The sequence below is a fragment of the Pseudopodoces humilis genome, chromosome 24 (genome assembly GCF_049639895.1).
Source record: "Pseudopodoces humilis isolate 2021_Gansu_Grassland_sample_001 chromosome 24, ASM4963989v1, whole genome shotgun sequence".
Classification (NCBI taxonomy): domain Eukaryota; kingdom Metazoa; phylum Chordata; class Aves; order Passeriformes; family Paridae; genus Pseudopodoces; species Pseudopodoces humilis.
In genome coordinates, this window is record NC_142223.1 from 1,589,962 (window position 1) to 1,875,296 (window position 285,335).

The following is a 285,335-nucleotide window of genomic DNA, read 5'->3' on the forward strand; positions in this document are numbered from 1 at the left end:
GTTAACACTGGAGGTGGTCCCAGATGTCCCAGTGACACGTGGTGGCACCACCCTGCCCATCCCAGCATCACCCACCCCGTTTCTCCTTTTTCCTGCCACCAGGCAGGTGTTTTTCTGACACCAGAATTGTCTGGAGCTGTGGAACTCCTGGGATTGCCCCCCGGGAAAAGGGGAATATCACTTTGCTTGGGTGGGGAGAAAATGGTTAGAGGGGCTCCAGGGTGGGAGGGAGATGGGAGCCTGAGGGGAAGGTGTGCAGGAATAAGAGAAACCCTGGAGAGGGCAACCAGCAGAGAAGATACTGGTGGATTCATGCCTGGCCATGACTGGCTTAGGGCCGTGAAGGTTTTAGGAATTTTTACCCCCTGCAGCTCCCTTTTGGAGCCCTTGGGATCGCATCCACTGCTTTTTTCTGTGCCAGTGGGGCTGCAAAAGCTTTCTGATTTTATTTTTTTGATGAAAGCAGCATTTCTCTCATAGTCACCAAGAGATTCCAAGAGCTGGAAAAGACAGAATATGATAAGAGATATAAGAACTTTCTAATGTCATTGTACATCCTCTATAGGGTGGGAGGGTTGAGCTCTGTGGAGTGACCCAGCCAAGGCAGGCAATCCCTGCTGGGGACCAGGGTGACCCCAGGGAGGGGGTTCAGCACGCTCTGTGCCTCTAAGGGATATCCTCTGGCATGTCCCAGGATGCTGGAGCTGGTGTCTGGCTGCCCCCCAGCCTGACCTCCAAACCTGCAGCCACTGCACAGACTTGGCTGTGCAAACCAAATCGCTGCAAAAAGGAAGAGTGGAGTCTTAAAAGTTTGGAAAGCTGCAGCTCCAGTGGCAATGAGTGCAGGAAAGCCTCCCCTTCCTCAGCCCACAGGAGGATGGGGGATTTGGGCAGCAGGAGGAGGGAGGCACAGGGCTCCCCAAAGCCCGGGTGCCCAGGATGGGCTCTGTGACCCCTGGGCTGGGGCTCAGCTGGGTTTGTGCAGCCCCTTCCCTCCCCAGGCACCTCTGGACTCATGTTCACCCACCATCTGACATCATTTTCTCCACCCCAGAGCCTGCCCAGGGCTCAGGGATTTGGTGCAACCTACAACTCAAACAAGGGTCAGCTCTGGGGTCACTCCAGGCTCTTTCCTGTCAGGTCTTGGAACCCCACAAATTCCAGCATGGTGAGATTCCCGGGATTGTCCTGCAGGACTTGGACTCAATGATCCTTGTGGATCCCAGCTCAGGGGTTCTCTGGCTCTGTAAATGGTTTTGTGTTCTGCCTGCCCACGCTGGGAGGGTGCTGTGGGTGCCCTGTGCCCCACAAGAGGTGACCCCAGGATGTGTCACCTGCAGGGTGACCCGGCTGCCCTGGGCTGAGGCGACATCGACCTGCTCTGCCCTGCTCCGGGGACTTGAAATAGGTCAGCAGCAGGTGACTGGATGAAATTACCCTTCATTTTATTGTAAGGGAGCTGCAGACGAGGCCCTTCCCCGTGGCTAACAGCGGGGATTGCCAGTGACAATGTAATGATTTTAATCCAGCAGTTTCCATTAACTCCTCGTGTGCCAGCCGGGTCGGGGGGATGATTTCTCCGCTCCAAACGTGCACAGGGACACGTCCCAGACACTGCTGTGGGACAAACACATCTCTGGGGACTTGGTGTAAAGCCCAAATTCTCTCTCTGTGCTCCCCTGGGTCAGCAATGGGGAGCTCTGTGACAGCAAAGTGCCAGTTTAGCCCAGGGAACAAAATCTCTCCATTTCTGGAGGTAAACAGAATAATGCAGCTCTTCACGTGTCACTGGGTATAAACTGACTTTTATTTGTCAGAGGGTAAAGGACATGACTTGAGCATCAGGGTATGGACATGGGACACAGCAGGGCAGCAGGGGAGGCAGGGCTGGGGATGGAGTGGTGGAGAAAATGATGTCAGATCTGGGTGAACACGAGTCCAGGGCTGTCCCACCGGGGAAAAAAAGCACCTTGAGGGCTCAGAAGGAGCCCAGAGCTGGAGCTGGCTTGGGGTGTCAGGTGCTCAGGGAGTGGGCAGGACAGTGAATCATCACAGTGGGACTGAAAGAGGCCAAGTTGTCTTTCTGGCCTGAGTTGTGATGTTCAGAGTGACCTTCATTATTAATGAATATATATTATTTATATTATATTAGATCATATTATATTATTTATATTATTTATGTTATTTTAAGTATTATATTATATTACATTACATTGTATTACATTACATTACATTGTATTATATTATATTATATTATATTATATTATATTATATTATATTATATTATATTATATTATATTATATTATATTATATTTTATTATATTATATTATATTACATTATATTATATTATATTATATTATATTATATTATATTATATCATTATATCATATCATATATTATATTATATTATATTATTATATTATATTATATTATATTATATTATATTATATTACATTATATTATATTACATTATATTATATTATATTTTATTATATCATATCATATATTATATTATATTATAATTATATTATATTATATTATATTACATTATATTATATTATATCATGTTATATATTATATTATATTATATTATATTATATTATATTATATTATATTATATTATATTATATTATATTATATTATATATCTATTATATTTATTATATTATAGTATTTATATTATTTATATTATATTATATTATATCTATTATATTATATCTATTATATTTATTAAATTATATCCATTATATTTTATTATATTATATTTTTTATATTATATTATTTATATTATATTATTTATATTATTTATATTATTTATATTATATTACATCATATTATATTATTTATATTATTTATAATTATTCTATTCTATTCCATTCCATTCTATTCTATTAATAGTATTATTATATTATATATATTATATTATTATTTATTATAATTATATATTAGTGGTGATTTTTACTATTGTGAGCACGTAACATTTGTTTTGGTGGTAATTTTGACATAATTACTTTGGAATCAGAGAAAAAACGTGGAGAAAAAAGAGGATTGTGGCTCTTGACCTGGGAACTCACAGGCATTTCCAAAGATGGGGAAAAGACTTAAAAATAATTTTATAGACTTAAAAATAATTTGGTCCAATTTGGCCACCAGGAGAGCCTGGCTGACACCTTCCCTTGGCCTCCACGAGCAGCCTCTCTGGAAAAGATATTTTCCAGATATTTAATTCTACACATAAACCCAGCTGCACATTATTCCTTTATTTGTGGAGCTCCTAAATGCGTGACAGCATATTTATTAAAAATACAGCCCTAAAAATATAAAATCCATATATAAAATATATGTGTATGGGGCTATATAAAAACATAGCCCTAAAAATGTACTTATTATTTTATAGACCCACAGAATTATTAAGGTTTGAAAAGACCTCCAAGGCTGTCAAGTCCAACATTTGACTGTTTTTTTTTCAACTATAAATCTAAATAATAATAATAATAAAATAATAAAAAAATAATAAAATCTAAATAATATAAATCTAAACTATAAATATAGGCCAACTATAAATCCTGGTTTTTTCCCTGTGCTATTTCCAGTCCTAACAGACAAAATTCTGCAGGTGAGGAGAACAACAGGTAAGGCTGGGATGGTGGAAAGAATTGGGAAGATGTTCTGGTGGCCTTCAAAGCTGGGTGTTGGTACTGACACTGCCCAAAAAATGTCTCTTGGTGGATTTGATTTAATGTTAAATGATGAGTAACTTAATACATTTTAATATTTTCACAGAACTATTCGTGTCCTGAACAATTCATACAAGGCTGTTTCAACAAAACAGAAGGAAAAAAAAATAATCCCCTACAAAATACCCCAAAAGCTCACAATAAATTGCTGTTTTCCTTTGAAAGAAAGAGAAATAATTTAGTCCAACTGTTTGGATGTCAGTAAGGACCACTGGTCTCAGGAGATAAGCATGAATCCCATAACGAAGAACACTCATAAATGTTTCATTCTGACAGAATATTTTTTAAATAAAAAAAAAGGTGATCTGGAAAGAAAAGCAAAGAATAAACGACGATGAGCGTTTCTTCGCGTGGGTGTGAGGAACGATGCTGGCAAACAGAAGAGGTGAATCCTTAAATACAGAGAAGTCCAAAGTACAAAGAAACACGAGTGTGAGAATACAAACACACTTCTTTTGGAGAAGCCAAAAGACAGAATTTGGGAAAATTATTGGAGGAAGGATGATGGGCAGCAAATTGAACTGCAGGTGTCAGTCCCTGCCTTGTTCCTGAGCTTTCCCTGGACAGAGGGAGGAGGTGCAGGAGTGCAGGAGGGAGGAAAGGATAGCAGGAAAAGAGCAGGAAAAGAGCAGGAAAAGGGCAGGAAAAGGGCAGGAAAAGAGCAGGAAAGGTCCAGGAAAAGGGCAGGAAAAGAGCAGGAAAAGGGCAGGAAAAGGACAGGAAAAGGGCAGGAAAAGAGCAGGAAAAGAGCAGGAAAAGGGCAGGAAAGGGGCAGGAAAAGGGCAGGAAAAGGGCAGGAAAAGGGCAGGAAAAGGACAGGAAAACAAACAGCGGGAAAAAAGCAGGAAAAGGGCAGGAAAGAGCAGGAAAGAGCAGGAAAAGGGCAGGAAAAGGGCAGGAAAAGAGCAGGAAAAGGGCAGGAAAAGAGCAGGAAAAGGGCAGGAAAAGGGCAGGAAAAGGACAGGAAAAGGGCAGGAAAAGGGCAGGAAAAGGGCAGGAAAAGGGCAGGAAAAGGGCAGGAAAAGGACAGGAAAAGGGCAGGAAAAGGGCAGGAAAAGGGCAGGAAAAGGGCAGGAAAACAAACAGCGGGAAAAAAGCAGGAAAAGGGCAGGAAAAGGGCAGGAAAGAGCAGGAAAGAGCAGGAAAAGGGCAGGAAAAGGACAGGAAAAAAGCAGGAAAAGAGCAGGAAAAGAGCAGGAAAACAGGAAAACAGCCCCAGGGCAGCCAACCCCAGGCCAGGGCTGTGGGTCCTGCTGGGAGGGACCACAACACTTCCACTGCCCCTCATCCTCCTCAGTCCCTCCGGCACCGAGACGCTGGGAATGTGCCAAGAGACTGATGGTATGTGCTGATTTGCAGATGAATTTGCATGAATTTGCATACATCTCCCTCTCAGTTTGCATTCATTCCCGGCGATGCCTTTAAGAACAAGTAAAACATTGTCTGCTCTGAATGAGTCAAATTTTCTAGTTTAGTTTTCTTTTTTTTTTTTTTTTTTCTTTTTTGCTGATACACAAATGTGAAAAATTCAGCTACTGGTTAATTTATTTTCTTCCATTTCTTTTGCTTTCCCCACCTCCAGCTACCACAGTGATCTATTCTTTTTTTTTTTACATTATATGAAAATTGTTATCATAAATTATTCCCCCAGTTGTGCACAAAGCAGGCAATATCCAAAACTGTGGCACTGACTGTCCAATTTGCACAACACCGGTGGTTCACAGATTGATTTTAAAATGCTCCACTTTTCCTTCCCTTTCCTGGAGGAACAGGTCTCAACACTGACATCTGCTCGCTGAGAAGTTTTGGGTAAATAGAATTGCACACGATGAACTCTTGAGTTAATAATTAACAATTATCCTGGTGGCTCTTTGCTGTGCAGATGAGGGAGCTGAGTGGGAGATCAAGGACTGGGAATGCTCATCCTTCAGGGAGCAGCAGATATTTTGGGTAACGTGGTCACTCTGGGGACCTGATGGAGTGAGGGATAGTGTTTTGTTGGCTTTTTTTTCCCCAATATCCCACCTGGAGCTTTGTTGTCCCTTTGGTGCCATTCTCTAAGCGCTCTCCAGCTGTGATCTCCAGCCCCTCAGCATCATCTTTCCAACCAAAACCATCAAAACCAACTCTTTCCACCCATGCTGGGGCCACCTCAGCCAGCCCCTGCCACATCTCCCGTGTGCTTCTGTCACCCCCTCTCGTTCTGGGTGGGGAAGGGGCTTTGGGGGATGGACAAGGAACAGAGGGACAAGCAGAGGGAACTGTGAACTCCTCCCTCCTGCTCCCGGTCCTTCTGAAGGCCAGTTTGTGGATTCCCTGATTTGCCATCAGAGTGCACTGTTGACTCATCTTCCATCTGTCCTCCTGGTCCTTTCCCAGCAGCCTGATCCATCCCATCCCACGCTGACCAGGGTCGCCCTGCCCTGGCCCCGAGCAGTCTGAGAGGTTCCTGTTGGCCCAGATCTGAAGTTTGTTGAGGTTCCTGTGGGATAAAGCTCTGCCATTCCCCTGCCAGCCGCTTCCTCATCTCTGGTGTTGCCTACAAACACAATGAGGCTGCACCTCAGCTGTCACCCAGAGAGCACATGGAGGTGTTGAGCTGCCCCAGGCCACTGCTTGGCCCTGGAGTACTCAGATTGTCACCTGGAGTTAGTCAAGCTCCAGTCCCACTGCACCCACCACCCTTCCTTAGGGAAGGTCCATTGCCACGGTCTTTAACCCAAATTTTCCATGTATTAACTCAGTGCTGTCCAGGCTGTGCCAGGGGGTTTGGATATCAGGAAAGGTTCTTCCCCCTGAGGGTGCTGGCACTGCCCAGGTTCCCCAGGGAATGGGCACGGCCCCTGCCAGAGCTCCAGGAGGGTTCAGACAACACTCCCAGGCACAGGGTGGGATTGTTGGGGTGTCTGTGCAGGGCCAGGAGTTGGACTGGATGGTCCTTGTAGGTCCTTTCCAGCTCAGGACATTCCATGATTATATATTCCATGACTCCATGTCTTTCCTGAAATTATTCTTCTTCTACCACCTCCAGTTCCTTCCACTTCACCGAGTCCCCACCTTTTGGAGACCCTGGCTGGAGCCTGACTCCCCTGGCATCACTGGAACGTGGTCTGTGGCTCTGGGCTCCCTGCCTCTTTGTAATCTTTTTAATTCCAATGCTTTGGAATGGTTTGTCCTGGCAGGAGATGGGTTTGCCAAGCCTCCCTTTCCCCTTTCCCATTTCCCTTTCCCTTTCCCTTTCCCTTTCCCTTTCCCTTTCCCTTTCCCTTTCCCTTTCCCTTTCCCTTTCCCTTTCCCTTTCCCTTTCCCTCCCTCCTGGGTGTCCCCAGGCACTCTCAGGTCTGGGGGATGTTTTTTGCCCAGCCCTGGCTCCTTCAGTGACCAGGACAGGACTGTTCAGAGTCAGTGGGACACAGATGGGGAGCTTCTCTCATTTTCCCCCTTACACAACATCGCTGCCACGCCAGGAGTTGGTCTTCTCCTGATTTTTTTCAGGTCACAGGTGAAATACTTCATTATTTGTAGCTGTGCTCACTATTAACTGCAAACCACAAATCTAATCAAGTACCTGAGTTGTACCTGAGGAAAACCTGAGCATTGCTCCAAACCTGGCATATAAATCAATGCCAGCAGAAAGAGGTGAGGCCCTCTGAGCCAGGATTTCCTTCTGAGCCAGGATTTCCCTCTGAGCCAGGGGATTTAGCACAGGGAATTCTGAGCAAGGACTCACCTGAGGAGCTCAGGAGAAGCTGAGTTATTCCACGGTCACAGAGGGAATGTGGGATAATCCTGATGGATCAGTTATCTACTCATCCTATTGTTAACTACACAAGTTTCAGCTACAAACACTACAGAACAGATGTTTGGAGTTAGTTTGTCAAGCTATATCTTTTAATTAGAAACTTGTTCTGCTGTTTTTAAAACTCCAGCAGGGCAAACTGTAAATATGATCTCTCAGCCAAGAAAAAAAAATAAAAAGCCCTACTCACTCCTCAAAATCCATTCCTCCTGCTTCTCTGGAATCAGATATTTTTGGATTTGGCCTTTTTTTTCCCCCATTTCCCCTGCAGATTTGCTCAGGTTTTGAGTATTTTGCTGTCTTTTCTCGTGCATCTTGCAGCAGGCAGTGCAGCAAGAAGGGTTAAACAAGCCTGGGAGTGTGCAGGGGACGTGCTTGACTTTCATTACTGGTTATGGCACACGAGACAGAGAACCCAGCATGTCCTCTTTAAAGGAAAATTGTGTTCCTCTGCCTGCTTTAAGTGTGTCAGCAAAGCCGTTGTGAAGGATGCAATTTACTGAGTCTTTCAAAAGCCTTTGTCAAACTTCCTCCCGAAAGTCACAGAGAACCAAAAGCATCTCAGGGGGAAAAAAACTCCAGCACCCACCAAACTCCAGGCAGGAGCAGGGATTCCCCTGGTGTGCTCTGGGGAATCACAGCTGAGCCAAGAAAATGAGAGGCTGATTTTCAAATTGTTTCCTTCTGGGGTCAAGGAGGATCTTCTGGGTCTCCCTGGCAGGAGGGAGCAGCTGTGGGGGCTCTGTGCCCAGGGAACAAGAGGAAATGGTTGGATATTAAGGAAAAATCCTTCGCTGAAAGGGTGCTCAGGCATTGCCCAGGGCAGTGGTGGAGTCACCATCCCTGGAAGTGTTCAAAAAAACCAGCAGGCCTTTGTGCTGTGGTTTGGTGGCCGTGGGAGTTAAGTCATGTGAAGGTTGATGATCTTGGAGGTCTTTTTAGAACCTTAATAACTCCCTGATTCCATGAGGATCCACCACCATCCGTGCTGGTGGTGCTGCCTTGGCTCACAGAGTTGTCTCCAGGTGAGCCCAGGCCGGCTGAAGGAACGTGGGTGACAAAAAGAATGTTCCTTGTACAAAACCCAAGGGATTTGGCAGCACAAACCTGTCCCCCAGCAGCTCTGGCAGCCAAACCTCGGTGCCTGTGCTATTTCTCATCATGTTATCCCAGCAAATACGCCAGATCCACCAAACAAGCAAACACAGGCAAGAGAAATCAATCTCACTTAAAGCTTACTGAGGGTGAGGCAAGGAAAGCAAAAGATCACACTGCAATAAATGTTGACTTCTGGGTCAAAGCTACTGCCCAAAAACCTCTTATCCTTGACAATCACGAGCACCCAGGGAGGGATTGGAGGGACACAGCAGCTGGCACCTTTTCTGGGCTGTGTTTGGAAAGGCTGTGTCCTTCCCATCCCTCCCTGGATGCTCAGGATTGGTGTGAAAAATGGATTTTGGATAACAATTTATTGCAGTGTGCCTCACCCGTGAGCCACATCCTGGTGTTTGTGCATGTGAGGATGCAGGATCAGCCTCCCTGAAAGTTAAATTAAATCAAATCAAACCCTTTTCTGCTTCCTGACAGTTTCTCACAGAGTTTTGGTCCACTCTCCACAGTCAGTCCTTGTGGGACAGAACTTTTCTCCTGCATTCCTCGGGGCTCCTTTGCATGGCTGAATGGAGAGATTTCCTGAATAAAGAGCTCTGTCCCTCTTCCCTGAACCTCGGGGTGCCTGTCCCAGCTTGCATGTGGCTCTCAGGGAGGATGGATTTGTGTTTTCTGTGCAAAGTGAGGGGTGAGCAGCCTCGAAGGGCTTAGGGAAAGGCCTGGCTGGATGGTCTGCAGGACCCTGGCAGCACAGGGGGAAGAACTCAGTCCCTAGGGGGAAAAAAAAAATGAAAAGGAAAAAAAAATCCCAATTCCAAACTCCTATTTGCCTTTCTCTGCAGACAGCAAGTGCCTTATGGGAGAGACAAGGAGCTGGGGAGCAGGGAGAGGGACAGAGGGATTGGGAAGGAGGGAAACACTGCCAAAAAGCTGTGTCTGCAGGCAGCAGGAGGGGACAAGCTGAGACCTGAGAATGACACATCATTTTCTGTGATAAGTTGGCAGGTGGTGAAGGGGCCAAAGGCTGTAAGTCACAGACCTGGAGGTGTTGAATTGTGCTTCCCAAAGCTCCAGGGAGAGCTCAGAGCCCCATCCAGCCTGGCCTTGGGCACTTCCAGGGATCCAGGGACAGCCTGTCCATTGACTCCAAAAGCACAGAATTATAAAAATCACAGAATCCCAGACTGGTTTGGGTCAGAAAGGACCTCAAATTAATCCCATCCCACTGTCCCAGGCTGCTCCAAACTCTGTCCAACCTGGCCTTGGACACTTCCAGGGATCCAGGGACAGCCACAGCTTCTCTGGGAAATCTGTGCCAGGGCCTGCCCACCCTCACAGCCAGGAATTGCTTCCCAATATCCCATCTAACCCTTCTCTGTGTCCACTGGGAGCCATTCCCTGTGTCCTGTCCCTCCATCCCTTGTCCCCAGTCCCTCTCCAGCTCTCCTGGAGCCCTTTTAGGCCCTGGAAGGGGCTCTGAGCTCTCCCTGGAGCCTTCTCCAGGTGAGCACCCCCAGCTCTCCCAGCCTTTCCTCACAGAAGTGTTCCAGCTCTCACCTCATGTCCCCTGCACTCACTCCTTCCTCATGGAATAACGCCAGGAGCCACAACGAGAAGCACCATGCTCTGTGAAGGAGGAAGAAGCTGCTGTGGGAAGGCCTCAGTGGGGGCAATCCAGAGAGCTGAGCCCCAGTTATGTCCCTAAAGCCTCCCACAGAGGGGGCTGGGGGATATCATCACAGGATAATATCATATATTAATTATATATATATATATAAATATATATATTTTTATCTATATTAATGATATATATATAATTATATATAATAATATATATATTATATATATTATAATATATATAATTATATGATATAACATATAACATATAACATATTATGTATAATATATAATGTATAATGTATAATATATAATATATATTATATAATATATAATATATAATATATGATATATGATATATAATATATGATATATGATATATGATATATGATATATGATGATATATGATATATGCTATAATTATATTACAATATATATTATATATAAATAATATATATAATATATTATATAATATATTATAATAATATATTTATATTGTATTGTATTGTATTATATTGTATTATGTTATGTTATGTTATATTATGTTATGCTATATTATATTATATTATATTATATTATATTATATTATATTATATTATATTATATTATATTATATTATATTATATTATATTATATTATATTATATTATATTATATTATATTATATTATATTATATTATATTATATTATATTATATTATATTATATTATTTTGGCAGCCTGGCTGCACCCTGGGAATGTCACCTGGAATGTTCCCTGTCACTGCACAGGGTGCCCAGAGAAGCTGATCCCCTGGAAGTGCCCAAGGCCAGGTTGGACAGGGCTTGGAGCACCCTGGGACAGTGGGATGGGATTAATTTGAGGTCCCTTCTGACCCAAACCAGTCTGGCATCCTGTGATTTTTATGATTCTGTGCTTGAGCTCCAAATGCCCACTTTCTCCCTGCTGGGTGATTTTTGTCACACAGCCATGGGTGGCCACAGTTGGCCACCAGCTGCTCACCCAGTTTAGTGGGAGCCAACTCTGGCTTTTGTCTCTGTGCTGAGCCTCACCCCTGGAGTGGGAAAACACTGACCTGTCACACGGTGCTTTCACCTGGGCTTGAGGCATCCAGGAACTGCATTTTCAGTCAGAGCACTCTGATAAAGGCCACCTCAGCCTTTCCCACTGACTCAGATGCTCCTTGTTGTGAAACTCTTCCCTCTTTCCCAACACTGCAGTCCCGGCCAAGAGGATCGTGCAAGAGCCAGGGAAAACACCGAGGAAAAAACAGGGTGTAAAAGAGTTTGTCTAAACAAGTTCCCATCACAAATCCTGATCCCTTGGTTCAGCAAGAGTGAAAAATAAAAGACAGCATTTCCTCCAGAGGTGAGATGAGAAATGCTGCTGCTCACCACCACTGTGAGACCACGGGAGAACAAATCCCCTGAGGATGGGGGGAGAACGGTCACCAGATCAAAATTCAGCTGTTAGCCAAGACCAGGAGGCTCAGAACAATGGGAACAGGTGAATATCTCACCCAGCCATCAGTGCTCAGGGGAGACAAATAATTCCTGTTTACAGCAATAAAGAGATGGGTGCTGAGTATGGAACTGCATCCATTCACACCTGGGTTTACCCAAACGCCCCACTAGGGCCAGCTGATCGCTCAGGCCCGTTTGTTTCCCAGAAAAGTTGCTCAGAAACATTTGGACGTGCTCTCAATTACTTTTGGAGTCAATGGACGAGGCCTTTGGGAATTTAAACAGCACCACTGATGGCAGCAGAGGGGCTGGAGCCTGTCTGTGAGTGCTGCTGCTCCTCCTGACCCTTTCTGGGTGCTTGCACAGAGCTTCAAGATCCCCTCCCTGCTCTACAGACCCTTTAAACCTCTGTTTAACCCTAAATATTCCCCCAGACCACGCTGTGTTTCTTGCATCCAGTCCCTCCCACCCCTCCCTGCCTTGCACAAATTCTAATATTCATCAAGGAGCTCGGGAGTGCCTTATGGCTTAATAAAATCTGTCTCAGTCAAGGGAAAAGATTTAGACAGGAATCAGCTCACTCAGCAGAGGAAACTGTTCTCCTAACAAACTCATCAAGCCATTTCCCACAGGAAACCAGTTCCAAAGGCACGTTGGCAAGCAGCAGCCTAAGACAAAAGGAGATCAATTTGCTGGATAAATTGCACGCTGCAGGCAGGAGGGTGACATAATTGTGGGTTTTCTTCTTGTGACAGGTGAATTTCAGACTCAGGGCACCTTAGATCATGCAAAATCATTTGTTAAGGAAATAAAGTTTTATACTGGCTTACCAAACCCTAGACAAGGTGCAAAAAGGGGGGAGGATGCTGTAGGATGCCTCAGAGCTGCAAGGAGTTAATTCATTTATAAATAAATATTTTTTATTTTAATTTTTTAATTTTAATTTTAATTTTAATTAAATTTAAATTAATTTTAATTTTAATTTTAAAATTTTAAATCGATTTTATTTTATTATTTTTTAAAAATAAAATTAAAAATATCAAATTATTATTTTATTTTCTGCAGGGGGACTGGGTGAGGATGTGGAAGGTACCTGACAAATAATTCACACACAGAGCCCGGAGCTGCCCAGCACACCCAGGGATGCCGAGGGTGAGGGGTGGGAGGTGATGTGGGGAACGTGAGGGAGCTCTGAGAGCTGCAGAGAAGCAGAGATTTTACCAGCACTGGGTTCCAGCCCGTGTCCTGGGGTGGTTTGTAAATTGATAATCGATATTAATGTTTACTGGAGCTCTCTGGGAGTGCACAGGGCTCCTTCTCATGCCCTGGCTGGTGCAGATCCTGACATTTCCCACAGCTGATTGTTCTCTGCTGAGGCTCAGGAGGGGACTGCACTTGGCACCGATGATTTCTTTGGTTTATTTTTACCCAGAGAAGATGTGGCTGCCCTGGAAGTGTCCAAGGCAAGGCTGGATGGGGCTTGGAGCAACCTGGGAGAGGGGAAGATGTCCCTGCTTGTGGCACTGGATGGGCTTTAAGGTCCCTTCCAACCCAAACCATTCTGTGTTTTTATGAATATGATATTTCCAGCCTTGCTCAGTCTCTCACATAATCAATCTGTGAGTTAAAGTCACTGCTAGAGGCACCACAGAAATTCTGTGTAAGTACCTGAAAATCAGGCACTTATCTCAACAAATTTCCCCTGTGGCTTCCTGCTCGTGCTCTGCCGGTGAAATCCTCCATCCCTGTGTTTCCCTGACACATTTTTCCTGCTAAGCCTTTGCTACTCCAGCTCTTCCCCTGGAGACAGACCTGCAGCTGGGGGACTTCCATCCCCAAAGGGCACCCCTGGCAGCTGGGACAGGATCATTCCCACAGCTGGGACAGGATCATTCCCACAGCTGGGATGGGATCATTCCCACAGCTGGAACGGGATCATTCCCACAGCTGGGACAGGATCATTCCCCCAGCTGGGATGGGATCATTCCCACAGCTGGGATGGGATCATTCCCACAGCTGGGATGGGATCATTCCCACAGCTGGAATGGGATCATTCCTGCAGCTGGAACGGGATCATTCCCACAGCTGGTATAGGATCATTCCCACAGCTGGGATGGGATCATTCCCACAGCTGGGACAGGATCATTCCCACAGCTGTGACGGGATCATTCCCACAGCTGGGATGGGATCATTCCCACAGCTGGGACGGGATCATTCCCACAGCTGGGACAGGATCATTCCCACAGCTGGGATGGGATCATTCCCACAGCTGGTATGGGATCATTCCCCCAGCTGGGATGGGATCATTCCTGCAGCTGGGATGGGATCATTCCCACAGCTGGGATGGGATCATTCCCACAGCTGGAACGGGATCATTCCCACAGCTGGGATGGGATCATTCCCACAGCTGGGATGGGATCATTCCCACAGCTGGGATGGGATAATTCCCACAGGGAATCCTGCACTGCCGGTGGAGGCTCCACAGCCCAGCCAAGCCCAGCAGGTCCCTCCAGCCCCAGGGCTAACTCCAAAGTCAAAGCAGGTTGCCCAGAGAAGCAGCTCCATCCCTGGAAGTGTCCGAGGTCAGGTTAGACAGAGCTTGAAGCAACCTTGGTGTAGGGGATGCCATGACAAGTGGCTTGGAACTGCATAACCTTTCAGGTCCCTTCCAGTCCAAGCTTTTCTCTGATTCTGTGATTTCTCACTACTTTTTCCAGTTGAGTTTTGAGAATTCCCAGGGCCAGAGATTTCTTGATCAAACCCACAGACCTTCCCCAGCCAGGCCAAGCAGCCTCAGTTCCCTCCCACACCCCACACTCAGCACTTTGTGACATTTCAGTGACCCTCCAGTGGACTCTGCAGGCTTTTCTGGCCTCCCAGAGTGTCCCCAAAGCGCCCACATCCCTCCAGATGCAGCCCCAGGAGTGCTGAGCAGGTGGGAAGAACAGCACCCCTCCAGCTGTGCTCCTGCTGACACAGCTGGGGCCGCTGTCGGGGGGAAGGGGCATCTTTGTCACACATAAATCTGATTTTTTGTCATCTGCACCGGTGCAGTTGACAAAAAACCCTGCTCCCCGGCCGGGCTGTGAGCAGGGGAAGTGATTCCAGCCCCGGGGATGGAGCCAGCAAAGCCTGGTCTGGAGCTGGCAGCTCCGGCAGACGCAGCCCTGGCTCTGGTGTGACGAGTCCTGCTCCCCCCTTTCATCAGGGTCAGGGCTGTTTCTCCCTGCTCCGCTTTTCAAAGGCTCCACATCAAAGTCAGCCCGTGGGTTCCTCAGTTTCTTTTCATACATCCCACAATGGCCTGGTTAAATCACAGAAACCTTCACGGCTTTTCTCCTTCCTTGCCTTCCTTTCTCTATTATTATTTTATTTTTTTTTTTAAATCATCTTTTCATTTGGGGGGAATTGATAAGGTAAAGTGGTTGTTGGGGGAAGGAAATTTCTTCCATAGCATTTCTTTAAGAGTCTTGCTTATCAAAGCACTGCAAAAGAAGCAGCAAGGAAAATGCAAGCAGATGGATGAAATGCTTTCCCTTTCTATATATTTTTTTTCTTTCATGTAGCTTTGGAGATGTGCCTTTGATTTTCTCATTCTTCTCCTATTTCCCCTCCAGTTTGAATCTACAAATTTCAGCTGGGGAACTGGCCAGAGTCACCCCAGTGACCCATGGAATATCCCTTTCATTTTTCTTGCCTTAAACTCCTGCCTTACAGGATCAGAGAAAACCATTGAACCCCAAATTCCCACATTTGTGCTGGGTCCCTTGAGCCTGAACCTGCACATGCAGCTCCAAAAAGTCCAAATAACCCAGGGGCTCACACTTCTGGTGTGAGAGGTGTAATTTGGGCCAAATGGGGCACATTGGGTTCTGTTAAGTCACCTGGGTGTCTGTCAATAAATCCTGCCAGCTCCCACTCACCCATGACAACCCTGCCCAAATTCTCCAATTTTCCAAAATCCTTTTTTTTTTTTTTAACCTTCTCAGAATTTTTCTCCCTCCTGACACAAAAGTTGAGGTTTTCTCCAAGCTGTTGCTACCACTGCACCTTCCACCACCTCAGGTTTCCAGTCTAAACTTAGTCTGTGAATCCACCTCGATGTTTCCTTGCACCACAACCATCCAATTGCTGGAAACATCTCCTCTCCAGACAGTCTGAGCCCCCCCAAAATATTTACAGAGAGTGATCTGATCTCCTTCAGATCACTGTTTTGTTTCTGGGCAGTGTCCTCCAGCCCTCCCAAGGGATGTTTCCAAGGTGGGAGATGCACTGGGAATGCTGATGGGCTGGAGATATCCTCACCTGCACCGGTGCAGATGACAAAAAATCAGATTTATGTGTGACAAAGATGCCCCTTCCCCCCGACAGCGGCCCCAGCTGTGTCAGCAGGAGCACAGCTGGAGGGGTGCTGTTCTTCCCACCTGCTCAGCACTCCTGGGGCTGCATCTGGAGGGATGTGGGCGCTTTGGGGACACTCTGGGAGGCCAGAAAAGCCTGCAGAGTCCACTGGAGGGTCACTGAAATGTCACAAAGTGCTGAGTGTGGGGTGTGGGAGGGAACTGAGGCTGCTTGGCCTGGCTGGGGAAGGTCTGTGGGTTTGATCAAGAAATCTCTGGCCCTGGGAATTCTCAAAACTCAACTGGAAAAAATAGTGAGAAATCACAGAATCAGAGAAAAGCTTGGACTGGAAGGGACCTGAAAGGTTATGCAGTTCCAAGCCACTTGTCATGGCACCCCCTACACCAAGGTTGCTTCAAGCTCTGTCTAACCTGACCTCGGACACTTCCAGGGATGGAGCTGCTTCTCTGGGCAACCTGCTTTGACTTTGGAGTTAGCCCTGGGGATGGTCAAGGTCCCCAGAGGATTTTTCCACCTTTTTGTGACTCCAAGAAAATCAAAGCCAAGGTTTAGGGCACGCTACACTCCTCAGCCCCTGCAAACGCACCTTCCCACAGCTTGCTCACAGCTGGTCCAGCACCATCTGTCCCCCTGAGTGTGCCTGGCTGGAGGTGTGACCCAGCACTGCTCCAGAGCTCCTGTTTCATTACAGGTGTACAGCCCTGGGCTGGCAGGAGCGGGAGGATTGCGCCAATTTGTCATTTCTCAGACAAGTTCAGCCAAAGGAAGGCGCCAGGTGATCACCCTCTGGGAACGAGTCTCCCTGTTTCCTACAAGATGTGCTGTTTGCATTCCTCCCCTCAACTCTCCCAGCGCTTCCTGCCAAGGTTCCTGTGCCAGCAGGAACTGCCAGATCGTGCAGGGACCATCCTGAGTTCTGCCTACACACCACACCTTTGCCTGACCCTGTTTTCCCACCTGAGAGGAGAGGCTGTGCTGGGAAGAACATCCCTGTCTCCCTCTGGTTCCAACAGTTTGGAGTCCTCCTCCAAAAGAGGACTGAAAGCAGAGGTTGGAAGGGGAGGTGACAAGAATATTCTGTCTTTCTGTGCCGTCTTTGGTCAGTTCTTGTGTCTGCACACATCAAGCTGGGAGCTCAGGGGTGGGGATCCTCAGAGTCTGGGTTTAAAATCAGCTGTCTCCAAGGTCATGAGGCATTGCTGGATGTGGTGTGAGAGCAGAAGCGCCCAGAAGCTTTCAGGGGGTGTGTGGTGGGTGTTATCACCTCCTTTGCTGGTCACAAACTGCCTCCAGCATCCCGGTGTTCCCACCTGCAGGAACACTGCCTCTGGCTGTGCAAGTACAGCCCCAGAGCCTGCTCTGGATCCAGACTGGCTCTGTTTGCTCAAACATGCCCTTGAGCAATTGCTCAAAACCTGTCTTGGCCGGGGATCCAGCGCCAGCACATCCCCAGTCTCACATCTCACCACAGCCCAAACCGGTCCTGGCAGCAGAGACACCTCGGTGCTCACAGCCTGCTTCCCTCCCTGCTCCACCCAGTGTCTCCTGCAAACCTGCTGCTATCAGAGATCAAACCTTCTCAGAGGGACAGGGAGCATTTCAAATGCCAGGAACCACTGGAGAAAGGGTTTGGCAGGAATTTCCCAGCCCACCCCGGGCAGAAGCCGAGCAGTGATCTCCCCGTCCTGCCTGTGGCTGCTGTGGTCCCACTGCTGGAATTTTGGCATTCCCAGTGCTCTCAGCCTGTGGGTGCAGTTTCCAGAGTCCAGGCACACTCAGGCTGATCCCTGCAAGGCTCTGTGCCCGTCCCCAGGCTGCCATGGACAGCGTGGAGGACAAGGACAAGGCACTTCCCTGTCCTCAGGGTCTGGGAAGGAACAAGAGATCTGGAGAGGGACTTGGGACAAGGGGGAATGGTTTCCCACTGCCACAGGGAAGGAATTGATGGGAATTTGGGGAGAAATTCCTCCCTGTGAAGGTGGGGAGCCCCTGGAACAGGGTGCCCAGAGAAGCTGTGGATCCCTGGAAGTGCCCAAGGATGGGGTTTGGAGCAGCCTGGGGCAGTGGCAGCTGTCCCTGCCCATGGCAGGTGGGGTAGAACAAAATGAGCTTTAAGGTCCCTTCCAACACAAACCATTCCATGATTCTGTGCTCCACACACCCAGGAAAAGCGAGTTGTGTGGGATGGGAGGCACAGCAGCCTCACGGGGAGTGTGGGGGTGGCACAACCTGCCAGTTGTAAGCACAGGCAGGGCTCAAATCCTTCTCTGCCTGGATTTAAGACATCCCCCTGGAGCTGGAGTTCTCTGGTGCCAGGGCTTGGCTCTGGGCCTCACTTAAGGTGATCCAGAGGTGGGGACAGCACCCAGTGCCTTGTAGAAAAGCCCAGTGGGGAGAATATGTGAAAGAACAGCAAAAAGCTGTGTGTGATCCCCAAATCCAGAGCTGCCCTTCCCCAGGACAGAGCCCCAGCCCCAAGGAGGGTGCAGAGCTCCCTTGTAAATGCTTTGTGAATTGGGAATTTGGCAGTCCCACTGTGCAGGAGGATACAGGAACACTGTCCTGGGATGGGTGAAATTTGAGTAAACTCATATCAGTAAACTCCAGCATGGCTGGGAACCTTTCAGAAGCAGAAAGCAGAGGAAACAGCAGTGGGCTGGCAGCAGGATGGGAGGCTGGAGGGAAGCTCATGTATATTCCCTTCTCCAGAGCTGGAAAACAAGCTCCAGCCTGGCCACCCCTGCTGCTTCAGCAGACACAGCCACAGAGCAGAGGAGGATCTCCTGCCCTCGGACACCTTCCTGGGGAGAGCACCATCAAAAGCACGGGATTTTTGAGCTCAAATAGCATTTCCTATAAAAAAAAAAAAGGTTTCCTTGATTATTTCCCAGCAAACTGCAAACCTTTGCAGAAGCCCAAACATCACAGGAGGAGAGTGTGGGACTGGCTGTGAGGCCAGCTCAGGGCAGCCCCATCTCCTCGGTGCTGAGCTTCCATTGTTCCTCTCCCAGCACCAGCCCAGAGCACGAGGGGGCACTTGGGAATCATCAAACACCTCCATCCATGGTCCCCCACCTGATCCAGCTCCTCCACAGCAGCGTGGACAGCACAGAGCTGTTTTGTGCTATTCACATGCCTCAGTTTCCCAATTTCCTGCAGGCTGAGGAACAAGTGGATAAGGATAAGATCCTTCTGCTCCAGGAGATAACAAGGAGTGGCTGCTGGGCACACACAGAGGACTCCAGATCTCCCAACAAGGCATAATCAAAACCCTTGTTTGGCGTCAGTGCTGCGCTCCAAACCTGGGAACAGAAACTCCTCTGCCTTTCACAGAATCATGGAACCATGAAAAGTCCTTGAAGATGATGATCTGCAAAGGCCATCACCAGATGATGTCCCCAAGTGCCACACCCACATTTTTGAACACTTCTCCACTGCTCTGGGCAGCCTGTGCTAATGCCACCCTTTCTGTGATGAATTTTTCTCTAATATCCAACCTAACCCCGCCTTCTGCAGCCCCCTGGCACCTGCTGTAGATCCCATGAGGTTTTTAGATTTAGATTCACGATCCATTTAGATTCCTTGAGCCTTTTTATGGAGATCTCTCATCCAAATGAAGAGGAAACAGGGAACAGGATGAGATCTTTCACGGAATCCCACTTAGGTGGGAAAATACCTCTAAGACCACTGAGCCCAGCCATTATCCCAGCACTGCCAGGGCCACCTCTAAGGAAAGAAAACATTCCTAGCAACACAAAACCTTCCTCTATCCAGAATATCTCTGCTTTCCAGCAAAGCTCTGGCTCTCTCTCACTCTGGGACTGGTTTTTGAAGCAGATCTCTGGAAATCTCCAGTGGGGGCACAGCATTAGGGAAACCCAAATTATCCAGGAGTGCTGGAGAGACACCTGGCAGGGTGAGATGGAGCAGAAGGACACAGGTGCTGTCAGTAATAGCTGTTGGAAAAGGCTGGGGAATGGCTGTAAACAAATTTATTCTTCATTCCCACCGACCATGTCTCCTGAAAGTTTAGAATCATCAAATTTGGAATATCCTGAGCTGGAAAGGAACTCCCAGGGATCATCAAGTCCCTGCACAGGACAGCCACAATTTGCCTGACTGAGCATCTTGCCTGTTATAAAGCTCTTTTTTTTTACCTTTATGATTCCCCATGATGGGTGTAAGGAGCCAGGGACAGGATTGGAATTGCCAGTCCCATAAAGTGGCAGGAATTAGGAAACTGGGACACTGTGGGCAGTGGAGAGACACATACAGGAGCAGAGTGAAGGAATGTGTGAGGAAAAGTTACCAGAAGAATTCCCTGGGAAGGATGGAGAATCAGACACTTAATGCCCAGCCCAGAAAATTAGGAAAAAAAGAATAATTGACAAGAAAGGAGGAATGTTCAAAGTAAAGACAGCCAGTCACATGCAGGGCTCAAAATCCAGGGAAATCATGTTGGCTGGGGTCAATAGTCCAACAGGAGCCTGGGCAGAGCTCTGAGAATTCAGCATTTCTGATTGGAGAGGAGCCCAGGCTCTTCCCAGGTTTGGCTTTGCAGCTCATCAGCCACGGAGGGAGAGAGGGAAGGGGGGATGGACGGGAGCCAGGGGTGGGAGCCCCTCTGCTCCCCCGGGACCGTGGCCATGGCTGGGGAGGAATCAGCTTGGCCCAGGAACATGAGGGGCTCTCACACTCAGTGTGCTTCCCCAAGGTGCCAAGGTGAATATCAAACGGTCCTGAGGAGCCCCAGGAATTGGGCTAAGGATGCAGTCGCCATGGCAACAGAGTGGCTTTTGGTTGATGATATTGAGTGATGTGTCACATCCATAAAGTCACGGCGCTGAGGCAGCGCCTCCGAGGAGCCTTTAAAGCAGCCCAGGATGGAGCAGAGAGAGCCAGGACTGGGGCTGGGACTGGGATTAGGACTGGGACTGGGACTGGGACTGGGATTAGGACTGGGACTGGGGCTGGGACTGGGGCTGGGACTGGGGCTGGGGCTGGGACTGGGACTGGGACTGGGACTGGGATTGGGACTGGGGCTGGGGCTGGAGCTGGGGCTGGGGCTGGGACTGGGATTAGGACTGGGACTGGGACTAGACCTGTGACAGGGGTCTGAGCTCAGGCTGGGGCTGGAGCTGGGGCTGGGGCTGGGACTGGGATTAGGACTGGGACTGGGACTAGACCTGTGACAGGGGCCTGAGCTCAGGCTGGGGCTGGAGCTGGGGCTGGGACTGGGGCTGGGACTGGAATTGGGACTGGGATTAGGACTGGGACTGGGACTGGGGCTGGGGCTGGGATTAGGACTGGGACTGGGACTGGGGTTGGGGCTGGGGCTGGGATTAGGACTGGGACTGGGGCTGGGGCTGGGGCTGGGATTAGGACTGGGACTGGGGCGGGGGCTGGGATTGGGACGGGGGCTGGGGCTGGGGCTGGGATTGGGACTGGGGCTGGGGCTGGGGCTGGGGCTGGGATTAGGACTGGGACTGGGGCTGGGGCTGGGGCTGGGACTGGGATTAGGACTGGGACTGGGACTAGACCTGTGACAGGGGTCTGAGCTCAGGCTGGGGCTGGAGCTGGGACTGGGGCTGCTGACTCTGATGGTGTTTATTTCTGGGCAGAGGTGTTCTCAGCTAACCTCCTTCCTCATGAAAGCTGGCCATTCCCATTGTTATTCCACACTGTGGCATGGGGAGAGGTGGGGAAGCTCAAAACAGATGGATGCAAACCACAATGTCCTGTTTTACATTCATGCCACGACCTCGCTCAAGATTAACCTTTAGGTTAAACCTTCCCTGAGAACAGCTGAGCAGAGGCATTTTCTTCTGTTAACAGGAGGTGATAGAATCGTGGAATGGCCTGAAATGGAAAGGATCCACTGGGATCATTGAGTCTAACTCCTGGCCCTGCACAGACACCCCAACAATCCCACCCTGTGCCTGGGGGTGTTGTCCAGACCCTCCCGGAGCTCTGGCAGGGGCTGTGCCCATTCCCTGGGGAGCCTGGGCAGTGCCAGCACCCTCTGGGGTAAAAACCTTTCCTGAAATCCAAGCTAAACCCCCCTGACACAGCTCCAGCCCTTCCCTTGGTGCTGTCACTGTCACCAGAGCAGAGATCAGTGCCTGTCTCTCCTCTTCCCCTCACGAGGAAGCTGTAACTGGAATGAGTCTCCTCCAGCTGAACAGACCAAGTGTCCCCAGCTCCTCCTTACAAGGCTTCTCCTACGCCCTTCCCCATCCTCGTGGCCTCCTTTGGACACTCTCTAAGAGCTGAAATGATACTTTAATGTACTCACCATGTTTATGTTTCTCCTCCACTCCTGGAGGGTTGGGCTGTTGGCTCCCTGAAGCCCCGGTTTCATTCACTGCACACAGCCCAGAGCCTCTCTGAGCCGCAGCAGAGCCCAGCCCTGGGCAAGAGAGCAGCCCCACACAGAGATCCCGTGGCACATCCTCCACTCCCAGCTTCCCTGGACCCAAACTGGGAGCTGGTGCTGCTGGGCAGAGATCTGGAAGTGCAGGACGTGTCTTGCTCTCACCCTACAGCACAGAACCGAGCCCAGCTCGTCCAGAGATCTCTTGTCAAGCCTCTGCCCTTTGGATTTTGTGGGGTTTTTTTTTTCCTTACCCAGCAAATGTCAGATGTAAAACACCTAAACAGTCAGAGCAGAACCTCCAGGCATAGGGTTTTTTTCAGCAAGTCCCACATCAGAGATTTCCCACCTGTTTGTTCCATAACCTGTGGGTTTTATGCTCAGTTTCAAAACACACACACAACGTATTGATGCTCCTTTTCCAACTTCAAATGCTCACAGGGAGTGAGGGTGGTGGGGGAGGTACTTCAGCTCTCCCTTTCCCAAATAATTGCAGTGATCCCTCCAGATCCCAGCAGGGATGTAGGATTTGCCCTTTGTCTCTCGGGCAGGTGCTCTCATTGCCGGGTACGACACAGCCGTACGTGTTTTATGGGAAGACAGAGGTCTAAGTGTCTAAACACAGGAATAAGTTTCATGCTCCAAATCCCAATTTCACAAGTTGCCTAAGTGCTGCTCTTGGATAGACACGTGAACTCATGTGGAAGAAACTCCACACAACCTGTGTCATTGTCATCTCCAGCGCGGGGCCGCCGACATCCCTGTGCTCAGCATCATCCTTGTCGCAAACCCCGCTCTTCCATTTTTCACTCCAGTGTGTGTCCCAGCTCAGAACTGCAAATTCCATCCCTGGAGCTGGGCTGCTGCTCCTCAGTTTGGGAGGTGCTGCACACCACAGAGTCCATCACGAATCTAGCCAGAAGAACGTTGTCATGATGAGGGATGAGCACGGAGGAAGAAGGAGTTGAACATTAATAACACTGGACAAGACTTGTCTGCATTGATGGATGGTTCTAGTAGCAGGAAATCAAAACAGATTTAGACTGGACTTGGGATAATTTGAGAACTGGGCCAAAGCAAATGAACCCACGAGAACCTTTTTGTTTCTCCGTGCCCTCAAAGCAGCATTGCAGAAATATAAAAAGAAACCTCTTTTCCCCCACTGGGATCCCAAATCGCTGTTTTAGAAGACAGATCCCCTTTGAAAAGGTGTCTGTGGGGTGTTTGTGACGAGGTTATGACGGAGAGAACTACACAGAAGAGCAGGGGCTCCCTGCAGTGCACGCAGGACCTGCCCTGGAGCAGATGGAGGGTCCTGGCAGGAAGCACAGCCTGTGGAGGAGCCAGGCCAGGGCAGAGGAAGAGGATGAGAGAGGAAGGAGCCTCTGAATCCTGACTGCAGCCCAGTCCTGAACAGCCTCTTCTGTAGTGAAGGGCTTGGGTGTGACCTTTGGTGGCAACAGCAGGACGTGGAATGAGGTCAGCCAAGGAAAGGAGGGAGGAAAGGTCATTTCTGGGTTAATAATTGTCTTTCTGATTCCCACTGCCTGAATAAATCATTTTAAATGTTTAAAATATGTATATTTATATGCTTTAATATATAATTTGGCACTAAATTAATTTCCCCAAGCTGAGTCTGTTTAGTCCACAACAATGGAGCCCTGAGAAATCAGATCTAGTGGGGACCATCCCTCCTTGATGATCTTTGAGGTCCCTTCCAACCTGAAGCATTCCATGATTTCCAGGATGATTTCAATGATATTTGGTAAGAGGTCTTCCATCTTTATCTCAACTATGAGTTTTCTCATTCCTGAGAATATATAATATATAAAAAACATTTTCACTAGACTTTGTCAAACGTTATTTGCTCCTTTCTGCCTGTATCTGCTCATCAATGTGTAATTAATTGATTACCACTACAGACCACCACAGGTCTGAGCTGTAACACCCAGCTTGGCTTCAGTTGTCTGGTCACAGAGCTGACCACAAGGGTGTCCAGCAGAAAATCCTACACAGTTTTTATTGGAGAATTAAACTTGGAAACGCCAACTTGGTTTAAATCATAGAATCCCAGGCTGGTTTGGGTTGGAAGGGGCATCAAAGCTCATCCTCTTCCACCCCTGCCATGGGCAGGGACACTCTCCCCCTGTCCCAGGTTGTTTCAAGCCCCACCCAACCTGGCTAAAATTTAAAGTTATGAAGATTCCAGTAATATCACAAAAAGGCAGTTTTTCTACCACCAAGGCTATTCATTCCAAATCAGTTCTCTAAGAACTCTCTATTAAAGACAAACAATCCCCTTTGCCAACAATAATCTCATCAATGACACAGTGTTCTTCAAGCTGCTTTTTCCCCGAAATACAGCACAAAACACGTACACACACGCATTTTTTTCCAGCCTTATTAAACTCTCACCTCACACTGGATCTGTGTCATGATCAGAATTTTGGTTTCTAATGTGCTTGAAAAAGTTCTTTGCTCTATTGATTGCAGCTGTGGATTTTCCACTGAGGACCTTAAACCCCTTTATCAATTTTCTGTTCCCTTAAGTGTCTCCTTCTCGGAGATCGTCAGGTTTCACCCCCCTCCACCTGTTATTTAGAGCTTTTCTTTTTCAATAGTTCAGGACCATGGGAGGTGGGGGACTCAAGCAGCAGGAGCTGGAAAGATGGGCCCCGAGGAAAGCGGAATGTGGGACGGGCAGATGGGGCAGGATGGAGGGGGGGTGGTTTGACTCGGATACCTTGAGGGTCTGGGAAGAGAGGAAATGGATGGGTGCCTGAGAGATGAGATTGCTCCTGGCAGCATCACAGGCTGGGGAGCGAGGAGCTGTGACAAGCAGTTTACAAATGTGAGCCATGGGTGGTCTCCCCTTGGTCTGCAGCTGTGCTCCAGAGCTGCTCTGGCCACTCTGGAGCTCAGCACTTTGTGGGCTTGGTGACATGTTGTCACTTCACCCATCAAGGCATTGCAGGGGAGGGAGGAAAGCACGGGGAAGGACGAGAGGGAAGGGAGAAAGATGCTCAAGGAGCAATAAAATCAGTGCTGGACACAAGGAAAGGAGACAGAAAACCACGAAACACTCATAAAGAGGAGAGCTAGCCCGAGGTTAAAGAAAGTGAAGTGAAACATGAGGAGCATGAGGTGTCTGGGAGAAAACACTGCTCCAGCGATGGTGTCCTTCCCATCCCCCAAACATGCTTCAAATTGAAAATAATTAATGCCCCCATCTAATGAGAGAGTGAGGTGGGCAACTCCTGCACAATCCCCTCTCCGGGTTCCTGGAGCCCATTCCCTTTCCCTGCCCCACAAAGGAATTGTCTTTGCAGCCCATCGTAGACGATGGAAAGCCTCAGCCCAAAGCCAGAGAAGCCACTGCAGCACTTTGAAATGTGGAACACATCCCTGTGGATCCCAGAACTCCAATCCCTCTCTTCCCACACTGAAAGATGGAATTTATGCTCTGAGGCCAGTGGCTGTTTTCTTCCCTGATGTCTTCTCCTCCTTAGAGCCACAGAACCCCAGACTGGTTTGGGTTGGAAGGGACAGCAAAGCTCATCTCATTCCATCCCCTGCTGTGGGCAGGGACACCTTCCACCACCCCAGCTTGCTCCAAAGCTGGTTGACCCAACCTGGCCTTGGAACTTCCAGGGATGGAGCAGCAACAGCTTCCCTGAACATTCTTGTGGTGCTCCTCTCTCCTGCACAAATCCCCTTCCTCGGTCAACCTCTGTTCCTCACCCTTTTCCGCCGCTGCCAAACATCCCCCTGCAATTTTCCTTACAAGAGATGATGAGAGGAACACCAGGGTGGTGAGCCCCTGATCCAGCCAAGCAGCCTGTCATAGACAGACACCTTTGGCCAGGAAATCCTGCTTGGAATGTGGCACGCCTGGAACTGAGCCAGAAACTGGAACCTGCAACCAAAGCCTGGGGGTTCAGAGTTGTTCCAGCTGCTCCTGCTGCCCCTTCTGCCTGGTTCTGCACAGCTCCACACAGTGAGTTATGCAAATAACACCTTCAGCTACTTCTTTTTTGTGTTTTCAGACTGTTTATCCACAGCTTTAAGCATAAGATTGTGGAAATGGGAAATGGAAGAGTATAATTTGGTTCATTGAACATCTGGATTCTGCACATGTTGCTCCTGCCTCATTTTTTAGGATGAGGACCCACCCCAGATAACAAGGGGTAGGACAAGAAGAAGTGGCCCCAGGTTGTGCCAGAGGAGGTTCAGATTGGATAATAGGAAATTATTTTCATGGTTAAGAGTGGTCAGGAATTGACACAAACTGCCCAGGGCAGCGGTGGAGTCACTGGGATGGTGCAAAAAATGTGTAACTGTGGCACTTGGGGGCTTCTAACGGTGACCATGGCAGTGCTGGGGCAATGGACTTGATCTCAGAGGGCTTTTCCAACCTCAGTGATTCCATGATTCTGCAAATTCCAGAAGGCAGCAAATACAAGGACAGCAAAACTTCCAGGTGGGAAAACCACACGCAGAAAGCTGCATCCATCCCCTGTATGGTTGGGTGTGCAGGGGGGTTTGGTCTCCTTTTTTGGCTGTTTAGCCCCAAAATCCCTGTGCATTTTGAAAAGTAGGACAAGGAAGAGACTTCTGCAAACAAAAGGTGCAGCTGGAGAGAGGGAAAGGAACATAAAAACAGTCACCCAGTCCATAGGGGGAATAATAAAAAATGTAATTGTCCTTTGCCAGCAGAACTTTCTGGGTTTTTTGAGATCTGTTTTGATTGTTTCAGGTATTTTTGTGGGGGTTTTTGGTTGATTGGTTTGGGGCTTTTTTGTTGCTCTTGTCCTGTTTGTTGGGTTTTTTTAAAATTTTGGGATTTTTTTTTTTTCCCAATAAAACGAATCTGACCTTGAAAAAACTTTCAACCACTAAAGGCAAAGCTATGGAGCTGCGAAAGGAGCAAAAGATATTTCCACACGGGTTTTCAAGTAGTTCCTGGGGCTGCTTTTCCAATGGACTTTGCATCAGTCCTTGTATCCGAAGCAGCAGCAATTACCAAGAAGATTAGAAAGTTGCCCATTGGTGTCAGGAGCAGCAGTCCCAGAGAAACAGTCTAATTAAGAATCAAATAATCCAGCATTTAGATAAACGCAGAGTGGCTTGATTGGGTCAAACCATCAGAGCTGCTGAAGGGAGAAGCGTGTCTTGTTAACCTGGAAAAGTTAATAAAATCCGAGAGCAAGGTGACCCAAGTGCGTGTCATTCCCTTGGATTTTGAAAACATTTTTTATAAGGTCTCTCATGAAAGACATAAGGAAAAATAAATAGGTATAGAAGGAAATGAGTCATAACTGATTTCATTAAAGTATACAAATAAAAAAAATGCAATGGAAGTTTGTTCCCCAAAGGAGCAGAGGTAAGAAAAGGGTTTTCTCTGTGTTGTTTTTATAGTCTTTAATTAAATATTAATTATTAAATATTAAATATTAAAACCAATGTTAATTATATTGTCAGTGGAAAACATTAATTTAAAATATAGGAAACACCAAACATCCAACTGTCTTTTGTAACAAGGCTCTGAACTCTCCATAACTTTCAAATTAATTTCCTTGGTCCTTTTCCATAAACAACCAAAGAAACTTCTCTTAAAATCAAAACCAACAACAAACCACAGAGATTTTATCTGAAAAAGGATAAGAACAAGGAGGATTTTTTTTTTTCCCAGTCTGCCTGTCAGATCCAACAACCTGATGCTATTCTGGGCTGGGATATCCCTGCTCAGGAAAAGTCATGGCAGCCACTAATTTTGATGTCCCCTTCTGGCTTCTGGAGCTCTGAGGAATGAGGGCTGTCCATGAATTCACACATTAAAGAAATTGAAAGACACACACACACACACAAAAATGTCCTGGGTACTGCAGTTTCTCACGGGTTCGACTTAGCAAACAGAATATTCTGAATATTGGGAAAAGAAGGAAGAAAATGTGTGGTTGTCTGAACTCTGGTCACTCATGGAGAAAAGCAGGATTCAAAGAGGAGCTGGTATGTGAATTTCCTTTTACCTTCACTGAAGATGGGGAGATGTTGAAGCACAGCATCTTTTATGGCAAACAACAAAAGCTCAAGGAACCTGAATTATTTCAGCTATCCCATCCAGGGGGGTGTTGTGCAACTTTTGGAATTCCTGGGGGGAAAAAATGCGACAAATCCAAAACAACAGAAAAGAATCCCATAATGGTTTGGGTTGGGACCATAAAGTTCATCCCATTCCCAGCCCCTGCCATGGGCAGGGACATCTTCCACTCTCAGGTTGCTCCAGACCCCATCCAACCTGACTTTGGGCACTTCCAGGGATCCAGGAACAGCCACAGCTTCTCTGGGCACCCTGTGCCAGCCCTCCCCACCCTCCCAGGGGAGAATTAGGAAATGACAGATGCATCTGAGAAATATTTCAGTAGAAATGGTTTAAATGTGAGGCCCCTGCCTTCTCTGTGAAGGTTGTCAGCACTGTAATAACAATTCCCAGGTGACAGATGTTTCCCGAGACAGGAATAATGACAAATGGTCAATCTATTTTCATTTCTTATAATAAAAGACAAATCCTGGGTTGGAATGGGCCCCAGGAGATCTCGTGGTCACCCCACAGTCTGAGCAGGTCTTTAAAGACCCATCCTGCTGTTCAAGTCTTGTCCAGTCATGTTTTGGCCACCCCCAGTGACAGAGATCCCACAGCCCTGTGCTGGTGCCAGATTTTACTTCCCCACTGGTCCTGGCAGGCTGAAATGACAGGGATTTAGAGAAACCAGAAGTTGATGTGATTTCATGAAGTACCTGCAGTTCCAGCCCCTTTGCAGTGATGTTTTTTACGGCAAACCTCGTGTCTGAACTTCATCTGCAGTGTGTCTGATAGCAGAACGATCCCAATATTAGATGATAAAGAGGACATCTCCATTAGATGATAAAGAGGACTTTAAGTAGGATAAAGAGACTGGTAACTTCCTCAAGTTCTCCCTCTGGAGAAGTAACACAATTTTGGAACCAAACCCACACCAAACTAAGCTTCAGCTGAGTTCACCAAGAGAATGGAGCAACCTGGGAACCAGCAATGAGGGAATGAAGCATTTCACAGATTTCCAGACGTTCTGCTCTTGAGGGATGGACCACAGGAGAGCTGGTGAGACACTTCCCTGCTGCCCTAGAGCCACGAGTCACTGCCATGGTGTTTCTGATCAAGCAGCACGAAGGAGGGTTTGTCACATCTCCAGTGACAGTGAGGGAAGGCACAGCTGAAACATCAGACTGATTAAAAGGTTTTTTTTCTCAAAATCAGCTAATGATGCAGGGCTGCAGCAGCTTGGCTGGAGGAATTACACTCACTGCTCCTTGTCTGAGGGGTGGGCATGCCTTGGAGGAGCCTGGAACCACACTGTGACGTCCAAAGCTCTTTGAGAGACTGGGATGTAAAGGGACAGGAGGACAGGGAGAGTGGGAGGAGAAACCGAGGCACGGAGGGAAGAAGAGCTTCCTGTCAGCTGTGAGCTGAAACCATCCAGGTCTCCAGAGCTCTGCCCACACAGCTGGGAGAATGGACAACATCCCATCTTTTTTTTCCCCCCAATTCTAATTCTTTGGCCATGATTCTAGCATTTTATAGCTTAGTTTTTTGGGTTTTTTTGCTAGTTCTGACTGGAAAAGGTGAACATTTCTTATATCCATTCTACATCAAAATACCATTTTCATGGTCATGTTTCTGGTTCTTTGACACTATTCATGGTGACTGCTGCACTGGAAATAAGAATATAACAGACCATGAAATTGCAAAAGATCGCACAGGATTTCAGAGCTTTGCTAGAAAGCTGAGGAAAATCCTTCCCTGTTCCAAGCGAGAAGAGTATGAGAAGATAAAAGTTCTTTAATTTTGTATGATGTTCTAAAGCCAGTGGCAATTTAAGGTACGGAAGTTGTCTTTTGGAGAGGATGGATGGTTGGAGAGATGGAACACCCCTCCTGTGAGGAAAGGCTGGGAATGCTGGGGGTGTCCAGAGTGGAGAAGTGAAGGGAGACTTTAGAGACCCTTCCAGAGCCTAAAGAGGCTCCAACAGAGCAGGAGAGGGACTTGGGAGAGGAGATGGAATGACAAGGACAAGGGGGAATGGCTTCCCACTGCCAGAGGGCAGAGTTAGCTGGGATAGTGGGGAGAAATCCTCCCCTGTGAGGGTGGGGAGGCCGTGGCCCCCATGAGAGCAGCACACATCTGAGCCTTGCTTTCATGAGGTTCCAGTACCTCAGCAGGGTCTCCTGAGCTCCACGAGGCCGCACTGCCTCACCCTGGAGTGTTGGTTCCATGAGGTTCCACACCCTCACTGGGCTATCTTTGGTTCAGTGAGGCTTCTCTGAGTCACGTTAGGTGGGTTCCAAAACCCCACCGTGGCCTCCTGGCTTCCAAGAGGCCGCCCTGTGTCACGTTGGAGCCTTTGTTCCAGGAGATTTCACGGCCTCACGACAGTTCTGGGTTCCATAAGGCCTCCCTGTGACACAGAAGAGCCTTGGTTCCCCGAGAGAGCAGAACCTCACAACATCTCCTGGGTTCCATGAGCTGTGTCCATCTGGAGCCTCGGTTCCATGCAGTCCCCAGCCCTCACTGTGTTTTTGGGCTCCACAAGGCCCCCCGAGGTCTCACTTGAGCATTTTGGTTCCATGAGATCCCACCGTGTCCACGTGGCCTCCTGTGTTCTGCGAGGCCCCTCTGTGTCACATCTGAGCCTCGGTTCCGTCGGGTTCCACGACCTCACAGTGGTCTCCTGCCGCTGTTCCAGATTCCAGCCTCAGCTCCAGGAGCTTCCATAACCTCCTCGAGGTCTCCACGTGTCACCTCAGAGCCTTGGGTCCGTGAGGTTCCATGAGGCCTCCAAATGTTCTCCTGGGCCCCATGAGGCCTCCAAATGTTCTCCTGGGCCCCATGAGGCCCTGCTGCTGCCCAGAGCAGCTGTGGCTGCCCCTGGCTCCTTGGAAATGTCCAAGGCCAGGCTGGATGGAGCTTGGAGCAACCTGAGACAGTGGCAGGTGTCCCTGCCCGTGGCAGGGGGTGGCACTGGATGAACTTTAAGACCCCTCCAACCCAAACCATTTAATGACTTGCAGGTTTCTGTGATTGCCGGGAGGGTAAGTGGGCAGAACGAGGCCTCAGGTGGTGGCCATGGTGTGGACTGAGGAGATGTTGGACCCCCAGCACGAAGAGGAAGTCGAGAAGTGAACCCAACACCTCCTGACTGTTAAAAGTGACACAACACAAGGAAGACCCAACCCTGAGGGACACTTTGAGCTGCTCCTGCTCAGGACTTTGCAGCAGCCACTGCTGAGAGGCTCATTTTGGAAGGGACCACAGTGGGGTCCTCTGGGCCAACCTCCCTCTGAGCAGGGTCATCCTACAGCACCTGGCACGGGACTGTGGCAGATGAAAGGCTGGGACAGAGCCATGGGAGGCTCACAGGTCATGGGAACCTCAGGGATGATGGAAACCAGTGGATGCAGGGAGATGGTGCCTTGTGTCAGCCAGAAGAAGGTGGGAAAATGAAATATTGAGCTAAAAGGGCCAGGAGGGAAGGCTGGACAGGGCAGGAAAGTCTCAACAGCCTCCTCTGCACCTCCAGCTCCAACCTAATCACGATTAGTTCCCTACAGTTATCAAATGCATGGGCATTGGTGGGAATTCTGGGAGCCTTTAGCGTTTCAAAAATGGATTGAAAGGTAATTACTGCTTATATTGGCTCAGATATTTTAGGTGATGAATTTCTTTGCAAAAGTCAAGCATAACACTGCTTTAAACCTCGTTCCTGTGTGGTTATAAAAGTAGTAAAATTTGAATAAAGTGTGATCTTGAGCTGCCTTCTCTCACTTTAACTTTCAAAATGGGAAAAAGTAGGTCTAGGATGGAGGTTTGGAAGCTTAGAAAGGCAAACTTTTAAATCTAAGGAAATGAATTATTGAGTCTGACTAAGCAGCTCTGGGATCTGTGAGCAGAGAAGGCACCGGTACTTAAAATTCAAAATTCAAAAGGGAGAGAGAGCAGTGAGAAGAGGAATGTGTGAGAGGTTACAAACTGAAAAAGAAAGTTAGAATGACCAAAAAACCCCACCTCACATAGGAAATTAAAATTAATAATAGTAAATGGCACTTAAGCCATAGAAACCAAGGGGAGCCAAGAGAAAATTAGGACAGTTGCACACTTGAGACTAAAATAGATCAGAAGTTACCTGTTGCCAAGCCCGAAAATCTTATTTACCACAACTAACAGCAGCATCAAGGTGATATTAAGGACATTAACAGAAATCCCAGGGTAGATTAGGGTGGGTCACGAGGCCTGATGTCATCTGAGGAGAAGCCACAATTTGGCCTGATTCAAGTGAAAAATAAAGCAGTGATTTCCACCTGGAGCAGCAACAACACTGTCAGAACAACAGATTGATAATGATTATTATTATCATTATGGAGAATGATTATGGAAATCGGGGATAGTCCCCATAATGGGGTAACAGGTAAAACTCTTCTGTCAAGAAGAGGGTGAAGCATTGTTCAGACAAGTGTGGGCTCTTAGTTGGATGTCAAAGTTATGGAAGAAGAACAGATAAAGTCAGGGGAGCAGGGAGAAATGCATGAAGTACAAGACAATTGAACAAAGCTAAATTGTTTCTGGATAATTTAGCAGCATTTCCTGGCAGGATCAGTGCTGCCATGCATAGGACATACATGGACTAAATCCCTCTCACTTTCTGTGAGATCCTAATAAATTAGCCATGGATTTGGGCTCTGGAGCTGAAAGTGAATAAAAGGAGCCTGCAAGTGTTCCCACTGAAGGGGGAATTACCACAGAAAGAAATGGTGGTGCTCAGAGACAGCTCAGAATCCAACAGGACATGGACTTGTGGGGAAAAGTCTCCTGGGAGAGATCTCTGGAGAGAAAACTCCTCTTGTGGGGCAAAGCTGACTGCAAAGGGAAATCTCTTTAGTATGGGGTGGTGAGCAAGGACTGAGAATTAGATCTGAGCTTCATGACTGGAGTGTGACACCAAGCTGGGAACTGCTACCAAGACTGGCAGAAGAGCTGGATCTCACTCTTTGAAATGGGTCACCTTTTGAATGAGGAGACATTCCGGAGCCCAAAGCGGACCCGTGTCCTTAGGGCGTCTCAACCAAGGCTGTGTTTTTTGATACTTGCTGTAAAATAGGCCGCCAAGAGTTAAGAAATGAAAATGCATGAACTACAGGCATAAGGAAGGCAGAAAAGTTTTAAGCATTTATAGGTTGCATACGTCTTTTTATTTTTAACACTGGACCAACCAGCTCTGACACTCACCCGAGACTTCTTGTACAGTTAAAGAATCCCAGAATGGTTTGGGTTGGAGGGATATTAAAACCCATCTCATTCCACCCCCTTCCACAGAGAGAGACACCTTCCACCAGGCTGTTCTGTCCCTTGTGTTCATAATTCCTCCAGGGGGAAATGCTCATGTGCCAGAACATAAATCCCACGTGTGCATCAGTGGGAGCTGAGAGGTGGGTCTGCAGCGATGGCTGGAGGTGGATCACCAGCCAGTTTGAACTGGAACTGGGAGAACCTTCCCATTTCAAGAATAAAGTAGACCAAGGGCGTCAAATCAGCCTAAAATTTACCTAAAATCCAGTGGCCAGTCCATCACACCCCAGTGGCAAAGGTTGGGATCAGAGTCACAGAGAATCTCCCAACTCCCTGAGCAGCTGCAGAGGTCTCGGGGCAGGCAGTGAAGCACCTGGGTGTTCTTGCAGCATGGTCTTCATTACATGGCTAAAATATTATAGCCAAGGAGGCCAAGGGAGGGCAGCTGGGTGGCCCCACCTCGAATCCTGGGTCAGTTCTGGGCTCCTCGTGACAGGAAAGACATTGAGGGGATGGAGGGTGTCCAGAGAAGGGAATGGAGCTGGGGAAGGGGCTGGGGGAACCAGGAGCAGCTGGGGGAGATCCTGGAGAAAAGGAGCTCAGGCGGGACCTGCACAGCTCCGTGACAGGAGGGGACAGCTCAGGCCCTGCTCCTGGGGAACAGGGACAGGAGGAGAGGGAACAGCCTCAAGCTGTGCCAGGGGAGGTTTATATCGAATATTAGGGAACTTTTTTCACAGGAAAGGGCTGCCAGGCATTGGCACAGGCTGCCCAGGACCATTCTGGAGTCACCACCCCTGGAAATGTGGTGTGTGGCACTTGGGGACACGGTTTTATGGGGGTGCTGGCAGTGCTGGATGATCTTAGAGGTCTTCTCCAACCTTAACGACTCTGTGACCCTGTGAGCTCCTCCTGGAGGGAACCTGGCAGTAATCCTGCAATCCCTGTGTCTTGTGGGACCCAGATGGTTTGGTTGTCCCTTCCCTCAGCATCTCTTCGTCCTTCTGCCCCACCTGCCTCGTGTGGAACAATTAGTGCCTTTTCCTAATGAACCACAGCCCTGTGGCTCAGTCGTCCTCTGTGACACACACGATAGGAGGGAAGCAGAACTCCTGGCAGAGCAAAGATGGAATAAAAAAACATTCATTTTGATCCTGGAGCATTTTCTGAAGCTTTTATAATTCATTATTGCTATGGAACTGCTACAGGAGCTGTTCTGCTCAGCCCATCAACCTGGAGAAAATGCTTTTCCCTCTTGAGTCACATTTGGTGTCACGAAGCAGGAGCAAATGTTTGAGTGAAAATGCTCACAATAATAGAGAGGCATTTTATCTACTAGAAAGAGGTACAAGGTGGTTAGGCCATTATCAAATCCTTAATGTAAAAAATGCTTTAGATAAAGGGAAACTGGCAAAAATTGGAAAATTACTCTTTATCAAGATTATCAAATGCTTTCCATTAACTGGATCCAACATATGCTCCTTGTTCTACACAATCTATCAGATTTTAAGGAAGATTTCTTCTAAAGCTAATAAAACCATTTTTGAAATATTCACTCTTTGCTCATTTGCATTTGCTTACAGAAAATTGTGTCTACTGTAAAGACAGCAAAGCAGTAATTATTTAAATTAGTTTGATAGATGTTTAGTAATGCTTTGATTAAAATATCAATTTTAGATACCAGTAAGTTTGTGAAAAGCAGAGTGTTTAAATGATAATGAATTTTTCTTCAAGAAATAGTTTCATTCTGCACAAATGATTTGGAATGAAAAGCCCTTTTCATATAAAAATTTCAGGCACTCAAACAATGGAACCAGAGCAGAACTGAGGTCAATCTGGTGACCCAGCTGGATCATTATAAGACAGAAAAGGGGCCCATCTCTGTCAGATGAAATATGGCTGGATCCCCCTCCACACGAGGAGGGTTTTATGATGTGGGTGATGCCCAAGTAACACCAACTTGCCTGGAAAATTCTCCTGTAGGACTGACAGACTTTGCTCGGGGGAGAAGCTGAAGATCACGGGCAAAAGGCAAAGCCAAACCAACACATCCATGGGAGCTGAGCCACCCCAGGGCTCCTGTTCCAGCCTACCAGGGATTGGAGAGCCCTGGGATCAGGAATCTGTGGGGATCTGCAGCCTGTTGGTCCAGCTCTGCACATTCATCTCCCCGGATAAATATTCATCTAATCTCTACTTCAAAATATTCCACGATCTCCCTGCTGACTCTGACCTAAATCCTGTTATGCAAATGAAACTGAGTCGTTTCTGTCCTCTCCATAATGGGTTTGGAACCAAGGCTATTTGTGTAAATCAGCTCTTCCCCTGGATAAACCTCTCAAATCCTTTTTTCCCCCACTTGTAGCTCTCGATCCAACTGCTCTGCCTCTTCCCCAGCTCTCTAAACTGGCAATATCATTCCCACTGCAATCCTGCCCAACACGATGATCACTGCACACGCTGAAAAAAGGCAGAGAGAGATTTACCCTGGGCATTGAATGTGACAATTCCAGCCCTGGAATTGTCCAAGGCCAGGCTGGATGGGGTTTGTCCCACCTGGGATGGTGGAAGATGTCCCTGCCCCTGGCTGGGGGTGGAATGAGATGGATTTCAAGTTCTTACCCAACCCAAAGCACTGTGGGATTCTATGGTTCCTTGATTCTGTGATATATAAATGTTTTTTATCCCCTGGGCTCTCTCCCAGCAGCAATGGACCCATCACTGCTTCCCAGGTCTCTTCTAGAGTGTTGTCACCAAACTTCATTTGTCCTGCCCAATATTTTCTGGAATATGGCAAGAACAGGATGTTGGATTGATGTGTATCAAACCACACCTACATTCTTCATGGCCTTTTCTCATTTCTTCAGGGTTTTGCTGAATTTTAAGCTTTTTTCCCCACCTTCAAGAGGAGTGGGTAGTGGAAGAAGATACGGTGACACCGGTTAGCTGAAGGTAAATTCTCATTTGGAAAACGCAAGACTTTGGTGGGAGATTTGAACTGCAAACGGGCAGCCAGGGGTAGATTTGGTCTCTGGATTAAAACAATTATGATTTGAACTTCAGAAATGTTGTGAATGACAAACCAGGAGTGACCCCCTCCTCCCACCTGGCAATTACTTTAATGCAGAGGGACACAAGCCCTGTTATCTATTGCAGCCTGAGCAGTCAGCCTGGGAGCAGTAAATTAGATGTGGAGCTGGCCAGAAGAACAGGATTTCTATCTTTTCTCAATAAAACTGTGCTTCTGAGACAATAAATTTCTGAGTGAACAGGAGCAGTAAAGGTGATGTAGGTGTCTGCTGCACTAATGAGCAACATGCCAGGCTCTGTGCCATGATCATGAACCCAGGCAGGGGTGCACCACATCCTCACTAGAGATTTAGCCCAGCCAGATCCTCCTAAACAAAACCTGAAGTGGAAATATTTAGAGCTTAGTAAAGGATTTTTTTGCTAACGAGACTTCATTTAATTAGCAAATCTGTGAGCAGGGCTGATCTGCTATGAGAAAATCCCGTTTGGCTCTCGCTTTGCTGATGTTTGCTGTTGGGTAGGAACACCAGGGAAGTGAAGCAAGCCCACAGCCAAGCTGCAGCAATCGCTGAAAACTGTCTGGAAAACTGTCTTTGCTGGATTTCATTTCCCCATCTGTTTCTCAGGCAGTCTCCCACGCCCGTTTTCAGGTGAGGGCTGAGCAATGTTCCACTGACCCTCCACAAACCAGCATTCCTTCAGGATTCCTTTCACTGCACAGCTAAAGGCGACCTTGCTGCATCAGATTGCACCAAACAATCGTGCAACTGAGAGGAGGAGCAGGCAGAAGCTAAAATGAAAATAATTCAGCAACAGCAAAGGCATTCCCACTGCCATCAGCTCGCCGTGAACCACTGGGAGTTTGTGCCAGCAGCTCGTGTCTGCACAGCCCCAACCACAGCAGGGCGAGCCTCAAAAGCCATTCAAGGGGAAATGGCTTTGTGCTGAGAAAGGACAGATTTAGATGGGATATTGGGAAGGAATTCTTCCCTGTGAGGGTGGGGAGGGCTGGCACAGGGTGCCCAGAGAAGATGAGGCTGCCCCTGGATCCCTGGAGGTGCCCAAGGCCAGGTTGGATGTGGCTTGGAGGAGGCTGGGACAGTGGAAGGTGTCCCTGGCCATGGCAGGGCTGGGACTAGGTGAGCTTTAAGGTGCACAAATCATTCTGTGATTGTAAGAGACATCAGTGCTACACCATCCTCACAAATGGCATCATCATGGAAACTGGTAGGAGATTAATCACTGCTGTGTCTCAGAGATCAACTCCCACTGAGTTGTCCTGGGTTTTTATTTTTCTCCTAGTGAGCTTTGCGTTCTCCAGAAAGATCCATTTAGATATTTTACGACCAAATCCACAGTCTCTTGTTTCAGCTGTTGCTTGAAAGAGGCAAATTGGCTTTAACAGGCTCATTACCACAGCTGAGGAGAGGAAAGAAAGTCCAGCTGCTGATGGTGGAACAGACAACATATCTCCTCTTGACCTTCAGCCCCCTTCACCCCTCCACCCTCTGTCCCTGGAAAAATCCCCACCCCATCGTGCCAGGGTGTGAATCAGCACCTTTCTCTGGAGCTCTCCAATTAAGATTCAGCAGCGCTTGGAGAGCAGCAGTCGGCCCACACTGGACTAATTAATTTTTCCTGCCTGAGTAATTACAGTCCAGAGGTGACCATGAAAGCCAAGCAAATCAATTTGTGTTTTACTGAGATCCTCATCAGTCACGGAGCACTAACCAAGAATAAAAAAAAAATGACCAGGGACAGAGCTAGGCCCTGAACAGCAACCAGCAAAGGTTGCTCTGAAACTGCTAAACTTGGGCAATGGCAAATGCAGTCTTCACAATATTTTTGTTTTGTTTTGATTTGGATTTTTTTTGGTTTTTTTTTGTTTTTTTTTTTAGTCCAATCACTCTGCTGCTCAAATTTTAAACTCCATCTCCCTCCCTGGCTCTCACATTTCCTTGCAACTGGCTCGTTCCAGCCAAAAACCCTTCAAAGCTCAGTTTATGAAGACGAGCACAATCATTTTGCAAATGTCTCAGCAAGTGTTGGGAGTGACTTTCCCACTTTCCAAACAGAGGCAATCTGCTGCTCTGCCGAGCCAGTGCGGTGCCACCAGCAGCTGAACCTCTCTCCAAGGAAAAGCTTTCCCAAATGTGCCAGGGATGCCAACAGACAGCTGTCTCCACACACCACTTGTGAAACGCCTTGCTCAGCCACAACAGAGAACATCCCAGAGAAATCTCATCTCCTGAAGCCAAAAAATTCCCATCTAAATTTTTCCACGGAGTTCACACAGTCCTAGATGAGTGGTTTGACTGGTGGTGTGGTGGAGAAGATCAAGGCTTTCCTACACTGCAAAGAACACAGAGGGGTGAGGATTTGTGGGCAGGTGGAAAGGTGCAGGTGGAGTGGAAGTGCCAGCTAAGAATGACGGTGGTCGGAGCAACCTGGCCTGGAACAAGATGGGCTTTAAGCTCCCTTTCCAACTCAAACTGGTCTGGGATTTTATGATTCTGTTAAAATCTCTGGCCCATTGTCCAGAGAAGCCACCTCCTATGAAAAGCTGATCCTATTAACTACATCACAGTTGGCATTTGGGTTTTTTGTTGGTTTTTTTCCCCTCCCCGTGCACAGAAGCTGGTTGGGGTTTTATTTGGCCACCCAAAATGATGGCTTTTATCCAGAATTTTCCTGCCAACACATTTATTTTTAGCCATAATTGCTCTTCAGTTCCTCCCGATGAGCGTGCTTTGAGGAAACGCTGCCTTTGGAAAGGCCCAAGCCCCGAGTTCAGCGAGAATTCGCGGAGGGACGGAACTGTTGGGATTTTTCGCTCTGCTCCTTCTCCACGCTTCCATCCCATCGTACCCGCTGCTGTCAAGGCAAAGATCTTGTTTTTATGACTCTACCAACCTCAGCAAAGCTCAGACTGAGGGACCCCGAGGCGCTCTTACCGCAATGAACGGCCCACCAAGAGCTCTTTGTCCTTCAACGCAAGCGGCTCCGAGCGTGGCAAACCCACGCCGTGGGGTGATGGAGAACGATAAAAACACGACAAATAATTTATCAACATGGTCCCGTGAAAGCCAATTGGGGGTGGCAATTACCCAAACTTGCACCCCAGAATAATTATCTCTCACTGTAAGATAAAAACCTCCCCAAAATTCGCCCGCCCCCCGCGCAATGGCGCCAAGAAGATGATTTCTCTTGACGCGCTGAACTTTTGAACCCGATGGAAAAAATCTTTTTTTTTTTTTTTTTTTTTTTTTGTACAAGAGAGTCATCGAAAGTTCATTGCCCTTTCTCACATTTGCACCACCAAAGGGACATAAGGAAAAACATCAAGTGTAATATCCGTCAATGTTAGCGAGGCATTCAGAATATATCACCGATGCATAAATAACCCCCATGAAACTCCAGTGGCAGGGGGAGGTTCTGGAAGAACGGAGATACACAACAATATTTAATTATAAATTGCATCAAAATGATTGTCTTTACTCATCAAAGGGCGTCTCACAAGCATTCCTTTGGTTCAGATGTGAGCCTGAAATCGTGGGTACCCCCATCCAAAAGCTCGGGATTTTTCTTGGTTGACTGACTACTTTTTCCTGCCAAAGCTCATAAAAATCCAGACACCAATTTACTTAACACGAGGGGTGTGAAATCCCCACTTAGGGAAGGTGAAGTTAATTGGAAAAGAAAAAAAAAATCATAAATCCAGGCCAGTGAGCAGTTTGAATTGGCGAGCTGTCCTGTGACCTTGATTTGTTGTGGTTTTATTTTCCTGAAATGTTTTTCCCAACACAACTTGGGTGGAAAAATCCACTGGAATCACCAAACATTGGGTTTTCCTACCTTTTGTACAGAGCAGCGGGTGTGTACTCTTTGTGTAAGGCAAAGGCTGATGGAAAAAACTTCCTGGTAGGAGCAGCAGGAGGAAGTGGGTGGGAGAAACCCCAACCCTCTCTAGGGATTAAAGACTTGGAAGCCTTTGGTTCTTTTCGAAGAGCATCTCCCCCTTTCTATTCTTGACTTGAGGCTGTCAGGGTCATCTGATCTTTAGTGCAAGTCCATGGTCAACCCCCTCCTGTGCTCCCCTCAGCCTCCCCAGCGCTGTGTCCGTGTCTGGAATCTCTGCCCTGCTGCGGTCTCTGTGGTGTAGAATCACAGAGTGCTTTGAGGAGACTTTAAAGATCATCATTCCCATTCCAACCACGGCCCCAGTGTTGTCTGAGAGTCTCCAAAATCTTCCACCACGGACAGCGCTGGGACTCAGGGTGTTGAGCAGCTGCTGCTGCCAATACCTGGGCAGAGAAAATTCTCTGGAGCGCTTCCACTGCTCCAGAATTCCCAGGAATTCCGTCAGGGGGGACCCACAACACGTGCAAGGAAGAAGTTCAGGCCCAGTGGTGTCCGTGGTGAGAAACTCTAGAGACTCTCAGACAAAACCACTGCCCACAAGGCCATGGATGGAATGGGAATGAGGATCTTTAAGGTCATTTCCAACTCCAACCCCTCTGTAATCCTACACCACAACACCCCAGCAGGGCAGAGATTCCAGTCACGGACAGGAGGAGGAGGCTGAGGGAAGCCCAGAAAGATGTTGACTTGTACTAAGGATGAGATTACTCTGACAAGCCTCAAGACTAAGACTGTGGGGGATGTTAATTTGAAGACAGCTAAAGGCTTCCTATCAATCCCTAGAGAGACTCTTCTCTTCCTTTCAAACACACACACGTGTTAAATAATGTGGGTAAATCACCATCACATGGAACTTGGAGGAAGCTGAAATTACTTCATCCCCATTTCTGTACTGCTGCTTGGAATGTGTTGGTGAGGGATCCCTTCACTGCTTCCACTGCCAACAACAGCTCCTACTCTCGCTGCTGAAAACGCACATTTGCTCTTTGAACAACAGCTTCCCTCCCACAAACCTGTGTGGGAATACAGGGGGAGAGGGAAAGGAGGAAAGGAACTGTCCCAGCTGGAGAGAGCCTCACGTTGCTGCCAGACCCAGCTCCCAAGTCTTGTCAAAACAGATCTGGATGAGGAACATGAAAGACAACACAAAACTCTGATCCACAAGGTGTGAATATTCCAGTCTCTGGGAGTCAGCCACCACCTCCACGGCTTTCAGAGGGAGAGTGTCTGTAAAAGGGGCAGGGAACAGCTCCAGGCAAGGTTTCCTGCAGGAGAATCAATGTGCTGGCTTGAGGATGTGACCAGAAATCGTGTGGGGTCATTAAAACCCCCCTTTATGCCGAGGTTTGTGTCAGTCTAGAGCAGGCAGCTCTGACAAGGATCTGCTGGGGGAGAGGGGCCACCAGCACATTCACAGAATCAGCCCGGGACACCCAGCTGACATTCACAGCTCCACAATGAGGACAGGCAACGGGAAAAAGGGGAAATATGAAAGGATACAAATGCAGCAGAAAGAAAGCTGAGGCTCAGTGTGGAACACTAAATTATTAGAGAATTATCTGGCAGACATGCAACAAGCAAAGTACTGAAATGGAGATGCTGTGCTTGGATAGGGATGTAGAGCAGAAGGCACAGGAAAGGGGACACAGAGCTTTGAATAAACTTAATATTTTGATATCAAGAACAACCCACCTTATATCATTATATCTGATTGAGAGTGGCAAAACAACTGAGCAGGGGATTCCCAAGAAGGAAAACCAGCTTCTTTCTAAGTGATACAGAATCCAGCACCTTTTTTGGTGTTTTGAAAAGTTGCAGAATTGAAGTTAGGAAGGAAATAAAGTCAGAGTAGCATCTCCTCCAGACATCAAGGCAGCAGAAAAAAATAGAAATGTACACAAATAATTATTTCCTATCTTCAGTTATTTTAGACATATTTTGTTTATTGAAAACCAAGTGCACACTCAAACTTTATTTCCATGTACCAGTGAAAAAAATGAATGAAGTTTACATCTTTCCAGTGAAAGAAATTAATTGTTGTTTAATCTTCCTCCTCATTTCCCCTTCCACAACAAATAGATATAAAAAGGACATTTCAATCTGAACAAAAGGGTTTCCCATAGTTAGTTCCCCCCTGCCATTTTCACTCCACCAGGCTGTGCTGTCCATGTGGATTTACTGTTTGAGACTCGCTGGCTGTTACCAGCGTTCTGAGCATGTTTTATTTGTAATAATCCACTGCCATTTTCTACACCATCCCTGGATTTATGACATTATTTATTCTCTATATATTCCCATTGTTTGTTTGGTTTTTTTTTTAATGGCAATTTCATCCTTTGTTTCCCTCCAACTGAGGGCAGGGGATGCAGGACTGGTCAATAAATGCAATTATTGACACGCCCCCAGCACACACACCTCCATATGTGCCCAGCTCTGCTGCTAATAATTTGCAAAAGGAAAAAGGAAGAGTTCAGCAAGGATAGAAATTAGTAAAAAAACCCAAAAAACCACATTGTGTGGTGAATCTTTTCAACCAGAAAAAAAAAGGATTTTTTCAAAGTCCAACCAATCCTACTCCAACCATTGTGCAGAGAATCATCTGCCTGACCAGCCAGACCAGTGACTTGTGACATTTTCACATGAAATGATCTTTCCTTTGGTTCAGAATAACATCTGTAAGACGTTTACATTTGGAAAACAAGAAGAAGAAGAAATCACACTTGGAATTTTTATTTCATTTTTCTCGTGAGACGCACGAATTCGTGGAATCAAAATTTTCAGCCTCGTTAAATTCCTCAGGGATCGTGTGCTTGGTTTTATTTTTTTATTTTATTTAGGGTTAAATAAACTTGGTTACAAAACCCAGCCATATAAAAATAATAATAATAATAATAATTTAAAAATTTCATTTTGATTTGAGCATCCTGCTCTCTCCCCTTGGTTTGGTAAACGAACAATTGATTATTCCCTTTCTGCTGCACGACCACTGACACTGCATTTATTTCCCTCTCTGCAAATCTTCCCATTGAGAGCATTCCCAGCTCCATAAATTCTCATGAATAATGTACTAACCAGCATAAATGTGACACTTTCATATATGTGGCCTGATCTGATTAATTGAGATCCACAACATCCTATTATCTATGTTATCTCATCCTGGCAGTTTATATATATTAGATTGACCTGAAATACACTTTTAATTGATTTTTAGCAACAAATCCGAAGAGCTGTGGTTTGATTTTACTGTGCTTGTAGTGAGCCTGGATCTTCACTTAAGTTGAGCTGCATTTCATACTCTGATGGATTTTCCATTAAGATCACAAGAAAGAACCTTATTTAGACATTAAAATGTTAAACAAAACATGGCATAAAGGACTAAAAGAGGGGAATGCAAACCAACGCCATAAAAATTCTTACTAAAATCAATATACACCAACAATGACAAAAAGAAGTTTGATACAACAGAAAATGAAATTAATAATAGTCAGAAATATGAAACAGCTTGGCTAGGAGTTAAAAAAAAAAACAATCCAAGGAAAAAAATGTCCAAATTCAATGCAAATAATCAGTGGAAGTATGGAAGGAAGAGGTTTGATAGAACACAACAATTCTTCATTTGAGTCCCTCTAAAGAATAACATTTATCTGAAGGTGGTGGAAGCCTCAGAATCCCTGGGAGTTGGGAAAGGGTCATTTCCAAGGGGGGATGTCCCCATTTGGGATCCCAGACCCACAAGGTGCACAAAACCAAGAGCAAAACCATCATCAAAAGGGTGAGCTCCTGCTGGAAATGGAGCCAAGATGCTCTTTGTGTTTGATTTGGCTGCTGAAGGTCCTGGAAGCAAAGAATAAAAGATAAAAAAGCCTTGATGAGAACAACCTTGATGAGAGGAACGGAGGCTCTCACTGACTTCTCCTGGCAGAGTGAACTGGGGAAAACATGAAAATATTGGATGTTGGGAAGGAATTCCTGTTCCTGGCAGGGTGGGCAGGCCCTGGCACAGGTGCCCAGAGCAGCTGAGGCTGCCCCTGGATCCCTGGAAGTGTCCAAGGCCAGGCTGGATGGGTTTTGGGATAGGAGAAGTTGTCCCTGCCCATGGCAGGATGAGCTTTAAGGCCCCTTCCAACCCAAACCAGTCTGGGAGTCTGATTCTATGCAGCAAAAGAAGTGTCAGAACTGTGAAAAGCAAATAAGAAAAATATACAAAAGGGGAGATAAATATGCAAAGAAGGAGCACTGCAGACAATGAATAAAATGCCTTAAGAAAAATGCGTTGTATCTAATAATCATTGGAAAATCAACCCTTATACACAAGTCTGCAGACCAGAAAAAGCCAAGGAAAGGAAGCACAATAGAAGCAGTGCCTCAAAATATCAGATTTTATACATTTCTGACACCAGCACGTTCCAAAAAGGCAGTCATATTTTTTTTTACAGCTCTGACTAGCACCAGATAAGGAAAAAAACAGGCAGAGGCACACAAACAAGCAGGAAATTGCATGGGAAGTCGACATCAATGCTCTGTGAACGAGCAGAGCTACAAAGACTTCACTGCATTGTGCCGGGGGAGAAAGCAAAAGCCAGAGCTAAGCAAAGAGAAATTAAAATTTCATGCAGGGTCTAAGGCAGTGTAAGACACAAACACAGCAGAAAGGATATTTATCAGCCAAACAACACAGGAATAGTTACTGCAGCAGTAAATTAAAGGAATGCTGACATGAAATCAGAGAGAAGCATTCCATGCAAACCCATAGGAGTGAAATGGGTAAGCAAATATAAAATATTCAGTCAGGATGATGCATCTGCCAGCAAGGGAGAAATGGTTTCTGCTCCCCAGAAGTGCAGATATTGGTTTAACTCCAGAGCCAAGACTTCCAAAATGGAACTGGCCTCCCACGCTTCCTCTTGCACAGAGAGGGAATGAGGCTGTGAAAACCTGGGCTTGGAAGGATCTGATGTCACAGAGAGCACCAAGCACAGGAGCTGTGGCACGGGGGAAAGCACCAGGAGCATTGCTGGCACCTTCCAGGGATCTATGGAGGTGGGAAAACACTGAGAGAGGTGCTCAGTGAGGCTGCCCCAAGCCTGGAAGTGTCCAAGGCCAGGCTGGACAGGGCTTGGAGGAACCTGGGACAGTGGAAAATGTCCCTGCCCATGGAACAAGTTTAAAGTTCCTTTTCAGCCCAAACCATTCTGGCATTCTGATTTCACGATTATTCTACAATTCTATGAACCACATCTGAGCACAAACACCAAGACACCCAGGGCTCAGTGCTGGTGTTGGTGAGAGCAAACACATCACCAGATCCCAGGGACTGGGAAGAGGAAAACCAGGAAAACCCCTCCAAGCTGACCCTCAGGGTGGCCTTGATCATGAAAGTAGAACTGACTCCAGCAATGGGTCCCTGGCCACCAGGCTTCCTGCTGGCTGGAGCTGAAATCCACCAAATCAAGGGGCAGAAATCCAGGTGCTTAAAAGACTGCACAGTTTTGGGGATCATGACTGAGCCCTTTGGGGCCTCTCAAGCAGGGATTGCTGAGACCTAGAGCTGGATCTCCTTCAAGTTCACTCTTTAGGTCTCTATAGCCTGTGGAAATTGCAGCCCTACACTCCCAGGATAAATTCTGATTACACAGCACTTTCCTCTCATTTTTTTTCCACTGATTCCCACTGAGTTCTGCCCGACTTGTGATGGGAGGGAATCCTCAACTGCTCAGCACTCACTGCTGTGTCTTCCTGGGGTGGAGCAGAGAAACCTGGGGGAGGATTTGGGCTGCTGTTGGCACCAGCTGGTTTTCACAGCAGGGCAGTTACTGGGGGAATGGGTGGTAGGGGCCAGACCAGCACTGTGCTGTCACCTTCCCTTCCTGGAACAGGGAAGGAAAAGCTTAGGAAGTTGAAGTTTTTACACCAGACCCATCCAGCTGAGATTCCTTTTTAAAGGTTTGCTCTGAGAGCAAGGAAAGAGCCCAGGCAAGCCCAGCTTCACATTTGGACAGCAGCAAATCCCCAGCAATGTCACAGAACCAGGGGATCACGGAATCTTCAAGCTGGAATGGAGCCACAGGGATCTCTGGTCCTGCACAAGATGATCCCACCCTGTGCCTGAGAGCTCTGTCCAAACACCCCTTGATCTCTGTGCTAGATATTTTGCCTGCAGCTACATGAAGGACCCATTGCTCTGTTTTTATCTTCGAGTACAAGCCTTCCACCTCGCAGAACATCCTGCCAAGTGTTACCTCGCTGCTTTGGCAAATGGTTCTGGGGTCTGGAGCCTCCCTGAATTGTCTGCAGGTTCTTTCTCCGCTCGGTGCAGATGGAGGAAGGTGTCCAGCAGCACTGGACATCACAAAGGAACCGGGGGAAAAGGAGTGAGCTGATGCTCATGTGGGGCTGGGAGGAGAAATGGGGAGCTGAGAGGGCTCAGGGTCCCACAGGAGAGGCAGGAGGAGTTGCCTGGCACCACTACTGCTGAATACGTGGCTCTGGTGTGCCCAGAGGGGTCCTTGGGAGCTGATCCTGACCCCACCTGCTCAAGAGGTTTCCCACAGAGATCAGGCCCTACACCAGGTGAAGACAACACTGCTCCCTCATAAACGAGCAGCCATGAGGGTGGGAGGTGAGATTTATTTAATTTAAGGTGATTAACGCCTTTTCTGCCTCCTCTGTGCTTTGTGGGCTTGGGGGCAGTGTCAGGGTGGGTGGACACCCGCTGCATCCACTGATTCCCTACAGATCAGAACCAGCTGCTCCCTCTCAGGGATCTTTTTTTCCCAGTTCTCCTGCTCCTGTGACTTGCTCAACAAGGGAAGAGCTGTCCCTACAGGAAATAAGGCTCCCTCCATCCCCACACACCTTTAGGGTCTTTCCAGGACCCCAAGAAAAGGGAAAATCATCTGCCCTGCTCAGCTGCACCCAGCTGCCTGCTGCCAGAAGGACTGGGGCTGGTTCACAACCAAATAAAATCCTTGCTGGGCTCACTGGTTTCACTCCAAGGATTCCCATCCCATTCCTGCTGGCGTTTTGGGGCTGTGTGGATGATCCTGAGCTGGCGGGTTCAGGCCATGACCCAAAAATCCAGGAGGATCCCCCAGCTCCTGCACCCCAGCTGGACAGAAGCATCTTACAGCAGAAATATTTGCCTCAGCTACAAACATCAAACCCAAGCTTCTGAACAAATCCACGCAGAAATTCCTTCTTCCTTCGGAAAAGAAGTAGGAGGGTGACAGAACCAGCCACACAGATCTGTGACTATGAACTAAATTATTGATGTTCTCTTCTTATGAGTCGAACTCTTTATTGCAGCTGAATGTTGGATTATGACAGCCAATGGTCTGTGCAGACTGTTCACTGCATTATTCATATCAATCATCTGAGCTGCACCTCGTTCTCCTGATGGGGGCTCTTTTAGGCTTGAAAGATCACAGCAGAGAAGGATTTGTGGGTAGCAATTAAAATGAAATCAAATTAATTTCCATAGGACTTGATCCTACCACTGATTTACAATAATCCTTTACATATGTTATTTTTTTGGGGTTTTTTTTGTTTATTTTTGTGGTTTTTTGTTTATTTTTGGTTTTTTTTTTTCATTTTTTACACATAGGATTGTCAAGGGAACAAGATTCCCATGAAAACAGCTGTGATTTACTCCCAACACAGGGTTCAAGCTGGGGGTTGGTTGCTTAGACACTGAAATGCCTTGAATTTCCTTCTCCTCTTTTTTTTTTCCCTCCTCTTGTCAATCCATTGGGCATTGATACCTCCATGAATAATGAAGAAAAGGAAAATCCTCACTGAAGTTCTGAGCTGAAATACTCAGACATATAAATCTGCAGCATATTTTAACTAAAGAACAAGTTAGTGACAAACAGAGTGGATAATTTATTGCTACACTTGAGGGTTAATTATTCAGATTAAATGGTTTAAGCAGGGTAGCAATGATATCTGTTTATCCTGCAGTCATTTACCAGGCACTAAACAGGTTCTAGGCATGTTTTCACCTTTTTAAGTAATCAGTATCTCTCTTGTTTCTTTACCTTCATATTTACACCCAAGCAGGATTAATGGGAAGGGGAAAAGTTGGACAAAGCACTTAGAAAGGAAAGCCACAAGCAAATGCTTCAAACTTTACAATTCACATTTATTTTGAAAAAATGTTTTGTTAAAAATACTCCTACAAAGGCATTGGAGCAGCAGGTTTCTGTTTCCTTTATAAATACATCTGATTTATTTCTTTATTTATTTATTCTCAGTAACATCGAAAGACATCTGACAAAGCCAGGGAAAACCCTGGGCTGAATGGAAGACACATCCCTGTGTAACAAGGACCTGCACACCATCTCCCCATTCACAATTTTTTTAAAAAAAAAATACAAATACTGTCATGAAAAGTGTTCTGTTGTCCTCAGGGTCACGGCCAACACGTGGGAAGAGCAGGAAGCCAGGGCTGGGGACACCCTGGAGGCCAGCTGATGGATCCTGGGCCTGGTGGCAGGGCAGGACAGGACACAGTGTGGACTTTGGGTGCCTGAAGGACTCACCCCATTCCCCCATCCCACTCTCCAGCTCCTTCCAGAGCCACGAGCACGAGGTCAGAGCCTCCTGTCCCTGCAAACCTTCCCTGTGCCATTGGCAGCTCCTCCACAGATCTGGGAAGGACTTTTTCCACCAGATGCTGTGGCACCACGTCCTGTGGGATCACAGGAACCAACGCCCTGATGGACAAGAGAATTCCCTGCCTCATCCTCCCTGCCACCTCACTGCCACCCCTCCCTTCCCTCTGGGACCTTCTTGGGATTTGGGATCTGAGCTAGGAAAAGATCTGCAAGGAGTTTTTAGGAATGGGAGCTACGCTGGCTCTTCCTCAGAAGCCCACGGGTATCCTCCAGGAAGGAGGTTTGGATACCTGTGCCCAGCTCATGCTGAGAGGAGATCTCTGAGCTCCCAAATTCCTGTGTCCTGGGCCCCATGAGCTCTCCAAGCTCCCAAATTCCTGTTTCCTGCACTCAGGGGCTCTCTGATCTCCCAAATTCCTGTTTCCTCTTCCCCATGAGCTCTCCAAGCTCCCAAACTTGTGTGTCTGGCACCTCAGGGGCTCTCTGAGCTCCCAAACTCCTGTGTCCTGTTCCCCATGAGCTCTCTGAGCTCTCAAACTCCTGTTTCCTGCACTCAGGGGCTCTCTGAGCTCCCAAACTCCTGTGTCCTGTTCCCCATGAGCTCTCTGAGCTCCCAAACTCCTGTTTCCTGCTCTCAGACCACAGCTTGGGGAAGTGAGAAGGGTCATGCCTTTATGTGGGATGTGCTTGGAAGCACCAGGCTCATTTATCCAGCAAGAACTGACACCTCAGCTGTGGTTTCAGGGGCTGGAACACCCCCAGGCTCCCCAAACTTAAACCAGGGCACTCCCTGGGCAGACTGAGCTCACATCAACCCAACCAGCACGGCAGGGAGTGACACAGGGTCAGCAAAGCCTTTCCAAAGCAAACCTGGAAACACAAATCGCGTTCTAACAGCGATGGACGCGCTCCTGTGGGAACAGGCAGGGCTGGAGCCTTTTCCCTCAGCTATCCCAGGGAACACTGGCCAGGGATCCTCTGCTTTCACACAACTTTCTGCTGCTCTATCCAGGAAGATCTGTGATGTGAGGTTTCTGGATGTTTCCAGAAAGAAAGGGAAGCAAAGGGGGGGTTTTTTAATGGGAAGAGATGTAGCTGAGCCAGCTCCAGGGAAGGGAATCCCTGGTGATGGCCCAAACCTGAACAAACCACTCAGTCCCTCCACACTGGGGAGGGGACAGAGGGCAGAGAAACAGCAGAGAGAGAGCTGAGGGTGGAGGACAAACAATGGCAAAGAACAGGGTGCAAGAGTCACAGGATGAAAAGTGAACGGAGAAGTCACTGGAGGAGGGCACCCAGCAGAAATCTCCTCCAGGACAGGGAGTTCTGTGGATCCACAAAAGAGGAAGCAAGTCCCCATCTCTGATCCTTGATTTCTCCCCCTCCAGCTCCAGCAGGATGGCAGAGGATGAGCTGGGGGGTCTTGGAGGGCCTTCCTGAAGAGGGGAGAAGTGAAGCCACGACCTGGCACCAGGGATTGCTCTCCTTGCCAGGGCATCCACAGACTGCAGCTCCTGTTTGTCTCCAACTCCCTCACCCTCCAGGGAGGCTTTCCTTCCTCCCCTGCTCAAACCAGGCTTTTCACTGCTCAGATCCCACTGCTGGATGGGACAGGGGTGACCACGCTTGGCCAGGGGGAGCTGGGCTGTTTCACTTGCCTCTTGTTGAAGAGCTCGAAAGGAAACTCTGGAGCTTGAAGGATGGATGGTCAGTGCTTCTACAGACCTGAGGGACCCAGCCACACCTGATGGCCTCACCCTGAGCGAGTCCTCATTCCAGAATCCTGGAGGATTTTGGGAACTGCTGCAATCTGAACTTTATTTCTCTGTACTTCAGTCCTGTGGAAAGGCTGGGCTGGGCTCTAGGACACCCTGGGAGGTTCTCAGGTGGGGTGGGAATGGACACAGTGGTCACTGGGACCCACAGCTCTGAACCTTGGCTGCCTCACGTGAGGGTTGGACTGTCCTTCACTAAAAGATGGGATTTTCCAATGATCCCAATGCTCCTGGGATCCTGGACAAGCCCAAGTGCACCAAACCTGTCCCTTCCCTGATCCCCCACAGCTCACAAGGGTCTGCAGGGACCAGGAATAGAGTCAGGGACCCTTCAGCTCCAGCCTCACCCTTCTCCCACATTCCTGAGCTGCTCTCCAGAGGGACAAAAATCAAAGAGCTTCTCACTGCTGCCATTGAGGCAGACCAAGCAAGGAAGGGTTTTCATGTCTGGATCGAAGCTGTCCCCAGGACATAAAGAACAAATTCATCTTCAGAGCTGGGCCAGCTCTCAAAACCAAACCTTGCACTTAATCCCTGCCTGGATCTTGTGCTGGAGCCCTCAACACTCAAGGCCTGCTCTGGGGCCCCTCTGGGATTTCCCTGCACTCCCCCAGCCCAGCTCCATTGCACCAAGAGCTTTCTGCCCTTTTCAGAAGCTTGTCCCAGTCTCCTTTCCTGCATTTTAAGCCTTGAGGCAGCTCTGACACGTCCATGTGGACTCCAAACAACCAGCAGGTCACAAGGCTGAGCCAGCCAATGCAGAGGGACAAATCTCACTGCCCAGAAACCGTCCTGGAGCAGAGCAAGGGAAGGACAGGGATCTCTCCTACCCAGCACTCCCATTCTCTGGGTCATGGAGGAAGGTTTGAGGTAAGGATGCTTCCACAGACACCCTCCACATCCAACACATGATGGATCACCCAGTCAATCTCCCTTTTTGTGCTTTTCCAGCTGTTTGAGGCACTGATGTCCCACTGCAGCTCTGAGCCCCAGGGATACACAAGAAATTGGGAGGAGGAAGCAAGTGGTTTCCCCTGACGTGGGAAGCCCTCTGGCTCCACGTGCTGAAATCCTGCCCCAGAAAGAGTGAAAATGGAAAATCAATGATGCTTGATGGAGTGTTTGGGCTTTTAAGAGATGCAGAATGTGTCAGTCACAAAGATAGGATGGAATAAAAGAGTTTCTGCAGGAATCCTGTTATACACCCCGTGCCCCCAGGCAGCCGTGACCCAGAAAAACTGCAAGAGGTATTTGTGTGTCAAGGAGATTATGCTTTTAAAAGTTTGTCCAGTCACATTTTGAATGGTTTGGGGTTGGAAGAGACCTTAAAGCCCATCCCATCCCCTGCCATGGGCAGGGACACTTCCACTGTCCCAGGCTGTTCCAAACCCCATCCAACCTGGCCTTGGGCACTGCCAGGATGGAGCAGCCACAGCTGCTCTGGGAAATCTGTCTCCCCACTCTCACAGGGGAGAATTTCTTCTTAAAATCCACTCTAAAAGTTTCTTCCTTAAGCTTAAAGTAATTTCTCCTTTTTCCTACCAATCCACCTAGTGCTGGGTATCCCTGTTTGAGTTCCACCCTCCCATCACTGTGCTCTGTGCCAGGGAATATTCTGCTTCCCCTGCCTTTGAGCTGCTCCTGTCAGAAGCTGTGACTGCTGCTTTCTCACCTTTCTCACACCTTTCCTGATTTAAGGGCATCAAATTTTTATCATTGTGGTTTACCTCTGCCAGAACCAAGAATCAAAAATCTATCTTTTATACCTCTGACAGACTTCTGGCTGTTACAGAGGCCCTGATCTGGCTGCACCTATCTGTATATTTATTTCTTCACTTATTCATTCATTTATTCATTCATTTATTTCTGTGTATCCTTTTTGAGTGGAGGAGAACAAAAGCATCTCCAGCATTTGCAGAGCCAGCACATCAAAAATCCACTGGCTTGTGACCTCGTGTGAAGGCTCCTGAATGCCAATATTTGACAGCAATCAGAGATTTCACATTTATTCTCCACCAGCAAAGGCCAAGCCAGGCTGTGCCAGGCTTTGCCACACCATCTGTCCCAGACTGGTGATTTTATCAACCTCCTTCTCCCAGCCCAGCCCACTCAACCTGGAATCAGTGAGCTGGAAGTGCAGAGCAAAGGAAATTTGGGGAAAAAAAGTAGGATTTGACTGCCAGCTTCATCCTCAGGTAGAGAAACGTTCCTCCCCCGGTCCTCACGGAATCCTGAGATGGTTTGGCTTGGAAAGGACCTTAAAGATCATCTTGTTCCAACTCCCTGCCACGGGCAGGACTCCTCCTTGAACCCCTTCCATTAGTTTTTCCTAACACAGCTGTTTGGCTCCCAAAGACAAAATTTATTCCTTCCCTCTCAGATTTAGTTGGAATAACCAAAGGATGTGGCAGGGATCTGTGCAAGAGCTCCAGACTGACCCCAGAGGTAGAAGCAGAAGCTACAGTTGAGTCAGGTGAAAAATTCCTGAAGTTTACTGGAACAAAAGAGCTGGAAATGGATCAACCAAGTGTTTGTTGCTCTTTTTTATTTTTCCACAAAGGCAGAATGGAGTTCTTGATAAAAAAATGAGGCACTCAAGGCTGTGGATTGTTTGCAGGGATGGCAATGGGGGCTCTGGGATGTCCCAGTGGAATCAGACAGGGAGACAGAGTGGCACTGCTGCACTCCTGCAGAGCTCACAGAGGAACTTCTTGCAGAATTTAAAAAAGGAAGAAAAAGAAAAAAAAAAAAAAGCAGAGATGCTGCTGAATAAGTTTTAAGACAGCAGGAATGCAGATTCAGGAAAAGATTTGTGGGGAGAGAGGACTTCTTGCTTCCAGTCCCAAATTTCTGCAAATAACATTTGTCAGTGGAGTTGGCAGGAGTTAACACAGGGACAGCAAGGAGGTAAATTCCAGGAAATATTTGGAGAGTGCAGGGAGTTTTCCAGGAGAGCAGTGGAAGGTTGGAACACATATGGAAGCAAACACAGGCCAAGGTTGTGTCCTGGCTTTGGGAAGGGCAGAGAATTACAAGAAGCAAAGACATCCTGTACAAGTTTAACTAAAAAAAGGCCAAAATGTGACCGTAGATAAAAAAAAGTTGAATCCCCTATGTGAAGAACTTGCAAATATTTAACATTTTTGAGGATGGAAAAAGACCTCCATTAAATCAGCCTTGAGTTAGACACGCAGGAAAGAAGATGATTTACATTAAAACAATAAACATCACTAAACCAATCCAGACAGCAGTGACACTTGCAGTGCTCTGGATTTGTACATCCAAGGCAGTCCCAGATTTATTGCATCATCAGAAGATCCAACTGCTAACGATGCAGCAGAGTTCAAGCCCTGACTCCAGGATTCATATAAATCAGCCTGGCAAATATAACAAGAGATTTCCTCAGCTGCTCCAACCCTCCAAGAAGTTTTTTCCACTCCTAATCTGCAGCCTGGGCGATGATCCCTGGGAAAGAACCTTTCCTTTAACCCAAATTCCAAGAAGAGCCTCAGGGAAGGTGGGAAAAGCCCTGTAGCCCAGCCAGCAGCTGGTTCTGAGAAGGTCTCAGCTCAGGCCAGGCCAGGAGGGAGCTGCTCTGGGTGGTGCTCAAGCAGCCGGTGAGGAGAGCAGGATGCTGGTTTGGGGAAAAACCTTGGGAAAGGGATAACGGGAGCAGTCCCTGTGTGGCTGATCTTGCAAGGCACAGGTGACGTGGGTGAAGCTCTGCTGGGTGCCCAGGTCCTGCAGCCCCTCACCCTGGGGTGATGCCCATGAGCTGCCATGGGATGGATCCCAGCCCACACTGGGATCAGAGCACTAAAGGAATCCTGCAGCAATGGAAAACCCTGGGACAGCCACGTTTACCTGGATGACACAAGCAGGGATTGCTGCCTTTGGAAGCTGCTGCTGGGCAGGGAGGATGTTATGGAGAGGAGAAGCTCCTCAGCTGTTGAAAAACACCAATCTCCACTAATGCATGGAAGGCAGCTCTGAGGGTTTACTGGGGAGGAGAGCAGATCCTTTAGGGAGGGGATGTGCAGCTCACAGGGCCCTGTTTTGTGTCCCACTAGGACAGGTGATTCCTCATGGCAGTGCTGTGTCTCACAGGTTTGGTTTTCCTTCCTCCTTCACACCCCTGGGCTGGAATTCCAGCAAATGGGCTGGTGGCAACAGCTGGAAATGACCCACAAAACACATTTTAACTTTTTACTGTCCACATATGCTTTGCTTCCTCTGCTCTGCCCCGTGATGCTCTGCAAGACTTGGACTCATCACTGTCCAGCCAACTGAGAACTTCCAACCTGCTCAGCATTCCCACCAAATGCCATCCCCAGGCTGACCCTCAGCAGGAGATGGGAGTGGGAGAAGGGAAGGGGTGGGAGGTAGCTTGAAAGGTAGAGGGGAAATGTGAAAATTGCAACAAGCTGCCTGAAAACCTCTCAGGTGATGATTTTTGTTAAGTACCCACACATGCACACATGCACATGCACAACAGCATTTCACAGTGTCAATGTTAGCAAGTGCCTTTTCCCCTTGGAACACGCTGAGTTTTCCATTAGACTCCCATTTCGTAGCAGTACATTGGAGACCCATGAAATAAATATGTTATTGTCAGTCCAGTGCCTCTGCCCCAGCTCTGCAGCATGTGCCAGAGGCGTTTACAACCAAAGCACTTGACAGGAACTCGGTTCCTCGTGCTCCCAGGAGAGCTGAGGGATGCAGAAAACTGCAGTGTTTTCTGGACCATGTCTATTTTAGTCCAGCTCTCTGTTAGTCCTGCACAGCCAAACACAGATGTCACAGCCATGTCTGCTATAAACAGATGGGAAGGTGTTACTTTCAGTACCACCACCATGTGATTTTTGGTCAGCAGGAGAGATGTGCTTTCTCTGCCCTGCAGATGGCTGCCACAGCTCTGGGGGCTGTGGCACTGGGACCTGTCCTTCACAGTGGGCTGGGTCTGGCGGGTAAATGTGTCTGAAGCAGCCAGCGAGGAGATTCAGTGCAGTGAGATGAAATATCTCCAAATGAAAAGGACCTGAAGTGCCCTTCCAAGGCCTGGGTGGCTCTGAAGCGATGCTGCCTGGGCATTGCTCCTCCTTAGTGTCTGCAGGGTGGCAGAGAACAGTCAGGAATTGTCTGGGGAGGACAAGTGAGGAGCATCATGTGCTCCTTCCACATGGCTGCCCCACGGGAATCTGCTGGTGAGTTTTGTAGGCAGAGCTCTCCTGGCAGAGCTCTGGGGCACAAGGTCAGTGCTGGCTGGGGCTGGGCAGTTGGCACAGCACCGTCCTGCCCTCAGGACCAAGCCACCAAGCAGCTCCACGTGCCTTTGGCACACAGTGACAGCTGCTCCTGGCCACGGTGTGGGACAGGCTCACCAGGGGAGGCTCCCACACCACACTGGGACTGGGCACAGCTCCTGGCTTCCCTCTGCAAACACTTCCTGTGGTTGAGTCAGCTCCAGCGATTTTTGATGTCCTTTCAAAGCTGAGCCCACCACCTGACCAGGAGCAAGTGATTTTTGGATGCAAAGGCATTCCAAGTATCCCTCTGGACACACAGGCTGGGTTTAGGGCAGAGGGGCTGAGCCATCCACGTCCCACCTGCACACCCTGTGCCCACAGCCCACTGCCCCTCGCTCCACACCCCCCTGTGCCACGCAGGAGGTGCTGGGGCTGTCACAGGGGATGCCTGGAGCTCAGGACAGGACCGGGACACCCAGCACACACCTCGTGTTCCCATCACTACAGGCATGCCCAGAGCTCCAAACCCAGGGCTGGGCTGGATGCAAGCACAAACACAACACTGCACTGGAGATTTTGGATGAACAGGGGCTGCAGGGACAATTCCTCCACTGAAAGGCCCTGCTGCTGGAGCACCAAGCCCTGGGACAGGGCAGGAGCTCAGGAGAGAAGAAGTCTCACTTGTAGGGACTGCTCTGATGCCACTCACAAGGGCTTTGTTGTTGGATCTGGTCTGGCAGTAGAAAATGCTAGAAGTATTTAATAAATGGCCTCATATTTTACAAGCAGTCTGGGGAGATGATGTCTGGCCACAGAGGTCTAGACAGCTTGGGATTTTCATCCACAGCAGACACACTTCCTCTTGGATTCAGCCCCTGGAAAATTCAGCCAGGCAGCTCCCAGTGAACGTGCCTTCAACACTCCTCGCTGCCAAAAACCAGAGGAGGAGCCCAGGAATGACATGGCAAAGGCAGACAAGGGTTTGTGAACACCAGTCCTGAGGCCACCACCAGGAGGTGGGTGGGAAAACGCCACACGTGGAACGCTTCAAAGGATGCCAGGTGGTGTTGGGCAGGGAGAACAACCCAGCTCTCACCTGCACCTCCCTGCGCTGGGCTGGTGGTGTTCACACATCCCAAAGACCTGCTCAGTAACTAAAGAATTTATTTCAGCTGTTTAGAAACTCACTGATCATTCAGCTTCAAGCACAGCATTTTGCCTCTGGAGAGCTGGGATTGGAATCTTTGCTGTCCCAGGCTCTCTTTGAGGTGAGGGGCTGAGCCTGAAGCTGCATCACCCAATGAAGGGACAGGGTCCCACCTGCACTGGCACCTGCAGGGACCCATCCCCACCTGCAGGAAACACAACCCCCACTCCAAAACGCTGCGCCACGAGCTCCTCTCAGAGAACTGGGCTTGCCCTGCCTTTCCCATGCACCAATCCAACACCTTCCTCAGCAGCCAGACATTTCCAAAGGGCTCTGAAGCCAGCTGTGGAGTCATCATTCCCTCACAAAAACCATCCGCCCTCCCACCTTTCCCTCCCAAACCCCTGTGATGCTGCTCACCCCCGAGTTGAGCTGGTGGCCAACACCTGGTGGAACCCCAACAGCCACAAACATCTGTCGTGCCACGACCAATTGGAAAGAACAAATAAGCAAACGGGAGGAAATGTGCATATAAAAAACCTTTTTCTCCTGGCATATGGTCAATAAGCTGCAATTTTTCCTTCCACAGGGAAGGGATTTAAGTTCTTGGATGATATGATGCTTGGAGATGTCATTTCTTTTTCATTATAAAAAAAAAAAACAAAACCAAACCCCCAACCAACCGAAAATTTCCAACCCCCAAACTCACAAACTGGTGTTAACAAAACAATGCAAAAGGACAAATCTCCCAACAATGACAACCGAAAAATAAAGGTACACGTCAGCATTTGTAATCAAAAACTACTACATACTGTACTTGGGAAGTCTTCTGGGAAAAGATCATTGGCATCTAGAAAGGATATCACTAAAAGTCTTGAGCAATGATATGTATGAGACACGATGCCATTGGAGGGCGGATGGACGGACCCTTAGGAAACTGTCACTCACAAAACTGTTCCATGACAAGAGAAAATAAGAGATGTAAAAAGGATTGCTTTTCCCCATCCCCACCCCCCAAGGCGTTACAGATTCCTTCTCATTTGTCGGAAACAGCCTCCTCTAGTCTTAGTTTATTTGTTGTGTTTTTGTTTTGTTTTGTTTTTTTTAAAAAAAAAAGTCTTCAGCTTTTGAAGAAGTCCATCAGTTTCTGAGATGCACTTGGTTCCACAGCACCAAAGAGCTTCAGCTCTCCCCGTCTGATCTGCTGACAGGGGCTCTGGGGAAGGGCCTGGCTCACGCTGTTCCCAGCGCCCACGGGAGGAAGAGATGTGCTTCTCGTGGCCTTTTCCTTGCTTTCCTCTTCCTGGAGAAGTCCCACTGCTCCAGAGGTGCCTGGGTCCAGCTGCAGCAGCCTTGTGCAAGAGGAAACGTGAAGCTGCTCTTTTCTCTTCCTTTGGAGACTCCCATTGGTCTTGGAGCCCTTTTCAAGAATGCAATTGCTTTATTATTATTTAAAAATATTTTGTAGTTCGTTCATTTTTATTTTTTTTTTTCAAAATAGTTGTCCTTTTTTTGTTTGTTTGTTTTGTTTTGTTCCCTTTTTCCATTGCTTAAATTCTAGAAGCTCTTGGCGACTTCTCATTGTTGAGGACAGGGTGTTCCCTCCCGCTCCTCAGAGCAGCTGCCTGTCTCTGCTCCATGCAGAACACTCAGGAACTGGAGCTTGGACATACAGGGGCAAAGGGGAGCAGGGCCTCGAGGAGGAGGAGAGGGAGGACAGGCAGCTATCAAACCTCCACAGACTGGATTTGGTTCATCTGTGCTCTCATCACCTGGATACTGTTGAGGATTTTCTTCTGGTGTCCTGCTAAAGTGACCCCAACTCGCAGAATGTCCCTTGGGGAGGAAAGGAAACAAACACAAATATCAGGAGATATTTTCTCACAACAGAACAAGATCATTATTTAAAATTATCTTTAAGGTCCCTTTCAGCCCAAGCCATTCTGTGATTCTATGATTCCACGAGAATGGTATGTAGGGAGCTGAAGTATCCATACATTTCATCCATGAATGCAACAAACCTGTGGAGGCTCCGGAGCCAAAGGCAGTGATGGTGTGGAAGGAGCCCTCTAAGGTGTGAACTTAAAGCATCAAAAGAAGGTTTTCCCCACATAAAAAAGCTTTTCCCACAGTTCTTTGCACCCCCACGTTACTGTACCCCAGGTCTATGTACCCAGTGGTCTGTGGGCTGTCCCTCCCCTTTTGTCCTTATATGTCCTTTCTCTAGAAAGTTCTCCCTTCCCTGCTTCCCCATTGGCCCCAGTTTGCTGCAATGCCCCGCCCCTGTGATCCCATTGGCTCTCCCTCTCCCTGGCCCCGCCTATGCACCACTTTCCCCTGTTCCTATTGGACCCTGACCCTCGGCTCCACCCCCAAAGCCCATCCCTGGCCCCTCCATCGCTCCCTGGCTTTGTTCCTGGAGCCCTTCAGTGTGTGGCTGCAATGAACCCCACTGGAACTCCACACAGAGACCTTCCCTGGCTATGGGCTGGGGCTCAGCAATCTGTGGTGTGAGTGTGAGTGTGTGAGTGTGAGTGTGAGTGTGTGTGATTGTGTGTGTGAGTGTGTGAGTGTGAGTGTGAGTGTGGATGTGAGTGTGATTGTGTGACTGTGTGTGTGGATGTGAGTGTGGCCTGCCCAGACATTTCCTCTCTGGAGGTGCTTTTGGGAATGCAGCATCACCTGACCACCACCACCACCCAACACTACACACCCCCTGTGAAACCTCTGCTCTTTCACTTTTTCTTGCTTATTGTCCAATCTTTGCATTTCTACCCACCTGCAGCACTCTCAGAGCCCTGAACCTCGACAGAGAGTGTGAAACCAAACGCCACAGGCTCTGCTCTGTGCTCGTCAATTTGTCTTAATTTTTTTACCCTTGTACTGTTTTGCATTTTGGATTTTCTTTCATTTTGTGACACACTACCCCTTGTTTTCTTCCCCTGGAGACACAGGACTGTCCTGCCCCTCCTCAGTGTAGATTTGACCCCCACATGCAGATGATGCTGTTCTTGATGCTTTTCTTTTGAGCTGATAAGACCACAAAGTGATCAATTTTTGCACTCATCCTTTTGTTAAATCAAGGCAATCTTGTTTTTTGGACAGCTTCTATTTTTTATAGTTTCAGACATCTGAGAGAAATAAAAGTCATGCCAAGAGCATGAGTGTGGCTTTAAATTGGTCCTATCCATGTCTCCAGCTGAGTTTGCTCTCATCTCCCCCACGGTGAGTAAACTTCAGTCATGAAATCTTCAGATCTTCTTCTTCCCATCAGGGGAGGGGAGGCCACGTGACCCAAACCTGACTTGAAGGGATTTCTGGTGCCTTTTGTCCTTGAGTGCTAGGAACAGAGGTTTAAGAGGAAGAGTGGCAAAACCTTTGCCATGTTCAGAATGGAAGTTATTGGGCAAAGAAGGGTAAAGAGGAGCTCCAAAGGGTGGAAAAAATTCTTCACTCGTGTCTGTAAACCAGAGTAAGACTGTGGCTCTGCACAACCCTGTGATTCCAAGCTTTCTGCCTTGGATATTAAATATTTGATTGGATATTGGGCAAGAATTCTTTGCTCAGAGGGTGGTGAGGCCTTGGCCCAGAGAAGCTGTGGCTGCTGGAAGGTGTCTTAAAACCTTTAAGATGAGCTTTAAAGTCCCTTCCAACTCAAATGGTTCTGTGATTCTTGGAAGAGAATTTGGTGTCCCAGGTGTCCCAGCCTGCAGTGAGAACCCTTTCCAGCAGGTCAGTGTTGAGCCTGTGTGGATTTGGTGAACTGAATCACTTTTCAGGAAACATTCACACTTTGCTGGCTCTCCAAATCTGGATGAACCAGCAGCTCCATTGACATTCCTGTCAACTTCTGCAAAGGCCAGTGAACATCAGGGGGTGGTGTCAAGTCCTGTTACACCACAATTTTCCAAGGAAAAAGGGACTATCCTGTCTATTGTACATCCAGCCAAGCAGGTGAGGAATGTGGAATGGAAGTTTGCCAAAACTGCTGGGACATGAGCTGAGGATGCCCTTGGAATTTTGATGAAGGCTCTTGGAGAGGACAGGAAGGGACTGGGAGAAGTGGCATTTAAGGGACACTGAGGATGTCTGTGCAAGAACAGCCAGCATTAGCTGGACTGCTGGACTGTCTGCATCCTGCTTGCTGTCAGATATTGCAAACAGCAGATCCCAGGCAGGGCTGGGTTGTGGTCTGATACCTCTCTTTGGTCAGAGTTCTTCCCTACCCTTCAGATTTTGTGGACTTTCTCTTTTTGTGTTATATAAACACAGCCAATACTGTGCCAAAATCATCCCCAGAGCCTTGGGATTGCACCACAGATGTCCCAAAACAGTCAGAACTGCCATGGGAACTTCCCAGCAGCAAATAAGAACAAAAAGCCAGAGCAGGCTGTTTGAGTGGCTGCTTCAGTGAATGGATTCTGACTCACTGGTAGATTTCAGATCTGGTTTTAAGCACCAAATCCAAAAACCTCCCTGGCCACCAGCAGCCCTTACAGACAGCTCTAATGCTTGGCCCTTTCTGAGGTTCCTACAGATACAAATCTTTCAGCAGAGGCATCAAGGTCCCAGCCAGCCCCAAGGGATTTCAAAACCCACCAAAAGTGGGATTTCAGCTGCCTGATTTCCCTGAAGAACTTGCTAAGAATTCATCACTGCAGAATGATTTTTGAAGATCCAGGACATTTTTAGTGGATGCAGCACAAACTTGAAACCACCCCCCAGAAAGGGATCTTATTGAGGTGTGTGTGGCAGAGGCTGGAGCCAGGCTCTGCTCGATGTGGCAGAGCAATAGGATGAGAGGCAGTGGGAAGAAATTGATGCCCAGAAAGATCCACCTGAACATGAGGAAGAACCTCTTTACTGTGTGGGTGGAACAGGCCTCGCTGGGAGGGTGTGGAATCTCTTTCCCCTGAGTGAGGAGCTCTAGGAGACCCTGCTTGAGCAGGAAGGTTGGACTGGATGACCTCCAGTGGTCCCTTTCAACTGTAACCACTCTGTGATTCTGCCTTTCTTAGGCAGAACTTTGCACCACGATGTCTCCATCGATACCTCAGACATCCAAGAGGACTGCAGTGTTCAGAAGTGCTCTGGAGAATTGTCTGATGCCAGCTTGAAATCTCAGCTTGTTCCATGCTGGGGTTTGGACACCCTTGGTGGGGGTGTTCACTTTCACAGAGTGGAAGCAAGGAGAGGAATTCTGCAGGTGTGGAGTGACAGACACATGGTCTGGAGACTGAATAGATTAAAAGCGGCTCCACAAAGCAACAATTCTATAAAAGTAAAACTACATCATATGAAAATAAAGTCTAATTCAATACCAATTGTTGCAAAACTGCTGGGACTTTCCCTTGTGCTTTGGGACTCAAAGCCTGGGCACTTACTCTACAGTCATCTGAGATACTACATCAAAGGTGGTGAAACCAGCACTGGCAAAGCTCTCCTTGTACTGGCTCATCTTGATGGCATCCAGCCACTCATCCACAGTGTTGAAGCTGGTGTAATCCGGGATTGTGCGGTCAAGGAGGGGGAGGTTCATCCTGAAACACAGAAATGGGCAATGACAGACCGAGAGCTGCGAGCATGGCCGCTCCTGCACCCTCCAGCAGCTGGAGGCACTGGATCAGCATCATTCACAGTGCAGGCACTGCCCTGGATTGTGGAATTCCACCCAGAAATCACTGTTCTGACAAGGGAAGGACTGTGCAGAGCATCAGGGAAGCCTTTCTGGATCAGTTCATGCAGGAGAGGCAGGAGCCATCAGAGATGATGGGATGCAGCTTTAAATCCTGGCTGTGCACGGGGACAAAGCTCATTCTCGTACAGGAGCAGTGCAGGTGCTCCCAGCCAGCCCAGGGAAACTCCACACTGCTTCATGGGGGTTTGTTTATCTGCTTCCAGTGCAGTGGGACTGGAACAGCAGAGCAATCCCACTGCCCCAGCACCCCCATGTGCACAAACCAAGGTGCAGAGTGCACTGTCCAAGAGCAGCCTGTGCTGCCCAAGGAGAGGGACCCTGACATCTGTATCCCTGCTCTGTGTCTGCCCCTGGATCCCTGCAAGTGCCCAAGGCCAGCTTGGATGGGGCTTGGAGCAACCTGGGATAGTGGAAAGTGTCCCTGCCCATGGCAGGGGGTGGAATGAGATGAGCTTTAAGGTCTCTTCCACCCTGAATTGTGATTCTATGATATTTTAATGGTCTCCCTATAATCCAACACAGGCCAAGCTCTGAAGTAGCTCCTGAGAGGTGCAGGGACGGTGCCAGCAGGACCCAGAGGACACCAGACCTGTTCAGAGGAGCCAAAGGACAAGAGGAGGACAGAGACATACCCAGAGGAGAGAGGTGCCATGGCTTTCAGGCTGTTCGGATTTCGGATCATTTTATCCAAGGTGTTGACAATTTGCCCAAATTTGGGCCTGTGGTTTCGATCCTTCTGCCAACAGTCAAGCATCAGCTGGTGAAGGGCATTTGGGCAGTCCATGGGTGGTGGCAGTCGATAGTCCTGCTCAATGGCATTTATCACCTGCAGGATAGAGGCATCAATTCAGCTGTGATAAAACCTATTTAATTCATAATGTGCCTTTTCTTGGATCCTGAGGGTGACTGACACGGCTGATCCTGCAGCCTGCACTCACTGCTGCCTTCCCATGTCATCCCCACCTCACACTGTAACTCCCAGCCCTCAGCAGGTCAGGTGAGGTGTCCTGGGAGGTGACACCAGCTTTGCTCAGCCATCCAGCCTGGCTGGCTGATTGCCATGAGCAGTCTCCTGATCTGGGGAAAGGAGCATCCCTGCTGCCCTGACAGGATGTGTGATCAGAGAGAACAGAGTGTGTGAACAGAGAGAAGGGATCGTGCTTCCCTTGGACACAGCACAACATCCCCATCCAGAGAAGGGGGGTGAGTTACAGACAGGGAGCCTGTCCCTGTGTTTTCCATCCTCCAGTGGTGTTTTGTGCTCCTGACACAAACCAGCTTGTCCAGGTGACAGGGTCGTGCCATGGCCTGGGTGTGCTCAGTCAGCAGGAACAGCTGGATCTCCCTGCAGGCCTGTGCAAGTGCAAAACACCACGGGGAGGACTCAGACCCCAGTCAGCAGAGCCAGGCCCAGGAGAACTTGGTTGCAGTGTGCACTGAAGAGCTGCAGCACACCTTGCCAAAGCCACGCTGCAGCTCCAGGCTCATCCAGAAAGGCTTTGGTCTCTCCTTACTGCTCCACACAATGCAGGAAAATGCCTGCTCTGGCAAATTCCACTGGAACAAGGGCTGGAGAATCTTCTTCCAGGGGAACTCCACCTCCCTGCACCTGCAGCCCTCCATCCTCTCCTGGGTGACAAACGAGGAGAAGGCTGCTCCACTTCTTCCAGGAACATCTGTTCCTCTGACAGAGGATTCTCCTGCTTCCTTGGCCATGCACAGCACAGGCACTGAAGGACGAGCAGAAGGAGCCTTGAACACCAGAGATGGGCTCGTGCATGGCAACAAAACCCAGAAGTAAGGACAAGAACCAGAACTGAGGATACTGCAGAAACCACCTCTCCATGGGAATGATGGAAAAGGGAAGGAAGAGTGACAGAACCTCCCTCAGGGATCCCAAAGAAGAACCTCAATGTCTCTGGCCACTCTCACCATGGGATCAAGGCTGCCATGGCTTTGTCCAGCCGTGTTTTGTACAATTCCAAGGACAGAGATCTTCCTGGTGGGGTTCCCAAGGGCTGTGCCCCCATCCTGGGGAACTCTAGACATTCTCATGGTGGTAGACATAGTGTTGAGTAGGGAGACTACACAGAGAAAATTAAGGACACTGGGAATGGGAATGGGAGAGAAGCAGGAAAAGGCTGGTGGCTGATCCATGCCAAACAATCCAGAGTGTGAGGTGGGGCCCCTGGCAGGGTTTGAGATGGTCTGTGGCTCCAGGCAGGGAATGGACTGGGAGGTGCTGCAGGCACTGTTGTGTGTGAGACATGGGGCTGGCACTGCTGCTGCCAAAATTTGCCAGAGGGAAGAGTCCTCCCCCTGCTCTGCTGCCCTGGCTGGACACGGTGGTGGCCCCAAGAGGCCTGTGAAGGTCTGAGCAGAGGTAACTCCTCTACAAATCACTGACAGGAGGGTGGAGCTGGGGAGGGTTGGTCTCTTCTCCCAGGTAACAGGTGGCAGGACTAGAGTAAATGGCCTCAAGTTGCACCAGGGAAAGTTTAGATTGGATGGGAGGAAAAAAATTATTCATGGAAAGGTTTGAGAAGCATTGAAACAGGCTGTGGAGGGAAGTGGTGGAGTCACCATCCCTGAAGGGCTTCAAAAACTGTGTGAATGTGGCACTTGGGGACGTGTTTGGGGTGAACATGGCAGTGCTGCGTTGATGGTTGGACTCAACAATCTCAGAGCCTTTTCCAGCCTCAAGGATTCCATGGCTACCGATGTGCTTTGTGCAGCTCAGGGCTCCTCCCAAGGGCTGCTGAGCCCCATCCCAGCTCCCTGAGTGTCAGGAGCGCCCAGAACAGGGCAGGGGAGGCTCAGGGTGGGGACCAGCACCACACAAACACCGAGCACTCATCCCTGCTGCCAGCGAGACATCCCAGATGCGGCTCCAGCTCTCTCGGTGTCCTCTGCCAGCAGCCGCCCCAGGCACTCACACCCCAGGGTCAGGAGGGTAATCTGCCCTCAATACCAGCCACGCTCCTCCACAGCAGGACCAGCTGTGCTTAAGTGCTGACAGCTTCTGGGGCACCGAGGGGGAGCAGGGGCTGGGGACAGGCACGGCTCTGGGAAGAGCTCCAGGAGAAGGACAAAGGATGGGGAAGGTACAGGAACACCTGGTGCAGGATGTGCTTGAAAATGAGGTGGTAATGATGGCTTAGCAGGAAGGGAATTGTCCCCCTAAGTCCCATCCCTCTGCCTCCAACATGGAAACATTTTCCTGATGTGGCAGAGGCTGGGGCAAGGCTGTAAACAGCCAAAGGTTCTAAGGTGTCATCCACCTGCTCCAGGCTTAGGAGTTCATGTTAATAAATTTCCCACCAGGCATTAGTGAGGAAATAGTCCCACCCTGGAGAAACCTGATGTGGCATGGATGGAGATCTGCTGAGATGGAAAAGGTCTGATCTGCCTCTGACAGGAAGAGGGAACTTGGCTCTCACTCTCTCCCTGTAAGGCAAGGCCTTAGGGGAGCCCACAGGATGGTGGGGATGGATGATCTTTAAAGGTCTCTTCCAACCCAAGCCGTTGTGTGGCTTTGTATCAGACTTTCCTGGAGTGTCTGTGATCCCAGCAGATGAAGCTCTGCTCCAGAGGCACTCAGCTCAGGGACATCTCCTTTTCCACCCACCTGCTCCTTCCCTTTCTTAGCATCTGCCAACACCCCTGGGGTGCTCCCCTGAACCCTGTGCAGTGGGTGCTGTGCAATTCCCAATCTCTGCCACAGCAGCACCAGAATAAATCCCCAAATTATTCCCATTATTGCTTCCAAAGGTGTTGACCTCGGACACGTCTGCCACAACAGAGAAAGCTCTGGACATGCCACAGGCTGGGACAGGCTGTGGCCTTGCAGTGCTCCCCATTCCATGGTTTCTGCCCCTGGTTTCCCAAGAACTCACATCCTGGTTGGTCATGTCCCAGTAGGGCCGCTCTCCGTAGGACATCACCTCCCACATGACTATTCCATAGCTCCACACGTCGCTGGCCGAGGTGAACTTTCGGTACTGAATGGCCTCAGGTGCCGTCCATCGGATCGGGATCTTCCCCCCCTGTGGGATAAAAACAGGGGATGGGAACAGAGACAGCAGGAGCAACTGGAAAATAGCAGTGTCCACAATATCTGCCTGTGGCATTCTGGTAAAATGCCAGAAGGAAGGGAGCACAGGACTGTCTGTCCCTCAGGGTGGATGTGGATTGTCCAGCCACGCTGGAAGCCTTCAGTGATGATGATTCTCCCCATTTGGTGTCCCACCCACCTCCTGAGGAAGGAGCTTTTCCTGTTGTTCACCTTGAACCTCCCCAGCCATGTTTTCGTCTATGACCTCTTATTGCATCACCTGGTGCCACTGCAAAGAGTTTGGCTCTGATCTCTTTGTTACCGCCCTGAAGGTCACTTAGAGGTGTCCCCTCAGTCCCTTCTTCATCACCTCCACCAAGGGCAGCTCCTGCCCCCTGCCTCCTGCTCCACTGATCCTCAGCATGGCAAACTGCCCGGGGAGCTAAGAGGGTCTTTGGTAGAAACTGAATGGCCAGGAATGTCAAAAACCCAAACTGATCTCAGTCCATCCTTCTGCTGTCACCTGGCTGCCTCCAGAGCAGAATAAAGGGAATTAGAACACCTTCCTTACAGCCTTTTACACTCTTTGAAGTCAGCAATACACCGTTTCTAGGCTGGGTGCTGTCTGTGGATATGCAGCTGGTCCAGAAGGTTCTGATCCTTCAGGGTGGGATGGGGGGTCACTGGTGGGAAATGGGATGGAATTGGTGGGCACTGGGGTTTCTGTCACCCAGCTGTGGAGAAATCAGGACTCTGCACTCCCAATGAGGAGTTAAGCACAGGAGTGGCACACACAAATGGGGACACAGGGATTGAAAGCTCTGCTTAAACCCTTCCTGCCTCCTGATTTTCTACCAAGGGCTCTGGACTTGAGCCATTCACTCAAGGGACCTTCTGAAAGGAAAATCTTCCCCTGTGCTGTGTCTGTGTTTTGTGGCTGTGAGAAGATTAAAAACCATTCTATTTTGTCAATGAACAACTGCCATGTCTTATTAAGGGTCTCCCAGGACTTCACAGTACTCAGCCCCAGTCCATGCCAGATAATGAAAAAAGATAAATGTTCCTTAATCTTCTCACAGCCACAAACCTCAGACAAAATATTATGGTTTCCACAAGAGGGGAAGAGGAAGCAACCCATACCAAACAGGATGTCCTCTCCATCAGGAAGACTCTTGACAGAACTCCTGCCAAACTGATTTTAAAAATGGCTAAAAAGAAGTCCTAAAGTAGAAATTAAGACTTTTGGAGGATTCTTGTGGAAACTCACTTCAGTGAGACCTCCCATCTCTGTGGGGTCTGACCTGGAGCTTCACCACTCTGAAGACCTTCCTGAGGTCCAGCATGAACTTCCCAGGCCACAGCCTGGGCACAAGGTCACTGGGAGAACGATGATAAAAACCATTTTGCAGAGGAAGATACTTCTGATACAGTAGGTGCACATAATCTGTCGTTATGGATAATAAATGTCCTGCTACAGTGCCCACAGTTCAAGAATAAATTAGGGGTGACAAATTTATTATTGGAGAGAAAAGCTACAGGCACAAAAGCAGGGATGGAGAACAGCAGTAAACATCATGTATTTAGTTAACGAAGGGAAAGTTAATTGGCTGTAAGGAACATGTTGTGAAAAATAAATGTTATTAGTGTTTGTAAAAACCACTGATGGCTGTGTAAGATGGATGAGTTGAAGGATGAGAATAAACCCACACATTTTTAGGTGTTTCTTAGGTATTCAACTACTGATAAAATTTACTAAGAGCTATGGCAGGCATCTCATCACTGCCAGCTTCAAAAGACCCAGGAGAGGTGATTTCCCACAGGTCATGCTCCAGCTCTATCAACACTGATTTCCAAGAATTCCAGCTGTGGGCATTGATCCTGATGCACTGTACAGAGCGTTTCTGTGTGGTATTTATGAGATCTCCTTGCTGAGCTCTCACTGAGAAAAATCAAATAATCCTCTGGTCCTGGGGCACCTTCTGCAGCCTGACACCAGCCAGGAGTTCGTGGTGGCTCTTGTGTTCCTGGGAAGTTGCTACAAGAACGTGAAGTCATTTTTAGGAGTGCTTTTCTGTTTAATTTGGATACTCTCTGGAAGATCAGTATCTAGTATCTGGCACCCACCCACACTTCCTACGCTTCAGTCTGTCCTTCCTGGGGCTGAGCAAGGGAGATGACATGAGGAAGGACAGCAGGGCAGCAGGACTGGACAGTGATGGTAAAAAACCCAGACTTTCTGCCCTGGCAACAAATCTGTCAGGGCAGCATCTCATCTTAAAGGTGAATCACACGAGGGTGGGTGTTGCCCTGAAAACTCAGCTTCTGAGCTTGCTGACATGGTTTTCTAAAGACTTTCCCAGGACAGTAACTGTAAGCATAGAGATGTGTACATTCTTTCTGTTACACGTCTTGTGACGGGCATCTCTCATGGCCAGTGCAGTGAGAAAGTGTTATCCTGACCATCCAATCCCTGGCCGTGGTCAGAAGCCTATAAATCCTGGGAGGAAAAATAAACTCTGCTCTTTCTTTTCACCACACCTCGACCTGTGTGCGTGTGATCTATTCATCTTCAGCGGCAACAGGAGGGTGCAGAGCATGATCCCAACCAAGGGCTTTTCAGGGACATGTGTGTGTTTGCAAACGTGTTTGGAGGAAGTCTCAACTATCCACAGGAGTGACAGGACCTTGCAAGGGAAAACCTTCACTTCATTCCACTGGTCTTTCACATCCTTTCCACTGCTGACACCCTGAAAAACCGCTCTGCGCTGCCACGGGGGGACATCCCCCCTTTCCTTTTCCCACTCCCTTCCTTCACCCTGGCTGGAAGAGCAGCATTACCAGAGCACTGGTGTAGGTGGGGTCGGAGGTGTCGTCCTCCAGGAAGCGGGAGAGGCCGAAGTCGGACACCTTGCACACCAGGTTGCTGTTGACCAGGATGTTGCGGGCGGCCAGGTCCCGGTGCACGTAGTTCATGTCCGCCAGGTACTTCATGCCCGCGGCGATGCCCCGCAGCATCCCCACCAGCTGGATCACCGTGAACTGCCCGTCGTTTTGCTGAGGGACACAGGGACAGAGGTGACAGGAGCGGATTTGCAGCCCCTCGTGGCCAGGCAGAAGCCAGGAGCCTCTTTCCACACCCATGGCAGGATATGCCATGAGTACATTCCCTCCCAGAGCACATCTCTAATCGCCTCACACATCCCAAGGGCACCACTACAGCAGCTGCTGTCACCCCAAAACACACCCACCCTGCACAGGAGAGCTCAGAAGGGACAATCTCTTCCTGTTGACCAGCTTACTTCCCTTCATCACAGTCAATTACCCACTTCAAACCCAGAACTAGAAACATTTAGACAGAGCAGCTGGAGGTGGAGTCCTGCTGGGTTAAAGCTGGGTTAGGCTGTCCCTCCATGGGTGCCCATGGGTTCAGTCTGGATGTGCACCTGTGGGCAGGCAGGCACAGCCTCTCTCTAGGATGAGTGGACAGACACGTAAGAAATGACAGCCCTGGTGCTGTCACCCCCAGCTCTGTTCCCCAAACAGAGCTCTGCACTATGCAGTGATCCCAAAACACACCTCTGCACTGTGCAGTGATCCCAAAACACACCTCTGCACTGTGCAGTGATCCCAAAACACACCTCTGCACTGTGCAGTGTTCCCAAAACACACCTCTGCACTGTGCAGTGTTCCCAAAACACACCTCTGCACTGTGCAGTGATCCCAAAACACACCTCTGCACTGTGCAGTGATCCCAAAACACACCTCTGCACTGTGCAGTGATCCCAAAACACACCTCTGCACTGTGCAGTGTTCCCAAAACAGAGCTCTGCACTGTGCAGTGTTCCCAAAACAGAGCTCTGCACTGTGCAGTGTTCCCAAAACAGAGCTCTGCACTGTGCAGTGTTCCCAAAACAGAGCTCTGCACTGTGCAGTGTTCCCAAAACACACCTCTGCACTGTGCAGTGTTCCCAAAACAGAGCTCTGCACTGTGCAGTGTTCCCAAAACAGAGCTCTGCACTGTGCAGTGTTCCCAAAACAGAGCTCTGCACTATGCTGCAGCTGCCCCAGTGACAGGAGACAGCAGAACCTTCCCCCCAGATCCCCTCTGTGCTAGCACAGCCCCTAGAGCCGCACCCTCCCCGATCTCATACCCGCAGGAAGGAGTCCAGTGAGCCGTTCTCCATGAACTCAGTGATGATCATGACTGGAGAGCTTTTGGTGACCACCCCCTCCAGGTGGATGACATTGGGGTGGTCAAACTGCCCCATGATGCTGGCCTCACTCAGGAAGTCCCGCCTCTGCTTCTCTGTGTAGCCAGATTTGAGGGTCTTGATGGCCACAAAGATCTCTCTTTTGCCTGGAAGCTTGAGATGCCCACTGCACACCTCACCAAACTCCCCTGTGAACACAAGGTAGGGCCTGTGAGCCTCCCCCACCTCTGCTGTGCCCCTGAGGGACCCCTGGCCCCAGCTGTGCCTCCCCTGCTCATCCCTGAGCTGAGAACCCACCCCCTGATCTGTGTTCCCTCCCTCTCCACCCCTCCAGCTGCTCTCATCCATGAGGAGCACTGCATCTGGAATTACATGCACATGGGAACTGATGCTCTTGCTTCTCCCCTGCTGGACTCCCCTGCTCCTTCTAGTCCAGCCTGAGGCTAATTAAGTTCTCAGTGGCATCAGCCCTAGTGGCATCAGGCTGAATCCTCCCAAATTTTGGCACCATGAAGGAGGCTGTGCTGCTGAGCCATTCCCAGGTAACCTACCTGCCCCAATCACCTGCTCGATTTTGACACAAGAGATATCGATTTCTTTTGCAAATTCCCTGACAGCCTCATTGGGATCTTCGTAGGTGAAAGGATCGATATAAATCTTCATCCCTGGAGTCACTGCATAAAGGTGAGGGAGAGAGTCAGACAGATGGATGCAACTGCAATGGTTGGCATCAAGGAAAAGAGAAAAATATTTGAGTGTCGGGCTTTTTACCTCAGCAAGTTGCATAATCAAGGCACGAAGCAGACAGAGAGAAACAGTCTGAGAAAGAACATGCAGAGCCATGTTTCACAGGATTGTTAAAGCTGATTTTAATGAACACTGGCCCACAAGTCATTGTTGGGGAGCTACATCGTGAGCCTGGACTACAAAACTGCAGACAGACTCCTCCGTGGGGGGATCTGTGACCCTTCCAGGAGCTGTGCAAGCAGGAGGGACAATCCAGCCTGCCCTGTTCTCCTGACTGGCAGCCCTGCCCAAGGCTGGGCTCCCTCTTGGGAGCCCCAGGAGAAGTAGTGGGACACACTAGGAAAGTCACAAGACAGGTTCCTCTTGCAGGGGACACAGTGACACGTCACGGGAAAGGCAGTGGCCGATGGACCTGGTGAGGCTGGACTGCCTCTGCCACATCCCAGCACTGTGGGACAGCTCTCACCTGTGCCTCTCCCCTTTCCATCCTCATTTTCTGGCCCCTGGCTCATTCCAGAATGGGCTATTTGGAGAGCAGAGCTCACAGCTCCCTAAATAAGGAGCCCCACACAGCAGCAGACTGTGACTGCCAGCTCCAGGGTGCTGCTTGTATTCAGGGGGATCTGCAGTGCTCCCAGGCTCCCTGGGCCTTGGCAATCTGTCTGCACAGCAATCACTGCTGGGGACTCAGCACTGGCCAGGTGAGCTGGGTGAGGAAGGGCTAAAAGGCACCCAGGCTGTACCAGCTCTGCTGCTCCCTGTTCTGAGTGGTGCAGGCACAGTGACTAAACCCATCCCAGCCTGGAGCTGTCATGGCCCACACCAGGCCCTGGGAGAACGTGTGAATGTGTGTTTGCAGCCCAGACTGACACACAACTGAGAGCTGCATTTACATAATGTCTCCTGAAAAGTGTCATTTTTCCTGGTAAGGGATAGGGAGGCAGCCAGCTCAGGCTGCTGGGGCACAGGGCTGCAGCTCTGCCTTTTGGGACATGTTTTGCAGGTAAAAGCAAGAGCAACAGTGAGTCCTGAGTGGAAACACTGCTGGTGTTTTCCATGCTCTGAGCAAGGCCTGGATTTGTACAGGAACAAGGTATTAAAAGGGCAGAAATCCTGAAGCTGCAAGTGGAACATGAGGAAAATCACAACTGAGATTGGAATAAAGCAAGGTTAGAGCAACAGGTCTCTTGTGAAGAGGGAGAAAGGAATTTCAGGAACATGAAGGAAGGGGTTAATCACATGGAATGGTTTGGGTTGAAATGAATCTTAAATGACCTCATCTCATTCCACCCCCTGCCACGGGCAGGGACACCTGCCACTATCGCAGGTTGCTCCAAGCCTCATCCAGGCTGGCCTTGGGACACTTCCAGGGATGGGGGGAGAAGGATGCACTGGGGTGAGGCAGGGTGTGCAGTGAGGCTGAGCAGGAATGCTGGATGGCAGGGAGTGCCTTGCACAGGGATGTTGGAAGAGGGAGGCTACAAGAGAGGGCATGTTAGGTATTGAGTTATATACCTATATATAGATACATCTCATATCTTGGAATCTGGGAGCACTGGGATGGGCTCTAGCAAAGGTCTGTGGGGTCCTGCAGGGGGACAGCACTCTGCAGGACAGGACAGGTCAGGGAAGGGGTTTCACTGCTGCCCAGGAGATGGGCAAAGCTCAGGAGCTGGAGGAGCAAGACACAGTGTGATGGCAGAGGCTGCAGCGCAGAAGACAGCGATGCTTCAGGGGGTGCTGGTTGCCGCAGAGGCCTGGAGGACATGCTCAGGCACCTGCCAGCGTGCAGGGCTGAGAGCAGGGCAGGGATCCGGGGACACAGAGCTGCCCTGCCCACACACACATGCACACCCTGCCCCGAGCCCTCCCCACAATCCTTGAGTGAACAGGAGCACGAACCGAGCAGCGAGCGGCCCCCCAGGGCCGGGGGGGGCCCCCGGTACGTACTGTGGCCGCTGGTGTAGTGCTGCAGCTTGTCCGTGTACTCCGAGTCAGCCCTCTCAAAGCCCCGTCTTCTGGAAGGGAAGGGAGACCTGAGCACAGCATGGGCCCCTCGGGGCTGGGGCTGCGCTCTGGGGGCACCTCTGCACCCTCCCCGTGCCCTCCCCAGCCCCGGGGCTGTCTCAGCCTGCCCTACCTGTTACACACGATGCCGATGACCACCACGGCGATGAGGAACACCAGCCCAGCCGCCGAGGAGCCGATGATGAGCGGCAGCTTCTCCTGCACGCTGGTCTGGTACTCGGCTGGCACACGGGGGAAAGGGAACAGGTTACTGATGAGCCATCCCTCATGAGGTCACTGGAGTCAGAGGATGGCCCTGAACAGGGGCTGTGTTTGGTTCCTGGCATGGCTTTGGTCTGGGACAGTCAGGACTCCCCTCTGGTTGGGGGATGCATCCCAGAAGGAAGGTTGGATGGAGCTGTTCCTTTTGGGAGGAAAGGTTCAGTCCTGTGGATGCATGCTGTGCCTTGTCCTTGGCCCCAGGGCCAGAAAACTGGCTTGGCCTGTTTTATTTAGCAGCACAAATTTAGAAAATTAAGACATGGCTCTGCATTTGTCATCAGCAGCTGTGCAGGTAGAAAACATAAATTTTGCTTCCTCTACATCCAGCTGAGCAGACACATCTCCACAACAGAAAAGCTGGGCAGAAACTGGGGCCTTCCCTGCGTGGAACAAACATCCAGGCCTCTCCAGGTGTTGAATGTGATTTGTCAACACACCCTTGAAGGGACTGACAGCAAGGGGACCAGCTGCATGTCTATCTCCACATGTCTCTAGACCCTGAGTCACCTTTAGAGAGGCAGCTGCAGACTCACCTTCGGTCATGGTTTGGAAATACATCTTCCCACTGTAGCGGCCGTAGCCGGCCACGGTGCGTGCCCGCACCTGGAACACGTAGATGGTGCCGGCCTTGAGGTTCTGCACTGCCACGGTGTTGGTGGGGCTCTTCACTGTGGTCGAGTTCAACTCGCTCAGATCCTGCCCAGAAAACACAAACCCATCATCAGAAACATCGGTCCTGAATCAGGCGTTGTGCTTCTGGAAGGAGGAAGGGCAGGAGAGCGGGGTGGAGAGAGCACCAAGGTCTGAACAAACAGGTCTTTCCTCCTGGCAGGGAGACACAGACTCAGGGAAGTGAGTATGGATATCCCTGGGCTATTCAGCACCTCTCAGGAAAGGCTCTAAAGAAGGCAGTAGCTACAAAACTCACGTTGCTTCTCTAAGCCTTGAGGTCAAGGGAGATGGGAACTTCTCTCTCCTGTGCCTTTTTCTTAGCGCTTTCCTCCTCTTCCACCCCCTCCTGCTGTGCCTTATCCAGCCTCAGCACAGTCCATTTGCCCTTCCCCGACTCCCATCTCCCTTCACCAGGAGGTAAAGCCCACCTGAACACTGGAACTCATGAGAAGTTCTGCTCCCACCCCACTGCCCAGATCCTGCTTCTCCAGGGGCCACAGCCAAATTTCCAAGGCTGGGGGCCCCAAGAGCATATTTCAAAGTGATAATGAGACTATTTCCAAACTTTTGTTCTGCCCCTTGTCTGCAGTTTTGTAGCTGAGGGCTGGAGCAGTCACACACTGGTGCAGGTGGCTTTGCAGCACTGGTGCTGCTTTGTCTGATCAGGCCTCAGCACTCCCTTGGACCTCTCCCAGGCAGGCAAGGAGAGAAATAGGTCAGGAAACGTTTACAGCTTTAGAGCTCAAGGGCTTGGATGAATCCTCCCAGGCCCTTGGAGGGCATTAACAACACAGTTGTTTTAAAATCATTTGTCCAAGTCTTTCGGAGAAGCTCATCCCTGCTCCTGGAGGACTTCAAATGGAATGTAATGGCCAAGCCTACAAGGTGGTTGATAGCCTGGGAAATTGATGTCAGCCTGGCTGAGGAAGGTGTGCTTGTGCTGTGCTCTCCTTTAAACCCAGACCACAAGAAAAAGCCATTTACACCTCCCCACCCTCCCTTATCAAAGCTGTTCTTGCTCCTTGGCATCACCTCTCCATAACCTGTGCATTTACCTCAAACACTTCTTGGCCTCTCCAGCTGGCCAAGTGCATCTCAGGTGGTTTCAAGCCCAAGTCCAAGCAGAAGTTTGTGGTGTTTGGGGTTTTGTTTTTCCTGCTGATTTTGTTTTGAGTTTAGAAACCCTAATTCAAAGTAACACACTGGTTTGATTTTGAGTTCTCATCTGGTTCTCCTTCCCACGAGTCAAACTGAAGCTGAAACCAAAGTCTGATCAACAAAGAAAGTCTCTTGAAACATGGGTAGGCTGTGAGACACCCAAAGGATTTACAAAAATTGCTGCTAAGAAGTCACATTAAAAATAATAATAATAAAAAAATAGAAGTAAAAAAGCAAAGAAAAAAAAATGTCAAGTGAGTGAATTTGGCAGATTTCCTGCAAGCCTGCACAGTGGCATCTGCCACAGCCCTGGGGGCAAACACAGCAGGACACAGCCACGCCAGGGCTGGGTGCCAAACCATCACACAGCTGCATTTTGGGATGCCCACGTGTGACAGCAGGGTCCTGCCAGCCACGCTGGGGCTGCGTCTGTGAATCCACAGCACCTGGATTCTCACAGGGATCCACCACTTGTGGGAACATTTGTGCCCCCAGCCAGGAATCCCATCAAGTGGGACATGGGGAAATGGCCCCAAGTTGTGTCAAGGGAAGTGCAAGCTCGATATGAGGAAACATTTCTTCATTAAAAGGGTTTTCAGGTATTGGCACACGCTGTCCAGAGCAGTGGTGGAGTCCCAATCCCTGGAAGTGCTCAAAAAATGAGATTCTGCACTTGGCAGTGTGGCTTGGTGGGCACTGGGGTGTTGGGTGAAGGTTGGACTGACCGATCTTGGAGGGCTTTTCCAACTTTAATTGTCCTCTGAGTGTTTGAATGCCTCTCCCAAACCAACTGAGTCCTGGACAGTGCCCAGTGTGGCCCTGGGCAGGGTCTGGGACTGCAGGTAGGCTATCCCAGGGCTCCCCGGCAGGATTTCCTCTCCATCTCCCTGAACTCCCCGTTTTCTTGGGACAGAGCCCCCTCCAAGGATTGGGGCAGCACTGGGTGAAGGGGCAGCCCCAGCTCAGGACAGAAGGGAAACACCAGGCAGCAGCTTTGGCTCCAGGCTCGTGGATTCTGGTGTCCAACAGGACAGACTCCAACAAGTCAGAGAACCACAGAACCTCAGGATGGTTTGGGTTGGAAGGGACCTTAAAGACCATCCTGTTCCATCCTCTGACATGGGCAGGGATGTCCCCTGAGTCAGCCTGGGAGCAGCAGCTCCTGAGCACCAGGAGGGCTCTAATTCCACCTCCACAGGTTGTCTCCCCCACCCTTCATCCCCCAGCCAGCTCACCCCCCTTTCCAGCACTGGCTGGAGACATCAAAGGGCTCCTTTGCCTCCTCAAATCTTGCACTGGTGACCAAATTGGGCTGAATGTCTTCAAACAATTCCAAAACGGGTGACTTTGAGCATCATCAAACCCAATCATTTTGCATAATGAGGAGGGCTAATTACTCTTTGCAGTGCTTGACACTGCAGTGGGTCTCCAGTTCCCACACTCCGGGATGAGTTTGGCAACTTGGGATAAAAACTGCTACACCCTTTCTAAATGAAGACAACACAGACTTTTTTAATAAGACAAACGTTGGCAGGTGCCTCTTGGAAGTGAAAAAAAAAAACACATTAAGGTGAGGGCTGCAGAGGGCAGCCACGTCAGGCAGTGTTTGTGCAACAATCTGCGTGGATTTGCTCCAACTCCACGTGAAAGAAACTCATAATGTTGCCTTTGTACAGGCATTTTTAATGGCATCTAAGAATAGCAGTGTTATAAATAATCTGTGGAAGGGAAACAAAACTACACCTTTGTTTCAGGTATTGTGAACAGCTCTTTTCTGTCAACGCTAAAATAAATTCTTCTATTTTCTTATTTAATTTATGTCTTTATATAGAAGAGAATCTATTAAAAATGAAGAGCCAAGTTGTTTTTTATACACGTTGTGTATGCTGCTATTCTTCATTTGAGCTGTTTTCATGAAAATAAAATATAATTTTCTACTGGGGGGGAAAAAATTTTCCACCAGAAACAACTTAACCGGCTCCAGAGATCTTTGCTGAGCATTCAGGAGCACATGGGACAGTTTGTAATGAAATATTTGGAAGGAAATCACCCCTGCACAGACTGGCAGCGGAGTGAGAACACACCTGGGATGTGTCACACACCACATCCAAGTGCTGGATTGATGGGAAGCAGGGGAAGAGCACGGCAGAGCCAAAGCCCTGCATTTTGGGATTGTTCCCAGGGATCCAATAAATGGCTTTTGATTGCAAAACTCAGCATTGCAATGGCTGGACTCACCTGGGACTCAGCTGTGCCCAACAGCCAGAGCAGGATCCAGTGTCTCTATGCACAGACAAACATCAGGGCTGGGGAGATAGAACTGGGCCTTCTTCAAACCAAGAACCAGCAAAAAAAAGGTTTCATGGGGTTCAAACAACTCTGCCCCTCTGTCCTGCTCTGGTGAGATGTCTCCAGCCTGGGGTCCCAGCACAGAAAGGACATGGAGCTGCTGGAATAAGTCCAGAGGAGGCCATGGAGATGCTCCAAGGGCTGGAACTCCCCTGCTCTGCAGCCAGGCTGGGAGAGCTGGGGGTGCTCACCTGGAGAAGAAAAGGCTCCAGGGAGAGCTCAGAGCCCCTTCCAGGGCCCAAAGGGGCTCCAGGAGAGCTGGAGAGGGACTGGGGACAAGGGATAGAGTGGCAGGACAAGGGGGAATGGCTTCCCACTGCCCAAGGGCAGGGAGAGATTGGATATTGTGAAGAAATTCTTCCCTGTGAGGCTGGTGAGGCCCTGGCACAGGGTGCCCAGAGCAGCTGTGGCTGCCCCTGGATCCCTGGAAGTGCCCAAGGCCAGGCTGGACAGGGCTTGTGGCAAGCTGGGATAGCGGGACTGAATGAGCTTTAAGGTGCCTTCCAACCTAAACCATTCTGGGATTCATTCCATGGTTCTCTGAAATACCAGGATAGGGAGAACCTCGGCCCAGCTCTGCCCTCTGTGCCAGGCTTAGTGCCCCACGAACAGCAGTGCCTGAGAGTGGGGCCACTTGTCCCCATCATCAGGGACATGCTGTGCCCTAACTCTGACAATGGGACAGGCAGATGTGGGTGCCTGCAAAGACTGGCCACCAATTTTTTAGACAAAAATTCCCTTTATTTACAGCCTCCCTCAGAAAACAGAGGAGAAGGAGGAAAGAAAGAGGGTGAGAGACTAAGATAAAGTAAGAGGAGGAGAATGTACTCCCTGAGATCTTCTGCCTCTACATTGAGGGTCCCCAGGGAAAGGACCCCTCTTGCTTCCCAGATCTGTCTTGTTATCTACTCATCCATCTTGCCACGTATTCTGGGATCATTTCCAAGGGTCAAAATAAATGGCTGTGATTTATGCAATATAGGTCAGGACCTATTTAACAGCTTACAAAGAAGCCCCCCCCTCCTCCCCATTCTCCCTCTGGCTCTTGGTGATGAGAAAATAGGTCACAGGCAGGCAGTGGGGGGGATTAATCATTTCTTCCGGCAACTGCTGGGAAAAATATTTTCAGTTCCATTTAATCATAAAGCTTTTTAATTAGTTAGTTTGCAATTTATAATGTATAGTTTATAAGCTCTTGTGCAAGGGGGCAGATTCCTGGAAGGAGAAGTCTCCTGCTCCCCATCTCCTCTGGGCTGTACAGATGAAGTTCAGCCTGGCACCAACCTTCATGTGGTCCTCAGGTCTCTGAGGAGCCACTGGTGGGATGGACACCCTGGCACAGTCCAGACTGGAATCCCTCTGCTTGCCTGGACAGGGAGGTTATGGAAGGAGCAGCTTTGAGATGCCAAACTCACCTTTGGTGCAAATGCACCCACGGACAGAACTCCAGAAAATCTCCAACGCTGGACACCCACTGAGTGTGCTCCAGCCTGGGGCATGTTCCCTGTCATTCCTGCTTCCTACTGATGCCCCAGTACACAAAAAGGGAAAAAACAGACCCTGGACCTTGGCTACCCTGCTCTCCCTGCAAGGAGTCCACTTGCCACCAGCTCTGTGGAGGTGACAGGAGAAGCTCCTGAATGACCAGCGGATTTTCTGCACTTGGGCCACTGGAACCATCACTGGACCCCAAGGACTGACGGCCACCGTCACCGACGTGTCACCCAAATGCAGCAGAAGTCTCCTACTGACCAACCACTGTATGCCCTTCAGTGAAGCTCTGCAGCCCCTCCTCTCCCCAAAAGCTGTGGGTGACCCCTGCCAAGGTCCCTCAGTACCTTCTCGTAATACTGCAGCTCATAGTCCAGGATGACTCCATTGGGCTGGTCGGGCTGGGACCAGGACAGGGTGATGCTGTCCACGGTGCGGCTCACCTGGTGCATGATGGACACAGCAGAAGGGGCTGGAAGAGAGAGAGACAGGAGAGAGGGACAGTCAGACACCTGCACAGGTAGAACCCTCCACCTGGCAGGAGGTGGGCAGGTGGGTTATTGCTGTTTGGAGCTCTGGAATTCACTTCTTGCACTGGGAGAGCTGTCCAGGGATCAGGAGAGCCTGGATTTTGCTGTTTGTAGAGAGCAGTGAGGGGAGGAAACAAATGGTACTTAGGGCAGTGTCGCCCTGAAAACTCAGCTTCTGAGCTTGCTGACATGGTTTTCTAAAGACTTTCCCAGGACAGTAACTGTAAACATAGAGATGTGTACATTCTTTCTGTTACACGTCTTGTGACGGGCATCTCTCATGGCCAGTGCAGTGGGAAAGTGTTATCCTGACCATCCAATCCCTGGCCATGGTCAGAAGCCTATAAATCCTGGGAGGAAAAATAAACTCTCTCTTTCTTTTCACCACACCTCGACCTGTGTGCGTGTGACCTATTCATCTTCAGCGGCAACAGGCCAGTGTCTTGAGCAGGGAAATGGCAGAAGGAGCCCACGGTTTGAGCAGGCACAGCATTGTGCCCCACCAACCCCATACCATGCACTCCTCCCTGCCCACCGTGGGGAAATGGGTGTTTTTCTCTTTCCCGTTTGCACAGAGCAGCTTCCCAAGGCTGAGGCAGGCTGGGGCCGCAAGCTGCACATGCCAATCACGGGAGGTGCATCCAGCAGCCTGAGCAGGCAGCACAAAGCTGACCTGACACGCTGACAATGGAGAGAGAGCCGGCCGCCCCCGGCCCCGCGCACAGCACGGCCCGGCCGCCGCTCCGGGCTCCGGCCACACGGGCCCCGCCGGCCACACGGGCCCCGCCGGCCACACGGGCCCCGCCGGCCACACGGGCCCCGCCGGCCACACGGGCCCCGCCGGCCACACGGGCCCCGCCGGCCACACGGGCCCCGCCGGCCACACGGGCCCCGCCGGCCACACGGGCCCCGCCGGCCACACGGGCCCCGCCGGCCACACGGGCCCCGCCGGCCACACGGGCCCCGCCGGCCCGGCCAGCTGGGCCGAGACCCCGACACTCGGCCAGGAGGGCACCACGCCCGGGGAAAAGCTGCCCAGGGACCTGTGCTGGATCACAGCGTAGAGCTGTCACCTCCACGGGAAGCTCGGAGCGGTTCTGGCCCGGCGCGCTGGGGAGCTGCTGCCAGCCCTGAGGGAGCAGGGAAAGCCTGAGGGAGCAGGGACAGCCTGAGGGAGCAGGGACAGCCTGAGGGGCAGCTCCCATCTCTGTCAGCGGGGACAGGACCCAGGGGATGGCTGGGGCTGTGTCAGGGGGGTTTAGCTTGGATTTCAGGAAAGGTTCTTCCCCCTGAGGGTGCTGGCACTGCCCAGGTTCCCCAGGGAATGGGCACAGCCCTGAGGCTGCCAGAGCTCCGGGAGGGTTCGGACAACGCTCCCAGGGATGCCCAGGCTGGGATTATTGGGATGTTTGTCCAGGGCCAGGGAACTACAAGCAGGTAAAACAGTCTTCCTAGGGACTCCTGTGAGGAAGGAGGGCCCAGCTCTGCCCTAGTGACAAAAGTGCACGGATCCTCCTCCTCTGCGATGTCCAGTGGCGGTGTGTGCGACCCCTCGGTCCCCCAACCCAGAGCTGCATCCTTCAATAAAGGCCTTTTTAAAAGGAGCTGGTCTCCTGACCCATTCATAACAGCTGGACTCAATGATCCCTGTGGGTCCATTCCAAGTTGGGATATTCTCTGATTTTCGCTGCTGACAGCAGAGCAGCCAACACCCACCCACCCCTGTCACCCATGGGTGCCCAGCCTGCTGCTGGCACATCCCCGGCAGTGCAGGGCATCCCCGGCTGCCAGCCCAGCCCCAGCTCCAGATCTAGTCCAGCCTTAACCCTGGCATATCTGCCCAGCCCCAGCTCCAGCCCAGCCTTAAACCTGGCACATCTGCCCAGCCCCAGCTCCAGCCTTAACCCTGGCACATCTGCCCAGCCCCAGCTCCAGCCCAGCCTTAACCCTGGCACATCTGCCAGCACAGGCTCAGTGCTGTGGCAGCTTCGGTGCATGGGGGAAGCCTCAGGGCTGGGAGAGTGGTTGCGTGAAAGCTTCCCCATCACTTGCATGCCAGGCCAAACGGATGCAGAGAGGTTTGCACTCAGATGGGCTTTTCCCAAGTCCTACCCTTACAATATTTCATGGAAGAACAACTCATTTGACAACTCTGAGAAACAGCCTGGAGGAGCAGCACCCAAAGGAAGGCACCTCTCACCCAGCTCCAGGCTGGCTCCCCTTGGCATCAGGGGCAGTGACAGGAGCTGTGCCAGCTGGGATTGTGCTGGCAGGACCGTGGTGCTTGGACGAGCACGGCCCCAGCATGTTCCTGCACATCACAATGAATTATCACTGAGCAACTCCTCTCCAACACACCAACAAAAGCCATTTTTCTGCTCTGCTGTCTGCCTCTTCACTGCTGCTTTTCCACTCAGAGCACTGCAGTTTCCAATGTCTGGGTGCCAAGGGGCTGGGTTTGGGTAACACAAGGTCTGCCACCACACTGCTGCACCATTTTCCTTCACCTGCCTGGGTTTCTGCACTCCTGAAGGAAGGTGTGCTGAGGATTAGCCTCAGCAGCATTGTTGAGCTCTTCATTTTGTCCAGGAGAACAAAACTAGAAGGACAGCAGAGAACTCCTATCCCAGGCCAGGCTGGATGGGGCTTGGAGCAACCTGGTCTGGTGGCAGGTGTCCCTGCCCGTGGTAGAGGGTGGGACAAGATGATCTTCAAGGGCCCTTCCAACCCAAACCATTCCATGATTCCAATAGATCCTGAGGCCAGTCCTTCCATTGATTTCTGCTCAAGCAAAGCCCCATTACCCAGCAGTCTGAAACTCTGTGTCACCTCAGCCCTCCCCTGGCTCCGTGGCACTGCTCCCCTCCCGCCTTGACATCCCTGTCCCACTGCTTCAGGCCACATCTTTCCAAACTCCTGGGAACAGTTTCTCATGCTGGCATGAAGAAAAGACACAGGTGAATGTTTCTGGAGCCTGTCAGCTCTTGCTGGAGCTCGCTGCTTCCTTGTTGACACAGATTCTGTAGGACATCTGTGATTTTCAAGACAAACATCTCTGTCTCTGGAGACAAGAAGGAAGTGGCCGTGCTGTGGATGCCCTGTGGCAGGAATGGCACTGGACTGAGGGGAGCACACAGCCCATGGTGTCTCTGCCGCTTCCTCTGGGAGCTGATCCCACATTTACACACCAGGCTTTTCCAGGACAGGGCCCATGTGCAGCCAGAGCTGTCCCACAACACTGGGATGTGGCAACATCCTGTGATTTAGGCACAGGTTCAGTGGCCTTGCAGCTGGAGAAGCTCCTCAGCTCTGGGTTTCTCCTGGTCAAAGTGAGATCTCTGAGATGTTCTTCATGCACTGCTCCCCAGTCTGGGAGTACAGGACTTCTCCAAGGCATCTCCTGCCTCTCCTGAGGGAGATGAACAAGACAACAGCTACAGCAGAACGTGTGTGACTCATCTGGTACCTGGTGAACCTGCTCTTGTCGGCTCAGCAAAAGACCCAAATGGATGAGGTGGGGCTCATCTAACGAGCTTAATGAGGCAAATGTGCTGCATGGTGGGAGGAGGCAGGCGAGATGAATGACTACAGCAACCTCAGCGTCTTTCCTCCACCTGGGGCAAGGGAGTGGCTCTGGAAGGGCAGGAACCTCCTCACTGCTGCTCCTCTTATCACAGACACCAGGGAGTGCACAGGAATGAAGTCACAGGAAGGTCTGGGTCAGAAACGATCTCTGGATGTTTTTGGTCCCCACAGGCTGGCAGAGTAATTTCAAAATCAGATCGTTTTGCTCAGGACTGTGTCCAGATGAGACCTAGAGAATCTGATCCCCATGGATGGGGCTCCCACAGGCTCTCTGAGCAGCAGCCCCCAGCTGCCTTGTTCTTGTGGGGCAGAAACTTTCCCTCACATTCCATTGGGATTTTGCTGGTTGTGTCTTGTGGACATTTCTGCTGTTCTCTCCCTCGATGCCCCTCAGCCTCCTCCTCCTCTCCAGGCTGATCAGACCCAGCTCTCAGCTGCCCTCACCTCTCATGCTCCAGCCCCAGGCTAACCTCACTGTCCTGCTGGACCTGTTCCAGTTTGTCCATGACTGTGATACTGGGAGCCCCAGAGAGAATGCAGGGCCCCAGATGTGGCCCCAAGACTGCTCAGAAGATGGAGACAATCCCTGGATTTTTTGCTAACAGAGCACTCTGCAATGCCACAAAACATGGTCCTTGTCACACCCTTTGTGCCAGGGGTGCACAGAGAGGCTCCCAGTCCTGTGAATCAGCAATAGGCTGGCACTGGATGTCTGAGCTTTAAAACCAGTTTAGAAGAGCCAGCCAGGCCTCAGAGTGATTTTCCCAGGTCCAGTCAGCAGGAACAGCTTCAGCTGGATCCTGACACGATGCCCAGGCAGCTGACTGTGCCCTGTGACACACAGAGGAGATCAGATATGGAGAGTCCTCACTCTCAGAGCCTTGATCATGCTGTGATGTCACCATGAGGCTGTGAACAGAGGTGGATTTATCCTGATGGGGTCTCGGAGGGTAGGTGTGTCCCAAAAACCAAACAAAAAACAAACAGACCTTCCTTCATTCCACAGCTGGTGGAAACACTGCTCCTGACTGAATCCCTTAAGCCTCAATATCATTTGATTTCACGGAATATTCTGAGTTGGAAAGGACCCACAAAGATCATTGAGTCTGCTCTGAAGTGAATGGTCCATATTGGGATCAAACCCAGCCCTTGGCATTGTCAGCACTGGGCACTGAGGCAAAGCCAACCACTGCAGTCCTTGGAAGGCTCTTTCTGCATTCTCTCCATCAGGGATGGCCTCAGATTCCTCAGATTCCTCACAGTGGAGCCCTGTGGCTTCTCTGAATTGCTGGAGAAATAAACCACACCAAAACCACCACTGGAGTGTGAAACAAGCTTAATGAAAATCCACTAATGTGCAAAGCCAACATGTCCCACACGGTGACCCCTCTGGGGCAGGGAGGGATGCGAGTGACACTTCCGTGGTCACCACCCCGAGCCCCTGCACAGCCACACAACGCTGCTCACAGCCAGACCCCTGCCCAGGCTGGCCTTGGGCTTTTGGCAGTTTATCTTAATCCAGGCAGCTGAGCAGACTTGTGTGGCTCAGGGCAGCTCTGCAGGATCAGTGTGAGGGTGCTGACAGCTCTGCTGCTCTGCAGCACACACAGAGCTCAGGAACTGAGAACACTTGGGGAGAATGGGGTTCAGGAGGTCCCACCATCCTCAGGTGTTGCCAGCAGAGCTGCATGGCCATCACCTCCCTGGAGGGATCACCCCTGAGCTGTGCCAGGGCTGGAATGGCAGAAAACCATCTGTGTCCTGGGCTGATCCCCCAGCGTGGGCAGCAGGTCCAGGGAGGGGATTCTGCTCCTCTGCTTGGCTCTGGAGAGACTCCCCTGCAGAGCTGCCTCCAGCCCTGGGGTCCCAGCACAGAAATGACCTGGAGGAATTGGAGCCTGTCCAGAGGAGGCCATGGAGATGCTCCAAGGGTTGGAACTCCTCTGCTCTGCAGCCAGGCTGGGAGAGCTGGGGGTGCTCACCTGGAGAAGGCTCCAGGGAGAGCTCAGACCCCCTTCCAGGGCCCAAAGGGGCTCCAGGAGAGCTGGAGAGGGACTGAGGACAAGGGATGGAGGGACAGGACACAGGGAATGGCTTCCCACTGCCCAAGGGCAGGGAGAGATGGGATATTGGGAAGAAATTCTTCCCTATGAGGCTGGTGAGGCCCTGGCACAGGGTGCCCAGAGCAGCTGTGGCTGTCCCTGGATCCCTGGAAGTGCCCAAGGCCAGGCTGGAGAGGGCTTGGAGCAACCTGGGAATGTGGAAGGTGTCCCTGCCCATGGCAGAGGGTGGAATGGGATGGGCTTCAAAGCCCCTTCAACCCAAATCAAATTAGGATTCAACGACACCTCAAGACATTGCCCTTTCAAACTAGGCTGGCTCAGTGTCACAAGGCAGACATAGCCAGGCAGGTCTCAAATCCCACTACACAGAATATTTTCCCTGAAGGCATCCTCATGCAAAAACTGGGATATTAAGCCCTGCTTGACTGACTGTCTCCCAGGAAGGATCAAACACCCACTGGGAATGAACTGTGGGGTCCCAGTGGGGTTTGGCAAGGGAAGCACCAAATCCACCAGGCTGGTTTTGACCTTCCCAAAATCAGTGTAGCAGCTTCATCCTCACAGAAGCCAATGCTTCTTGTACCATGAGGTGGGTCTGGCCTGTGTCAGGGTGGGTTTGATATATCCTGATGCTCTGATCTAGCAACAGGGTAACAGCCAAGGAAATGCATCCTGTCCTCTTGTGGCTGGCCTTGGTCCCAGAGCCATGGTGTGGGACAGACACAGCCCAGGCTGTGCTGCTCTGGCCTCTCCCAGGTTCATTTTCCATGTCTAGGTGAAGCAGCTGGACTAGATGATCGTTGTAGGGTTTCCAGCTGAAATATTTTATATTCCATTCCATTCCAGAGACTGTGCTGAGGAATGGGATGACCCAAGAGGCCCAGGTGCCTCCACAAGGAGCAGAGGAGAGCTGTGAAGGCTGGCAGGACTGAGCCCTCCTCTCCCACTGCCTCCTTCAGTTCCCCAGAACACCAAATCCCAGGAATGCTGCTGGGATGGGACTCCCAGAGCTTCTGTCCTAACACCACACCAGGGAAGGGAAGCTGTATTAGGTGAATCTTTAAACCTCTAAGCATGAGGCTTCCCTCAGCAGCCCCTCTGTACCACCCTTTGGATTAGCTCTAAATAAAATCCCAGTTTTTGGTCATAAAACACATTCCTTCTCTGTCACATCCCTGTAAATGAGCCTCACCATGTCCTGCTTCCCAGGCACTGTAGCTGAGGCACATCCAGCATTTAAAACATGTCTTAAAGAGAAAAAAAAAGAGATCACAAGTCATGGTCTGGGCCCTGATTATGAAGCTGAAGCCACTTTTATGAAAGAGCTTCTTTTTTTTTCATTAAAGAGCTTCTGCTAAAGATCCCAACCAGGCACATCCCTCGTTACAGCTTTACATCTTTGAGTGAAAGCACGTCCAGGTTTCCCTGTGACAGAGCAGCTCCCTGAGGATGCTGTGACATGAGGATAACACCTCCCTGGGCACGGAACCAGGGAGCTCCATGGCTCCAGAGCAGCACCTCAAGGCTACTTCAGCAGCTTGTGCTAAGGGAAACCAAACCCCAGGTGGCACAGATCCATCACACAAAGGCAGCTTAACCAGCACTGATCCCCCACAAGAGGCTTTGCATTCTGTAAGTAAGGATTTGCCTGATCTCCTGTAGGGACAAAAAGGAGGGTGTTGGTTGCACCACGAAGCCTCAGGCTTGGCACAGCCAGAATTTGACTTTCATACAAATCGTTGCTTCTTTGGGACTTGCTGGAAGCGATGAAAAGTATTAAGGGAAAGAAGGATATGGAAGAAAACAAGAAGGAACAAAATGTGAGTTTTCCAGAAGAAACAATCGCGTTTTAATCACGGGAAAACCTGAAGAAGGTCACACCAAACCCAGGGCAGCGCGATGAGACAACATCACAGCACAGCAATTTAACAGAGAATTGGGAAAAGCTCCATAACACCCAGGTCTGAACATCTGCACAAAGCCAGGCAGAGTTAAAAATAGCTGAAACACTTGTGGTTGACCCCCTGAGTATGCTCCAGACACATCCCCTGCTTCCTTTGAGAACTTCAGATGATGCTGAGCCCACCGTGCCTCTGGGGAGGTTTCCCCTCAACTCTCTTTGAAAATGCACCTTTTATTTTCAGGTTAAAATTTATGGACTCCAGTTTCCAACTGCAGGAACTTTTCTGGGTTTTGTAGCTAAATGAAGGAGGAGTCTAGAAAAAGAATATTGTGGAAGAGTTGAATGATAATGAAAATATTTCCTTTTGTTCATGGATGGTTGGAACTGGAGGATCTTTAAAGTCCCTTAGGATTTTTGGCTGTGCCCCTCAGCTCAGGGAAGGGAGGAGGCTGTTCCTGCATTTCCTATCATCCCAGTTCTGCTGGGAGAGGGATGAGATAGCCTCGATGCATCCAAAATTCATGTAAATGGATGTAAAACTCTCTCCAAAGCTCAGGGAGATTCATTAGGAGAAAGCTGACAAAAAGCAGCAGGGGGGCATCACACAATGAAGAATTGTTTTGGGGCAATGAGAAAGAAATAAACCCATTTCCCTCCTTGTTTCTGTGTCTGAGTTGATTTGAGGGTTCTTAGGCAGCTCATGCGTTTGTCTCTCCAGCCCATCCCCACATCACAACTCTGAGCAGTTCCAGGAGCCCCAGGACATCTCCTAGGACATCTTCCTCTTTTATTCAACAAGAGCTTTCATCTGGGAGCTGTTCCTTTCTCACAGCTGTGCTTTTTCAACATCCTGAGGTCACCTCCCTCCCATCCCACCTCTCTCTGTCTCATCTCTGTGTGCAAGGCCAGGTTGGACAGGGTTTGGAGCAACCTGGGATAGTGGCAGGTGTCTCTGCCCATGGCAGAGGGTGGAATGAGATCCTTTTAATGTCCCTTTCAACCCAACCCAGTCTGGGATTCTGTGATTTTATGATTCAGTATATCATCCCATCCCAAAGGACCCATCAGGGCATCCTTATCTAACAGACTTTGATAGCAGAGGCCAATTTTCTGTGCCAGGTCCTGACTCTTGGGCTGCCACCACTGCCAGTGGTTTTTAGGGGGTCTGGCTCCCAGTGAGCCAAGCCCACACCCAGCTACACGCTGGCCAAATGTCCATGGGCCACCCGTGGAAGGTCACACTGCAGGCTGGGAAGCTGGAGTGCAGCTGTAAAGGAAATAAAATGGGAAAAGACACTGCCATCAGCACTGCAGGGAGCAGCCCAGGGGCTCAGACTCGGCTGGCAGCAGCTTCTGGGAGTGTCTGTGGGACTGTGTGGCTCCAGCCTGCAGGGAAGACACCAGGATCTTTCCACAGCTTCTCTTTCATCGTCTTTAGACCCATTTGAAAGACCCCCACTCTGCAGCCAGCCCCCCCTCACCTGCCAGTCCCAAGGCTCAGCCCCTATTCCCTGCTAGAGGGTAAAATCAAAGCGTCCCGTTCCTCCGCTGGCTTAGCTGGGAGAGTCAGGTTACAGGCAGCAAACCCCCTATCTCTGATCACTTTAATTCCACTAACCCATGTCATGTCAGACAGAGTCAACATTTGCTCTGGAAAACACTCACGACACAGAGAGAGCAAAGCCAGCCTGGCCCGTGGCCTCTCCCCGGCAACACTTTGAAATCACCCAGGGGAAAAAGCGAGGTGAACAGCTGGGAGCTTTCCAGCATCTCCTCGGAGCCCTCCTGACAGATCTCGGTCCCTGGAGTGTCAGGTTACCGGACAGGGGGGGAACTGCTTTTATTATAGGAGGGTCAGCAGGGAATTCTGGCATTTTCAATTACCCCGTGCAGCAGCGGCTGTGATCGGGGTCAGGATTAACCGCCTGACCCGCGGCTGAAGACAGAGTGGCAGGGAAATGCACCATGATGCTGCAAGGCACCAGCCAGTCCAGAGGCCACGGGACAGGGCAGGGAATGGGGAGATGTGGGGGAGAAAGTTCTGGCAGAGCATCTGGCAGGGGATGCCTGTGACTGTCCTGCCACTGTGGTGAAGGGGGAGACTTGGGAAACCTTGGGGGAAGGGGGAAAGCTTCCCTCTCACTGCCTTCACCCAGGGACTCGGTCTGTGTGGGTAACCCAGGAAGCTCCAATAAGTGGGGAACAGGATTGCCTGTGGGTCCAGGGCATTCCCCACCCCAGCTCAGCGTTCCCACAGCCCGTGCAGGGAGGCTGGAGGTGATGCTGTGCAGCAGCCAGGACAGTGCTGTGATCAGTCACGGAGCAAGGGCTGTCCTGACCTTCAATCCACAGGGCTTGGAGACCTCTAGGCTGGGATCCAGGCTCCAGCAGTCTGGAAAGCTGTTTTTGAAGTGGCAGCAGCACACAGGGCCTCTGTGCAAGGCTTCAGGCAGGTGGAGCAGGCACAGGGGTGGGGGTGACCTCTGTTTCTCCAGCATGGGCAGAGGGACAGCCAGGACAACTGACCCCACATTCCCAAGGACCTGGATGTCTCACCCACAGGACACCTAATCCAAGCAGCTCTCCCTCCTTGCCCCACAGCACCCCAATCCCACACAGTCCCCAGCAGGTGACTGGCACTGTCCAATGTCCCCACCCCAGGTCCCACCACTGACCCCAAGGCCCCGTTTTTTTGTGCTCCTGTTCAGCTCAGAGTCCAAACACATCCAGGTATTGAACTGAAAATCAGTTCCTCTGGTTGAAACCTCTCTCATATTTTGCTTTTCTGGGTAAAACTCTCTCCTGCCATTTGAGCACCACAGACTTTCACACCATGGGCCCTCCTGGAGAATGCATTTGAATTCAGATGCCTTCCTCCAACACGAGCCCTGAAGGCACCACAGCGAGGAATGGAAGAAGGGAGGATTCTCCTGCCCTCCATGGGGACCCTGGTGACCCTGCTTTGCATGGGAGGTTAGGCTGGAGACCTCCAGAAGCCCCTCCACCACCACCTGTGTGTGTGTGTGTGCCTCTCCTGCTAGAACTTTTCCTTGGACTATTACATTTGTCCCCCCAGTTCCTTTTGGAATCAATTCTCTCCAGCAGAAGAAAAGGAAAGCAAGGGATGGCAGCACTGGGGTTCTTTAATAAGCAACATTTCCCCTTAAAGGAGTAAAAATCCTTGGGTCTGGGATATTCCTGGACTTGCTGAAGCTCTGGAAAATTGGTGTTTCACAGTGTGTGAGGTTTTTGTTCCCGAGGTTCTTGGCAAGGTGGCCCACATCGCTGTGTCAAGTGTCTGGAAAACTTCCCAGTGGGCCCAGCCTGCAGCTCCTTGAGTCTGTAACTACAAACGCTGGAAAATCTTAAAAACATGGCAAAGCAGCCCAAAGCTGGTCCTGGCTGCAGCCCCACTTGAATCAAGGCAGGCTTTGGTGTAGATTACAGCCTTTAAAGCAGTTGCTAATGCCACAAGCCCAGCGACTTGGCCCGGGCAGCCGAGGGTTTGGCTGTGTTTGAGCTCTTTGTTCAGTGGGGTTTGCAGTTCCATTTGCATGTGCCACCCGGCCTGCAGGGCTTTGTTCCCACACGGAGGAGCTGCTCCAGAGGATGCTGGTACCCCCCACACCGCTGCCAGAGCAGCTTTGGGGGTCACACGGTGCCAAGGGTGCTCCCCACCTCCTGGAAAACTCCTCTGGAAAATTCATCTGCTCCAGATGAGAGCATGTCCCCAGGAAAAGGCTGTTGGGAAGCAGGAACACGGTGGGAGCCAGACCCCCACACCCTGCAGATTTTGCATAACATGAGACTTTCCCAAAAAGTGCCAATTGCAATGATAACTGTCCTTAGGAACAACCTGACTTCAAAATTTCCAACACAGAAAGCTTAGAGCTGTAGTCCTTGAAAGAGAATCCATGGAATCCCAGAATGGTTCAGGTTGGAAGGGATTCTTCCACCCCCTGCCATGGCCAGGGACACCTTTCACTGTCCCAAGCTGCTCCAAGCCTCATCCAACCTGGCCTTGGGCACTGCCAGGGATCCAGGGGCAGCCACAGCTGCTCTGTGCCAGCCCTCCCCACCCTCACAGCCAGGAATTCCTTCCCAATATCCCATCTAACCCTGATCTCCAGCAGTGGGAAGCCATTCCCTGTGTCCTGTCCCTCCATCCCTTGCCCCAAGTCCCTCTCCAGCTCTCCTGGAGCCTCTTTAGGCTCTGGATGGGGCTCTGAGGTCTCTCTGCAGCCTTCTGGATCCCCAGCTCTCCCAGCCTGGCTCCAGAGGGGCTCCAGCCCTTGGAGCATCACTAAGTCTTGCTAATTTGTGACTGAACTTTATCCCTTGTTCTCTTGCATGGCAAACTGCACCAGGTTCACTGTGTGTAGGGGGAAACTTTGGAAATACCAGTTTTCTTCCCTTGGGAAGAGCATTCCCTGCCCAGCCCCGGCCATGCAGCTGCTTCCTGCACCCCTGCCAGGGCAGTGATGGCCACAGCCTGTGAGGGCCAGGCACTGTGAGCATCTTCCTGCTCTCACAGGAGCACACAGACACTCATCCCTCCCCACAGGGACCCCAAGAAGGACTGAAGGACACCGGGCCAGGAGCTGCAGTAACCTCCCTGCAGTAACTGCCCCAGAGCTGTGACTGCCAAGGGCAGCAGGAGATTTAAATCAGACACCTGGAACACAGGAGGAAAAGGTGAGCCCTGCTCCATCAGCTCCCAGCACAGAGCAGGGATGGTGGCACACTGGGGGAGCCCCTGGTTCAGCAGAAGGCACTTTCCACACCATCCATCATGGACAGACTGTTGTTTTCTGACCACAGGCAGCTCCGGATGCACTGGAACAGGTTTCTGAAGCCCCAGGCAGGTGTGGGGAGAATGATCCTCAAACTCATGGTGTAATTTATGCAACAGGGAAGCCTGGGAGGCAGCAGGAGAAGGAGCAGGAGCCCACAGAGATGGTGGCAGGCGGGGAAGGGCATCTGCTCGGGAAGCTCCAGCAGTGCAGCCCATCCCCTGCTCTGCCAACATCCCCCCAACTGCCCACCACAGGAGCAGCAAGAGGCTCCTGAAGAGCCAGCAGCTGGCAAAGCTCTCTCCATCTGCTGCAGATGGCCTCCAGTGGCAGAGGAGAAGGGATTTGGGCATGGCAGGGTCCCTCGTGAGCGCTCGCTGCCGGCTGCTGCGGGCTGAGGGGATGCAGGGAAAGCAACAGGTTGGGACAACAAGCGAGGGGAGGAGGGCAGCAAGAGCCACATCATGTTTTGGTGGCAGTCAGGGTGAAGATGGGAGCTGTGCGTCAATGGAAGAGGGAGAGAAGACACGTGGTGGAACCAGGATGGTGACACGGGTCCATGGAAGGCAAGGTCAGGGCGTTAACTGGGATAAGAGGAGCAGCCATGGGGATGTCAAGGTTTCAGGAGGATTGGAGCCTGGGACCAGGCCAAATTCTCACAGAAACACATCCAGTGAAGTCACCAAATGATGAAACCTGGGATTTAAAGTGACCTCAGGTCAGCAGCCCCTCCAGCCTGCTCTGTCACACAGGGAAACAGGCTTTGTCCTGCCTCCTCCATGTGTGAGATGCCTCCAAAGCTCAGGAAATTTCTGCTTTTCCTCCTTTTGTGTCAATTTTCTGCACAAGAATTCCCCTACCAGGTCTTGAAACATCAAGAAGTATGAGACTAGTTCTCATGGACCTCAGTTCACCTCAGTTCCCCACTTGGGTCATTGTGGTGTCCCATTTATGCAGCTCCTGGACAGACTTCACAGAACCAATTCCAGCTTGCAGTTTTCCAAATCAAATCAAATGTCTTATTGGTGTCCTGACAGACAAATACAGTGTCCTGTATTTCCTTAAAAAGTCAGTGATTTCTTTGGGGGGAAAAAAGCAGCAAGCTACACAGGCTCATGTACAAGGACCTGGTGGGCTGCCTGTCTCTTGATGGCTCAAAACTAGTTCTCTTCCTGAAAGGTGTTTTAGCTAAAGCCAGACTGAATTGGAGGAAAATTCCCATCCCTAGAAGTGTCCAAGGCCAGGGCTTGGAGCAACCTGGTCTAGTGGAAAGTGTCCCTGCCCATGGCAGGGGGTGGGACTGGATAATCTTTCAAGTCCCTTCCAACCCAAACCATTCTGGCATTCTATAATAAACAAATACACAGTGCTTTGAAGCTCTGGAAAGCTCATTCCAGCCCTTTGAGGTATTTTCTGCACTTTCCCAGGTTCTGGTTTCACAGACAATAACTCTTGGCTGCAGCAGAGCCCAGCTGAGCAGCACAAGGGAGAAGAGGAGGAGCCAATACTTTGCTGGTGTCCGGAGCAAGGCTTTGCTGTGCCTCTCTCAAGAGGAGGGAGCCAGACACATCCTCTGCTGCGCAGTGAAAGTGAGAAGATAAAAGCAAGGCTCCCTGTGCCCCAGGCAGTACAAGTCTCCTGTCCCTGTCTAGCCGGCAGCAGCACTAATGTGACAAGCAAACATCAGGCTGGTGAGAAGGTCTGCTCCTACCCACCTCATCCCTCACCTCGCCTGCTCCCCGACCTCTCCGTGCCCCCTGCTGCCTTTGCCAGCAGGAATCCGGGACCGTGGCTATGAGGGAATTGTTTTGATTGAAGATGAGGGGGAAAAAAAATCCTCTTTTCTGGTGCTCTGCACATCCTGGGATCCGTCTCGCCTGCGCTCCATCACTCACGGATGAATTCCACAAGGTTTGTAACAGGATCAGGCTGGGCTCAGTCCAGTGCTAGGAGATCCCCAGCAGAGCAGGGCCATGGCCCATGTCCTTGCTTTGGACTGTGGTCACCTGTCCTTGAGCTCAGGGGCTCCTCCAAGTGCTGTCAGGACAGCCCTCCCCAAAAGAGCCTGTGTGGCTGGGACACAACCTGGGCTGTGACAGCCACCAAAATTCAAACCCTGCTGATGCCTGGGACAGAGGTGTGAGCTACACATCTTCCAGGCCAAGAGACCCAGAGGATCATGGAAGATGGAAAAAGACCTCCAAGTCCAACCTTTGACTGAATACCACCTTGTCCGCTAACCCGTATCACCATGTCGTGACATACTGCTGTAAAATGCCACCCAGAATAATAATGCAAATAATCATAACAACTTTTCTGGATCTATAGAGGGGGAGAAATCATCCTGATGGGTTTATTGGGACAGTGGATCAGTTTCCTTCACCACACACTCCTTGTATTCCCTCTGCAAGGGCCATTTGTGGCTCTCTGTGGCTCTGTCTGCAGCCAAGAGCCTCTGACATCAGCACTAATCCTCCCTCCTTATCCCCTGTGACAAGAGTTGCTCACAAAAGGGACAGATTCCCAAGAGCCTGGATGTTCTTTCCCCCACCACTGGGAGGTCTTGAATTTGTCTTTGGATACTCCAGAGCCCAAGGCTTCTTCCTCCCTCCTCAGGTCACAGCAGCCAGTTACCTGGAAATGCCCTTCCCACTGCTATTAACTCATCCCTGCCCATGGAGCCCTTTCCTTCAGCTCTCCCAGGACACTCAGCCTGTCCACAGTGTGGATGGAGCCTGCAAATCCTCACAGCACCAATGAAACAGAGAAATTAAGAATTAGGAATCACCAAGACTCTTCCCCACCCCTCCCCAAAGAAAGGCCACGAATTAGTAGTCAAGGGGCTGCCAGCATGAGCTGGTGCCTGGCATGGCTCTCAATTAATCAAGTGTCATTATCTGGAGCCCCGGGCCAGGCTCAGCTCCTTGACCCCTTGGGATGCTGGCATGGCTCTCAGCCACCCTCTTGGCACAGATCATTTGTTGAAGAATGGCTGGGAAAAGGCTTTTGGTGGCACCCAGGCTCTGGCAGGGTCCCTTCAGACAGGACTGTGGCACATGGAGAGTCCTGGATTTCACTCCTGAAGGGACGCTGAGCTTTTGGGGGATGAGGTGCTGCAGGGTGTGAGAGGCAGGGGTGCAGGTGAGCTGGAGATGCAAAGTGTGGAGCTGGGGTTGAGGAGAGCCTGCTGAGGAGAGCAAACCCAGCCTGGGCTCAGAGGTGACAGGAGGTGCTGCCCAGGTAGGCAGCTGGATCATGTTTATGGGGATCCAGTTTGCTGGAAGGGGTCATGGCCATGGGATGATGGTCACCAAACCCTGTGCCACCCACCTGGCCACACTCAGGACCTTCCTTCCCTCTGGCTGCTCTAGGGGGGTTTTCTTACTCTCCCAGGAGATTTTTCCTGGGATCACAGAATGGTTTGGATTGCAAGGGACATAAAAGCTCATCACCGGCAGGACACCTCCCACTATCCCAGGGTGCTCCAAGCTCCATCCAACCTGATTTTGGGCAATTCCAGGGATTCAGGGGCAGCCACAGCTTCTCTGGGCACCCTGTGCCAGGGCCTCCTCACCCTCCCAGGGAAGAATTCCTTCCCAGTGTCTCATCTAACCCTGCTCTCTGGTACTGGGGAGTAATTCCACCCTGTCCTGCCCTTATAAAATGTGGGTGCTGAAGAACTGGTGACACCTGAAGGTTTTGGATGCTGCTGGTGATGGGGCATCACTCCTCAGTCCTGCAGCACAGAGGGTCCCCAGCGGTCACCCTGTGCCCCTGGGGAACCAGGGGGGTTTTCCTTGATTCCTGCAGGGCTGCAGGACCCCGAGGGGTGGTGGGCACTTTGCTTTGTCCAGCTGTGGCAGGAGCACAACCTCATCACACATCACACGATGGAGCCCCAGCTGGCTCCTCCATCCAGAGCCAAGGCATAGAGAGGGAGGCTCATCCTTCCTCTGCTCCCTCTCCTCTCCCCCAACACCCTCCATTCTCCTGTCCCAGCTCTGCCTTTGTGTCTGCAGCTCCTGTTACCAACTGCTAATGATCTACATCAAGGCTGCCAGGCGGTGCCTAGTGTAAGCAGAAGAATTCAGAGCCTCTAATTACAGAGGAATTAGCAAGCAGACAGTTAGTGTTTAGTGCTAATGAATAGATACATTAAGAGAGACATCACACAGGCTGAGAAGTGTGAGCCCTGATAATAAAGGAGTGTCAAACCAGGAAAACACAAGGAGGAGGATCCAGGGGACTGAAAAGGATTCGCCTTCGACTCAGCTCGCTGGTTTTGCTCAGGTGGGAGCCACGGGTGATAGATACATGAAGGCTCAAGCACAGCACAGAACTGCAAGTACGAAATATGAGCATCAAATTATTAATCCATAGTGCAGGACCACGGTGGGAGGGAGCAGAGCCTCTTCCCAGCTCCAGGTAGCATTACAGCTACCCCACCTCCATCAGGTAAAGACAGCTGGTCATCCAGACCCGTTCCCCTACCTCCCTGGGGGCAGACCTGTCCCTGCTTGGAGCCAAACCATGGCTCAGCCTGTGTCAGACCTGCCTTCAGGGCTTCAAAAGCACCCTGGTCCTGCTCCTGAGCTAACTCCAGATCAGAGGGCACCATCATGGTTCACCCAGACACTTCTGCAGGTTCCCTCTGTCCTCACACTCTGAAGTGATGCCCACCTGCCCTACTGCTATTTTCCCCGGCAGCCAGAACGTGCCAAATTCAGCCCTGGGGGTCAGGCAGTGTCCAGGGCAGTTCAGAGGGACCAGAATCTCTCCTGCTTCCAAGCAGGGCCGTGCCTCACTGGCATCCTTCCACCTCAATCCCATTAAGCCAAGCCCCGGCCTCAGCCTGTGCCCAGCTCCAGATGGCTTCCAGGTGGGCTGGGCAGGCAGCCCTTGGCCAGCAGCTCGGTGAGGCTCCCTGCCACCAGCACAGCTGCCAGGGACCCTCCTGGGAGCAGCACTACCAGCCACCCTGACCATCCCTCCCACAGCAAAGCCACCCTGGACAGAGCTGGACACCCCTGAGGGAACCCTCCCAGCTCTGCGCTTCAGCTGCTTCACCAAGTGACTGGAGCAGATTCCCAGACTGTCATCTCAAATATTCATCTCCCAGCCCCTCTTCTGTGCAGCTTTGCTTCCTCAGCCTGTCCTGGCTCTCTCTGCAGTCCAAGCAGGGATTGCAGCTCCTATAAGAGGATGCTGGAGCTGCCTCACCTTCCCTCCCTAGGAGCCAGGAGTGTGTCTGCAACACTCTGATGGCGCCTGCTACCATGCTGTGAGGCAACAGCCTCAGACCAGCCACCCCCAGATGCTGTGACACCAGGGGACACTGCCACAGACACCACCCCCAGATGCTGTGACACCAGGGGACAGTGCCACAGACACCACCCCCAGATGCTGTGACACCAGGGGACAGTGCCACGAGCTGCTCTGCTGCCACCACAGGCAGGCACCCCCTCCTCATGTCACGCTCCAGCTTCTCACTGAAATAAGGGACATTTTCACACCCAGGCACTCACTCAGGAACTTCCAGAGCACTTCCACCACTGCCAACACCACGGAACAATCCACACCTCACCCCACCTGCCGTCCCCTGGCAGCCCACAGCCACCCTGTGCCGCCCTGAAAACTCAGCTTCTGAGCTTGCTGACATGGTTTTCTAAAGACTTTCCCAGGACAGTAACTGTAAACATAGAGATGTGTACATTCTTTCTGTTACACGTCTTGTGAGGGGCATCTCTCATGGCCAGTGCAGTGAGAAAGTGTTATCCTGACCATCCAATCCCTGGCCGTGGTCAGAAGCCTATAAATCCTGGGAGGAAAAATAAACTCTCTTCTTTTCACCACACCTCGACCTGTGTGCGTGTGATCTATTCATCTTCAGCAGTAACAACCCTGCCTGCTGCCGGGCCCACGGCCACTCTTGGGCCCAGAGCCACCCTCGGGCCCAGAGCCACCCTCGGGCCCACAGCTACCCTCGGGCCCATGGCCACTCTGCCCACTGCTGGGCCCACGGCCACCCTCAGGCCCAGAGCCACCCTTGGGCCCACAGCCACTCTGCCCACTGCCGGGCCCACAGCCACCCTTGGGCCCAGAGCCACCCTCGGGCCCATGGCCACCCTCAGGGCCACAGGCACCCTCGCGCCCACAGGCCACCCTGCCTGCTGCCGGGCCCACAGCCACCCTCGAGCCCACAGCCACTCTTGGGCCCACAGCCACCCTCAGGCCCACAGCCACCCTCGGGCCCACAGCCACCCTCGAGCCCACAGCCACCCTCGAGCCCACGGCCACCCTCGGGCCCACAGCCACCCTCAGGCCCACAGCCACCCTCGGGCCCACAGCCACCCAGCCCGCTGCCGGCCCTTACCGGCCTGGTTGGTGGTGATGTTCACCGAGGCGAACTGCGGGGAGAAGGGGCTCTGGTCGGTGACGCCGTTGACGGCCTGGATCTCGAAGGTGTACTGGGTGTGTGCCAGCAGGTCGCTGATGTAGATGCGGGGCTCGGTGAGGCCCAGCTGGCGCGGGGCGAACTGCACGTTGTCCCCGCAGCGCGTGCAGGCCCCGCGGCCCGCCCCGCAGCTCTTGCAGATGATGTTGTACACCAGGTCCTCCCGGCCCCCCGAGTCCCGCGGGGGGCTCCACTCCAGCATCAGAGAGGTCTCGTTCACGCTGGAGATCACGGCCTGGGGAGCCGATGGGATGGCTGGAGAGGGAACGGATGGCAAGGTGTGAGATGGCCGTGTTATCGCTACACACGAAGTATAAAGCAAAGGTTCTGAATAGCACAAGCAGCCAGAGGTTTTCAGGAGGCAAAAAGCCTTTATTTCGGGGTTTTCAACCCTTTTTATAAGGTTGGTGGAAGGAACAACACCTCCCTCTCATCCCATTGGTGGGACAAGAGAAAAACACTGTCAGAATGTCAGCGTCTTGTTTTTGGGAAAGTAAAAACTTATTTACACAACAGTCCTTGAGAGAAGAAAAAGTTCCCAAAGACTTTCCCTTGGGAACAATCCGAAGTTCTCTCAGGTTCAGAAAATCATGTCCATGGCTGCATCCCTCGTCCCCATCCCCAGGCAGCACTCTGAGCTGGGAGCTCATCTAGGTGTGAGGACATCCACAAGCAAGAGTGGGAATGAAACCAGTCCTCCTAGCCCAGGCTAATTCGATTGTGTGACAGCCCTGACAAAATTTACCAGTTAGTTTGTGTAGTGTCCCCCCAAAACCCCACTGGGACACCTCTGTCAAGCATCCCTTGGTGCTTTGGCTGAGGATCACCCCCTGTCCCCAGCACGTGGTCCCCTCCCAGGTGCCCAGAGCCACTCACTGGTGCATGGCATGTCCACGGGGTCGGCGTCTGCCCGGTAATATCCATTTCGGCACACGCAGTTCGTGGCCCCTTCCGAGGTTGTCCGGCTGTTGATGGGGCAGTGGACACACCCCTCATCCCCCTGGCTGGCCTTGAATGTTCCCGAGGGGCAGCCTGGAAGAGAAGGACAGCAATGGTGAGCAGTGAGAAGGGGGCTGGGGGGATGCCTGGAGCCCAAAGGAAAGGAGGTGAACACAGCAGAGAAGGAGCAGCTGCTCGAAAGGCCCCTGAGGAGGCACCTGCAGGGTTGTGTCCCCATGTAGACACCTGATGGGTCCCCATGTAGACACCTCTGTCCCCATTCCCCAACCATGAGTGCAGGATGGGGATTGTAGGAGTCAGAGGGGATTTTTAGCCACTGCTGTACCAGGTCAGACCACGGACACCAGAATCCTCCCCACAGCAGCGACTGTCAGGGGGGTTTAGCTTGGATTTCAGGAAAGGTTTTTCCCCCGAGGGTGTTGGCACTGCTCAGGCTCCCCAGGGAATGGGCACAGCCCTGAGGCTGCCAGAGCTCCAGGAGGGTTTGGACACCACTCCCAGGCACAGGGTGGGATTGTTGGGGTGTCTGTGCAGGGTCAAGGTTTGGATTTGATCCCTGTGGGTCTCTTCCAAGTCAGGATATTCCATGATTCCACGACCAGCCTGAACCAGGGCATGAACCAGGTGCATTTGTTGCCCACAGCTTCCCCAGTCCTTTCTCAGAAACAGCTCCTTGCACTCCATACCCCACGAGGGTGTTTCTCCCACTGTCACCCACTCATTTCTTTATTCCCTGCACCTGTTTCACCCCTGAAGAGCCCTGTGCTGTAACCACACGCTGCAGGAAGAAACTGCTGCTCTCTGCTTCAAAGCCAAGCTGCCATTCCTGATGCCATCCCACATTTCCATTGCCAATGCACACTCAATCACCATCTGCCTTGTCCACTCTCTAGAGCTGTCCAAACCTCTGTCATGCTCCACACTGCATAACAACCTTCAGTGTTTTACTCTCTTTTCAGCAATGCCCACGTTATTTTTTAGCCACCAGTGTAGTGACTGTGAAAGCCCAAAATCTGAGCTGTGAGGGACATCCCAGCTCATCTCTGTGCAGGTGTGTGTGAATTGCCCTACTGGAAGATGCCCCTGCCTGTGGCAGATGGCCTTTAAGGCATCTCCAAACCCAAATCATTCTGTGATTCCACCACCTTTCCACCAGCTTGGGGTTGTTTTTCTTCCATTTGTATCACGTCAAGTCTTTTAAATTCCAATTTCCCTCTCATTCCCTGGCCACGCTGTCTCATAGGGTCCTTCTGCAACTCCCCACAGAGTTTTGTCCTCATGACTTTGTAGATGTGGCACTTGGGGACATGGCAGTGCTGGGTTGATGATCCTAGGGGGCATTTCCAACCTTAATGATTTTATGACTCAATATTACAAATAAATTGTTGGTTCTGCTGAGCAGTAACAGCAGGCTGGGCTCTGCCTCCAGGGCTCTGAGCTCCTCACAGGTGAAGAAGATGCTCCATAAGCAGCAGCCACTCAACCCCAAATGTGTCCAGCCCCACAGGGGGTGCAGCAAATGGTGCTGAAGGCTGGAGCACGCTGTGATCCAGCACTAACAGACCCAGGGACCCCACAGAAAGTCCTTTCCAAGCCCAGGGATCACCAGTGCCCAGGGAAAAACTCAGCTTGGAGGCTCAGACCATTCCTCTGTGGTTACTCCTGTTGTGACTTTGTGTTGCTGTTAATTCTTCCACAGCCTGAAGGGCCTGGGGGGAGCCAGGTGGTTCCTGTGCTGAAACAAGTTTAACAAACTCCTCCTTCAGTCGCCTGCCAAGGCTCCCAGGAACGAGGCAGATCAGAAAACAGTCTGGGAAAAACATTCACTGGGGCTGCTGTGAGCAAGAGCCATTGCTAAGAAGTAGCTATTTGGGAAAAAAGGATAAAAAGAAGGTTGGTTTGTTTTGGGTTTGTTTTTTTTTCAATTTTCATCTCCTTTCCTCCAGAATTATCCTGAGTTTCCAATGAGAAGAGCTCTACAGAAAAATTCCATCAGCTTTCCTGCTTGCATTGTCCCTCCTTCCTCTTGTGGTCAAAGGAGCTGTTGAAAAACAGGATTCTCCTCATGTTCCTGGATTTTCCCATCGATTCCATTCCTGACCCACTTCCCCCAGGAGCAGCCCAGCTCAGAGGGTGTTAAGCTGTTGGGAGAGGAGATGGCTGGGCAGTTCAGCATTCCCCACAAGCGATGGGGACATGATAACAGGCTTCTTGCACTAATACCAATATTTGAGACACACAAAAGACCAACACATAAAATTGCTCTCATCTGACAGCCCGGGTGAAATGCAGGGTCATTCCAGCAAGGATTGTTTCAGACAGGGACCTCTTTCACCTTCCTGAGGTTTATTTTAAAAATAGCTACTTTCCTATAATGCTGCTTCTGCATCAAGACAGAGAGACATCCAAAAGGTGCCCAGTGTGGAGTGTAGTGACTACTCCAAGGGATAAAAACATTCCCCACACTGGCCCTGGCACAGGTCAATGGCTGGAAAGGGATAAAAACTGAGGCTCAGTGGTTGTTCCTCAAAAATACCAAGCTGGGACACTGAAACTCTTCGCATGAGCCAGCAAAAAACACATCCAGGAGTTTTGTCAAGTCCCTTCCTCCCCAGTAGGTCCCGCATGGGATAAAATAATCCTGGAAAAATCAGAACTTCTCTGAAGTTAAATGTTCTGAAATCATGTGGAAAGACAGGAAAAATCACTGGAATTTGATGCAAAGTCCTTTTTTTTATTGATTTATTTTTCTCAAGTAATGACAACATCCAGAAGCAAAATAAATGAACATTGTGTTCAAAACTGTTCTGCTCCCTCCAGGTCTTCCCCTGGGTGAGAAAACAGATTTTCTTTAGGAATTCACCCAATTTCTTGTTTCCAGTGTAAACAGCAAATGAAAAGTGAAATCTTCACACAGGAGCTAAAAGCCCTCCTGCCTGAAAAATGGGAATGTTCTCACCATGTGCTGGAAGCATCACAGAATCATGGAATATCCTGAGCTGGAAGGGACCCACAGGGATCATCCATTCCTGGCCCTGCACAGACACCCCAACAATCCCAGCCTGGGCATCCCTGGAAGCGTTGTCCAAACCCTCCTTTCCTGATATCCTTTCCTGATATCCAGCCTGACACAGACACGAGGACACCCCAATTTTCTGGGAGGTGACAGCAGCTTTGGGACACTCCCGCTTTTCCTTAGGCTTGCAGCAAGGACATCCCTAGAAATTCCTGCTTGGAAAGAGGGGATTGAAACAGAGATTTCTACTTTATCCAAGCATCTTTCATCCCTGGAGGGTGATTTCAGTGCCAGTGGCTCTGGCCCCATCAGTTTCCTGCACCTCCAGCAGCGATGGGATGCTGACAGGGCTTCACAGGGAACAGATGGACCTTTAATTGCCTCTGGGCTGGCTGCCTCGCTGGGTACAGCTCCGAGGGCAGCCTGCAGTTCTGGCTGTGCCTGTCTCCAACCTGGAATGGGAATTCCAGGCTGGGAATGCTGAGCAGTGCCTGTGCTCCTTGCTTGCCACTCGCTCCCAGGGCATGGAAAGGCCCTGGGAAGGCACATTGTTTGGGTCATCACAGAATAAACTGAGTTGGAGGGGACCACAAGGAGCATGGAGCCCGGCTCCTGAAGGGAATTCCATGAGAAGGACCCAGGGAGCATCCTGCCCTCCCTGCAGAGGACCACACCAGGCTGCTGGCACCGAGCTTCCAGCCCTCCTGCCCTGGGGCAGCTCAGCAGGGAAAGGCATCCCATGGCTCAGGGAAAACCTTTGGCCAAATGTGCAGGAGGGGCCGCACAGAGGTTCCCTGTTCCTTCGTGTCTCACTGCCTCTCTCTAACCAACTCTTTAATTAATCCAGTGCGAGCTGGGCAGGCTCCAACCCGGCTCCCAAACTGCCCTGGCCTTCAGAGGCCCCTCCTGGAAACAGCTCTGAGCAAACACCTCCCTCCTGCAATAAAAGTTCCTAAAATGGCACCTTCAGCCCATGCTGAGGGCTCTGAGGAAGGAAGGATTCTCCTCGCCCCCTCTGCCTGGCCCTGTTTCTCCTGGCAGTGAGGATCCCTGAACTCCAGAGAGGCATTTTTAAAGGCTGATGGAAACCAGGCAGCCCTGGCTGTCAGGATCTGCCAGGAGCCTTAAATCCCCAGCCTTATCTCCCCACTGGCTCCTTTCTCCCTGCGGGGCCGGGGCTGGGGGCTGGCTCTGCAGCTCCCCTTGGCCACATCCTGCCTCTTGCCCTCCTCTGTGGCTTTGGGGGTGCTTTTGGGATCCCTCCTCCATGCTCTTGGTGTCCCTGCTCCCACTGGCAGCCTCATCACCCCACAAACCCTGCGTGGTTCTTGGCCCCACACCACAGGGCTGCTCCCACTCCAGCCCCACGTCAAATCCCAAGGATATGCTCTGATGGAGAACAAGGAAAACAATGTCCTGGGCCAAGCTAGGAGGAGCATGGCCAGGACATTGGGGGAGGTGTTTTCCTTTCCCCTGCCAGGCACTGGGGATGCTGCCATGGTCAGTTCAAGGGGGATAGGGAGGAGCAGGAGAGTCCAGTGGATGACCCAGATGGTCTCCTGGGGCACAGGAGAGGTGGGAAGAGCTGGATGGGGTAACTGGGGATGCTGGGGTAAGGGGGGATCAAACTGCACCTGCTGAAGATAGACTCAAACACTTCTCAGGGTGCCAGACTCTGCAACACAGGACAAGGACCACAAGTTCAGACAGGACATTATGAAAAGCTGCTTCTCCAAAAGATGGTGCTGGCCTGGGAGAGGGGTGGTGGGGCAAGCAGAATTCCATCCTTGGGGTAGATGGAGCAGAATTCCTTGGCTGGCTTGAACTGATGCTGGTGGCAGCCCCAGTGCAAATGGGTGTTGGACATGAGACCCCAGAGCCTCCCTGCCCAGCACTTCTGGCTCTGCTGTTCGTGGTGTGTGGGGTATTCCATGGAATCATGGAATGCATGGTTTGGCTTCAAAAGGACCTTAAAGCTCATCTCAGGTTCAATTACATCCCACTGTCCCAGGCTGCTCCCAGCCCCAATGTCCAGCCTGGCCTTGGGCACTGCCAGGGATCCAGGGGCAGCCACAGCTGCTCTGGGCACCCTGTGCCAGGGCCTCACCACCCTCACAGGGCAGAATTCCATCCCAATATCCCATCTAAAATTATTCTCTTCCGGTTTAAAGCCATTTATGATGTTCTGTGCAGAACCAGCTCTGAATTTCCCCCTTTTTCCTTTCATGAACCATGCCCTGCATGGAGGATGAGGTGGGTGCTGCGATGACATTGTCACTTTTCCCACATTCTGCTCCACTCTGTCCCTTGCACCTTGACCCTTGTTTTCAATTCTGCATCCAAACAGCTCTCACTTGTAAATTGTCCTTGTAAATTTGTCCCTCCTCTGCTTGTTCCTATCCCTCACCCAGTGGGGTTTATCCTCTTAGTACAAGGGTGGCCTTTGGACAACCCAAAGCAGCAATGCTGCCTTTGGATCCACTCCCAATTCCCCCCTGGTGTCCCAGCCAGGGTTCAGTGCTTTCACCCCAGCCCTTTGGATACTGGAGCTGGCTGCTAGCTTGGAAAGAGTGAGGAGCTGGACCTGGAGGTGCCAGCTCTCTGCTCCCCAGGCCACACGGGTCCTCTGCTTCCCTTAGGGATAAATTTAATTAGCAGCCTGAGCTGTTACCTCATCCTCAGATAAGCAATTAATGCCACTGCCAGGTGCTGTCACTGCCAACAGCTCTGACAGCATTTGGAGAGCAGGGGAGGGAAATACAGGAGGGAAAACAGGGTTAAATGAGATTAACTGGAGGGGAACCTCCATGATGTGGATTACAGAATTGTCAATAAAGGGAATGGTCCCAATGCAAATGTTCCTGTTTAACCTCATCATTCTCCACGGGATGGGAATGGAAGGAAGACAGCACAGGCAGCAAAAGCATCCTCCTGGCTTTTAGACACATCCCCACTGACTGGGCCAGCACCCTGCACCTCACCAGCAGCTCCAGGAGATCACCTGGGTCCCATCACCTGCCCACAGGCACTGCTGCTCTGGCCTCAGCTGGAGGTGCCAGCACTCCAAACCTCACGTTCCCTGCAATGCTGCTCCCCACCAGCCACCTCACCTGCCTCCAGCTCCCCACCAGCCACCTCACCTGCCTCCAGCTCCCCACCAGCCACCTCACCTGCCTCCAGCTCCCCACCAGCCACCTCACCTGCCTTCAGCTCCCCACCAGCCACCTCACCTGCCTTCAGCTCCCCACCAGCCACCTCACCTGCCTCCAGCTCCCCACCAGCCACCTCACCTGCCTCCAGCTCCATGCTGGCTCCCTCAGAACAAACTCACCTGCCTCCAGCTCCACACCAGACACCTCAACTGCCTCCAGCTCCATGCCAGGTTCCCTCAGAGCCACCTCACCTGCCTCCAGCTCCATGCTGGCTCCCTCAGAACAACCTCGCCTGCCTCCAGCTCCATGCTGGCTCCCTCAGAACAACCTCACCTGCCTCCAGCTCCATGCTGGCTCCCTCAGAACAACCTCACCTGCCTCCAGCTCCATGCTGGCTCCCTCAGAACAACCTCACCTGCCTCCAGCTCCACGCCAGGCTCCCTCAGACACAGCTCCCTCCGAAATGCCCTACCAAGGGCTTCCACGTGTGCCCTGCCTGTCCACAGCTCATGTCACAGCAGTTTCAGAGCCCACATCTCGTTCTCAGCATCATCTCCCGCGTCCCTTGGTCCCTGGGACAGCGTGGGGCTGTGACAGGACCTTAGCACTGGGGTGTCACAGAGGTTTGGAGAGGACAGGGCAGGGCAGAGTGATGCCAAAACACACCACATTGCAAGGTCTTGCAAGGGGCAAATAAACCCTGACCTGTGGCCAGGGTCTCCTCGGCCCAAAGCTCCACAGACCCAGGCCAAGGAGCCTGGAACAAACCAGTAGTGCTCATCACACACAAATCCAGGCAGGTCCAGCCCCCTGCTCTCCTGAGAGCAGCACCAGCCTCATCCCAGCCCAGGCAGCTCCCTGCCAGTGCCGAGCTCTCACCTGGGAGAGGCTTTGTGCCGGGGGCTTCCCAGCAAACTCCCCCCTGCAGCTTCCCAGGGTTCACAAGGTCACCTCCTTTCCAGCACTGCTCCCAGCTCCAGGCATCTGGTGAGCCCAGCACACCTGTGGGCAACACACCTGCGAGTTTCCCCCGTGCTGCTGTGGGGGAGGGCACATCCATCACTGCTGATGGGATTTGCTGTCAGAGAGAAACGCCTGGAATGTTTTACCTGCCCTGTCAGCCTGGCTCAGCCTCCCCAGCCTGTCACGGGTTCTTAAAGAGAGATGGAAAGTTTTCTGTCCCTGCCTGAGCATGAGGGACTGGGATGTTGCCAACGTCCTCAGGGTACAGATGGAGAGGACCATAATGCAGCATTTATCCTGTCAGGGCCATCCATACACAAGGACTTCCCTGTCCCTGTTTGGGGTCAGTCTCCTCTCCCACGAAACAAGCAAAAGAACAAGAGGAAACAGCTTCAAATTGTACCAGGGGAGGTTTAGATAGAATATTAAGGAACATTTTATCATGGGAAGGATGGTCAGGTATCGGCACAGGCTGCCCAGGTGGAGTTATCATCCCTGGAAGTGCTCAAACAACATGTGAGTGTGGCAGCTGGGGACAAGGGTCAGTGGTGGCCCTGGCAGTGCTGGGTTAGCAGCTGGATTCAATCTCAGAGAGCTTTTCCAGCCTTAGTGACTCCAGGATTCTCTGGTTCTATCCCAAGGAGCCATGGACCTGTGTGTCCATCACGCTGCTGTAGAGCAGGGCTGGCTGCAGCCCCGAGGCTCAGCTCACTGCACACTTCCAGAAGCTGAAACCAGGGCTGAGTTCAGAGCTCAGGAGCTGCTCTGGTGGCAGCAGATGCCTTCAAACTCCTGGCTCCTCCAGGATGTAACTGCTCCAAGGCCAGCTCAGTGCTCTGAAGCAGGACATTCCCCACCCCAGGAATGCCAGGTGATGCTGGCCCAGGAGCAATCCCAGTGCCAGGCGTGGGGCAAGCAGGACACTGCTTCCAAACCTCCAAACCTTGTCTGGGCAGCTTGGCACACACAGAAGGAAGCAGAGCTCCAGGGGATGGACAACAGCATTGCCTGGGAGCCCTGGGGTGACTTGCATGGAGCAGGGGAATAATGGGGCACTGCTTTCATCTCTGAGGTCCCAGCACAGGAAGGACATGCAGCTGCTGGAGTGAGACCAGAGAAAGCCACAGAGAAGCTCTGAAGGCTGGAGTCCCTCCAGAGCCAGGCTGGGAGAGCTGGGGGTGCTCACCTGGAGAAGAGAAGGCTCCAGGGACACCTCAGAGCCCCTTCCAGGGCATAAAGAGGCTCCAGGAGAGCTGGAGAGGGACTTGGGGCAAGGGATGGAGAGACAGGACACAGGGAATGGCTTCCCACTGCCAAAAAGCAGGGTTAGATGGGAGACTGGGAAAGAATTCCTGGCTGTGAAGGAGCTGTGGCCCTGGCACAGGGTGCCCAGACAAGCTGTAGCCATCCCTGGATTCTTGGAAGTATCCAAAGCCAGGCTGGATGAGGCTTGGAGCACCCTGGGACAGTGGAAGGTGTCCCTGCCCATGGCAGAGGGTGGAATGGGATGAGCTTTAAGTTCCCTTCCAACCCAAACCATTCTGGGAGTCTACAATTTTATATCCTCATTTTAAACACGCTGCTCAGGCCAGCAGCACAAGTTTTCTCCTGAGGTAAACACCCAAGCACTGCAGACTCACACACTGACTATTCCCAGCCAGCTTTCTCCAAGAAGCCTCCTGAAGAATTTGGGACCTTCACATTTTTTTTTTACTTTGTTTGGTCTTGTTTAACTGTTTCCCAAAGCTCCTGCCTGGGAGAGCTCTGCCTGGGGAGGGAGGAGAAGTTAACCAGTACAGGAACACTTCCCAAGGATTTAAAGCAGGGAAAGGAACAAACCAAGCAGGCAAGTGGTGACATCAAAGTTGTACTGATGGAAAACCCCTAATCCTATAAACCCTTCCTGCTTTAATTGGTGTTAAAACAAAGATAATCTTATCTCAGCCCTATAAAAGAAGGGATAGGATGTTCTTTCTAAAAGCCTCTCTAAAAGCCCTCGTAAACTTGACAAACATTCCATGTTTCCAGCCCGAGGAGAACAACTTTAATCCTGAAGGAAACAAGGAAGCAAAAAGGGAGATTTTCCTGGACAAGAGCCCTTCAAATGTCCCCAGTCCTCTTGGTGCTGGTGCCAATCTGGAGTCACAGCCTGGGCACTGTGGGGCTGCTGGGGACAGGCTCACACACACACCATGGACCAGGCATTCCTGCACATTCCCAGCTCCAGCAGAGCCAGGATCAGACCTGATTTGTGCCTCCCTCTCCAGGTCCTCCAGGTGCAGCTGGGGCTGCTCAATGTTTTTACCCGTCTCATCTTCACTCCCTTGTCTCAGATGTTGGAGGAGCAGTTTCAGAGCCTGAGATGGGGTCTCTGAGGGAATCCCCAGTGTGCAGCCAATGCCACTGCTCCCAAATTGATCTGCCTTGACTTTCCCCAGCACCAGGAGCCCTCCCACCCCACATCCCCTTCCCCATCCCAGCAGTGCCCTGCAGACCCCTCTAGGTTCCCTTCCCAAGCAGCTTTCCCAGGTGGAGCTGGGGGTGGCCTGGAAGCCTTGGAATGGGAGTGGGCATGTTTAATCATGACATTTTAATGCTGCTTAGCACCCAGTTGGGACAAGTTCAAAGTGCCAGTTGGTTTGGTGCCAGCAGCCACTTTCCAGATGACAACACTGCTCTGTGTCAGCCCCTGGTGCTGAGCAGAACTGGCAGGAGGATTAAAAATGGGCCATTGTGGTGGGTTAGGTCACTGGGGAAGCTGCACAGAACCTTTCATTCCTGGCCTACAGTGAGCAGAGAAGCTGTGGGGAGGCAGCACGGCCTGGGAAGGGCCCACACTGTCCACATGTGCTTCCCAAAATGCCCTGAAGGAGGCAAAACCCAAGGATAATCGACCTTCCTCCAAAAAAAAAAGGCTCCCAAGTGCACAGGCAATGAAAAGCTGTTCCAGTTTGGGCTCCCCAGCACAAGGAAGGACTCCAGGATGCTGGAGCACATGGTGGGCAAGGAGAGGCTGAGGATGGATGTGAGCCTGGAAAAGAGAAGGCAAAGGAGAGAGCTTGCTGCTGCCTGCAGGGTGGGAGGAAGGTGGAGGCAGACTCAGAAGGAGGGCAGGACTCTGGCTGGCACATGGAAAATTCCAGCTGGACACCAGAATAATTTTCACCACGAGGGAGGTCAAGTACTGGAAGGAGGGACCAGAAGCAGAGGGATCCACACCCTCCGAGACAGTCACAGCCACTCCTGGGAAACTGAGCTGCTTTTCTGTCCCTCCAGCTGCCCACAACCAACTCATCTTCCACCTCTCAAGGTCCAGGAATTGTTTGTAGGAGCAGACTGGGAAAAGATTCACTTTTGCTAAAGCAATCGTGGTTGAAGCGAGGTCCCTTCCCCGGAGCGGAACCCCTCGGTGCTGTCACCACCACGGCTCGGGGACTGCAGTGCCAGCCTGTGACTCCAGCTCCTCTCCACAACTCCATCTGGCCCTGCCACCTCGCATTCCCTCACGTCCCAGCAGCCACACTTCTGCTGCTCTGACGTTTTCAGGGCTTCCCCAGCAACCTGGGCTGAGGCAGCTCCATCCGGCAGCGAGCTCAAGTTGGAACACTGTGTTTGTTCCTGTATAACCCAAAATCACGGTGTCTGCAGGCACCTGATCTGCCAAAAAAGCTGGGGTTCCACTGGAACAGGCTCCTTGTGGCATCATTAAGGCTGGAAAAGCCTTCTGAGATCCTCGAGTCCAAGTGCCAGCCCAGCACTGCCAGGGCTGCCACCAAGTGCCACATCCACAGATTGAACAATTCCAGGGATTGCTGATTCCACCACCGCCCTGGGCAGCCTGTGCCAATGTCTGATCACCTTTCCTGTGAAGGAATTCTCCCTGATATCCAGTCCAAAACTCCCCTGGCACAGCTTGAGGCCATTTCCCCTTGTCCTGTCCCTGTTCCCTGGGAGCAGAGCCCGATCCCCTCCCGGCTGTCCCCTCCTGGAGGGAGTTGTGCAGAACCACAAGGTCCTTCCTGAGTCTCCTCCAAATTGAGCCCTGCCAGCTCCTTCAGCCCCTCCTCATGAGACTTGTGCTCCAACTCTTTGACCAAGGGAGTCCACAGAAGGAAGACAAATCGCTGTAATCAGCACATGAATTTTTGACAGGATATTTTGGACAGAAAACAGGAAATATCACGTGGGGATGTAAAATGAAGCCTGAGAAAACCACTGTCACCTGCAACTCTTCCCAAAAACCAGTCTGAACCATCCTGCAGATGAGAACCATGTCAAGATCACCCCGTGCCAGGGAGGTGCATGTGAGGAAAGCTAAAATAGGGATTTCAGGCATTATTTCCTAGGAAATCTTTTATAAAGCCTCCCTGTGCTGCACGAGTGTAATGACTGCCACAATTCATGGCTGAACAAACACCCAGGAGCAATTCCCACTGTCTACATTCCCTGTGCACTCCATGTGTCATTGGGCTGCAGCACTGAGGGCTGTGAGGGATCAACATCAGAGGGAGGAGGCTGAGCCCTCGTCCCCAGGCCCCCATTCCACTGATAACTTTCTCTAAAAGGATGCTCTGATGAGGGAAAAACAGCAGCAAATAATTATCTCTCTAAATCCATCAGGAGAGCTGCTCAGTGGAGGGATCTGAGAGCCCAGCATGCTGGAAAACAGATGGGGAGAGGCAATTTTCAACAGCTCATAATTCCCATTATTTGGGTGGGTTTCTCCTGCATCCATCAAAATGCACCTTCCACATCTGAAAGCTCTCTTCCACCAGATTTCAGACTTCCAAAGTCCCAGACTTTCCTGCTGCAAGGAACTTGAGATGGAAGGGATGTGAGGTCGCTCAAAGAGAAGGTTGGGAGATGCTGGCTGGTGTCAGGGGTGTGAAGGTTGAGCCCAGCCCCTGCCCCTGTGCATTTAGAATTCTCTGGAAATCAGGGTTTTCCCTGCTTCCCAGATTTCCAGGGCTCTCCCTGCTGCCAACCCCAGCATGAGCACGGAACAGGTTCCCAGAGATGCCAACAAGGCCATCAAGGACAGAGAGTACAAATGTGAATAATAACCAAAACAGCCTCCAATAAAGTTGCTGCTGCCCCCAGGAAAAAGGCAATTCGTATTTTTACAATAAAAATTAATTCTGAACCAAAAAATGACAGTGAAGGAGTAAAAATGCATCTTAAAAAAGTCATGAACTGGCAGCAGTGGTTTTAAATTAGTCAGCAGGAAATACAGCAGTTGGTAAAAGCTGTGGAAAGAACAGGGCCCTTAAGATTAACAGCAACAAGATGGAAATCAAGAACATGAGAAAAATGAAGCCACAGTCGAGAGATGGTCCCCAAAATATGGGAAAACCATCCACTGTGCCACAGAAGGAAAGGGATATTTAATCACACAGCGTGTGCATACAGCGGGATTGTTTCATAACCAACGCATCCCTAAAATTTTCCACTCCTCCTGAAGCAGGAGGAATATCAGCTCTGGGCTCCCAGAGCAGGATTAGATAACTGGGAGCCAAGAGCTTTAAGGCTCTGCCAAGGAAACTCGGTGATGTGTCTGCTGGTGCTCACAAAATCCAGCGTTGTGAGGCCATTCCAGGGAAGCCGACACAGGGATCACCATGCCCAAGGATCTCCAAGGGCAGGAGGTGCTCAGCTCTCCTGGCCAAGGTGCTGGCATCACTTCCAGGGGTGAAAAGTGGAGCAAGTGATTTGAGGTGAAGTTGCCTGATGGATTTTCTCGGTGTTGCTTGGCTCAGAGCATCCTCCCAGCGCCGTTGTGCACAAGGTGCTGCTCGGCACTTGGTGTGACGGGGTGGGAAACAGCCGGGGGGGCTGCAGGGAACAGGCTGGCTCTGAGGGAGGGCTCAGTGGATCTCAGATGGACAGGATCCCCCACTCTGCTCTGCTGAGACCCCCACTAAATGCTGCCTCTGGCCCTGGAGTCCTCAGCACGGGAAGGATGTGGAGCTTCTGGAGCAGGTCCAGAGAAAGCCACGGAGAAGCTCCAAAGGCTGGAGCCCCTCTGCTCTGCAGCCAGGCTGGGAGAGCTGTGGGGGTTCTCCCAGAGAAAAGAAGGTTCTGGGGAGACTTTAGAGCCCCTTCCAGTGCCTAATGGGGTCCAGGAGAGCTGGAGAGGGACTGGGGACAAGGGATGGAGAGACAGGAGACAGGGAATGGCTTCCCACTGCCAGAGGGCAGGGACAGGAGGGATATTGGGAAGGAATTCCTGGCTGTGAGGGTGGACAGGCCCTGGCACAGGGTGCCCAGAGCAGCTGTGGCTGCCCCTGGATCCCTGGCAGTGTCCAAGGCCAGGCTGGATGGGGTTTGGAGCAGCCTGGGACAGTGGGAGGTGTCCCTGCCCATGGCAGGGGTTTGAACGAGATGAGCTTCAAGGTCCTTTCCCACCCAAACCATTTTGGGATCCTTTGAAGGCAGAGAGTGCCCAACACCTTGGTCAGGCCCGGATGTGACGTGAGAACTCGCAAAGGCAGCGTGGCACAACCAACAATTTCCCTCTGCAGCCGTGTGAAAACAAAGAGAGATTTGGGCTTCCTCATCCTCAGGCTGCCCAAGCACGGAGCTCACTTGGCTAGGAGAGGTCCCAGCAGTGGTTCTCCAGGGACCTTCACTGCCTTTCCCCAAGGATAGCCACTCCCCAAGCCCAGGGGCTGCCAGCAGGATTTCCTCTGTCTGCAGAGGAGAAGGGGAACGCAGCCACGCTGCCTCGGTGGGGAAGCAGCTGGGATATTTGGAAAAGGGGCTGCGGTCGGAGAAGGGTTTTCTTCAAAGCACGAGGCTCCTGGAGCAGTTCCAGGCAGAGCTGGGAGCAGGACAGATGGCAGAGCCCCGCTAATCCAGACTGGCAAGCCAAGCCCAGCACCGTGCAGCTCCCTGGGACGCTGCCAAGCGCCAGCTCCCGTTTGCAAGGCCCCACTTGCTCGTAGAGATTAACCCAGCCCCAAGAAAGTCCCGTGGGGAGACACTCCTGCTCAGGAAGATTTGAGCTGTGATTGATGAAGGATGTGGGACTGGAGCAGAGAGGGGAGAGCAGAATCAGGCTGGAGCATGGGATGCATATCCCAGCCTTCTCCTGCTGTAATCCTCACCAGCAGAGTGCAAACCCCTGAAATTCCCCAAGCTGACACATCTTCATCCTTCATCCCAGCAGGAACGTGCTGCAGAGCAGGGATGTTAACAAGGAACTGCCTTATTAGTAGGGGAGGACCTCTCAACATCTCCTTGTAAGGAGAAGAACTTGGACTTTTCTCCCAGTAAGAAGCGATGGGACAAGAGGAAATGGCATCAAGCCATGCCAAGGAAGGTTTAGATTGGATACTGGGAAAAATTTCATCATGGAAAGGGCACTGGACCAGGCTGCCCTGGGCAGGGGTGAATTCAGCTTCCCTGGAAGTGTTCAAAGGAGGCTGAAATAGGGTGCTCAGGGACAGGATTTAGTGGTGGACTTGGCAGTGCTGCACTGAAGGTTGGACCTGATGGTGTTAGAGGACTCTTCCAACCTGCTCCTGCTTCTTCTGGCTCCATGTGCTCTACTCCAGAGCCTGGGTTTCCACAGAAAGGCAGTGCTGAGGGCAAGGACACACAGACTGACTGCAGGCAGCTCGCAGGGCAGGGCTCTGCTTGGCAGGACAAGGAGCAGAGACCCTGTTTGGCCATCAGGGACACCTTCCACTGTCCCAGGCTGCTCCAAGCCCCGTCCAACCTGTTCTTGGACACTGCCAGGGATCCAGGGGCAGCCACAGCTGCTCTGGGCACCCTGTGCCAGGGCCTGCCCACCCTCACAGGGGAGAATTTCTAATCTAAACCTCTTCTCTTTCACTTAAATCTAGAAGTGCTTGAGTGGAGCTGCTGGTACAGAGATGCCTGAAGCAGATGAAGGTGCCCATGGGCCCTCCACAGCCTGCAGCCAAGCACGGAGCAGGGACAGCTCCTCGTGTCTCTGTCTCAAGGAGACCTCACACAATGCTCACATCACTGGTCCTGGGCTCCAGGGAGAGCTCAGAGCCCCTTCCAGGGCATAAAGAGGCTCCAGGAGAGCTGGGGAGGGACTGGGGACAAGGGATGGAGGGACAGGACACAGGGAATGGCTTCCACTGCTGGAGATCAGGGTTAGATGGGATATTGGGATGGAATTCTTGGGTGAGGGTGGGCAGGCCCTGGCACAGGGTGCCCAGAGCAGCTGTGGCTGCCCCTGGATCCCTGGCAGGGTCCAAAGCCAGGCTGGATGGGACCTGGAGCAGCCTGGGACAGTGGGAGGTGTCCCTACCATGGCAGAGGGTGGGACTGGATGATCTTTAAAGTTCCTTCCAACCCAAACCACTCTGTGATTCTCTGACTGGTCCCTCCAGGCGATAAGAACCAAGCAGGCAGAGCTGTCCCAGGGAACCCCTGCCTCTCCCTGTGCCCCAGAGCAGGGATCACCACAGGACAGGCTGTGTGCACAAAGCAGCAGCAGGAGAGGGCTGCAGGCAGCTCATGCCGTGTCCCTCAGCCTGGCCATGACCCCAGCCCGGCTCACACAGCCTGGGTGGGGACACAGGCTGGGCTGGGGCCGTGTCCTGGGCACTGCTCACCCCTGGGGAGCACCCAGAGCACGGCAGGGCCCCTGGGTGGCCACCACTGCCCTCCAGTCCACCCCAGCACAGGCAGTGCCATGGTGCTGGAACCCAGATGCTCCCAGGACTGCTCTCGCTGGTCTAGAGCTGAAAATTAAATTAAAACCGCGACAGGGACAGTTAATTAAAGCAGATTAGTGCGAGACTAATTAGGGACGCTGACACTGCAACCATCAAGCCCTGTGATGTTAATTAGCTGTTCATTAATGTCAGCTCCCTGTTCAGTACAGAAATATGAACTGCTGATCTCCTGGGCTTCACGTGCAGCAGAGCACACGGGATCACTCGGTCACCTCCTCCTGGGGGCACGTCCTGCCTTGTCACCACCCTGCAGAGACACTGCCACCACCACCAGTGTCACCCTCAGCACCACCAGGACCCTCACCATCACCAGTGTCACCCTCAGCACCACTGGGACCATCACCATCACCCTCAGCACCACTGGGACCCTCAGCATCACCAGTGTCACCCTCAGCATCACTGGGACCCTCACCACCACCAGTGTCACCCTGAGCACCACCCAGCACAGAGACACAGCCACCCACGTGCTGTCCCCACCCTGTGCCCCATAGCCAGGAGGTTCCTCCCACACCCCCATGAACAGCAGGACACACCAGCAGCCCCTGGGAGTCCTCAGGGACACCATCCCCATGTCACTGTCACTGCTTCTCCTCATCCTAAACCTTGAAAAGGCACTAGGAGATGGAATTATGGAATTGTACAGGTTGGAAAAGCCCTCGAAGATCGTCGAGTCCAACTGTCAACCCAGCTCTGCCATGTTCACCACTAAGCCATGTCCCCAAGTGCCACATCCATGTGGCTGTACTGGACACAATGGGGCTGTATGGGGCACAGTGGGGTTGTACAGATAACACAACACAGGGTGTAGGGATAACACACAGGGTGTAGGGACAACACACACAGGGTGTAGGGATAACACACACAGGGTGTAGGGATAACACACACAGGGTGTAGGGATAACACACACAGGGTGTAGGGATAACACACACAGGTTACAGGGATAACACACACAGGGTGTAGGGATAACACACACAGGTTACAGGGATAACACACACAGGGTGTAGGGATAACACACACAGGTTACAGGGATAACACACACAGGGTGTAGGGATAACACACAGGGTGTAGGGATAACACACACAGGGTGTAGGGATAACACACACAGGTTACAGGGATAACACACACAGGTTACAGGGATAACACACACAGGTTACAGGGATAACACACACAGGGTGTAGGGATAACACACACAGGTTACAGGGATAACACACACAGGGTGTAGGGATAACACACAGGGTGTAGGGATAACACACAGGGTGTAGGGATAACACACACAGGTTACAGGGATAACACACACAGGTTACAGGGATAACACACACAGGTTACAGGGATAACACACACAGGTTACAGGGATAACACACACAGGTTACAGGGATAACACACACAGGTTACAGGGATAACACACAGAGGGTGTAGGGATAACACACAGGGTGTAGGGATAACACACACAGGTTACAGGGATAACACACACAGGGTGTAGGAATAACACACACAGGTTACAGGGATAACACACACAGGTTACAGGGATAACACACACAAGTTACAGGGATAACACACACAGGTTACAGGGACAACACACACAGGGTGTAGGGATAACACACACAGGTTACAGGGATAACACACACAGGTTACAGGGATGACACACACAGGTTACAGGGATAACACACACAGGTTACAGGGACAACACACACAGGTTACAGGGATGACACACACAGGTTACAGGGATAACACACACAGGGTGTAGGGATAACACACACAGGGTGTAGGGATAACACACACAGGTTACAGGGATAACACACACAGGGTGTAGGGATAACACACACAGGTTACAGGGATAACACACACAGGTTACAGGGATAACACACACAGGGTGTAGGGATAACACACACAGGGTGTAGGGATAACACACACAGGGTGTAGGGATAACACACACAGGTTACAGGGATAACACACACAGGGTGTAGGGATAACACACACAGGGTGTAGGGATAACACACACAGGTTACAGGGATAACACACACAGGTTACAGGGACAACACACACAGGTTACAGGGATAACACACACAGGGTGTAGGGATAACACACACAGGTTACAGGGATAACACACACAGGTTACAGGGACAACACACACAGGTTACAGGGATGACACACACAGGTTACAGGGACAACACACACAGGTTACAGGGATAACACACACAGGTTACAGGGATAACACACACAGGGTGTAGGGATAACACACACAGGTTACAGGGATAACACACACAGGGTGTAGGGATAACACACACAGGTTACAGGGATGACACACACAGGTTACAGGGATAACACACACAGGTTACAGGGATAAGACACACAGGTTGAAGGGATAACACACACAGGTTACAGGGATAACACACACAGGTTACAGGGACAACACACACAGGTTACAGGGATAACACACACAGGGTGTAGGGATAACACACAGGGTGTAGGGATAACACACACAGGGTGTAGGGATAACACACACAGGTTACAGGGATAACACACACAAGTTACAGGGATAACACACACAGGTTACAGGGATAACACACAGGTTACAGGGATAACACACACAGGGTGTAGGGATAACACACACAGGGTGTAGGGATAACACACACAGGTTACAGGGATAACACACACAGGGTGTAGGGATAACACACACAGGGTGTAGGGATAACACACACAGGTTACAGGGATAACACACACAGGGTGTAGGGATAACACACACAGGTTACAGGGATAACACACACAGGGTGTAGGGATAACACACACAGGTTACAGGGATAACACACACAGGTTACAGGGATGACACACACAGGTTACAGGGATAACACACACAGGTTACAGGGATAACACACACAGGGTGTAGGGATAACACACACAGGTTACAGGGATGACACACACAGGTTACAGGGATAACACACAGGTTACAGGGATAACACACACAGGGTGTAGGGATAACACACACAGGGTGTAGGGATAACACACACAGGTTACAGGGATAACACACACAGGGTGTAGGGATAACACACACAGGTTACAGGGATAACACACACAGGGTGTAGGGATAACACACACAGGGTGTAGGGATAACACACACAGGTTACAGGGATGACACACACAGGTTACAGGGATAACACACACAGGTTACAGGGATAAGACACACAGGTTGAAGGGATAACACACACAGGTTACAGGGATAACACACACAGGTTACAGGGACAACACACACAGGTTACAGGGATAACACACACAGGGTGTAGGGATAACACACAGGGTGTAGGGATAACACACACAGGGTGTAGGGATAACACACACAGGTTACAGGGATAACACACACAAGTTACAGGGATAACACACACAGGTTACAGGGATAACACACAGGTTACAGGGATAACACACACAGGGTGTAGGGATAACACACACAGGGTGTAGGGATAACACACACAGGTTACAGGGATAACACACACAGGGTGTAGGGATAACACACACAGGGTGTAGGGATAACACACACAGGTTACAGGGATAACACACACAGGGTGTAGGGATAACACACACAGGTTACAGGGATAACACACACAGGGTGTAGGGATAACACACACAGGTTACAGGGATAACACACACAGGTTACAGGGATGACACACACAGGTTACAGGGATAACACACACAGGTTACAGGGATAACACACACAGGGTGTAGGGATAACACACACAGGTTACAGGGATGACACACACAGGTTACAGGGATAACACACAGGTTACAGGGATAACACACACAGGGTGTAGGGATAACACACACAGGGTGTAGGGATAACACACACAGGTTACAGGGATAACACACACAGGGTGTAGGGATAACACACACAGGTTACAGGGATAACACACACAGGGTGTAGGGATAACACACACAGGGTGTAGGGATAACACACACAGGTTACAGGGATGACACACACAGGTTACAGGGATAACACACACAGGTTACAGGGATAACACACACAGGTTACAGGGATGACACACACAGGTTACAGGGATAACACACACAGGTTACAGGGATGACACACACAGGTTACAGGGATAACACACACAGGTTACAGGGACAACAGAGGCTGAAGGGGGCTCCCACAGGGTTGCAGGAGCACAGAAGAGGCTGAGGGACCCCACCAGCAGCTCTTGGGCAGCTCTGAGTGCAGCACAAGCCATGGCTACCGTGCACCCCACTGCACCCCCAGCCTGCTGCCTTCAGCTCAGCCCTCTGTGAGCTCTTTGGCTGCCTGGTGTCACCCCAGCCACAGGGCCAGCCTGCCCCACACAGCCCCTACAGGGTCCTGGGGACACGAGAGTGCTCCTGTGCCTGGTGTCTGTCAGTGTTGAGTGCTGAGCTGTCACCCAGAGGAAATGCAGCTGCAATGGAGCATCTCCCAGAGATATTCCAGCTGCTGGGCTGTACCAGCCCCCAAACCTTGCACATCCCTCCAATCCAGCCACATCCCCCACCACACACCCAGAACCAAGCTCCACCTTCACGTCTCCCCGTGGAAAACACAGGAGGGTGCTCACTTCTCTAACCCACAGACAAGAAACTCTTTGCATGATCCAACATCAGCACCTCGAGCTACAGGAGGGTTTCCCTGCTCATGGCAGTGAGTGGAACAAGATGAGATTTAAGGTCTCTTCCAACCCAAAGCATGCTGTGATTCTGTGTTTTAGCCAGCTCTGGAGGAAAAAGGTGTCTCCTGTGGCTGTGCAAACTGGTGATGGGTGGGAGCCAGGAGGGGACGTCCTAATGGGAAGCAATCAGACTCCACTGCTCCTCCTCCCCCAGAGCATATTTAGAGCTTTCAGAAAGAAACAAAACTTGTTTATCTTAATGCTAATCAATTTATAGCAATCAAAATAAAACCCATTAGGAGCCATTCTGCATTTGAATTTCAAAGAGGTTTCTGACCCCAGGAGGCTCCCAGCTGATTGATTAGAAATTTCTGACACTAATGTGTGTCTTCGAAGGGTCCAGTGTGGCTTTAATTCCTCTCTCCTGAGACACTGATCGTGTGTTAACATCTGTCAGCCCCTTCCTGCACTTAGGGGAGGGGAAATTCATGAGCACATGGAGTTGCCTGGCACAGCTGGGGAGAAGGAGGCATTTGCTGGCTTAAACAGCTCCCAGGAATCCCTTGGGGCAAATCATTTGCATGATCCTTTTCTCCTTGGGCAAAAAGGAGCTGGAGTGCACCAAGAAATGAAAAGCAGTGATGCAGAGCGGGGGCAGAGAGTGGAGGGTTAGAGCTCAGGGCTGGGATTTGGTTTTTGCATCCCAGTTTTGCCCCGACTCCTCGTGTCCCTTAAAGCCATAAGAAACACAGGATGGGTTGGAAGGGACCTTAAAGATAATCTGATTCCAACCCCTCTGCCACGGGCAGGAACACCTTCCACTCATCCCTGGCTTCCTCCAGAAAAACCACAGATGGCACAAGGGAAAAAAATAATCTCAAACCCAAGACACATTCACATTGTTCCCAGGCTTTTAAACCACATTCCCAGTTGGGAAACTCCAACCTTCACTTGTGGTGGGCAGGAATTAATATCCTCCAAGGGTATTCCATGACCCAGAGTGGACTGGGGTCAGCCCTGGGCAGTCCCTGGGTGACCCTGCTCCCCCTCTGTGGTGAGGAAACAAGGGAACAGCAATGAAAGATATGGGAGAGGTGATTTTTTATCTGGAGAGATGATTTCTGTCTGGAGATGGATGTAGGGAGAAGCCTTCATCCTCTAGGCTGGAGCATGTTTGGTCCACCAGTGCTTTGTAAAGTGGTGATGAGCACAACTGTCCCCACTCGGGGACAGATTTAAAGCAGAACTCCTGGGCCTGCCATGGGGTCCTGCCCAGCTGGGGAACGCTTCCTATGATGTCCTGCCAGACCTCCTGCCTTGAGGGCACCACCCTGCTGACCCCAGACCCCTTCACTGGAGCGGGACACACATGGCTGGGCAAGAAAGGGCATTTTTTTGGTCCATCATCCATCCATCCACCCATCCATCCATCCCTCCATCCATCATCCATCCATCCATCCATCCATCCATCCATCCATCCATCCATCCATCATCCATCCACCCATCATCCATCCATCCATCCATCCATCCATCCATCCATCATCCATCCACCCATCATCCATCCATCCATCCACCCATCATCCATCCTCCATCCATCATCCATCATCCATCCATCCATCCATCCATCCATCATCCATCCATCCATCCATCCATCCATCCATCATCCATCATCCATCCATCCATCCATCCATCCATCCATCCATCCATCCATCATCCATCCATCCATCCATCCATCCATCATCCATCCATCCATCCATCCATCCATCCATCCATCCATCATCCATCCATCCATCCATCCATCCATCATCCATCCATCCATCCATCCATCCATCCATCCATCCATCCATCATCCATCATCCATCCATCCATCCATCCATCCATCCATCATCCATCCATCCATCCATCATCCATCCATCCATCCATCATCCATCCATCCATCATCCATCATCCATCCATCCATCCATCCATCCATCATCCATCCATCCACCCATCCATCCATCCATCATCCATCATCCATCCACCCATCCATCCCATCTCCTGGGGTGGACCGAGCCACTCTCAGCAGATTAAAGCAGCTAATCTGTTTAATGAAGGCAGATGAGCGCTGTGCTGCTGCTGTTCCCTGCAGCAGGGTCACGGAGCAGAGCTCTGCAGCCCTGCTGAAGCCTGGACCCCATGTGGATGGTGCAGCTGCTGCTGGCCAGGCTGGGCTGTCACTGAGGGCAAGGGCAGCACGTGTCAGAGGAGGCACCTGGGGCTCACAGGAGCCTTTGGCTCCAACACGAGGCACTGCCAGCTCCTGGGTGCAGGGTGGGACACGGAGAGTTGGTTTGTGTGTGCTGGGGTTGGTTGAGGGTCCTTGGGCAAGGGCTGTCCTGGGATGTTGCTGTGGGTCTGCACTACAGATGGCACCAGAGCAAGGGATGAGATGAGCTTAATGGCCCCCTCTATCCCAAACCTGCCCATGATCCAAAGGACGCTGCGCTGGGGACTCGCTGTCCTCACACCCTCCTGCAGCCCAGGAGGTGCTGGAGAGGGCATCTCCACCCTGACACCACAGGGAGGAACCTTTGCTGCTGAGGCCATCACACCCTGTGGCCACCTCCCTCCTTCTCCACCAGCATCACCAGCTGGGCAGCCCAGGGCCTGTCGACAGGGGATGGGAGGCTTGGGAAGGGCTGGATCTGCACAAAGCTCCCCTCAGCAGGGCAGAGAGGACACTGCCCACGCTCTCACAGGCACTGCTGGGTCTTCTCAGCATCCCTGGGGCTGGTTCCTCCACAGCCTTGCACAGATTTGGGGTTCAGGGCCCTGCCCCTCATGCAGGTGCTCTCTGATACCCTCATAGCTGGTACTCAGCTAAAACCAGCAATGAACCATCTTGTTTGACACGCTCCAAAACGTGGAGAAGTCCCTCATCTCATTAGCTTGCTCTAGTGGTTAATCACTTAGAAACACATGCCTAATTTTTTAAATTTGTTTAGCTTCAGTTTAACCCTACCAGTTCTTGTTATCCCTTCCTTTGGCAGATCAAAAGCCCTTTAGAGGCTGGGCTTTCCTCCTGGTAATCATCTCACCTAATCTTCATTATGAGAAGTCACTGAGCTTTTCAGTCCCCAGTGGAGGGGCATTTTCCACAGCTCTTGGGATCACATTTGTCTTTCCCAGCAGCATCCTCCAGATTTACTTTTTACATCCCACTTGAACCTTGCAGAGCAGGGTGCTCCACTCACCTGGAGGCATTTTTGCTAACCTAGAGGCATTTTTCTGACCTCAGGCTACAGGACAGGCAAATTGTGCATTTAAATTCTTCATCTGAGCTGTGGCTTGGCATGACCTCCCAAACTTCCTCACCTGCTGCTCGCTGTTTTATCAGCAGAGATTTTCCATTCCCTACCAATTAATTAGAGCAGATCTGGGCACTGCTGACCCGTGCTGGGGTCACCTGTCCCCTCATGCACCTGAAGATCATATTTAGAATCACAGATAGTTCAGGTTGGAAAAGTCCTCTGAGATCACTGAGTCCAGCACTTAAACCACATTCCCAGGTGCCACAACAACAGCAACTTCACCACTGCCCTGGGAAGCCTCTTTCTGTTTGACAACCCTTTCAAGTGATGAAATCTTTCCTAATATCCAGTGTGAACCTCCCCTGGCACAATCTGAGGCTTTTAGCCCTGGTTCTACTACCCCAAAACCTCATGCTGCTCCCAGGATCCTACCAGGGATGTCTCCAGACATGGAGGTGCTTGGGTCATGTTGGTATCATGGTCCTGGCACAGAAACATCTGTGGAAGCCCAGCAGGGATGGTGGGAAGACACCTCTGAGGTCTCCAGGCCACTCCAGCTCAGTCCTAAGGGCTATGGGGCAGCTCCCTGCAGCTACACCTTGGAAATCCCTGAGGATGGTGATGTTCAACATCTCTGGGAACTTCTCTGCTTCTCCAAAGCCCATCCTGAGCCTCTCCAGCTGCAGCTTGTGGCTGCTATTCCTTCCTACAGGAGCTGGCACCACCAGTGGGGTCCTGGCTCTTTCCCACACAGAGCTGTGGCTGTGCTGAGATCCCTTCTTGGCTTTCCTTCCCCAGGTTCCCTCCTGGGCTGAAATCAGCTTGGGCCAAGCTCCAGCCAAAGCAGCAGCCACATCCCTCCACCTTTCCACACAGCACATGATCCAACCCTGCTGCTCAGGCGTTGGGAAAGAGCCTCCTGAGACACGAGACGAAGGCCTCTGGCAGCCCAAGAGATCTGGAACAGAGGTCAACCCATCCAAAAATCCCCATCCAGCCTGAAAATGCTGAGCTGGGATGGACTCACAATGATCACCCAGCCCAGCCCCTGGCCCTGCACAACAATCCCAGCCTGGGCATCCCTGGAATGTTGTCCAAACCCTCCTGGAGCAGCCTCGGGGCTGTGCCCATTCCCTGGGGAGCCGGGGCAGTGCCAGCACCCTCAGGGGGAAGAACCTTTCCTGAAATCCAACCTAAACCTCCCCTGGCACAGCCCCAGCCATTCCCACAGTCCTGTCACTGTCACCAGAGCAGAGATCAGTGCCTGCCTCTCCCCTGCCCTCATGAGGAGGGATCAGGGTCCCCTCAGTGCCCTCCTCTCCCAGTGGCACCCAGGGCTGACCCCAGGGCACAAAGCATGGATGACATCCACCAGGTGGATGCTGAAGATGTCAGGATGATGGTGCTGAAGAAGGAGCTGCCCTGAGCACCCACGGGCTGGGGCAGGGGGTGATGGGTGACACAGGGTGACACAGGGTGACACAGGGTGACACAGGATGTCACAGGGTGACACAGGGTGACACAGGATGTCACAGGATGTCACAGGGTGACACAGGGTGACACAGGATGTCACAGGGTGACACAAGATGTCAGGATGATGGTGCTGAACAAGGAGCTGCCCTGAGCACCCACGGGCTGGGGCAGGGGGTGATGGGTGACACAGGGTGACACAGGGTGACACAGGATGTCACAGGGTGACACAGGGTGACACAGGATGTCACAGGATGTCACAGGGTGACACAGGGTGACACAGGATGTCACAAGGTGACACAGGATGTCAGGATGATGGTGCTGAACAAGGAGCTGCCTTGAGCACCCACGGGCTGGGGCAGGGGGTGATGGGTGACACAGGGTGACACAGGGTGACACAGGATGTCACAGGATGTCACAGGATGTCACAGGGTGACACAGGGTGACACAGGATGTCACAGGGTGACACAAGATGTCAGGATGATGGTGCTGAAGAAGGAGCTGCCCTGAGCACCCACGGGCTGGGGCAGGGGGTGATGGGTGACACAGGGTGACACAGGGTGACACAGGGTGACACAGGACAGCCTCCTGGCGTCCCCAAATCAGCCAGAGCTGCAGTCACTGGCAGTGAGTGACAGGAAGATCTCCAGGTGCTGAATGACTGGGCAAGAACACAGCAAATGAAATTCAGCGGTGACAAAAGGAAACGAATGCACTTGGGGGAAAAGAGCCCTAATTATACAAACACAATGATGGGCACTAAATTAGCTATTAACATGCAGGGAGGGGATCTCGGCAGCACTAGAGATAATGCTCTGAAAACATCAGTTCAAAGCTCATCCATCATCAAAAAAAATGAGAAAATGCAAGGAATTATGAAGAAAGGAGCCCAGCACAGAGCAGGAATGTCACTAAGCCACGGCTCCAAGGTGCTGGCAGTGGTGGTCACCCCGAGACAAGGGTGTGAGGGAGCTGATAAATATGATTAGGGACACAGAGCAGCCTCCATATGGAGAGTCAATCAAGTCAGAGCTTCCACGTGAGGAGAGGCCACTCAGGGAGGGATATAAAGCCATCAGGAATATGGGAGACATGAATGGGAATAGATTGCCTGCAATTTCATACAGTGTGCAAGGACATATTTTTTAACATGGTGCATAATTAAATTGCATAACTTACTGCCACAGGCACCCTGGGCACTGGAAATATGAACAGCACGGCAGGGGACAGGAGGAATCATCACTCATCCACCTCTTATTTCTCTACTCTCTGGCCAGAACAGAGCTCTGCAGCCCAACCAACACCAGGCTGTTCCTGGAAATGTTGTGTTTATCCCTCACACGTTGTCCTGCCCAACTCAACCTCTCCCTTGGACACCTCCTGGATGTTTCTGGGTCTGCCCAGACCGAGTGCTTGGCACCCTTGGGACCTCCAGCTTCCCAGGAGACACAAGCTGGTGGATGTCCATGCTCCAGCCCCACACAGCTCCTGGAGAACCACATCAACAATCCAGCACCTGGAACTGAAGGTGAAGGGGCTGCCAAACAGAGAGGCTGGGGGGAAGGGACAGATGGCATCTCACCAGGAGGGCAGCAGGACCCTCAGCACTATGGAGACTGCACTGAGGAACCTGGACTGTGTCCCTGGAACCCCAGCATGCCATGATGTCACACTGTGGAGTGTGAACTGTGTTCCAAGGCTCCCAGCATGCCACAATGTCCCACTGTGAACCATGAACTCAGTCCCTGGACCCTCAGTTTCCCATGAAGTCCCACTCTGGACCATGAACTCAGTCCCTGGACCCTCAGTTTCCCATGAAGTCCCACTCTGGACCAGACTGTGGCCCTCAGCATCCTGTGATGTCACACCCGGACTCTGTCCCTGTCACCTCAGCATCCCACAGCCACAGGAGCAGCACCTCTGGAGCTCTGCTCCTTTACCCTGCCCACCCAGCCCCTGTGCTTGCATTTAAACCTGTCCTACGAGGCTGCTCCAATCCTCTGCCGGCCTCCCAGTGCCTTCTGTGCAATAACAAACCACCCCAAAACAGATCAAAGATGTCCACAGAGAGGCTGTTTAAGGGGAAAAGAGCTTCTGGGCTTCCCATTTGTGGGGTATGTTTCCCTTCATGCTCAGCCCAGTGATTAGTGCTCGCCAGGGAACCCGAGCTGCAAAATGAATTTGAGAAGACAGAGCAGTGTCAGGCTGTTAGAGGCTCAAAAAGGATCTTGGCTCCCCCGAGCCCCAAGGCTGAGCACTTACCATTCACATTTAACAACCAAACGCTTCCAAGGCAGGCAGAGGCCTCCCTGCTCGCCTCTCCCCGTCCCTGAGGACACCATTAGCACCTGGAAAAGGAGAAGCCACGGCCTTGGCAGAGCTCAGGGCTGGAAAAGCCGGGGAGCCGGGGCTCCGAGACAGCCTCACGCGCCGGGGCTCGTATTTTTGGAAACAGCATCCCAGAGGGGCTGCAGTGGATGCTGCTTGTTCTCCTGCCAGCCCTGAGTGTTTTGGAAAGTTTGGTTGAGCTCTGTTTGGCCGCCTCTGAGTTATGCAGGCACAGAAAGGGAAGTTGTTGCTTAGGGGGGGGGTTCAGATTTATTTTTTTCTGAGTGTGTTTTGGGTGAGGAAATCCAGACTGGGGCTTCAGCTCCTGCAGGAAGGCGATGCAGAGTCATGGCTAAGCCAGCAGAGTCACTGAAAAGCTCTGTGTTCAGAGCTGCCAGGCCTGCTCTGCACCTTCTCCTCATCCCAAACACATCCACTCCCACTTTTCCCCCCGCCGCGCTCCCTCCACGCCCCCGGCAGCAGCCGCTGTCCCCAGCAGGCAGAAGGTTTGGCAGAAGAAGCTGGACAGGAGCAGGCAGGGCTGTACCACAGAGCACCCCAGGAGCCTGGGACACCCCTCCTCTCCCTCAGCTGCTCGCCAGCCTCACGCTGATCATAAAGAAACCTCTGTGCGTCTCCAGGGAAGCAGGACTCGGAGAGGGGCACAAAGCCTCCCGCAGCTGTGTGTTTGCAAACAACCCAGCTGAGCTGTGAAGAGGGGCTGAAAGCAGTAATTGTCTTTAATTAAAGGAGGTTGGAGGCATCTCAAGCTTTGACAAAAGACATTTCCAGTCTGCTCGCAGCCCCGGCGCTCGGTGCCGCCGCAGCCGCAACCCGGCCGGGGGTTCAAAGGCAGTGGGGACATGGGGACATCAGCCCTGGGGTGCCAGGGCAGTGCCACACACCTGCAGGGCACGAGAACAGGACACAGCCACGCTCCAAGGAGGCTGCAGGCAGCAGGATTTAATACCTGGGACCCTTACAGACCTCGTGCTTGGCGCCAGACGTGGGCCAGATGTGGCTGTGTGGGGACACAGCAGCTGCCTGGGGCATGCCACCCTCCTGGTGGAGCTGGCTGCACGTGGCTGTGTCCAGGGCTGTCACCTCAGCCCTGCTGGGGTCCCAACCCTGTCCTGGTCTGCCCTGGTCCCCCCCCTGCTGCACACAGCCAGGCCACGGACCGGACACCAAGAGCGCTGCTGCTCCTCCCGGGCTAATTAATGAATCCTGCTTATTAGTGATTAATAATGGGCTCCCTGGGCAGCTCTGTCATGGTGCTGCCTCCTTGCAAGCTCACGTTGGGCCCCACAGCCTGAGCTGACACACAGCAGAACCCCACCTGCAGGGATGCTGCCCCCACAGAGCCCCTTCCAGGGCCAGCCCTCACTCCCAGCCGTGCTCTGAGCACCAGCGAGATCACAATGTCACAATATCCACGGCTCAGGGTAGTAAAACGTCCTCCTTCCCTCCTCCCCTCCATCCTTGGGGGCTGAGGCTCCCCAGGGAGAGCCTGCTGCCCACCATCCTCTGCTTCCTCCCTCCCACCTTTGCTTTTGGTCTTCCAGCACATCAGCATGCAGGAAATCACTGTTCTGGTTTCCATGGAAACCCCATCATGCTGGGGGGGCACCCCCAAAATGTATGAAACAGTCGGTCTGGCACAGCTTTGGTGGTCCCACGTGTCCTGGGCTTGGCAACCCCCTCCTGAGTTCCCACACAGCCCCTCTGAGCCCTGGGGTCAGGAAATCTGGGATGGAGGGAGGAATTCTGCTGCCAGAGAAACATCACTGCCTCTCTTCTTGTCTGCCCAGAGCAGCTGTGGCTGTCCCTGGATCCCTGGAAGTGTCCAAGACCAGGCTGGACAGGGCTTGGAGCAGTCTGGGACAGTGGGAGGTGTCCCTGCCCATGGCAGGGGTGGCTCTGGATGAGGTTGTTTAAGGTCCCTTCAACCCAAACCATTCCAGGATTCTTTAGACAGGCCTGAGCAGCAAACCTGGCTTTGGTCTGAACCCTCTGCTCAGCTCTGCACACCCTGCTCCAACCCTTTCCCCCCTCATGCCGTGCTCTCACCCACTCCAGGTCACCTGAAGTGCTGGAAAACCAGCCCTTGGATGAGGGTCAATCCCCACCACAGCTCCTGCAAAGGTGCAGAGAGCCAAACACACCCAAAATCACATCCCAGAGGACCCACCCTGCGTGTTGGGCAGGTCCCCATGTGAATATTTTTGCCTGGGAAATCCTGGAAAGAGCAGCCACGGTCTAATTCAAGAGAAACAAAAACAAACTGGGATCACTTCCATCTGTGCCAGACAGCAAAACTTTCAAGAAGAAGAAGGAAAAAAAAATCAATTTAAAAAGATCAGTTCTAATTATAGGGTATCATGAAGATCCACACGCTCAGATTTGTCACTCTGCTTCCAGATTAGCCCTACACATGGTGACAACGTGAGTGAGCACCAGGCAGAGCGACATCCCTCTCCTTCATAATCCCCTCTGGAAAGCAGAACAACCAGAGAAACTCACTGAGGGTGAACCAGAGCCTCCTGCCATTTCCTTTTATAGAATCCCTGCAAGAAAAGCCCTCCAAGATCATCCAGTCCAGTCATTAACCCAGCACTGCCAGCGCTGAACACGTCTCCAAGTGCCACATCCAGCTGTTGTTTAAACACCTCTGGGGATGGGAACTCCACAGCTGCCCTGGGCAGCCTGTGCCAATGCCTGACCACCCTTCCCATGGAGAAATTTCCCCAATTTCCAGCTAAATCTGCTCTGGCACAACTTGAGCCTCTTTCCTCTTGTCCTGTTCCTCATTCCCTGGGAGCAGAGCCTGAGCTGTCCCCTCCTGTCTGGGAGTTGTGCAGAGCCACAAGGTCCCTCCTGAGCCTCCTTTTCTCCAGGCTGAGCCCCTTTCCCAGCTCCCTCAGCCTCTCCTCACCAGACTCATGCTCCAGACCTTCCCCCAGCTCTGTTCCTGTCTCTGGACACGCTCCAGGAAGGTCCTCAGGCTGGGATTTGCCTGGATGGAAAAGCAAGCTGGAGAAAACCTGGAGATTAATCTTTCCTACAATGCCTCCCTCGTTTCTCATTCTTCAGTTGGTGCCACAGGTTTACTCCCAGGGTGTAAACTGAGAGTAAAACACCCCCATTCCTGTCTGCACCCACGTGGGAGCTGAGGAAGGTGAGGGTACCTGTGAAGGCTGTCCCCACACCAGGACAAACAGCACTGCAAGGGCAAAGGGAGGCAGCCTTTAATCCATCACTGGGGTGCACTGTAGGGAAAGGGGAATGAGAAGCTTCTCTGTGTATGAGTCATTCCCCAAATGTTTCTTCTATTCCTGTTTTCCCCGCTTTTCCTCATTCTGTTTTATTAATGAGGCTGCACGGATGCACTGCAAGGCTCAGAATTAATTTTGCTCACCGTGCTGCAAGGAAAGGTCTGCAGCAGGAGCATTTCCACTGGGATAAAGCCTCCTGAGCTTCCTGCCTTCAGCTCTGGGAATCCTCTGGGCGATGGATGGCATGAGGGAGAAGCTCCAGCACTGCCTGGGCACCCTGAGGAATCTCCTCCTTCTCCTTCCTTGAGATCCCTGAGAGCCAAAGGTGCTTCTGGAGGATCCCAAAGCTTCTCAGTGGGAATGAACAGAGAATCTGCCAGAATAATCCTCTGGGATTTCACCTCAGGTTGTGACAGCAATATGGACACTGCAGAACTGCCAGCACGACATGAGATGAGGGATAAGGTAAAAGGAAGGGGAGGGAAAGGGGCAGAGAAAGGCTTGGGGAAAACAGCTGTTTTCCACTGAAATGTCTCAGGATCAGCCCCTCAGAAATTGCAGGTTAAGGGTTTGATGTTTGATGCTCCACACACACACACACAGACACTTTGGGTGGCTGCTTGGAGCACCAGCCCCCTTCCATCCCTTCTGCATGTGCATCCCCAGGAGGAGCAGGCACAAAGAGGAACAGATGGGAGAACCACTCCCAGCTGCCCAAGAGCCAACACAGCCCCTTCCTGCCTCCCCCTGGAGCCTCTTGGAGAGTCCAGGCCATCTAAAGGCAGATCTGGGGCATTCCATGGAGTGTGCTGATCCTGCAGCCACTTCAGAAGTCACTACAATCTTTGCCACAGCCACCCATGCTGGGAGAAATGCCACGGGGAGCAAAGCAAGAGTGTCACCCTGCTCCGCTTCAGGCTGCACTGGAATTCCCAAAAACCTGGAGGGTTTGGGCATTTTGATGGTTTGAATGACAAACCCTTTCCCAGGTGGTCATTTATTGTTCACTGTGCTCCTGTTCCTGTCCAGCTGTGGGTGTAACAACCACGGGACTCTTGGGATTGTAATGTTTTGGAAGGAAATTGCTGGCTGTGGTTTCAGCCTTAACAATGGTCTTGAACACAGGGTCTCTGTGAGCTCCAGAAGTGCCAACAGCCTGAGAGTGCCAAAAGACTCTAAAAGTAGGAGGTTGTCATCGTTGAAAACTGTCAAATGCCCCAAATCCTAAAGATACTCCCTCAAAATGCAGTTTGAATGTGCTCCTGGTCGTAGGGTGTGGATCTCCAAGGGGGCTCTCGCTGGTGGTGCAGGGTCACCGTGGTACCCACAGCCCCTCATGGAGCTGGGGGCCAGCCCAACTGCCTGGGGAGCAAAAACCTACACTCCAGCACCCCATTCCCACTGGCCAGCTGAAAACATCACTTTCTGCACAGATCTCTCTGGTTTCTGACACAAGGAACAAAGCCAAAATCCCTGGGTTACCTCCAAGGACTCTGTGAAGACTCCAACACCTCGGCAGGTGTCGTTTCAACACGCCGAGGACAAGAAGAGATCTCAGTTTCTGAAGCTCTTGCTGCACAAACCTGGAAAGGCTTCACAGGTTGTCACAGTGTGTTCACACAGGTCCCCTTTTGAGTGCCAGCACACAGAGCTGGTGGCTCCAGGCCTGACCACAACCTTTCCCTGCCTCCTCCTCCTCCTCCCAGGCTCCTTTCCAGGCCCAGCTCATGCTGCTCCCTGTTCCTCATTTTCCAGTCTTCAGGAGCTGCCATCCTGCAAAATTCCAGTTTCCCCACTGCTTGGGCTCCAGCAGAATCATCCAAGCCAGGTGGGCAGGATGGGATGGAGGAAAACCCATCCCATGGGAGGAAAACTCCTGCTGGAGCTCACAGCAGGATGTGGTTCAGACCTTCTTCTGCTTCACCTCTTGGGGAGCATCCAAAGAAGGTCCTGGAGGATGGGGAAGGGTCTGCAGGGGGAGGCAGGAGGTGTTTAAGTTCCAAAAACCCACACAAGGACTGGGCAGCACGCAGCAGTGGCACCAAACTCAAGGTCTCCTTCAAAACAAAATAAAAGTGGGTTTTCCTTGGCCAAACCTAATTAAAGCTGGTTTGAAGTTTGCTCTGTGTTAACAGAGCCATTGGATGAGCTATGAACACTTTGATTCAATTTCCCAACCTTTATGGGGACTTTTCTGTACACTTCCCAGTGATAGATTATGTTCTTGAGGCATATGGGGAACAATAACGAGTTTCCCTGGAGCTAATTAAGCTAATCATGGCTTATAGATTAAATTCTCTGTAAGGTTTTTACCTTGTGTGGCTAAAATCAAAGAGCTGTGCTCTTACTGAGAACATCTGACTCATCTGACATCAGAAAAACTTGAAATCAGCGTAGAGAGTGTCGGAGGGTATTTCCCAAAATTAAATGTTCAACACAATCTCTTGGCTTTGGCCCAATTTGCTGAGAAATTTCAAATGAAAAAGGGAAAAAAAATATATATATATATATCCTCAAAAGCAGTATTTTCTCCAGTTTTCCTCAAGTTACATACAATGAAGAATATTCTCCTCTTCCCCATAAAACTCCAGCACTGGGAGGAATTAAAGGAAAAATCCTCCAAGATCTCTGAGCACTTTCAATCAAAGGAAAAAAAACTGATGGCAAAAAACCACATTCCCTTCATTTTATGGCAATAATGAGTTAAAATCCTGGAATCCTGGGCCTGAATCCCAGCTATTCATTCCAGCTCCTATTAATGTTTACCACTTTTCTCAGAATAAAAACCCAAAAAAAACCCCCAAAAAAGGGAGAGGGAGAAAGGGAGGCCAACGAAGGAGAGGAATAAAATAAATGCTGCTCTCCCACCAGCACAGGATGCTGCTATTCCCTGCTCACATGGGTGTAGCAGCAGGAATGTGGTGTTTGATCCAAAATGCTGTTTCATCTGTAAAAATAAGGCAGGGGGAGATTTTCTCCTGGGTACACAACAGCTCCAGGTCCCTGTGCCCCAGGGGGACTCACTCACCTCCCCACATCTCCTCACTGGCCCCAGCACAATGGGATGGAGCAGAAGGGGGGCAGAGACAATCCCTGCAGTTCTCTGTGATCCTCCAGGTCCCTTCCAACCCTTTGTGACACCCTGAGCAGAGGGATGAAGGGATGGGGAAGCAGCAGCTGGGGCAGACAGTGGCAATGCGAAACTCCGGGTTTCTCTGAGGAATGGCCATCATTTCCATCAGGAAACTGCTACTGGGTTTTTCTAGACCTGAGATCTCCACCTTTTCCTCCAGCCCAGGGGATTTGTGACCTGCCCACACAGGAAAAATGAGAAGATGCTGTTCCCCTCTGCTTTGCCATGGGCTGCCCTCAGGTCAGCTCATGCATCCTGCTGAGGTCTTCCCCACACCATCACAGCAGGGCTGGGAGAGCTCTGCAACCTCCTGCTGCTCAAAATCCACTCTCACATCTTGGAAAACCTCATCTCCTCCCTTCCTCTACAGAGAAAACACTTCTGTGGGTCTCAGCCCATTCCTTGTCTGGAAGCAAAGTGAGAAGGGAGCTCCCATTTCCTTTTTTTCCCAAGAAGGTGCAGCTCCTCAGAAGCTGCATTCCCTATTCCCAAGCGAGTGCTCCACCTCCCTCCTCTGGCAGCACATCTCTGCCCCACTCCTGGACCATCTGTGACCCTCCCTGTGAGATCAGCATCTCCTGGGGCTTCACACTGCCAGGAAATCAATGCCTCAGCCCCCCTGTCTGACACCCCTTTGCTCTGCCAAGCTCCCCTGGGTCCCCTTCCAACCTCCCAAAGCCCAAACTCCAGGAGGAATTTGCGGAGGACAAGCAGCAGGCAGGTGTGGAGCGGCTCCCAGTGAGCAGCTGCAGTCTCCACCACGGCCCTAATTGGATTCACAACATGGAGAGGTCAGCAGGAAGAATCAAAGCCATGGAAAGAAAGAAGCTGTATTCTTGCTTCCCAGACAGAGAGGGAGGAGAGGGAGAAGCCCCAAAAGCAGTATCCAACAATGCCACCGAGCCCTGGCCGGCTGGGAGCATTCAAATTGTCAACAAGCCTTGTAGAAAAGGCAGACAAATTCCTGTTTTGCACTTGGGAAGGAGCCAGGTGATGTAATCATCTTCGAGGATGATGGTGGAATACTTTCCATTCCAGCAGTAACTCAGGATGTTAAATAGCAGCCACTGAAGTTAAAGATTGCTAAATCAGCCTGTCAGGGCAGCACCTACCTAAGGGGGTGTGGGGAGAGGGTTGATGGGCTGGGCAGAGTCGCCGTGAGACAACAGGGTGTTGTTGTTCCAGAGATGGAGGAAAAAGCTATTTGCTAAATGAGGCAGTTGTGGCTATTTTAGGATTGAAACGTCAGGACCAGTCCAATAAGGCTGTGACAGCTCCAGGACTGGGTCAGGGAGGGATTAAAGGAAGGTGGGGGTAGTAGTGCCAACCTCTGTGCACTTAGGGGAAACAGCTTAAGGCAAATTAGCCTTGTACGGGTTTTTGATGCAGTTACAGGATTGACTGGGGGGGTAATGGCATGGATGTCACACACCCAAACCTCTGCAGAGCCTTTCCCTGGCTAACACACGGGATATTCTGATTCTGAAATCAGTGGCTCCACCGACACCCTGGGACATCCTCGATGAATTAAAGCTTGGCAGGCGGAGGCGGCGCGGCCGGAGATCTGAGCGGGGCTGCTCCTCCTCCAGCCAACAAATGTGGTTCGTGCCTCTGGGCTGTTGAACATTTTTATCAATGACCCAGGAGAAAAAAAAAAAGCCCAAAGTGTTCCCAGTAAAGCTAGCTGTTGACATGGAAGCTGTGGAGTGGTAAATAGTGAGAATGATGGGTTCCCCATACAGGAATGTGGATTTCAGTACAAACGTGTCCAATCCCACCTAAAGGGACCAGGATGCAGCCCCAGGCTCTCACGAGGAAGGACAAGGATCCTTCAGAAGCACCCAGAGTAATGCCATTGCCAAAATGGCTAAAGGAAGGGGGGATGCAGGCAGAGGGAAGCTCAGCATCCCCTCTGGCATGCAGCTGATGGCCATGAGCAGCCTGTATGTGGGGAACTGCATCTGCCAAGGGAAAGGCTAAAGCAGTGCCAAGGGCTGGGAAGAGCCAAAAAAGTCAGCTGAAAACCTTAGCAGAGAACCAGGGGCCAAAGATTACCCTTGAACAGGCACAGGGAGCACAGAGGTGAGGGGATGGACGAAGCTCTCTGAGGGGGGAGCACCAGGCACAGAGGAATAAGAAAGCAAGGACAACCTCTGGAAGCATTTAACAGGCAGTTCTCTGTCTCTGGAAACATTTCCAGAACAATTGGCTGTATCTGCTCCAGTTCAACCAGGAATGCTTCCTGGAAGAACTCGATTACCCCTAGAGCCTTACAATTTATTGGCTGGGTCCAGCACTATCAGAGGAGGCCCAGACCCCAAACAGGCACAGAGCCATAAATAGCCTCTTATCATGAAAACATCACGTCCTCGTGGGCTGTCACTGTGAGACAGCTCGGACAGGCCCTGCTCCAGCACGTCAGGAAGCTGCTCTGAGCTCTCAGCACATTTTTGGTCCCCTCCAAATCCCACCCTCTGTGCTGGAGGGATGGCTCAGGGTCCTTGTCATGCCTGAGCCCACGTCCCCCACACATGGTGGGGTGGTGGCAGGTTTGCTGCCCTGGATGTCAAAATTATGGCAGGGAAGGGGACCCTGCTGAGCCCTGGGGCTCCCTTCAAGGGGGGCCCAGCTCCACCTTGAGCTGCAAAATCAGAGAATTCCAAAATGGTTTGGGTTGAAGGGGCCTTAAAGGTCATCCAGTCCCACTCCCTGCCACGCCAGGGACACCTTCCACTGTCCCAGGTGGCTCCAAGCACTCTCCAGCCTGGCCTTGGGCACTTCCAGGGATCCAGGAGCAGCCACAGCTGCTCTGGGCACCCTGTGCCAGGGCCTGCCCACCCTCACATCCAGGAATTCCTTCCCAAAATCCCATCTAATCCCTGCCCTCTGTCCATTCAAAGCCATTCCCTGTGTCCTGTCCCTCCATCCCTTGTCCCCAGTCCCTCTCCAGCTCTCCTGGAGCCCCTTTGGGCCCTGGAAGGGGCTCTGAGCTCTCCCTGGAGCCTTTTCTTCTCCAGGTGAGCACCCCCAGCTCTCCCAGCCTGGCTGCAGAGCAGGGGAGTTCCAGCCCTCAGAACATCTCTGTGGTCTCCTCTGGACTCACTCCAGCAGCTCCATGTCCTTCTGATGTTGGGGTCCCCAGAGCTGGAGGCAGCACTGCAGGAGGGTCTCCCAAAAGTGGAGGGGCAGAGAACAGAGAGCCAAGGAGAAGACAGCTGCCAGCCTCAGCCTAACCTGGTTTCTCCTCTCCCCATCAGCTCAGCAGTTCCTCTCCTCCTGTGACCCCAAGGGACGACACCAGATGTCCCTGACAGCCAGAGAGTGTCACCACCAGCTTCTGCATCCCAAAACCATCCCCTGTCACCCCAGCAAGAGCGGGACTCCCGGTGCTCGGCGCAGAGCACAACAAAGAGAACGCTGAGACCAGAGCTGCCCTGGTGAGCTGGAGAGGAGCCTCAGAGGGGATGAAGGGTGATTGCTGGGAGCAGCAGCCATCAGCTGCTGTCCCTGAGCAGGCACAGGCCGTGCAGGCAGTGTCCACCCGCTGTCCAGCCACAGCACAAGGGCTGTGCCGTGCCTGAGCCCAGCCAATGGATACGGCAGGCAGAGAAATGCGCTTCGTGCGCTGCATGGGAGGGACGGCGAGGGGAGGGAAGGGGGGAGGCGCAGACAAAGAACAGGGGGATGGAGAGAAAAGATGCAGGCAGGGAGCAGAAGGTGAAGAGGGAAGGATGGGGCTGGGGGAGATGTGTGTGTGGAGCCCCTCGCCGGAGAGGAGCGGGCAGGGCCCTGCGGGAGCGGCGAGCCAGGCCCGGGGAAATGAAAATCTCTTAACCACACAGAATTGTTAACTGCCCCCAAATCCTTTTGTGCTGGGGCTGCGAGCTTAGAAGAGCTTAAGCTGTTAGATGCATGAACTTCCTCCATAAATATCCCTGGCGAGAGGGCTGGAGCGCTATTAGCCGGATGAAAAACCCGGCGGAGAAAATGAGCAACTCCTTCCAGCTGCACGGAGGGGTGGGATGTCCATTCCTTGGGATGCTCCTCTCCACCTGGAGCCCTCGGTGGGGCAGGACCCATGTGCCCCCCTCCATGCTCCATGCCACGTCCTGTTTGGGTGCCTGAGTGTGTGAGAGAACTTCGTCCCGAAAGCCAGCTCGGATTTGCTTTTGTTTTGCTTCTGGAAAGGGGCCCAGATTCCCTCCCACCCCTGGAAACACGAGCAAACCTGCCAGCCACATGTAGGAGTGAGTCCCCCCAGCCTGCGCAGGGACCGGGGGCAGGGATGCACGGATTCATCCCACAGATCCTTCCCGAGCTGAGCTGGGATGAGCAGCCCCTTCCCAGCCCTGTGTGGAGCTCACTGGGAGGGCTGGGAGAGGATGGGGGTGCCATGGATGTCCTGCCAGCTCCGTCTCTGGCTCCCCTCCCAGTCCCTGCTCCAATTCTGGGGGCTGCCAGGGGAAAATGGAGGGGGTGTCCCAGTCTGGCACAATCCTGGGGTCTCATCCAGCCCTGATTCCACCCCACAGGAGGAGGGGAAGGGAAAGAAGGAATGGGGAAAGCAAAGGGTGAAGGGGAAGGGAAAGAAGAGGGGAAGAAGGGAATAGGAAGGGGAAAGGTAAGGAGAACGAAAAGGAAAGGGGAAAGGGGAAAGGGGAAAGGGGAAAGGGGAAAGGGGAAAGGGGAAAGGGGAAAGGGGAAAGGGGAAAGGGGAAAGGGGAAAGGGGAAAGGGGAAAGGAAGGAGGAGAAGGAGGAGGAGGAGGAGAAGGAGAAGGAGAAGGAGAAGGAGAAGGAGAAGGAGAAGGAGAAGGAGAAGGAGAAGGAGAAGGAGAAGGAGAAGGAGAAGGAGAAGGAGAAGGAGAAGGAGAAGGAGAAGGAGAAGGAGAAGGAGGAGGAGGAGGAGGAGAAGGAGGAGGAGAAAGGGGAAAGAGAAAGGGAAAGGGAAAGGGAAGGGGAAGGGGAAGGGGAAGAGGAAGGGAAAAGCAAAAGCAGAAGAAGAAAGGAAGGGAAGGGGAGGCAGCCCCAGAGCCAGCTGCCCCATGGAGACGATGGGCTGCCGGCCACCGTGTGATTGATGAGGGTGGGGAGCGCGGGGCCGGCGTGCGCCAGCACCGGCTGCACAAACAGCTGCCGAGGTACCGGACCTCCCAAAATCCTGCTGCTGCCCAGACAAAGACACAACCGGCCTCTCCCTCCTCCTCTGTCCCCCCAGCCCTGCCCTGGAGGGAACTGCCCTTTGGCAGTGGCACTGGGGAGCTCCCCAAAAAACCTCGGCTGCATCGGAGCAAAGCACTGGGCAAGGCTGGGTCTGCTTGGGGAACAAAAAACAGGCTGAGACTGAGGAGAAGCTGCCATGAATCATTGGGGTTTTCTGCTGTTGCTACGGATGCTTCGCTTGGGAGCTGTAAAACCCCCGTCTGCCCTTGGAGGCAGGGATTAGCTGGGCTCAGTTTCCAGCGGTCCTTCCTTGCCGTCCCCATCCCCATCCCTGCGAAGGCTGGGAGACACTTGATCTGCCCGAGCTCGGTGGGAAGAGGCGTTCAGTGGCTAAGCCAGGAGCAGCTGAAATCATGGATATTAAACGATCCCCACAGCACACCAGGACCTGAATTTTGGTGCTTGAGCAGCCCAGCCACCAGCAGCAGCCACGGAGTCCCTCTCCAGGGGCACCACACAGCCTGCAGTCCCTGCTGAGCACGGACTGTCCGTTCTCCTCTCCAGGGGACTGCCTCCCACTACCAGCACCTTCCCCAGGCGTGGTTCTACCTGGCCACCCCTTCAGAGCCAGAGGAGAGGAATCACAGCTCCAGCCCTGGCTCTGCTGTGGCCACTGATGTATCTGGAATTGATCTCAGAAGCCCTGGCTCTGCTTGGAGCGTGCCGATGCTGTCGGAACCGCAGAGGGATTTGGACGTCCAGCCGTGGCAGGGAGAAAAAGATCCTGTTTGCCAAACCGTGGTTTGCTGCAGCTGCAGTGCCCATCACACAGCTCTGGGGTCCCCAGCTCCCTCCCAGCAACCCCAGGAGCTCCTTTCTCAACCTTCCAAGCCCTCTGGATAGGAGCACAGACATCAGCTCAGGCAGGGGGCTGCCGAGCCTCCTGCTGCCCTGGGACCACACTGGCTGCGTGGTGCTCAGCTGAGCTCAGCAGGTGCCCACAGAGTCTGCTCTGAGCATCTACAGGGGCAGGAGAACATCTGCAGATTTTCTATAGGGCAGGAAACCTCTGGGTGTTGAGGAGCACAGGGGCCAGGCAGCTGAACAGGCCATGACCATGTCCCAGCCTGGGCCATTTGCACCTCACCAGGAAAACGCTGTCGATAATGCACTCCCTTCTCACTGCACCCTTCTGGGACCCTGCATTCCCACTCCCCTCATCCAAGAAGAGATTCAGCCCATGCCAAAGCACACAGCAAACCCAACAGTTTAACAGCCCCAATATTTTGGGAGGGAACTGCAAACTGCTGACACGCACCACACGTGTGTGCCTCCAAAACCTGGAGAGCGTGGGGACCCGGAGCTCACACACAGGATGGACGAGCCTGGGGCAGGAATTGAGGAGCTGGGGAAGGACTCAACCTCCACACATGCCACCTCACGCCCGGGGAGGTCCCTCTGCAGGAACCAATTACAATTTACAATTTGTAACTACAATTCATGAGTCGGTTTGGGTCATCAGTGAGGGTTTCAACTACACCACATTACAAACTGTAGATTTCATTTCTCAGTGGCCAAACTGATCTAGAAATTATGAACTTGAACTTTCTGGTTTTCAGTGGGGTGTCACCTTCCCCCAAACCAAACATTTATGATGATGAGGACCCTGATGTGTCCCAACTCAGCACTCACAGCACTGGGTTTGCCAGTGCTTCAACAGATTGAGCCTAACGTGGCCATTACAAATTGTAATTGGCTCCTGCAGATGCCAAACGCAGACCCTGAGTGCCCCCAGCAGCAGAGGTGGGCCCGTGGTTACCTCTGCAGACGGTCCCGTTCTCCACCGACTCGTAGCCGGCCCGGCACATGCAGCGGCCGATGGGCACCAGCCACTCGCCGTCACCGTTGCAGTACAGCTTGATGGGCACGTCCACCTCCTCAGCATTGGCAATGCACGTCCCCCTGGCTGCCACCAGCGAGGTGCTCTCTGCCCCCGACAGCGTTTCCTGGAAGACGGCCCCGTTCTGGATCACGCGGGGACATTTGCGGTAGAAGACGCGGACGGCGATCAGGGACATGCAGCCCCCGTAGTCCTGGAAGGCCAGGTAGAAACCGTTCTTGGAGACGGGCCCGAAGCTGCGCACCTCGGTGTTGATCTTCATCACCCGCCCGCCTAAGTCCACCTGGGAGAAGCTCTCATCGGCAGCGATCGTGTCCACCTTCATCCAAGGATTCTCCATCCAGTTAGGAAAAGTCTTGGTGGCCGAGTCAAAGTCCGACTCGAAATAGTACAGGTTGAAAGTCTCCTTACAGGAGCCTGGGACGTTTGGGATGCTGCTGCAGTCCCGGACAGAGAATTTCATCTCCACGTGGATGCGGTGTGCTCCTCGCCTCCGGATGTACTTGGTCCGCAGCCAGTTGTTCTGGCTGGATTCAAAGACGTTGCACACCTGGTAGGTGCGGATGGTGTTCATGTTCTCATCGTAGCCACTCACCTCTTCCCACTGCGGGCAGGACACACACACACAGTCAAGGGTCTGCACCCAACCCTCCTCACCCCTTCCCATCCCCACTGGGTGCCAAGCAGGCTCTGCCAGCACCAGCTGCCCCTCTCCGTGCCCACCCCATCCCTCAGCACCTCACCCCAGCACCCCCTGGACCTGCCTGGGCAGGGTTTGGCCCCCTGGACCTGCCTGGGCAGGGTTTGGCCCCCTGGACCTGCCTGGGCAGGGTTTGACCCCCCTGGACCTGCCTGGGCAGGGTTTGACCCACAGCATGCCCCAGGTAAGCTCCACACTGTGGGGACAGAGGGGCCCCTTGGGGTCACCTCGCTGCCACCAGCTCTGTGCCTGGATTCAGGGTCAAGGCTCTGCTGCTGGTGGGACAGCAAGGCCACTGCTCTGCAGAAATGGTTTGAGATGGGGCTGTGCCTCTGGCAAAGGAGCACAGCACCTTTAGCACATGATCCCCACCAGTGCCACTGTGGTTCCAACTTCCTCAGAAGCCATAAAACCTCCTGGCTGGCTGCAGCCAGTGCCTCTTCCCAGGGGCAGGATGGGACCATGGCCAATCCCACTGTGTTCCCAGAAAGGGAGGTGCTGGGTAAATCCCACTGGAGCCTTCATCCCTGCCCCTTCAAGGGTCAAATGTTTTGGGGCTCCTCCAGCATGGTGTGCTCAGGTCCCAGCCCCAGCTGAACTGGATCTGTGGATGCAGCCATGCCTACGAGCTGTGCCATGACAGAACATCCCTCTCAGCAAGACAGCTCAGAGCTGACAGATTTCCCCATGGGAAGCTCTTCCCAGCTCCCCCAGCTGACTGACAGCCAGCTCTGGAGGAAGCTCTGGAGAATTACAGAAGAGAATATCCTCAGCTGGAAGGGACCCACAAGGATCAAGTGCAGAGTCACCCCAGCAATCCTTCCCTGTGCTTAGAGCGGTGTCCAAACCCTCCTGGAGCTCTGGCAGCCGTGGGCTTGCCCTTTCCCTGGGGAGTGCCTGACCCCCATCTGGGGGAAGAACCTTCTCCTAACATCCAGCCTAAACCCCTTGACAGTCCCAGCTGTTCCTTTGGGTGCCACAGCAGGGCTGCTGTGACACCTCCAGCTCTCTGCCCTTTTCCCAGGCTGTTTTTTCCCAAATCCTCCAGCCCTTGTCGTCTCCATCCTGTGCAGGATGGGGACACCTCAGAGTGAGGGATGCAGGGCATGAGCTGCATCCTGTAACCAGCCACTGCTCCTCTGTGGGGAGCACCAGCAGGGAAGGGTCTTTGTGGGAGGAGAACCCTCAGCTCACAGAGCATCTCCCCCTGCTCATCTCCTGCCAGAGTGCAGAGCATCTCCCTGCAGTCCCATCCCCACCCAGTGATGCTGGCAGCGGGGACCAGAGTCCTGCTGGCGTGTGACAGTCCCAGCCAGCTGGAACTGCTCCTTCTGAATTTGTTCATAAAGCTGCTCAAGTGGAAGCCGAGCTGTTTCCCATGGATGTTACACCCCAAGCACAACCCTGCCCTGGATGCAGGATCACAACAGCCAGGGCAGGGCAGCAGCACAGCCCAGACCCAGCATTAGTGCCAGGACCGAATCCAGGGAAAATCCTGCAGGAGGAGAGCACCCCCAGCCCCTCAGCTTGTAAATGGCCTCACAAGGGCACCCAGGACTGGGGAGAGAGGCTCAGGAGATGGGAGACAGATTGCTCCTCGCACATCAAGGCTCACAGCCCAACAGAAGGCTGTCAGGGAAGATCCCCAACAGCTCCAACCACTTCAGATTGGCAGTGGCTGTAAATCTGCTGCCAGGGCTGGGGGACGAGAAGAGCATCCTCGCAAAACACAGCCGGAGCGTTTGCTTTGTTTTCCAGAAATAAATTTGGTGTGTTAGTGGAAAATTGCAGGATCTCCCTGCTTTTCAGGGCACTGCTTGGGGGGGAGTGAGGGAATCAAGGACAAGGCAAGGGGAAGCAATTCCTTCCCTTGCCCTGCCTCTGGTGTGGCTCTCCATCACCTGCACCACTCCAGAGCACTCCAGCCACCAAGACCAAGGGCCCCACACCTTCCCAGTCCCCAAGGAGGGTAAGGACATGAGCCCAGAGAGCTCAGCCTTGGTCAGGCAGGAGCAGCACATGAGGGTCTCCAGGGCTTGGGATGAACAGGAGATGCTGGAGGCAGGGCCTGGGGACATCTATGAATGGCACAAGAGTTTCAGAGCCAGACCTAAAGCAACTGCTTGGGCTTTGGGCTCTTTAATAGTCCCCAAAAAGGAGCACACAGCAGCTTCTGTCTTCCAGGTGATGCTGGGTGCACCCAGCCTGGCCAGTGACCTCTGAGTGGGATGCACTGCCTTCTCCTGCCCGTGGGCATGAGGCCAGGAAGTCACTGCAGAATTATCACCCATGATGAGCACAGGGCAGGGCATGATGAGCCCATATCCCCCCTGAGGACCCAGAGGTGGACACAGGAGGTGATCCCACCAACCACTGCACTGTCCAGATGGGCATCTCCACCCTGATGGGGGACCTGGGAGCACCCTGGGGGCCGGGCTCAGGACCCTCAGCATCCTCCCACATCCCTGCCCCAGGCTTCCCTTTTCCCAGATGGCAGAGAAAGTCACCCCCGTGCACCAGCCCCTGCGCTTCCTCCACGCTTAATTAGAAGCCTCTCCCTTTCTCCTGGCTCTCTAATTAACATGCCAGGAGCTCAAAAGAAGGCAGCAGCACAATAACCCGGGGAGACGGCTTCCAGCAGGCCCCGGCCTCATTACAGCCGGGCTGGGGAGCGGGAGCAGGGCGTGCTTCACATATGGAAACACCGCAAACAAGAAAGGCTGGGCCAGGAGAGAAAAAGACTTGACCTCTGCTCCTCTGCATTGTGTGCCCGTCATCCCCCTCGGTGGGCACTGGCGGGGCTGGGGCAGCTCTGCCCTTTATCATGGTGATGGGCCCGGGCGGCAGCGCCCGCGCCCGGCGCGACACCGCGGCCACGCCGCCCCGGCTCGGTTTAATCTCCCCAGACGAGGCTTTTCTGGGCTGTTTCTTTTCTTCTGCCAACGCTGTCAGCCTGGGGGTGAGGTGCAGGGAAATGTCTTCATCCAGCCTCCACTGCAGAGGGTGGATGGAAGGCAGGATGGTGCCTGAGCCATGCGCGGGCATGGGGAGCATCTCCGGGTTTTGGGCAGGCTGGATTGGGCCACCCAAGGGCAAGGGAGAAGGTCTGGGGGGTTTGGGCACTGTGGCTGCTGCCAGAGGTGGGCAGGATGCTCTGAAGCACCTTGATGCCCGACGTGGGACACACAGGTGGCTCCACTCTGGGTTGCTCTCGTGAGTGGAAGGGTGAAGAAATCACAGAATCACAGAACTGACTTGGAAGGGACCCACAGGGATCACTGAGCCCAACTCCTGACCCTGCCCAGGACACCCCAACAATCCCAGCCTGGGCATCCCTGAGAGCTCCACCCTGGAGCTCTGGCAGCCTCGGGGCCGTGCCCATTCCCTGGGGAGCCTGGGCAGTGCCAGCAGCCTCTGGGGGAAGAACCTGATGCACTGCCTTGCCCGAGCTCTTCTTTAAAGGAGCTTCTTTGGATGTGTCTCAGGGTACACCTGGCCCTGGTAAAGAAGACAGAAAGCTCTGCTGAGCCAGCAAATGCCTCTCCATGGGATGCCAGGGATGCTGGACAGTCCTTGCAGGACCAGAGCCTAATGCCCTCATCCTGCTACAAGTGACAGGCAATGGAATAACAAGTGAGACACTGGGGACAAATGACAGTGGCCTTGGCATGCTGTTTCTACCAACACTGAGGGATTTTTTGGAGTATCATCTCCTGAAAAACTACTGGAAACCTCAAGTGTCACCTCCTATTGTGCTCTTCCCACATGGCCAAGGCACTTTGCATCAGTGCCTGACTTCTGCTGGGCCAAGCCTGCCACAAGCGCAGAGGAGAGCCCAGAGCAGCTCCAGGTCCCCACGAGGTGATGATGCCTTACCCCTGAGGGAGGATGCACCGTCCAGCCCAGCTCTGCTGTCGCCGTTGTGGAGTCCATCAGCGTCTCTGTGGAAGGAAGGTGAAACAAGGGAGTCACTGGATGCTGATGAAAGGACTGAAGATGGAGACAGGGAAGAAGGTGGAGAGGAGGGCTGCAGGGCTGGAGCCCATCCCACACTGAGCTTCTGGCCACATCTCAGCCGGGTACTGGTGCTGGTCCATCCACCCAGCTGCTTCCCACCCACTGCCCACTGCTCCCTGACCCCCCTGCACAATCATGGAATCACTGAATGTTAAGGTTGGAAATCACCTCCAAGTTCACCAGGTGCAACCACCAGCCCAGCACCAAAACCATGTTCATCGTTAAACCATGTTCACAAGTGCCACGTCCACACATGTTTTTAACATCTCCAGGGATGGTGATTCCACCACTGCCCTGGTCCAATGCCTGACCACTCTTTCCATGAAGGAATTTTCCCTAAAATCCAATCTAAACCTTCCCTAGAACAGCTTGAGGCTGTTTCCTCTTGTCCTGTCTCTTGCTCCTTGAGAGCAGAGCCTGACTCACCTCAGCTGTCCCCTCCTGGCAGGTACTTGTGCAGAGCCAGAAATTCCTCCTGAGCCCCCTTTTCTCCAGGCTGAGCCCCTTTCCCAGCTCCCTCAGCCTCTCCTGGTGCTCCAAACCCTTCCCCAGCTCCACTCCCTTCTATGGAAACACTCCACCCCTTCAATGTCTTAATTTTCATTAGGGGGCCAAAACTGACTCCAGGATTTGAGGTGGGACCTCAAGGTGCCCAGCACAGGCAGCATCTCCTGCTGTGAAACCCTTCCATCCATCAGCCCAGATGGATTTTCCTCCTCTCAATCCCAAATCCAGGTACCCCCAGCCCAGTTCCACCCCTGCAGGGATCCTCCCTCACCTCTTCTAGTTTCCTTTGCCAAAAGCAGATTTTTTTTCTCAGCACTTTGCACGGTAGGGAGAATCCTCAGAGATGCAGCAGAATGTTGGAAGGAGCAGCACTTTTAGGACTTACAAGTACTAAAAAATTAAACCACTGTTAAAGCTGGTTTTCCAGATGATTTGTGTTGAAATAGGTCAGGTGATGCTCCCACTGACCAGCACAGACAAGTCCTCCTAAGCCACACAACAGCAAAGCCTCCTCACCCTTACTGCAGCTCAGGATGCTTCCAACACTGGAATTCTCTTCATCCCAAACAGCTGTGGGTTGGTTTAACCCCACTGATGGCACAAGGAGGGGTGATCAGGTCATGGTACCCCAAAACCTGGGCCAACATGAGCCAAGTGAAGGTGCCAGCCAGCCCCATCAGAAATAAATGGGATACTTGGAATCATGGAATCATGGTTGGAAAAACCATCTAACATGGTCGAGTCCAAGGATTACTGCAGCACTGCCATGCTCAGCACTGAACCATGTCTTTAAACACCACATCTACACACTTTAACACTTCCCAGGGAGTGCTCAAAAGTCTTTCTTGGACACTTCCATGGGTGGTTTCCACAGTCTGGGTAACTCTCTGTCCTCCAGCTCTCTGCAGCCACATGATCATTGCAGTACAAGGATTTTTCTGCACCACACCCAAGGTTTGATAGCTTGAGAAAATAGGAAAATATTCCTGAGTTTAGGAAATGCAGTTTAGAAATTCTGCCCAAAGGCCTCAAAACACCAAATGGACACGAGGGGAGCGTGGAGGGACAGACTGCACAGGGCAGCACACGGCCAGTGGTTCTGGGGGATGCCCAGAGAGGAAATTCTGTCCCTCTGCTCTGCAGGGACAACGTGAATCTGCCCCTGATGGCAGCACATGCCCTGGGGATGTGCCAGGGATGCTGGGAAGTGCCCATCCCATACACACTTGGAGTCCCAGAATGGTTGGGGTTGGCACAGACCTTCAGGACCATCCAGTCCCACCCTCCTGTCATGGGCAGGGACACCTTCCACTATCCCAAAATCTGCTCCAAGCCCTGTTCCACCTGGCTTTGAGCAGGGGCACCTTCCACTATCCCAAAATCTGCCCCAAGCCCCATCCAACCTGGCTTTGGGCAGGGACACCTTCCACTATCCCAAAATCTGCTCCAAGCCCCATCCAACCTGGCTTTGGGCACTTCCAAGGGTAATCCCAGAATGGGAATGGAGAGTTACTGGATGTAACCACGTCCTGCTGTCCTTCTCCCCACCAGAATAACAAACATCCTGCCACGAACCAGCCCCCAAGAACATCTCCACCTTCTCCACTTTCGCTCCACTGAACAAAAACAAAGGAAGAAAAGCTCAGCTTTGAGCAGATCCAGCACTGAAGAGCCAGGCCTGGGTGCAGAGGTGACAACTGCTCAGTGCAGGGACCTCTCCTTCCCCACTGGCACCCCAAAAAGTGCCTCGGCAGCGCCGTGCTCCCTGCACCAACTCCTGGCAGTAAATCCTCCCCAGACTGTGGCTTGTTCATTACTCCTGGTTTGAGCCAGTGGTTTCCAGTTCACAGGAAACCAGGATTTCGAAATTTGGTTTTATTCCAAGAGTAAAAAGCAAAAAAATAGTTCTTCTCAATTTTTCCCACTAGGAAGAGCTCTGTGAAACAGCTAATCCTGAGATGCTGCGGGACAGATTTACGAAATTTCTTTTTAAACTGAATATTTGTTTACATAGGTCAATAATAGTGTTTACTTTATCAGAGGATCTGGCTTTTTCATTAAAACACCAGTGGCGTTTGATCTGAAAGGAAAACAACGTTTTTCACCCAGTGCTAGCAAGAAGCTTTAAAAACCCCCTGGATTTGTTACTTTATCTTCACTATCAATGACAGTAGTGCATAGTAAGTACATTAATAGCAGTGACTAAAATGGAAAAGAAGATATATTCTAAGTCATTACAAATAATTCCCCAAATAAACTTCATATTTGGAAGCGTTTTGCATTTTAAAAAGCCTTTTATTTAATGAAAACTCAGTGCAGTGCAGTGGAAATGTTGTGCTCAGTACACCACTGCCTCCACCCCCTTATCCTCAGCTGAAGGATCCCCCTGGAGCTCTGCATCCACTCTGGCTGGCCCAGGGACAAGGAGAAGAAGAAATTTGCAGGTTTTAAGCAAGTTTTTCCAATGGCAAATTATCTTCCCATAAAAAACACCAGATATTCCATTAATTTTAGTCTGGATTTACACCGTTCTGCTGCCAGCTATTGGATTTCCTTTTCCTTCTACAAAGACTCTGCAGTCCAAAACCTTTCCCTCTTGTGGTGCTCATGGGTGGCAAATGATCCATCTCCAAGACAGCTAAATTAGCTCAGCTTCCTTCTTCTTCCTCCCCAAACCAGGTTCCTGTGTCTTTGAGGCTCCTGTTTATCACCCTTCATTGTGCAGGGGTCCCAGGGCTGTTGTCCCCATCACACACAGCTCTAACACTCCAATCTGCCCCTTTTTGGGGCAGTTTTTGCACCAAGCTTCTGCTCAGGCTGAAGTCCTTCTGGAGGTGGGGTTGTTACACTGAGCAGAGAATGAATTACAGAAAATTGGGGATATCTGGTTCTTGTGCAGCACGGTGAGCCTGCAGGGCCAGCACAGGTGGGTGTGGACCAGCACCACAGACTGGTTTGGGTTGGGAGGAACCTTAAAGCCCATCCAGTTCCACCCCTTGCCCTGGGCAGGGACATCTTCCACTGCTCCAGGTTGCTGCAGACCCTTTCCAAGCTAGAATTATAAAATCATAGAATAGGCTGAGCTGGAAGGGACCCACAAGGATCATCAAAAACGATGCCCAGGAAATCCCAGCAACCCCAGCTGTGCCTCAGAGCGTTGTTGAAACGCTCCTGGAACTCAGACAGGTTTGTGACCGCTGCCCTGGGGAGCCTGCTCAGCACCCAAACAACCTCTGGGTGAAAAACCTTCATCTAATACCCAACATAAACCTCTGAGTCAGCTCCAGCCCTTCCCTAAAGTCCTATCACTGCTCAGCAGAGTGGAGAGGTTGGTACCTGCTCCTCTGCTGCCCTTCAGGAGGATGCTGAAGTCTCCTCCAGGCTGAACAGACCAAGACCTCAGCCACTCCTCACAAGGCTTTCCCTCCAGACCCTTCCCCATCCTCATGGCCTCCTTTGGATTGGATGCTGTCTAATGGCTTCATGTCTTTTTAATATAAAATTATATTAATATATAATTATATTATTATATTAAATATTATTATATATTAATATAAAACTATATTAGTATATTATTATATTATTATATTAAATATAATTATATATTGATATAAAATTATATTAATATATAATTATATTAATATATTAAATATAATTATATATTAATATAAAATTATATTACTATATAATTATATTATTATATACAATATAATTATATTGTAGAATATAAAATATAAAATATATATAATATATAAATTCATATATAAATCTATATATTAGATAAATACATTTATATATTATACAAATAAATTTATATATTATATAAATAAATTTATAGATGAAATTAAATATAATTCTATTATTATATGAAATATAATTATATAATATAGTATATAATATATATTATATATGTTCTATATATAAAAATGAATATAATTATATAATTATATTAAATATTATAATCTGATCCCTTTTTTTTTATAATCATCCCTTTTTTTTTAATCATTAATATTATAATTTGCCCCATCCCCTGGTGTGTCCAGGCACTTTCCCCTGTGGAATTTCACATGGTTGGGGATGGCCCAGTGCTCTCCTTTGTTGAGGTCTCCAGCTGGGTTTACCCTGTCACAGAAGGAAATCAGGTTTGATAAGCAGGATTTCCCCTCATGAAGCTGAGCTGGCTGTGACCAAGACCATGCTGTTGTCCAGGTGTTTTTCAATACTTCTCAGAATAATGCTCTGCATTGATTTTACCAGGCAGTGAAGTGAGACTGACAGGCCTGTAGCTTCCAGGGTCCTTCTTCTTGCCCTTCTTGAAAATTAGGACAACATTCCCCAACTCCCAGTCAGCTGGGAGCTCTCTGAAATCCCAAGACTGCTCAAAAATCACCCAGAGAGGCTTTGCAATGACTTCAGCAGCTCTTTGGGGATCTTGGATGAATCACAGAACCCCAGAGCAGTTTGGTTTGAAAGGGACCTTAAAGCCCATCTCATTGAACCCCTGCCATGGGGTTCCACCATTTTCCACCATCCCAGGTTGCTCCAAGCCCTGTCCAACCTTGGACACTTCCAGGAATGGGCAGTGTTGGCTCTCTGGGCATCTGTTCCAGATGCTCATGGACACTTCTGAGTGACAGGTGACTCCAGGCCCAGGGAGAACATCTGGACAAAGTTCCAGGTGTGAGCTGCACACCCAGTGTGATGAGCTCCAGGGCATGGGAACCCATCATCCTCCTGAGGCAGCTCCTCCACCTGCAGCTCCCACCAGGCTGCCCCGTGCCCCTGCCGCTTCTGTGACCCTATTTCCCCCAGCAGCTTCCCTGGTCCTACCTGGGGCTGCCCCATGCTCATACAGGCCCACAACAGGACCAGGGACAAAAAACACACACCACTTCCAGGATGGACAACCCCAAGCCTCCAGCAGCACCTCGACAGCTTCACTCAGTCACAGCCACTTTCACGGTGCCATCCTGCTGGTTGGGCAGCATCAAACAGGGTGAGAGGCTTTGGCAGCCCCATAAAGATCCCCGTGGCACCCCAGGATGTGGAGCTAAGCCATGTGGGAGCGGCAGGGGTGGGATTCTGGCCCCTGGCCCACCTCTGGTGGCTGCAGCTCAGCGCAGCGCTCCCTCCACAGCAGCCTCTTGTCCGTGTTGTTGTTTCTGTTCTCCCCTCCCGTGTGTTTATCTGCAGCTTCACATGCTGCCCACGGCATTATAAATAAATCTGCAGCTGCTCCAAACCAGCCAGACTCAACTCTGGCCCGTTTCCCACCGGGAACCGCGCTGCTCCCCATGGGACACTCGCGGACCGGCGCTCGTCCTTTTCGCTTTGGAGATGTTTTCTCCGAGCAGCTTCCCACCAGCACTGCAGCTGTCCCCGGTGCTGCTGCCTGCTCCCAGGGCACACCACGGCTCTGGAGGGACACCTGGCATCTCCAGACACTTCATCACCCCCACCCCACCACTTCCAGCCACGCTGAGACAGCGTCATGCAGAGGATCCGCTGTGACGGTTCCTGCGCTTCCACTTGGTCCTCTTGCTGCTCAGCCACAGGTGAGGTGAGTGTGGGGTTCTCAACTCACCAGATTTTCCCATCTGGCCAGATCAGGAATGAGATTGGTAGACAGATCTGGGAGGGGAGGACAAGTCTGAGATCGTGCTGGGTCCTGGTGGCCAGGAGTGGGGATGGAGAGCAGCAGGGCCAAGGGACAGTGGCAGAGGCTGGAGGTAAAAGGGATTAACAGAGGAGCTGTGCAGACACACTTCTCTCCATCCAGAAAAATAACTTCCATGGAGTTTTGCCAATTCAGACCAATTCAGAGCATCTGGACCTGAGTTTCTCAGAAGTCCTGGCAAATGCTTCACATTCACAGGCTACAAGCTCATCCAGATAAAGAAACAGCTGGACAAATAAATAGCCCCACAGATAGCTGGAGCCTCCACCCTCATTTTTCCACCCACAACTTTTTCCCTTCCCCTTTCACTCCTCACGCCAGCTCCTCTCTCAGGGTAGGACACTTGCCAGGATTTTAATCCTGGTCCAGTATTATCAACACAGGAAGCAAGCTTCTCATGGATCCACCACCACATCAGCTGTGGCCAGTGCTGGATGTGCAAAGCAGGAGAGAAGCTTCCAGCCCGCTCTGATAGGTTGGGAGAAAAGTCATCCTAAGGCAGAGACAGTGGGAGATCATTCCTTGTCCCTTCCATGACCTGGAAGCCCACCTAAAACACCTCATCAGCTCCAGGCTGGAGGGACATGCAGAGTCAGAGCCCAGCCAGGTGGAGCAAAGACCAGGATCAGCACAGGTCAGGATGAACTCCTCCACGCGGGAACACGCTCCTGGAACCATGTACCTACCCCTGGTGGCCTCAGGCACAGCCACCACACCCCGGGGCAGGGGGGTGGCTAATGAGAAACCCGTCTGTCCCCGCCTCAGGAGCCCTCACCACAGATCTCTTTACCCTTCCCCAAGTTGAAAGGCCCCTCTCTGCCTCCTGCGCTTTACTGGAGCCTGATTATGATATTTCTGCCAGCGAGAGCTGAGAGGGGCTGAGCAAACCCAGTGGCCCTTCCCTGCAGCCCTGAGCTTTGCTTTGCCTGGCTGGGGGCCAGCGGAACAAGCTGAAACCCAATCTCCCCCCCCGGCCGAGCCGCTGGCGCGGGAACAGCTCGCTGCATTGTGAGCCGGCAGCTACGGGATATTTGGGATACTTCACTCGGGGATCCACTTAAACTCCAAGAGGGAGAGTGATTGATAGGGAGTGAAAAGAGGAGGTTGACTGAGCTGGGATGGGGACCCCGGCACGCCCCTGCTCCCCGAGCCCCAAAGGCCAAGCTGAGGTCATGCTGGTGGTCCCAGTGCTCTGAAGCCAGCACTGAGCTTCCTGGTCGTTCCCCTGAAAAATTAGGTCCAGCCAGACTCACAGACCTAAGAATTAGGGTGATGTCCATCATCTCCATTAAACAGAGCACCCCTGACAAGGAGGCCAAGCAGGATCCAGGCTGATAGCCCATGGAGCAGGGAGAGCTGGCCCCAGAGATACCACACAGCACAGGCAGGGGAAGATGTCCTCACTTTGGGGGAGTCACGGAGCCTTCCTGGCTCCTCAGCTCCCTGGGACATCAGTCACGGCTCCTGCAAGCCCTGTGAGACAGGAGCCAGCCCCAGAGCCAAGCTGGTGGGCTCAGCAGAAGCTGCTGGGTCACTCTCACCCAGCTCTGGGTGGTGCTCAGCTGCTTGCGACACTCGAGGTCAGGACTGGTGTCCAACAAGGGGATGGTCCCAATGCCCTGCCTTTGGCACAGCATTTCAGCAATCCCAGGTGAAACCCCCCATGAGGGAAATGCCATGAGCTGGGCTGTGCTTTCCCATTCCCACCACGATCCCTCCCTTATTCTGACTGCCTCCACCTTGTCTGGACCATCCTCAGGGGACCAAACCCAGGGCTGTTACTGCTGTACAGAAACCTCTGGCCTTTGGTTCCCAGCCTTGCTAGACCAGAAAACACGGAAAGCTGAGCTTGGAGCAGAGCTGCACGCGGCCATGGGGACCATGGCAATGGCAATGGCTGAGCCAGGAAATCCAGCTATCCAGCCAGCCCAAATCCAGCAATTCCAGACCCTCTTCCCAGCTCCTCCTCTCCCTGGCTGTGCAAGCACTGCCCTGCAGGGTGCTGACTGCTCCACTGCCGGAAAGCTCAAAACAAGGAGAAGCCAAACTCAACAGCCCATGGGGTGCTGCAGGTCACCCCAGCACTGCTTTCCAAGCACTCCACTGACCCTCAGCCCATCCAGGACTGTCCCTCTCACCTGCCTGGCTGGGAGGAGAATGAGAGCTCCTGATCTCAGCAGAGAATTCTGATTTTGTGATCTCTCAGCCCCTGCTGAAGAAGCAGGTGAGGCTGGATGTGAGGCAGGACCACATTATCCCACTCACAGCTGCGGATTCATCCTGTCTGCTCCAGTTTCCCCCTGCTCCAGAGGTCAGCAGAAACAGGATAACCCCAGCAGAGCTCTCTGGGGAGCTGCTCCAGCAGCACCAGGGACCCACAGGGCAGCGTCTGTCCCAAAAGGGGCTGGGACTCGTAGGTGGTCTGAGTTCAGGCGAGGGCAGGCTGCTGGGAAGAGACAATGCAGATGCCAAATGCCAGCGAGCAGAGCCCCTCCTGCTGCTGCTGGGAATGCAGGAGCCACGCAGAGGGGACACAGATGCAGGCGTTTAACAGCCACTGCTACCGTCACTGCTGATGGCTCTCTGTGGTGGCACTGACCCCATCGGCTGGGAGACACCCTGAGGGAGGGAGTCCCAGGGTAAACTGCTGCATCCAGTCTCATCCAGGCCCAGCAGAGACTAAATTCCCCCACTAAGCCTTTTTCCAAGGGGATGGAACAGGACCGTGCCCCTCCTGAGAGCCTCCAGGTCTCTCTTCCTCTCTCACAGGGGGGCTCTGGAAGGTTGGAGTCCCATGCCTAGAAGCTTCTTCTAGAGGTGCCCCAGCCCCAAAGGAACCATCAGCCTCCACCAGGCACTGCCCTGTGCAGCTGGTCCATGGGGGATGGACACTGGTGTCACCACTGGTGTCACACACACAGAGCCACTGCTGCTGGTGTGCAGGAGCAGGTGCCACGTGCAGCTCCTGGCTGAAGCATCCTGGCAAGAAGCTGCTGTACAACATAACAACCTGCTCCCACCACCGTGCCCTGCGGCCACTGGCACAGGCTGTCACGCCCAGGGTGCAGGGCAGCGCTGCCCAGGGCCCTCTGATACCCACAGCCACTCTCCTGTAGCCCAGACACAGCACCCTGTACTCCCAGACGCGCTGTCCTGTGTCCCCAGGGACAGGGGCAAGGTGACCTCAGGAGAGCTGGGATGCAGCAGGAGGCCTGGAGGCTGCAGAGCATCACTGGTGGCTCTTGGACAACACCATCCCTTCCCTCACTAACCCCTGCCCCTGATCTGAAGAGCATGGAGGGCACCAGGAGGGCTGACACAAGCCCAGGGCATGGCTTTGTGGCCAGCTCTGTCCCTCCTCCCCTTGGGGCCACCCCCACCCACAGTGGGGACAGTGAGCACAGCCAGTACCACTTCCCAGCACCGCTGGCACTAAATGAGGTTTTGTCACCCTGCTTGGTGGCACAGGCTGCAAGCAACTCGTTCCCAGCAGGCTCCAGAGTCCTGCTCAGAATCCCAACTGAGCTATCCTTAATGGGCTTCAATTTTAATTTGCTTTTATTGGAAAACACAGATGGTGACCCCCCCTCTCTCCCTGGCCCGAACATATACAGGATAATAGCATTTAGAGGGAAAGATGTTATCTCCAAGCAGCCAAAGCTGCAGCACAAGCCCCACCGCCCTGCCGTGACACACAGCTGTGCCCCACAGCCCTGCCAGGGCCACCCAGAGGCACCAGTGGAGAGAAGCAGAAGCAGGGGCCAGTGAAGAAGAATTAAAGGGCAGGATGAGTCCCTGGTGCAGCCAAGTCTCTCGGACTGACCTGGGCAACTTCCTCTGTGACGGGGTCTGTGCAGAGCAGGGGGATGCCCCAAGCTGCTGCCAGCACTGCTGTGCCCCCACCCAGAGCCTGCAGCCCATCCAAGCACCCTTGGCTCCAGCCATCCCTGCAAGAAATGCATGTCAGAGCTCATGGTGGCTGTGGGGAGGTGATGGCAGCGCAGGGACAGGCACCAGGCTACACCTGCACCAGGGATCCAGGATTAGGAACAAGCATCAAACACCTCTGGGCTTGTGCCACATTAACCTGGGCACGCAAACACCAGAGCCTGTGGATGTTCCTGCTCCTCTGGCACTGCTGGTGCCATGCAGAGCCAGGGCCCCTTGTGCATCCCCCAAAAACCCGAGCACGGGGTGAGCAAGGATGTCCTCTGTCACACACGCTGGCTCTGTGGATCTACCTGACATTCCCACCCTTGCCTGACAAGCTGGAAATGTGCTTCTGGTTGGCAGTTCCAAGCAGGAACGGCTTGGGAGGAGCTGATGCCTCGTTTTTGTCAAGTATGGGAAGGATCCTCTGGGCAGAAGGAGGCTTCAGCTCAGGCCCCTGGCTGGAGGAAGCTTCTCCTCAGGACAGGTGCAAGAAGGACCAAAAGTCCTTCAAGGAGCTTGGCTTCCCTCCCAAGGGCAAAGCATCTCCCCACTGCCATCTTTCTCTGCTCCAGGGGTTTCTCAGGAATGCAAACCCTGCATCCCCTCCAACCCCACCACAGCCAGAGGAGCCAGCAGCTGTGAGTGGTGGGAATTTTTAGGGAGAGGCAAATGTTTCCTTTCCTTGGGAAAGCCCCATCTTCAACACTTCATCATGGAGAGTGCTTCCCTCCTCCCCTCTTACACACTCAGTCACCCTCAAAAGCAGGGGGTGGGTGCCACTGGTGGCCCTGCTTGGGTAAGGGATGTGCTGCATCCCTTCTTCCATCCATCCATCCATCCATTGATCCATCCATCCATTGATCCATCCATCCATTGATCCATCCATCATCCATCCATCCATCCATCATCCATCCATCCATCCATCATCCATCCATCATCCATCCATCCATCATCCATCCATCCATCCATCCATCCATCATCCATCCATCCATCCATCATCCATCCATCCATCCATCATCCATCCATCCATCCATCCATCCATCCATCCATCCATCCATCCATCCATCATCCATCCATCCATCCATCCATCCATCCATCCATCCATCCATCATCCATCCATCATCCATCCATCCATCATCCATCCATCCATCCATCCATCCATCCATCCATCCATCCATCCATCATCCATCCATCCATCCATCATCCATCCATCATCCATCCATCCATCATCCATCCATCCATCCATCCATCCATCCATCCATCCATCCATCATCCATCATCCATCCATCCATCCATCATCCATCCATCATCCATCCATCCATCATCCATCCATCCATCCATCCATCCATCATCCATCCATCCATCCATCATCCATCCATCATCCATCCATCCATCCATCCATCCATCCATCCATCATCCATCCATCCATCCATCCATCCATCATCCATCCATCCATCATCCATCCATCCATCATCCATCCATCATCCATCCATCCATCCATCCATCCATCCATCCATCCATCCATCATCCATCCATCCATCCATCCATCCATCCATCCATCCATCCATCCATCATCCATCCATCCATCATCCATCCATCATCCACCCATCATCCATCCATCATCCATCCATCCATCCATCCATCATCCATCCATCCATCATCCATCCATCCATCCATCCATCCATCATCCATCCATCCATCCATCCATCATCCATCCATCATCCATCCATCCATCATCCATCCATCCATCCATCCATCCATCCATCATCTATCCATCATCCATCCATCATCCATCCATCCATCCATCATCCATCCATCCATCCATCCATCCATCCATCCATCCATCCATCATCCATCCATCCATCCATCATCCATCCATCCATCATCCATCCATCCATCATCCATCCATCCATCCATCATCCATCCATCCATCCATCATCCATCCATCATCCATCCATCCATCCATCCATCCATCCATCCATCCATCCATCCATCCAAGTGTTGTCCACCAAGCAGCTCCTCGCACTGGAAGAAAGCAGCCCTGGAGATGGGCAGGAGATGGGCTGTGGGACCCCCAAGGAGAGAGAGAAGCCCCTCTGCCATCACCCACAGGCTCTGGGGGATCAGGGACCAGCACAGGAATGGGGAATGTCCACTCTGGGCTGCACCCACAGCTCTGGCCGAGCAGCTTGTGAAGCTGTGCAGCTCCTGGAGCTGGAGACCACACCAAGGTCCAGCCTGCCCTGGGGATGTGAGACCCCAAAGCTTGTGGAACCTCATTTCCTCCTCAGAACAATGGGTGTGAGCAAAGCTGAACCGTGAGCAGAGGATGAGCACTTGTGCAGGTACAGACAGCCCTAATCCACAGCTGTGGGAAGGGATTTTTGCATGCACCAAAAAGAAACACACCCGGAGGTGGAAAAAGGGCAATTTCCACAAGTTGAAAGGGATTATTAGCAAAAATTGATCGGGGGGGAAATGTAAACAAAAACAATGAAGAGTAATTATGGCTTATGGCGGCTTTGCCAAAATCTCATAAATCTGCGATCATAAAAGAAGGCGTCTTGAGTTCAAAATTATCTTGGCTTGGAATAAAAGGAAAAAAATTGCAGTAAAAATAAACATATTGTATAAATTAAACCCAGGGGAAGTTGGCAGCAGCGAATTAGCAGCTCTAAGATGCAGACAGTTGCGAAAGGATGTATCAATGAAAAAATTGACTGCCAGCAGACAGAAAGGAGGGGGGGAAAATAAGAAATTTTACATGAACCAAAATCAAACACAACCAGAGCTGTGGAAAGGCCAGCCCATGGAAGCAAACACAGACAGCCCAAGCAAAACAAGGGCACAGGCAGGAAGGATGAGCAGCCGTGGCAGCTCTGGGGAGCTGCAGAAGCCAGGAGATGCCTGGAGATGCAGACACACCTGAGACCCCTGACTGGCAGCATCCCAGTGCCCCAGGCAGCTGCTCACCCCACCCCACCCCACCCTGGAGCACTGGGAGGTTGTGGGGACAATTCTGGGGTTGTTTCCTGATGGCAACATCAGCCCCAAGACATCCCTTTGCTCTCCAGCAGCAAGGTGGTGTGGTCAGCAGAGCCCCGTGGGGCAAGGACAGCCCAGGACCAAGAGCTCTCTCCCAGCACCTTGTGCCGTGCACTGAGCAGGGACAGGGCACTCCCAGGAGGGGGAATGATTTTGTAGCATCCCACAGGGCTGCAGGAAAGGAACTCGAGGGTCTTGGTTCATGAAACTGGGGCAGCTGGAGCTCTGGGAGAGCCCTGGGATGAAGCCCCAGTGCCTCAAGGACCTGCTGCCAAGCGATGTGCACACATCCAGCTGCTCAGCAAACCCTTCCTGGGAACCAGGAGGATCCTGAAGCACCAAGTGCCGCCTGCAGAGAGGCCATGGTGGTCCTAAAGCACCGCTGCAGATCCCATCCTGGTCCCCCAGGAATGACCCCCAAATCCTGGGAGGAGAAACAGCTCCATGAAAGCCACAGCGGTCACCCACACAGCTCAGCCAACAAACTGGCAGGAGTCAAACCAGAGAGATTAGCAAGGACACAGGACAGCAGAATGAGCATCAGGGAGGGCAGATCCACTGCTGAGAGTTCTGCAGGCCAAAATCCAGGTGGTTCACACCCTCGGGCTGCACTGGAACCTCCCTGCTCTGCATCTCAAACGCTTTGTGGAGGTGCAGCAATGGACCCCCCACCCTGAACAAGCTTTGAGGACAAAGCAGAGGTGTCAGATGCAGCCATGGACCTGTGGCTCCCCTGCATCCCCCACTAGCACAGACACAGGATAGCAAGGACAGGCATCAGGAGTGTCCTCTGGGCAGGTGGGGAAGGACAGACCAGGGTCACTCTGCAAGGTCCCTCTTTCACTGCCTTTTCTCACTGTGGCCACATCTGTGCCAGGAGGAGAGACTGCTCTTCCCCAGAGAGGACTAGAACAGGCTCAGGGGACAGAGAGCCCAGGGCACCCTGTCCCCTTGCCACCAGCAGCACCACTGGACACGGGAGCTGAGTGAGAGACACACCCAGCACCTGCAGCTCCTGCTGCCACAACACGTCCTGGAGCCAGGCTGCACCCTCTCCCAAACCCCCAGCACTCCTGGGGACACTGGAAGGATCCTCCAGCTGCATCCCTGCTCCCTCTGCCAAGAGAGAGCACCCCTGAGGATGCAAAGGACTCACAGACAGCCCCTAAGAGCTTTGCAGGATTTAGGGTTTGCTGCCTGTGCCTCATAAAAGCACCACACTTCCAAAATTTAGTTTACAGGGCAGCTGAGGCATTACCTGACATCAGGCTGGGCATGGGGAATCAGGTGAAAAGTGCTGTGCAGTGAATGCCCCATCCCCCAAATTCCCTACTCAGCATGAAGCAGCCTTTATAAATCAATGTCTGCAGGAGGAAAACACGTGAGGGAGCAGCAAGTTCATCCTCCCCTTGCTGCTGCACTCCTGGTGAACCCCACAAGTGTGATGGACGGGATCTGTCCAGGGCTGATGCCCCATCCACTGCTCAGGGAGAGTCTGTGACCTGTGGGATGTGCATGAACACCCAGGGATGCACCCAAATCTCAGGGAGCAATAAAAGAGGACACTGCTCTTCTCCCATTTCCCAGCACCACACTCAGCCCTCTGGCACCTCAGCACCCCTGTCCTCGTGCTTCCAGGACATGGAGACCGTGGAGAATCCCACAGGGATGCACAAGGGGCTGAGCCAGCCTTGGTGGGAGCCCCCAGCTCTGCGCTGCTGTCAGTGACACTGCAGCATGGGGGTGCACAGGGAATTTGTGGCAGGAACACATGCAGCCAGGGCTGAGCAACCACACCGACATCCTCAAGACCAGGCAGGGCAGGAGGATGCACTCAGCTCCCTGTGTGGGCATCACAGCACGTCCCAACAACACCGGGGCCGAGGAGAACCCAGAAGCTGCGGTGTCACCACCAGATGTGGTGTCACCACCAGCTGTGGCCCTCTGGTTACCTTCCCCAGGGCAGGCTGCTGGCAGGGTGAGCACAGCCTGGGGCTGCCAATGCTGCCAGGCCCTACAGGAGGTGCCTCTTGCCACAACACACCCCAAGTGCACAGGGCAAGGCTCCCCAAACCCCTTTGGTGAGCAGAGAAAGGGGGCACCAGCCAGTCCCAGCCCTGCCAGGAGGGTTGGTGTAATTAGATATTGTGATGAAATTCTTTCCTGTGAGAACACACAGAGCAGCTGTGGCTGCCCCTGGATCTCTGGAATGTCCAAGGCCAGGTTGGACAGGGCTTGGAGCAACCTGGGATAGGGGAAGGTGTTCCTGCCATGGCTGGGGGTGGGACTGGATGGGATTTAAGGTCCTTTCCAAAACCATTCTGGGACTCTATGTCTGCACCCCATAACACTGCAGCAGCCTGAGCAGTGGAAAACATGTCCATGGGGTGAAAACACCTCCCTGATGCATGAGCAGCACCCCTCTGTGTCTCCTGATTATCCTGCCTGGAGAACAGAGGCACCAGGGCCAGTGGGGTGCTCTGGCCCCATCCACCCGCTCACACTGCCCAGGATTTATAGTTGGATAAAAATCCCTCAGCTGAGCCTTTGTTTACTTTGCTCAGAGAAAATAATTAACTCTTAACGTAGTTCTGTTGTCCCTTCCCATGGCAAGGGAGTGGAATGAGATGAGCTTTAAAATTCCATCCAATCCAAACCATTCTGGGATTCTCTGATTTAAGGAACTCAGTGAAACCTTAAAGCTGTCCTGCCCCGAGCGTGGCACGCATTATAATCCTCCTTGTAGCACAACACAGCAGTGCCAAGCCTCATGTCACCTCATGACACCCTGATGTCCCCAGGCTGGGACTGATCCCAGGAAAAGCTCCAGGAGCTTGGGAAACACTCCATGGAGTGCTGGGAGAGGTGGGGGGAGCAGGAGTCAGCTGTGACGGCTCTGGAGAGGCAGCTGGTTTCCAGCACAGAGCAGCTGGGAGGGTGTGAAACGAGACCATCAGACCTCGGGTGCCTTTCATCCCTGGGAACTCCTTTACCTGCAGATATCGCAGATTTGCTCGAGGTCACTCTCGTGACAAAGCTCCCAGAGCAAAATGTGGCACTACAGAAACACAGGTGACAGCAGGGGACACCCAAAGAGCTCTGCCACCACCATCCAGGTGGGTTCTGTGAGGTGGCACCTGGGATGGAGCTGAGCAGGAGGTGTCTGGAAGCAGAGCCCCCCCAGCATTCCCAACAGGGGCGGCACAAGGCCAGCAAATCCCCACTCAGTGCTGAGGGAAGCGCCTGCTTTGGCCAGACCCCCAAAACCAAGAGCAGAGAAACATCAGAGCCTGGAAACCACCACCCTGAAACAAAACAGCTTTACCCCCTCTGTGCTGGAGGGCAGGGGAGCACCGGGCACTGGCACCCAGGTATGGGGACAGATCCCAAAGCCCTGTGGCCAGGAGCTGCTGGAAACAGATCCCAAAGCCCTGTGGCCAGGAGCTGCTGGAAACAGATCCCAAAGCCCTGTGGCCATCACCTGCTGGAAACAGATCCCAAAGCCCTGTGGCCATCACCTGCTGGAAACAGATCCCAAAGCCCTGTGGCCAGGAGCTGCTGGAAACAGATCCCAAAGCCCTGTGGCCAGGAGCTGCTGGAAACAGATCCCAAAGCCCTGTGGCCAGGAGCTGCTGGCAGCAGGTCCAGCTGTCCAGGCAGCCCCAAGGACAGGGGAACAAAGGCCAGTTCCCAGCTCCATCGATCCTGAGGTCACAGGGGTGAGGGGGGAACATCTGCTCTGACCTGCCCAGCTCTGGTGCAAGGATTTCCCCGGGGTTATTCAGGCAAGGGTGAATTTTCAGAAAGAAGCAGCCAACACCAGCGTGGCAAGCCCCAGTTTGTGCCCGTGGGGAGGGAGCAGGAGCAGCACAGGGGAAGTGCCAGGAGGATCCATGTGGTCGGAAGATGCCAGAATAACCCAGATCAGCGTCCAGGTATCTCCAGCTTTCCATTTGAAGTGTCCAAAGCCAGGATGAACAGGGCTTGGAGCAACCTGCTCTACTGGAAGGTGCCCCCACCCATGGCAGAGGGTGTCACCCAGGGATGGCTGGAGATGGAGGAGCATCAGCCAGAGGGAAGAACCCTGGGGCTCCAAACCAGTTTATGAGAAATCAGACACCTCTGATCTACAGATTCAAGCAATAGTGAATCAACTCCACCCCTGGGTGATCTGCTGTACAGTTAATTAGAAACGTTATTAAAAATATGCTCCTCCACCAGGCTGAATTAGTCCGGCTTCCAAGCCACAGAGTCCTGCCCTGTCTAATTAAACAGACCTTCCAGATTAACAATCCTTCCTCCAGGCCACTACCAGCAGACCAGGCAGCAGACACTCCTCCATCTCCTCAATAAGGCCAACAACGGGAAGGATTCCACACCTTGAGTCATGACCACTAAACTGGTTTATTTTTATTTGGATTCTCCTTCACCAGAAACAGACCCAGAGGCCCCCAGGGCTGGCCTCGGGATCACAAGATCAGGATATGCAGGTATGTCCTGGCTCACCACTCAAGGACCTGATCAGCTCTTTCACTCCAGGAGTATCCCATTTCCAAGGTGTTTCCAGAGATTTCCTGGCTGTGCCCCACAGCTGAGGAGCACACAGCGATCCCAGACACAGTGTGGCCATCCTCAGACCCACTTCTGTTCCCTGATGTGCTGAATTCCCTCAGGTATAACCAATCCACCCCCTCCAGCCTTCACTGCTCTCTCAACACTGGCAATTGCTGCAGATGAGAATCTCCCACTAGGAATATTTCCCTCTAACCAGGCAATTTTGAGCCCCTCCAGGACACACCTGTGAATCCATCTCTTGCTGGAACCCCCTGCCTCCCTCTGCAGCAGCTCTTGGGGTGATTCATCTGTTCCCTGCTTTGAAAGCACCAGCTGCTGCCCACATGCTTTTTTTCTCCAGGCTGAAGCCCTGTGGATCCCACATCTCCATGGAATCCCCTTCCTTCCAGCCAGCCTGAGCTGCAGCTGCATCCTCGGGGCAGCTCTGTGTCCCATGATGATGCAGAACACGTCCTGCTGCTGCCCTGTCCCCCCAAACCCCACATCTGGACCCCAGGGAAGGGCTGGAGCTGTGTCAGGGGAGGTTTAGGTTGGATATCAGGAAAAGGTTCATCCCCCAGAGGGCTCCCCAGGGAATGGGCACGGTCCTGAGGCTGCCAGAGCTGCAGACACAGGGTGGGAATTGCTGGGGTGTCCTGAGCAGGGCCAGGATTTGGACTTGATGTTGTTCTGCTGAGGAAATTCCAGGATTCCACAGCTCTGGGAACCCCACACCTCCACTGGCAGCACAGAGAAAGCACAGCCCCACTTGGAGAGCATTTCTGTGAACTGATTTTTCCCCTTGGCTCACAACCCCATGGGGTTCCAGAGCTGTGTCCACACCAGCAGCTCCACCAAACAGGAGACAACCCAAAAACCTCGTGAGGACCAGGCAGGCCAGACCCACCCTGACCCCAGCCAGCTCCAGAGGCTTTTATTAGAAACACACAGTCACCAAAGGCTGCAAGTGGAATCCATTACACAGCATTTAGCAGGAATCATTTGTGTTTCACAGCCCGCAATCCTTCCTGATTTCACGAGGAAACGGCTGTTAAAGAGCGAGCTGCAGCCAAGGGGAGCGAGCAGGGATGGGGGGAGCATTCCCAGATGCAGGATGGACCTGCTCCCACACCTGGTCATCACCCAGAGCTGCATCCTCCACGTGTGAGATGCTCTAGAATGTGGGAGGAGGCAGCTCTGCTACCTGCAAATAATCACCCCCTTCTGAGTCAGGAGATTTTTGGGAGCTGGGATGGGATTGCAAATCACTGCTCCAAGGAAAAGGAATCCCAGAATCCCAGAATCATTTGGATTTGGAGGGACCTTAAAGCTCATCCCATTTCACTCCCTGCCATGGGCAGGGACACCTTCCACTGTCCCAGGTTTCTCCAAGCTGTCCTTGGGCACTTCCAGGGATCCAGGGGCAGCCACAGCTGCTCTGGGCACCCTGTGCCAGCCCTCCCCACCCTCAGAGGGGAGAATTCCTTCCCAATATCCAACCTAGTCCTTCCCTCTGGCAATGGGAAGCCATTCCCTGTGTCCTATCACTCCATCCCCTTGTGAACAAAACCTCTGATGCTTCCAGTGTTTAGTGCAGTGCTCTGGTGAGGAACTGTGGATGAGTGCAGACATCTCCAGGTTGTGCCCACAGAAAGGTTGCGAGCTGTGCTTTACAGACAAATAAACTTTTGGATTTGCTCCTTTCCCACCTCCTCCCAGGAACTTCTTTCCCCCACTTTTGGGGACAATGAGGATCAATGGCCAAATGTATTGGCATCATCAGGCAAAGTTATTTGTGTACCACCAACACCAGAATGGGCAGAATGAGAACCAAAACCATGGTTTAAACCCTGAACATGGCCACTCCCAGAGAGATGCAATTTTTGTAAAGAAAAAGCTGGAAGTAATGAAGGGAAAACACAGCCCTCACCCACGCTCAGCTACGTAGAAGGGATTTCATCCCATAAAACAAGAACAGTGACTCATCCCATAAAATGAGAACAGCAAGTTACTCCAGGGTGGACATCCTGACCCACGAGAGAATGTTTTAAAATATGAATTGTGGCTTGGGATGTTCAAGTTGGATATTAACAGATGATTTAGGACATTGCTTCCCCAGGAGGGCTGTGCTGGCCACCAGGGACCTGGGGCATCTCCAGCACTGGAGGTTTCCAGGAACTGGCTGCCCAAATCCAGTCACCTCCATCACTGCTACAGCTGGGGCAGGGGGACCCTGGGGGACAGGGGGACCTTGGGGACAGGGAACCAGAGCTGGACATCTGCTCTGATCACAGATGGAGCGGATAAACCTTGTTCTTCTAGAAAGTGAGACACAGCAGGATCCCAAATCACTGCTGGATAATGATCCCACGTTGGAATATCTCATTCCAACACCCAGGGCTCCCTTTTCCTGGCAAATGCAGCTCCACACTGTGACCCCAGGAAGGACACCTGGGGACACAGGCTGGGAACAGCATCATTCCTGCACATCTCCACATGAACCACCTGAGGATGTGGGAGCCCCCACAACCCACCAACAACACTCAGCCTAACCCAGGGTGTTCATCTGTTGAGAATTAGAACTTTGGTGGGGGGAAAAATAGCATTGCTTCCTATTTGTTGTGTTTTGGAGCAAAAATCCAGCAGATGCATTAAAGCAGCGAGGCCAGGAGGAAGGCAGGGGCTCCCTGGACTCAAGTGAGTCTGTGCCTTGGAATTCCATCCCAAAATTCCAGAGGCTCAGCCACTCTTCAACAGCAGCAATGCATTGAGACAGCAGGGCTTGCACAGCCCAAAACCCAGAGACACCTGAAAATATCTGGCAGGTGCCACCTTCACAGGCTGGTTTTGCCAGGGCAGAGAGTCCTTCTCCAGCAAAAATCAATGTGTGTCCTCTCAAATCCACCACCAGTGGTCTTTCCTCAGTCCTAAAACATCCTGCTCCCAAGGAACAGGGAGAGGAGGAGAGGGAACAGCTTCAGGCTGGGCCAGGGGAGGCTCAGGGTGGATAATTCCTTTATGGAAAGGGTGATCACACACTGGCACAGGCTGTCCAGGGCAGGGGTGGAGTCACCACTCCAGGAGTGCTCAAAGACCACCAGTTTTTGATGTGGATGTATCACCTGGGGACAGGGATTAGTGGTGAGCACGGCAGAGCTGGGTTAACCATGGAGTTTGGTGATCTGGAGGCTGATCTGGATTCTGGGATTCTCTGAACTGGGGAGTTCAGCAGGAGAAGATGCTGGAGAAAACCCCTCAGTTCACACCCGCACAGCTGAGCCCCCACTGCACCAACACAAATCACAACCTATACACATCAACTATAAATATTAAAGATATTTAAAGATAAACACGCTCAGGACGTGCCTGTCACGACGTTCACTGACCCATGTGATGGAAAACCACCACGTGATGACACAGCACCCATGAGCCAGCTCTCACCAGCACATTTCTGCCTCTCTACACTGCTACCTGTCAATATCTGTCACTGCTCCACCGTGTCACACCCTGCCAGACGTGAGGACAGGCTCGTTACATAATTTTAATGCACAAAGTGCAGAAAAAACCCTGAGGTTTCAAATTTTGGACCTTGTAATGACACAGAATGAGGGCTGAATCACTGGACTGGAAGCATGGATAGATATATAACATCTATAATATTATAATTATATAATATATAATTATTTATATTATTAATAATGTATAGTTATATTACTATATTATATCATATTATTATTTCTATTATTATTTTAAATATAATATAATATATTATAATATAGTATAATATAATATTAATATAATATAATATAGTATAATATAACATAACATAACATAACATAAATATAATATAATATAATATAATATAATATAATATAATATAATATAATATAATATAATATAACATAATATAATGTAATATAATATAATAATATTATTTTATATATATTATTATATCTATTACTTTATATATATTGTATTATATTATAATAATATACATTTTATCTATATTTATATTTATATGTTTATATAAATAGAAAATAGAAAATAGAAAATATATACAATATATAAAAATATATAAATATATGAATATATATAAAATATATATCATTATTTCTTTAATATTATAATATCTATAGTATTATATATAAATATATAAATATATTTATATATAAATATATAAATATATAAATATATAAATACAATATATAAAAAATATATTTATATATAACATATATATAAATATTATATTTAAGGCATCTATTAAGGTCCCTTAAAAGCCAAACCATTCTATGACTGTAAGAAAAGTTTAAACTAATTTTTTATATATATATATATATATAAATAAAAAAAATTATATAAATATATACACAAATATAAACAAATAAAAATATATAAATATAAATATATAAATATATAAATATATAAATATAAAAATATATAAATATATAAATATATAAATATATAAATATGAATAAATATGTTTATATATATATATATATATATATATATATATATATATATATATATATAAAGGCAATCTAGGAAAACAACAACCTCAACCAAAACCAGCCTCAGAGGAACAAAGTGTTTGTGACAACCACACACACAAAGGCAATGCATGAGAAATGGAAGGAGAACAAGCACAATCCACATTTTATTGTGACTGGCGGGAAGCAAATAAAAGAAACGTCTGGAAAAGCCACGTCTGAAGACAAGAAAAAGTTATGATGATGTTCTTTTCAGCACATAGGAAAAAGTTCTATGAACAAATGTTAAAATTCATAAAGAATTTTCATAGAGAAAAGCACCGAGACAGCCCAGGGCTGGAGGTGCTGTCACTGATTCAAATCCCAGGGTGATTAACAGTTTTTTTTTAATTCTACACCCAGTCAGAGCTTCCCTGGCTGCAGTTGCTGGTGTGTGAAGGGTGGCTGTGGTCAGCCAGTTTGTGTCTTTATTAGGAAAGAGGGATGTTATTGCACAGCCCTCCAGAGGACAGGGCTGCTTCCTCCCCTGAGAAACCAGGATTCCTTAGCTCATACATAACTAACGAGCCAGGGAGCGTCTGCCTGGAAATCCTTCAAAATCACACACGTTTGCAAGCAAATAACTGAGATTTTGGAACAGATGCCACAGGGCCACGTGGTGCCCAAATAATTGGGCTGTTTCCTCCGCACACAATGGCCTCGTGGAGGTGGGAGAAGCCCCAGCCATCGTTTATCTTCATTTCTGGCCATTTCGGTGATGACACCTCCATAAACAAGCTCAAGGAACCATGACCACATCAAATTCCTGTGCAACACCTCCACAACAGGCATGAAAAATCAAATTCTGGGACAAGCCACTCTCAAACTGGGAGAGAACCAGGAGAAAACATCACAGCCTGCTTCCTGTGCTGGTCAAGGTGTGGAATAAACCTGGGTAGCTCCTGTTTCCAGAGGGTATCACCATTCCCTCTCCTGTCTGAGTAACCACAACAGACAGAGCTCAAACTCACAGACCTCACCAACTCAGTGGACATCATCTTCTGGACAATTGTGGACATTTTCTGGGCACTTTACAGGGATAGGTGATAGACTAAGGGATCAGAGAATCACCAGGGTTGAAAAGCCCTCCAAGATCATCGACTCCAACTCATCAATTCCAATTCCAATCCAGCACTGCCAAGCTCCCCACTAAGCCATGTCCCCAAAAATGCCTTTGAGCACTTCCAGGGATGGAAGTCTGGGCAGCCTGTGCCAGGGAATGCTATCTGTGTATTTTATTATCTGTTTATTATTATTATTATTATTATTATTATTTTATCTGTGTGGGGGTGAGCTGCCAGCTAGGGTTAAACCACAACAAAAGAGAGAAAACTGAGAGACTCCAACACATTTCACAGTGACAGAACCAAGAGACTCCAAGGATTAACAGGCAAGAGGCCATGAGGGAATGCCTGGAGAAGAAGAAAGGACTGGGAAGTCCTTGAAGACACTCATGCAGAGCATCTCAGAGCAGAAGGATCACGTCTGGTGGATGCACCGGGATCACAACGTGAGGGAATGGCAGGCACTCAAGGCCTCACTCGGTTTGAAATCACTTCTGGGGAAATAATGAAAAAAGCTGATGTAATTCCAATCATAAAGAATTAAAGAACAGGAGTATAATTAGCACCAGTCAACATACTTCTACAAGAAACAGGTCTTGTCAAACAAATCTGATTTCATTCTTCGCTGAGATTACAAGTCTGATTGGTGAGAGGAGCCGTGTAGAAGGCAGGGGAGTGTCTGAGTGCTGAATCAGGAGATGTGAGGGCAGCCTGGGGAACAGAGCCACCATGCCAGCCACTCCAGATCATGAAACCATGCTGAAAATGGGGTTAAGAACTGATTAGGTGGCAGGTTGCCAGTGCTGGACATTGGTGGGCTCCACAGGAACCAGCCCCTGGATTGATTTCTGCCTTAGGCAGGGTGATGGAGGGGGATGAAGGCACCCCCTGCTCAGGTGGGTAATGCCCTCACAGCCTTGCATTCTCAAGTGAAGGATATGGGATTCACCTCCCTTGGCATTCACCATATGAAAAAATAATGCTCCCATTTTAATGCAGCTGTTAATTTTCTCCAGATAGTAACGACAGAGAGAAAAGGGCCTCTGAGGACAGGCTGATGATCAAGACCAGCCAGGCAGGCAGGTGAGCTGAACTGCCCTCAGCAGGATGCTGGGGAGGGGGGGAGTTGCTTCCAGTTTACATTAGAAATCCCATTTTTATGATAATGATTAAATTGTTCAAATCATCTTCAAAGAAAATCCAGGGAGGCAAAAACCTTAAAATGAATTTAGCTCAGCGGTGAAAAGCACTGGAAAGCCTGGTCTCCTCCAGCCACTGCCCCTGGAGCTGCTGTGGCTCAACAGCTGTAAGCACCAGCCAGGAAAAGCTCCAGATGGTCCCATGGTGGCACAAGGGACAGCCCCTTGGGCTCTTCCTTCCCCACACTGATGGGAGAGCAGGAGCATGACTACGGCTTTAAGATTTCCAGGAGATGACTGTCCCAGGCAGGAGCATCTTCAGCAACCCCAAGGAAGGACCAAGGTTTGCACTCCCACCCCAACAATGCAGCCACCAGGATAAGGAACACCCTGAAGTCTCTCCCACCTGGGTATCCACCCATTCCTGCCCCTCTGGCTCCCCGAAAGATGAACAAAACTCAGAGCACCTCAAGAAAATCCCGTGGATGGTGCTGAACTGGAAGCCCTTCTGTGGTTGGCATCACGCACAGAGGGTGAGGAAGGTGAAGGTGAGGGTGGGAACACACCTGTAGCTACAAAGAGACCACCTGGGCCCCAGACTGAGCTCCAGGGTTTTTTTTAAAAGGTTTGGGGAGCTTTAACTCTGGAGCATTGCTCAGCTACAGTGAGACAAGACAGCTCTGAAGCGTGCTGGGAGATGAGAGAGGGATCCCAGGTCCTTGCCTGCCCAAAGATTAGGGAAAACTCTCAGACACCCCAGCAAACAGCAAATCCCTGTGGAGATCAGTGATGGATGGGGAGGGAGCAGCTGCTGTTGTCGCTGCCTCCTGGGCTTGTCACGGCTGCCTCTCACCCGCTGCCTCCCCAGCCGGATCCTCTGACATCCAACACCGCCTCTGCCAAGCCAGCCCAGTTGGGTTTCCCCACTAAAGCAAGCAAAAAACCCCATTCTTTGGGGGCTGCTTTATATCACTGCCTCCCCCCCAAAAAAAAGGCTTAGTCAAAGCAAATGCCAGAGCCATTAAGTGGGAAGGACCTCACAGCCAACACAGGAATGCTGGGGCTTGATGGACTGTTTATAGAGTCTTTTATAGGAAGGATGGGTAACCTAATCCCAACTACAACATTTTTTATGCTGCTCTGTGAGGGTTCAGCTGTGATTAAACTGTTGGCACAGTCCCATGGCACATAAAACCATGGAGACCAGCATGTCTCATCCCCACCAGAGCCCAGCAGAAGTACTCCAAGTATTAAAGGCTGGCGAGCCCCGCTGTGGGGCATCCCCGTTCGCACCTCTGCTGGCCTCGTGAGCCTCAGACAGCAAAATTAAACATCTCTAGTGAATGTTTACTCCAGCTGCAGCCCAGAGCTGGGCAAAGGGTAACCACCCCTGCAGGATTTGGTCTGGGTGCAGGAGATGCAACAAAAGCCAAGCTCTCAGCAGTGGGTTTCAATGCCTTCCTCTCACAGAAGCAGCCCCAGCACGAGCACCTCCACCACCCTCCTAAAACACTGGAGAAATCCCACAGCAACATTTGCTGCTTGGTTAAAACACTTGAATTTGAGCCAGCCTGACTAAGCTGAGATGTTCCAAGCTGTGGATCACTCGCTGTCTCTACCAGGCTGACGCTCCATGGCTGTAGCTAAAACCACAGCACGGGCAAAGTCCTCCCTGGGAGAGGACATCCAGATGTTCCAGCAGACACTGAGCCAGGAAACCAAGCCCACCCTGGCCAAACCTCCCTGAAAGGCGTGCAAATTTACCTGTCTGAGAGGGACACAAAGCTTTAGAGGTGGGGAGATGGGAAGGGTGGGAAATCCCAGCCCAGGCTGGGCACAGAGTCACACCAACCCTGTGCTGGAGGATCAGGTGCAGCAAAGCCTGGCCAGCCTCCAGACCCTCTTTTAGCTGGAAAGGGAAAAGCCTGGGGGCTGGGGAAAGGGCAGAGCTGTAGCACACTGAGGATGGCACAGGGGATGTGCAATGTCAGAGTGAGATCATTTGATGTGGACCAGCAGGGTCTCCCCGGCCCTGGGATGGGTGGGATTCCTTCAGGCAATGTGAGCATGAAGTCCCATTTTATTTTTAATAGAATTGGAAGAGAAGCCAGGTTTGCCTTTTTGCTTCTTTTTATTTTTTGGCTCTGTTGGCTCATCCATCAGTTTGTCTGTTCACCCTCATGACAATTCCCTGATATGATGATGCAGGGTTTCCCTCACAGCCACCACACACCCAGCTTAGCTGGGCTCTCACCACCCACGTTAGCCCTCTCAGGAGGCTCTGGAACCTTCCAGAACAGCTGACCATTGACTTCTGCACTGAACAAAATCCACCAGCACCTCAGGACCCCTGGCTGAGCATCCCCACCACAGCAGCCAGCAGAGGAATGAGCTCTCTCCAGGCTTTTTCTCTGCAGTGGGACAGTTTTTAGTCCTGGGTGAGTGCATGGCACATTCCTGCCACCCAAGGGGACTCCAGAGCGTTTTCAGAGCATCACCTGAGCTTGTGCACTCCCAGGGCTCCTCTTTCAGCACAGACCACCAGGCAAAGGGGCACCTGGATGGTGACACGTGGGGTGGCACATCCCCACAGCTCCACCACCTGCTGGCATCATCCCCAGGTGACCCAAGGAGGGCTGAGCCCTTCTCCACCCCTCTGGCCCCTGAGCAGGTCAGGGCTGGTGGATGACACACCCAGGGCTGACCTCACAAATCCCATTTTTTTCCCCTTTTCCCTCTGTAGCCCACACACTGAGGACCTCCCAAGCACACAGTAAAACACCAGGTCAGCCTTCCAAGGGCTCAGCACCCACAGGCAGGAGCTCAGGTCATATTTAGGCCACCCAAATTACAGGGCAAGGCTTCTGCTGGAGGGTGACCTGCACAAAACCCCATGGGCAGCCCCTGCCAGCCCATCCAAGACACCACAGGGAGGTCTGGGCTCCACTGGTCCCAAGTGTGCTGCTCCCAAACCCACCACAGCCCCTGGCACTGTCCCCTACACATCCCTTAATTCCCAGTCCAAAATTCACCTCCCCTCCCTGCAGCCCCACCTTTTCTTACGCAGGGACCAACAGAAACCGGGAGAATCAAAGGAGACTGTGGCACCCAGCCTGGAGAGACTGAACTTCACCCCCAACACCCCCCAGATAAGGAAGGATGGGCTCCAGGAAGAGCCAGGGATGAAAGGGAACGCCGCAACGGCCGAGTTGGCTCGCTCAGCTTTTGGCTTGTGCCCATTTCCCTGCTGTGTGCACGAGCTGTGTCCTGCAGGATGGGGACAGCTCAGCAGCCCTGAGGGACCAGCCTGGCCAAGCCTCACCTGAATGGGTCTGCTCCTTCTGCCTGTCCCCACAAATTGTGGGGTTTCACTGCTCAGAACATCAGCAACCTCCTGCCAAAGCTGGGAACAGGGAGCAGCTGACAGTAAACTCAGCATTTCCAGAGGATTTGTTCCTATCAAAAGCTGCTGCTCTGAAGCCAGAACAGGTGTCAGTCACACCAAAATCTCATGGCAGCTATTCAATGTGATGGCATAAGCTTGACATCAGATCAAAAAAAAAAAAAAAAAATCCAAAAGCAATGTGAGCAGCTCCTCTACTCTCTATTTCACCTACAGCCATGGAAGAAGCAAGGTGAGGAGCCAAAAGGAGGAGAAAAGCAGCAGTAGCAGGGCTGGTACGTGAAGCAGACAGCCCCCCATCACTGGGGATGCCCCCAGCAGCCCCAGGACAAAACCACAGCTCTCAGCCAGCTGCCCCAGCTGGGCTCAGAGCAGCACCCACCAACCCCTGGATGGCTCCATCAGCCCTGTTACCCCCTCAGTGCTGTGAGCTGCCTGCTGCCTTCTGTGACACGGAGCAGAGCCCACGCTGCCTCTTCAACACCTCCCACCAGCCAGACACCAACCCCTACTAATGCTGCCAACATCCTAATTAGCACCTTCCCTGTGCCCACACTGCTCCCGACTGCTCTGCAGCTGCCCAGACTCTCAGAGCTTTGCCAGAGGGGACAGAGGATGGGGACAAGTCCTGGAGGTGCTGGGGACTCTGTCCCACTGCTCTGCTGAGGGTCTGTGCCAAGGGATTTCCACACACACACCTGAGCTTACCCTTCCTGAGCCTCTGGGAATCCCCATCCCCTCTGCAAGGCAGGGCTTTCTCCAAGTTTCATCGAATCACAGGATGGTTTGGGCTGGAAAAGACTTTAAAAGCCATCTCCTCTCACCCCTTCCATGGGCAGGGACACCTTCCACCAGACCACACTGCTCCAAGCCCTGTCCAACCTGGCCTTGAACATTTCCAGGGCATGGACAGAGCAGCTCCAGGGAAAGCATTAACCCATCCATGCATTTGCAGCTATTTCCATGGCTGGAAACTATTCCTGGTGGGGCTGCCCTGCCTGGTCCAAGCCCTCAGTGCCCCGTGCCAGCAGCCAGCTTGGGGCAGCTGACGCCTCCATCCCACCTCTCAGCAAGCTCCAGCACTGTGTGATCAATACCCTGCCACCAGCCATTCCCCACATCCAGGCACCAGCTGCTCTCTGCTCCCCAGGCAATGAAAATACAACATCCCCAGCTTGTGTTCCCTCCCAGAGCAATGCCCAGGGAGCCACAGGCCTGCTCCCATTTTCCACCAAGGTGTCACCATGAGCATACAGAGGCTGCAGACACAGAACCAGTGCTCAGACACCTGCAAGGACACCCTGCAAGCAGCCTCAGAGGTGCTGGGATGCTGCAGCAGAGATTCCTGAGAAGAGATCCCCAGGAAATGCTTTCCCAAGGCTGGCAAGCTGCAGTTAACTCCCTGCAGCCTGGCCAGCCCCCATCCCAACCCGGACACCTTGTTTCACTCCATCCAGGCTGCCCCCAGGTCACGCATTTCTCCTGCTCGCTTTGTCCCCTGATACCAGACAGGCTTAAAAGTAAAACAAGGCCAAGATTTATGAAGTGAGGCTCACTGTAAAGGTTTCTGAGTGGCGGTTGTGCAGCCTGGAAACGGGATTACGAGCAAAGCAAATGGTGAAACGCGATCGTAACCTCGGTGTGGTGAGATGTGACCCTCACGTGCTCCGGCCCAGCTCGCTCCCAGCGTGTGCTGTGCACTGCCTGGGGCTGCCTGGCCAGCACAAACCTCCTTGTGATGGCCCAGGGCTTCTCTGAGCTCCCCTCCACAGCCCCCAGCTCGTTTGGGTGGCCCAGTCCTGATGCTCGGCAGACTTTCTGCCACACCTCACCTCAAACCGGCTGCACAGGCGTTTGTCAGGCCAGAGCACTCCCAGATCTCCTTCAAGACCACAAACAGCAGCTTTGGACACATCTCATAATTCCATGGTGACTTTATTGCAGCCTTCCAGTGCCTAAAGGGGCTCCAGAAGAGCTGGAGAAGGACTTTGGTCAAGGGATGGAGAGACAGGACAATGAGGAATGGTTTCCCACTGACAGAGGGCAGGAAGAGACTGAATATCTCTGAGAGGGTGTTGGGGCCCTGGTAGATGCTGTCCAGAGAAGCTGTGGCTGCTCCTGGATCCCTGGAAATGTTCAAGGCCAGGCTGGAGGGGCTTGGAGCACCCTGGGGTAGAGGAAGGTGTCCCTGCCCATGGCAGGGGTGGAACTGGATGAGCCTGAAGGTCCCTTCCAACCCAAACCAGGCAATGATTCTGATTCTAGGACCAATCCCCTCTCCTGGGGCAGCAAATCCTCATCCAGCAGTGCAGCAGGACGCTCAGGGAGCACACCAGAATCCCCTGGTACCCAGGATGGGGGAGGGCTGGGGGCCCCACCCTGCCCTGCCTTCACCCTCCTTCTGCTTGAGAACTCCAGAGAGGGGAAAAATATAAAATAAAAGCTCCTCACCCTTTCATCACCCTCTTCTTTACACCTCCCACAGTCCAATGCACCTCTGTGCCCCCTCCCTCCCTCCCTCCCCAAGCTGCATCTTTCCCGGAGCCCCCCTCTCCTGTACAAGCATCTTCACTCCCTTTCCCAGTTCGGAGCTGATGCTTTCAAAGAGCCATCCACAATGACTTTAAGATCTCTTTCTCAAAATGCTAATAAGTAATTTAAAGACTGCCACTGTGCATGCATGGGTTTAGGGTAATTTTTTCCATGTGAATCCCTTTTCATTCATCCCTGACTACATTTAATCTGCCACTTTATAGCCCAGCTATCCAGTGTCATGAGAGCCTTTTGCAATATTTTCAAGACAACTGTTGTTTTTATCATCCTGAATAATTTTGTATAATCTGCAAACACTCTTTGCCTTCCCATTCCCACCCCTCTCTACTTTATGAATACATCACCCAGCCCAAGCCTCACGCTGACCCCGTCCAGTGGGAAAACTGACTCTTTGTTTCCCCTTCTTTAAGCAGATTTTAATCCATAAGAGAGCCCTTCCTCTAAAATTACTGCTCTGGAGTCTCCTGGATCACCCAGGGAGATCTTCTTAAAGGATGCTCGTCCCATTTACTCTGGCTCAAATATTCATTTTATTGACTTCTTGTAAAATATGAGTTCTCCTGCCATCACTTCAGAACAGTCTCCCAGCCCTGCCCTGGGAAGCAAAACTCCTTGGCAGGAGTCCCTTTGGCTACTTGGGGTGACACTGAAATCATCCCCCTCCTCCCCAAGGGTTCCATCCTGCACATTTAACCTCCCAATACTCATTTGTTGAGGGGAAACTTGGATGATAAACAGTTTTTTTTCTCTCAAGTTATTTTTCAAACTCCTCTCAGCCTGCCTTATATGGCTTCACATTCACCAGTTTCTGGGTTTTTTTTTTTTATTTTTGCCTTTTAGATACCACTTCCACTTGGAGAAGAACAGTTTTTTTTACCTCCAATGACCTCTTCCAATTTGCCATTTAATCAAATTTGGTTGGCTTTTTGTTATTTTTAAGAAACTCATGTTAAGTGGCTGCATGAATTTATTCTGAGGTTTAATTTAATTTCCTACATCATGGGCAAATATTTTCCAATTTTAACTTCTCCCTTCAGCCAGCTCCTTCACTTTGCTTTACTCACTGACCATTACTATGTGGTGTTTTTAAGTGCTGGTTGCTTTATGGATGCAATGGTCTGACTCTGGGAGAGGTAAAGGTGGAAAGAACATCATGATAAAGCTTCACCAGCTTTTGGAGCTCCCCAGCCCTTCCTCATGCTGATTCTGAGACTGAATCTGCTCCCACAGATTAGATTATATTAGATTAGAGCAGATCTAATGTCTTGTGTGTGGTTGCTCAGGTCTAAATCCAGATTTCTTCATCCTGGGAGCTCTCCAAAGAACCACAACTGTTCTCAGCCACTAAAACTATCATTTCTGAGTGTGAAATTTCGGGAGGCACAGACCAGCCCCAATTACAGCTGTGTTTTCTGCCCTCGTGGCCTGCTCCATCTTCCCTTAATGCTTAGCAATCGGTGCACACTTCCTGTTAGACCTGATACCGCTCCCTTCTTCATCCCAAGCAGGGAAATTCAGGGAGGGGCAAACAGCATGGCAAGATCCTCATTTATGATCTTCATTTTCCTTCCCCTCATCCTGATTATTTCAGGGGGCTGGCACGCCCTGCACAGCCACAACCTGCCATCCATCCAGCACCTTCCTGAAACGTCTGACATGGATATGGAGACATTAACAACACATCCCTGCACGTCTCCAGGCCCTTCTCCTTCCTCACACCCTCCCTGCTGCTGTCACCTGGCCTCCGAGGGGTCTCTGCCCACCTTTGCATTCCTCCCTCCATCCCTGGCCAGAGCCCCCTGTGCTGCCTCTCCCTCCTGCCCGGCCCACGCTGCACGTCAGCCTCTTATCACAGGAGGCCCCATCCTTTCCCTTATCTAGGGGCTGAACTTTTGCCTCTGAGGCTCTCCCTGCTGCCCCCATCCCAAGGAGATCCAGCTGCGCTTCGCCCCGGTCCCTCTGAAAACCAGAGCCAGGTACGGGAGGGATCGCAAACCAGGCTGGGAGCTGACGGGGCTGTTCCTCGGGAAAAATGGGATTTCAGCAGGATGGGAAGCCCACTCCCAGCCTCACTGCTGTCCCAGGTGTGTGGGGAGCAGGTGTGTTTTGGGGCACCACTGGAGGGTCAGGCTCTGTTCATCCCTCGCCCCAAAGCGCTGAAGGCTCGGGAGCTGTCCCAGCCTCCACTACTGAGCCAGCTCCTGGGGCAGCTTCCTCAGTGCCCACCCCTCCTTCCAGCAGCTCAGGTATGTGCACACAAAGGGCCCTGACTAGTGCAGGCAGGTCCTCAGCCCGTCTCCAAGGGGATGAATGCTCCCATCCCTGGGGACAGCCCCCAAACCCCTCGGCAGCACCCCCAGGCATGGCCCCATCCCCTTCACCCCCTCTGTGGGGTGACCTGAGGAGCTGGGGGACACCAGTGGCCACACCAACCCCGAGCCCTTGTCCCCTACAGCATCTCCTCCCCATGCTTTTGTCACCCAGAGAAGCTGGAAAGTCGAGCAGGGATTGCTGCTCCCGCCTGGAAAATCCCCAGAAGCGAGCAGCAAGGGCAGCAGCGGGGATGTTTAAATCAGGCACCCATTTATATGGACTCCAAAAGGAGCTTTCCCTTTTGCTGCCCCTGTAATGCAAAGGGCAGGTGGGTGCAAGGAATGTGCCTTGTCAAAAATTAACCCAGGCAATGGAGGGGAGGGGAAAGCAGCAGGAGGGAGACGGGTGGCACAGGGCCAGGCCAAAACCACATGCTCTGCTCCTCAGCCCCACTTGTCCCAAAACATTTGCTCCCCTCCTGGTCTTAGGAGAGTGCTTGCAGATCTGGAGCTCAAGCTCGCAGCAAGGAGCAGCTCTTGACAGATCCTGTGTTTTCCCCTGGATCTGCTGTTCTGCTGCATCCCTCCGGAGCGTGCCAGGCTTGCTGGGAGGCTCCTGCTGCTCCCATGGTCCTGGCACACCTGGAATCCACCTCCATGGAGCACCAAGGTGAGGGGAATGCTCTGGGGTGCCTGAAGGGATGGCTCAAGTTTTCCTCTATGGACACATCAAGGCCCAAACCAGCCCCGTGTCCCCTGGCATCTCCCTGCACCCCATGTGGTGCTTAACAGAGCTTAACAGAGCTACAGGAGAAGAGACCACCTTTTAACACTGCAAAATGTTACAACATGAGTGAAATTAAATATACTGCGTACTACAGAGTCACAGAACAGCCCAAGTTGGAGGGACCCACAAGGATCATCCAGTCCAAATCCTGGTCCTGCATAAATCCCCCAAAAATCCCACCATGCACCTGAGAGTGCCATAAATATTATGTATATTATAATTCACTACTAAATACACAGACACACTGAAGTCCTGTCTCCAGCTTGCTTGGAGGATGAGCATGGATGTCTGTGTCCAGCACCTCAGCCACAGGGAATACCCACCCCAGGAGTGGGTACAGCCCTCCTGCCCCAGGATCCCTCTCCAAGCCCAAAACTGGGCTCAGGATTAGGATCTCCCGGCACAGCTGATGCTCAAAATCGACTCCCCTCACCCGTGATCCTGTTTCCCAGCAAAACTCATGCAAGGAAATTCTCCATCGCCCACCGGAGCCTGTCGCTGCCTCCGTGCTGCCCACACCCTCACTGATAGCAGGACCATCTCGTGTCTCCTTTCGCATTTTTGGCACAGGGCTGGCTCTCCTCCAGCCCTCGGGAAGCTTGCCAGCACCGCAAGGTTTGTGAAAAGTTAACTCCACCGGGGCACCATCGGGTTGGTTTTCCCTCTTGGCACGTGAGTTAGCCAGGCTGTTGATTTTAAAATACCTCCGTGTCCTTCCCAGCTCCCCCCAAAATACCTCGGGAGCGTCAGCCCTGCGCTGGGCGCGCAGCCTACGCAGCAGGAATACAAAGCGGGGCCGTTAGCGATAGCGGTGTGGGATCCAGACCCTTCCAGGACTCCTTTGTTCCTGACTTTCTGCTTTGGGTTTTGTTTTGTTGGATTTTTTTTTTTTTTTTTTTTTTTTTGCTGAAAAACACACAAAAAAACTTTCCTTTGAGAAGCCTGAACTTTCTCAGCTGCAGACACGTTACCTTCCAACCGCCTTCGCGACTATAGGCGATTCCCAACCTCTGCTTTATGTACGTTGTCATCCGCCTCCCTGTTTTCCATATTGATTTATGTTTTACGTTCTTTTCACATTTCCTTTTAACAGAGCCGGTTTTAACCAAACAGCCTTCCCTCCTGAGCCCGAGCCATGCATTCTGCTGGCCAGTGAGCAATCAACTTCCAATTTCCATGCACACTCCTGTTTATATTTCCTTCCCTATCGGCTTTGTTTCTAATTAAGGTTTGTTAAATGCGAGTGAATATATAGCGCGCAGAGAAATATAAAGCATGTAGATAAATAAACACCCCACACACAGCCTCACTGACTAAGGCTGCGCTTTCAACCACGGATCCCAAAGCACTTTGTCATGTTCATTAACAAAACCTCGCGGCTCCCTTGGGAAAGACGCTTGGATTATTTTACGCCTTGTAATTAGGAAAACTGAGGCACAGAGGAGACAAGTGAAATTACCAGCAGTACAGAAACGCTCTGTGACAGAGCCCTAAACAGGGCTCAAGAGGCAGGATCCTCCAGAATTGTGGTTTGCACCTGAACAAGCCTTTCTGCCCCCATTTTGGCCCTGGGAATACGCTGGGGCTGCTGATGGAGGGCATCGCCACCGCGGAGGTTCCCTGCAGCCGCGGGGGCACGGTGGGCTCCAGCCACCACCTCCATGGCCAGCAGCTACTCTTGGGTCCATCTGTCCACACCAAAGGGATCCAGAGCGTGCAGAGGTGCAGGTGGACACCACATCCAGGCTCTTCGGAAGCGGTGGGAAGAGGCAGCTCCAGAAAGGAAGGAGCAGAGGCACGCCCAAGGAGCTGCATCCCACACGTTTTCACCTTGCCAGCTCTCCAGAAGCCTTTTCCTGGAAGGCTGGATTAGGGTGCTGGCTGCCACACCGACACTGAGAGTGACAATCACAGCCCCACGACACTCACAAACACACGGGGCAAGAGGCAACAGCGGGGGCACGGGGGGACCACACCGAACCCCAACCAACACAGCCGGCCCCGGCTGGGAACAGCCGCTGGAATCCCACTGACCCTCTCCCCGGGAGCATCCCCATCCGTGGAGGAGCACACCTGAGAGCGTGCACACCATCTCAGGTGGGTAAAACACCCCACCTGCACCAGCCCCTCGTTCCTGGACACACTCGCCATCCCTCGGCTCTCACGCTCCCAGCACCCGCCGCTCCTGCCATGATGGTGGGAAAGTCACTCACGTTCCAAGAACGTGCACAGGAACCCCGGGAGCCGGTCCCTGACCCACAGCACCGCCTGGCAGCTCCTCTCGGGCAGCAGGAGGAGCGGGGTGGGCTGGAGGCATCACCCCATCCCTGCCCAAGGCACCGGGCACGCCACACTGGGCAGCGCCAGCTTCTCACGGCCGAGCGTGCGTGGGCCCCGCTGGCCAAGCCCAGACCCCGCTGGAAGTGTCAAGGCCACCAGCGGATGGGGCCAGACGTCCTGCATGGACACGTATGCTCTCACAAACACGCTCATCACCCCAACCCTCCCCCCCATAATTAAAACCATGCTGGGCTCATTTGAATAGCAGAGCTGGCGAGCGCTCTCCGCTGCAACGTAAATAGTCCTATTTATGCCAAGCTCCCATATTGTAAATATCACGATGTATAGCTGGCCAACCCATGAGTCATCTCCCAAAACTCCAACTTAATAAATGGTGCCTCATCCATGTTCCAGACAAACACCGTCCGAGCGGCTCCCACCGCCCGGCACACGCGGGGCCAGCAGTGGCCACCCGGCCTGCCCAGCAGCCCAACGGAGCCAGGGGGACAGCAGAGGACAACAGAGGGACACCCAACCAACCCCTCCGACACGACCCTTCCACAATGGCCAGGTGGAGCACGCCATTGGCCTGACACCTGGCCCCTCGCCCCTGCCCAACCCAGTTCTCCGGCACTTCCCGGGGTGTCCATGCAGCGGGAGCAGGCAGGGATGGCTGGGATGGTTGGGGAGCAGGAGAACGAGAGCAGAGAGCCCACCCTGGGGCTCCCACCCAGCCCTGGAGCTCCCCACCTGCCGCCTCGCACTGCTTTGTCTGAGCACCGGGGACCTCGGCGGGGAGCTCGGCTCCTCCTGGGGACGCCGGGAACGCCACGGCGCCAGCGGGGAGCCGGCCAGGAGCTCCAGAACGCCGGGAAGGCCTGGCCGAGGGGCACCCCAAAGCCTCTCCCGAGAGCAGCGGCGGGCACGGGCCGGTGAATGCCGGGCATCCCCGGGGGGAGCTCCGCGGTACCCAGGGATGCCCACCTTGGCGGAGGGATGGCGGGGACAAGGGCGGCCGGCGCTCGGCAGGCTCTGGGGGCGCGGGGGGAGCACACAGCACACACCGGGCTCCGCCGGCGACACCTCCAGCTGGGGTAGCACTTCCCCAAACTTCGCCTCCCCTGCGAAGGGCGTGCGGCGGGGAGGGGAGGGGGGGCAAAGTGCCACCCCCCAAAAAAACGGGGAGAACCCTGAGGGGGCTCGCCCTACCCGCAGGGCCCCCGCGCTCCCCCCACACACACCCCCCTTACCTTCCACGGCGGCGAGCAGGGGCAGGAGGGCGAGGGGCAGGCAGCAGAGCCACAGCGGCCCCATGGTGCGCGGCGGGCCGGGCATCAGAGGCGGCGCGGCCGGCGCTCCATGGAGGCGGCGGAGCGGCGGAGCGCAGAGCCCAGAGCCCCTCGCTGGGGCCGCCGCCGGCGCGGGCACGGCCGCGGGCACGGAGCGCTCCGCCGGCCCCGCCGCCGCGGCCGGGCCGAGCCACCGCCACCGCCGAGCGGGGGACGCCCCGCACCGCCCGGGCCGCCCCGCCCCGGGGCCGCGCTGCCCGCGGGGGCGGCGGGGGCGGCGAGAGCGGGGAGCGGCGGCGGGCGGGGGGCGGCCGGGGGATGGAGGCGGGCGGGGGGCGGCGGGGCGGAGAGCGGGCGGTGGTTTCCCCCCGGGCCGCCGATGGTTTCTCCCGGGGCTGTCGATCATCCAGAGAAAGCCGTGATTTCAGCCCAAATCCGCCTCGCCGGGGCTCGCTGCGCCGCCGGCACCGGCGAGGGGGCGGAGGGGAGGGGGGTCCCGGGGGGATGCCCCGGCCGCCGCGCCCTCCGCACCGCCCGCCGACACGGGCCGGGCATCTCTGGCGTGGGGATGAGCCCCCGCCGGAGCCGGGGGGCCAGGGCGGTGAGGAGATTCCTGTCCGGACAAGGGGATGCGTACAGCAGGATTAAAGAAAAAAGAAATAAAAAAAAATAAATAAATAAATTTAAAGAAACCAAAAATCAAAGGAGTTGCTAAATCCGAGGCTTGTTGTGGACAGCCATGAGCCCCCGCACCCTTCTCCTCCCCCATCTCCCTGGAGGCAGCCCCGGTGAGAACAGGAGAACAGGAGTCTCCCCCACTTCCCACGTGGAGCAGTTGTGAGTTGGTCACAACCCCACTGACACCGCTGGGGTCAAGCAGGACCTTCCCAGAAGGTGCGAGGTGAGACCCAGCTCCAATCATTCAACAAGCCCCGACTTCCCTGATGCCTGGGAACCTCATCTGGGCACCTCGTGATCCACAGCCTCTTCAGGACATGGTGGGGAGGTTGGGACCAGATGGTCTTTAAGGTCCCTTCCAACCCAAACCATTCTGTGAATCTATGACATGTGGCTGCTACCAGGACTCTTTGCCCCCAGAGGTCCCTCTGCCACCACCCTGACATCTCCTCACTCGTCTTGTATCCACGTTGTACCCAGCAGTGCCCTCTGCTCACCCCCCATGGCCGTGTCTCAGTTCCTGCTGGTTGGGCAGAAGGTTCAGGTGCATCCTGCAGGAAGCACTTGTGTCCTGGAGGATCTTCCTAGGGAGGTGACACCATGTGTGGATCTGGCACGAGCTGTGCCAGGTTCATAGGCCAGGAGCTGAAAACCCAGTGGATTTCAAGGATGGATTCCAGTCCCTCAACTCACCATGGAAGGACATGGAAAAAGCGATCTAGCCTCCACTGTGCTCTCCCTTACCCTTTGATGCATCAGCAGCTTGAGCACCCTGGGTTCTCTGCCTTGACCCACCACAGGAAATGATTCCACAGGAGTGGTTAGTGGAAGTCACAGCTCCGTGATGGTGTTGGCCACATGCATGAGCCAAATGGTCTTCCCCAGCTCAGCGTGGCCAGCTGCAGGCTCTGGGCTGCTTTGGGAGCTCCTGCTCACCCAAGTTGGCCCCACATCCAACGTGAGAGCCCTGTGGCCAAGCTCCATCGTGTGTGAAGCTTTTATCCTTAGAAGCTCTTTCGGGATCACTCCTGCATTGAGGAAGGAGGCTGAAGGCCAGGACAGCCAGTGGCCTTGCTGCTCCTTCCTTCAGATGTGTTCCTCTCCAGGGCAAGAATCCCAAGGATCCCCAGCAGTTACCCACCATTCCAGCACTGTACCAGGCTCCCCTCACTCCTTCTGCTCTGGAGCAGCCAGCATTTCCCACCAGATGTCTGCAAGCATTCACCATTTCCAAACTCCTCATATCCTCACTTCAATCCTCCCGGATCCCAGGGCTCCCGTGTATCCCCGAGGATCCATCGATTCTCCAAAACAGGAGCCTGGAGTCCAAGAGCAGCAGCCCTGTGTGATTGCCAGTGCCCACCCAAACTCTCAGGATTCTCTTGAAGCTCTCCAGGACTGCACTGCCAGACACAATGGGAATTTTATCTCACGGGAACAGTCACTGGAGACCTTCTCTCTTCTCTTTTGAGCTCCTCCTCAGGCTGTTGCTGATGGACCTTGGACTATACATTTTGCCTGGCTGCTGTGCTGACTTTGAAGTTCTTCGATGCTCCTTGGAGTCTGGTTTGTGCCCTGAAGATGCTCTTCATGGCCAGTCATGACCTGTGAGCACTGCTCCCACCTCACACCTTCACTCTGCTCCCAGGAAGGGCTTTCTGTGACTCCTGCACCTTTTTTGGCATCCATGGGAAGGCATGCCCAGGTTCTTCTGCCACCCTCACAAACTTGCTGTTCCCAGTGCAGGTGTTGTCACCAGGATCCTTCTGACCTGAGCCCCACAAGCTCCTCTGGTCCCCATGGCACAACATCTGAGCAGACCAGTGACAAGTGACTCCAGACCTCCTCCAATGTCCTTCTCTGCACCTTCCACTCACTCTGCACCACATTTAGTGGCTTTGGTGGAGGCTGGCCGTGGACCACTGGAGCATGTGCATCCTCACTGCTGTCCCCACACTGCGAGCTGATGCTCTCCTTGCTGCCTTCTGGTGACAAGTGGCCTTAGGACTGTGTCACATGGACGTGGCCACCATCAGGCAGCTTGGATGTGGCCATCATGGAAGTCACACTGGTCCTTGCTGCCCACAAGTAACCCTTGGCCAGCACTGCCACAGGACACTCAATCCCTGCTGCAGAGAGCTGCCTTGATGGGGGTCACAAAAACGGGACACTGCACCCCTCCCACTGCACCCACAAAGATTTACATCAAAAGATGGTTCCCAGGATTGATGACATCTAGGGGACATTAAAACAGGTTTGATGGTGACACGTTTAATGCTGCATTTTCAGCTCCTGATGCAGAAAGAAATTTCTGTGCCTGCAGATTTGCGTGTGAAGGCCTTGGCTCGTCACACCTGGAGGAGGAGGCTCCCTCTGACCCTCTGTGAGGTTAAAGAGGTGAGGCAGGTGAAAGCTGGGAGTCAAGAAAGCAGCAAGGGGTGACACAGAGCTGCCAGGCACAGACTCAAGGCTCAGTGCAATCGTTTGGTGATTCCAAGGAGCCTCAGCTACCAGAAAGATCCAGGAGATGTTTCTTTGGTCCAAGGAAGCGACTTGGTCACTCTCAATGCCCCAGCTGAGGGAGAGGGAGATTTTCTGGGATAGGAGAGATGGAGAGTGAGTCCCATGCTGGCACCAAGAGTAAATCTGCCCACCAAGAGCTGGTGCAGGGCCACTGAGAAATGCCCTGCAGAGAATCAGCACTCTTGGTTCGGAATTGGCACCCTTGGTCCTGAATTAGCACCCTTGCTCACACCTCTGCATGCAGGAGGAAAGCTTTCCAGCTCCTGGCTGAACCCCTTGGGCTCCAAGGAACCTAGAGCTTCCAGGGGCAGGTTGGGAGGAGGAAAACACAAGCATATTTTTACAGAAATTGGAGTCTCCCTGCAGCAGAAAATCCCGTAAAAGCAAAACCCAAGTGAAAAGCAGCTTCAGCTGTTCTGGCTCTGGCTGTGACGGGCTTGGCCCCAGGCCAGTGAGTTAATTCTGCCTATTAACTAATAGTATAGTATTGTCGGTAAAGATTCATTGCTAAACTTATGTTTTTAAGATATCACTTATCATTTAAACACTTAACTCCTGATCCCCGAACATGTACAGGCACCATGTAGCCCTGCAGCCATGCTGCAGATAACCAAAGCCACCGCTGGCTGGGGAGGCCGGGCAGTGTTTAACCCTTTTCCCCCTCTTTGTTTGAATGATAAATTGTCTGGAGTAGCACTTTTCCAGAGGAGAGCAGGCCCTCCCACCCAGGGACCGCTTATTATCACCTACTTAAATGTTGGGATGGAGGAACTGTTCCCAATAGGGGATTTTTTCCTAACCTCTGTGAAGGGTGTGTTAACAGCCAGAAACCCCATGGATATCTGTGATTGCAGCCTGTCACCACCAAGGGCCTCCCTCTGTCCTTCCTTGCCTTTCTCAGTCACCCCAAGAACCTCCCTCTGTCCTTCCCTGCCTTCCCCAGTCACCCCAGGGCTTCCCTCTGTCCTTCCCTGCCTTTCCTAGTCACCCCAGGGCTTCCCTCTGTCCTTCCCTGCCTTTCTCAGTCATCCCAGGGCTTCCCTCTGTCCTTCCCTGCCTTTCCCAGTCACCCTAGGGCTTCCCTCTGTCCTTCCCTGCCTTCCCCAGTCACCCTAGGGCTTCCCTCTGTCCTTCCCTGCCTTTCCCAGTCATCCCAAGAGCTCTGCAGGCTGGGGACAGGCAGGTCTGGTCCTTCAGGAGGGAAGATGAGAGAAGCAGGGGCTGAGGTGCTGCCCAGCACCTTTCAGCTCAACATCCCCTGCTCTGACCTGTACCAGAAATCCCCAATTTTCAGGGGATCCTCTCCTGCATCATCCCAGGGCAAACCCTCCCCTTTACCAGTCACACCAGTAACCTTTACCAGCCACACCAGCCAGAGCAGGTGTTGGCTGCAGCCCAGCAGGGACACCATGGGGAGGTTCCTCTGCACAAAATTAAATAAAGATTAACCTTTTACATCCCTGTACGCCGGCTGAGGGTCCCTGGCCCTGCATGGCTCCTGCTGAAACGTGACACTGGACAGCCCCACCTCACCCAACCTGTTTGTCCTGTCGAAGGGACCAGCAGCTCCCTCTCCCCTTCAGCTCTCTCCTCCAGCATTCCCAAGCTCTCTACATCAGGAATTCCTGCCAGCAAGACAAGGAGGAACAGAGAGGAGGAAAGGCAGAGATGGCACCGAGCATCATCCTGCGCTGGCATCCCCAGGGATGAGGCAGAAAATCTCCAAGTGAGCTTTAATCTGTGCAGAAAGGAGCGAGGATCAGGGAATTGGAGGTAACCCTGTTGCTGTTGCAGTGTCTACAGGCTGAGGGTTTCGAGCCTTCAGCTAAATTAAGAAGGAAAAGTCAACTGGTAGATTGCAGTAACGATTTGGAGAGTTCTCCGCTCAGAAAATGAATGAAACTTTTGAATGGTAGCCATGGGAACAAATTAAAGAGAAGAGGCACTTTTGAAGCATTTAAAATAGACTTAGAACTGTGGAATTGAGCAGGAAATTTGGGGTGGTTTGTTCAACAGCTGATTTGAACCCAGGTTCAGAATTAGAAGTAACTTTTGGAAAATAAAGTTCATGAAAGGAGACTGCAAAGATGTCAGGTCTTCTTGAAAAATCTTTAAAAATTTGTTTTTGTAAATAAGCAGGACCATAGAGAGGCAGGAAGGGAAAAAATGATAAAAAGAAGGCAGATTTAAATAAAACTCTGTATTATATTTTTATTTTTAAACAAAAACAAGGATTTCCTGATTTATAGACTTATATAATCATTAAGATTGGACAAGACCTCCAAGAACATCAAGTCCAACTTTCGACTGAGTACCACTCCTTTTCCAGAATGTAGAGAAATGTGACAATCAAGTATATAAATTATTACTCTATATTTCAAAAAAAATATATTTTAAATGACTATTTAGATATACAGCAAAGAAAAGGTGGAGCCATCACCAGAATATCACGTTATATATAGAAACTTAATCCAAAATACTTTACAGCCATGAGGCATGACTGGCAGAAGATGGGGTTTGTATTCTGGAAAATATTTTCATTTTATTCCCTGCTTATAGCCAGAAATGGCAATTTTAGAGAATACATCTGCAGAGGAGATAACCTGTGATGAAAAACTGCCAGGCATTACCTACTGACAGGGGTAACAACATAAAAGGATGCTTGATTTAATTGCTGTCATTTGTAAAGGTTTGTAAAAATAAAGGATTTAACCTAAGCTATTTTGTGGCAGGGTACCCAAGGTCCAGAAGTCTTCCAGAAAATAGTTTTAAAGTTCTTCAAAGGAAGGTGGAAAAGCTGAAAAGTCAAACTCAGGTCTGTGTTTAATACTATAAAATTACAGGGTGGCATCCTTGAAATTGAGAATGCTGAAATGGCATTTAATGGGAAACTGGGGAGAAAACTACCTGGGTTTTGTCAGTGTTGGTGTTAAATACAGGAGCTTTGCAAATGCTTTCAGACACTCTGAAAAAAATGCAGCATTATGTGTTACATTTAAAGCACTCAGCGAGCAAAATCCCCCGGCGCTCGGAGGTGGCGGAGGTTTACGAGAAGGCAAATACAGGATCAGAGGCAAGGGCCTGGTGTGTGAAACTGCTCCTTCCTCCTCAGAGCTGCTACAGAAAGACCTGGAAGAGGCAACCACATCTCCTTCCACAGCAGAAAGGTGGGAAACAGCCAGGTTGGTGCAGGTGGAATGGGGGAGCCCTGAGTGGAGGATGTCCGTGGAACTTGGTGATCTCTAGGATTCCTTCCAACCCAAAGCACCTCTGGCTCTGTGACTCCATCCAGGCCTTTCCAAAGGGAAGCCAGCTGTGGGAGATGTGGTGGCACGGAGAAAGCAGAGCTGTGTGCAGGCAAACCCACCCCCAGGGGCTGGAGATGAAAGGTCAGCAGTCAGCAGGAGCGGGGCTCATGCTCTGTGATTAGCATTTCCCATTCTCCCTTTGGATCCAGGAATATCCAGAGCATTGAGGTCTGGGCTGAAATGTGACTGAAGTGGAACAATTCCTGCAGGGTGACTGCATGCACAGGCTTCTGGTGCTGATGTTGACTGGTTTAGCTTTTATTTTATTGAAGATTCGTGAGAATAAATCAGCAAGGTGTCATAGAATCGTGGATTTATAGAATGGGTTGGGTTGGAAGAGTCCTTAAACCACACCCAATTCCACCCCTGCCGTGGCAGGGACACCTTCCACTGTCCCAGGTTGCTCCAAGCCCCATCCAACCTGGCCTTGGGACACTTCCAGGGATCCAGGGGCAGCCTCAGCTTCCCTGGGCACCCTGTGCCAGGTCCTTACCACCCTCACAGGGAAGTATTTCTTCCCAATACCCCATCTAACCCTTTCAGTGTGAAGGCATCCCTCTCTGTCCCGTCCCTCCATGCCTTCCCCAAAGTCCCTCTCTGGGTTTTCCCCAATCCCATTTCAGGTTCTGTGTGGCAGTAAGGTGTCCCTGGAGCCTCCTCCAGGCTGAGCACCCCCAGCTCTGTCACCCAGGGACACGTGAGGGATGGAGATGGGGTGTGGAGAGCAGGCACAGGGGCAGGAGCAGCACTCACCATGCACAGGCACTGTGGAAGTGGTGGGCACATCCTCGAGGAGGGAGAGGCAGGGGTTGTGCTCAGAATGTGAGCATTTGTGGGGGTCACTTTGGGGCTGGGCAGAGGCTGGGGGACACATCCCTTCAGGGCTGGAGGAGTGCTGGCTGTGGCACAGGAGCAGGAGCTGGGTCTGGCAGGGAGTGGGAGAATTAATCCCAATGAAACACCGTGGATGGAGCATGGTTGCCCCTGGAACAGCCTGTCCAGCCTGTCCAGATCCCTTTGGGATGCTGACCTGGCAACACCAGGGATCTGCTGGCAAAAACGAGCTCAGGTGACCCCTGGCACAGAGCAGTGACGGTGGAGGGGCTGTGGCACAGGTCCCTGCCAGGGGACAGGGGACAGTGATGGTCACAAAGGTCACCCTTCCATCCAGCCCTGCAGCGTGGCACATTGAGGAGCCTCTCTGCAGGTTTCCTCCCAAGATTTGGTCCTGGCAGCTGCTGGGATCCCCTTGGCCCTCTGCAATCAGCATCCTGAAATTCCCTGTGGAATTTCTCCTTGAGTGCTCCTTCGGGGATTGTCACCAGCACCTGGTGATTCCTCCTGCACTCGCTGAGGTGTCCCTGCTCCTGCAGGGACCAGGAGAGGTGTCAGGGCTGAGCCCTCACCACCCTGTGCTGGCACCAGGAGGGGATGGCGTGCCTCGAGTGGCCAGAGGAGAAGTCCCTGGGGGACACAACCGCCATGGGTTAGAGGGCAGCTGCAGAGCCCTGGGGAAGTGCTGTCCCCCAGGGGAGAGTCCATGGGGCTTCTCCAACGGGGAATCCTCCTCCACAACCCTTCAGAGCCCTCCAGAGTGGCCAAACACACGCGGTCAGTGGTCAGTGCCATCTGTTCCTGGCATCTGCTGGGGGCTCCAAAGGCTTCCCTCTAAGTGCTTTGCCAAGTTTTTTAAAGGAAAGCAGGAAGCCTTGGGGAGTCAGGGGAGTTCCTTGTCATTTTAATTGCATGAGGGATGGTTGCAGAGAAAGGTCACCAGCCTGTCCTGCAGGGTCCAACAGCCCCAGAAGTGGCAGGAGCAGGGATGAGCGAGGAGGTGACAAAGGGTAAGTGATGCCATAGGAAAAGCATCCATAACTTCACTTGCACGGTGACAAGGCTGCTCCGTCCTGTCTTCTCCCAGGAACAAAGCAAAGCCAGCAGATGACACTTGTGCGAGGACCAGGGTCTGAGTCTGGGGTTTGGGCTCAGAGGAGGTGATCCATCACACGGATGGGAGGGGAACTGTTGGCCTCCTCAGCAGAGCCAGGGACACAAAACTCACAGGGATTCAAGTGCAGGCTGCAAAAGTCCTTGGAATGGAGATCCAGCAATTTAGAACACACAGGGAAATCCGTGGAAATTAGAATAGCTGGAAAGTCATCAGTACAGATCTGCCTGGACTCCTGCAGCCCCCCCAGCCCATCCCCTTTCCTTTCTTCTGTTAAAATCCTTCCTGGCCCCTCGGGAGATGTTGTGGATGCTGGACACTTGTCCCATGGGCTACACCAACCTCTGCAGGGACTCTCTTCCATCCACGTGGCACCAGTGGGTGATGGGGACCTCCAGCCCATCCCTGCCAGTCGCATTCATGCAAGGGAGAGCTTTTTAATTTGGATTTACTCTGTTTTTTTCTCTCTCTCGGTGCGTTTTGTTCTGTCTGAAGAGCTGGGAATGTCAAGAGCCGGAGTTGCTATGCCAGTGCTGGGGTGGGGAGTTGGGCAGGAGCTTTGGGAGCTGGCACAGGGCCCTGGGAGAGGGAGCAGGAGGGGAGCAGGAGGCAGCTCTTGGTGGCTGCTCGTGGTTTCTCCAGCCCTGGGAGCACAGCAAGCACAGAGCCTTCCATCCTTGGCACACGGAGGCAGGGATGTGCCGAGCCCATCGCTCAGCAGGAATACTGGGGAGGAAATAAATCAGCCCCTGATTTACCTGGGAGGACAGATACTTCTTCTCAACTGGTTTTTAATTTGGACTCAATTTCCAAGCCCGGCTGTTCAGATGTCTCGGAGATAAGTGATCTGTGTAACGTCTGAGTCAAACAGGATTTTCCTTCTTCTCAGACAGCAAAGCTGTGCTCTGTAAGTGGATGTTCCAGCTAATGAGGTGTTAAGTGTAGAGAGAATCACAAGTACTTGAGGGCAGGATCCAGCTGGTAGTAAAACCAACAGCCAACACCAAGATTGCCCTCAACTTCCAGGAACAACTTCAGACAATAAAACTGTGCTGAGGGCAGGAGCGAGGGAAAACCTGGGAAACAGAACCACAAAAATACAGCTGTATGTCATGCTACAGCTGCATCATGTGGCTCCACGTGTTCCCTTTCCTTGGGCCAGCGGAGGATGACAAGGGAGAGACAGCAACAGCAGCTTTTAGCTGGCAACCAAGTGGGAACAGCCCCAAGAGTCCCAAAATGCCAGTGTTGGCTGAAGAAATGTCCCCAGAAGATGCAGTGGGTCCTGTCAGGGAGGTTTGGCACAGGTCTCTGCTCCCAGGGAGAGGGGATGCTGCAGTGCTGAGAGGAACAGGGTGAATCTTGAAGCCAAATTTATCATCTGCCCATTTTGTTTGCCTTTGAGCAGCCCAGAAACCCAGCTGCACACACACACACACACACACACGTCCTAGCCCTGGTGTCTGTCCCTCCACAGCAAAGCCACCTCCATCTGTCCTCGTGTCCTGTGTCAGCAGGACCTCCTGACAAGGACAGAGGGGATGCACAGGCTCCACAGTGACCTGGTCTCCAGCACAGAACCAAAAATCACGCTGATATTCTCTGAAAGGGACTTTCTTGGTGCTCTGCTGTGGACACAGGCTCAGCTGGCACATCAGATGGACATCAGGGCTGGGGATCAAGCCCGTGAGGAGCCTGGAGGAGATCAGATGGGGCAGAGAAGCGTGAATGTCCTACAAATGCAGTGTCAGGACACATGCATTGTCTTAGCAAGGGACCTGAGCAGGGAGGATCAGAAACACGTTGGAGAAACACAGCAGGTCTCCTAAAACAGCAACAGGTGGCAGATGTCCTGCCATGGACATTCTGAGAGGTCCACAGAACCTCGTGGCAGGTGGCAGAACACTCCAGCACTCCATGGGAGGAAACCTGGGCTCACAGGAAATCTCCTGGAGGGTTTCCAGGAGCTGCCACATCCACCCTGACCTGGTGCTGGTGACACTGCAGGAGGCTGCACCACATGGATTAGATTCTCCAGCAGCACCTCCAGGATTTATGGGTGTCTCCTGAACTGACCTCCTCTGGGTTGTGCAGCAGCAGAAGGAACAACCTGCAGTCCCTGAAGCAATGTGGGTATGGATATGGTTTAGTGGGCACGGTAATCGGCCAAAAGTTGGACTTGATGACCTTGGAAGTCTTTTCCAACCTTAATGATTCCGTGATTGCTGTCCCACTGCAGCAGGTGGATGAAGATGTGCCTCTGGGGCAGGACAGATCCCTGGAGCAGGGAGAGGAGAGCTGGGAGGAACATTCCAGCAGCAGGACCCTCGGGACAGCACTTGGTGCTGGCTGAGCGAGGTCACCAGGGGATGGAACAACACAGGGAACTCCACACTGGGAATTCCTGGCAGAAATCCAGCGACAACAACAGCAGCAACCCCACTTTGCTGGAAAAATACCTGCCCAGTGCTGGGATGGTGCATCCTCAGCCAGAAGCAGGCATCCTGCGGGAGCTGAGCCGTGTTATCTGCCCGAGGGGGATTAGGCTGGGAAAAAGGCTGGTTGGGGATTGTATATTAACAGGATATGCTCGGCTGCTTGACAGGAAGCAATAAAGTAATTTGAAAGAGACTGGGAGAGAGTGTGTGAGTTCCTGAGTCTGTGTTAAATCATGGCTCTAGATAAGCAAACAGCGGCCCTGCAGCAGGAGGAGCGCTGCCAACAGGGATGTGACCAGTGCCAGAAATCTCCAGGAGCTGCCTCAAGTCTGTCTCAGAGGCAGAGTGGAACCACTGGGGCTGTAATTAAATCTCTCTCCATCCCCTGCTCCGGGCTCTGGCCCTGCAGGATCCTGCCCCTGTCATCACCCGAGCCAGGGAGAAGCAGGGATTCAATAATGTCCATGCCTTCAATATTGCTTAGGCAGTAAATGTAGCTCCAAAATTAAAGGTCCTTGTGGTAAAAAGGTAATCTTTAGAAAGTCCCATGTAAAAAACCCCGAAACAACCAAGCAAGAAAATAAAATCAAGAAAAACCCCCAAACCAACCAAAAACCCCCCAAAAATCAAAGCCCAACCCCTCCAAAACAAATCCAAATAAAAATGCACTGATATGATACTGCCATTTTCTCTTTTTGTAAACATTATCCAGAATTTCATAGTTTGATGTGATATTTAATGAATTTTCTATAAAGCATTGTCATTAAAAGATATAACATGAACTAAGTTACTGTAAAACAACTTGGGATATTTGATGACAATTTTATTTGAAAAGATATTACACAATTTTGAAAATGGAGCACTAGAAAAAGGCTGTTTTCAAAATCAAAGGCATGGATACAATAATCATACAAATAATAAAAAGTATCCATATATACAATATAATATTATATATTATATTTTATATATTATATATTATATATCATACATCGTAATATAATATATTGTAATATATAATATATATTATATTATATTATATTATATTATATTATATTATATTATATTATATTATATAATTATATATATATAATTAATATATTATATTATATATTATATTATATAATTATATATCTTATATATATTATAATATAATATAATATAATATAATATAATATAATATATTATATTATATTATATTGTATTATAATATATAATATATTATAATACAATATAATATAATATAATATATATTATAATATAATATAATATAATATAATATAATATAATATAATATAATACATTAAAATACTTTATAATATGTTATATATAACATATAATATATTAAATAGAATATATACTATTATAAGATATAGTATAATATATATAATATAATAATATATAAATACATATTGAGCATATTAATAATGTATTAATATTATAATAATAATAGAATAATATATTGGTAATTAATGATAAATATATAATCTATAATTTATCTATTTAATATATAATATATATAATGTATATTTCTATATATTTAATAGATACATAATATAAATAGATATAAAAACAAATATGAATATATATAATATATTTTTATATACTTAATATATATAGTATATATAATAATATAGTATAATATAATACAGTATGATACAAATATAATATAATATAATATAATATAATATAGTATAATATAATATAATATAATATAATATAATATAATACAGTATAATATAATATAATATAATATAATATAATATAATATAATATTATATAATATAATATAATACAATATAATATAATATAATTTATATATATAATATTATATTATATTGTATTATATAATATAATACAATATAATATAATATAATATAATACAATATAATATAATATAATATATATAAGTTATGTAATATATATAAATAATATATATTATATTATATATATAAATAATATATATAATGTATATATAATATATATATATATAATATATATAACCCTGCACCTTCCCCAGAGCATCAATCCTCACCCCCCTGCAGCTCTGGCATTCCCTGGAAGCTGAGGCTGTGATGCAGGTGGGAGCAGGTTTTTCACCAGCAGGTTTGTTGTGTTCCTTGGGGCATCACAAGCCCTCCCCGCTGAGGAGAAAGGGGTGGCTGGGGCAGAAATGGTCCATCAGAGACTGGGAGGTCTCTCCATGTCCTCCACATGTTCCTCATTTGCTTTTCCTACATTCCCTCCCTGATCCCTGCACTAATTCTGGATCCCCAGTGCTGTCACTGGTGATCTCCTTGCACCCCTCCTTTCTCCCACGCACCTCGCGACATTTTTTGGAATATCCAGGCGGGACAAACACAACTTGTTCTCTGCCTGTGCAAGAACTGCTCCAGCTGGCTCTTCCAAACACAGCTCAGAGTTATCTGATGGTCACACACAGCAGCCAAACCCTGAGCCCTTCCCACAGCCCGTTCCTGCCGTAACTGGAAGGGCCTGGGAGCCAGCTGGCACCTGGCTGGGTGCGTGGGCTGTGCCCAGAGCCTGGGATGTCACCAGGAGCTCAGCTGATGTGCTGTGCAGCCCTTCCCACGGCGTCACTCCCGCTCTGGTGGCCTCTGCAGCCTCCTCTCACCAGCTCTGTGGTTGTTCTGTGTCTCACCCTGCAGAGCCTCACACAGACTGTCTGACCTTCATCACCAGCTTGGCACCAGGAGTTACCTGACCTGCTCCTGAGTCATCTCTGCACGCAGCAGGAAGCTTCCAGAAGATGGATGTGCTTTGGATGGAGCTGCTTTGGAGCTCCCCAGGTGGGAATTGGCTGCCACGGCCTCACTTTGCACGCTTTCCTCAGCCACATGCTCAGAAACCTGAGGAACCCTGATGGGACTGCCCAAAGCAGCCACATCCCAACCTCAGCCCCGCTCCTGGGAACACCCTGATCCTCTTTGCCTCTCCAGCATTTTGTCCTCCTTCCCTGCCACCCCCACCCAGCTGCAGGGAAGAGATCTCCCAGCTCATGACCCAAGCACCTCACAGCGGAATTGGAAGGGCTCTTGGAGCCAGGCCACCGGAGAGGAAGGACCACTCCCTGTGCTGGACCTGCTCCAGGCTGGAAGGAGAGACAAGCTGCCTTGGCTGCAGTAATTAAATCCTTGGCCCAAACGAGAGAGAACATCCCATCCTCCCCACTCCCCACAGAGAGCTGCAGTGTGCAGATCCCTGGTGGCACCAGACAAGAACGTCAGTCATCCCCCAGCTGGGTTAGGCTGGACTTAACTCGCTTGGGCTCTGTCCTTGCTGTGTCTGGGACTAGGCAGGGCTCCTCTGGGTCAGCTGCCCAAAAACTGCCACCACACTGAGCTAACCTTTTGGATCTGCTGTCTGAGCACCTCAGCCTGGCTGCTCTGAGCCTGGGGGAGCAGGGACAGAATCTCTGACGTGGTGTGGACACATCCTTGTGCTCACCAATGCCCAAAAACTGCAGGATGGGCAGGAAACTGCAGGAACCGCAGGAAAAAGAGGTGGCAAAGCCATGGGAGAGGGGACATTTGCCATCGTGCAGCACCAAGAGCTGGGTGTCACTGGAATTTACTGAGTCAGCACCTCCTGCTGGGGAAGGGACGGGTGTTTCCTCCAGAGCAGGATAAAATATCCCTGGCTTGGGAAGAAACTCTGGTTCTGTTAGCTTGGCAGCATTATGAACTCATTGGCTGCCCATGGCCAGGTCACCTCCACCCTCCTGCAGCCCCAGCAGCTCCCAGCTGGTGCAGGAACCTCTGTGAAGCTGAGGAGAAGCTCTGTGGTGAAGTTCTCTGCGCCCAGGGTGACAGGGGGCTCTCCTGCCCGCAGGCACCAGGCTCCGCATCCATGGATGGACGAGCAGCTGGATGTGGATGCTCCCATCCCATCCCTGCGGATCCGGGGGGGCTCAGGACTCTCACAGCCCCCAGCAGCTCTGCCCTCCATCCCCCACAACCCCCTCCATCCCCGGCAGAGCTGAATTCCCCCCTCCTCTGCTCAGCCGTGGCTCTGCCTTTCTTCCTTTTCATGCTTTTCTCCCTCCCTGAATGCGCTTTGCTTGCTTTGGCGGCTCGGGGCAGGGAGAGCCCCTCTCCCCCCTCTCTCCCGGGGATCCCCCCGGCAGATGGGGCCGGGATATGAATGTGCACACACTGAAACCCCTAAGAGGATTTGCTGGTGCCCCTTTCATTGCGAGCCTTTGTGCGGTGGGACGCCCCCCGAGTTCTCCCTCCCGGCTCCTCTCCCTTCCACTCCAGAAGAAAAGAAATCGCCTATAAAAGCCTTGTTTGTGGCACTTTTTTTTTGAGAGGACCATATTGCTGTAGGTGCCGGGGGTCCCGGCGTGGCAGCCTCGCCCCTTTGAGAGCGGCTGATGTGCGGCTCCCTCCTGCGAGGCTCCGAGCGGGCGGCTTAGCCAAGCGCTGGGAAAAAAAAAAATATATAAAAAAAAAGGTTTCAGTTGCATTTCAATGTCCATTGAACCCTGAATCATCCCAGGCGATGGTTTTTCCAGAGGCTCTGCGGACAGACAAAGCCAAGGAGAAGGAGGAGGATGGGAAGATGCTTCGTGTCCAGCAGTGGGTGAAGGACCTGCTGCATCCCCCCCACCCTCAAAATCCCATCCCGGAGAGCTGAACGGGGATTTTCCAATGTTTTTCCAATGACATCTAGCGGTAAAGCCGGGGAAGGAGGAAAACACCGGCTGGGTTTTCCCGAGCACCTCCCGCTGCGGCATTTTTTGCCCTTTGTATGGCAGCAGGCAGCCCCCGGTGAAGAGAGAAGCACAAACAAGCCCGAGATGAGAAAATCAGCCCAGCCTGAAACCTGCCCTGCTCCCCTGGGATCGCATTTCCAGGGAAATGGAGCTCCAGAGCAGCCCGGAGATCCTCTGGGGGTCTGTGCTCCAGAACCTCCCTGTGCAAGCTGCCAGAGCCCAGAGACAGCTCTGGGACACACACGGCAAACTGGGAATATTCCCAGTGCCAGGGATTATTCCCAGTGTCAGGGAGTATTCCCAGTGTCAGGGAGTATTCCCAGTGTCAGGGAGTATTCCCAGTGCCAGGGATTATTCCCAGTGCCAGGGGTTATTCCCAGTTCCAGGGAATATTTCCAGTTCCAGGGATTATTTCCAGTTCCAGGGAATATTCCCAGTGTCAGGGAATACTCCCAGTGCTAGGGAATATTTCCAGTTCCAGGGAATATTCCCAGATCCAGGGAGTATTTCCAGTTCCAGGGAATATTCCCAGTTCCAGGGAGTATTTCCAGTTCCAGGGAATATTTCCAGTTCCAGGAATTATTTCCAGTGCCAGGGAGTATTCCCAGTTCCAGGGGATATTCCCAGTTCCAGGGAATATTCCCAGTTCAGGGAATATTTCCAGTTCCAGGGATTATTTCCAGTGCCAGGGAGTATTCCCAGTTCCAGGGGATATTCCCAGTTCCAGGGATTATTCCCAGTGCCAGGGAATATTTCCAGTGTCAGGGAATATTCCCAGTTCCAGGGACCTGAAATCTAAAACTTTCTGATAAAGTTTTCATAATTTCAGTTACTTTCCCATGAAAGTTCTATAAACATAAATTATTTATCACATTCCTTCTAAGAAACGTCTTTTGATGGACGTTCCTCGTGACCAGTGTGATTGGGAAGGTGATAACTTAATTCTCCAACCCCTGGTCATTGTTGAGAATCTATAAATGATTCTTTATTCAGAGAATAAAGGTTTGTTCTTTCCTGTTCTAACACTGAAAGGTGTTTGTGTGAATCATTTCGTGCCCTTTTAGCGACACCTGGGCTGCTCACTGCTTAACCAAAGTGTGTTAAGGTGTCAGGAGGAGCTTCCAGACCTCACCAGGCACTGGAAAACCCACTCTGGAGAGCTCATTAACGCTCATTAATGCTCATTAATGCCATTTCAGAGCTGTTCCTTAGGGCTCACGGCACACCAGAGCAGCCATGAGCAGAGCAGGAGCATGAACTGCTGCTGGAGGCTGTTCATGGAGCCCAAATCCTCTCTGGCACAGCCTCTCCTGCAGCAGATCTCCGTGGCTTCCCTGCCCAGAGCAGCCAGGACTGGCAGGGGATGGAACAAGCTCTCCCCCAACCCAAACCATTCGCTGATTTGGCACTCAAGGAAGGATCCATCAGGGAGTGAGGAGTTCAGGACAAAGAGAGCAGAACTGGGGGTGCAGGAGGTGGCTTTGGTGGCCCTGCACACAGGAACCTCCATGGATCCTCACGTGCCACGCTGAGCAGCCAGAGGTGCAGCTGAACCCACCCCACTGGGGGTGAACTGGAGGGGGATCTTCAGCTGGAGGATGAAAATTGCAAAAGAAACCCAGGAGAACATTCCCTGTCTCCTGTGACTGACTCCAGCCCCTCTGAGTCTGTACAAAAGGAAAAAAAACAGGGAAAGCCCACCCACCTTTTAGTGCTGGGAGGGAAAAACTGAGTAAAAGCCAGCACACAAACGGCTTTTCAAATGAAATACATTGAATTCAGGCTCACAGAGACCAAAATGGGGTAATAATAAATTACTGATGTGTCTTCCTGGGCTCAGGGTGGCTGAGTGCTCTGCTAGAGGCCCTTGGGGTCAGCAGTGCACAATGTTCAGGCACCTCCAGTGTTCCTGTACTGGGTTTTAAGAGAGGTAAAAGAAAATGAGGGGAAAAGCTGAAGAAATGGAGACAGAACCACACAGAACATGAAGGATCTCATCCTTTGGGGGATGAAGATGTCTAAAGAAGGAGGACAAGCCTCTTGGATAACCTTCAGGTCACCTCTTCTCAGTCATGCTCTCCATCATCCTCTGAGGTCTCAGCCTGGCAAATGCCAGGAGAATTCCCCCTCCATGGCCTTTTGGGACAGTCACTGGTTGCTGCAGCATTTCCCAAACTCTCCTGGCATTAGTTTCTCCTTCAAAAAGTCTTTTCTTTCCTCTCTCTCCCTGCTCAGTGAGGGCACAGGTCTGAGCAAACACCCAGCAGGGGCAGCTGATCCTGGCCTTTCTCCAGGGAGGAGGTGCCCATGTTCTTGCCCCACATCCTGAGGGACCAGGCTCTGGGGACCCCAGGACCCCCCTGGAGCTCTGCAGAGCTCAGGTATCCCAACAGGAGCAGGCTCCAGATCTCACTGGCTGCTGGGGGCTTCCCACTGCTGGTGCCAGTTATAGCCTGGGGGTCTCCAGGAGCCAAAACTCTGCAGAAAGCCATGGTGTTCCCAGAGCCTGACTCTGCCCAGCCCTCATGGACACCCCCAGGCTGCAGGAGTGGATGTGTCACACAGCAGAGGACATCAGCCCATGCAGCCCAAGGCAGGGGTGCATCCCCAAGAGTCACTCAAGGGTGTGCAGGGGTGTCCAGTTCCCTCCTAGGGATGTGCAGGGGTGTCCAGTTCCCTCCCAGGATGTGCAGGGGTGTCCAGTTCCCTCCCAGGATGTGCAGGGGTGTCCAGTTCCCTCCCAGGGATGTGCAGGGGTGTCCAGTTCCCTCCCAGGGATGTGCAGGACTGTCCAGCTCTCTCCCAGGATGTGCAGGACTGTCCAGCTCTCTCCCAGGGATGTGCAGGGGTGTCCAGTTCCCTCCCAGGATGTGCAGGGGTGTCCAGTTCCCTCCCAGGATGTGCAGGGGTGTCCAGTTCCCTCCCAGGATGTGCAGGGGTGTCCAGTTCCCTCCCAGGGATGTGCAGGGGTGTCCAGTTCCCTCCCAGGGATGTGCAGGACTGTCCAGCTCTCTCCCAGGGATGTGCAGGGGTGTCCAGTTCCCTCCCAGGATGTGCAGGGGTGTCCAGTTCCCTCCCAGGATGTGCAGGAGTGTCCAGTTCCCTCCCAGGGATGTGCAGGCCCAGGCCATGCTCCTTCCCGTCCCTCCCGCATCCCTCCCGCATCCTGTCCTGTATCCTGTCCCGCATCCTGTCCCTCATCCCATCCCTCATCTCCTCCCTCATCCCTCCCGCATCCTTCCCTCCTCCTGTCCCGCATCTCCTCCCTCATCTCCTCCCGTATCCTGTCCCACATCCCATCCCTCATCCCTCCCGCGTCCCTCACACATCCTGTCCTGTATCCCGTCCCGCATCCCCTCCTTCATCCTGTCCTGCATCCCATCCTTCATCCTGTCCTGCATCCCATCCTTCATCCCATCCTTCATCCCATCCTTCATCCCATCCTTCATCCCATCCTTCATCCCTCCCGCATCCTGTTCTGTATCCCGTCCCGCATCCTCTCCTTCATCCTGTCCCGCATCCCTCCCTTATCCCATCCCTCATCCCTCCCTCATCCCTCCCTCATCCATCCCGCATCCCTCCCGCCGCTCCGGGTGGATGCGGCTCGGAGCCGGGCGCAGGAGGGCGGGAGGCAGCGGGAAGCGGAGCGGAAGGAGCCGAGCCCCGACGTGCGGGAGGAGATCTGTGCCTGGAGCTGAACCGGGCCCGGCTTCTCACCCCGCACATCCCCATGGAAACCTCGGCCCCGCACCGCGCCCCACCGAGGGTCACCGCGCAGGTCCTGGGGACCGGGGGGGCTGTCCTGGGGACCAGGGGGGCTCCCCGACACCCAGGGGCACCTGCCGAGGCTGCCAAAGCTGAGAGAGCAGGGATTGAGCCCTTCCTCCCACCCCCGCCCGTATCCACCCCTCCCCGCAGCGTTAGGAACCGCCGGCAGCATCCCCAGGGAGCATTGCCGGCAGCATCCCCAGGGAGCATTCCCGGGAATCATCCCCAGGGAGCATTCCCGGGGATCATCCCCACTCAGCATTCCCGGGGATCATCCCCACTCAGCATTCCCGGGGATCATCCCCAGGGAGCATCTCTGCCCCCCGGGATCCAGCCCTAGGACCATCTCTGCCCTCGGATCCAGCCCCGAAAGCACCTCTGCCCCCCTGGTCCAGCCCCGAAAGCATCTCTGCCCCTCGGATCCAGCCCCGAAAGCATCTCTTCCCCCTGGATCCAGCCCTGGGACCATCTCTGCCCCCGGATCCAGCTCCGAGAGCATCTCTGCCCCCGGATCCAGCTCCGAGAGCATCTCTGCCCCCGGATCCAGCTCCGAGAGCATCTCTGCCCCCCGGATCCAGCCCCCAGAGCATCTCTTCCCCCCGGATCCAGCCCTGGGAGCTGGATCCCAGCCCCTCGATGGATCCCGGGGTGCTCGGGGTACCCCACCACGGGGGGGCTGCAGCCGCAGGATCGCCCCCACCCCAGTTCCGTGGTCTTTCCTCTCCTGCTCTCCCCTCCCAGCACGAGTCCCCTGAATGCTCCATTTGAAGCTAATTCCGGCTGAAATCTGGTTTGCTTTCCAACGCTGCTGCTTTAAATTGGAGAGATTGACCTTGTAGCAGGAGGTGACATGCAGATGCACATCAGCAGCCCCGGCAGAGCGGCGGCGGGGGCTGGGGGGGTGCGGAGCCGCCTCGGGGACACGCCAACTATTTTATGAGTAATTTAATATCTGGAACACAGACTTTTCATTCCCAGAGATCTGCTGGGGAAAGAAAGAGCCTTTCTGCAGCCCGGCGAAGGCTGTTCCTCATAAGGAGGCAGAGCAGGAAAAAAATAAAGGGCTGGGATTTAACTCCTCGGTGGCCAAGCAGCGCTGAGCCTGTGCTCCCGGTCCCTGCAGAGGGCCAGGAAAAGCAGGAATTCCCTGCACACCTCTAAGTGGAGACCAGCCAGGCTGTGTCGCTCCTGGCAAAAGAATTGCTCCTTCCCATTCAAATTCAAACGCGAGCCTGGGTGAGGATGGGGGGAACCAACTTGACAGCCCTGAAGTGAGGTTTGGGGTTGGAGCTGATGTCTGAACTCCCTCCCCTGTGCCAGGCTGGTATCAAAGTGCACAGGGGTGTCCCCGGGACCACCCTGCAGGGGAACATTTATTTAAATAAATAAATTAAAAAATAGCACCAGCTTTATGCCTTTATACCTTTTCAAAAATCAGAAATTATTATATCCATTACCTGGAAAGGCAGAAAGCTTCACCTTGGTGTCCTACAACATCCTGGGCCCCTTCCTGCAGAGCTTTTCGCTGCCAGTGCCTGTCCTTTGACATGGGGTTGTTCCATGCCACAAGAAGGACTTTGCATTTGTCTCCATCAAATATCAGTGGGTTTCTGCGAGCTCCTTTTCCAGCCCCCAGGGCTCACAATACTCTCCAGTGTATTTTGGGCATGAAACACCTGCTCTTCTCCTCCACCTTGCCCAGCTCGGTTTTATTTGTGATGCTGCATGAAACACCGTGGGTTTGGTGGCTGCCCAGAGCTCGGGCACCGGGGGAAATTCAGAATGTGACCCCAGGAGCTGCTGAGAGCAGCAGGGCTGGGGACACGGGGGGGCTGCAAGCCACAGATTTTGCTGCAGGAAGGACAAATCTCCCAGGTGGTGAGGAGGAGGAGGAGGAGGAGGAGATATGAACCGGGCTAATCCTGCCCGCTGCCTCCTCCCAGAGCTTGTGGGCACAGCCCCCGGAGCTCAGGTGGGGAGGAGGATGCTGCCACTGCCAGGTGAGCTCTGAGCCAGTCTCCAGTGCCACCTGCCGGCAAATCCTCCTGGCCAGGAGCCTCAGCCACGCTGGGACACCCGAGCAGACAGAGTTGGGGACCCTGGATGCTCCAGCAAACCTGGAGAGCTCGGGGGTGACGCTCCATTAAATCCTGTCCGCATCACACTCACCTCCCCGAGACCTTTTATCATTCTCCTTTCCATCCCCACCCTCTCAAATCCCAGATTCCCATAAAAAGTCCTGAATGCCCCGTGTCCACCCCCACGGGACGGGCTGCAGGGAGTGCAGTGCTGGGTTGTCCCAGCCCAGGGGTGTCCCTGGGCTCCTCAGCTTTAACCCACCCGGAATTCCTGGGTCCACAGCTGTGCTATGGGTAAGGAGCAGGCTGGGAGGGCCTGGCTGTGCCCTGGGATGTGTCGGTTCTGTGCTGGGGTTCTGTGCAGTGGGGGTGTTCTCCACACCAGGCCCACCATGACTTCCAGTTGCTTGGCCCATGTTCACCTGCCCCACCTCGTCACAAGCTCTGACAATCCTCAGTGGGTGTTTCTGTCACCACCACCCCCCAAAAACAGCCTTAAGAGAGGTTGTTGTCCCCAGATGCTGTCAGGACTCTCCAGTACAGCACCATGTCCAGCATCTCCTCACCTACCGCCAGTACTCAGTGGCCTCAATTTTCCCACTATGTCATTGTCCTGCCCCCTGCTAAAGGCTGAGATGCTTCTCCCTGCTTTCCTAACCCTGGGCTGGGACCTTTGGGTGGCTCTGGACAGAGGCCTGGCCTGCAGCAGGAACTGCACCACTTGTCTGGCTCTGCTCAGCAGTAATGAGATGCTAACGAGCCTGGGCTGCACCCACGGCGGGGGGGAGAAGCAGTGCCCTGGTTATGTGAAAGTTATCTGGGAGGAAAAAGGCAAATCCTATCCAGAGAGGGGCCAGCAGTGCGAATTGCTGTCATTTATTGTGCAAGAATGGCAGCAGAGTGCTTCAAGCACTGGGAGCACAGAGTTTCCAGGGGAGTCCTCAGCTCTGCAGGGACTGCAGAGGTCGGCCACAGACACAGCTCCAGTGGGCTAAGCCTCAGGGAAGATGAGGAAGCCAGAGAAGATGCTGTCAGACCCCTCCAGCCCCACCAAGGAGTTCTTCTCCGTTGGTTCCAGCCAGACAGACTCGTTCATGGCCACCTTGAGGACCACACCGCCCGTGGTCACCTGGAAACTGCTCTGCACGAAGTCACAGAAGGTCACCACCCTGTCCCCCCTGCTGGCACCCCGGCCCTTTTTGATGCTGAGGCACAGGTTGGCGCGGGAGGTGACGTGGTAGGTGAAGTAGTAGGTGCCGGGCACGCGGCAGGTGAAGCGGCCGTAGCGGTTCTCGTAGTGCCCGTTCTCGTTGGCGATGATGCGGTCGAAGCGGACGGGGTGATCCCGGCGGGGGTAGGAGCTGAGGCTCCTGGCGGCGGAGAACGCGGATTTGAAGGTGATCCTGTAGTCACCAGGCTCTCCCATGGGACCAGGCATCCCCCTGCTACCTGGTGGGCCCCACATGCCTGGGATGCCACTGGGCCCGACCTTCCCAGGCAGTCCCGGTAGCCCCGGGTCTCCCTTCTCCCCTCTCTCTGCTGCACTCTGCCCCGGGGGTCCTAGGAAAGAGGAGGAAGAGTCGTTCACAGCCACAGACAGGTCACAGACAGGTCCCCGTCTGCCTGCAGAGAGGGAGCACGAGCGAGGAAACCTGTGCTGCCCATCAGGCAGGTGTGACACACCTTGCTGCCATCCCCCTCCTCCCCCAGGTTCCTCGGGGTGCTCCATCATCCCCACCTGACAAAACCTCAAAGAACCGCGGGAAACGGGTTGCTTTCCCAGGACCACACGCCTGGCACTGTCTTTCCCTGCTCTTGGCATTCACAGGACAATATTTTACCCACCTGCAGCCTCTTCCTTACCTTGCTCACCCTTTGGGCCGTTCTCCCCATCCCTGCCATCGCTGCCAGGCTGTCCTGGTAACCCTGGGATGCCTGGGACGGTGCCGTAGGTCTTGCAGCGCGTGGCACTGGCAAGCTGCTCTCCAGCCAGGCAGATCAGCATGGCCCACGTGGTCCACATCTGTGGGAGCACGGAATGGAGTCAGGGGGGCTTTCCTGGGAGGTGGGAGGGCTGGGGAAGGCACTCTGAACTGCTCTGAAAGGTGGTGACTGCAAGCAAGTCTGGGTAATACCATCAGGGAGGGAAAACATCCTACTGCAGAGCCAAATCCACTCTCCTGCTGGCCCTGGAGCAAAGGGCCAGAACCCCGGGGCAAGGCAGGGCTTGTCAGTCTCTTGTCACTCTTAAATCCCCAGTTTATAACTGCCCACAGCTTCAGCCACATGAATATTTGGGACAGGTTATCTCAGAGATCTGATGTCCAACGTGGCCATGCTGCTCCCTTGTGGGAGAAATTCCCCATCTCAGGACCGGGGTGAAATCCTTACCCAACCAGAGCAGCTCCATCATCTGCAAGGGAATGGGCTTTGCCTTCCACCAGCATGTCTGAAGGACAGCACCAGTCCTTGAAGATGGCAATGAGCCCCCAAACCTCCCTCCTCCACCCCACGGGCTCCCCTTGTGTCCTCTGCTCAATCCCAGAGGAGTTTCTGTATCTAACAAGCCTTACTGGGACAGTTATCTGGGCTTCCATCCCTGGGGTCTCACCTTCCTCCCGCCCTCCCTGCCCAGCTCCTTCCCCCGATCCTGGTGTAGGAACATGTGGATAAGCACTGGGCACCTGGGGGCTGTGTCTGGACATCAAAGCACCCCAGCCACAGCTCCCCCACCTCAGGTGGATTTTCCCAGTGCTGAAGCCCTGGTGCCAGCAGGAGAAAAGGTTGGTGAGTTGGATCCTCCAGCCACAGCCGTTCTGATTTGGGTGCAGCAGGAACAAGGACCGACCCACAGGCTCCCAGCCCAGGGCCAGCAGAAGACAAGAACTTCTCAGGGCAGGAGAGCATCCCCAGGGCACCTTTCAGTCCCTGATCACCCTCCTGGAACTCTGCCACCTCTACTTTTACGTTTTCCTTCTTCCAGGTGGAGCAGGAGGGGTCAGGCTCCCATCAGGGACCTCCACCACCCCCAGCCCAGCACCTCCACCCCGTTTCTCTTCTGCCCCAGGCCACAGGGAAGTGCCAGCAGTGCAGGTGCCTGTCACCTTGACAGAGCTGGGTTCCACACGTGCTCCTGCCTGCAGGGGGAACCTTGGGCTCAGTCTTGCTCTTACCTTGAGCTCCTTGTTGATCAGGTGGGGAGATGGAGCAGGACACACCAGCGTCCTGCTCAGAAATGCCCGTGAGGAGAAGCAGAAGTTTTCTGCAAGGGTTCTTGTGAAAGGATCTGGGACACATCCCCTTTTTATCTTTAGCTCCTGTCCTTTTTCCATTTCAGTTTCAGATCCTCCAAGAATGCTGTTGTCAGCTGAGCAGAACAAGCCATCCCCAAACAGCCCCTCCAGCCACAGCTGTGCCCTGCAGGGTCCCTGGGTCCTGCTTGCTGTGGGGAATGCTGTTGGGAGCTCCAGATGAGTTTAGGGTAACCCATCAGAGCTGCAGAAATGTGCAAGCACTCAGCCAGCAGCCCTCAGGCTGCTCCACATGCTTCCAGCTCTGCAGGCCCAGGGGATGCTGCAGGGTCTCAGCATCCATCACCTTGAGTGCCCCTGACTCTCCTGAATGCTGTGCATGGGATGTGATTTTACTTTGTGGGAAAAGCATTTCCAGCCCTGCTTTGGCTGCTGCCTCGTGGAGGTGAAGCACAGGATGTTCAGAGAGGTGACTGTCCGTTCCACCCTGCAATTTGTGACACCAGGAGAAATCCCTGTTGGGCTTTGGGGGGCTCTGCAGCCTCCACAACCATGAGCTCCTTTGGTCTGGCTCAGGAAAGCCAGAGTGCCTTCCCTGCCCCATGCTGGTAGGGACCCCAGGGGTGTCCCAGCCACGGTGTTGGGGTTTTCTTTGCAGTCTGTGCCCCTGTGAAGCTCTGGAGGGAAAGGGAGTATCAGGGCCCTGCTTGGAGGAGTCTTGGTGCCCTCTTGGGCTGTGTGGGGACATGGGAACCATCCCGTCCCTGCAGCAGCCAGGGGTCCCACCCCCTGTGCAGAGCCCAGTGTGGCTGGGGTGGGATGGTCTCTGATGCCAGTGAGGTTTGGGGACATGCTGATGCCACACAGATGTCACCTGCACGTGTGTGCACGCCACAGAGAGGTAGGACACGGAGGAAGCACCACGCTACACCAGGTGCACTGGGGAAGGTTTTATTGACACTTTCCACAGCCAGGTCATGGCAAAGGGGTCGCTGCAGCCTGTGCCAGGACACTTGCCTGAACCTGAGGCAGCCCAGGTGGAGAGAAGACAACCACAGAGAGACCTCTGAGGTAATGTGGGGTTAGCAGGGGGGATACAGGTGGCAGTGCCAGCAGGAGCAGAAGCTCAGCACCATCACTCTGGGTGCAGATGCATCCAGATGTGCCCGTTCCCCCTGTGCCTCCGCCACAGACCGAGGGGCTGGGTGCCCTCCCTGCGGAGAATCTGGGAACGTGGGAGGAGCCCAGCAGCAAACAGCGTGCTCAGAAAGCGTCAGGACGCTGGGGTGGGCTCTGCTGGGCTCCTCTACTCCGGGAAGAGCAGGAACCCGGAGAAGATGCTGTCGGAGTTGGCAATGCCCACCATGCCGTTGTAGTCGTTCACTCCCAGCCACACCTCGTCCGCAGCAGCCAGGCGCAGCAGCGTGCCCCCAGAGCTGACCTGCATGCTGTTGGTCTTGTGGTCGCAGAAGCTGGCCATGCTCCTGTGGTTTTTGTGCAGGATGACGCAGAGGTTGGCTGTGTGCGAGCTGTGGAAGACGAAGTAGTAGACGCCAGGGAGCCTGCAGGTGAACTTGCCCGTGGTGGTGTTGTAGTCGTGGTTGGTGTTGGTGATGACGTGGTTGAAGACCACGGGGACGTTCTTCAGGGGGTACTGGCTGGTCTGCCTGGTCACTGAGAATGCCGACTGCTGCCTCTGCTGGAAGCTGCCTGGCACTCCCGGGGGTCCTTCAGTGCCTGGCGCCCCAGGGGCTCCCATTGCACCAGGGGCCCCAGAGTGGCCGGGCTTGCCTGGAGGACCAGGGGGGCCCGGTTCCCCTTTCATGCCCTTGGGCCCCATCTGTGTAGAAGCTGGGATACCTGTGGGGTGGTGGGGGGGTGAAAGGGAGTCAGTGCCAACGGCAGGATGTGGGGAGAGGCTTCTCTAACCCCTTCACTTGGGCAGGAGAGTGCTGTTACCTCTTCCACCTCATCCACTGAGGATGCTCCTGCAAACCAGCCAAGGACTCAGTGCCCCCCTGCAACAACCCATGTTCTTCCATGTGGTTTCCCTCCTTGCTCACTCACCTGGTTCCCCTTTGGCTCCCTTCAGCCCATCCCGGCCATCCCTGCCTGGTATCCCCGGCATGCCTGGCAGGCCTGGAGCTCCATAGCAGCTGTAAGGGTCTTCTACAGTCACAGCAGAGCCCAGATTCAGGAGGAGGAGGAGGAGGGTGAGGGCCAGGTAGAGCTGCTCCAAGAATCTCTTCTCCATTTTGGTGCTCTGTAACATGTAAAGGCAAAGAAAGTGCTGGAGTGAGGGGTCACAGCAGGGTGGCTTGCATGGAGAAAAGGAGACTGGATGCACCAGGAATGCCTGGAAGCCACAGGTGTGTCCTCAATGTCCCACCTACACACACTGCAGGACAGGGGGGAGGTGGAGATGTGGAGATGGGCCCCAGGCACATCTCCAACCCCAGGAGTTCCAGTCTGAATGGAGCCATGAGGTCTGAGGTACCCGTGGCCAGCCCCAAGCCTCTGAGTCCAGTGTCCCCAAACCTGGAGACGCACACACCACCACAGACCGTCACCCCGTGCTGCCCCGAGGCTGGAGCTCCCTGCACACAGCTGATCTCCCTCCTCCTCCAGCAGCAGCCCGACTGTCCTGGCTCTGTCCATCAGAATCAACCCTTCCATCAGCTGGTGCATCCTGTCTCCATCACACGTACCCGTCCGTGCCTCTGCCTCCTTCCTCTCCTCCTCCTCCTCCTCCTCTCTCATCCACATCCTCCTCTCATTCTCCCCCCATCCCCAACAGTGTGCCGTGCTGCTGGAGCCCTGTTCCCACCCTCCAGACAGGGGTCCTGCAGCACCTCTTACCTCTGGTGGGGACCAGGCCAGGGAACCTGCGCTGCTGGTCCCGCAGGGCGCGCGGTCACTGCCAGCGCAGCGCGGTGGGCGCGGCTCCCTGACACCCTCGTGGAGGAAGTCACAGAGTCAGGAAGGGTAAAGGAGCTTTGGGAACACAGAAGCCCAGCTGTTCACACCCAAATTTCACATCTTCCTGCCTGATGGCTTCTGCTGAGCCAGCACTTTTTTGGCTGTCCAGTGAAACCTGTACTGGTGCCACTGCAACAGGAAGGGCTGAAAGGACAGAGGAGACCCCCCAAGTCACTGCAGGGCATCGTACTCCCCAAACCCCTGATTTCCCTCTCACTTCCCTTCTTTCTGAGCAGAAGGGCAGCTTGGGAGCAGAGCCTGAGGCCAGCTCCAGTGGGCTGGAGATGCCTGTGGCACTGAAGGTCACTGCTTGGCTCTGATGGAAGATGCACCCCTAAATAGGACTGGAAAACATTTCCCTTTGACAGTTTCTGATCTGTACATTTCCCCATGTCCCACCAAGTTCTGCTGGGTGCTGGACCTGGTGGGGCCACAATATCCCTCACTGGGCAGGTGACCCAGGCTCCTCACTGCTCTAGGAACAGGGATATTTGAGTGTGCAGTGTTTGTGGAGCAGCTCCCCTGAGGAGCATCCCATAGCATCTGATGCTTCCTGACCAGCCCAGCCTGCTGTAGCTCCCTTTTGTGAGACCCTTGCAGCTCCACCACCATCACCCCACAACCCCAGCAGTGCCCCAATGTCCCTGTCCCTCCTTGCTGTAATGCCAGAAGACCACAGCTGCCTTTTGCCTTCCTGGGAGAGTTTGGGTGCCACTCTGAGACCATGTGGGTGAGGTGCAGGATCTGCTGCCTGTGTTTCCTCCTGCAGGACAGCTACCTTGGGCTCAGCAGAGAAGGACACACATAGCCCTGTCCCAGGTGTTTCCTATTCCTCCCTGGAAGTGTCAGCTCTGACTGGACACTCCATTCCCTCCTGTCCTGCCTTTGCAGCACCAGGGATGAGCTGGAATCGCTTCTCTCCCTGGGCAGCTTGGGAAGAGATCCAGGATATTGATGGTTTGGGGAAGATGCATGAGTAGAAAAGAAAACCCAAGGAGTAGTGGTAGAAAAAGCATTTATTTATTCTCATGGGGAGGTGATGACAGGATGTGTCCCAGTGCCAGGAAGGCTTTTGCAGTGGTTAGTGGAGCAGAAGCAGTGGCAGGCAGTGATTTCCCACTCAGCACCAAAGAGCCACAGCTGGTGACAACTGGGAGTGGAGCTTGAGTGCCCAGGAGGAGAAAGGGATGAGACCCACAGTGTCCAGGACAGCGTGGTCAGGCTCAGCATGGAGGTGAGTGCTGCAGTGGTGACCCACAGCTCGGCCAGTTGTGACATTGGTGGAAGCACAGAACACTTCTGGATGCTCAATTTGGAACCATCCCCATGTGCTGTGGCACTGAAGAATCCCACACACCCAGAGGGGAACGGCCAGGCAGGCACACACCCCATGACACTGTGGGAGTCCCTCAGGCCACCGCTGGGGACACCAGGAACCCACTGAAGACGCTGTCGACCTCGGAGCCGCTGTAAATGGAGCTGCCCCGGGCAGGGTTGGTGTTCAGGGACACCTGGTCACCCAGGGCCAGGCTGAGCACGCTGCTGCCCGAGTTCACCTGCAGGATGCCGTGGCTGTTGTTGTCACAGAAGCTGGCGACACCCAGCCCGTTCTTGGTGATGCTCAGACACAGGTCCCCGCTGGACACCACCTGGAAGGCGAAGTAGTAGAGGCCGGGAACGCGGCAGGTGAACTTCCCGGTCTGGGGGCTGTAGGAGTTCTCCTCGTTGGTGATGATCCTGTCAAACACCACCGTGGTGCCTGTGCGCGGCGGGGACAGCCTGGAGGCGGAGAAGGCAGGACGAGGGTGCTCCAAAGCATCGGCAGCGATCCCTTTCGGCCCCGCCGGCCCTGGCATCCCACTCATCCCCGGAGGGCCGGGCACGCCAGGTGGGCCACGCACGCCTGGAGCACCAGGAAGCCCTGGATCTCCTGCATCCCCTTTGGGTCCCCTGATGCTCATGGTCAGCGCTGCTCTCCCTGGGGAGAAGTGAGAGGAGGAGTTCATGCACTTCTGGCGTCTCCCGAGCTGCTCCCACAGCTTGGGATGCTCCTACCAAGAGGCTCCCAGGCCTCCTGCACCCAACATCCTCAGCTTCCTCTTACCTGGCTCTCCCACGTCACCCTTCTGCCCTGGCCTCCCATCACGGCCAGGGACTCCAGGGGTGCCATTCTTGCCATCTGGTGCCTTACACACTCCGTCCTCCAGCAGGGCCATGCCCAGCACTGCTGCCAGGGTGCTGGCTGCCAGCAAGAATCCAGGCTGCATCCTGCCTCCTACAGAACAGGGATAAATTTGGGATGGAGGCAAACACACAGCTGAGCCTTGATCACAGATACGCAGGTGACCTCATCAGATGCATCCACAGATCTCTGCAATTGTCCAGCATGGATAACCAGACACCACGTGCAGTGGTGGGAATAAATTCTTAGAAGGGTTTTGAGGCTGCGTGTTCTGAAATCACTGATGTCACTGAAAATCTCTAGCATGCCCATGGCAGAGCTCTGGGATTGAAAAGCCCAGGACATGGAGCATGGCACAAACTCTTTCCTCCACATCCTGGGCATCCTCAGATGCCTGTAGAGGATGTTTATTCTGGTTTGGAGGGAAAAGCACTGCTGTGTGGGGCAGTGGTCCCATGGGACAGAGAGCACAAGGGAGGGAAGGATGCAAAGACACACGAGAGTGATAAACAGGAAAGGGAAAACCAGCAAATGGGATCCAAACCTCCAACATGCAGAGCTGGGAGAGAGGACACAGACCTATCCCAAAACCTGAGGTTCTCAGCCTGGGACAAGTCTGCAGAGCCCAGTGATGTCCACAATCACACAGAGCAAGGTCAGATTCCTGCAGATTCCTCTTCCCCCCACATCCTCTTCTCCCTGTTTTTCTACTTTGAACCCTTGTGGAGGGTGAAGAATGAAGGAGGACAGGGAGCAGGGACTGGAAGGTGGTGGCAGAAGAGGAGAATGTCCCCAGCTGCTTGTGGTGACTTACCTTGGTGCAGGTGCAGGACAGAGCAGTGTGAGCAGCAGCTCCGTTTGCTGGAAGCTCTTCTCTGGGAGTAGGGAGGAAGAGGAGAGGGGTGGGAAGGATGAACTTGCATGCACTGTGGTTTGCCTGGTTGGAGAAAGGATGTGCTGAGTTTCACTTTCTCTCTAAGAGAAAGAAGCTTGTTCCCCTTTCCATGCTTGACTCTGGCTTTACTGGAAACAGCGTGGTCAGGGAGAGGGCAGCACCACTGGGTGCCCAGCCTGACCCAGTAGCAGGGGCTGGTGGTGACTGGGCACAAAGCAACATGACTGGAGAATGCCCCAAGGCTGCTGAGATGGCACGAGGGGACATAGGGATGGGAATATCAGGTGTCTCAGCCACCCAAGGGATGTTTTGGCAGCGCAGGGATCACCCTTGGAGGCTCTGGGTGATGGGCAGAGTGTCTGTCACTCATGGTGCTGCTGGGTGCTGTCCCCTCTGGGGTCACTGCACTTGGATGGAGCAGGATCCAGTAAAGGGATCATCCATGCCTGTGTGGCTCAGCTGGGCCTTGAGTATTTGGGCTGGATATCAGGGGAAAGTTCTTTCCCCAGAGGGTGCTGGCACTGCCCAGGCTCCCAAGGGAATGGTCCCAAGGCTGCCAGAGCTCCAGGAGTGTTTAGACAATGCTCTGAGGCACAGGATGGGATTGTTGGGGTGTCTGTGCACGGCCAGGAGTGGGGCTGATAATCCCTGGGGGTTTCTTCCAGCTCAGGATCGTTTGTGGTCCAATGATCTCCTTCCTGCTGCCTTCACTTCAGTTCTTTGGGGACCTGGTGTTTGGTGTAGAGTGGGAAAAGATGAGGGTGTCTGGCACTGATGATGCTCTCAGTCCCCTCTGGGTAGGGACTTGCACCAGCCAGATCTGGGCAACCCCAGGAGCTGTGTGTGGCCTCGAGATCTGCCAAGTGAAACACCAGCACCTCCTGTCACTGAGTGCAGGGAATGAATCCAGGGGTGCACAGTCAGCTCTGCTAAAAAAGAGCCCCAAAATGCCACCAGTCCCAAACCCCATCACGTCAGGGATGGGAGGTGCCACAGTGACCCCAGCAGGTGAATATCCCTGGGACCCTGGGGACCACCTGGGACCCTGGGGACCACCCAGGCCACCCCATGGGGGACACAATGGGCAGTGAGGAGGGGCCTTCTCATCCAAATCCCCATGAGTGTCCTTCCAGGAGTCCTGTGGCAGGACCTGAAGCTGGGGCTCAGGGGAGGATATCCAAGGAAAGAGGGTGGTAAGCAGACCTGGAACTAGGGTGACTCCAAAATCAATGGGAGTTGACAAACACCACTATCCCCTCCACCTTTTGCTTCCTGCATTCCTAAGGGAGGTGTCGCATAATTTCCAAAATAGCTGAAAAAGGCAGTGACCAAAACTCAGTCCAGAGACCTTTGCCAGCAAAGATCTGTCACTGAGTTGGTCTTTAATTCATTGACTAAATGTCCACTTAATGCAATATATTACACATTTTTAATCAAAATGTCACCCCATAATAAATCCGATGCCCAGAAGAAATGTGATTTTATTTTATCAGCAGAGTTCCCCTATCAACCCGACCTGTAACCGTGTCTAGACAAGATGACAGGTGAGTTTGAAAGGACCTTCATTCTGCCAAACGGTGTTTCTGGACAGTAATTGTATTCCTGTCCTATTGCCCTCTCTTAATATACAGCCCAAATTAGACCACTCCATCATTTCATCCAGCATTGATTGATGGCTGTGTCCTCATGCTCTGTGTCCTTTGTCTTCTGCTGTCCCCTTAACCCCAATTTAAATGCTGAATTACAGGGGCCAGCTGTGGGTTTCCAGCATCCCCTGGAAGCTGATGTTCCTCCGGGTGTTCCCTCCCCCAGGTCCTTGAGATTCCTGAAGTGTTTAGCTCACTAAACACTCGACTTTCAGAGATGCTGTGGTCAAGCCAAGCCTTCCTCTCCCATCCTTTGAGCATCTCCTCCTCCTCTGGATCTGCAGCTGAGACATCCCAGACTGGTTTGGGTTGGAAGGGACCTTAAAGCTCATCTTGTTCCACCCCCTGCCATGGGCAGGGACCCCTTCCATGTCCAACCTGGCCTCGGACACTTCCAGGGATGGGGCAGCCACAGCTTCTCCAGCCAACCTGTGCCAGGGCCTCCCCGTGCTGAGAGGGAAGGATTTGTCCCCAACATCCCATCTGATGTTGATGATCCCTGTGGCAATGGGAAGCCCTTTGCAGTGACAGCCATGGCTCCAGGGGTACCGTGCAGGGAGCCAGCACAGACAGTGCCTGGTGCCGCTGTCCCTGAGGCTGCAGTGCCAGCACGGACAGTGCCCGGTGCCGGTGTCCCTGAGGCTGCAGTGCCAGCACGGACAGTGCCCGGTGCTATCCCGGAGGTTCTGAGGCGCGGACAGTGCCCGGTGTCGGTGTCCCTGAGGCCGCAGTGCCAGCACGGACAGTGTCCGGTGCCGGAGGCTCTGAGGCCGCAGTGTCAGCACAGACACTGCCCGGTGCCATCCCGGAGGTTCTGAGGTCCGCACAGTGCCCGGTGCCGGTGTCCCTGAGGCCGCAGCACCAGCACAAAACGCCTCGGGCGGCTCTCCCCTCACGCGGCCGGAGCAGGGCCGAGGCCGGGCCGTGCCGCGAGATGGCGCTGCCGGCCCAGGCAGGCCCCGCCGAGCTCCGCCCGCCACCGCCACAGCGGGGCCCGCTGTCCCTCCCTGCTGTCCCCTGTCCCTTCCTGCTGCCCCCTGTCCCACCCTGCTGCCCCCTGTCCTTCCCCGCTGTCCCCTGTCCCACCCTGCTGCCCCCTGTCCTTCCCCGCTGTCCCCTGTCCCTCCCTGCTGCCCCCTGTCCTTCCCCGCTGTCCCCGTCCTTCCCCGCTGTCCCCTGTCCCTCCCCGCTGTCCCCTGTCCCTCCCTGCTGTCCCCGTCCCTCCCCGCTGTCCCCTGCCCTCCCTGCTGTCCCCTGTCCCTCCCCGCTGTCCCCCGTCCAGCTGCACAGTGCCCACTCGGACACCTCTGCCAGGCACCCCGGGGAGCCGGGCCAGCCCATCTCCTCCCGCAGCCCCCAAAAGACTTTCCCCAGGCCGGGGGCCTCCCCTGAGCCTGGGGACAGGAGGGGTTTGCTCGGTGAGGAGCAGGCTGTGACAGGGGGTGCAGACAGCCCTGCTGGCTTCTCCCCGTGGGACAGGTCCAGCACAGCCCCAGCTGCACCACGGACAGGCTCCAGCAAGGAGCAGGGGCTGAGACCATGTAGGGGACCCCCAGGTGACATGGAACGGGGCCAGGCTCAATGCAGAGATTACCTGGAATAGCCAGAGGATGTAGATGCTCCGTAGAGCCCCAGGTGTCACAAAATCACATCCCCAAAGTGCAAATCATCCACAAAGAGGAGCCCTCCCCAAAGAGGATGGTGTTGGTATCTGGGGAACCTGAGCACTCAAGTGAGGATTTAGGGTACCTGTTATGGCCTCTTGGCTCTGCTGCACACCCAGGAACTCTGCTCCGGATGATTTTTACCCTGACCACCCCTTCCTCCTTTCCGCACGGGGCAGCTCCTTCACCTCTGGCTGCCCTCCCATCTGGGGGTGCCAGGTGAGATGGGTCAGTGCCCTCCCAGCCCTGCAGCCCTTCGTGGAAGGGAAATGACCCCTGCACAGCCTCCCCCTGTCCCCAGAGCCTTGCACGCACACAGAAGCTGCTGACAGCACACAACGGGGAGAGATGCTGCTGCCTTCCCTGCTGGGGATCCCTGGGGTGCGGAGCGCTGACAGGCTGGAGCTGCCAGAGGAGGATAAATCAGGCAGCTGGCACTTACCTGTCACTGAATGGGAGGCAGTGATGGAGATCAGCAGTGCTGGCAGGTACCACACACCCCTCTGCTGCCAGTCAGCAGCATCCCAGCCACCTGCACCCGCTGGGAGGTGAGGACAGCTCACAGCATCCCCCTTTCTGCAGCCACTGGTGGCTTAATGGTGCCTGAATAACCACCCAGATGGATGTTGCAGCTGTTGGCCGTCCCAAATAGAATCAGAGAATCATGGAAGCATAAAGTTTGGAAAAGCCCGCTAAGATTTTGAATTCCAAACATTAATCCGCCACTGCCAGGTCCAACCCTGAAGTGTGCCTCCAAGTGCCACATCCACGTCTCTTAAATCCCTCCAGGGATGGTGACACCACCACTGCCCTTGACAGCTGTGCCAGTGCCCGATAGCCCTTTCAAGTGAAGGAATTTTCCCTAATATCCAACCTAAACCTCCCATGGCACAACTTGAGGACACTTCCTCTTGTCCTGTCACTTGTTACCTGAGAGAAGAAACTGACCCCCACCTGGATCCATGCTCCTGTCAGGGTCTTGTGGAGAAAGATGGTGCCCTGGAAGGATTTTGTGAGATGTCAGGTGAAACTTGGGCTGCAGAGCCACTTGCCACACTGTGTAACACTGGGTGGCACACTGCCACTCGTCTGAAATGTTTTAATTGCTGTCACAGGGGATGAGTTATTCCTATGATGGATGCTTGCACAGAGCAGGTGTGAGCAAGAAACACAGGTATGTGGTTTAAGAGCCAGGATTTTGGGCTCCAGCCCTTGCTGGCTGTCTCCTGTCATTGATGCACATCTCTGTTGGCTCATGGGACGAGAGGAAATAGATGAGTGCTGAGCAGCCGTGGGCAATGCTGGGAAAGCTTGTCCCATCCCTCTCTCTCTTGTTCCCTGTTAAGGATGTCAGGGCTTGTCATTATTCGACATCTATTGGTTAATTTGGCTGATTGTTCCCCATTCTTTAATGTATCCGTTATTTATTTATTCTCTGGTGTAACAAGCAGTTCCAGATTGATCACTTTGGCATGTAAATGAGCTGCTCTAGTGCTTGTCACTGAAATTTGTAGATTGGGGCAGTTTGCAATCAAACACAGCCGGAATCTAAATTACAGCATTTCAGGCAATAATAGCAGGGAGAAGACAGGAAGGATGTGCCATAAATAAGATGGTATCAGAGCAGGGTGCCCCGAGCTGTGCTGACAACACACCAGGAGCCCCAGGGTGAGCAGCAGGAGTCCCTGCCCTGCAGAGCAGGGCTGTCCTGGCAGGGCTGGCTCCTTCCCCAGAGGAGAAAGGCAAACAGAGGAAGCAAAAGGCTTTTGGGAATGGTAGGGCCTGGCTGGGGACCAAGGGCTGCTCATGCTGGTCTCTGAAGAGCCCAACGTGGGGAAAGCATTTGCAGGACAATGGGCTGCAGGGAACCTCAGGACTCTTGTACAGGACACTGATTTGATTGCCACCATGGGTCATGTTTGGCATCTTCCCACCTCCATCAAAAGTCAATGGATGCATCCAGGATGAGATTCTGTCCATCCCAAGGTCAGTAAGATCACACCTGCAGGCAGTGGGCACAGCTGGGATGGGATCAGGGAGCCAACCTGGACCTTTGCAACATCAGGGGAGAAGAGCCTGTACCCTTCCATGCCAGGGCATCCCTGGAACGAAGTCCTGCCAGAGAGCAGTGATGCCCAGCAGGCACAGTGTTGTGGATCCCAGCAGAGCTGCAGAAAGGACCTCAGGGATCCCCAGTCCAGCTCCCTGCTCATGGCAGGATTGTTTCAGCGTTAGATCAGACTCCCTGAGTCTGGAAACCCCCAAAGACAGAGATCCCCATCACTCCAGTGTCCTGTCTTAGAGCTGGACCACACTCAGGCGAAGAAATGCGTCCTGATGTCCACCCCAAATCTCTGAAGGTCCCCTGTGTGCCCACCATCCCTAGGTATGTCATTTGGCATCACTGAGATATGTTTGGCACTGCTTCCTTGCAATTATTCCCAAGCAGCTGCAGCAGAGATCAGCTCCCACCTCACCTTCCCCTTCCCCTGGCTGACAGCAAGGTGGCCTCCCCACTGCTGATCAGAAGGATGAACAATTTCCCTTGAATTGGCCACAGTCCCCCTGAAGCAGCGGTTCAGCTCATCTGTGCTTTGTTCACATTCAGCCTTTTGCCCACTGATTCCCACCCCAGCCCTTCTTTCCCTACTCCACCAATGAGTCTTGGGCCTGTTCACCCCTTAAGGAGAGTCAGTGGTATCTCCTAAACCCCTAAAGGTTTCAAAATAGCTTGAAGTGCCATTTTCACAAGGCAACCAAAAAAAAAAAAAAAAAAAAAAAATCCAAATTCTTGTCCTTTCTTTCCCTATTTATGCTACAGGTTCAGGAGACGAGGCTCTGAGAGACGTCCTGGACATGGTGTCATTCCCTTCAAATCCCATGTGATGGCCATACTGGAGGGGAGTTGTGGAGGCTCTGGAGCCAAAAGATGTGATGGTGTGGAAGGAGGCCTCTAAGGTGTGAACTTAAAGCATCAAAAGAAGGTTTTCCCCACATAAAAAAGCTTTTCCCACAGTTCTTTGCACCCCCATGTTACTGTACCTCAGTTCTATGTACCCAGTGGTCTGTGGGCTGTCCCTCCCCTTTTGTCCTTATATGTCCTTTCTCTAGAAAGTTCTCCCTTCCCTGCTTCCCCATTGGCCCCAGTTTGCTGCAATGCCCCGCCCCTGTGATCCCATTGGCTCTCCCTCTCCCTGGCCCCGCCTATGCACCACTTTCCCCTGTTCCTATTGGACCCTGACCCTGGGCTCCACCCCCCAAGCCCATCCCTGGCCCCTCCATCGCTCCCTGGCTTTGTTCCTGGAGCCCTTCAGTGTGTGGCTGCAATGAACCCCACTGGAACTCCACACAGAGACCTTCCCTGGCTATGGGCTGGGGCTCAGCAATCTGTGGTGTGAGTGTGAGTGTGTGAATGTGAGTGTGTGTGAGTGTGAGTGTGTGAGTGTGAGTGTGATTGTGTGTTTGTGTGTGTGGATGTGAGTGTGGCCTGGCCAGAAGCTTTCCTCTCTGGAGGCGCTTTTGGGAATGCAGCATCACCTGACCACCTCCCCCCGATGCTCCAAGTGGCACCTGAACAAGGACCTGAACCCTGGACCCTCTGGTGCCTCAGTTCAGTTCTGTGGGGTTTGGACTCTTCGGGACCATTAAGCCATGGTGAGACCATCAGGAACCTCTCCACCAGGCAGGGATGTGCTCACCCCAATGGATTGGGAACCATCAGACACAATATTGCGCTTCCCCACTGCGCTGGGGTGACCAGCAGGGATCCCCCCTGCACCCTGTGCCCAGACAGATCCTAAAAGCTACCAGAGCATTGTGCCCCCTTCCCAGATTTATCTCCATGCTGTGACCTGCTTTCCCTGACATAAGGCCTTGAAAATGCAGTGGAAGTTTCCTGCAGGTGAGCGTCAGTGTTAACTGGGTCATGGCAGCTGGAGGTCTGTGCTGGCTGCAGCCGATTACGCCTCATTTCTGCTCAAACTCACTTTCCACAGGGGCTTTTCTGGGAGCTCAGCTCCCCTCTGCCTGACCTTGGCTGCCGGATCGATGTGAACTCCCAGGCTCGCTTGTCTCGTCTGCCCAATTTGGAGGGCGGCTGATTGCTGTTCCCGAGGCTCTGATTGCCTCTGCCCGTGGCCCCAGCGTGTGCCTCAGGTTCCATCAGCCAACCTTGCACTCAGGAACATCCCAGCAGTGCTGAGCAGAGCTGGGATGGATGTTTGCAAGGCAGGGAGGTGTTCAGGCCACGGTGTCGCCCTGTTCCTGTGCTCTGAAAGCCGCACACCTCGAGTGGAGGGAGTCTCTGCCCATGGCAGGGGGCTGGAATGAGATGGTCTTTAAGGCTGCTTCCAATCCAAGCTATTTGGGATTTGTGGATCCTGGCCTGATGAACACAGACCTTCAGCAGCTCTGATTTTGGTTTGGCTCTCTGGCTCCCCAAGCAGAGGGCAGAGGCACCTGTATCCTCAATCCTGGGGTGGTCCACTCCCTTCTGACATCCTCTGAGGCACTTCCATCAGCTCACCAGCTCCCTGCCCTCCATGGACACATCCCAAAATCTCTGCTTCTGCTAGGAGCTCGCCTCCGCTGCTTCCCACAAGGACACAGCTCCTTCCCAGCTTGCACAGCCACTTTGAACCACTCAGGATTCACTCCTGTCCAAGTCCTCTCCTGTGTGCAGAGGTCAAACCCATGTCCTTGCTGGCCAACTCAGAAGCAAATCAATCAACACCTCAGAGGCCACTCCAGACTCTTTGTGTGGGGGCAGTTGTGTAGCAGCCCCAGCACTGACTCCTTGGCCTGGAGTTATTCTTCACCTGGACTTTTAATTTCAGAGATGCAATGAGGGACGGGAAGAATCCCAGCTTCTAATTAATTACTGACTTCCCTGTAATTGATGCAATTTACTGCCAGTGTGTCTGGTTTATTGCACTGTGGGGAAGGTCACTCTGAACAGTGTTTTTCCGAACATCCCTGTGAGTGGCCTGAAGTCCTGAAACAGCTCCACACTCCAGATCCTGAGGGAAGTTTGGGGACAGAAGATGGCTGTGATCCTGTGGCCTGTGGATATCACCAGAGTGGGGAACCACAGAGCATCCTGGAAGGTGGCTGCCTCTGCACAGTGGGTCCTGATCCTCTGGATATTGGGAAGGAATTCTTCCCTGTGAGGGTGGGGAGTACCCAAAGAAGCTGCGGCTCTCCCTGGATCCCTGGAAGTGACCAAGGCCAGGTTGGATGGGGCTGGGAACAGCCTGGGAGAGTGGAAGGGGACCCTGCCCATGGCAGGGCTGGGACTGGATGGGCTTTAAGGTCCTTCCAACCCAAACCAGTCTGGGATTCTGCGATTCCATGACCTGATCTGGTGGACATGGAGGTCCCAGGATGAGGCCAAGCAGAAGGTGATACATGCAGGACCCTACAGGGGGGCTTCATGTGGCATTTCACGTGACAAAAACTGTGTTTCTATTTCCAGGTCAGATTGATCCTGTAATGGAAAATCTGATTGCATCAGCCTTCACGAGGAGGATTCAGGGCTGGGCAGTGGGATCTCTAAGGACCTCTAATCCTTCTAGTAGTGCCTGATTTTTTTCAATTTAATTTATCTGAAGAAGTCAAATGAAGCCTCTCATTTGCCACAATGATACAAGGAGATTACAATTTTAGCCTCCCATTTCAGTCCTGAGCTGGATGGATCTCCCTAATTCCCTAAAAGTCCATATTATTGGGATGTGTTTCTCTTCTCAAGTGTCTCCTACGCTGTTCTGATGTGGCATCCCCTGGGTAGAGCCATATCCTTGCACTTGGAGCTGGATGTGCCTCACCAGGGCTTAAGAGGGGATTTACTGAGCCTTTCAAATAGTCTTCCTCGCTAATTAATGGCCAGGTTTCAGGTTCGGAACATGCCCTTAAATAAACTGCAAAAGTGCATTTCATTAATCTTAATTAATGATTTAAATACTCGGAAGCCTCTGCTCAGGCCCTGTGATTGATGGCAGCTCTGTCACCCTTCTTGGCATCCCTGCCTGTACAGTGGGGACAGGGACAAGGACCTGCCCCTTTGCCTTCTGCCTCCAGACCCAGGTGGGAACCATTCTGGAAGGTTTTAATTGCTTGATCAGAATGTGAATGAATGACAATTCTTGTTCTAGACAGGACAACCGGCCTGAATTTAAAACTCTGTGTGTTTGGGTGTGCAGCCACTGCAGCAGAGTGTGCCAATAGCCAGGGCTGGAGGAAAACAGGCTTTGCAGACCACTGGAGGGGAGAACTGGGCAAAGTGGGAAAGAAATTGCAGTTCAGAGCCCTGCAGGCCTTGAACAGCTCAGGGGGCACCAAGAGTGTTCAGTGCCATCGCACTTGAGGTGGCACCAGATGCTGAGGGAAGACCTTCCATCGGATGCACACGTGGAGCTGTGCAGATGGTCATAGAAACATGAATTAAGGGGGGAAGAACCCTCCAAAAATCTGCCAAAAATCTGCTGCTGAGCCTGAACGTGGAGGCTGCACCCTGGACCTGCTCTCTGCCCGCTGGAGGAGCTCTGCCAAAGCTCCCGGGGAATTAGGGTAGAGCTAATTATCAATTTAGAGACCAGAGCATGTGAGAAAAGCTTGTTTGCACATCCACAAAGGCGCAGGAAGAGACAATGGCAGGAGGGGGAGCTCAAACACTACCCTGGGGCTACCCCGAGACTCCCTGAAGGAGAAGCATCAACCCATGCAATGTCCAGAAGTCATGGGGGGCACAGGGACCCAGAGGGGACCCAGACTGAGGAATCCCGAGGAACAACCACCTTGTCCATGGCCCCTCCAGAGCTGTTCCAGCAGAGCCATCTGTTCCAGTGTGGAGGTGTGAAAACCATGCCTGGAAGCAGCTCCCCGGGTCACCTTTTGGACCAAGCCCCGGGGTGTGAGACCCAACATGGGATATGGGGATTTTCTGATTTATTATGGATAAACTGGGTGTCTGAGCCCAGCTGCTGGAGGGATCAGTGTTGCACATACGTTTGTGTGTATTTATATTCTCTCTCTGAGACCTGCATCCTGCTCAGGCACAGTGGGATGAGGCTGTTTGGTGCTGTTGATGTTCACGTGGGTGCTCTGAGTGTCTGTGTGTGAGCTGTGTGGCCAGGCACGTGTCCAGGTGTACACTTACAGGTGTAGAGGTGTACTTGCAGTACAGGTGTGTGCTGTACACACCTTCAGCCTCACTACTGATAGACCTGGGGACAGGCAGCTGCAGCAGCCTCGTGTCCCTTAGCATGGATCCAGAATAATGTGCTCTCACTAACAAAAAACACTGGAGCCAACAATTTAGTGAGTAAGACACTGGGAATCAGCAAAGGAACTACCCACACTTGTCTCTGCTGTCCCTGCTGCAGACCCTGAAGTTCTGCATCTCTGGTTGTACAGGCAGGGAGAGGAGAAAAGAATCTTTTTGGAGAGAAGACCAAGAAATGATGTCGTTCTTCCAGGAGATGAGCATCCTGCTGCTCCTCTGGGATCGCAGCAGCTCAGTGCATGACACGCAAAGCCTCTCTCAGCATCCCAGTTACTGTGTGCTTTGGAGCTGGGGGTGAGACATTGCTGTCTGCAGAGCTGCAGTGGTACCTGCTTGAGTTTTCACTGAGCTCCTCGACAGCAAAATCCTTCTCTCTCTGGCTGTTCCCTTCTCCCAGACAAGAATCAGGAAGGGATGCTGCCTTGCTTTCAGGAACTCTGATAAAAATGTATTTTTAAAGCTCCACTTCCCTGAGTGATGACATTAAGCGTAATACTTGATTTCTGCCTAAAAGAGGTGTATTTTTTCCCATCTGGGTAAAGAAGAACCTCAAAAACATTTTTAAAAGGCTACTGCCAGTTTAGACATCAAAAGCTGGGAGTGACAATCCAAAATCAATAATGGTTTTTAATTCAGGCCTGATCTGAAGCTGGAATAGGTTTGGGGCAGAGCACGTGGTTTACAAACACCCCCAGGGTGATGCTGAGAAGGGTTTCTAAAGTTCTGGGAGACTTAGGGACACTAGGCCATGGATGTAGGGTGGCTCTGGGGTCCAGACGTGTCCTGAGCAGCAGCTGTGACCTTCTGGCAGTCCTTTGGCTGGGTGGGGATGGGGCTCCTTCCCTTCCCTCGTGCTGTGCCTCTGTGGCTCTGACAGCCTGGCCCCTGGGCTCTGCTGCAGCTCCTCACCCTTTATTAAATATTACACTTTGCTTCAGATGCTGATTAATTTCTAATCAAACCTGTTTGCCAGTGGCCATCCTCAAGCCCCCAGGGCTGCACTGCTGAGGATCCTGTGTCTCTGGCACCCCTGAGGTGGCATTTCTGCTGTGCCCGTGTGCCTCAGCCATGCCTTCAGCAGAGCCATCAGACACTCACAGAATCCCACACTGCCTGAGGCTGGAGGCAAAGCTCATCCACTGCCACTCCCTGCCATGGCCAGGGACACCTCCCACTGTCCCAGGCTGCTCCAAGCCCTGTCCAACCTGGTCTTGGGCACTTCCAGAGATCCAGGAGCAGCCACAGCTGCTCTGAGCACCCTGTGCCAGGGCCTGCCCACCCTCACAGGGAAGAATTTTTTTCCCAATATCTCATCTAACCCTGCCCTCTGGCAGTGGGAAGCCATTCCCTGTGTCCTGCCTCTCCATCCCTTGTCCCAAGTCCCTCTGCAGCTCTCCTGGAGCCTCTTTAGGCACAGGAAGAGGCTCTGAGGTCTCCCTTCACTTCTCCAGACTGAACAGCCCCAGAGAAGCTGTGGCTGCCCCTGGATCCCTGGAATTGTCCAAGGCCAGGCTGGACAAGGCTTGGAGCAACCTGGGACAGTGAAAGGTGTCCCTGGCCATGGCAGGGCTGGGACTGGCCGAGCTTTAAAGTCCCAAACCGGTCTGGGATTCTGTGATCCCTGCAACTGCAAACTCTTTCCCCCCAGTGTCCTGGAACCAGGCTCTGGGAGGAGGAGCTGTTGCTGCCTGATGGTGCTCAGGGGGTGTATTTGGATCAGATTGAGGACAGATAAATCATCTGCATGCAAAGTGCTTTCCTTGTGCACAGCTGGCTCACATGACAGATCCGGGAGTCAGGGAGCTGTGGGGGGAGAGGTTTATTATACCTGAGATTAGAGAAGTGTCTGACAAGTGCTTCCTCTGACAGCCAGAGGTAAAGGAGCCCTGTGGGAGTGAGCAGCCGCAGTGGGGAGAGGCACTGCTGGGATTTGCTTTCCTTGCAGACCCCAGGACTTGGCAGCACCGGTGGCCAGGGGTGGAGGATGAGGGTGGTGCCAATGACACCTGCACGCATCTCCCAGCCTGGATGCTGTTTGGTGACATGCATGACAGGGCTGTGTCCCCTCTCTGCTGTGTGAACACCTGCCTGCAGCCCCTTTTCTACCTCTCCCAAACCACCTCAGCTGCTGCCTGCACCCCTCCTGCCTCCCTTCCCTGCACAGGAACTCCTGTGACAGATGCAGACAGCACCAGCCAGGGAGGAGAGCCAGCTCCAGCTGGGTGGAGGAGCTGGAAATAGCCTTTTGTTAACCATTTTTAGCAGTTCGTTTGGAGATGCGTTTTGCCAGCAGAAACTTCAGCAGCGCTGTTTATCCCTCTTAGGGGAAGGCTGTTATTAGTGCAAAATGAATCAGCGTGGATGCAGCTCCTCAGCAGCTCTGAGCTGGGAGTGCAGCAGGAGGGATGCAGCAAGCACAGAGAGAGCCTTCAAAGTGCCATTATTAATTCATGCTCACATTCATTGGAAGAACACCTCCAATTGTGGCAAATTCGGCTGTTTTAGGCGTTTGGTGCAAGGGGCTTGTGGGAAGGAGCTTTGCAGAGACAGAGTGGAGTGGTACTGGTTTGACTGGGAGCCTGGCAGGGATGGTGACTGTTATAGATACATTTTATATTGTTTGCTTTTCACAAATATTAAAATGAATGTTATGTGTATAAGAATGAGAAATTTTGTTGTATTAATATAGTTTTCTTTATTTCTGTTATTGATGAAACTTAGAAATAGTGGTATAATACATATATGTTAGGCTATGGCATAGTATTAAAATAAAAACTGCTTTTGTTTGTATAACCCAAAGACTGAGAAAAAAAAAATAGCTAGAGAACTCCTGAATTTGTAAACTCTCTTATCCAGATGAAGACAGCAGTGACCAGAACTCTGGGGGAGGAATTTATTGCATTTCTGGTATCAGGGAATGTAAATCTCGATGGCGCCAAGAAGATTGATCTAATGGGAAGGGGGCAAGAGAAAACTAAAGAGAAGAACACCAAAGATCCTGAGAAGAATGGATGAATATGTATGAGAATTTATGGATATGTAGTAGGGTTCTGTTTTTAAGGGACAATCCTTTGTTAGCAAGGTGTGCTCTCTTGGCTGAGTGCAGAGACACCTGGCTGTATCTGTATACTTTTAAAATCTATAAAAATTATGTGAACCTCGTTTTTCACAGTGACCTTCACATCCCCCCAGAATGGGCACAGAGGTGGAGTTCTGGTGAGCCTGTAGATGGCTGATGGACATGGATATTCACAGAACATCTCTGATCATCTCCCCCAGCCTTTTCAGCGTCCTTCAGCTCTCGTTCCATGGGTTGCACCACATTAAAGAAAGGGTTACACAACACCCCAGTGCCGCCCAGTCCCACTCCAGAGGTAGGACATCCTTGTACTGGATGGATCCTGGTCCTGTGCTGACCCAAATCTCCTGGGATTAGTGCAGGGCACAGCAGGGAGTGTGTGATGGGAACCCAGACACACAAACACTATAAATACAGGTACAGCACTCTATAAATACAGGTACAGCACTCTATAAATACAGGTACACCCACTGCCAAGCACAGATACACCACTTACCGTTCTCTGCATTTGTCACTGAGGATTATAACTCAAAATAGAGAGGGGTTTTGTATTTTTAACAAAATTTATGGACAGGATGGGTGAGGGGAGACCAAAGAGGCAGGAGGAGGGAGTGAGGGCAGGGGACAGCATCACTTGATCCCCTGGATGGATGCAGGGATGCAGGGAAACCCCTTCCTAACCTTTACCTTCCCTGAGCTGGAGCTGTGCTGGGTGCAGGGGAAGCATCAGTGTGACTTTTAGGGCCTGGAGCCAGCCCTTAGGGTCAGGATGTCACCTCCAGGGAGATGTGGTGACACTGCTCAGTGCCTGGCAAGCTCTGGCTTGGCCACAGTGTTGGCTTGAGGCACCTGGAGCTCCAAGCACCTGTTGGGAAGGTAGAATTAGAAAGAAATTATAAATATGACTCTGTAGCCAGAAAGGCTAAGGAAGAAATACAAATGAAAGCACGGTTTGAATAATTCAAATAAACTGATCTGGCATGCCAGAACACATTCTTTCCCCCAATAAAACCAAGTTGAGACCCCTCTCCCCAGCCTCATAAGGAAAGGTCTGAAGGACCCTGAGATAACTAAAAATATGCAAAAGCAGTGATTTCTATAGGTCACACACAAATGTTACTGTATTAGTATACTTAGAAAGATTGGTTAGTGAAGGAACAGAATATTCAAATGTATAGATTATATAAGTAACTACGCTCTCTTAGCCCTCTTGCCTCACTCTTTCTACACTCTTACTGCTCTTTTTTCCCTGGCTCTCTCACTTCTGTTCTGTCACTCTCTTCTTAAGTCTTGAGCTCATGTATTAATATTTTACCCCCTTTTGTATTGTTCTCTCTGAGCCTGCTTTGAGCTCTATCTGCTGGCTCATAGCAGGCTCTCTTTCTCTTTCACACCCTGAAATAAACTTCTAACACCTAACTCGATTATAGAGGTCTTTGCCATGTCTCAGACCATCCCCAGAAAGCGTCTCCTACAAGCACCTGTCCATACAGAGGTGCTTTGCTGTGCTGGTGTCCCTCCTGTGCCACCAAGGAGGATCTGCATCCTTTCCCTCCTGTGCCACCAAGGAGGATCTGCATCCTTTCCCTCCTGTGCCACCAAGGAGGATCTGCATCCTTTCCCTCCTGTGCCACCAAGGAGGATCTGCATCCTTTCCCTCCTGTGCCACCCACGTGCAGGTCTCTCCTCTCTCTCCTGTTTCCTGCTCCAGGTCTCCCTGCACAGCTCAGCTCTGCTGCACAAGCTTTCATGGAGAGCTAATTCTGGAGTCACTAATTTAATGATGATTAATGACAGCTACACCACCTTTTCCTTCCTCCTTTTATCGATTGGGGGAAAAAAAAAAAACCAAAACTGGAGCAGAGCCGGATATTAATTAATTCTCTCAAGTGGAGGGGAAAGTAATCAGACTGAAATCAGATTGAATTTAGGACTTGTGGGTGAGCAGGAGGATGTGCTGAGTGATGGAAATAAGAGATGCCCCAGTCTGGCTGGGCTGGGAGGGACAAAGCTGTTGAGCAGATTCCCTTGGAAAGGGCTGGCAAAAGTGGATGTAAGGAGCAGGTATCCAGGCTGGGGCACACAGCCAGGCCCCACACTGGCCAGGAGTGGGGATGAGGGGAATTTGGTGCAAAGCCTGGCACGGGTTTGGCCTGGGTGGCCTTATCTCTGCATTGCAGCATCGCATTGCACCTCTCTGGAAGTGTCCAAGGCCAGGTTGGACGGGGCTCAGAGCAACCTGGCTTAGAGAGGAAAGTGTCTCTGCCCATGGCAGGGGTGGATTGGGATGAGCTTTAAGGTGCTTCCCAACCCAAGCTAGTCTGGGATTCTGTGATTGTACGAGCATCCAAAGTGGTTGAGCTGCCACAGAAAGGCACATTTTGCAAATCTCTGCGATCGTAGATTGTTTTTGTTTCACCTGGGAATGCCAGAGCAGGGCTAATCAAGGCTGGGGAGCCGATCTGCCAAGCATCTAACTGTTTTAAAACCACATATCTATCCTCCAAGAACATCCATTTCACCTTGAGAAAAATCAGTTCACTGGCAGGGCTGAGCCTCATGGCTCACCGAGGCTCAGGGCTCCAGCAATCTCCCAAGTATTTAAGCATGACTGATTGGCTTGTGCCTACCATACAAGGGATTTAAAACCTGTATCCCATTCAAGCACTGGTCAGACCCACAACTGCCTAATTTCTGATAGCATGCACTCTCAACACTCAGTGTCAGACAGGAGGGGTTCCAGAGTGCCCTTTCCCTTTGCAGTCCAGGGCAGTGTCACCTCACATTAGGACTGGGACCACGAATCCTAAACCTGTGACCCCAGTGAAGCAGTCAGTGATGCCGCGTCAAAATCTTTTGACACCATGCTTCAAAAAAAAAAAAAAGAAGCTTAAAGAAAACTAACCAAATTAAATAAATGCAATTAAACAGACATTTTTCATCAGAAGAGAGGTTACTGACTGGGTCCAGTCCAGGATGTGAGCAGCCATGTGTTGATAAAGGACCAGAGGATAAAGTTTTCTGCTGAAATCCAGTTTGGGCAAGGCTGTGTGGGTCAGGTTGGGTTGGACTGAGCCAGCAGTGAGGGCTGTCCTTAGGTGGGCTACCCCCAGCTTTAAGGGGAGTAAAGGCAAACACAGTCCCTGGAATGGCTGGAAAGAGAGACAAGAGCAAACCAGCACTCTAATTATAGCAATCTAATTACTGCTCCTGCACCAGCACTAGAGGCTCATTTAAAGGAATCATAGGATATCCTGAGCTGGAAGGGACTCACAGGGATCATCCAGTCCAAATCCTGGCCCTGCACAGACATCCCAACAATCCCAGCCTGGGCATCCCTGGGAGCATTTTCCAAACTCTCCTGGAGCAGCCTCGGGGCTGTGCCCATTCCCTGGGGAGCCTGGGCAGTGCCAGCACCCTCTGGATGGAGAACCTTTCCTGAAATCCAACCTAAACCCCCCTGACACAGCCCCAGCCCTTCCCTGGGTCATTTCAGTGGTTACCAGAGCAGAGATTGGAGCTGCTCCTCCACTGCCCTCTGGGATGAAGCTGCAGACCCTGACGAGGTCTGACCTCAGCCTCTTCCAGGCTGAAGAAGTCAAGTGACCTCAACAATTTAAACACACTGCCTTTAACGCCTTGGAGACAAGATGTGGGAGTTTGCTGGGTGTGTGTGGGGATGCCTCGAGGGCAGGACACTGTGGGGGGAGCAGGCAGGAGGGAGCACTTCCAGCTGGCAGCAGACAGGCGTGGAGATGAGGAGGGAGGTGCAGCTTTTTGTAGGGTGCTGCTACAGAAAATGGGTCCAAGCCAAAGCCTTTATGTCCCATCGCTTGTGCCACCACCTCCAGAGTGTGATGACAAACAAATCATTTTCTCCTGTGTTCTGTGGAAACAAAGGGTGAAGTCAGCCTCTGAGGCAGGTGCTGCTCACAGCTGTGAGCCATGGGGACAGTGGGTCACCAAGGAGTGTCACAGCAGCCCTGCCCTGCCACACAGCACCTGCCTTTGAGCTGTGGAACCTCAGAGAGTGTCACAGCATCCCTGCCCTGCCACACAGCACCTGCCTTTGAGCTGTGGAGCCTCGGAGAACCCTCACCAAGGGTGCTCAGTGACCTCTGAGGTGCAGAGGCTCTCTCTCGGGGGATGTGGGCTGGCATTGCTGAGCTGCACTTGGGCCAGGATGTTCAGGGCAATCACAGAATGGTTCAGGCTGGAAAAGAGCTCTGAGAGCATTGAATCCAGACAGCAAGAAGGGAGCAGAGGGGAGGGTGGCGTGAAGGTGGAGAGAAGGAAGGGAGGATCATCTCTGGTCCCTAACAGACATCCCAGCCTCCTGCTGAGGGAAGGTCAGTGGAATGATGACACTAAGGGCCAGGCCCCTTCTGCTGCCTCCTGCAGCCCTGCCCTGCTTAGAGACAATTGTTAAAGTAGCCTGGTCTGGTGGAAGGCCTCCCTGTGCCAAGGTGGGCTGGGATGAGATGAGATTTAAGGTCTCTTTCCAATGTAAACCATTCTGGGGTTCCATGATTCTGTAAGCCTGGGAGGGGGATGTGTCCCTGAGGCTCTGGAAACACCAAGAGCACATCTGGACCCTGCAGTGAGCAGTGATGCTCTCAGAGCTCTCAGAGGCTCTCCCCAGCTGTCTGTGCTGCTCTCAGCATCCCTTGCAGCCCTGTGCCTGCAGGGCTGCCTCCCACAGAGCCTGGGGACAGCAGCAACCTTTGTCCCTTGTCCCCAACAATCCTGTCCCACTGCTCTCCTCGGGGCTCCCTGGGACCCGGCACTGCGCAGGGTGTGATGAGTTTGTAATTTATTATTGATTGTCAGGAGTGGGGAGCGCTCTGCAGGACATGGGGGATGCAGGGACACAGGCTGCCTCTGCCTGTGCTGCTGCAGCAGCGCTGCTTTGTGATAAAAGTTTAATAAATTGAAAGACACAGCTTCCATTCCGTTGGTAATTAACTTCTGCTGCTGTGTTCCCTCCTAATTGTCTCTATTACTCCAGATAAAACTCAGATCAATAGAAACCAAAGTCTGGAGGCTGGGAAAGTTGCAGTTAATTAATTATCTCTCTCTTGCATGCATCCTCCATCTGCTGGTAATCAGAGGAGACGGGCTGGTCCTCACGCAGAGCCTGGGCCCTCCGTGGCTGCACATCCCGTGGGGCTGAGCAGTGTGTCCTGGAGCAGGGACAGCTCTCACTGTGCCAGTGCCTTCCTTCCAGATCCTCTCCAGGATGGATTCCATGCAGGACCACTCCAATTCTCCCGGGGTGGGGGCTGCTTGTCATTCCCGACACCAGGAAACACCTGGAAGGCAGTGGTGTGACATCTTCTGTCCAGGCCTGCGGCTGAGCAAGGCTGAGAAGAGCCAGAGGGTTCCTCACATGGTCTGAGAGCCTCCAGCAGCCTTTGGCATGCTCCGTGACACACGGATGAACCACCTGTCCCCAGAGCCAGCTCATCTCTGCATCCTCTTCAAAGGCTGGAGTATTTCTCACACTGCTCCTACTTCTGCTGCATGTGCAGAGTGCTTTTCTGGGATGCTGTCAGCTCTCCCAGCAAAAGCTGAGTCTGCTGGAGTGTGTCCAGAAATGGGAACAGAGCTGGGGAAGAGTCTGGAGTGCCAGGAGCCCCTGAGAGAGTTGAGGGAGCTCAGCCTGGAGAGAAGGAGGCTGAGGGGGGACCTGTCATCCTTTGCCCTCTGAGGTTCCCACACCAAAAATACCATCTCAGAGGAAAACAAGGGGTCAAGACACAAGAAACCAGGGCTGAAGGAGAGACTGGACTACCTGAGCTGAGCCCAGCTCTCCTCAGACACGGCAACCACAGAATACCAGAATGGTTTGGGTTGGAAGGGACCTTAGAGATCATCTCCTTGCACCCCCCTTCAATGGGCAGGGACACCTTCCACTGGACCAGGTTACTCCTCATGGATGTTTACTCCAAAAAGCACATTCACTGCACTTAGACTTGTAAAATATTAAGGAAAAGAAGATATTTTTGCAGAGCTTGACAGGTATCAAGGAAGAGAGCTGGCAGCAGGTAATTTCTCTGGGGAAAGTTCCAGCTAATCCCAGGAGAAAGTGTACAAAACCTACAGTACAGAGGGAAAATAACAGCATCTCTGGCTGGGGGAGCTTCATCCAGACCTCAGTTACAATGACAGATGTGTCAGGCCTGACTGATCTTAACCTGTGCATTATTCCAGCTGTTCCAGTGCTCCAGCAGGGGAGAGAGCCAAGAGACTGTGTTAGGGGAAAGAAAAAAAAAAAAAGATCAAGGAAAAGATGGTTCCTGGCCCTGCAGGTGGCCAGCAGCACCTGACAAAGGGATGCTGGCAGGCAGTGATGGAGCATCCCTTTGAGCCTCTCCGGGGGATGCTGTTATTCTCTGTGTGATGCAGACCAGCATTTCCAGCACCAGGTTGACTCCTTCCTTGACCCTTTGCTTTGGAATTAATCCCAAACCTCTTTGTCCCCTTCTCCCTGCTTTGGGAACCCGTTCCCCTTTGTGTGTTTGTGAATCTCTTTAATTTCCCGTGTCGCCGCGGTCACGGGCAGTTTTTATGCAGATTTCGCGCGCTAACGGAATTGTCTCTGAAATCGGATAATCCCTTTCCATATTTAAGAGATGGTGATCTCCTTTCTCCACCCTGGTTGCGTCAGGCCAAGGTCCCTGTGCTCCTCCACTCCCCAAAATCCTCCCAGCACTGCTGCCAAAGCGCCAGAGCTGCAGATAATGATGTGAGTAAGATCTTAACACCGCCGTGTACGTCCCTGTCTCTGCTGCAAACGCTCTGTCTGGTGCATTGTGTGCCCACATTAGCCACAGACTATTGGGAATCAAATTAGATTAGAGGAGAAAAGAGATATCAACTACCCTTGATCTCTGAGGTTTGAGACCAATTGTTTGTGACTAAGATCTTCACTAAGCCTGATTTGAGAGGCACATATAATTTGCCTGGAGTGAAACAAATTAATGGAAAAGCCTCTCAAATGAGGTAAATCCATTTTGGGGTCTTGGTCATGGTTGTTAGTGTATAACTGCCTCTGCTATCTTTCAGGATGATAAACCACACTTTTAGGGCAGCATCAGGCTACTTTATAAACCCAGAAATGGAAGGAGTGTTTAAAAATCTATAAAACTTTTGCACTGCTGTATGTTAAGGAGGAGAAATGCTCTTTTAAACACTGCACCACAGCACTGCCAGGTTTGAAACACCTACTGTGGTTAAACTGCAAAGTGAACCAGTTTCACAGAGATTTAAAGAAAATAAAATCCAAATTCAGAGAAGAAAATTGTGCCCAGACCTGGGCAAATTAAGTGTCAAACCATTATGAATGGGATTAAATATTTTTAAGAGCAACTTGTTAGCAGCTCAAGAGCTGAGAGTGCAACTCCCCGCACACATGAGGAGGTGAGGTGGTCAGGAGTGCCACTTCTCCTTGGTGACGTTCTAGTAGAGGACAGTGGGAGCACATGGCTCCACAGAAAAATAAAGTTAAACCTTTGCATGATGCCCTGAACACATTCTGATCTAGGAGATTCCTGCACCACGAGGGCTTTTCCAGGGGATAAACAGGAGAAAATGCCTCAGAGAGGTGTCAGAGGAGGTGTTGGAGCAAAATGTGCCTGAAGAGTCCCAAACAGGCAGGGCTAGGTGGGACTCGGACAAGAACTCCAGAAGAATCAAATCAGCTACAGGCTGCAGTGTGTAACCTCAAATGGGGGTTGAAGGTGACACATGTGACACTGAACTGTACAAAATTCTCTGTGGCCAGACCACCAGCAGGTCTAAATGTCCCACCAAGCAACTGGGGCAACTGCAGTGAGGAGCAGAATAAACACCTTGATAAACAGAATTTATCCAGAATTTATTTTGTTATTCTGATAACTGAATTTATCTAAACTTTATTTAGGAAGTGCCTGAGATTTTCTGAAGAGGGGAGTCGGGTCTCTCAGACCTTGGAGAGATCTTTGAAGTGGTGAAAAGGAATTTGGAGGATTATGTGGACAACACCACAGAAGAGACTCCTGTGCTAAGGGGCCATGGCTCAGCCCTGTGGGCTGATAACAAGCTCGAAGGGGAGGAAACCAGAATTGGGATGGGATGTCCTGTTTCAGGAAGAGCTCACCATCAGGCTCAGGAATTCTGGCAAAGTCAGATTGCCAAAATTCTGGCATACTTAGGCTCGGTAGTGCGTTCATAACAACCAAAGTAGATGGTGAAAGCTGAGGCAGCAATACAAAACCTATTGAGAGTGTTGGGATCTGAAAGGGAATATGAAAAGCTGCAAAGAAAGGCAAAATAATGATTGGCAGGGGATAAAATGGCCCTGAGCCCATGCACAAGACACAAAGTCATTCAGATGGAAAGGAAACCCAAGCTGAATGCAATAATGGGCTCCAAACTAGAGGCACACAGAAAGAATCTTGCAGCTACATGAAGCTCCCTGATCGTACCTGGAAACTGTCCAGTGGCAAAGGGAAAGGGAAATTCATGAAGTAAAATACTGAGAGCAACAGGGAAACTTTGCTACAGCTCCAGTGAGCTGAACAACACAGGCAGTTCTGGCCTTGGCACCAAAAACTGATTTCTTACAACAGAAACAGGGCCAAAGGAGAGAGGTGGGATGGTGGGAGGGGCAGGCCAGGTACACCAAGAGAGATGGGAGGCATGGGAATATGGGCTGAGGGAGAGGGGTGTTTTTGAACCCCCCTGGCTGTGGGATGATGAAGGGCTGTCAGTTGAAATTGGGAAGGGATGTGTTCCTGGAGGATGGATTTGCCAAAGGTGGGGTGCTGGCTCTGGGGGTCCTGCCAAGAGCTGTGCTGCTGTGGCCACCTGCAGTGTGCAGCAGCAGGCCCAGCCCAGGCAGAGCCTGCTGGCTCCTGGATTCAGCTGCTGCATGAGGGACAGGTCGGGCAGGCAGCCACAGCCTCGCCAGTGCCCCTGCAGGAGCTGGCAAGGGACTGGGAAAGCACACACCGTGAGCAGGCAGCACTCCAGCCAAACCCAGCCACTGAGTTTGCTAGAAAATTGATTCTCTGAATTGCTCCTTTGCTGCAGATAATGAAAATTAGAGAAGGGATTGCAAACTGCTAACGGGAGAGAAGGGGCTGGTTTGTTCTGCCTTGGGTTTGATGGAACTCACCATCACACTGATGTGATGGGTGACACTGGGGTGCACCACGCTGTCCCAGACTGGCAAGGACGTTTGTGGAGCTCCACATGAGAGGGCACTGATCTGATCTGAGCTGCTGCTGGCACAGGACAACTTCTCACAGGCTGGAAGGGATCCCTCAAGAACCTTCTTCATGGATCTTGATCTCCCCTGGAGCCAGGGCCCAGCCCCTGGGACACAGGTCAGAAATACTCTTCCTGTCCCTGCTGTGCCCACACACCCTGAGCTGGCCAGGAAAAGGTGCCAGAGTGGCACACTCCAAAATTTGGGCATCCCCAGTGGCCTGTACAAAGCTGCCCCAGTCCTGCCCCCATCTCTGACTTTGTGCACTCACGTGAGCAGCAGCTTCATGTCTTTTGAGTCATGGTTGTGAATGCTACTTTAACTCCTAATTTGAAATCCTGTATCTTTTGTGCTCCTGGTTTCCATCCCCTCTGCCAGCCCCATCCCCAGTCTCTCTGCTCTCCTAAACAGGGATGGTTTTTCCCCTGAGCCCTGGTTTGCTTTACCCAATGCCCCATCTCATCTCTGCAGGCTTTGCCAGGCACTTCACCTTCTCCAAGGCAGAAATTCACTGTCACAGCCATTTCCAAGTCTGCTGTTCCTGCTCCTCTGGCTGTTCCCTTCCTGCCTTTGCACTCACCCCCTCCTGCCCATCTGCTGCCAGGCTCTGAATTCTCCTTGTTCTCTGTTCCCCCAACCCCTGTGGACGTTCCCCTCCTTTTGCCTTGCACCTGAATCACAAACCCCTAATTACTCCCACTGTGCTGCCCTCCTCTGATCTCGCTGCACACCGCCCTGCCCATGCCTTCTTCTCTTTCTTCCTAACACTTCCTCCTTCTCTTCTCATACTCTTCCTCCTCACTGCTCCTGACAAATATTCCCTTCGGATCCTGAAGGCTTTTCTTGGCCTGGCCTCTCCCACCCTCCCCACCTCTTTGGGACCAGCCTCGCTCCCTGCTGCCCCATCAGTAACAAGGGGGGCTCATTAAAGCGACAAACCCCATAAAATACCCCGTAAAGAACGGGCTGGAACCCTCGTGGCTGAGCTGCTGGCAAATACACAGTGGACTGTGGAAACAGCAAAACCCCTTTATTTTTTGTTTCAGTGCCATAGATTGATTCCACTTAGGGTTTTTTTGTGCTCTTCTCCCTTTGCCATCACCCAGCCAGCATCTCCTGCAGTGTTTGTGGTGCCCCAACACGGTCACTGACCTGCGTGGGGATGCCATGAGGACCTGAGGCCATGGGGCTCAGTGCCAGAGTAGAATGAAGCAATTAACTTTCACAAGCCGAAAACCCTTCACATTTCATCTCATCCTGCCAAAAAAAAATTGCTGATAAAGTCACAAATTCCACAAGGAAAAGGGTTATCTTGACAGTCAGCCTTTTTTCCTCCCCTCCCATGCAGCTCCCCCGTCTCTGACAGGGCAGAGCTGCATCTCCCCTGGCACAACAATTCCAGCCCAGAGGATGCTGAGGACATCTGTGGGGAGCAGTGCCTGCTCCCACTGGGCACACTGACATTTCCCCTCGGTGCTGGGAAGCTCCAGCTCTCCCAAAGATGAAACCTCCTCAGCAAAACCGGGGCTGTTTGTTCACAAATACTCTGTTTTGCAAGGGAGCCGAGCGGGGAGTGGGGATGGGAGTACTTGAAAAGCAAATGAACTTATGTTTTATGCTTTTTAAGATGTCTAACAGAGTACAAAAGTTCATCTTTAATAGGAGGGCAACACAGAGTGCTTAGAGCTGCGGTTTGACACAGATACAGAGCTCAAATGCCTTTGAAGTATCTTCTGATTCCTCATTCTGCCTGAAGTAACTTTAGATTTATGCAGCAGATGGGAAATAGTCCCTCGTTACGTGGCTCTCCACTTCAGCACTGACTCTGAGATAAGGCAGCCCTGCTGCATCTGCACTCCTCAGAAGCGCTCTTAGTGCTTTAGTCTTCAGGGGCCTGAGTTTGTAGTTTGCATATTTTTTTTTTTCCCCTGTTTTTCCTCTAAAATTAATCTTGATAAGTCCAACATGTTGTGAGACTCTTCAAAGGAGAACGAGGAGGGGAGAAGTTTGTGTGTGGAGTAGAGGTGATTCATTTGGATGCGTTTGAAAAACAGCTCTGTGTGTTTTGGGGGAAGAGCTTTCGGGGAAGCGCTGGGGAGCGGCCTCGCCGTGACCCCAGCCTGGCTTTGAAGGAATCACTAAAAAAAAGCTTTTCAGTCACTTTTTCAGCCACTCTCTGCACTGCAAAGCACACCCCAGCCTCGGTGAGGTCCCTGCCAGGGGGATACTCCCCGAGGGGGTGCAGGGAGAGGTTGGGGCTGGGGGATGCAGAGACAGCCGCCTCCATCATCATTGTCATCATCATCATCATCATCATCATCATCATCATCATCCTCATCCTCACGGGCTTCCCGTTCCCCTGGCCAGCTTTTCTCCAGGGGTTCTGCACTCCCACCGCTGTTCCTTGGAGCTCCTCACTCCTGCCTTGCACGGGGCTGCTCCAGCTGTTTGAACCCCCAGCCTGGGGAAAAGGGGGCACAGCAGGAACCTCTTGGTGTGCTCTGAACCTCCCTGCTGAGAGGCTGGAGCCAGGATAGGGATGGGCTCTGCTCGCAGAGAGCAAGGGATGAAGGAAACAGCCTCAAGCTGTGCCAGGGGAGGTTTAGGTTGGGTGTAATGGAAAGGTTTTTTTCGCAGAAAGGGCTGTAAAGCATTGGAACAGGCTGCCCAGGGCAGTGGTGGTTTCGCTGTCCCTGCAAGAGTTCAAACAATGTGTGGATGTGACACCCGAGGTTCAGTGGTGGTGCTGGGTTGATGGTGGGACTGGATCCTGAATGCCTTTTCCAACCTTAACAACCCTGTGATTCCATGATTCTCAGGAGTTCAGTCAGCATGGTCAGGACAGGGCTGATCAGTCCTAAGGGCTGGCCCATCTCCTGGCAACTGCTCCAGCTCCCAGCAAAGCCCAAGCCAGCCTTAGGATGCCCTCCCCACCGGGCTCTCCCTGCTCCAGAGGTGGTTTAGGGCTCTCAGGTGCTCTCCCAGGGCTTGGATCAGGTTGTGCCTGGCAGGTGTTGGCGAGGCAGAGCAGCGATGCCGTGAGTTGTCACCAAGAAATCTCATATATTATATCCCAAAGTACCTGAAGTACTGAGATCGTGCAAACACCCTTAATCCTGGCAGGATTTGCAGCTGTGATGGAATTGGCTTTGTTTCCAGCTTTGAAGTTTTCCCCACTGACCAGATGCTGAGGGTTGTGATGTTTACCCTCCTGATAAAAGCCTCCTTTCACGTACAGCCCTGGCATTTCTGCTTCTTGCAAGATTCCCTGGAATGCCCCGTGCTGGAGCTTTGCCCTCCTCAGATCCTGCCCAAAACTTCTGAGGTCTCCAATTCCCCTTTTGCAGGGAGCCAGCCAGGCACAGGAATCCTCTCCCTGAGATGGAGCTGCAGGAGCTGCTCAGCCTGGGCAGCCAAAGGTGTCTGGCAGCTCCTGAGGCTCAGTCATGGCTGCAGAAGGCAGGTGGGGATGTTTAGGAGGAGGCTGCCTCACACCCCTCTGGAGCATTTACTGCTGGCCCTTCTCCTGTGGTGCTCTGCAAAAACTCCAGGATATATCTCTATAGATATAGATGCTATTTATATATATATTTATATATATATTTATATCTGTATTTATATTTATATCTACATTTATATTTATATTTACATTTATATTTATATTTATATTTATATCTACATTTATATTTATATTTATATCTATCTGTATCTATATCTATATCTACATCTATATCTATATCTACATCTATATCTACATCTATATCTATATCTATATCTATATCTATATCTATATCTATATCTATATCTATATCTATATATCTATATCTATATCTATATCTATATTTATATATTTATTTATATTTATATATTTATTTATGGATATAGATTTAGATTTAGATTTATAATTATATTTATATTTATATAACTATATTTAGATTTATAATTATATTACATTTATATTTTTATAGTTATATTATATTTATATTTTTATAGTTATATTTATAGTTGTATTATAGTTATATCTATATATCTATATCTATATCTATGTCTATATTTATTTATAGATATAGATTTAGATTTATTTTTATAGTTATATTATATTTATATTTTTATAGTTATAGTTGTATTTATATCTACATCTATATCTATATCTATATCTATATCTATATCTATATCTATATCTATATCTATATATCTATATCTGTATCTATATCTATATCTATATCTATATCTATATATCTATATCTATATCTATATCTATATCTATATATCTACATCTATATCTATATCTATATATTTATATCTATATATCTATATCTATATCTATATCTATCTATTTATTTTTATTTATTTATATTTAATATAAATATATATAATATCCAAATGTGGCATGACATCGTGCTCAGCTGCATGCCCTGGGCTACAGGATCAATCAAAGAATCCCAGAATGGTTTGGATTAGAAAGTACCTTAAAGCTCATCTCCTTCCACCCCTGCTATGGGACACCTCCCACTGTCCCAGGCTGCTCCAAACCCCATCCAGCCTGGCCTTGGGCACTGCCAGGGATCCAGGGGCAGCCACAGCTGCTCTGGACACCCTGTGCCAGCCCTCCCCACCCTCCCAGGGGAGAATTTCTTCCCAATATCTCGTCCTAATATCCTAATATCTGTCCTAATACCTAACATCCTAATTCCTAATATCTGGGATGGGCACTTTGCCTGTTTATTGCTGCCTTCTGCCCTTGGTTAAAATCCTTGGAATCCCTCTCATCCCAGGTACCCCAGGCATCCCTGGAATTGCCTGAGTGGGGAGAAGATGAGGGGGCTCCTGTAATTGGGAGAATTCATCTCTCAGCCCATCTCCTGTGATGTTTGCGCCTCTCTCTTTGTCTCGCGTGCTCAGAGCTGGCTGATCGACGCAGTATTTATGACTTGTTTGTACAATAATTGCTGCTTAAGATAAATGATTCATAAAGTCCTACCACAGTCTTGGAAATGGTGTAAACAGGGAGAGCAGCTGGAGGACAGCAGTGGGATGCTAATGAGGGACCACCATGGGGAAGGAAATGCAAAAAGACTGGGGAGGAGGGGGATTAATGCAGCCCCTGATGCTGAAGAGCATCCAGAGCTCATCTTCAGCTCAGGGCAGAGGCTGCTCCCACCCCAACCCTGGAACAAGAGGTCTGCAAGAGTCACTTTGAGCCCTGGGGGCAGGAAGAGTCACACTAGAGCCAGGAGCCAGCGTGGCAGCTCTGAGATGGCAGCAATGAGCAAGGACACAGAGGGGACAGGGCTGCACAGGCAGCCCCGGGCTCCAGGAGGCAGGTGGGACTTGCAACACCTGGAAATGGGATCAAAGACACCCAGGTGAGGAGCACAGGTCACCCTGCTCCACCCACTCTGCCTGGCTGCCACCAGCTCCAGGTGTGACATCTGCATGGACAGACACAACAGATGGGCTGGGAGGGCAAAGAGTAGGGACAGCCCTGCTGCCAGGTGCCCAGAAAACACCTTGGGGAGTGGGAAACTGGTATTCCACATCCATATGAAATTCTGTACGCCGCCTACTAAGAGTGTGAGTCATGGGGGGTGCTGAATGGGAACCTTGCTCCAGCCCTGGGACCAGTCAGGAACAACTTTCTGGGGTCATGTTCCTTTGACAGGAGGCAAGAGCCACTTGAGGATGGGCATCTGACCTGCCTCTGCCTCACTGCGCTCCTCTGGCTGCTCAGGGAGTGTGGGCACTCAGGAGAGGTCTCCAAAATCATTCTTCTGAGCACCACTTGGAAGAGACCAGCTCCAGGGCAGCACCTGGGAGCAACTTGGGAGGAGATTTACATGTGCTGAGCATCCCCCATGATCACCCTCGGTATCACCCCATGGAAAACCAAATTCCAAGGATTTTGGCTCTCCCTGCCCACTGCTGTCCAGGCACCTCTCACTAATAACACAGAGGCTGCGGGGCAGGTGTGTCATTATTCAGCCTCTTATTGAAATTAAAAGAGCTGAAACTGGTCACTCTCTGATCCCATAAGAACATGAGCAGAAATATTTTCCTTTTTTTGCTGAAGTCAAACTCTCTCAGATCGATTCCCATTTTTAAGGGCTCACTCTGTCAAGCAAACACCTGATGTCCCATGGTTGTACATGAACCCCAGGGCTGAGGAGAGGGGCAGGACGTGGAGCTGTGCCCCTGAGCCACCCTGGGAGAAGAGCTGGGATGGGCTGAGGCAAATGAGTTTGGTTTCAGGGTGCTCTGTGCCCTGCTGAATATGCAGGATTCCAAGATCATCCAGGTCACAAGGGGAGACAGGCTCAGAGGAAGTTTAGGCAGGATATTGGGAATATTTCTTCACTGAAAGGTTGGTCAGGAATTGGCACAGGCTGCCCAGGGCAGTGGTGGAGCCACAATCCCTGGAAGCATTCAGAAACCGTGCAGATGTGGCACTTGGGGACGTGGTGTAGTGGAGAACACGGCAGTGTTGGGGGAATGGTTGGGGTGGACGATCTCAGAGGGCTTTTCCAGCATTAACAGCTCCCCAATCCCATGTTGATTGCTCCCTGCAGGCTGCACCCCCCTGCCAGCTCTCTGTGCCACCAGACGGAGTGTTGGGAGAGGACAAGAGGTGGCAGCAGCTCTGAGCACTGCCGGCATCCCTGTGGGAAGGCCAGACCTCCCAGCCCAGGCTCTCTCAGCACCCTCCAGCCCTGGGCAGAGCCCCCCTGTTGGGGGACAACACTCCTGGGGGCTCCTGGTGCAGGCAGACCTTTGGAAGGGCTGGAGCTGATGCTGAGCTAGAGGAGCATCCTTTATCCCAAGGCAGCACTAGCCTGCAAATCCAGGATTTATCTGAGCTTCCAGGGAAGCAGAGAGCCCAGCCAGCCACCAGGATTTAGCCTGAGGAGAAGGGACTAAGCACCATGCCTAGTGCTGGCTCTGCTGAACCCCAGGAGCTGTGGGACAAATGAAGAAAATGACAGACTAGAGGGAAATTAATAGAGCAGAAAATTTGAAATGATGTGGAAATAATTCCCCCAGCTTAAGGAGAGCTCCTTCTATGTTTAATTTCAGAATGCAACTGTTTTCGTGTTGCTAAATTACAGTATCAAAGCGAGGGGCCCTGCCTGGAGCTGGTGGGACATGGGGACATTCCCATGCCCGTGGTGAGCTCTCCCACCTGGAGCAAAGTAAGGGCTGGGGTGACCTGTGTTTGCCATAGGGTAGGGGGCAAGGAGCTGTCGTGGCTGTTTTGGAGATGCCCAAGTGCTGCTTGTCACCTCCATGAAGATTTGTCCCGTTAACCTTTCATCCCTAATTTGGGGCTGCCAGAAGCAGCTGAGGGGGAGGGAAAGGGGGTGTGGGGGCTGGGAGGTGTCTGCTGGCTCCTTCCCCCCACTCTGCTGCCCCTCTGGGTGGGGATTTCTGCTGTGCACGGCCAGGCTTGGGAGCCAGAGGAGCCAAGAGGGACGGAGGGAGCTGCTGCACTGGAAAGGGAGGAGTGGGACACTCCTGTTTCTTGGAAGCCTCCTGAATTGTGGGGGTCTGGGATGCTGCCCAGACCATTGTGGGGGTCTGGGATGCTGCCCAGACCGTTGTGGGGGTCTGGGATGCTGGCAGGATGCTGCAATGCCCTGATCTGCAGAGCTCTCCCACCTCCTGCATCCACCTGCAGGCTCCATTCTGGGTGCTGAGCCAGAGGGGGACAGAACCCAGGGCACAACAAACTGGAGGACTGGAGTGAAACTCTCCCTGGGCACCTCCCCAGTCTTGGGCAGGGGCCACAGAAAGCAGAGACTGCAGAGACCCAGTGAAGAACAGATCCATGACAGTGGTGGCCCTGAATGCCAGCCCAGCCTGGGCATCCCCTGCCACGGGCTGACACTGCCAGAGAGAGCCTGGGGAAGGGGGCATAGGGAAAACGCTCTTTCAGATGCTGGAAATCTATTGGGAAGTCCCCAAGGAGCCTCAGGGAGTGAGGAACCAGCTTCTTTCCTGACAAAAGAAGTTTTCAAGGTGTCCTTTAGGCTTCAGAGCGCAGAGTGAGATTGATCTGTGCTCAGCCCCCCAGAGAAAATCACCAGTCTGGATTTTCTCTTTCCTCACACATAAATGGGCAGGAGCTGCCCACATGTCCCTGCCAGGGGAGCCAGGAGCAGGCAGCCCCAGGAATCAGGGGACAGAGGGGGCATCAGAGCCACATCCAGCTGTGTCCCCCTCTCTCTGCAGCAAACACAAACTCCTGACCCACAGGGTATAGCCAGGGAGGGACAGAGCCCCGGGGCAGAGGAGCTGCTGTGTCCCCTCTGGAGATGTTGCTGCTAATTTCCCCGGGCAGAGAAAACCCTTTTTGCAGCTAAAACCCCACAGCCCTGCCCTGTGCATGTTCCAGTTCCCCACAGAGCTGCAGGCCTGATGGGGCACTCCCAGTCAGCACACTGGGCTGGCAGCTGCTCTGCCCCACAGAAAATGTTCATCTGTCACAGGGGTGCTGCGAAATGCCCTGCTGCACATGGGCTGTGCTGCAAGGACCAACCCCAGCTGTCTCTGCCCTCTTGCTGCAGAGCTAGAACGCTCCAGGCACTCTTTCTAATCAAGCTGAGTGGAAGTTTCAGTCTTCCTGGGAAATACCTGGGCTTCCCAAGGCTGCATCCACAGCCCAGTTCATCCCTGCCTGTTCTGGTTTCCTCCTGCTCCGTGCTGGGAATTCCCACAGCACAGGGAGCTCGGTTCAAGAAATTCCGCTTTTATTACAGCAGATGGAGTCCGAGCCCTGGGAGAGGAGAGGGAGAGGGAGAGGGAGAGGACAGGAATCCTCTGCAGCCTTTGTGGGGCTTGCCAGACATCCCCTCTGACCACAGCAGGGCACAGAGGGAGTGTCCTGCATGTCCCCGGGGTGGACATCTCTGCTCTGATTTTGGACATCCAAAATTGAGCTTGCTGGAGAGCCCTGGCTGAGTGTGGTGCACGGCCAACACATGCAGATGAGCTGCACCACAAATGCATAGTGAAAGAAACCACACAGTGAGCCCTCTGTGCATGTAAAGGCCCCAAACTGAAGTGCAGGAGATGGAAAAATAGCCTTGGATTCAGGAACACCCTGTGACAGAGCCTTGTCACCCCCGAGGGTCTGGGAGAATGGGACCACGAGGAGCTGCAGCTTCCAGGGCAGGAGCACTGCAGCCACTGGCTCTTGGCCCAGAGCAATGCCAGCCACTGTCAGCTGGAACTGGAAGAAGACAGACAGACCCTAAAGCCTGACAAGATCTAAGAATGACAAATTCAAATTGAAAAGAGAATCTCTGAACCTGGCGAGGCGGGACTGCTGTGGCTGGCACATCTTCTCCCACCCAGGAGATGCTGCAGAGGTGGAAAGCCATGAAGGCTTCACCAGCAGCCAGGGGTGAGAGGCAGAGCGATGAACCTGCTCTCCACCACTGTGTCCTGCCCAGCCCAGCCCCTCCTGCTGCCCCAGGGATGCTGGCTGGGATCAGAACTGTTACCGCTGAAGATGAATAGATCACACGGACACAGGTCGAGGTGTGGTGAAAAGAAGAGAGAGTTTATTTTTCCTCCCAGGATTTATAGGCTTCTGACCACAGCCAGGGATTGGATGGTCAGGATAACACTTTCTCACTGCACTGGCCATGAGAGATGCCCGTCACAAGACGTGTAACAGAAAGAATGTACACATCTCTATGTTTACAGTTACTGTCCTGGGAAAGTCTTTAGAAAACCATGTCAGCAAGCTCAGAAGCTGAGTTTTCAGGGCGACACAGAACAAGCCCTGGGAGGTGCAGGGTGAGCATGTGTGTGTGTGTGTGAGTCAGAGAAGGCCCTGGCCGCTCGCTGTGTTGTGGCAGCAATAGCGTGTAAAGCTCTGTCTGTGCGAGAGGAATCGCGTGTCAGGAGCTCCCCAGGGCTGGGCATCGCTGCAGCCCCACGCAGAACCGAGGCACAGCAGCGGAAAGGGGCTGGGAGCAGCATCCCTGCAGGCAGGGAGGCAGCCCTGGCCACAGCCACGCTCCCCCAGGCTGCTGGGCGCCCTCCAAACCCCGCTGTTATAAATGCATATCATACTATTGGCTTTTCACAAGTATTATAATGAATATTATATGTATAAGATTAGAAAATTCAGCTGTAATAATATAGTCTTCTTTATTTCTGTTATTAATGAAACTTAGAAATAGTGGTATAATACATGTATGTTAAGCTATGACATAGCATTAAAACAAAAACTACTTTTGTTTGTGTAACCCAAAGACTGAAAAAGATAGCTGGAGACCTTTTTTTTCTTTTATAAACTCTCTTATCCAGATGAAGACAACAGTGACCAGAACTCTGGGGGAGGAATTTATTGCATTTCTGGTATCAGGGAATGTAAATCTTGATGGTACCAAGAAGATTGATCTAATGGGAAGGGGGCAAGAGAAAACTAAAGAGAAGAACACCAAAGATCCTGAGAAGAATGGATGAATATGTATGAGAATTTATGGATATGTAGTAGGGTTCTGTTTTTAAGGGACAATCCTTTGTTAGCAAGGTGTGCTCTCTTGGCTGAGTGCAGAGACACCCGGCCGTATCTGTATACTTTACTTTATTTTTTTCTCCTAATTGTTTTTTTTATTAAACTTTTAAATTCTATAAAAATTATGTGAACCTCGTTTTTCACACCCGCCAAGGCAGGGGAGGCGGTGGGTAAGAAGTGGGTCAGTGTAGGTGTGAAAACAATGAGAGACTTCTCCAGGGTCAGGCTGCTCTTGGGATAAGCACAAATCAAAAACTAAGTTTTTTATTTAGGTAGAGGGTGGAAGGGATCTGTTTATGCTGCCAGCCACAGCACAAACGTGCTCAGGGAAGGAGAGAGAGGATGAAAAGAGGAGGCTGAGAGCATAGAGCAGAAGGTATTTAAGGGGGTAGAGAAAGTGTAAGAGCCTAAGAGGTAAAGGGCAGTTAAGAGAGCAGAAGAAGCTAAGTAAAGAGAGTAAGCATAAGAGGAAGTTAAGAGTTGCTACAGAAGAGAGAAAATGAGATTAAGAGAGCGAAGTTCTTGTTACAGCACATCTTTTTCTATAGTGAATATTCTAATTCTCAGTAACCAACCCAGTACATGACACACATTCTATAGAATTTACATATAGCCTATAAGAACTACTACATTACCATACAGTGTTACATTTTAAACTCTAAAAGCTATTCTTCAAATTCTTCTCTTGCTGCTTAGACCTTTGGATTCACTGTCAGCAGAAGAGTGTCGTTCAATCAACAGGATTCTCCTTCAGCTGGCTAGACTGTTGTTTGGTTATATAGGAACTAACACTCATATAACTCAAAGCTAGTTTTCATTTCTATTTCGATTCTAGGTTTCATATTTTCAAATATTCATCTTTTCGAATATTTTCATATTTTTATTTTAAAATTGTTTATTTTGCTAAACAATCATGTTCATAAGGTTTCCCTGTTTCACCTTCCCCAGCAGGTCAGTGCATTCAGGCTGCTCTGGAGCCAAACCACAGTCTCTGAATGGCACTTGTTGAAGGTCAGCGAGTCAAGAAAGACCAGAGCTTTTCCCAGAGCAAAGAAACCCTAGAGAGGATGGACTGGGTTGTTCCAGCAGGGAAAGAGCAAAATCACACGAAAAAAACAGGGTTTTTGGTGCTGGGGCTGTCGTGAAACAAGATTCAGCCAAGGATTTTTGTTGGAAGGGCTCCCTGTGGATCCACAGTTCCAGCTCCAAGCACAGCTACTTCAAAATTAGATCAAGATTGCCCTTGAGCTGAAAATCTTCACCAGTGCAGATGTTTTGGCCCCCCACTGGCACTGCCTTGGAAATTTTACACATGCATGTAATTAACAGCACCGGTGCCATTCAGGGGGTGAAAAGGCAGAGGAAAGTTTTCACCTCACCTGCAAAATTACCCATCCCTTTTCAGAGACTTGAGACATTTGTGCAAAGTGCCTTGGGTGCCTCCTGCAGCTGGCTGCTTGGGAAGAAGACTACCAAGGTCCTGCCAAGTTGTGTTCTCTCGTGTGTGGATGGAGCTAGGAAGGAACAGCTGCTCCTGCTCAAGAGAGGCGAGTTGGGATGCACAGAGTTTCCAAACTGAGGGTACACATCAGCTCCAAGGTTACCCTGGGAAAGCACAGGGATGGAGACAGGCACAGGAGCACTGGAGTCTCTGCTGTGTCCCCCTTCTCTCAGCCCCTCAGAGCAGCTCTGGGAAGCTGTTAGCACTCACGTTGTCCCAGATAAGTGAAAATTTGAACAGTAGGAACGTCCTTGCTAGGTACAATTAGCTGCCTGAAATAGCCCAGCGGAATTCTCCAGAGCCAGGCCTGGTCATTAGGAAAATCATCAGGATCTGACTGAAGAGAGAGCATTTACCAGCCAGTTTGGGGGCCCACCCCGTGTCCCTGGAGCAGGAGCTGTGTCCTTGGTGCAGGAGGCCGCACACCTTGAGCTGCATCCTCCAGCCACCTCTTGCCGAGCTCTGCCGCTCCACGTCCCACCAAGCCCGTGCTGGAAGCCCCTCTGCGTTTGGGAATGAGCCCTGGGAAGCCCAGCTTAGGGAGAGGGAGGCAGGAAGATGCCAGCTGGCCCTGGAGCTGCAGGAGATGGCGAGGACGGCGCGGCAGGGCCGGGGCAGCGGGGAGGAGAGGCCGGCTGGATGCGGCAGCAGCGGGTGTTTAATCAGCCGGCTGCTTCCGTGACTGAGCCCCGAGCTCACAGCAAGCAGCTCCAGAGAGGGAAAAGCCTCTCACTCATGAAAGAAACATCAGGGCTAATCGAACCCGGGTCCAGCCCGGCAGCACGCGACAGGCCGCGGTGCCTCATTCATTTTTCATGCTTTGCTCCGCTTTGGCCGCGTCAAGGACGGTGCAAAAGGCAGGGGAGCCCTGGCTGGCATGGGGAGAACCCCAGGACCCTGAGGAATGGCCAGGGGAGAGGGGAGCCAAGGGCTGACCCACACTGGGGCTGTGGGGATGGCTGTGGTGGCCCAGCTGAGCTCGAGCCAGCGCTCACTTGTTTCAGGTTCTGGCCTCTGCAGATGTGGGTTGTGTGGGGCTCTGTGGCTGCTGAAGGCTTTTCCTGGCCCCTGGATTTGGGCAGTTGCTCCTCTGTGCTGCTAGAGGTGGGTGAGAGCCCAGAGAAGGAGGTCATGGCTAGCAAGGTGAGGAGAAGGCAGCAGCTAGGGCAGACAGTGAGGTCTGTTTGCCTCCAGAAGCGTCTCTTTAAGGGCTTTACCTTTGGAAGACACTGAGGGGACCCTACTGGTGCGAGGTGGGGCACAGATCCCATCAGCACAGGGACCCTGCTGGTGCTGGAGAGGCAGGACCCTCAGCCTGTGGCAGGACTGAGGTGCTGGAGCGTATCCAGAGCAGGGCAGTGGAGCTGGGGAAGGGCTGGAGCACAGTGGAACAGAAACAGCTGAGGGAGCTCGGGCACTCAGCTCGGAGAAAAGGAGGCTCAGGGGGATCTCATCACTCTGCATCTACCTGAAAGGAGTTTGGAGCCAGCTGGGGGTCAGGCTCTGTTCCCAGGTGCCTGTGCCAGGGGAGGTTCTGGTTGGATATTAGGAAATTTCTTCACTGGAAGGGCTGTCAGGCATTGGCACAGGCTGCCCAGGGCAGCGCTGGAGTCACCACCCCTGAGAGCTTTTAGAAACCTTACAGGGGTGGCTCTTGGCTGCAGGGTTTAGTGGTTGGTCTGGATGATCTCCAATCTCCAATGATCTCCAATGGCTTTTCCCACCTTGGTGATTCTGTGTGAGCTTCTGTGTGTGAGGAGCTGTTTGCTGGCTGCAAACTCCCAGCAGGAACGGTGGAGGGAGGTGTGCAGGGAAGGCTGATGGAACCCATGGTCAAGGCTGATAAACAGAAAAGGATAAAGCAGGATTAAAGGACACACAAGCTGGAAGTTAGACAAACGGGCAGGGAGCCATCCCCACTCCTCCTGGAGCTCTGGCAGAAGGCACAGAGGACTGAGGAGGAAACTCCCATTTCAGCTGGGGCTTCTCCCCAGCACAGCAGCTGATATCACTGGGAGAGCCTGCTGCCCTTCCCTTTCCTGAGCCAGGTTTCCATCTCCCAGCAGTACTTCCTGCTTTGGCCTTTCACAGAATCACCAAGCTTGGAAAAGCTCTCTAAGACCACCAAGTCCAACCATGAACCCAGCGCTGCCAACTCCACCACTACATCACGTCCCCAAGTGCCACATTCACACAGCTTTTAAATCCCACCGAGGATGCTGACTCCACCACTGCCCTGGGAAACTTGTGCCAATGCCTGGACACCCTTTCAGGGAAGAAATCATTCCTAGCATCCAACCTGAACCTCCCTGGCCCAGCTTGAGGCTGTTTCCTCTTGTTGTGTCTTATCCTTCCACGTGGCTCAGGGTTCCCGTGGAGATTGCGTGGAGAAGCAGCTGGTTTTGGTGGAAATATCACTGGTGCTGGCCCAGGGGCTGTCAGCAGGACATTCCATCCATCCCACCACCCTTCCAGCCCTGCTCTGAGCCTCTGTCAGGAGCACAAAACCCAGCAGAGATCCTCCTGCAGTCCAGTGGCAGCTGCTGGCTCCTGTCCTCCCCAAGGGGTGTCTGGGCCACCAGCCAGAGGTCCTGAGCCCTTGGGCTGGGCTCTGGGGGGGACCAGGATCCTTGCTGTGGCCAGATGTGTGGTGGAAACTCCAAGAGCAGAGTGCAGGCATGTTCCAGTGGAAAACCTGGGGACCCCTGTGCAACGCTGGCATCTCCCTGGGACTCAGCCAGAAGCCACCTCCTAGGCTTCCAGAGCCTTCCATCCAAAGCTGATGGCTCATTTTGGCACCACAGGCCCTATCCCCCCAGCTCTGGGTGCCAGTGGGTGCGTGGCAGGGAGGACACCGAGGCAGGAGCTGTGCCAGTCCAGGCTCAGGGGTAACAGCTGTGCAGGAGCAGAGAGACCCCACCACGGGGAAAGAGCAAAGGAAGGACTGGCAGGAGCAGCTGCTGAGGTTGGGGCTCATCAGGGATTGCCACGAGGCTGTGGCATCCCTCACCCTCCTCCCAGGGATGCTGAAATGTTCGGGGGTAGTGGCTGAAAAGGTGATTGAACCCTCCAGACTCCAGGTCTGGGGTGTTAGGGGGTACTGATCCACACAAAAACACAGTGAGAGCCACAGCAAGATCTGTGGGCAGCCAGCACATGCCTCCCATGGACACTGAACACTCTTTAAATTAAAAACTGTGAATGGCACCCCAGCTGTAATGCCTAAAAACCTGTCCCAGGTGCCAAGCCTGTGTACCAGTGTACCCTTTCCACTGCTCTTAAACTCCACAGTGTCCCCCAAGCCCCCCAACACCCCTTGCAAAGCTCTGGGATGTGGAGAGGCTTGGAAGGTAAATGTGAATACAGACATGGTAGTGGAGCTGAAAAATTGAGAACAAATGATGCAGGACTAGAGAGAAGCAGCTGGTACAGACCCTCTTGTCTTCCCAAGACTGTTTCCCCAGGCTGGTGGAGAGCTGGGCCTGGTGCTGCTCATCCTTGAGTTGCTTCTTTTCACCCCAACAGCTTGTTCCTCAGCTCAGGCCCTCCCCACCACAGAACCAAAGGGAGGTTTGGGTTGGAAAATACCTTAAAGCTCATTCCATTCCACTCCTGCCACGGGCAGGGACACCTCCCACTGTCCCAGGTTGCTCCAAGCTGTGTCCAACCTGGCCTTGGGCACTTCCAGGGATCCAGGGGCAGCCACAGCTGCTCTGGGCACCCTGTGCCAGGGCCTGCCCACCCTCACAGGGAAGAATTTCTTCCCAAAATCCCATCTAAACCTAGTCTCTTCCAGTCTGAACTTATTCCCCTTTGTCCTGTCACCCTCTGCCCATGAAAAAATGTTAATATCCCTCTTTTTTGTAAGCCACCTTTAGGCCCTGGAAGGCCACAGTGAGATGTCCCAGTTACAGGCTGTGAAATAAAGGTTTTTTCAGGCTGCAGTGGAGCAGGAGCCAGCTGTGGGTGCTCAGCCAGGGCAGGGAGGGCTGTGCTCCAGGACAGGATCAGTCCCTGCTCCAAAGCCCTCCTGTCAGGTCTGTGCTGCTGAAAGGAGGGTGTGTAAAAGCTGAGGATGAGATTTTTGTCAGCGGCAGGGAGAGGATCAGGCGGAAGGCACAGCTTTGCAAGGGCAGGGAGCTGTCAGCGCTGGAGGGCTCGTCAAAGCTCCCCGAAGCACACCCCGAGCATTGCTCAGCCCAGCCACGTCTGTCTGTCCATCCTGTCCTCCCAGAGGTGGGAAACTCTGACAGGATCTCTGCAGAGAGAAAACAAAACCCAGCTCCCCCCAGCCCCCTCCTGAATACATGTGCGGGGAATTTCAAATTCATGTGCTGCAACTCTGCTTTTCCCGGGATGGAGCTCTGAGCTGCCGTCCTCTTGCAGGCAGTGCTTTGTGCCTGTCACAGCTGTCCTCCTTGGGCACTGCCCTGCTCAGAGGACACTCTCAGGGAGGTGAAACAGGATTCACAATCTGGAGAGAGATCCTGCCGTGGCCAGGGACACCTTCCACTGTCCCAGGTGGCTCCAAACCCTGTCCAGCCTGGCCTTGGGCACTTCCAGGGATCCAGGGGCAGCTCTGGGCACCCTGTGCCAGCCCTCCCCACCCTCAGAGGGGAGAATTTCTTCCCAGTATCTAGTCCTAGTATCCTAATATCCATCAGAATAGCTAACATCCTAATTCCTTACATCTGCAATGGGCACTTTGCCTAACCCTGCCTTCTTTAGAGCCATTTCCTCCTTTTCCTATCACTGCAGGAGCACCATGGAATCCCTGACCTGCCCAGGTGTTTCCCCACCCTCAGTGGGCTGTGAGGAAGCTGAAGGAGAGGAGGTGTGAGGAGAGCAGGGGCAAGGGAAGGGGTGTGGAAACCGGAGCAGGTGAGCTACAAGAAATCAGGACGGTATCTCCAGGCTCATTGCAAGCCGGGTCCCTGCTCCTTCTCCATGTGCAGACACAAGCTGAGGCTGCCACCGTCTTGTCTGTGGGGGCACTGCTGCCTCGATGGTGTCAGCTCTGCTCTGAGGTGTGAGCTCACCTGCCCCAGCCCCCCGAGCTGCCACACCCCGGGGAGGATGCTGCAGGCTGCCCAAGCACCCTCGCTGCTGAAAAAGGTGTGGAAATGTCTCAGAAAGCTGTGGGATAAGGTTTAGGTGCTTGATGTGCAGCATTTCTCGGTGAGTTTTCAGTGAAATTTCACAGGATGGAGCAGGGCTGGTGAAAGGGACCTCAGGGTTCTCCCATCCAGCATCGTGTTCGCGGTGTTGCTGTCACTTGTCACAGGTCAGGCTGTCCTGTGTCCGTGTGTCGCATCCAGGGATGTAGCACGTCCTGGCTGAGCATGGCTGGAGTCCTGCCAGCCTCTCCTGACCCTTCTGCTGCCCCTCCACCGCCAGCCCCAGCCCCTGGGGCTCTCTGGACGGGCACTCCCAGCCCACTGCAAGCACAGGCGTGTGTGGATCACTGCCAGACAGTGCAGGCAAAGGACCTGTGGCGCGGAGAGGTGAGAGCTGAGCTCAGAAAGCACCAGGAAACAGAGGCAGGAACAGCCCTGAGGACACTCACAGAATCACAGAATGACCAGGTTGGAAGAGACCTTCAGGATCATCAACCCATGCCCTAACACAACTAAACCACGGCACCGAGTGCCACATCCAGTCTTTTTTTAAACACATCCAGGGATGGTGACTCCAGCACCTCCCCAGGCAGACCATTCCAGTATTTTATCACTCTTTCCATGAAGAACTTTTTCCTAATGTCCAGCCTAAATTTCCCTTGGCACAGCTGAAGACTCGCAGCTCCCCCCAGGCTGGATGTCCCTTCTCAGAGGGGCTGTGCTGCGAGTGACAAACCATGTCTGTGCCTATTCCCTCAAGTGCCAGAGCACTGATAAATGAAAGGGCCTGGAAAAGCAAGGATTCAAGGAGGGATTCATATTCATTGCTAGGAGTAAGGGCTGTTTTTTTTGGCTTGGTGAGATCAGGCACAGAAATGTGCCCATGGCCAGAGAAGCAGCCACACACCAGCAAATCCCATCCTGTTTTCATCTCTCTGAGCAGAGAAGCCAAAGATTTCACTACAGCTTTTGTTTCCTTTGCAAAGCCTGTGCTCAATAAACTGCCTCCACTCATGAAAAGCCCTTTTCCACACCAAGCACAGCTTGCCCTGGGCTCCCATTTCAGCCGCCGCCCCACTCAGGCCTACCTTGGCTTCCCTCATCTCCCGTTCCTCCTCCTGCCTCAGCCACATCCTGCTTCACCCAAATCTGCCCTAGCCACCTCCCTTTCCCACCACCCATCCCTCCATCTCTCCTGAAGAGCTCCACTCCCTGAGCAAGGTGTTTCTGTGCAACGTTGACACCTCTCAGTGTCGGAACCAGAGCTGGTGGATTTGTGTCTCCTCTGAAGCACCTGGAGTCAAGGAGGCTGCTGCTCTGCTCCCGAGACCCTGCAGAGCCCAGAGATTTCCAGGTGCCCAGGTTCACCCCTCCCCACACCCCAGCAGTGCCACATCAAGGAGCAAAGCCTTTTGTTTAGGCCCTGTTTGAAGTTCGCTGCTAATTTTTGGTATGCACGGAGCGGTGTTTGGCTCCTGCTTGTTCCCGGAATAAATGCTCATTGCATTGCTCTTAAATGATTGGAGACCTCCAATTTTAATCTTTTATTCATAATCTTCTTCCAGCTCAGACACAGAAAAAACATGTAAATTCAAAACCTGCGAGAATTGAAAATTTCATAAGTGCTGCTGACCCTTTGCTGGCAGCTCTGAATGTGAGAGAAATAAAGGAATTGTAATGAGGAACCTCATTTTTGATAACAGGTTTAAAGGACCCGGGTATTAAATGGGGTTTCACACGTTCCTGCTGTGTGTCCATGAGAGATGTCATCAGTCCTGTTGGGCAGGGACCATAATCCTGCTGCTCATGCCTCTCCATCTCCTCCTGCCTCTTTTTCACCTCCTGCCTCTCCATCTCCTCCTGTCTCTCTTTCACCTCCTCCCTCCCCATCACCTCCTGCCTCTCTGTCATCTCCTGCCTCTCCATCTTCTCTTCCATCTCCTCCTCTCTTTCACCTTCTGCCTCTCCATCTCCTCCTGTCTCTCTGTCATCTCCTGCCTCTCCATCTCCTCTTCCATCTCCTCCTGCCTCTCTCTGCCATCTCCCACCTCTCTCTACCATCTCCTGCCTCTCCATCTCCTCTTCCATCTCCTCTTCCATCTCCTCTTCCATCTCCTCCTGCCTCTCTGCCATCTCCTGCCTCTCCATCTCACCACCCCTGCACTGAGGTGTGAGCTCACCTGGTGATCACCTGCTGACTTTGGGACATGCCCTGCCTCACCCATCGGTGTCCAACATGAGCCATTGGTCACCAAAGCCCATCCACCCAAACTGTCCCTGTCCTCCCTTGTTCCCTCAGCTCCTGTCCAGGCACAGAGGCCACTTCTCCCCATGGCCTGCACCGCATCCCTCCCCTCTCCTTGACATCATGGAATCACAGAATCCTGGAATCACAGAATCATGGAATCACAGAATCCTGGAATCATGGAATCACAGAATCATGGAATCATGGAATCACAGAATCATGGAATCACAGAATCATGGAGTCATGGAATCACAGAATCATGGAATCACAGAATCCTGGAATCATGGAATCACAGAATCATGGAATCATGGAATCACAGAATCACAGAATCACAGAATCATGGAATCACAGAATCACAGAATCATGGAATCACAGAATCACAGAATCACAGAATCACAGAATCACAGAATCACAGAATCACAGAATCATGGAATCACAGAATCACAGAATCATGGAATCACAGAATCATGGAATCACAGAATCACAGAATCATGGAATCACAGAATCATGGAATCACAGAATCATGGCATCACAGAATCATGGAACATCCTCAGTTGGGAGGGACCCACAGGGACCATCCAGTTCAACTCCTGGCCCTGCCCAGACACCCCAGCAATCCCACCCTGTTGCTGGGAGTGTTGTCCAAACCCTCCTGGAGCTCTGGCAGCCTCAGGGCCGTGCCCATTCCCTGGGGAGCCATGATGAATAATAATAAATCCTTAAGAGTAAAAGACTCTGGGATCAGGCAGACACCAGTGAGCGTTGGGAGCAATTTCACCTTCTTTCAGCATTTGCAAAATGAAAATAACTTGTCATGGCTGGGATTGGAGATCAACAAGTTCCAAAACCTTTATCCTTTTCACAAGTTTCCCATGTGGTGTGCAACCCCTTTGTCCTTCTAACTCAGTAAACAAATTATTGCTTTTTTTCCCTTTTCTTCCCACAATAAGCAGGATGGTGTGTGGGAAAACACTCCCAGCTCTGCATCCAGAAACTTTCCTGGCATTTGCAGGTTGTCTGCAATTCTGTTCTGGAAGGACCATCACAAGCAGGAGACGTGCACTGGGATTTCCCAAAACACAACCAGCAGGAGTTTTCACCCAGGAGGCTGAAGAGGCTTTGTTGTTTTGACTGCCTGTTCAGAAGAGGTTGCTGAGGGTGCAGAGATGAGGATCCTGAAGCCTCTCGTGCCACACAGGTCCCTGAGGAGCTGGGCTGTTGGGCTGTCCCATGTCACTCCCCTCGGAGTGGGAAGCTTCAGGCGCATCCCACGGATGGTGGGGTGTACCTCGTGTGACTGGGGGTTCAGCCAGGCTGCTCAGTGCAGGTTTACACCCAAAAGAGAGAGAGAATCCCCCTGGCAGGCAGGGGATGAAGTGCCATTGCCTTCCTCATTTTCCTGTCACAGAGAGGGAGCCCTCCTAATTTGAGCCCTGCCTCTCTGCTCTGAGCCCTGCCCATATTCCCAGCCCTGCAGCTAAAGCATCTCTCCCCTGGCTCATCCCTCCCCAAGCCTGGCTGGCTTGAGGTGGGGAGATTTTGGGCTGGTTGGTGGCACAGCAGGCGCTTCTGTCGTCCTGGGATGAGCTACGCTGTTATCGCAATCCTTGATGGTGGTTTGCAAGACACAACCTGTGGGACGCCTCAAAACCCATGAAGAACTTAACCCATAATCCTTCCAAGAGTTAAAGCAGCAGCTGGGGCTGATATTTCTATCTTACATCAGATTATCCTGAGTAATTTACTTGGACACGATGCTAAACGACTGCGCTAAAAGCAAGGAGAGGAGGTGGTTTGGGAATACAGCCTTCCTTGGCAGACTAAGCTGGTATGTGATCAGACAGGAATCATATCAGGAAATCCGAAGCCGAGTTCACCATCTGTTCGCTGGAATGCTTCTGACCCCTGCAAACCTGCGCAGGGCTGGGGGAGAGCCGAGGCGGCTCCAGGCAGGGCTCTGCAGGTCCAGACTGCCACCTCCAGGCACACAGAGCTCACAGAGCCTCACCAACCAATGACACAGCCAAATCCGGCCGGGCAGCTCAAAGGAAATGCTTCCCAGATGAGGTACTGGAGGCCTGGGGTGATGCTGGGTGTGAGGAGAAAAGAAAATCAGGGAAAAAACAGCTCCCAGTGGTGCGAGATGGGGTAAAATCCTCTTGGGGGACATTTAACTGTGTGTGAAAATCCTGAGGGTTCTTTTGGTGCAGGAAGGGGTTTATTTGCTGGCATAGATGAACCAGGGTGTCCATCCCCTCTCCTTGCATGGAAGACTTTTCCTCTTGACCAGCCCCTTCCCCAGGATCCTCTTCCCAAGGGGTTTCCTGCTGAGCCAGTTTCTCCGAGCCATCTGGATCCCTGGGTGCCAGCCCTGGCCCCAGCCTGGCCAGATGGGAGTGCAGGAGCTCTGAAAACACAGCTCTGTGTCCTGGAGAAGCGTCCCCAGAGATGGACCTTTGCCAGGACTTCAATTTCTTTAAAAAAAACACAACTGTGCCTCATCTTCCTGAGGCTGTGAGCAGGGTGGTGCCTTGGGCGTGATGCTCACAGGCTGAGTGCCCCTGCCTGGGGAAGGAGCCTGGGTGATGCCAGCATCATCCATCCTTCCAAATGTTTGGTCTTAGAAATGTAAGAAGACAATGTGGCCGCTGGCTTTGTTAGTAAGTGAAATCCAGCAGTGCAATGTCTGTGCTCAGTGCCCAGTGACAGGTGCCAGCATGCCCAGGCTGTCCCACTGTGCACAGTGACCACGAGCAAGGTGTGATGGAGCTGCTGCCCTCACCTGCAGGGTGTGATGAGGGGCTGGGCAGAACCTGCACAGGTGTGTGCACTGGGAGGTGACCTTCAGAGATTCCTTCTAACCATATTTATCACAGGATGGTTTGGGAAGGGACCTTAAAGCCCATCTTAAGTCCTCCTGCCATGGGCAGCGACACCTTCCACTATCCCAGGCTGCTCCAAGCCCTGTCCAACCAGACCTTGGGCACTGCCAGGGATGGGGAGTCCAGGACTTCTCTGGGTAAAGGAGAAGGGTCTGGGAGAGTCAGGGTTATATTGATGGGGAATGTAAATACAGAATTGGGGCAGGTGGAGGGGAATGCACAGCCCTCAGCACAGGGGACACTGACCAGGAGCAGCTTGTCCAGCCTGGGGGCCAATGCTCCCTAAAGGGGCACCGGGGAGAGCGCTGGGACCATGAGCAAGGGAGCTCTGGCTGGGCTGGCAGGATGAGCTGACAGCTGCAGGCTGGGCTAGGACAGAGCCCTGGGCAGCCAGGATGGCCTTTCCTCACCTCTGGGATGGGAGCAGGGCTGGGGCCAGTGAACCATCAGCTCTGTCCTTGGAGCATGGCAAAGGCTGGGAGTGTGTGAGCAGGCAGGGACAGGTTTAGGGCAGACCCCACCCTGTGCTGTGGGGCCCTTTTGGGCATTTTTTAGGGCATTTCCCGAAAATGGTGCTTTCTTTTTCCTGCAACTCATTTTCTGGTAAATCCTTCACTGAAGGGCAGTGAACACGTGCAGGGAGAGTTTTGCAAGCCCACCTATAACATATTTCATCTCAGACTTCAGATGAGGAACTGAGGTGTTCCTGGTTTGGTTTTTTGGTGTTAATTTTTCTTCTTTCTAAAAAATAATTCTGCATTTGCAGAAGGAGGTAAGGCTGAGTCTAGGAAAACCTTCAAGACACCCCTGAGGTTCAGAGGAGCCCTTGCACGTGAGATATCCACTCTACATAGCAAAGATTTGGTGGTTTTGGGGCTCCCCCAGGAGCCTACAAACATCCTCTTGGCTCTTCCCTGTCCCCACAGACACTCCTGCTTTGCAGGGAAGCATCCTTCACTGGTGGGAGGCTTTCTGGAGCAAGGGAGGGGATGATGAGCTGAGCACCCCACTGCTGGTCCCCTGAAGCAGCTGGGGTGTCCCCCATCCTCACTGCAAGTGGTGGCAGCTCTGTGCAGCCCACTGACAATAACAGGCAAGGAGCTGGATCACGGAAAGAGGGATTTTTTTATTGCCCAGGAGGAAGTGCACACTCTGAACATAAAAGGCAAACCCTGCCCCACCATCCCCACAGCCAGGAGCAGCCCAGTGACCCCACGCTGCAGGATCTGACTCGTGAACCACCTGGAAAGGGGCCATCTGGCAGCTCCCAGCCTCAGATCCTGCAGCCCACCTGGCTGGGGCTGCCCAGCAAACCCCAAGGACGCAGGTGTGGCACTGGTCTGACCTCTGCTCTCACCAGCGCGTCCGTGACCGAGTCCCAAATGTTGGGAAGAGAGGACAGGGCCAGCACCCAGCCCCCTGTGCTGCAGGGCTGGGCTGAGCTCCATCACACGCTGGCTGTGGGGAGGGAGTGTGCCAGGGCTGAGTGCAGGACACAGGGTGCAATACAAATGGAACAACACATTGCATCTGTCCCCCTTTACAAAGAGCTTCCATAGGAAGAAGTAAAGTGCCCGCCATAGTCAGAGAATCCATCAGGACACAGGTGCCCTGCGTGGAAAGCCAAGCCAGCCCTGGACAGGCTGGTTTAGCCAGGATTATTGCAGCTGAGAAATGGCTTTAACCCGCCCCCCACCCCACCTTGTGCCCAAACAGGCCTGGCAGGAGCAGCCCTCAGGCCACATCCCACCAGCACCTGCACTGGAGTGATGCTGGGTTTGCTGTGCCCATGACAAGGCTGCTGTGGCCAGGCTGGACCGGGCAGGGAGTGTGGCTCCCTCCAGCCCCTCTCCCCTCCTGTCACCCCCCACCCCAGCCATGCTCCCAGCAGACCTTTTTGTTTTTTTTGCAGTGAGTTCAGCCCCACGACTGAGGCTTCTGTGCTTTGAGACCATTTTGTGTACTTAACATCCTACTTCAGTAAAACAGTCCCCAAACCCATAGAAAACTGTATTTACACCAAAAGGAAACGCCCAGCCCACAGCCTGCCCCGCTCCCCAGTTCACCTGCACCTCTGCACCCAGTTCAGCCTCTCAGACCAGCTCCACACATCTTTGGGGGCCACTGCTCAGCACCAGGCAAGCTCACCCAAGCTCCTGACCACTCTCCCAGACACTGGGGTCACCAGCAGTGAGATTCTCTGTGCCCAGAGCCCCTGCCCCAGCCGCAGGACGCTGTGATTGCAGCTGGAAATACTGCCAGGACCCTTTCTCTGCAGGTGATCCAGCAGCCCTGGGCGCTGGCAGCCCGCTGATGGCACAGCTCTCGGGTTTCTCTAGGGCAACAGAAGAACAAAGAATTGTTTCTCTGTCCCTCCATCATTCACTCTTTCCCATTCCTCCCTGTTCTGGGGAAGGCCAGGACGATTCTGCTGGCAGAGAAACGTGAGCTTGTGACCCTAGAAAGTACATCTGGGCTGTCTGGGGGGCTGTGCTGGATCCATGGAGGAGGTGGTGGGTTAAAGAGGTGGAGAGTGTCCTGCAGCACTCCAGGGATTCTTGAATCCCCAGCAGAAGGCCCTGGACAGCTCTCCTCCAAGCTGGGAAGCATGGTGTGAAGGCAGAGCCAGCTGTTCCCGGCACTGCCACCTTGTATTCTGTCCCCTGCCCTGCTGCTCTTGGTAGAGGTGGACCATGAAGTCACCGTCAGGCTGGTGCAGCTCAGGAGGTCCAGGCTGGAGCGTGTAGGAGGTCCAGGCAGCAGGGCTGTCTCTGCTGAGTGCAGTGTGTGGAGCCCTGCTCAGTTCAGAGATCCAAGGAGCTCCCTGGTGCCACGGGGAGCCCAGCACGCTGCTCCTGGTTATTGCTGATGTGTCTGACACCCCTCCACCTGCAGGAGAAGCTGGACCATCCCACGGGGTGAAGGGGTTGTCTCCTGACCTGCATAGTTGTGGGGAGACCCCCAGTCCCACAGGGAAACAGCAGAGTCATGATGTGTCTGCTTGGAAGGCTGCTCTCCCCTTCAGGGAGGGGAAGGAGGCACCAGGACCACCAAGGTATCTGGAATACCACGCTTGCACCGATGCTGAAATCCCAGAGGTGCTGGCAGGGCTCCAGCTCCTGGTGCCCCTGTTCCTGCTCACCACCCTGCTGCCCCTTTGCCAGGGTAAGTGTTAAGGAATGCCTGGTGCAGCTCTGCAGAGCTGGTGATCAGAGATGTCTCCTGGGGCCATTTGTGTTCAGCAGCTGGGATCTCATGGCCTGGATGCTGCTCAGGATCTTCTTCTGGTGGCCCATCATGGTGATGCCCAGACTCCGAACATCCCTGGAGAACAAAGATATTGTCAAAGACACTCGTGCCAGACCCCAGGGAGACAACTGCACCCCATGGGCCAGCCCAGGAACCTGGCTCTTCTCCACTTGCCCATCAGCACAAGGCTGAGGGCCCATGGGCGTCCTCCCAGGGACAGAGACGCTGCCATTCCCTTGGGCATGTCCTGACAAGGCCACTGTGACAGCCCTTTGGGGAGCAGGAGCTCTCCTGACAGGCTGGTAGGTGACAAAATCGATGCTGTGAAATTGGATTCAGTTTTAGTGAGATGCCCTCAGATAACCCAGTCAGAAAGACGGATGGATGATGAGCCTTCCCCATTCAAGAGATTCTCTGATGTGCATGAGAAACAAGGATCACTATCAGCTCAATCCCAGAGCAAAGGCCCCATGCACAGCCCCGATCAATGCACATGACAACTCTTGTCTCTGTCTCTCTGCCTTCCCTTTCCCTGCCCAGGAACCACGTCCAGCAGCTCCAGGGATCAAGGGACAGGATTTGGACAGGGATCAAGGCTCCTTAGAGGCTGAGCAGTGCCAGCCCTGTCACTACTGGTAACAGCAAGGGATGAGGGATATAAGCAGGTATAAGGGCAGGAGCTGGCACAGTTGCCTTCTTTTCTGCTACTGCTTGGATCCTCCACCTTGGAAACTCCCTAGACAGGTGGGAGATCAAGTTCCAGAGACAGATCTTCTCCAGCTCTCCTTACTTAACCCACCCTTGGTCATGTGTTAATGACCTTCCAGTGATGTCTCCCTCCTGGCTGCCCTGAGCAGGGGCACTGTGCACGGGGGTCTGACAAAACTCCAAGGGAATGCCCAGCTGTGATTGTTTCTGTGATCCTAGAGAAGCTGTGCAGAATAGCACGGCCACACTCCAGCCCAGAGATGCCTTTTGCATGGGAAAAAAAAGATGAGGAGCACAAGGAGACAGCAAGCTCCTGCCTGCCCGTGCTCGGGTTAGGTGACCTCCTGGAGCACCTTGCAACCTGAATTACCTCCTGTGGGCCTATGGTGACATTGGAGAGCCACCACAGAGGTGACTTGGAGCTCACAGCCTCTCAGTACAACTCCCACACCTCCCCTCAAAGCTCAGCACAGCCTTGGACATCGTCCCAAGTCCCAACACCCTTTTCCTAGAGATGTCTCTGGCACCAGGGGCCAACTAGAACGAGCCAGCTGAGGCAGGACAGTCACTGTTTGGGGCTGGTACCTGCACTAGTATTTATAATAAAACGTTAGCCAAGAGCTGTGGCATTTTGACAGCACATCTAATGTTTCAATTTTAGAAGAGATGTACAAATAGGCTTGTAAGTACAGGTATGTACACTTTATATATCTATTATGAAATCCAACATTTCATATAAAGACCAAGTGCCTGACAGGTAAAAACGTTTTACGCGGTGCCCAAGCTCCATCTCAAAGGAACCTATTTCTAGTTACATTTACTCCTACAACTGCACTGCCACTTGATGGAAAAATTTTAATTTCTCTTAAGAGAAAGCTTCTCAATTTTGTTTATTCCATGGGCATGAAGCAGCATAAACTATGGCAATTTTTTGCTACTCTTTTTTTGCTGCTAATTTTTCTGCTACTCACTCGATGTTCATGCGCATCACCATGCCCAGGGAGGAGTAGCCAGCCATGGCAAAGTTGTCCCGGTAATGCCCCAGCCGGATGGAGTCCAGCCAGTCCTCCACAGTCAAGCAGCTGGTCAGGTCGAGGAGACCCCTGTCCAAGCGTGTCTGGGTGAACCTGGGAGCAGAACACAAGGGGTTAGAGGAGAAAGGTTGGTCCAGGCTGTGAGGGCCACGTGAATGCTCCTATAGAATCAGGAGAGCATTAAGGTTGGAAAAGCCCTCTAAGATCATCAGGTGTCCCCAAGTGCCTCATCCACAGCTCCAGGGATGGTGACTTCACCACTGCCCTGGGCAGCCTGTGCCAGGGCCTGTCCACCCTTTTCATGAAGAAATTTCTCTAATATCAAACCTAAACCTCCTGTGGCACAACTTGAGGTGATTTTCTCTTCTGGGACCAGAAGCCAACTGCTGCCTGGCTGCACCTTCCTGTCAGGGAGTTGTGGAGAGCCAGAAGGGCCCCCTGAGCCTCCTTTTCTCCAGGCTGAGCCCCTCCCAGCTCCCTCAGTCTGGAGCCAGGGTGCCCCAGACCTTTCCCCAGCTCTGTTCCCTCCTCTGGACACATTCCAGCCCCTCCATTTTTGTCTTGTCATGTATTTTCCCCAGGACTGAGGCTGACGAGAGAGAGAGAGAGGCTGTTTTCTCTTGTTTATTCTTTCCTTATCCATATTACATATATACAGAGTACAGGGAGCTACACACACTAAGATAGAGAGGTGCAAAATGGCAAACAAAGAACTTCTTCAAGGTCCTTTATATGGCTATTTGTCCAATAATCAAATGACAAGTAAGTTATTTATTTTAGTGACCCAATGACCTGTGTGCTGCACTGCAGATTTCTTTATCCAATCACTCATTATTGCCCAAAAACCCTTAGAAGAAGAAAATGAAGAAGGAAAAAGGAGAAAGGGACAACACCCTAAATCCTCCATGTTGTCTCTTATTTTCTAAAATAGCTTAAACCCTAAACTCTTAACTTTTTCACCCAGTGACTTAAAAAAAATCTACACACTCACATTCCCAGTTTCTCAACTTTAACAGCTGTTGTTGCCATGAAAACTAAACCTTCTGAACTTGTTTTCATAGTTATAGCCACTTTCCCAGGAAAGTAACTATAAACATAAATGTTTATCACATTCCTTCTCAGAAACATCTTTTGATGGACGTTTCGCATGACCAGTGTGATTGGGAAGGTAGTAACTTAATTCTCCAATCCCTGGTCATTGTCAAGAATCTATAAATACTGGAGTCAGAAAAATAAAGTTCTTCTTTTCCTGTCATCCCACTGAGACGTGTTAGTGTGAATCATTCTGTGTCCTTTAGCGACAAGCTGTCTCCATGGTGTTTTGTGAAACTCAGAGCTCTTTTGGGTGCCAGAGCCAGGCACCACAGATAAGGGCACATATCCCATACCTCTGACCCCAACACCTTATTCCTGCCACCCACACGCTCTGACCAGCATCAAGTCACCAGCCCTTGCTCACACAGGGGTTGGAGTTGACCCTCACCTGTTGATGGTGCCCGTGCACTTGAGGTTGTCGGGGTTGCGGATCAGCTTGTCCAGGATGCCGACGATCTGGGAGAAGCGGGGCCTCTCGCTGCGCTCCTTCTGCCAGCAGTCCAGCATGAGCTGGTGCAGGGTGGTGGGGCAGCCCATGGGGGCAGGCAGGCGGTAACCTTCCTCCACAGAGTTAATCACCTGCGAGGAAGCCACAAGCCACCCTGGAGCTGTGCCCCCACCCCGTGAGAGCTGCCGGGGCCATGGGATGGGGAGCAGGGGGCTGTGCACGAGCTTTGTGCTAAACGAGTGAAGGGCTGCGGGCTGGACATCGCACACATACAGGAAATCAGGATTTTTAGTGGCCCAGTGGCCTAAAATATTGCAGCTCCCCTCCAGCAGACAAGCCACGAGGGCTGCACTCAGGCTCAGCTTCTCTACAGCCAGGGAGTGGCACTGGCCAGGCTGGAGGAAACGCTGCTTGAAGGAATTGTGTGGAGGAGGTAATGTAAGCCACTGCATTCATACCCTGCTGTCATCAAAACCACCACAAAACGAAAAAAAACCTAGAAGGACTCCCAGCACAGGGGGAGATTCATAATACTCATAGGTAAAGAAAGGAGGCCTGTGGTCCTGCAGAGCCAAAATACTCATTTTACACCCTCCTTTTGGAAGTTTTGCCCTCAGGTTGGGGTCAGGATTATAATCTATTTTTCCCTTCAGATTTTATGCTATTCTTGAGGTGAGAGTGGCTCCACACAACCCAGACGAGCCCAAAGCCTACAGCTGGGTGGTGCTGGCCTGAGGCTCTCAGCAGCACTGGGCAGTGGAAGGGATGGACGCCCAGCATTGCACCAGGCTGGTGTAGTGGGGCTGCAGAGATCCCAGGGGATCCCAGGGGCTGGGAAATACGGCACAACACGTGCTGAATCTCTCCAGGCAGCAGAAAAGGCAGCACTGGGGACAGCCACTGTGCACACAGCCAGCGTGGCAGTGACTCCCTGCCTGCATTTGCACAGGGAACTTAGGTCAGAGTCCCCAGGAGCGGGACAGGTAGGTCAATATATGATATATGATATAGGATATATGATCTATGATACATGATATATGATATAGGATACATGATATGTGATGCATGATATATGATACATGATATACGATATATGATACATGATATATTATATATGATACATGATATATATGATACATGACACATGATATGATATATGATACATGGTACATGATATATGATATAGGATACGTGATATATGATACATGATACATGATATATGATAGATGATATTTGATATATGATATAGGATACATGATATATGATACATGATACATGATATATGATATAGGATATGTGATATATTATATATGATATATGATATGTGATACATGATATATGATACATGATACATGATATATGATACATGATATATGATATATATATAATATAGGATACATGATATATGATATAGGATACATGATATATGATACATGATACATGATATATGATATATATATGATATATGATCTAGATATGAGCTCTGGTCACTCCTGGGAGCCACAGGACTGCAAAGGCAAAGGCTGAGCAGGGTAGGGATGTGCTGCTGTCGCCGCAGAGGGGACGCACACCCTGTGCACAGCCCTGTGGGGATGTGAGGAGGGGCAGGAGCTGATCCTTGGGCCCCTGTTTCCCTGCCAGGCTGGCCTGGGGAGGGCAGGAGGAGGTTTGGCAGCACTCACATCGCGGTTGGTCATGTTCCAGTAGGGCCGCTCGCCGTAGGCCAGCACCTCCCACATGACTATTCCATAGCTCCACACGTCGCTGGCCGAGGAGAACTTGCGGTACGCGATAGCCTCGGGGGCCGTCCAGCGGATCGGGATCTTCCCCCCCTGGAAAAGTGAGTGAGAGTGGAGGCTCAGAGCAGGCAGGGCTCAGCACCTCGAGCTCTGGGACAGCTGCTGGACAAGTGATAAACTGGGGTGGCATCTTCTAAAAAGGACTGAGGAGGTAATCTGCACAAGACAAGCCCGGAGGTGTACGTGAAGGACGACTTCAAGGTGTTTCCAGCAGAGCAGGGAGAACACTGTGCTCTTTTACAAGGTCTTCATGCACAATTTGGTCCCCCAGCTCAAGAGGGAAGGAATTCAGAGTGATGAAGGGGAGCCCTGGGCTACCAGAGCACACAAGCACAGAGCTGACTCTGTGTGCAAGCGGAGAGCCTGACATGAGCAGACAGGGAGAGTGATGGGATGTGCTCCCTGTCCTTCCCTGCTTTGACAGGCAAGGACTGAAAAAGCAGATGCATTCAATTAAAGGACCATGCTGACAAAAATCAGCAATGTGTGGACTAAGAATGTTTTTAAGCTGGAAATGTGGTTGCCAGCCATCTTAAGAGGAAAGTTGCAGTCTAGGGGACATCGGGTGGGCTTCCCAGAGCATCTGGGGCAGGAATGGTGTGCCATCACCATTCAGGGATACCTGTATAGGGAGAGTTACCTCTACCCAGCAGGGTCCTGCCCACTCTGGCACGTGCCTTGATAAGGACTGAAGATGGACAATGAGTCTTTTGGGAGAGTTCCTTGGGGGAAGCAATCTCCTGAGCATGTTGAAGACAACACAGGAGGAGCTCAAGTTTTTGAACACAAAAGAAACCTGATTTGCGGGGTTCCCTGACTGAGAGCTCACCAGAGATCCTGACTCTGCCACTGCATCTTTGTGGTTCAGCTCTATGCACTACCCAATCTTCCTCCAGAGCAACCAGCTCTGGTGGATTTTACTGCACCAAGATACCTCAAAGCACCAGAAATTTATTTAATATTTTCTATGTATTTCATGAAAAGCTATTTAATTTTGCTTCTGATGACCTCCCATGGAGGAGGACATCAAGAAACAGAGCGGCCAGGTTGGCCAGAAAAATCTCAACATGACAAAAGTGTCCTGCGTGAAATAAAACCACAGGTTGCAGAACCAATTCTCACCTTTTCCACATCCATGAATGAGGCAGAGTCAGATGGAAAATCCAGCGTGTGGCCACAATGCTGAAGGGTGGACCAGAATACCCTGCTGTAGATTGATGGCTCTAGGACAAGTGAGGAGTGGATGGAACTACACAGCCTAGGGAGGGACTCCAGTGGGGACACAGAGGCCACACACTCACCCATGGGAGCAATGGGGATGTTTGGTAACTCCCTGCCCTCCCATCCTGCTGCTCTTTGTTCACTGCACACTCCGTTCTGGGATGTCCCCGTGTGAAGGACAACACATCAGGGCTCAGGAGCTCTTTGGCTTCGAGCTGTTGGCCCGGACATCAGCGGGAGGTGACACCGCCATTCCTGCCCTACCAATTTTGACTTGAGAGTCTCTGACTCTCCCGTGTGGCAGTGGCCTGGGGCAGCAGCCACCAGCGCTGTGAGCCACCCACCGTGGTGGTGTACGCAGCGTCGGGGTCGTCCTCCAGGATGCGGGAGAGGCCGAAGTCGGACACCTTGCACACCAGGTTGCTGTTGACCAGGATGTTGCGGGCAGCCAGGTCCCGGTGCACGTAGCCCAGGTCAGACAGGTACCTCATGCCCGCCCCAATGCCCCGCAGCATCCCCACCAGCTGGATGATGGTGAACTGCCCGTCGTGTTTCTGGAAAGGAAATAACCCAGAGTTTGTTCCGTGGTGCTCACCACCATCCTGTCATCAAACCCTCAGCACCTCTCATCTTCGGCTTAGTACCCCCTCACCCCCAGTGCCTCCTGCTTGTGCCCTGCCTGCTTCCTGCCCTCTCAGTGCCTCTGACTCATGCTCAGGTAGCTGTCCCTGCCTTTGCAGTGTCACTGCATGGAGCCAGACACGATGCCTGGCGCCCGTGTCTGCTGGAGAGGTGAGAGCCCAGCACCCACAGCTCTCTCTAGCACTGGGGTTTCAGTGAGGCTGAGGAGCAGGAACCAGCCCCGGGGGACGTGCAGTGAATGAAAACACCAGCTCGCTCCTTACCCTGAGGAAGGTGTCTAGCGAGCCGTTCTCCATGTATTCAGTAACAATCATTACCAATTTGCCTGCAGAAGACAAGGGAGGTCAAGTTAGCAGAGAAGTCACCTTCCTCCAGGAAGCCCAGTGCCAGGTTTTTACTGGGAGAGACACGAATTCAGGTCTGTGGGTCTTCTGCAGCCCCTCAGACTGGCCCAATGATGGGGATGTGGCAACAACCCAGACAGGTACCCCTCCCTCCAGGTGCTGTTGATATGGCTGGGTCAGTTTTGTTACCCTGCTGAAATTTGCATGCCATTAGTGTAAGGCTTTGCATCAGAATGTGCCTTTTTGGAGGAAGACTTCAAATTATGATTCAATACAGGCAGCCTTTTAAAATAAATGCCTTTGAGTAGGACATCTCCCAAACCAACAAATGGTCTGGAGGACACTGCAGAGCGTGGTGTGGAGCTGCCACGGGGAAGTTTGTCCTGGAAGAGAAGGCAAGGGGGTGGCTGTCCCAGGTAAATGCACAAATCTGAAAAGCCACTGGGGCAGTGAAGGATGGAGCGCACCCAAAGTGAGCTCTGACCCCCACAGGGAGATGCATCCCAGCTCTGCCCCACCAAGCACTCCCTCCCCTGCCAGCCACATACTCCTGGTGACCACCCCCTCCAGGTGGATGACGTTGGGGTGGTCAAACTGTGCCATGATGCTGGCCTCACTCAGGAAGTCCCTCCTCTGCTTCTCTGTGTAGCCTGCCTTCAGCGCTTTGATGGCCACGGGAACCTCCCTCTTCCCTGGCAGCTTCAGGCGGCCGTAGCACACCTCTCCCGACTCCCCTGCAAGGCAAGGGACAGTGGGGGCACGGAGAGCTCATCAGCTTCTTGCACTCACCCACCAACACCGGGAATCCTCCAGTCTGTCAGCATGCTCACAGCACGCCCCAGCCCCCCTGGGTCTCAGTCTGGATTTTGATCCCCTCCAACCCCTCCAGGATTCAATCCTCTGAAAGGATTGCTCAGCTCTGGCTTCCAGTTCAGGAAAGGTGGGAACATCAGAAACCACCTCTGTCTGGTGCCTGTCACTGAAAGCAATGGGCCAAGGGCAGTGATTACAGTGGCACTTGCTTTCCTGCTTTTAATGAACAAATTTGAGGGTCTCAGAGCAGCCAAGATAACCCTCATCATTCCTCTGGGTTAAGCCCTCAGGGTGCTGCGGGTGAAGTCCCAGCTACAGCTCTGCACTGTGCCTCCCCAGAAGCCCCCTGTTCCTATGATAAAAATTCCCTTTTGTTCTGAAAACATACCATTCTGCTTTTCTGCAATTTCATTTGCATCTTGTCAGCCCAGGTTTTTCATGGGTGCACGTTGGGACACCCATGGGGACAGGCTGAGCCATCTGCTGTGTCAGCCTGAGCCGCCAGTGCCACACCTGCCGACGAGCAGCCCCCTGCACCAGGCTGCTCCAAAGGGTTTATTTCACCCCCCCAAAACCCCCAGTCCCTCCAAGGTTTTGATCTCACAAGGATGAGGAGCAGATGAAGCCCTGCTGAGCACGGCTCTGATCCCAGCGGGCCAGGGGCACTGCACAACCTCAGATTTCCCTGATGCAAAGAGGCAGCTGGGCTCCAGGACTCACCAGACCCAATGACCTTCTCGATCTTGATCCGGGAGGCCTCAATTTCACGGGTGAACTCATGCACAGCTTGGCAGGGGTCCTCGTATGTGTGGGGGTCCACGTAGAACTTGGACTCAGGGAATTTCACTGCCGGGTTTCAAAGTGGATAGAGGAGATCAGCACTCTCAGGCAGCCCTGCCGGGAGGAGGGACACCCAGCAGCAGGGGCAGGACAGGCTGAGGAGCCATGGAGATGCAGCACAAGGAGCCCTAAGTCACTCTTTGGCCCAGCAGCATCCTCAGAGCAGTTCTGGCTGCCCAGGTGTTCTCCATGTGATTGTCCCACTCCATCACTCCCCACCTCTGCCCCTGACCTGCTGCTCTCTGGGGTGATCCTGCTGCACTCTCAGTGCACGCTGTTCAACTTCCCCACGACCAGGATGCCCCTGCAATCAGACCACCCACTCAAGTTTCCCAACACACGTTCCCAGAAGGAGACAAGATACAAAACGCTTCCCCTGGAAACCACAGCAGTGTCAGGGAGGAACAGTCCATCTCTGCCCATCCTGAGGTCCTTCCCAGAGAGTGTCCTACCTTGCCCATTCTGATAATGCATCTTCTCCTCATCAGAGTCCTGGAAAGCCTTGCTGTACCCGCAGTGCCTGCCACGGGAGGACAAGGGTCAGAAGAGAAGCCCCCATTCCTCACTCCCACAAACATTCCAAAAGCAGGGTGGAAGGCAGTGCAGGCTGGGGCTGTGGGCAGCCAGAGGAAACACTTGGCCATCCACCAGCTGCATCCCTGCATCTCACTGGGCTGACACTTTGGTCTGGCTCAAAGTGCTCTCCAGGTGCTCTCCCAGCCTTGGCAGTGCTAAAAGCAAGTGTGCTCCACGTGCTTGGCTCAGCCACGCTCATACAGAGCACACAATCTCCCTTGGATCTGTCTGTTGTACAAAAGATCCCTCCTCTCCTGACCTACCCACCAGTCCATCCAGTCAGCTCTTGTACTGGTAGTGGTTCTGGTACTGCTATTGCTATTGCTTGTGCTACTGATATTCTGTGTATTATATATTACATATATAGATAATATATATATTATAAAATACTGATTTATTACTATTCAGCCTGCTGGCATGAGGGGGAGATCTGGAGACCAGCTCTGCCTCAGTGAAAGTGGTGACCCTTAAATGAATTCTCTTGGCTGCTTATTAATCCTGGACTTATGCTCTGAGCAAACTGAAAGGAGAAGAGTTGTGCCCAAGTTTTCCCATCCCTCCCGTCCCTGTTGGAGACCTCCAGAAAACCCCACTGGCCTCCAGAAAAGCCTTACCTCTTCTTGCAGATCAGAACCACCAGCAAGGTGACAAGGCCAGCGATGAGTGTCAGGCAGATCCAGACAATCGTCATCGTGTCGTAGCGGAGAGACACTGGGAAAAGCAGGGTAGGAAGGGGGTGAGCTGGAGTGGGGAATGCACTGCTGGGCTCAGCCATGTACCTACCCTGAGGTCTTCAAAGATAAACCCTTGGGCTGACAATGGGGTCATGGTCTTCAGAGATGAAGCGCTGTCCCACCTACTACCAGTTTTGGGCCTCTCCCAGTGTGCAGGGACCATTTACACGTGGGGAAACCAAGGAGAGATCTGAGAAAGCCATGGTGACACAGCAGACCAGGACAGGGAGGAGATCGGAGCCTCAGGACCTCCCCAACTCTTCCCTGCCCCAACTGCTGCATCTTTCCTCCCTCTTTCTAATGTATAAACATAGAATCGTGGAATCATTAAGGTTGGAAAAGACCTCTGAGATCACCGAGTCCAACCATCAACCCAGCATGGCCAGGGCCATCACTTAAACATGTCCCCAAGTGCCACATCAACAGATCCATCGAGCACTTCCAGGCATGGTGACTCTACCATTGTCCTGGACAGCCTAATATTTCCTATTATCTAACCTAAACCCTGTTTCTATTTGAGTCTGCTTCGTATTGTTCCAAACACATCAGGAATTCAACCCCGAGCAATCCCTGCAGGGTGAAACGCCAGGGGATGTGCCTCCAGGCCCCCTCTCTGTGTGGCAGAGGAACAGTGGCCATGGAGAAGGGCATCACCAGGCTCCATGCTCCCTGCCCCACACTTCCCACACCCCACACCTGCACACACTCACCCGGCTTGCCCGTTTCCACCTCCACAGTCTGACTGAACCTCCCGCAGCCGGCAGAGGTGCGAGCCCGCACCTGGAAAATGTAGCGGGTTGCAGGCTTGAGGCCAGAGATGGTGGCAGTGGTGCTCTTGGATTTCAGAGTTGAGTAGCTCTGCATTTCCTTATCCTGGGGAAAATCGGCAACAAAACCTTCTCTGCACCAGCACAGCGACCACGAAGTCTTCCAGAGAAGAAGACTTCCGAAGAAGAAGCCAGTGAGGCTGGCTGGTAGCAGGGGCCTCTCTGAGAAACGAGCTCGCGTTACCTTCTCATAGTACTTGATCTCGTACTCCAGGATGATGCCGTTGGGCTGGTCTGGCTCTTGCCACAGCAGGGTGACACTGTTCTGGCCTGTGCTCTCCTGATGCACCACCACCACCTGTGACGGGGCTGGGGACCAGACACAGCGGGTTAGGTGCCTGCAGAGGTAGGGCAGCAGGAGACAGCAACAGGGAAGGGTGGAACCAGAGCCCCAGGCAGGACCCTTGGCTTTAACCAGGTTTCTGGTTTAAATAAAGCCATGTGGAGATGAGTGCTGTGATGGGGATTGCAAAGAGGTTTTCCCTGGTTTTGGCTGCATCAGTCTCTTTGCCATGGAGTAAAGCAGCTCTGAGGAGATGAGAGAGAAGGGCACTGGCCCAGCACAGGCAGGAGGGGACACTGGTGATTTGCTGTGATCTGGAGCCAGAAAGGAGAAGGAGCAGTGTGGTTGCAGGTCATGGAGATCCCTAACAGCACTTTGTCCCCTCTTATTCTACCTGGGGTAAAGGGAGAGGGGCAGAGGAAGAGGGAAAGGGGAGATGATAAATATGGTCAGGGTCAGAGCACAGTCTAGAGCAGGGGGTTCTCTACTGCCCTGGGATATTTGTCATCTTCCCAGTCCTGAGCTGAGCCTCTGAATCAGTTCTTGTACCTGTAGCCATGCATGAACTGTCCCTGGGTGTCCTCTTTTCCTGCTGGGAAAATATCCACTGGAAGTTCCCCAGGGTGTAGTGGGTGCTGTGATGGCCAGCTGCAGCCACTGGGTCTGACTCATGGGAAGGTTTCAGGCCCCACTTGTGAGCTTCAAAAATGGGATATGGCAGCTCTGGGGAAGCTGCCACGGCCATGGCTGCAGTGCAGGTGTGTCACCAGAGCAGCACAGAGGCCAAAAGAGGCCCCAGGGGCTGCAGTGGGGCACTCAGGGACCGAAAGGCAGCAGTTTTAGCTCTTTGGGGCTGGCTCCTCTGAGCAGCAGAAAACCGTGCTAGTACAGAGCGCCCTGGGGAGATGGGACAGGTTGGGATGGTGGGAATCAGTTAAACATGGGCAAAACCTTTACTCCAAACTGCCCAGGGAATCTGTGCTGCATCTGCCTCAGCCATGCTCAGCCATTGGGGCTGGGGGGACAAGGGTGACCAGCACCAGGTGGTCCCCCCATGCAGTGTCGGCGTCCCCCCATGCAGTGTTGGGGTCCCTCAGCTCCCTGGAGGGCAGGGCAGCTGGAGCAGAGTAGCTGAACTACCAAATTCCCAACCCCACTGCCTTCCCAGCACCTGCTCAGAATCCATTTTGCAGCTGAGTGGTCGAAATGGGAATATTCAGCATTTCCTGAGAGCATCTCCATCTGAAGCTCATCAGCACTTGGAGGGATTGTGAGGGATCAAGCCAGCAGGACTGAGCCATTCCTCACAGGCTGGCATTAGTGACAAAGGGACCTGTTCTCATGCCAGCCACGAGCTATCCAGCAGGGCTCCCCAAGTTTCTCCCACTGGTACCCCTGCCATGAGAGCAGAAGGGGCTCAGCATCACGGGAAGTTCTTGTGGGATCATTTCAAACTGGGAGGACTGACAAGGAGGGTCAGACCCTGCCCAGATGATCTCTCTGCCCGCAGTGTGCTCCACGGAAAAGTGCCACAGAGCAAAGTCCTGTCCTGCCTGGGCTGGAGCACTGCTCAGAGGAATTTCCTGGGGAAACATCATTTAGCAGTGAGGAATTTGCAAAGGTGAGACATGCATGGGAGAGACTTTCCCCAGCAAACCTTGCTGTCACTTGCCAGGGCCTGGCATCGGTGGGAGATAAGAGCAGAGCATGAGCTGCTGCCTCACACTTTGGGAAGGGACAAAAGGCTGGACAATCAGCCTGAAACATTCATGCTCCACTTTGTGCTCCTGTCAATAACAAGTGTTCTCTGTGTCCTGCAGAAAAGGAGCCTCCAACAGTGGCTGCAAGCTCAAGTGAAGGGAACAGAGAAGGGAAAAGCACACCACGAAGCAGAGGCAGAGAAGGGTAAGAGTTACCTTGGGCAGCAACTTGTTCCCAGCCCATCCCAGCTCCCTGACCCAGCTCCAGCAGCAGAGAGGACAGGCTCCCGTTTCAAACCCATCACCAAACCAGGCTCTGGACACTGCTGGAGCAACATCAGCATCACCCCCACGGGCCAAGCCTGGAGGGCCGGTCTGCTCCTCCTACCTGCCTGGTTTGTCGTGATGTTGGCGACCGCGGCTCTCCTGGACTCCAGGCTGAGATCAGAGACTCCATTGACGGCCTCCACCCAGAAGGAGTAGTTGGTGTGTGCCAGGAGGTTGGTGACGGTCAGTGCTCCCTGCACCAGGCTCATCTGCTGGGGCACGAAGCGGATGCCGCTGCCGCAGGCCTCGCACGGCCCCGCGGCCCCCGCGCAGCGCCGGCACCGCACGTTGTACACGACGTCCGCGCGGCCGCCCTTGTCCAGCGGCGGGCCCCACTCCAGCGTCACCGAGGTGCCGTTCACGCTGGAGATCAGGTTCACGGGAGCAGAGGGGGGCCCTGGAAGAGAAGCAGGGATTGGGGGCTGAACCCAGCAGCTGGAGATGAATAGGTCACACGGACACAGCTCGAGGTGTGGTGAAAGGAAGAGAGAGTTTATTTTTCCTCCCAGGATTTATAGGCTTCTGACCACAGCCAGGGATTGGATGGTCAGGATAACACTTTCTCACTGCACTGGCCATGAGAGATGCCCGTCACAAGACGTGTAACAGAAAGAATGTACACATATCTATGTTTACAGTTACTGTCCTGGGAAAGTCTTTAGAAAACCATGTCAGCAAGCTCAGAAGCTGAGTTTTCAGGGTGACATGCTGGACTGTTGGAAATGGTGGCGTGTGGGACCGACGGAGATGCACCTTGGGCAGCAGGACCTAAGTGCACCAACACTGCTGCAGGGGACACAGAACCGCCCAGAGCAGCAGAGGCCGGACACGAGACAACAAAGACACAGGCAGGGCTCAGGGTGAAATGCCTTGGAGGTCTGGATCAAAATGTCCAATGGCAGAAAGAGAGAGCTCTGGAGGGAGCAGGAGACAATGCTGAAACATAAAACACGGGGCGAGAGCCACAGCTGGATGTGCTCACCTAAAGGGAAAGGTGAACGCATGTTTCCTGGGCAGATTAATAAATTTGGGTGGATATTCCTTGGGGAAACGCTCCTTCACCCCTGCCTCAGCTAGTAATGCCACCCCTGTCTGTCCTCCTGGACCAAGGGCATCTCCCTGGGATCTCCTTGTCCCCTTTTAATAGCACTGAGCTCCTCAAAGCAGTCTATTGCAAAGCTGAGCTGAGCCCGTGTGACAAACCCTGGTGTCACTGTCCACTCACCGAGGAGGAGAGCCACACTTGTGCTGACCCCAGGCTGCCCCAGGGGTGTCTGACCACCCAGGGCACCTCTGGGAAAGGAAATCTGGGGTGGGAGCCATCACTTCTCCCAGGTAACAAGTGACAAGACAAGAGGAAACGGCCTCAAGCTGTGCCACGAGAGGGTTAGATTGGGTGCTAGAGAAAATTGCCTCAAAGAAAGGGCGGTCAGGCACTGGAACAGGCTGTCCAGGGAAATGGTGGAGTTACCATCCCTGGAAGTGTTCAAAAAAATGCGTGGATGTGGCACTTAAGGGCGAGATTTCGTGGTGAACACGGTGGAGGCGCTGGGCTGATGGGTGGACTTGATGGACACAGAGCCCTTTCCAATTGAATGATCCCATGACTCTGGCTCTGGTTGGTGGCGTTTGGAGAGCAGCAGGATGGGGCACACAGGGGCAGGGCAGCTCAGGGGGGCTCTCAGCTCACGGGCCAGACGGAGCCTCGGGGCTGTAGGGCCGGGGGAGCAGCGGGCACGGGGCCAGGGGACAGCGCTGGGCTCAGCCAGGAGCAGCAGCTGGGTCTGAGGATGTGACACGTGCCCCAGGGCAGCACAGCTGGGCACAGGGCAGGCAGGAAACTCGGGGGATACTCAGGAGATACTCGGGGGATACTCAGGGGATACTCAGGGGTACTCAGGTGTGCTCAGGAGTCACTCAGGGGTTCTTGGGGGTACTCAGGGGTACTAAGAAGATACTCAGGGGATACTCAAGGAGTACTCGAGGGATACTCGGGGTACTCAGGTGTACTCAGGAGGCACTCAAGGTTTCTTGGGAGTACTCGGGGGTACTAAGGGGATACTCAGGGGATACTCAGGGGGTACACAGGAGGTACTCGAGACTCAGGGGTACTCAGGGGGTACTCAGGAATACTCAGTGGTATTCAGGAGGTACTCAGGGGGTACTCGGGGGGTACTCGGGGTACTCAGGTACTCAGGAGGTAATGGGGAGTACTCAGTGGTATTCAGAGGGTACTCAGGGGGTCCTCAAGGATACTCAGGGGGTACTGAGGGGGTACTCGGGGGTACTCAGGAGGTACTCAGGGGATACTCGGGGGGTACTCACGTGTGCAGGCAGCTGAGGGGGGGTCCTGCACAGCGCGGTAGAAGCTGCTGTCACAGCGGCACACGCGAGCTGCCCGGCTCTCCGAGTGGCTGTGCAGGGGACACTTGGCACACAGCTGGTCCCCAGGGGCTGATTTGTAAAATCCCAGCTGGCAGGCTGGAGAGAGAGGGGCACAGGTCAGAGGGATGTGCCTGGATGAGGATCACCCCACAGCTCAGAGCATCCCACCAGCACAAAGCTCAGCTGCGTTCTCATGCAGGGCACGGGAAACCTGCCTCTCTCCCCTGCACGTGGCTGAGTCCTCTCCAGCTGCTCGTCTGGAAACGGGGCTCTGTGGAAACTTCTGCTCCCCCAGCTGCCCTTCCTGCCAGCCTGACACCCAACTGCTTCACAGGCAAACGTGGGTGCCTCTGCTGCCTGCAAAGCTCCAGGTGTTCCTGCACCTGTGCCTGCTGCCCAGCCCTCGGGGCAGACAGCACTGCAGGGATCAAAGCATGCAGCACTGGAAATCTATTGGCAGCTATTCCAAAATAATGTTCATGGGGGAAATTCACAGCACAGACCTCACCTCATGGTGGCTGCCACAAACACTGGCTGTGCCCAGGTTCCCAAAAGTGTCTGTGTGGGAGGTTTCAGAAATTAAATCTCCACATCTGGGACATGGGGCATATCCCTCTGCAAGACCCTGGGGAGCTGCCACACAGAGCAACAAGTTCCCTTGCACAGAACTATAAGGAAAGAGCCTCTTTTGGAAAAAAAGGTTTTTTTTTTTTCTGACAACACAACCTGCCTGCAGTTCCTCTGCCTCCTCCTGATGCAGGAGCTCATCCCACAGCAGGTCTGGCATCACTCTGCTTCATCCTACCCCCTTCTCCCAGCAGCCCCTCGGGCACATCGTTTGTCACACAAACAAACATCTCGTCTCTCGTTAAGAAATCGATTTGTTCAAGAGTGACATGTGGCATGTCAGGTATCTGTCTGGGGGTGGAAGGATCTGCCCTCTCCTGCAGGCTCAGATTCCAAATGAGAGAAAGGCTCTGTCTGGGTCCCTGCACTCATGAGGTACTTTTAGGACCAGCTCCAGTGATTCAAAGATTATTCCTGACTCTGACTCATCTCTGCTTTTTCCCACTGAGGTAGTAATACCTTCATTTTCTCATCTTTACCTCCAGTGGCCAGATCTGCATACAGCCTCAATCTTTGCTTTCAGGCATGTAAAAGGGATTTTTTTGTGATCCAGCATCCTCAGTGGGTTGGGTCCCTCCTTGATGTTTGTTCTGTTTCAAGGTGCAGATTTCCTTTCTTATTAACAACCCTCCTTTCCCTGCCAGGGATCTCCCTGGACTGATGCTACCAGCACATCCCACCTATCACACACCACACAAGGGCCTTTTTAGAACTGAGCTACTCTGGCAGTGGCAGCTGAAGGCAGTGCTCCAGTCACACATCCCTGGTGTGGGGAGCACCTGCTGGTCCCTCTCCAGGCTCTGGCACCAGTTTCTGTGGCACTTTTGCACCAAATGCTCTGTTAACAGCAGGGGAGTGACACCACTGGCAGGATGGACACGTGCTGCCCGTGCCAGAGGCGGTGTCACAGGCTGCTGTCACATCTTGGTACAGCAAAGGCCAGCAGTTCCAGACTTTGCTCCTAAATTTCTGCTCCTCCACTCCCCAAAGGGCATCAGGGCAAGGAGCAGAAATGCTCAAAGTTTGGGGTGCGAGGGAAGGCAGATGTGAAATTGCAGCTGGTTTTGTTCCCCAGCTCTTCTGGCACCTTTCACTTCCTCAAGGGCATCAGGTGAGGAGAGGACTCAGGGGCTGCAGATTTCAGGAGAGGTTTGCTGTTTTTTCCAGCTGCACCAAGACATTTGGCAGGCTCTGGTGCTGGCTGGTCCTGATGATACCAAGAGATTCAGGGACTCTGCCCTTCCCAAGTGGCCCTGATGCAGCACCCTCCAGTCTGCAGCCCGTTGGTTTTGGGTGTAAGACTGAGATGATCACAGATACACCCTGTTCTCAGGTAGGGGACAAAAACCCCAACCAAACTCCAAAATAAATCAGAAGAAAGAGAATTTCCTGTTTTTTCTGTTAGGGAAAGGGTGGAGACACTGCATGAGCACGGATGGGACAGCCCCAGTCGGTGCTGGGCAGGTGAAGGTCAGGAACTGCTGCCTTTAACTTGTGAAAATGTCCCTTGGACCTGCAAACCACCAACAACCATCTCTAGCCATGCAGGAAAGAGGGATTTGTGATTCCAGAGGCACTGGAGTGGTTCCCCTCACCACTATTTAATTAAGGGCAGAGAAATCAGGTACGGAGAGACAGGCAGCAGGAAGGATGGGAACACGAAGCACAGCAGATTTGCACGGAGCAATTGTAATCACTTAGCATTTAATGCTGCAAAAAAACCCCATTAATTACCTGTAGCAACGAGTCACAATTATTTTAGGTGCACACAGGGGGAAAATTATACTAAATGACAAATTACAGGTGAATTTGTGCACCAGGGCAGAGCCATTGAGAGCCAGCTCCAGGCACTTGGAGAGCAGGAGCATGCAGGGAGGGCTGGGGAGCACCTGGGGCACTGCTCAGGCACCTCTGAGTGTCTCAGTGCCTGCTTTGGAGCTCTTAGAGATGATAATATAATATAATATAATATAATATAATATAATATAATATAATATAATATAATATAATATAATATAATATCGTATCATATAATATAATTTCATATCATATCATTTCATATCATATCATTTCATATCATATCATATCATATCATATCATATCATATCATATCATATAATCTTTTGCATTTATAGATTAACTTTTTGTGTCACGAGTATTTTGATATAGTACAAGTTATGCTTACTTTTAACTGCTTTTGTATAGTATAACCTGTCAGTTTATGTATATATAGTTTATATGAAAATAATGTATAATATACTGTAATATAATGTAATATAATGTAATATAATATAATATAGATAATAGACAATAGACAATAGATTATATATTATATTATATTATATTATATTATATTATATTGTATTGTATTATGTTATATTATATTATATTATATTATATTATGTTATGTTATGTTATGTTATGTTATGTTATGTTATGCTATGTTATGTTATGTTATGTTATGTTATGCTATGTTATGTTATATTATATTAATTGTGTCATAGGCATTAGCAAACTGTTAGAGACTAAAAATACCTCTATATAACCAACTTAAAGAATGGTGCAAAACCACTAATTTCCCTTACATTTGTGAACTGACACACAATCATCTGGAGTGTGAAGTAACAGGACAGGAACATGGGAAGACCTTATCTATAGAGTATCCTGCAGGCAGGTCAGGTTATAAATCTATTAAAAAAGATTAAATTAAATTAAAAAACAAATTGAAAAAGAAGAGAACCTGGAATATCAAGAGTTCCCAAGGAAGTTTGGCTAATAAAACATATGAATATGCATGAGCCTCAGGGATGATACAGTATAAAGAAAACCATTTCAAATCTAGGTGTGTTCTTTGGCTGTTTACCAGGAGCACCCCAGCACTGGACTTTTATTTTATTCTCTATTTATACTCTTATTTTATTCCTTATTAAACTTTTCAGAAATCCTGAAGAGTTACTCTGTTTTTCACAGAGGGAAGCAGGGCACAGGCACAGGTATGAGATACCAGAACCTCCCTGGTTAGCTCTGGGAAGAGCAAACAGCAGAGAATTGACCAGCAGGAAAAATTCAATCAAATTCACCAGGTCTGGAGCACACTGGTTGTGAAGCCTCCCAAATCTGCAGCCACCCAGCAGGGAGCTGCAGAGTGATTGCTGTGCTCCCTGCAGCTCTGGGGAAGGTGAGGGTTTCTTTTATTCCCATAATTTTATGTAACTTGCTCTGAGTGTGAGGATCTCGGGTCCTGCCTGTCTGTGAGCCACCAGAAGCGCTGCTGTGTCCCCAGTGCCACCCCCTGTACAGCCAGCCCTGGCTGCCTGTCCCTGCAGCTTGGTCTCACTCCCAGGGTGGTTTTGCAGTGCACATGGGACAGGAACAGCCCTTCACCTGTCACTCAGCTCAAATCCTGCTCTCCTACACTTTCCCTGCAGCCCAAACCCCTGGGTGATCCTGGTAGCAGAGCCTACAAAACCCAGCGCTGAACCTGTGCGTGGCAGAGCTCCTCTCTGGCCCTGGATCACACAGGTGAGTCCCAGTGATCACCCCAGACCCGTCTGGGTCCATCCCGTGGGGCTTCACTGATCCCCCAACCCTGCACCACACACCTTGCCTGGTTTGCTCACCAGCCCCGCTCTCACGTCTCTCCTGCCCAAAAGACCCCGGAGCAGCAGGTTTGTCTCAGGAAGAGGAAACGTGGAGGGATCTGCCAGCCATCTGGAGTCTGATCCATTTGTTTCACTCCCTCTCCATCCTCTGGGGACAGGACAACATCTGCTAATAAGCTGGCAGAGCTCAAGAGATGATGGATGGACCTGTCAGGATACGCTAGCAGGGAACGAGCTGCTCCTCTCCCTCTCAAGTGGCTGCCTGGGAGCAGCGCTCTGCAGGTGGCCCTGGTGGGACAACCAAGGGCTGCTCCAGCAGGGCTGACTGCCCCCATGTCACCCTCTCCTGGCTCTGTCCTCAGCCCAGGCAGGATGAGGGCATGGCTGGGGGTGACATGGGGCAGCTCTGTGACACTGGTGCCACCAGCTGCCCCCCTTCCTGACCCTCCAACAGATCTGGGCATCTGCAAGCAGCAGAAGAGCAGCCACGTGCCTCCCTTTGGCCATGTTGGGAAGAGATAGAGATGGAAATAAAGGTGTCACAGCCACTGTGACAGCCAGAGACAGGCACCAGTCCCAGAGCCCCCCAGGCAGCACAAGCCAGCACAGAAAATCCCAGCCTCCTTTCAATCCAGTTTCAGCATGATGCCTCAAATCTCAGCTCCCATATGACACAGACGCTGAAACAGAAGCAGGTTATTCTCAGTCGTGTCTTAAAATGAGGCACTTGCCTCATTGCCCAAAATCCTCTGTTTTAGCAGGGCTGTGCTGCCCTTTCCCTGCAATCCCAGGTGAGCCCAGCTCTGAGCTGTTCAGTGGAGGGAGTTTGGGGGCCTGGCTGGGCTGGTGCTCTCAGTGACCTCCTGAGGTGATGCCTCACCCACGGCCCTGCTGGTGCTCGCACACCCTCCTTGTCCCTGCACTGCCTCATCCCTGTCACCTCTGGTCCCCACATTAGCCTGTCCACAGCCCCACTCCCACCTTGCAGCCCCTCTGCACAGCTCACAGCTCTTCCCACCCCCAACAGAACCCACCACACACCCCTCAGCTTGTCTCCTATCCCCCAGACTCCACCTCACATCACTTCCCCACTCCTTGGCCCTTCTTCCCACAATTAACCCACTTCATACCCCATTGTACCCCTGAGTCTTTCAGAATTGGGGAACAGGAGGAGTTTTTTTACCCAAAACTTTGCTTTTCTCGCTTAGCAAAGGACCCTGTGCTTGGTGCTCCCAGCAAATGGCACACACAGCAAAGGACACCCTTGCATCCTTCTTGGTAATACCCGGATTTCACTGCCACCACAACAAATTGTATTTAGGAGGGTCCTGCCCTTCCAAGTGGGGTAATTCCACTTGCAGTGCTGGGAGAACTGGAAGCACAGTTCCAGTTCCAAACTGGAAATCTGCATGATGCTGCTGTAGAAAAACCAGCAGGTCCTGGAGTCACAGAATCACTTAGAATTACAGCCTTAGACTTCCAGAATCCCAGAATGGTTTGGAAGGGGCATCAAAAATCATCCAGCCATGGGCAGGGACAGCTTCCACTAGCCCAGCTTGCTCACATCCCCATTCAGCCTGATTTCAGTACACACACCCAACTCTCTTCTGCTCTTCCCCACATCTTAATAAAAGGAAAAATAAAAGCAGGAAAACGCCCAAATCCCAGTTTGCCACGAGTGCTGCTCTTCTGCCTGGTGCAGACATCCTTCTGTGGTGCTGTGCAGACTTGTGGAGGTGAGACAGCCTGGCACGCTCAGAGCAAAGGGGTTTTTTTATAAAGCTTATCCAGGGAAACGCTACAGCTTGCTGGAGTAGGATGGAAACAGGCAGCCTAGTGCCAGAATTAGAAAAAAAGCTGTTTCCCAAACCCAGTCTTGCCAGAGAGTTTTAGACAGAGTATCCAAAGCTTCTGAAAGAAAAACAAACCACACAGGTTTCACCAAAGCAAGGAACAAACCCAGAATGCCCAGTCTGGAGGAAGGGCCAAATGGGGCACCCCTGAAGGTGACAGTGCTGGAGGTGACTCCGTGTCCCTGTTGTGAGGCTTGAAAGAGGAAAGGACACACAGAACACCAAGAACTTCATCCCATCCCTGGCAGGAGCTGGAATGCAGCCTGGGGGGGCATGTGAGCCCTCTCAGCACACCCAGATGGCTGTGGATGTGTAGAGGAGCTGTAAAATGAGGGTGCCCAAACTTCCCAGGGCCAGCACAGCCCTCGCCCCCGCACAGCTGAGCTCCACCAGCCTTTGGATCCCTTTTTGGAACCCTTTTTGGAACCCTTTCTCCTGCTTGGAGAAGTGTCAGCAGCAGCAGCTTGTTTTCAGGAGGGGAAAAAGCCCCCACACAAACAGTGACATGAGTGGCATCTGGAGCTCCTGCCAAGGGCAGAACAAGTTTCTGGCAGGGCCCTACTGCTCTGTGGGATGAGGAGAATCTTCTCCATGCGAGGCAATCTCACCAAGCCTCTCAATGTGCCTGTGGGGAATTTGAGAGTGCTACGCTACGCCCAGTGTAAGGACTGGGACAAAATTCCAGGTGTTTCTTTTGCTCTGTGTCCAAACTCCCCAACAACAGCTTCCCAGGCACACTGGAAATGCAGAGCAATAACCTGTGCTCACCACCCAAAGGCAGCCAAATTTTGTTGGAAGAGTTCAAAGCAAAAATCCCTGAACAAAAAAACCACACTCCCAAACCGGTGAATGTCTATCCATCACAGCCCAGCTGCTCTTCACCACTTCTTAGAGGGCCACAGAGACCTGCTAA

General features: G+C 52.1%; 5 protein-coding genes across 9 annotated transcripts in view; all 5 read right to left on the reverse strand.

The window, feature by feature from the left end:
• Positions 1–54,432: 54,432 nt before the first annotated feature.
• Positions 54,433–183,472, reverse strand: EPHB2 (EPH receptor B2). 4 transcript variants are annotated; one of them, XM_088066534.1, is made up of 17 exons: positions 183,303–183,472; positions 146,132–146,196; positions 141,475–142,159; positions 100,448–100,603; positions 99,491–99,826; positions 80,591–80,715; positions 75,107–75,269; positions 74,425–74,533; positions 74,235–74,299; positions 72,089–72,211; positions 71,478–71,725; positions 70,165–70,380; positions 67,169–67,318; positions 63,905–64,098; positions 62,959–63,114; positions 59,347–59,410; positions 54,433–58,994 (listed from the first exon to the last, which is right to left on the reverse strand). In XM_088066534.1, the coding sequence occupies exons 1-17, from the start codon at positions 183,385–183,387 to the stop codon at positions 58,695–58,697; spliced, it is 3,240 nt and encodes a 1,079-aa protein (XP_087922660.1). In that variant the 5' UTR covers positions 183,388–183,472; the 3' UTR covers positions 54,433–58,694. The 4 variants fall into 4 exon arrangements, with proteins under 4 accessions (XP_087922660.1, XP_087922659.1, XP_014112678.2 ...); XM_088066533.1 differs by having other exon boundaries at positions 74,235–74,302; XM_014257203.2 differs by having other exon boundaries at positions 58,852–59,410.
• Positions 183,473–205,677: 22,205 nt separating this feature from the next.
• C1QB (complement C1q B chain) lies at positions 205,678–208,149 on the reverse strand. Its single transcript, XM_005528279.3, has 3 exons — positions 207,991–208,149; positions 206,681–206,840; positions 205,678–206,377 (listed from the first exon to the last, which is right to left on the reverse strand). The coding sequence occupies exons 1-3, from the start codon at positions 208,147–208,149 to the stop codon at positions 205,809–205,811; spliced, it is 888 nt and encodes a 295-aa protein (XP_005528336.2). The 3' UTR covers positions 205,678–205,808.
• An 854-nt stretch (positions 208,150–209,003) lies between these two features.
• On the reverse strand, positions 209,004–211,069 carry LOC102105689 (complement C1q subcomponent subunit C). 2 transcript variants are annotated; one of them, XM_014257216.2, is made up of 3 exons: positions 210,928–211,069; positions 210,136–210,331; positions 209,004–209,928 (listed from the first exon to the last, which is right to left on the reverse strand). In XM_014257216.2, the coding sequence occupies exons 2-3, from the start codon at positions 210,320–210,322 to the stop codon at positions 209,375–209,377; spliced, it is 741 nt and encodes a 246-aa protein (XP_014112691.2). In that variant the 5' UTR covers positions 210,323–210,331; positions 210,928–211,069; the 3' UTR covers positions 209,004–209,374. The 2 variants fall into 2 exon arrangements, with proteins under 2 accessions (XP_014112691.2, XP_005528337.3); XM_005528280.3 differs by lacking the exon at positions 210,928–211,069 and having other exon boundaries at positions 210,136–210,340.
• A 976-nt stretch (positions 211,070–212,045) lies between these two features.
• On the reverse strand, positions 212,046–214,161 carry C1QA (complement C1q A chain). Its single transcript, XM_005528281.3, has 3 exons — positions 214,044–214,161; positions 213,152–213,322; positions 212,046–213,025 (listed from the first exon to the last, which is right to left on the reverse strand). The coding sequence occupies exons 1-3, from the start codon at positions 214,150–214,152 to the stop codon at positions 212,457–212,459; spliced, it is 849 nt and encodes a 282-aa protein (XP_005528338.2). The 5' UTR covers positions 214,153–214,161; the 3' UTR covers positions 212,046–212,456.
• A 47,073-nt stretch (positions 214,162–261,234) lies between these two features.
• EPHA8 (EPH receptor A8) overlaps positions 261,235–285,335 on the reverse strand; it is a 52,380-nt gene continuing 28,279 nt past the window's right edge. The window contains exons 4-17 of the mRNA XM_014257221.2: positions 278,281–278,436; positions 276,017–276,352; positions 273,830–273,954; positions 273,529–273,691; positions 272,699–272,795; positions 271,961–272,028; positions 271,389–271,514; positions 270,404–270,589; positions 269,775–269,836; positions 269,214–269,423; positions 267,532–267,681; positions 265,790–265,980; positions 264,244–264,399; positions 261,235–262,639 (exon numbers count right to left, since the gene is read on the reverse strand). Coding sequence (XP_014112696.2) covers positions 262,525–262,639; positions 264,244–264,399; positions 265,790–265,980; positions 267,532–267,681; positions 269,214–269,423; positions 269,775–269,836; positions 270,404–270,589; positions 271,389–271,514; positions 271,961–272,028; positions 272,699–272,795; positions 273,529–273,691; positions 273,830–273,954; positions 276,017–276,352; positions 278,281–278,436 — 2,141 coding nt within the window. The 3' untranslated portion in view covers positions 261,235–262,524. The remainder of the gene's footprint in view (positions 262,640–264,243; positions 264,400–265,789; positions 265,981–267,531; positions 267,682–269,213; positions 269,424–269,774; positions 269,837–270,403; positions 270,590–271,388; positions 271,515–271,960; positions 272,029–272,698; positions 272,796–273,528; positions 273,692–273,829; positions 273,955–276,016; positions 276,353–278,280; positions 278,437–285,335) is intronic.

Excerpts from the sequence above, each read along its gene's own strand:
- C1QB (XM_005528279.3), bottom strand. The coding sequence starts at position 208,149 with ATGGAAAAAGGACAGGAGCTAAAGATAAAAAGGGGATGTGTCCCAGAT. Across the intron at positions 206,841-207,990 it reads TGATCAACAAGGAGCTCAAG|ATGTGGACCACGTGGGCCAT; the intron begins GTAAGAGCAAGA and ends GTGCTCCCACAG. Across the intron at positions 206,378-206,680 it reads CGGCCCAAAGGGTGAGCAAG|GACCCCCGGGGCAGAGTGCA; the intron begins GTAAGGAAGAGG and ends CCTCTTTCCTAG.
- C1QA (XM_005528281.3), bottom strand. The coding sequence starts at position 214,152 with ATGCAAGTTCATCCTTCCCACCCCTCTCCTCTTCCTCCCTACTCCCAG. Across the intron at positions 213,323-214,043 it reads TGTCCTGCACCTGCACCAAG|GAGGCAGGATGCAGCCTGGA; the intron begins GTAAGTCACCAC and ends CCTGTTCTGTAG. Across the intron at positions 213,026-213,151 it reads GGGTGACGTGGGAGAGCCAG|GGAGAGCAGCGCTGACCATG; the intron begins GTAAGAGGAAGC and ends ACTTCTCCCCAG.
- EPHB2 (XM_088066533.1), bottom strand. The coding sequence starts at position 183,387 with ATGCCCGGCCCGCCGCGCACCATGGGGCCGCTGTGGCTCTGCTGCCTG. Across the intron at positions 80,716-99,490 it reads CATCACCACCAACCAGGCCG|CCCCTTCTGCTGTGTCCATC; the intron begins GTAAGGGCCGGC and ends TCTCTCTTCCAG. Across the intron at positions 72,212-74,234 it reads GCACTACACCAGCGGCCACA|TGACTCCAGGGATGAAGATT; the intron begins GTACGTACCGGG and ends ACCTTTATGCAG.
- LOC102105689 (XM_005528280.3), bottom strand. The coding sequence starts at position 210,340 with ATGTTACAGAGCACCAAAATGGAGAAGAGATTCTTGGAGCAGCTCTAC. Across the intron at positions 209,929-210,135 it reads GGGAGCCAAAGGGGAACCAG|GTATCCCAGCTTCTACACAG; the intron begins GTGAGTGAGCAA and ends ACCACCCCACAG.